General features: G+C 41.2%; 1 protein-coding gene across 1 annotated transcript; it reads right to left on the minus strand.

The window, feature by feature from the left end:
- Window positions 1–9,515: 9,515 nt before the first annotated feature.
- On the minus strand, window positions 9,516–239,228 carry LOC115629547. The gene is made up of 5 exons (XM_030526028.1): window positions 239,201–239,228; window positions 212,640–212,751; window positions 70,892–71,025; window positions 70,675–70,815; window positions 9,516–9,554 (listed from the first exon to the last, which is right to left on the minus strand). The coding sequence occupies exons 1-5, from the start codon at window positions 239,201–239,203 to the stop codon at window positions 9,516–9,518; spliced, it is 429 nt and encodes a 142-aa protein (XP_030381888.1). The 5' UTR covers window positions 239,204–239,228.
- Between the last annotated feature and the right edge of the window lie 18,695 nt (window positions 239,229–257,923).

Genomic DNA, 257,923 nt, shown 5'->3' on the forward strand with positions numbered 1-257,923 from the left:
TGCACAAGCACACGAGACATACACAGTCACACACAAACACACACATACACACATAATTATTCAACACATAACAGAGTATTTCAAAGTCGGGACACCCGACTTTAGCTTCTCTACTTGTTTGCATTGGGCTTTATTGGTGCACGAAAACAATTGTATGTATTTATGTAAGTACAAGTATGTGCAACCAACGCACATCCCAAATGGTAAGCGTGGTAAGCAATCAAATCAGATCTTTGCTTGGCTGCAAGCGAGCTCGAAAGAGCTGAGTACTCTCAGCATTTTTCTTATGATCGAACTTGCATGACCAATCTTTCTATTTTTACGAACAAGCACCGGTCTTGATTGGTTTGCTTTCAAACACTTCAGGCTCGGTCACTTCGTTTAAGATGACTGGGTCCTGATCGAAGCAAACCAGACTTTGCAGAATGAGCGTTATAGAAGCTATACTCGGGTATTGCGCGGGTTTTACCCGAGTATGACCGTATAAAATATGCATGTATGTACATATTTTTGTATTTGTGCGTGCAAGTGTTGTTTGCAATTATGCGCAAACATGTGTATATGTATGTACGTATTTGAAATAGAGAGGTGCAGAATGAAAAGAAAACATATGTTATACATATATTTATTTTTATATTATGATATTTAGCATGATTTTATTTTTAAAAAAAATAACCCAAATATCTTAAAATAAACAAATTAATATAAATTAAAATAGAGTACCTTGTTTTAATTTAAATAAAAAGGAAGGTATTTCTTTTCGCTAATAGTTTTGTTGGCTTCTTTAATTTATATGTATTTACATACTTGTATACGAAGTTACTATTGAACAAATAGCCGCAAAAGCAATAGATAATGCAAGTGCACGTGCACCCGCCGATATCATTGGTCATTTCGGGCATAATTTAAATACGACGTTCGATCATTTCTTGCACGCAGGCAAAAAGTTTCGGTCACCGCCGCTCATTCTGAGTCTTTGCAGATGTGAGTCGAACTGACTGGTTGGTGAGGGTTCGTTTAAAACCAATCATTGCTTGCATTCATGCAAGAAGTTTCGGTCACAACCGCTGACTTCTGAGTCTTTGCAGTTGTGAGTCGAACTGACTGGTTGGTGAGGGTTCGTTTAAAACCAATCATTGCTTGCATTCATGCAAGAAGTTTCGGTCACAACCGCTGACTTCTGAGTCTTTGCAGTTGTGAGTCGAACTGACTGGTTGGTGAGGGTTCGTTTAAAACCAATCATTGCTTGCATTCATGCAAGAAGTTTCGGTCACAACCGCTCACTTCTGAGTTTTTGCAGTTGTGAGTCGAACTGACTGGTTGGTGAGGGTTCGTTTAAAACCAATCATTGCTTGCATTCATGCAAGAAGTTTCGGTCACAACCGCTGACTTCTGAGTCTTTGCAGTTGTGAGTCGAACTGACTGGTTGGTGAGGGTTCGTTTAAAACCAATCATTGCTTGCATTCATGCAAGAAGTTTCGGTCACAACCGCTCACTTCTGAGTTTTTGCAGTTGTGAGTCGAACTGACTGGTTGGTGAGGGTTCGTTTAAAACCAATCATTGCTTGCATTCATGCAAGAAGTTTCGGTCACAACCGCTCACTTCTGAGTTTTTGCAGTTTTGATTCGAACTGAGTGTTCGTTGGGGGCTCGTTCGCAAACAGTCATTGCTTGTCACTATACCCAAATTAAATAATCATACCGAGTATGGGTAAATACTCGAGTATGACCGAAAATGTAGTACTCGTTGCAGTTCTCTGATATGTATGTGTGTAAATGTATATGTATGTATGCGATTGCATAAGTTGACCAAATAACTTTGCTAAATTGTACAGCTTTTAATTCTAGAATTTTTTATTTTTTTTATCATATTAAACCTAGTATACAATACTAAACTTAATAATAGTTAAACGAGCACTAGCTGCTAGGGCCTTCGACTCCCAAGTTTGGGCTACAATGCGTTTATATATTGAGATTTGCTTCTTTCATGAAGTTGGATAATTTTAGAATGTTTTGTTCTGACGCAATTACTAAACAGTTGGAAGGGCTCTGAGAATCCTAATGCTCTCTAGTTTTTGGCAGGAATCCAAAATGTGAGCTATTGTAAGATTTACCCCGCATAGTGGACAGGGAGGCCGTGTAGTACCAGTCAGTAGGTGTTGATGTGTACATTGTGTGTGGCGGATGAAAGTTCCGCATGCTCGTCTCCAAAGGTTAGCGGGAACAAAGATTCTTGAGCAGTTTGGGCTAATCTGTGTGTATCTGTGTGTGAACAGGCCCCATGCATCCTGTTTCTTTTTAATGAGATGAAGCTGGATTTTATTCCTTATATCCTTGGCATTGGTGGGTGTAAAAAGAAAGAATACGGCGGACCTCATGTCAGTAGCGGCCTTGTCGGCAGCTTCGATTGGCACTGGCACTGGCTGTTATAGTTGCAGCCGCAGCTAACAGCCACTGTTATAGTTGCAGCCGCAGCTAACAGCCACTGTTATAGTTGCAGCCGAAGCTAACAGCGCGCTGCCGCATAAACAATAGGGAAGAAATTATCTTCAGCGAGGCGTTGACAAAATGGGAGAAACGAACGACGTCTTTGTCAAGAAAACCCTAGAAGTGAGGGTAATGAACCTATTAGTGAACTGTTAAGGTAAACTTGCGAAAAACTCATGAGAAAGTACGGATTGAGGTTAAGTTAGATTAGGTTGGCGGTACCCGAAACTATTGGAACTTTGTGATGTTGCAGTCGATTAAATTTATCCTCCTTCTACGCATTGAATCTGAATTGCAGTTAAGTCCTCCAGAAACTTGATGAAGTCGGATTTGATGGATAAGTGAGCAAATATGAACAAGAAAATCTGTTTAAAATTTCACTTATTGGCAGCATTTTTCTTAAAAAAGCCTACAGTCCTAACACCAGTTAACAACACCTACTTAGTCGACAGAGCTCTATAGAACTTATTTTTTATTTATTTATAAACTTTATCCAAGTAAAAGATTACTATTAAGTTATTGCGCTAGTCATTACATATTTATGTCTAATTTAATTTAGTTTTTTTTATATATTATTATATTTACATATATTTATTTTATATTTTATTATTATTTAATTACAACTTTAATTAATTTTTATTTGTTGTTGAGCATTGTAATTGAAAATGTTTGTTTTGTTTTGATACTTGAATTGAATCAACCCATTAGCGTATTTACGCAAGTATAACCTGCCTATTATTGATAAATATCAGCACTGATTGTTAATGTATACGCCAAATAGATATCTGAAGCGTACAGTAATGCTAGTTAGATTAATACATTTTCTACTACTCTTTAAAGTGCAGAAATCTCATGGCCAAAGCTTTTACGTTTAAAGCAGCTGTAAAGAATAAAGCACGTCACATTAAATTCTGCCCCACCAATGCCAGTTAATTAGCGAATTAGTTCAAGATTTTTCGTGCCTAAAGCCATTTACAATATTGCCTGTTCGCTTTCTGGCTCTCTCTCTCTCTTGCTTTCTAAGAAACCACATTTTGTTTTGTTGCCATAATCACAAAAGTAAGATCACGTGGCGTATGAACAATGTGCATTCATTATTTGCTGGCATTGCTCATACGCAGCGCTGTCTCCGACATCTCCGAGTGCCTTGGCTGGTCTTTTGAAAATGATTTCTTTTTGAGCAACCTGCGCTTGCAAGCCTGCTGATGAAATAATGAGACATTTTTTGCCATACATTTAAAAAAAAAAAAAGAAAGGGTTGCAATTGTTGCCTGCCATAAGGCGCTTTTTCACATACACACACACATACACAGACGGACATGCACACGTGCATGTGATTTATGTGTGTGTACAATAAAATGTCTTGTCAACATTTCATAACTCACTTTGTATGCCAGAGTCGTTTCCCTCCCGAGCTCTTCGGGCCTCCGACTGTTTGTTTGACTGTTTGTCGCTTTGTCTGACTGTCTGTTTGCATGTCTGTCTGTCTGTTTGTCCGTTCTGTCTGCTCCCCCCAATGCTTGCAATGGCTCTGGTCTTGTTTGTTGCGTTGGTGGGCCTCCTCCCGGACACCTCGCTGTACTCGTATGTGTGAATAGCAACAAACAGACACGCACGAACACGCACTTACATATAGTCCTTTGCTACTGGCAGCATGGCGGCAGGCTTTTAGTATAGCAAATGCTTCGGCGGTGAAAATGGAGTTATATGTAGGGATGGATCCTCCAGCGATAATTGTATTTGCGCTGTTAACAACGGCAAAGGTGGTGGCATCATCTGTTTTTGAGCCGTCTGTGTAGAGCAGATTCTTGGACCGAGCTTGTCTTTTTCGCAATGATGTTGATGTTCGGTTTCTTGGAGGACCAGTATGGAGGCGAATTGATGGGGCGGTGTAAATTAGGTGGTGGTAAGACGAGCTGTGTGCTGTAGCTGGCACAACGCCTGAGGGTGGACACATTTGTACTTTCGGTTATGTTTGAAGATAGCAGAGGTCTTTTTTTAACAGGAGGTTAGATGTAGTGTAAAGTTTTGGAATAAGCTGCATGGTTAATTCTTCGATGCGGTACGGAATGCTGTGCAGTCCTGATTCTCCCAGAGTGAAAGCCACGGAAGAGGTATAATCCATAGGCCATAATCTATTTTAGAGAGCATTAGGGAACGGGTAATGTTTATAAGAGTGTTATTTATTCAATTATTTGTTAACCTTATCCTAGCGTTAGAAGTATCAGGTTACTTTTACATTATTACGCTAATAATTACAATTTTAATTTTATCAATCTTATTATTAGGTTATTTTCATATTATTAATTTTAGTTTTAACATTAAACATTATTATTATTCTTTATAATTATATTAAATATACTATATATTAGGATTTTTTAATTAGTTTTATACTTAATCTATTTTGCCTACTCAACTAAGTGTGTGTTTAATATAATAATTTTTAGTAACGTTAATTTAGTTAATGTTTTGCAAGTGTGCTTGAATCTTAACTCTAAAGTGCGTTTCGCTGCTGATTGTTTTCAGGTTATGCGGTAACCCATTCCGCAGATGAACAGCGGAATTAAAGAAATGCTTTTCCGAGCTTGCTAATTTAAATCTCGTGCAAACTATGTTATTTGTTCTTCTTGATGTGGTGAAAGCAATTTTGTCGTGTAAATAGTTCGGTTCCTTACGTGTGATAACTTTATGCAAGTAGATTAGGGTTCTAAGTTTAATCCATGAGTCAAGGTTTCGGCTTACAGCATCGCAGTTTCCGAAAATTTCAATCCCATAAAATAGCAAGGGTATCAGGCATGTCTTGGCAATAAGGAGCTTTAGTTGTACAGGTAGAAAGTTCTGCGTTAAAGACAGACTCCTTAGTGCGCTATAAAGTTTTCCAACTGCCTTATTTACATGGTCGCACCAAGATAACGATTGATTTATAGTTAGGCCTAGGTACGTACTCAATGGGCTCATTGTTAAGTCGTACTTGCTCAAGATTGAGTGTGTTAATTTTTTTTTTATATATTACTAAGCATTTTGATTTTTTAGGGTTAACCTCCAATCCGTTAATACTAGCCCATTTACTGATTTTGTAGAGATCATCATTGCAGACACGAATACATTCATATATTCTACATAACGGACGACTAACATTAGACACACAACATGGAAGATCATTGACATAAATTGAGAACAATAGTGGTCCTAAGATAGACCACTGAGGGACTCCACGCTTTATAAATAAAAAAGAGTGAGTTTTCTACCATGTAGTTGCTAATTTGTTTTGTCATCAGGTGTTCGAGTGCTTTTGATAGAAATGGTAGAATTGTGATTGGCCTAAAGTCATTGCTTCCTTTCGGAATAAGAACAATTTTTCCTGATTTCTACTTGTACGGAAAGCAAGATGTCGTAAGCACTGAGTTAAATATGTGAGTTATATACTTTAGAACTTTAGGGAGCAATAATTTAAAAATTTGGGGTGTAACTCATCTAGGCCTATGGCGTTGGACTTAACTTTGAGGACTGCATCTAAGACATCACATTGACGTACACACATAAAACTAAAGCTAGTATCACAGTTTAATAACGTCGTGGAATTCATGTACGCATTTTCAAGGACTTCTGGTACTGCTAGTTGTACAAATTTATTGTTTAATTCGTTTACATCTACGTTAAGATTTAAAGAAGGTCTACTTTTCCCAAAAAAAAAGCTGGTACAGAGATTTGGTCAAATAGGAGCATTTTCTCGGTGTCATTTACAAAAAATACGTCAAGAAGGGTATCAGATGTGTTAGAGAAATGTGTAGGTACTGTAGAGTTCACTAGCTTTATGCCAAGAGACACCATATCGTCCCTTAAATGTCGTTCAACTAGCATATTGCTATTGAAATCACCAGCCAGGAAAATATTGTTATGTTTCAGGGACTCCGAGATAATGCTCAAAAAATCAGTGTAGTCAGTGTTTCTGTTTGGTCTATAAACACATCCAACTAGTATGCTTTCCATATTTCTACTTTTTGATAATTGTAAAAACAAATACTCAATATTACTGTCTACTGGCTGTTTGCGAATCATATAAGCTTTGATATTATTTCTAACATATATGGCTACACCCCCCGCATGCCCCTCACGATCTGAACGATAAGCTCTATACCCATCGCAACATACATTATTATCATTAAGACAAGACACAAACACCATTTCGGACACAAACTACATCCATTTTTTTTTACTAAACTAAGGTGATATATATGTATACCATTCTTTTGCTTACTTAGAACCTTTAACATAGTTTGGCAGTTCGCTGTGGAGGTGGATCTTGTGTTATTTAACATTGAATCTAAAAATAATCGTTTGCATACGCACTTTGCTTAGAGCAGACGCACTGCACACTTTACATACATTAACACTTACGCTTAGATTAGTTGATCAATTTAGCTCATACTTAAACCTAATACAAAGATGCTTAACACAAGCTAGCGATGGGTTCCAAAGCAGAGTTACTGCTACTAGTAGAAGACGGTGGCGCGAGAACCCCATGCTCTTTATCGTATGCGAGCTTCAAAAGCTCGTCTCTTCTTTGAATAAGCTCTACGCTCTAATTCTTCGTTCGCTTTGCATGTACTATGCCGACGTAGTTTTCAATCTGTCTGTCCCAAATCTGTCGGCGTTAGCAAAAAGAAAGCCAATAGACATTTACAAATTCATCCGGGCATCCGGATGGGTGTAACAATTTGCGCAGGAATATAGCCAACCACGGGATATGGGAAGCGGACTTTGTTCACGCGGTACCACAACGGGCCAAATAATCACGGCCTAAGTGAGTCAGGGTCTTCATAAGCTCTGGCTGCCGCACTTACCTACCTACCTACCTAACTGTTCATTGACATAAATGGAAACTGGAGAGTCAAACCCAAGCATTTGCAAGCTTAGTGGTTTTTTTCGTCGCGACGGTAAGCTGCTACTGCCCTCAGCAACGTGGATTTCTCGTAAATATTTTCGAATTTTATGATTATGTCGGGATCCACCTGAGGCACCTGTGATCTTTTTACTCGGAAAATTTCCCGTGCTCTCGGCGGTGGTGTTACGTGGATAGCGAAACACAAGGCATTGTAGAGGGCAACTACATTTTCCTCCTCAACATGAGGGACACCGTGCACTCTTACGTCGCACGCAACATTTGCGTTCAGCTGCAAAGCGAGTTTCGCCTCCAGCCCACCAACCCGCTCCCTCAATGAAGTCAGCTCATCAACATCTCGCTCCAAGTTCTTCACCCTATCGTGAAGCGAATCTACCGTGTCTTGTAGCTTCTTCACCTCGCCAGTCATACGGTCCAGACGCTCCAGCAGCGAGTTGAGAATGCGATGTTCTGGGTCTCCCATATTGGAGGTAATATGTAAATTATGGTCAATGCTCGTGTATTTTGAAGATAGGGATTTTATAATGTTGAAACGCTTTCGCGTAGGATTTTTAATTGGTCTATACTTTTAATACATTTGTTCTTAAAATCTATGTCATATAGGTTACATCGGTGTTTGCGGCAGATGTGTAGTAGTTTACATTTTTCTATAGCCAGAGAGGCACCCGATAAGGCTCCCTACGATTCTACGTCCTGCAAGATGTCGGTAAATTTGTTCTTTACATGGGATACATTTTTTATTTTGGTGAAAATAATAGCGTCATCGGCGTATATTGATACATGAATATTTTAATGTCTTGTCAAAATGCTGTTTAGTTCTTCAAAAGCTATTATGAAAAGAACGACGGAGAGTGGGGAGCCTTGAGGAATTCCGTTAAAGAGATTGAGGTGTTTGAAGTGATGTTGTTGACTCGAACTCTGAAAAAGCGATTGACGGGTAATGAACCACATCAGTCTTCGAGCTATAATTTTTTTCAATTGTTGTACCTAGGTAGGATAGCAGGGATATCGGGCGGAAGGTTTTGATTTCGTGGGGTGGTTTGTTTGGTTTTGCTATGGGGATTACCACGGCTGATCTCCATATGTGTGGGTAGGTACCAGAATTGAGCATCGTGTTGAATATCTCCTGAAGTTTTGTTTTTAGAGACATTGGGATATACTTTATGATATTCTATCCGCGTCTGGACTTTTCCCTTTCGCACTTTTGATAGCTGCTTCGATTTCTATTAATGTAAAATTGGCTTCTAAGCATCTTGCGGATGCAGACAAGGCGTTTGGTTGGTAAGTATCTGATAGAAGATTTTTTGGCTTGAATATTCGGCTGAAAAATTGCTGTCCGCTGAGTACGTTGATCAGACTTGGCAAACTCCTCTGCAATACGGTGGGAACACGTCACCAGTCCTAAGGCAGTATTCATATATTTTAAAGGCGTGGGTGGAACACCCGCTAATCGTTGTATGTCGGTCCAAACTTTCTTTGAGGTAGATAATGGGGAGATTCGAGAAGTGAAGTTGTGAAGGCAGTTTCGCTTGGCCAAAAGCACTGCTCTTTTGCATTGGCTTTCTTATACTTAATAAGAGCAGAACTGGTCATTTGGGATCTATATGAGTGAAAAAGGCGCTGTTTCTCATATCTTAACTGCTGGAGGTTATGGTTCCACCAGGGAACTTTCGCTTTGTGTCGCACACGTTTGATTGCAATTAGCGGCAGCTCTTATGCATTTTGTTAATCGAGCTATTTGATGATTAAGGCAACCAGTGGCCGAGTTTTCTGCCATTTTTTTGCATTTGTTTTCAAAAAGTTCCCAGTTTGCATGATCGGTTTTATACTTTGAAAGCGGTGGGGAGTTATCTGGGCTAAATTGAGTGGAAAGTTGGATGAATATAGGGAAGGGGTCACTGCCGTGGGGGTCGCTCAGAATAGACCAGCTACATGAGCAATTTGTGGTGATATCGTTGTTATATCCACATGTGTAAAGGTATTGTGAGTTGAGATGTGAGTGGGAGAGCCGTCGTTAAGGATAACCAAGTTTTTACCAGCTATTGCACGTTCCCATAGGGGACTCCACGTATTAAAGTCACCTAAAAGAATAAGTAGTCCAATGGCTTGGTTCAATATGTTGGTAATTAGGCTACTGGTAAAACATTTGCTGCATCGAGGTTAAGCTGTAGGAGGGAGCAGAGAATATTGGAGTTCAAAGAGTTGTTCGTGTGGCCTTGCTTGGCCGATGTGTTTTGTGGGAGGTTGTAAAAGTAGCCAATATAATGCTTGGGGCAAGTAAAATTTTAAAAGTTATGTGGTAAGTGCGTTTCTTGCAAACATAGAACATCTGGAGAGTGGTCTTTTATCAAAAGTGTAAGTTCATTATAATTATTAAATATACCATTTATGTTCCATTGTAATATTTTAATAGGCGTTGTACAATTTACCGGCAGATATTTTATGTGTGCAATATAGGGATATATCAATGGAGTGACATTTGACTATGAGGCAAGATCTTCCATTGATGTATCCGAATCATCGGTATTGTCTTCTGTTGAGGAATTAAATTTATAATAATAAATTTTTTCGTTTAATATAATTGTGTTGTTTTGATTTTGTTCTTATAAAATTTCTTGGGCTTCTAAATTAGGAGCAAGAGATTTTACAAGGGGCTTTATATTTGAGTTTTGAGAACTTTCGTAGCTTGAAGCTTTGAGCTTAGAGGTTATTGAAGAGAGGTGGGAGGCAAAGGGAGCTGCCTGCATCGGGGAGTCTGCAATAATTGGCTCTCGGAGAGTTTCTTTCTTATCGCAATTTGTTTAGGTAGCCGTAGACGGCGGAGTTGGTTGTATGTAGTGCTTGTTTGTTGTTTCATAATTATTCGTGCTTCTCGCAAACTGCACTTTTTAGTGGTTTTTATTTTGAGAAGTTCCCTCTGTTGTTGGTATTTTGGGTATGATGAAGAGGAGGCGGGATGATCGCCGCTGCAATTGGCACAAAATGTGCGGGTGCAGGGCTCGGAGAGGTGGGGAACCAGATTACATGCTACGCATGTGGGTGGATTTTTGCAATGCTTTGCTGTGTGGCCTAATAGCTGGCATGTCTTGCACATCATCGGGTTGAGGATATATTCCCTTACCTTGACGGTATGTCAGGAGATGTCCAGTTTGCTTGGTAAACTGTAAAGGTCGAAGGTGATCAAAATTACACCAGTTGGTTTTGCGTTGCCATCGATTATTCTGGAGAACTTGAAAATGGAATGCACATTCTGGGATTTAAGCTCTTCGATTATATCTTCGTCGGGGGTATTGACCAGGTAGGGTGCGTAAATGGTACCTTTAACAAAGTTAAGGGTGTCGTGCAGCTTGCACTCTATATGGCAAATGCCAGGCAAATGGGTAACTTTAATGAACTTTTCGGCGACTGCTTTGGATTTTACCAACATCAACAGATTGCCATCGCGGAGGGTGGAGATCGAGATTATTTCTTTGCTTATTATGTTTAAAGCGCGATGTACTGCAAAGCAGGAGAAATCAGAAATGGCCTTATCGGTGTTTTTGGAGGCAATGATTATGAATCTCGGGTTTTGTTGCGTAGGTGGAGGAAGTTCAGGAAATTCCTCAGGCAAATTTTTATATGATCGTCTCTTTATCGCTTTGGGGCTATCGCTAAGCCTAGCAAAGCGGTTATCCCCTAAATTGGGTGGCTCAGGGGCCATGGTTAAACAAAAAAAAAAATTTGTTTTTTTTATCTCTGAAGTTTGCAGTGGGCACAGGTGCGCGTGTAATAAGCACAAAAGAGAATTGAAAAGACAAAAACACTGACGATAGATAAGCCACAGGTGTCCGCACTCGAAGTAAGATAGTCGGTGACTGAATTCTAGAATTTACTTGCCTTGGTTTATCCCTATCATACTATATAAATAAATGTACATATGTATGTACATACTTGTACAACCATACATAGTATTTGTCCTAGCTCTCGAATCGTACCAAAGTAATTGTCTGTTTGGGAAATTAACTCTTTAGAAACTATAGAGAATGTCGGAAAAGAAATATCATATAATAAATAAACGTATAATTGTATGCACAAATACTGAGCCAGAAAAGACGGCTGGCAAGATATGCTCAGGAGTATATTAGGTTTCCGGGAGCTGAAAAATGTAACAGGCAGAAGGAGGCGTGGCGGACACAAAGTATAGATATTCTTGATCAGCATGACAATACGAGTCGATCTAGCCCGTCTGTCTGTCTGTCCTTATGAATACTTGGATCTCAGAGACTATAAGAGATAGAGACACCAAGTGTTGCACAAAGATGCTTTGTGTGTGTACGCTATACGAGTTTGTTTTATTTTTTTGATTTCCCCCATTTCCCCCTATGGGGGCTTTCCCGATTTTCCATTTGTATAATCACCTATATCTCGGAGACTATAAGACCTAGGAACTGCAAACATGCTTACACAGATACAAATAGACGCGAATAAGCATACATACACTCACCTAGTCGCAATTGCCCTGTACAAGTGCTATTGTACACCCTTTACGTGAGTTCGAATACCAAGAGAGGTAAAATCGATCACTTTTTTTTTAATTCTCTTAATTTTTTTTAATTTCTATAATTATTCTAAGCATATTGTATTGAGCGGAGCAGGATTGGTGCGAGGACAATAATACGCGACAAAGTTTTGTGGATGAATGGACAACGTCGATAGCTCGACTGCTTTATTTATATATAAATTCTTATCCTAGTTCTTATGCTATCGTCTACATACTATCATCGATTCCTTATCTTCTACCATGTGTGCGTACTTTATCAGGTAGCTCATGTTAGCCAGCCGCAGCATGCTCATCCAGCGCGGTGGCGAGCCTTAGCTAATGATTTGTGTACTTACACATCCTTATCTATTGAGCTGGCGCCTGCCAGCTACGAAAATGTTGGTGTTATGTTCGGCGTCTGAGGCCGAACTCATTATTATCTGTATAAGAGAGCATATCTGTGTTTCTTATCGAGGTTTTATCTATAACAATGTGGTAATGCACCATTCGTGGTCCAGACAGAGCAAATCTAGCTTATCAATTAATTTACGTTTATTTAGGACCTCGTTAGGATTGAACATGCTCCCCACCTTGAAAGGACTCCCTTTCAACTAGTTAATTATTTCTAAAGTTTAATTATAATTGTACATCTATATATATAAAACAGTTTGTCCTGACTGACTGACTGATTGGTGATCAACGCACAGCCCACACGGTAAAAGCTAGGATGCTGAAATTTGGGCTTAAGTATCCTATCATGGTGTATATGAGCACTAAGAAGGGATTTTGGAAAATTCGAGCTCCAAAGGGGGGAAAAATAGCTCCAAAGTTTGTTTGAAAAATCCGCATTTTTCAATCGATCGACTTAAAACTTAGTTTCTAAAATCAATTAAAGAATACAAACAAAACTGCATACTCGGTTTTTTAAATTTTTTTTAAAAAGGAAACCGCGTCAACAGCCCACAGCCCACACGGTAAAAGCTAGGATGCTGAAATTTGGGCTTAAGTATCCTATCATGGTGTAGATGCGCACTAAGAAGGGATTTTGGAAAATTCGAGCTCCAAAGGGGGGAAAAATAGCTCCAAAGTTTGTATGAAAAATCTACAGTTTTCATCTGATTAACTTTAAACTTAGTTTGTGTACTCTCAGAACAATTCCAAGAAAAACTGTATACTTGGTTTTTTGATATTTTTTTTGGGGCCTAAAATATGGGAGTTTTCCTGTAAAAAAAATGTTGGGGCACAAAAGCAAACCGCGTCAACAGCCCACAGCCCACACGGTAAAAGCTAGGATGCTGAAATTTGGGCTTAAGTATCCTATCATGGTGTAGATGAGCACTAAGAAGGATTTTGGAAAATTCGAGCTCCAAAGGGGGGAAAAATAGCTCCAAAGTTTGTTTGAAAAATCCGCATTTTTCAACCGATCGACTTAAAACTTAGTTTCTAAAATCAATTAAAGAATACAAACAAAACTGCATACTCGGTTTTTTGAATTTTTTTTTTGAGCTTTAATTATTGGGGTTTTCTTGGGGCACAAAAAGAAACCGCGTCAACAGCCCACACCCCACACGGTAAAAGCTAGGATGCTGAAATTTGGGCTCAAGTATCCTATCATAGTGTAAATGTCCATTAAGGGATTTTGGAAAATTCGAGCTCCAAAGGGGGGAAAACAAGCTCCAAAGTTTGTTTGAAAAATCCCCATTTTGTAGCCGATCGACATAAAACTTGGTTTCAGAAATCAATAAAAGAATACAAAGAAAACTGCATACTTAAATTCGAAATTTGTGTTGGAGCTTGAATTATTGGGGTTTTAATATTTATTCACTATTTCAAATGAAAAGTTTGTGTTATAAATTTAGTCCGATCGATTTAAAATTTGGATAATGTAATCTACGTAACTAAATCTACAACTTTGCATTCAAGGATTTTCAAAATATGCATTTTACAAAAGCAGGCAGAACAAACAATACAAAATATCAAACAGTTGGGGACAACTAAGTATACATACACACACATACAAACAGCTGTTCGTGTAGTTGCGTGCAAACGATTGAAATAGCCAAAGCAAAATGTGAGACACTAATGTGTGAATGTCCATAGATACATATGTATGTGCACATCTATGTACATATGTATCTACATATGTATGTATGTACATTCGTCTTGCACTGACAGAGCAAGAAATGTTAATTAACAACAAATATCAAATAGTTGGGGACATCACATACACACACTCACACACAACAAGCAACAGTTCGTGTCTATGTGTGCGGTTCTCTACGTACGGTTGAAAAAGTAAAGAGAAACATATGTACATATGTATGTATGCCTGTGTATGAATATAGCATGTATGTACATTCGTATTAATGTATACATTGGGCACTCGAACACAGTTGTTTGATTGTAAAAAAAAATAATGCTCTAAAACAACAACAACTGCAAGTCATTAGCTCGCTCTTCTTCTTTCGTTTTGACCATTTAATGTTAATTGCAAAGGCCAAAATGTTACAGTTACCGTCGCTAGACAACGACTGCGTAAGCGATAGTAAAGCAGAAACCGAATAACGGACTTACGCATATTCTTCTTCGCATTGCGGGCAGATGTATGTATGTATGTATATGATTTGTTCTTATTGATCTCAATAAATAATTCGATTTCATTATTTAAATATTCTGCTTATTGCATTCAAACTTCGATAGTTTGATGGTATCGGTGCCAGTGCTTTTTGATCGTGGCTCATCGCTGCACGGCATTGACGAGTGCCGTGTTTCATATTCCATATTGACTCAATATGGCACGAAAAGACTCAAATGTGAATTTAAATTTGGACTCAAGTATCGTTTCATAGTATCCATCATAGTGTAGGAGCACACTAAGAAAGGCTTTTGGAAAATTCTAGCTCCAACGGGGGGAAAACGAGCTTTAAAAAATATTAGTTATAGTGGTCATGTTCGTTTAACGAAATAGTTTGGCAAGAACAAAAATGTATCGGACTACTGAACAATTTTTTGTCAAGAACAGAAAATGTTCATTTAAATACCTTAAATGCCTTCCTACTGGTAACCTTTAAGGTGAAAACATATGGGTAGGTTATGCACACACAAAATAAATACAATTGGAAACATATTGAGCCGGGTTAAGACGGGCAATACCTGCTAGTGATGACATATATTTTCTTAGTTTTTAGGATAAGCGTGGTAAGGCAAATGTTACGGGTAGAAATTGGGTAGATAGTTGGCACATCTTTTTAAAGATGATAACGATCGCCACGATGAGACCAAATCCGACAATCCAGGAGGTGATGCTGATACCGTAAAGTGCCATTTGATGTGTATCGAGATGAATCGGGAAATCGAAGATTGTTTTGATCCTTGGGATATCACGTACCTTAAATGTTTTGATTTCACCCTCTATCTGCATATGGCTTATTTCAGGCAATTGGCTGGGCAGATTTACTGTTGGTAGACGGAAGTTAACATCCATAATAGTATCCTCGTATGCGCACAAGTTGGCTTCTTCAGTCTGTAGGAAACATCCTGTATTAAGTTGAAGGATCCCTTGACCAAATATGGTGAGGCTTGTGATATTTTCCTTGCAATGCATTTCCGCTGTTATTTTATTTGGCAGTGAAAATATCCAGGAAGTTGAGCCCAATAATTTCGAGGGTTCATCACGTTTACCTGGCAGGTAGGCGGCAGCGTTTTTGTTTTTAGTAAAAGTAATATGTCGCAATTTGTAGCAGCGTTAACGTTGTATATTGGGTGGATTTGCGGACATAATAGCAGCCTTTCCATCTTTTGGCAGTAATTTAGATTCCCTTCTGTTAGTCCATAGAAACTGGCTGAGTTGTCATCGATGAGTATTTGAGTAAATTCGGGCTGAATACTGACGAATTTTCCATCGTGTAATGTGGGATATGGGTAGATTACATAAGCTCTCATCTTATTGTCGTTCTTTCTTGCTCCTCTGATTTTGAACAATAATGTCATTATTTTGTTCTAGCCTATTAAATTTGTTTTCTAACAGCTTCATCGTTGAGTCTAGAGTTGTGTCTTTTTGAATCTTCTCCTTAAGATGTTGTAATACGGACCAAGATGCTTCTATTCGATGCTTAAATGCCCAATACTGATCCAGATTTGCGTGAATAATTATATTCCATGACGTCCGCGTTAATCCCACGTCGCCAACGTTCTCAAAAAATATCCCTGCCTTATTTTCTAAATATTCTATTTTTTGACTCTTAACATTGTTAAATATCGACAAAAATGTTAAAATATATAAAATTACATTCTTATTTTTTAACTTTACAGGCTTGGGTTTATACTGTTCATTTTCATAACTATTTTGTAATTAATTTGTGTTACTTGTTTGTATTGCGGTTGTAACTACCGCAGTTGACGAGTTATCCTCGTCTTCGGCAGGAAAAGGACAAACATTGTGCACCGACCTTAGCGATATTCCATTGCTTGTCCTTACTTCTACCATTCTACAAAGGCCGTCTTTACCTACAATGGGCTTTGTGACCCTGCCCCTCTTCCAATGCATTTGGGCCAGATTTTCCCGGTTTTAAATTTGGCATTACTTTGTCCCACTTGTAAAGCTTTTGCAATTCGGACAAATATTCTAACGACCACCGTTTCCAAAACTGTTCTTTGTTTTCTTGAACTGCCTTCCAGTGGTCTCGCAACCCTTTATAACTTTTACTGTCTACTGAGTCTACTATTTTTTTTATTTTTATTTTATTTTATTCAAAATATATGAACAACACTACTGTCGATTATATTATAAAACTTAATATAACAAATTAAACTAATCAAAATAAAAGATAAGAAAGCCTAACACAAAGCTGTACAATGACGTCTATTAATGCCTCCGACACGTTGGGGGAATTTTATTTTCCAATTGGCCAGCTATGATTCACAGTCATATGCGGTCAGAGACATTAAAGACCTAAAAAACTATGCAAAAAGTAGATAAAGGTGAAAAATGAATTCTATTTAACAACTAATTAGAAAAAGTACGAAGTAGAACGAGAAAGAGAAAAATAAAGAAGGAAAGAGAGACAGAGAAACAGAAAAAGAGAAAGGTAGAAAGAGAGACGAAAAGAAAAAGAAAAAGAGGGAAATCTCCAACCCGGTGGGGGAAATTTTAAATGCCATTCCGGCAAGCTATGCCCCAACTCACAGCAGTAAGTGGTCAGAGATTTCCCCGAAGATAATTATAAAGAATAGATTTGATAGAACAGAGAGAGAGACCTGTCGAAAGTAAATGTGAAAGATCGTTATAATGTCTGCACATCACCCGAAAACGATTGTGCAAAGCGTAATCGGTTGTGCATCTGGCCAATATAAACGGCAAATAATTCCTTGTTGGTCTACAAGGAACTGAAAAATTAAGGCGACCTAAGAGGGCAGAAGAGTCAACCTCACCAATAACCAACTTGTGGAGAAAAACTACTCCAAGAACCGTCCTACGATGTACTAAGGAAGGAAGGTTTATAAGCATCAGCCTGCTAGAGTACGATGGCAAGCGGAGATTGGGATCCCAGCTTAAACCACGTAGAGCAAAAAGAAGGAATTGCTTCTAAAATCCGCATTTTTCAACCGATCGACTTAAAACTTAGTTTCTAAAATCAATTAAAGAATACATACAAAACTGCATACTCGGTTTTTTAAATTTTTTTTTTGAGCTTTAATTATTGGGGTTTTCTTGGGGCACAAAAAGAAACCGCGTCAACAGCCCACACGGTAAAAGCTAGGATGCTGAAATTTGGGCTCAAGTATCCTATCATAGTGTAAATGTCCATTAAGGGATTTTGGAAAATTCGAGCTCCAAAGGGGGGAAAACAAGCTCCAAAGTTTGTTTGAAAAATCCCCATTTTGTAGCCGATCGACATAAAACTTGGTTTCAGAAATCAATAAAAGAATACAAAGAAAACTGCATACTTAAATTCGAAATTTGTGTTGGAGCTTGAATTATTGGGGTTTTAATATTTATTCACTATTTCAAATGAAAAGTTTGTGTTATAAATTTAGTCCGATCGATTTAAAATTTGGATAATGTAATCTACGTAACTAAATCAACAACTTTGCATTCAAGGATTTTCATTCATTTTTCAGTCATTGAATTCCTTGGACCAACGTTTAATGAATCCAAGTAATCCTTTAGCCTTATTAACAATACTAGCTATGTGAAGGTTGAAGTTCAATTTGGAATCAAAAATAACCCCAAGGTCTTCAACAGTCGATATACGTTGCAATGGCACATTGTCAATCGTATACGTGACTAAATGGGGCAAGGTTCGGTGAAATGTCATGAACTTACATTTAGAGCAATTGAGGTGCAAGTGGTTAGTTAAGCACCAAGATTGCATGCAGTTCAGATCATCCTGCAGGCGATGAAAATGAGAAGGGTCTTTGTAAGTCAGAATAAGTTTCACATCATCAGCATACATAAGAATATGAGAGTGTGACGAGGTAGAGGGGAGGTCATTAATAAATAATGTAAAAAGTAAGGGGCCAAGATGGCTACCTTGAGGCACACCTGATGATGCAAACACGGGCTTAGAAATGTGCGACCTAAGCAAGATCCGTTGGGATCTGTCTTTTAGATAAGACGAAATCCAACACAAAAAAGCGGAGGGAAATCCTATACGACTTAGCTTAAAGAGCAGAAGATCATGGTTCACAGAGTCAAATGCTTTACTGAGATATGACAGATTTACAGAAGTGCTGCAAAGTGCTGCAAACTATTTTTTCAAATAATTTCGGTATGGCAGACAACTTTGCAATACCTCTTTAGTTTGAAATATCAGACTTACCACCCTTTTTATATAAAGGAATTATAAAAGATTCTCTCCAAATAGTTGGAAAGATTGAGGAACCAAGTGACAGATTAAAAAGTTTAAGTAATGGTTGTAATAATGGAACACTCCTTGAGGCACAACTAGGAATGTTGTCTGCTCCAGGACAGTATGAAGATTTTTAAGATTTGATAGCAGAAAGTAGCTATCAGTAATTATGGGAGCGTAAATAGTGTGGGAAGATGAAATGCTATAAGGATAAGAGGTACTACTAATAGAGACAGAGGAATAAGTTGACTGGAAGAAGTTGGCAAACAAGTCAGCAATCGTTGCTGGCTTTTTTGTCACCAAGGAAAAATGATGAAGGTAGAGAAGCAGATTTACGTTTAGAATTAACGAACTTATAGAATTGTTTAGGGTCCTGTGCAAATTGCATCTTGCATCGGGCAAGGTAATTATTGTAACATAGTGAATTAAGAAGAACAAAATTTGATTTCGCTATAGAGTATTTATAGAAGTCAAGAGATAGGCCCGACTGCTTATACTTTTTAAAGCATCTAGATTTAACATTTTTTAAGTTTGAAAGTCTTGGTGAAAACCAAGGAGGTTTAGATGACGCAGACGATATGACACTATTTGGGATACAAACATCGAAAAGAGCATTAATAGTGTCATAGAAGAACTTGACGGCTATGTTGATATCAACCGCACTATACAAAAAGGACCAATTAGTTGCTAAAATAAGTTCGTTAAACAAAAAAAAATTTCCTTTGCGAAAGCAATGACGTGTTTTATTAGAATTAAGTGTAGGAATAAAGGTGTGATTTGAAAATGATAGGGAGATTTCTAAAGTAGGGTGGTAAGTGTCTTCAGGCACTGACAGGGGTACAGACCTAGAGACTACAACGCTACTAGGGACAGTAACATAGACGAGATCAAGCATTTTGCTGAGGCGATTAGGTATAGAATTAATTTGAAACAAAGAAAGGTCCAACAGGCAATCCAAAAATTCATGTTCTGCTGAGGGCACCAAATAATTGGACTCATTGAAAAATGACCATTCTATGTTAGGCAAATTAAAATCACCTAGCACAATAAACGCATCTCTGTCACGGAGATGAGTGGAAATTGCATTAATACAAGTTATATGTTGCATATACACTTGAATATTGGAAGAGGGAGTTATATACGAGCAAGTGATGTAAAGAGCAAAAGACGGAAAAGTTACTTTAACAGCAACAAATTCAACATCATTTGGCACATCACCATCAATGATTTCCGACCGAAGGTTGGATTTGACTGCAATCAGTACCCCTCCACCTCGACGACTCGGACGATCATGACGAAAAATACAAAAGTCATCTGATAAAATTTCATTATCAGAAATCGAAGGATTTAACCACGTTTCTGAAAACGCAATAATATTAGAATCACAAGAAAAACTGCTAAGAAATAAATTCCCGAGCTTGGACAAAAGACCCCTAACATTCTGATACAGAATATTAAGCGAAAAATGTCGCGAGTCTAGTTTTTTGAAGCCATACTTGACGTTGGTTTCGAAGAAAGAGTACTAGACTGTAAATCAACAGGCAGTGACGAAACTCGTTTTTTCTGCCTAAACTCATGGACAATCATATGTGGTGGCCAAAATTTTGGGTCACAAATAATTGTAAAAGCCTCAGGCGGAACACTTATTTTAAACGAGGCTATTTCACGGGGCTCAGCAAAACTGAACTTCGAAATAGATACACTAGCCGTCGATTTACTTGTAGAAAAAGACTCTCCCAATATAAAATGCCCTGGGGTTAGAACCTGAAGATCATTTGGATCTTCTTACAGCGGAGTTAATGGTCTTGAATTTAAAATCGCTTCTATTTCTATCATTAGTGTGGTCATTTCTTCAAAGGTCATTATTCCTTCTATAGAACGCGTAAAATGCTTTTTAACGGACTTCACGCATGCTTCCCAGAGTCCCCCAATGTGGGGAGATTTAGCTGGAATATTTACCCATTCAATTTGCCGCTCCACACAAAACTTGTCTATTGCATCTATCTGAATTTTTTTTTTTTTTTTTTTCATTCTTCAATTTATTTATTGAATCTCCGCTTGTTGTCTTAAGGGACTAACAATAATTAATCAAATCTTACTCTAAGTTAATTTACAATTAGTTGCTTAATTGCATTTATGTTAAACGGCCCTCGAGAAGAAAGTAGATCGCTGGGCTGGTTGGTCGTTGCGCTGCAGCCGACTTTGGCTGCTTACTCGGATTAGAGTTCTTGCAAGAGGATTTGGATGTGAGGCGAGTCTTATTTGATGTTTTGCCTGTTTTTCTCCAATTTCTTCTCTTACGAGCTTGATGTGCAGGTCTCTGTGAATGCTCTCGTTCCGGAGGTACCACGGTGCCCCAGTGATGGTTCTCAGAATTTTGGACTGCGCTCGCTGTATAATGTCGATGTTACTTCTGCTTGCGTTGCCCCATAGCTCTGAGCCATAGGTCCAAATAGGCTTAAGCACGGAGTTATAGAGTAGAACTTTATATTCCAGAGAAAGCGGAGAACGAGCGTTTATAAGCCAATGGAGACTGCTTGCCTCAAGTTTCAACTGCGTCTTCTTTGCTTCAATGTGCTTACGCCATGTGAGTCGCCTGTCTAAATGAACCCCCAAGTATGTTACTTTATCGGCTTGTGGAATGCGTGCGTTGTTCAGGACCAATGGAGGGCAGGTTTGTTTGTTCAAAGTAAACGTAACTTGCTTGCATTTTTGTTCGTTTACTTGTATGCGCCAGTCTGCAAGCCATCTCTCCACAACTTTTAAGTGGCGAGCTAGTTGCTCAGTTGCCTTTGCTGGGCATCTAGCGCGACTAAGAATCGCGGTGTCGTCAGCAAACGTAGAGGTTGTTAACTGGCAGTCTGTAGGAATGTCCGCCGTATACAAGACGTAGAGGATCGGTCCCAGAACGCTGCCTTGGGGGACTCCAGCTTCGATTATATGATCATGTGAGTTACTTGTGTTACATCTCACAGCAAAGACCCTTTTATAAAGGTACGACTCAAGCAATTTGTGTGTATTTTGAGGCAGTAGCTTGGTTATTTTGTACATAAGTCCATCCAGCCAGACTCGGTCAAATGCTTGTGCGACGTCAAGAAATATTGCTATGCAATATTCCCGTTGTTCAAATGCAGTGCGAATCTCCGATGTGATGCGATTCACCTGCTCGATAGTTCCATGTTGTCTTCGAAAACCAAACTGGTGTGTTGGTATTGTGTTTCGCATTTTGAGGTATGGGCTGATGCGCAAAAGAAGGACTTTTTCGAACAGCTTTGAAAGAACGGTTAGTAAGCTTATCGGCCTGTAGGACGATAGCTGTGTTTTATCTTTTCCCATCTTAGGAATCATCACTATGATCGACTTTTTCCACTTTTTTGGAAAGTATCCAAGCTTAGCTATTGCATTGAAAAGCTTGCAGATATATAAAACCGCACACCTAGGCAGTTCGATGATCATTTTCGGAGTTATTAAATCAAAACCAGGTGATTTTCCGGGCTTCAGTTCCTCTTTAATAACCTTAGCAATTTCACTCGGCTGGAATTCCATGGGCTCAAATGGTTCTTCTATGTTGGCACATGATGAAGATGTAAGTACAAAAGAGTTTGTGGCAGGGTTAGGCTGGAATACTTGTTGTAGGTGGGCGGCAAATGCACTCGCTCTTTCTTCGTCACTACGGAGCCAACTGCCAGTGGGGCTCCGCAATGGTGTAACTGTTTCGGTTGGAGCGCTTAGACTTCGGTGAGCTCTCCACAGTGGATACTTTGTGCTTGTGGGAGAGAGCTGCTCGATGTACTGGAGCTGGGCATGCGCTTCTTCTAGTTTGAGTGCCTTGGTAAGTCTGCGAGTAGCCTCTTTCAGTCTGTACTTTGCAGTATGAGATCTGTTGGATTGCCATTCCCGTCGCAGTCGCCGCTTTTCTAAAACCAGGTGCTCGATTTCTCGGTTTGTTTTGATGTGGTTCGATTTTATATTTGTCTCTTGTGGAGTTGAGACCTTCGCGGCTGCAACTAGTACAGACGAGAGTATATCCGATGAATGCTCGATGTCGTCCTTCGTAGTCAGTGTAGGCGTTGTTTCGGTATGTGAACATACATATTTTTTGTACTTCTTCCAGTTAGTTCTGCTGTTTGTGATTTTATTGGGTCGTTCAGCAATGTTCGGGTGGTAGAGGAGGTTAATTAAAACTGGCGAGTGATCAGAAGATAAGTCTGGTAGCGCCTCAGCTGTTACCATGTTTCGTGCAATTTTTCTGATGACTGCGAAATCAATAAGATCTGGAAGCTTGTTAGGGTCTGCTGGCCAGTATGTGGGCTTGCCTGGAGAAACGTAGTTAAGCTTGTTGAGTGGTTTGATTACCGCATTGTACAGCTGTTTTCCTTTAGGGCTTATAAGCCGAGATCCCCAATGCGTGTGCTTAGCATTGTAGTCCCCAGCTGCAATGAATCGCTCCCCAAGTGTGTTGAAGAATCTTGTAAATTGGTCCTCGGAGATCGAAAAGCGAGGTGGGCAGTAGACTGCAGCCACAGTCACGGTACCGCTGTTTGATTGCACATTTACAGATGTAGATTGCAAGTAATTTGTTTCAAACCGGTGTAAGAAGTGGTGTTTGATTCGGTTTCTAATTAATATGCCTGTTCCACCATGAGCTTTGCCATCTGGATGATTCGTTGCATAAAACAAGTACCCTGGTATTTGGAAGTTGTACCTATTTGTGAGGTGCGTCTCTACAAGGAGCATGACATCAATATTTTTGTCGTTTAGGAACTGTATAAGTTCAAGTTTGCGTTGTGAAACGCCATTTGCGTTCCACAGGGAAATTCGTAGCGAAGCCATTATGTTGATTTTGACGATACAAGTAATTGTATCAGCATGTTTTGATTTCGCATGAGTTCTTGCATAGTGGTTTGCATAAAGGTCATAAAGTCTTTCATGCTTTGCTGTAGCGAGAGCATCATTGCTTCAATGCTACTTGGTTGTTGTTGCTTGTGTTGGTGTATAGTTGGCACTGCAGGAAGCGGGAATTGTTCCATTTGGACGGGAGTTTTTAATCCTGACCTAACAGCAGTTGCAAAGGATATTCCAGGAGTTATGCTTGTGGGAACTGATGGTTGTATTGCTGGTTTCGGTTGTGAGGGAGCGTAGTAATTGGAAGTGATATGTGGTCGTGTTTGGGTTACTCGTTTGTTTAGGCGGCTCTTCAGTTCTTTGTAAACTACGCAGCCTCGCCAGTTGGCAGTGTGCTTTTCGCCACAGTTGCTGCACCTTTTAACTGACATATCTTCTTTGTTTTTCAGGCACTTCGCAGTGTCATGGGTTTCGCTACAGATGACGCAGACAGGCTTTAGAGTGCAGTAAGTTTTGGTATGGCCATATTCTTGGCAGTTAGTGCACTGCACTGGGTTTTTGCGCTTGTGGGGCTCCTCTACGGTGATCCTCCTGTGCAACAGAAACTGCAGGTTGTAGATAGGGTGCACTTCATTTCTTTTTAAAGTTTTCCCCTCTGTTTCAAGCTCGACTCTAAAGAGTGGTTGTGGTTCTTTGTTTTTGTTCAGAATATTTGTGACCATCTTTGCGTTGAAATTTTTGTCTTTCAATGCCGCAATTATTTCGGCAGGTGTCACTGTCGATTCGATTCCTTTGATGACTACTTGTAGCCCTTTACAACTTTTTAGCTGATATGTGTAATAGTTTTTACCAGCTTCTTCCAAGTATTTGGTTACTGTGCGATGACCCGCCTCTGTTTGGATCTGTACTTTTGTTTCATGAATATTTCCTTTTTTTAGAGGAATTATGTGGAAACTTTTATCTCCAATAAGTGCAACTAATTTATTTACTAGCGCACTTGAGCATTGTTCACGAATGTATATTGGAGGAGGTTTGGATTTTTTCAGCTCCCCTTCTTTTTGCGCGGCCGGTTGGTCACCTTCAACATCTGCCAAAAGGGCAAATCTGTTGGGATTGGCTGTTGCAGTTGTCTCGTATCCAACATTAGTACGGTTGATTTTTGATTTGTTAGAAGCCTTCTGGGCTTGTGGGCTAAGTTTCCGCTTGATGTGGATGTAGCGATCGATACCAGTCTGCACGGCCGAGGCCACTTTTTTATTTTGTTTTGGTTCTTGTTCTTGCACGTTGTTATTGTTGCCGGTATTGGCACTTATGCTAGTGTTCGGTGTTGTAATGTTTTTTTGTGCTTGCGTTGCAGAAGATGCTAGCGCAGTCATTATTGCATTTGTTGTTGCTGCTGCGATTACAGTTGTCGCTGAGGTTATTGAGCTTGTTGTTGGTGCGTCGGGTGTCGAAATTAGTGCACTCACAGTTGTGGGAGAGATGCACTGAGAACTCCATGGCATTGAAGGTTCAGTGGACAGGGCGGGAGAGCAAGAACGTGCTCTCTGACTGTCGGTGGTCAGTAGAGCTGAGTTACTCTGAGTTGTTGTTTTTTCTACCACGGTATCACGGTTTGAAAAGTATGAGTAGAACCCATTTCTTTGGTCTATAGAGTTTCTACGCTCTTTCGCTTGAGCGTCACTCATTTTGCGCGATTTATTCGTGGCACTTAATATATTTTTGCTAATATTTACTAATTATGAACTTTTTTATATACATTAAACAATTGTTTAATTATGTAAAGCGTCCTTTCGCTATTATTGTCTCAATATTGTTCACTTTTAACTTCTTGGCAACAGTTGTCTCTACTTGTGTACAGTTTTACCGGAGCGCATATAAAACACGTCCGTTCTATCACAGCTTATTGGCTGACCTGAATCTATCTGAATTTGGTCTTTAAATAATTTATATATTTCATTCAGACTATTCGCTGCGCCTATAAAATTTGTTCCATTATCGCAGTAAATTTTTTGTGGACAGCTCCTTCTACCTACAAATCTTTTCGGAGCCCCTATGAAGGCTGCAGAAGTCATATCTGACACAACGTCTAAATGCACTGCCTTCGTAGCAAAACAAACAAATACACACACATAGGCTTTGCCAACTCGTTTTCCTCTCATTTTATGATGAATAGCTATTGTACCGAGAAAATCTATTCCAATATTCAAAAACGGACGTGTTCGAATTACTCGATCTTCTGGCAGGTTGCCCATAAACTGATGTATCTGTCGTGGGTGTGCCTTTAAACAGCGGATACAATTTTATGTAATTTTGCTGACTATTTGCTTCCCTCTCAAGGGCCAAAACTGCTGCCTGATTATTGCAAATAACCCTTGAGGTCCTATGTGCAAATGTTTTTTATGAAGTTTAGTTCCTAGGAGCTCCACCCATTTATCTGCATATGGCAAAAGAACTGGATGCTTGGCTTCAAAACACAACTGCGAATTTTGAATTCGTCCCAATACTCTTATTACCCCTTTGTTATCTAGGAATGGAGCCAAGGACTTGATATTTGACTTTCCTGGCAACTCCTTTTTATTCTGCAGAAGAGAAAACTCCTTTGGAAAGTGGTCTTTCTGCACAATTTTAATTATTAGTGTTAATGCTTCATTTTTATAGCTTATCCATATTTTTACTTCTGTTTTTCTGCACTTGTCTCTAAACATTATTATCATTGCCAGCACATTTTGTAAAAAATCAAAGTTGTTTTTGAGGTTGATCTCATGAAATATGGATCCTGTTTTAACAAGTAATGCATTATATGTAATTTTTTTTATATCAGGGGTCTCCTTTAATGTAACTGAATTATGTCGAAACTGGTGATTATTACTTTTTAGAAATAATTGCCCTTGAAACCACAGCTGGTCTCCTATTAACTCCGATGGGTATTTACCTCTAGCCACGATGTCCGCTGGATTCTGCTCTGACTCAACAAACTGCCAACATGCAATTTTTGTTTCTGTTTGAATAAAGTTAACTCTATTTGCCACAAATGTTTTTAATGACGCTGGGTCAAGTTTTAACCAGCTAAGCACAATCTGTGAATCACTGTAGTAGAAAATTTTGCTGAATTGGATTTTCAAACTATCTGTAACCTTTTTCGTTAACTCAACTAAAAGTACTGCGGCGCATAACTCAAGCCTTGGTATTGTTAAAAGTTTAATTGGCGCTACTCTGGATTTAGACGCGGCTATGTTAATTCTAATTTTATTGTTACAATCTATTGATTTAATATAGATAACTGTACCATATGCTTTCTCAGATGCATCACCGAAACCATGCAACTCTATTGTTTTGGCGTTGTTTCCAATTAACATTCTGGGTATTTTCATTTCATTTAGTATTGGGAGTTCTTTTTTTATACTCTGTACATGAAATGTACAAGAGTATATTAGGTTTGCGGGAGCTGAAAAATGTAACAGGCAGAAGGAGGCGTGGCAGACCCCACAAAGTATATATATTCTTGATCAGCATGACGAGACGAGTCGATCTAGCCCTGTCTGTCTGTCCGTCTGTCCGTCCGTATGAACACCTAGATCTCAGAGACTATAAGAGATAGAGACACAAAATTTTGCACGAAGATGCGTTATGTGTGTATTCTATACGAGTTTGTTTTATTTTTTTGATTTTCCCCCCCACTTCCCCCCTATGGGGGTTTTCCCGATTTTCCATTCGTATAATCGCCTATATCTCGGAGACTATAATACCTAGGAACACCAAATTTTAGTCCCAGATGCCTTTTGTGAATACGCAGAAAATGTATATTTTGGAATTCCCCTCCCTCCCCCCTCTACCCAGCAAATCGTAACTCCCGTAATTCTTGGAATTTCGAACTAAAATTTTGGAAATACCCCCAGTTAGTTATTATGTGTCCGTATGCCAAATTTCATTATGATAGACCGATTTAACAAGAAGTTATAGCCATAAATATATTTGCTGCTGCAGCGCTGCTGCAGCGCTGCTCAAGCGCTGCCCGCGGCTGTTGTTGATGTTGCTGTTTAGTTGACTGCTAACATGTTTACACAGACACGAATTGATGCGCATAGGCATACATACACTCACACAGACACAATTGCTATGTAAATGTGCAATTATACACCCTTTACGTGAGTTCGAATACCGAGAGAGGTAAAATCGATCCAATTTTTTTTTATTTTTTTTATTTTTTATTTTCTATAATTATTGTAAACATATGTACAGAGTATTTCAAAGTCGGGACACCCGACTTTAGCTTTTTTACTTGTTTTATTTTAGCCCATGCCTTTACACTTTCTTCTGAAGGCGCTTGGTCCCAGTGTAACTTGGATTTCTATAGATCTTTCATCAGAATTTTCGTTGTCACTGTCACTGGACTTATTAAGCCTAAGGGATCAAATATTTTCGAAATGTCTGACAGAATGCTGCGTTTGGTTACCTTACTATCACATTCCCAGTTGCATTTAATCGAGAAGTCATCCGTTTCTGGTAACCAGGCAACTCCTAATACTTTAATGGGGTTAGCTTGCTCTATATTAAATTCTACTTTCATCCCTCTATCTGCTACTGACATTGATTTTAAAAGGTCTACGCTATTTGAACATCATTTTCTTAAATGAAATCCATCTTTTTTAAGAGTGCCAGTTATTTGTTTTTGTAGTTCTTTCAGTTCTTTTATTGTATTTGCCCCAGTCATTCAATCGTCCATGTAGAAGTCATTTTCAATTGCTTCAGCCGCCTTAGCCCATTTATTTTTTATTTTTTCTGCGGATTTTTTCAAACATTTTACTGCTAAATATGCGCAGCTTTTGTTCCATACGTTACGGATTGAAAAGCGTATGTATTTAAAGGCATTCCCTGTTCCCATCTCCAATATATAAGCTGATACTTTTGATCCTCTGGCTTAATCCAAATTTGTCTATACATTTTTTCTATGTCTGCTGTAATGACATAAGTGTGTTTTCGGAATCGAAGTAATATGTTATACAAATCTTCCTGCAGTATTGGACCTGCATGCAATACGTCGTTTAATGCTATACCATTAGACGTTTTGCATGATGCATCAAACACGACTCTCAGCTTGGTAGTAGTGCTTTCCGGCCGTAAAATAGCGTAATGAGGGAGATAATATTTGGATTTTAACTTTTCCGCATTTGCAATTACCTTCATATGCCCTAATTTGATATATTCTTTTATGAAATTTGTGTATTGCTCCTTTAGGCTTGGGTGTTTATTGAATTTTCTTTCTAATGCCGAAAAACGTCTTTTTGCTTGAGATTCAGAATATCCTAAGTTTTTCGGTGTATTTTTAAATGGCAGTGCAACAATATATCGTCCATCGGCTCCTCTTGACATATTTTGTTCGAATTCCTGTTCACATTCTACCTCCTCCTTTGATAATGTAATGTTTTCTGTCATTATACCCTGTACCCGTAGGGTAAAAAGGGTATATATATTATTGATCAGCATGACGAGAGAAATCGATCTAGACATGTCCGTCCGTCTGTCCGTCCGTCTGGATGAACGCGAGGATCTCAGAAACCATAAAAGCTAGAATAACCTAAGTTGGCATCCAGATTCTCCTAGGTCCGAGAAAGGACGAGTTTATTTTTTTTTTTTGACAAGATCGCTCTTCTTCTTCCTCTTTTTGCTGCTGCTATGGGCGCATATAACTCAGTGACGGAAGTTTACCTGGGTACAGGGTATTACACAGTCGGGCTTGCTCGACTGTAGCGTTCTCTCTTGTTTTTTCTTCAATTTCCCAAAACCTTTTAAGTTGATGTTCAATGCCAACTCCAGAATAGGTCACTATTCGACCTTCTTTTGAAGGATTCTCTAACTCTATTTTACCGTAAGCAGCCCAACCAAAAAGCGTTTCTCGTAAACGCAATCTTCCTTCGTTCAATTGAATCTTTCCAGATTTTTCCGTTTCATGCACCAGATCTATACCGAGAAGCATATCAATACCTTGTGGAATGTTGAACTGTGGATCCGCTAACTCTATGTGATGTGGAATATTTCCAATTTCAAACCTCTTCTTTGGCATATTAGATACAATTTTTTTACTAATTAATACCTCAATTTCGTTGTTGAATTCTGTGGTTTTCGATCTAATCTGAACACTCATACCTTCGTTTATTTGAGAAAAGTTATCTGAAAACCCTTCAATAGTTTCATGTACCTTTTCTGCCTTTAATTTTAATTTTCGCTTAAACTCGGTAGTGATGAAATTTACTTCCGAGCCACTGTCTAATAATACTCTACAGTTTTGCCATTTTCCTTCTCCATCTAATACTTCAACGACTGCTGTTGATAACAAAACACATTTTTTCTCATTTTTGAACAGTTTTGAACTAGTGACTACTGAATTGTCTATGTGTAAAAGCATATGATGTGGACCGCTGCATGTGCGACAAACCCAACTACAGGTAGCAAAGGAATGTCCCATCTGCAAGCATTTTCCACATATTTGGTTCTTTTTTATTATTTGCCATCTTTCTCTTATCATTAGTTTTTTAAATTTCTTATATATGGGGTGACTACAAGTATAATTTCATTCCAAAACACAAGTCTTTTTTTCTATTTTGTGATATAAACTGGGCTTTTCATTTTTATTCTTCCGCGCATTGCTGTTACCATCCATTTGGCAAGCTTCTAATGCAGAATATTCATGCTCTAAGAATGTTAACAGGGGGTCAATTTTTTGAACAGTTTTAGGGTTTTCTAGGGATTTTTCATATCTTTCATTTTCGTTCATTTTTTTTACTAGTAATGTGTTAAAAAGGCTTTGTAGGATGATTTCTTCAGACAACTTCATTGCTTTTATGGCCTGAATATTTTTGTTAATTATGCGTAAAAAATGCTTTACGCTGGTTGCCGACTCACTAACCGAGGGAGCTTCAATTATGTTGTTAAATTAAATAGCCAATGTTGCTCTAGGGTTGGTAAACTTGCTATCTAACAGGGACCATGCTAAATCAAAATTGTTCTCTGTTGACGGCAAATTTTCTATTGTTGCTGCAGCATCGCCTTTTACTTTGGTTTTCAAGGCACACATTTTTTGTGTGTTCGAAATGTTTGCTGAGCCAATCAACTGCATAAAAAGTTCCTTGAACGTATTCCACTCTGTATAGCTTCCATAAAAACACGGTATTTAAATTTTTGGCAAGTCGAAGTTTATATTTTCCTTTTTTAATTCCGGATTCATATCCAATTCGTAATATTGGTCTGTTAACCTCTCAAACGTTTCTTCTAACTCTCCTATACCCCATTCATTTGAATATTGATAATAAAGATCATCTGCACGGGTTTTAGCTTTTTCGATTTCACTGAAATCTTTTCCATCATATCTTTTTAAGGACATCGTAAAACATTTTAAAGCATGTTCTATCATTTTAACAGCCGCACTTTTTGTATTATCTGGGTCTACTAATGACTGCGATTCTCGCAAATCAGCCTTCCTATTTATCTGCTTATTCATTTGCCCCAATAATGAGTAAGTAACTGTAAAAAGTTCACTTACCTTTTCTCCAAATTTTTCTTTAAAATATGGTGATTTCAATATTGTTGCTGAAGGATTTTGCAGTCCGATTTTATTTGCCTCGAACTGGATCCTCAGCTCTTCTACCTTGCGGTTCCACTGGTCCAGCTGTTGACCCGATCCATCCCATTTTGTCGCTGCATTGTAAATGGCCCCCAAAACTCTTCCAATGCCCTCTTGCTGTTTTATTATTTGGGCTTCGTTTGCCATATTGATTTTTAGTGCAGTACTTTTAAATTTCCGCACAATATTTAATAATTTTATATTGGTATAAATGATTTTATTATTATTATTTATATATATATATATATTTGGTTGCTGTTGGTACGGGTGCTGGGTGTTTAAGTCCACTATTTACTATTTAGGGACACACAACACAACACTATTTAAATTTCTTTGATTTAGAGATAGCTGGATGTTTAAGTCCACTATTTTATTATTTAGGGAAGCAACGCAGCACAACACAACATAACACCTTTTAATTTTCTTTGAGAGCTGGATGTTTTAGTCCACTATTTTAATTTTTAGGGACACAACGCAGCACTTCTTACACTTGTGTCCTTTTTATTTTTTAAGGACAATATATTAACTCAGCAAAACACAACGCTATTTAACTCGCGTGCACTTTTCGAGGGGTCACCAATGTATTGAGCGGAGCAGGATTGGTGCGAGGACAATAATACGCGACAAAGTTTTGTGGATGAATGGACAACGTCGATAGCTCAACTGCTTTATTTATATATAAATTCTTATCCTAGTTCTTATGCTATCGTCTACATACTATCATCGATTCCTTATCTTCTACCATGTGTGCGTACTTTATCAGGTAGCTCATGTTAGCCAGCCGCAGCATGCTCATCCAGCGCGGTGGCGAGCCTTAGCTAATGATTTGTGTACTTACACATCCTTATCTATTGAGCTGGCGCCTGCCAGCTACGAAAATGTTGGTGTTATGTTCGGCGTCTGAGGCCGAACTCATTATTATCTGTATAAGAGAGCATATCTGTGTTTCTTATCGAGGTTTTATCTATAACAATGTGGTAATGTACCATTCGTGGTCCAGACAGAGCAAATCTAGCTTATCAATTAATTTACGTTTATTTAGGACCTCGTTAGGATTGAACACATATGTAGATAGTATTGCAAAGTCGGAAACCCGACTTTAGCTTTTTTACTTGTTTCCTTTTTGGTGGGAGGTGCGGTAATGCGGAAAGTAACGAAAACGTTTCGTAAAATTGTGCTTCTATTCAACTTGATTAAACAAAAAACAAGATAGAACGCTACAGTCGAGCAAGCCCGACAGTAAAATAGCCTGTACTCTCCACAAAAAAGAAAAATTAAAATAAAAAAAAATTTTTTTTTAAAAAAAAAATTAAAAAAAATGAATGAATTAATTAATTAATTAAATTAAATTAGAATACATGTTTATGTTCAGTTTTAACAGCATACATTTACATCACGTACCTATGCGTGTTTATATACGTGTATGTATGCAGCACAAAGTTGAACCAAAGCAGCAACAACAACAACAGCTGCGGGCAGCGCTGCCGACAGAGGCAGTGCATGAGCAGCGATTTTACTTATGGCTATAACTTTCTTCAGAGTTGACCTATCATGATGAAATTGGCACACGGACACATTAGTACTAACTGGATGTACCTACCAAAATTGATTTCAAAATTCCGAGAATTACGGAAGTTATAAGAAAAAACACGAATTGCGGGGGAGTGGGGGGGTGCATCGAAAAAAAACTCAAACTCGTACTTTCTCGGTCTTAGGAGAATATGGAAACCAAGTTTGGTTATTCTAGCTCTTATACTTTCTGAGATCCTTGCGTTCATACGGACAGACAGACGGACGGACGGACAAGGCTATATCGACTCGGCTTCTCATCCTGATCAAGAATATATATACTTTGTGGGGTCTGCCACGCCTCCTTCTGTGTGTTACATACATGCGCACAAAACTAGTATAGCCTTTCACCCTTTGGGTACAGGCTATAATAAGCCGAAATGCTTACATGCCACTATGGTTTTTTCCCCCGTTTTTTTTGGCAGAAAGTCCAAAAAAAATTTTGTCCAAATATAAACAATTTTATTTTTATTTTATTATAAATTGTTTAATTAAGCGAAAATTAAATTAATTCCTGCTGATATGGCAACACCATTTTCTTGGCGCGCAGTCAAAGTTACCTGATTGTGTGAAACACATGTATTTGTGATTTTGGCAGCAATTTTTGGTAAACTTTCAGAGCTTCCAGAATTAAGAAAATAACCCACAAAAGTTAAGTTATATAATGGAAAACGTTAATCAAGGTATGTAAAATTATAATCCAAAACTGTTTTTAAGCGATAAAGTGTGTTCGTGTAATTGTGCCATGTGTTGTGCATGTGCTTTTTTTTTAAATTAACCTTTATAAGTTGCGCTGTGTTTTGTGGAATAGTAGTTTTGAATGGTAAAGAGTTGCAAAAAGTTATAAATGTGGAAATACTAACTATATACTAACTTATTATGGAACTAGCAGGTATTTCCCGTCGTAACCCGGCTCAATATGTTTCCAATTGTATTTATTTTGTGTGTGCATAACCTACCCATATGTTTTCACCTTAAAGGTTACCAGTAGGAAGGCATTTAAGGTATTTAAATGAACATTTTCTGTTCTTGACAAAAAATTGTTCAGTAGTCCGTTACATTTTTGTTCTTGACAAACTATTTCGTTAAACGAACATGACCACTATAACTAATATTTTTTAAAGCTCGTTTTCCCCCCGTTGGAGCTAGAATTTTCCAAAAGCCTTTCTTAGTGTGCTCCTACACTATGATGGATACTATGAAACGATACTTGAGTCCAAATTTAAATTCACATTTGAGTCTTTTCGTGTCATATTGAGTCAATACGGCCACGCACAAACTCGGAATATGAAACACGGCACTCGTGTCAATGCCGTGCAGCGATGAGCCACGATCAAAAAGCACTGGCACCGATACCATCAAAATATCGAAGTTTGAATGCAATAAGCAGAATATTTAAATAATGAAATCGAATTATTTATTGAGATCAATAAGAACAAATCATATACATGCATACATACATCTGCCCGCAATGCGAAGCAGAATATGCGTAGCTCCGTTATTCGGTTTCTGCTTTACTATCGCTTACGCAGTCGTTGCCTAGCGACGGTAACTGTAACATTTTGGCGTTTTGCCTTTGCAATTAACATTAAATGGTCAAAACGAAAGAAGAAGAGCGAGCTAATGACTTGCAGTTGTTGTTGTTTTAGAGCATTATTTTTTTTTACAATCAAACAACTGTGTTCGAGTGCCCAATGTATACATTAATACGAATGTACATACATGCTATATTCATACACAGGCATACATACATACATATGTACATATGTTTCTCTTTACTTTTTCAACCGTACGTAGAGAACCGCACACATAGACACGAACTGTTGCTTGTTGTGTGTGAGTGTGTGTATGTGATGTCCCCAACTATTTGATATTTGTTGTTGCTGCATAAAGTTATTAATGAAAACACTAATGCCAAATGCACTAAACAAAGAAAAAATTACTTTTAAAAATGTTATATTATATAATTTTCAATTAATTAACATTTCTTGCTCTGTCAGTGCAAGACGAATGTACATACATACATATGTAGATACATATGTACATACATAGATGTGCACATACATATGTATCTATGGACATTCACACATTAGTGTCTCACATATTGCTTTGGCTATTTCAATCGTTTGCACGCAACTACACGAACAGCTGTTTGTATGTGTGTGTATGTATACTTAGTTGTCCCCAACTGTTTGATATTTTGTATTGTTTGTTCTGCCTGCTTTTGTAAAATGCATATTTTGAAAATCCTTGAATGCAAAGTTGTAGATTTAGTTACGTAGATTACATTATCCAAATTTTAAATCGATCGGACTAAATTTATAACACAAACTTTTCATTTGAAATAGTGAATAAATATTAAAACCCCAATAATTCAAGCTCCAACACAATCGAAAATCTAAGTATGCAGTTTTCTTTGCATTCTTTAATTGATTTTAGAAACTAAGTTTTAAGTCGATCGGTTGAAAAATGCGGATTTTTCAAACAAACTTTGGAGCTATATTTCCCCCCTTTGGATCTCGAATTTTCCAAAATCCCAAAAAATATCAAAAAACCAAGTATACAGTTTTTCTTGGAATTGGAATTGGAGTATACAAACTAAGTTTAAAGTTAATCAGATGAAAACTGTAGATTTTTCATACAAACGTTGGAGCCTGTTTTCCCCCCTTTGGAGCTCGAGTTTTCCAAAATCCCTTCTTAGTGGGGACCTAGACTATGAAAGGATACTTGAGTCCAAATTTCAGCTTCCTAGCCTTTACCGTTTGGGCTGTGCGTTGATCACCAATCAGTCAGTCAGGACAAACTGTTTTATATATATAGTTTTATATATTTATGGAATTAATAAAGAACTTCGTCCCAATTAGCACGTTTTCTGTAAAATTGCGTTTGTTGCAGCAAAGCTACTGTTTGGGCATGCAAACATTGTTGACATTTGTAGCAGCAACAAAGACTCAGCATCTTAGATGAATACAATACTATGTTAATATCGATAAAAGTAAAAACCTTATCCAATTATATTAAACAAGATAGAACGCTACAGTCGAGCAAGCCCGACAGTAAAATAGCCTGTACTCTCCACAAAAAAGAAAAATTAAAAAAAAAAATTTAAAAAAAAAATTAAATTATTAAAAAAAATTAATGAATTAATTAATTAAATTAAATTAGAATATATGTTTATGTTTAGTTTTAACAGCATACATTTACATCACGTACCTATGCGTGTTTATATGCGTGTATGTATGCAGCACAAAGTTGAACCAAAGCAGCAACAACAACAACAGCTGCGGGCAGCGCTGCCGACAGAGGCAGCGCATGAGCAGCGATTTTACTTATGGCTATAACTTTCTTCAGAATTGACCTATCATGATGAAATTTGTCACACGGACACATTAGTACTAACTGGATGTACCTACCAAAATTGATTTCAAAATTCCGAGAATTACGGAAGTTATAAGAAAAAACACGAATTGCGGGGGAGTGGGGGGGTGCATCGAAAAAAAACTCAAACTCGTACTTTCTCGGTCTTAGGAGAATATGGAAACCAAGTTTGGTTATTCTAGCTCTTATACTTTCTGAGATCCTTGCGTTCATACGGACAGACGGACAGACAGACGGACAGACAGACGGACGGACGGACAAGGCTATATCGACTCGGCTTCTCATCCTGATCAAGAATATATATACTTTGTGGGGTCTGCCACGCCTCCTTCTGTGTGTTACATACATGCGCACAAAACTAGTATAGCCTTTCACCCTTTGGGTACAGGCTATAAAAACACACATGCCAAGTTGTAATCAAACTTTAAAGCCATTCAAAAAAAAAACACAAAATGTTTTGCTTTTAACATGATTGTTGATTGTTGTAGATGGCGATTTTGAGCCGTGATAGAAAACGCTATAGTCGAGCAATCCCGACAGTGAAATACCCTGTACCCAGACAAACTTCAAGCACTGAGTTATATACGCCCATAGCGGAAGCAAAAAGAAGATGAGGTAGCTTGATGCTGTGCTTGTGGGCGTAGTACTAGAGTGAAAGGTTTTCGCTAATAACTTTTCTAAAAATGTACCGATTTAATTGAAATTTAAAACAAAGATAAATGATTCTATATAAATTACGTGTGCAAAGTTTTGTTTATGTAGCTTTTGAAATGTGGACAGTATTAACGAAACTATGTGGCCTGGAAGAGGGGGGAGGGGGGAAATCAAAAAAATAAAATAAACTCATATTAAATTATTTATATTTTGTGAACTAAAATATATTGCATGTGAGCAAAATATAGGCCAGTTTCTGGTTCGATACAGTTAAAAATACTTAAGTTAGTGAAAGTCGGCCATATCGGTTATATGGCAGCTATATGAAATAGTGGCCCAAACTGAACCAAACTTGGTATGTCGTCTTGAGGTACCAAAATATGCGTACAAACTAAATTTGGGGTAAATATCTTAATATTTTCTGCCAAAAAAAAAACGGGCAAAAAAACCATAGTGCATGCTAAGCCAAGCCTAAGGCGGCGAAAAAAGGGCGCGAGGCGACGCACCGTGGGACCTTAGTCCGAAAGTGCTAGCGAAAAACAAAAATTTCATGAACGCTTTGAGGATTATGAATAATTTTCTAATTTTCCAGAGATTAAGAAAATCTTACTCTTAAAGAAATCGGAATTATAGTTAGTGAAATATGTTCATTCAACGCTGACCCTTTTTATACTCTGTACATGAAATGTACAGAAGTATATTAGGTTTGCGGGAGCTGAAAAATGTAACAGGCAGAAGGAGGCGTGGCAGACCCCACAAAGTATATATATTCTTGATCAGCGTGACACGACGAGTCGATCTAGCCCTGTCTGTCTGTCTGTCCGTCTGTCCGTCTGTCCGTCCGTATGAACACCTGGATCTCAGAGACTATAAGAGATAGAGACACCAAATTTTGCACAAAGATGCGTTATGTGTGTATTCTATACGAGTTTGTTTTATTTTTTTGATTTTCCCCCCACTTCCCCCCTATGGGGGTTTTCCCGATGTTCCATTCGTATAATCGCTTATATCTCGGAGACTATAAGACCTAGGCACACCAAGTTTTAGTCCAAGATGCCTTATGTGAATACGCAGAAAATGTATATTTTGGAATTCCCCTCCCTCCCCCCTCTACCCCGCAAATCGTAACTCCCGTAATTCTTGGAATTTCGAACTAAAATTTTGCAAATACTCCCAGTTAGTAATTATGTGTCCGTATGCCAAGTTTCACTATGATAGACCGATTTACCAAGAAGTTATAGCCATAAATATATTTGCTGCTGCAGCGCTGCTCAAGCGCTGCCCGCGGCTGTTGTTGATGTTGCTGGTTGGTTGACTGCGAAAATGCTTACACAGACACGAATAGATGCGCATAGGCATACATACACTCACACAGACGCAATTGCTATGTAAATGTGCAATTATACACCCTTTACGTGAGTTCGAATACCGAGAGAGGTAAAATCGATCATTGAATTTTTTTTTTATTTTCTTAATTTTTTTTATTTTCTATAAATATTGTAAACATATGTACAGAGTATTTCAAAGTCGGGATACCCGACTTTAGCTTTTTTACTTGTTATACACTGTACATGAAATTTACAAGAGTATAATAGGTTTGCGGAAGCTGAAAAATGTAACAGGCAGAAGGAGGCGTGGCAGACCCCACAAAGTTGATCTAGCCCTGTCTGTCTGTCCGTCCGTATAAACACCTGGATCTTAGAGACTATAAGAGCTAGAGGCACCAAATTTTGCACAAAGATGCTGTTGACCTACAGAGCTTTTTCTGCAGGTATTTAGTTCCTTCGAAAATAATAACACGAAATGTTCAAAATTCAAATGCGGTTGCAGGCGCGTTTATTAAATGTTTTATATTGTGTGCGATGCAAGCGGCCCTTCGATGGCCGTGCGCTCGAGCCAGACACAATACAAGTACATACGAACACGAAAAGGGTATTGCCACGCGCTGCCGAGTTCGACAATGTTCAAAGAAATAGGTGAAGTAGCAACGACAGCTGACTTCCACAACGACGAAATAGCAACTTGCTTCTTTGAAAACGAAATATCAACTGACTGTGCACAAACTGCAGCAGCATAATTAAATCTGTGCAGAAGGCAAATGAGCAAAAGAAAGAACAAACGAAAGTAGCTAAGTGCGTACAAACAAACAAGTGTGGTGTGATAACTACGTTAAAAAACACTCATGCTGCGCAGAGCAATGCTACTCAAACTTTAAGTTACAATTTTATGATTTATGATGCGTTGACTGCTGGACCAAACAGATGACTTATCTGTGTACGCTGTGCAACATTGTTTTTTTTTTTTTTATTTCCCCCCAAATGATGCACTGTTCTTTTTTCAATGTTCTTTTTTTTATCTTACTAGCTGACCTGGTGTCACAAATAGCAGAATAAGTATAAAAACTAAAAAATTAAAGAATCGACTGTTAGGCGTTAATTAAGTATTATGCCCCAAGGCCAAACCTTTCAAATTAGTAGAGATCGACCTACGAAAGGAATGTTTTTGGCCAACTGTATGTTGACCTATCTCGGGTTGGAGCTCCTGAAAATCAATTTATTTTGCTGCTATAAAATAAAACAACATGAAATATGGTCTACCTTAACTCATAGCAAAAAGAAAAGTGTATATGTGTGTGTGTGTGTGGGTGTTATAAAATTTATAGTACTTAACATTTTGTAAAATACCCGTGCGAAGCAGGGGCAGAAAGATAGTAACAAACAAGTAAAAAAGCTAAAGTCGGGTGTCCCGACTTTGAAATACTCTGTACATATGTTTAGAATAATTATAGAAATTAAAAAAAGTAAGAGAATTAAAAAAAACAAGAGAGAACGCTACAGTCGAGCAAGCCCGACAGTGTAATACCCTGTACCCAGGTAAACTTCCGTCACAAAAGTAGATAATTGTATATAGATTGCTTGTGCAAAGTTTGGCTTATGTAGCTTTTGAAATGTGGACGCTATCGACGAAATTCTGTAGCTGGGGAAGGGGGGGGAAATTCCAAAAAATAAAATAAACTCGTCCTTTCTCGGACCTAGGAGAATCTGGATACCAACTTTGGTTATTCCAGCTTTTATAGTTTCTGAGATCCTCGCGGTCATCCAGACGGACGGACATGTCTAGATCGATTTCTCTCGTCATGCTGATCAAGAATATATATACTTTATGGGGTCGGAGATGCTTCCTTCTGTATGTTACATACTTTGCACAAACCTAATATACCCTTTTTACCCTACGGGTACAGGGTATAAAAATGTTGACCGATTTTACCTCTTTTGGTATTCGTACTCACGTAATTGCACATATACAAAGCAATTGCGTCTAGGTGAGTGTATGTATGCCTATGCGCATCTATTCGTGTCTGTGTAAGCATTTTCGCAGGCAACCAAACAGCAGCATCAACAACAGCCGCGTGCAGCGCTTGGGCAGCGCTTGAACAGCGCTGCAGCAGCAAATATATTTATGGCTATAACTTCTTGTTAAATCGGTCTATCATAGTGAAACTTAGCATACGGACACATAATGACTAACTGGGGGTATTGGGTATTTCCCAAATTTTGGTTCGAAATTCCAAGAATTACGGGAGTTAGAGAAAATCGCATTTGCGGGGGAGAGGGGGGAGGGAGGGAAATTCCAAAATATACAATTTCTGCGTATTCACATAAGGCATCTGGGACTAAAATTTGGTGTTCCTAGGTCTTATAGTCTCCGAGATATAGGCGATTATACGAATGGAAAATCGGGAAAACCCCCATAGGGGGGAAGTGGGGGGGAAAATCAAAAAAATAAAACAAACTCGTATAGAATACACACATAACGCATCTTTGTGCAAAATTTGGTGTCTCTATCTCTTATAGTCTCTGAGATCCAGGTGTTCATACGGACGGACAGACGGACAGACTGACAGACGGACAGACGGACAGACAGACAGACAGGGCTAGATCGACTCGTCTCGTCATGCTGATCAAGAATATATATACTTTGTGGGGCCTGCCACGTCTCCTTCTGCCTGTTACATTGTCAGCTCCTAATATACTCTTGTACATTTTATGTACAGAGTATAATAAAATGACGTCATATTGTGTTCTCACAAACTTACATGGAAAATACAATGTCACACAAATACAAAATAATAAGGTATGTGTATATAGGTGCGCACTATACAGCGCGCGACCTATTCACTACCACTTGCCGACTATATTTAAGTTGATGACCGCTCTGGGAGCACAATTAAGGAAACATCGCTTAAATTTCCAAATTCATTCTAGTTTTATTTATGTAATTACTTCACTATTTATACAATTTTTGACTTATGTACTAGGATTTTCTTATGTAATAACAAATTATTATTTTCCTCTTTCTTATTCTTTATGATCGTTCTTACTCTAATTTTTAATTTTTGTCTAATTCTATCTTCACGGTGTAAAGTGGTTTTCCCCCCCATATTCACAGCCTTTCTTGAACGCAGTGTGCACCCACCCTTCAACGCTATCGCGTTCCTTCTTGCCTACCTACTATGCGTTGGTCTGTAGCACTGGTCCATGCGGCTATTTTTAGGCCGAGATTTTTGTTTAATTACCTACAGCTTATATTCCTTGTGTTAACTTCAGAGATCTTGTTCACTTTTGTGAACAGTATATATGTAATATTGAAAATATGTGTATTAAATAAACAACATTTTCAGTTAATTGAATTCAAACGTTTAGCGTCTTTATTTAAGGCCTTAACAGGGGGTATTTGCCAAATAAAATTCAAAAGTTCCAAGAATTTTGGCAGTTATGGAAAATCATTAATTGCGTTGGAGTGGTAGGAGTGAAGGCCACATACATGGGTATTTGCCCGGGTGATCCACCATTTCTTCGGTACTCGTGGGAACACAAGTATGAACACATCAACACCAAAATCAAACTGGAACTACACCAACAACAATTAATCCGGCAATCCATAATTTCGGAAGGAAATACCAATGGAAGGGCTGTGGTACTACCATTGAAAAGACAATCCTAAGGGGCGCCCCACCATCTTCCCAACCCAACCATGGGCGATCCAATTTCCAATTTTCTGCTTCGCCTTGGACATTGGCTTTCAAGTACCACATTTTCTGAATCGTGGGAAGTTCGGACTCATGAATCATCTTCTTAAAGATGACATTGTTGCCACTTAAGATAGTCACCATCAAATTTAGAATTAACATCTTCGGCAGCTTCAACGACAATTGACTTTTCATTACTGTTGTTGCGTCAAGTGCGCCGTCTGCATGAGCTGTTGCATTCATTTTCATTACCGCACTTTCGGGATAAATAAAATTGGCTCTCTGGGTTTTAAAAAAACCATGTAAATTTGCCATAGGCAATAGTTGATGTTGATTTTGAAGCGTTGTTTGTCCCATTATGCAGGCAATGCAGTCATCAGTGTTTAATGTTAATGTTTTTTCAGCATTATCGTTTGAGAGGCTGAGGTCCAATTTTTTTAACTGTTAACCGTTTTCTACGACACAAAATAACTGTTACTTACGGACCTTCTTGGGAAATAGTCACAACTGATCCGAACACTACGTTTCTTGAATAAATCGTTCTCAGTTCAACCAAGAACCAGTTTTTTGTTTCCATTTTGATCTGCTTTTTAGGTCTGTCACGCCTCCTTCTGTGTGTTACATACATTCGCACAAAACTAGTATAGCCTTTCACCCTTTGGGTACAGGCTATAATAAAACAAATTAAGAAAATTAAAAAACAAATTGGGATCTATTTTACCTCTTTCGGTATTCGAACTCACGTAAAGAGTGTATAATTGCACATAGTAGTAGATATAGTAGATAAGGAAGGCACTGACGCAGCGGGGAACCGGAACATGCGATTAGTAATAGACTTTCGCAAGCTGAACGAGAGAACAGTGCCCGAAAGGTACCCCGTGCCAAATATCTCCTATCTATGATATTGGGCAACTTGGCAAGGCAAAATTTTTTTCAACGCTAGACCTCAAGTGTGGTTACCATCAAATCATGGTGGCGGACCGTCGCGTGAAAATACTTCCTTTTCGGTAAACGGGGGAAGTATGAATTTCGGCGGCTCCCATTTGGCCTGAAGAATGCGGCCAGTATTTTCCAGAGAACAATTGGCGACATTTTGCGAGAGCAAATCGGCAAGTTTTATTCACATGTGTGACCGTTATTCTCACGACAGCTAGGAATAGCTGCCTGCGTTTGCTTCATGTGCACATGCGTGGCCCATGCATAGCTCATAATCCCAGGAGGGTCGTCCTGTAACCATGATTTCAAGAACATTAAAGGACAGGGTAGTTTATTACGCTACCATGAGAGAGAGTTTTTGGCCATTGTGTGGGCACTGGATAAGCTGCGACATTATTTATATGCAGTCAAATATCTTTACTGACCACCAGCATTTGACCTTTGCAGTGTCCGAATCTAATCCGAATGCAAAGATTAAGAGGTAGAAGGCGCGCTTCGATGAGTCTGGATAAGGTGGAAACCCGAGAAAAAATTAGGAGTGCCCAGAGCGCACTAAGAGCCAGAGAAAATGCTTCCCGACAAAACAGGGTATTTGAGGTTGGCGGTAGAGTCCTGGTAAAAGCCAATAGAAGGCTCGGAAACAAGCTCACGGCCTTGTGTGAAGAGAAGGTTGTGGAAGCGGACCTGGGGACCGCGGTCCTCATTAAGGGGAGGGTGGTCCACAAGGACAACTTAAAATAATTCAGTTGATTAATCAATTCAATCAAAAACAGTGTCCTTGTTTTTTTTTTAATTCTTTCTGGCCACTTGGCACAGTCTTTTATTAGTTATAAGCGTAACCGATAGCATATTTTTTAGTGTGAAGTTAATTTCCGTTGGTGGTGGGAATCTTTGCCATGAGCAAAAAAAAATATCAAAAAATCCATTCCACATGTTCTCAAACAATAGGCAGAAATCAATAACAGGGTTCAGGATCGGATTAATAAACTCACCACAACTATCAATCAAATTCTGAAATCAGCAAAAAACTCGCAAATCGACACTCGCCACTTGTACGAAACACTACTTGCTCGGAATAGGATGGTCATGATGGAGTTGAAGGACTTAATGCTCGCCGTAACGCTTGCAAAAGTCAACATACTTAGCCCAAATATTCAAGACCATACAGTCTTGGAAAATGTTTGGCTTGAGGAGCCCACCGATACCCGCATAAGGGATATATTGCCCGTTGCGTCCGTGAAAATCGGTCAATCCACTACATTTTATTATTAAATTTCCCAAGGTTAAGTTAGCATGTAGGAAAATAACGTGGTGCATCATAATGTAATGTTGCGTTTGGTGAGTAATGTGGTGGCGGAAAGTAAAGGAGAAATCCATTCGGTCAAGAACTGTTCAACAGCACCAGGGCTCACTATCTGCCCAATAGCTGCGGACAGCTCATGCACCAGAGAACTTCATGCAGGTGGAGTGGCGCATTGTTAGACCCAGCCAAGCGATCTGGACCCAATTACTTGTATCGACAAAGGTACGAGTGGACAACGGGACCAGCCTCTGGATATACGGAACGCATCTCGTCACCGTCAACGAAACCTTGTTCATCATCAGCCAAAAGTATATATATTCTTGATCAGGATGACAAGAGTCGATAGAGCCATGTCAGTCTGTGCGTCTGTCTTTCCGTATGAACGCAAGGATCTCAGAAAGTCTAAGAGCTAGAACAACCAAATTTCCAATTTTTCCATAACTTCCGTAATTTTTGGAATTTTGTAATGTTTAAATTAAATACAAAATTTTCAATACATTTGGACATACATACTTGTACATACAAGTACAGTTTCAACAGCATTCATTTAAATCTTCGTGTCTATACGTGATTTGGAACAAACTCCCGGACGAATAGTGGACTGTAGTAATAAAACACGTGTGCACTGAACTGTTGAAACTTTAATACTGAGTGATAATTTCACAATTATAAGAAATGCCGTCGCAGTGGTCACAAATGTTTTAAAGGGTGTGTTTGGTCATCCGGCCAAAAACAGCCAAAACCAGCAGCACATCATAGTTAATAAGTAACGTAAATAACTCAATGCAAAGTGCTCGTTTTCTTGTCACTTGCTTTGCATAGCAAGCCGAGCACTTAACGTTTCCTTTTGTTGCTTGCCATAAATTTGCATAGGCTGCTGCGCAGCCGCCACATATGTACTAGTTATTGTCGCTAACTCTGCAAGTCAAGTTCGTTTTTCGTTATCGCATCTGGTACGGAGAAGCTTAGCTTTCCGTCTACCAGCATAAACTTTGTAAATCTCGGCGATCGCTACCTATGCAAAATAAACATTTGTGCACCTCTTTTAAATTGAACAATTTCGTTTCGCTTATTTTGCAAATATTTCGCCAACATAATTTCGCATATTTGGAATCATAAAAAAGCTTATGATTATACATTTTGGTGACCCCGACGTGATTAATAATTCCACAAAACCTTGCTTAATCGCGTTAAAAAACAAAAGCGTACATAATTGAGTACATTGTACACAAAAAATATTCAAGTACATAAGTGCAAAAGTATAAGTTCATAGTGCCTACTGTACCGCCAATAAGCAGCCGTGTGAAGCGACGTTTTTGAGGGCAACGAACATCAGCAGATAAAACAGTTATTCGCGCGCGTCATTTATCTCTGCTATTTTCGGTTTTCGGTTCTCTCTCGCGTTCATAATGTCTGAGAGCGACGGTCAAATGCGCGCCTTCCAAGCTGTCGCATCAGCTGCTGCTGACGTAGCTGATGCAGCGACGCTTGCGCCAACAGCTTCGACGTCAACAGCTGTGGGCAATGCAGTGCAGGCTACGAGCAATAGTGTTGAGTTTTATAAGCGCAAGGCGCAATCATTATATGCGTGGGCGCTTTCTATTCAAAATAAAATAAATGATTGTGAAATTGACAATATTTCAGAAAGTGAGCTGCGAAAACGTGTGGAAATGCTGCAAAGTATTCAGGCCTCTTTTAATGTGGTGCATGACAAATTAGAGGAGCTGGACTTTGACGAGATTGGCAGCAGTTTGCGCTGCAACTTTGCTGAGCTGGTGGTCTGCTTGGAGGGCCGCCTGCTAAATGCAATACAAAGGATGCAATCTGGCGCGCCGCCGTGTTCGACGCTTCGGCAAGATGATCAGTCTACCATTGTGATAAATCGGTCTCGTTTGCCTGAGCTTAAGTTGCCTACATTCAGTGGTGGATATACTGAATATGCAGATTTCGCTTCGATGTTCACATCAGTGATCGCCAAGGATCCAGATCTCTCCGATGTGGAAAAGTTGCAGCATTTGAGGTCAAGTTTAAGAGGATCTGCGTTGGACACGATTCGTGCGCTTGAGATAAGTGGTGCAAATTATTCAGTGGCGTTAGACCTACTCGACAAGCGGTTTAACAATAAGCGTCTTATTTTCCAGGCACACATCTCCGAGATTTTGGGCATTAAAAAGGCTGAAACTACAAGCAAGCTGCGAGAGTTGTCCGACAAAGTCAACGCAAATATGCGTGCACTGTTGAGTTTGGGCAATATGCAAGATGTAGCTGGCAGCATCGTCGTTCAGACAATTTTGGGCAAGGTGGATGCTGCGACGCAGGCAAAGTGGGAGGAAGCCGCCCCATTAAACGTTATACCGTCGTGGGAGCAATTTGCGACGTTCTTGGATAGCAGGTGCCAAAAATTGGAAAACATCGAGCATGCAATGGCATCATATTCGTCGAATTATCAGGTGGGAAAGAATAAAACCACTAACACCAAACGCTCGTTTGTCGCCACTAACCCATCCGCAAATGGTTGTCTGTTTTGTGACAATAATGCACACGAAATATACAGTTGCCCACTTTTTGGTAAAGGAAGCGAAACGCCTCTCTCTGTGTATAAATTGTCTTAGAAAGGGACACAGAATGAGAACTTGCAATTCTGGATCGTGCAGAACCTGTGGTGCCAAACATCACAGTTTATTGCATTTTAATAATTCAGCTGCCGTAAATTTGATGCCTGAGCAATCGTCCGCTTCTGACTTACACTCGCGGCCGTCTTCATTGTTACTGCCACGTAGCGCTCTCGCAGCTGTTTCGCCATCATCGCTTGCTTCATTGCCTGCCCAAAATCTCGGCTCAGATGTTGTGCTCTTGGCCACCGCTGTCATCAGCATTCAAAATCGCGCCGGGACTTGGGTACCTTGCCGTGCACTGCTCGATTCCGGATCACAGTTGCACATTATAACTTCGCGATTCGCTCACCGGCTCCAACTTCGAAAGACCAAGTCGTCGGCCTCTGTGTCTGGTCTTGGTGACGTCAGTTTCAAGTCTGATGGTTGCACTGTGCACTTATGCTTGCAATCATTGGTCACTGACTATTCCGCAAATATTACTGCTTTGGTCGCTCCTTCCATTACTGAGAACCAACCAAATTTCACGGTTGACATATCTCATTGGGATATACCAAGCAATGTCCGCTTAGCTGATCCGGCGTTCTTCGAGCCACAGCAAATTGATATGCTTATCGGTGCCAATTTATTCTACGAGTTGTTGTGCGTAGGTCAGATTAAACTGGCTGATGGCCTGCCACTTCTGCAAAAGACTCGTTTGGGCTGGATAGTTACTGGAGGTGGCTCGCAGCGTCAGAAATCTGCTTTGGTTGCATCCAAGTCTCCGTCTACACAGGATTGCAATACACGAATCGAGCAGATGGTTCGCTCTTTTTGGGAACTCGAAAGTGGTGTCGATCCGGCTGTAAAACTTACAAAAGAAGAGTTCGACTGCGAGGAGCATTTCAAGGCTAATTACAGGCGCCTGCGTACTGGCGAGTATTCCGTCCGATTGCCTGTAAAGCTCAGCACAGATCTGCTTGGCGATTCCTATACGCAAGCCTATCGTCGGTTCATAAACTTGGAGCGAAAGTTAGAACGCAATCCACTTCTCAAAGCACAGTACTCTGCATTCATTAAGGAGTATTTAGAGTTGGGTCATATGTCGCTTGTATCGCCAGTTTCGCTAAATTTGTGCAAGTATTTCCTTCCGCACCATTGCGTTCTGAAGGAGGACAGCACAACGACAAAGTTGAGAGTCGTGTTTGACGGTTCCGCATCCACGTCCTCTGGTCATTCTTTAAATGACATCCTAATGGCTGGTCCTTCCATTCAGTCAAAGCTCGCAAACACGCTTCTTCGATTTCGCACGTTTCCTATCGCTTTAACAGGAGACATCTGCAAGATGTACCGCTGCGTGCGAGTATCAAATCCGGATAGCTATTTTCAATGCATTCTATGGCGTGACTCGCCTCAAAAGCCTATTCAAGTTTTCCGTCTTGATACCGTCACTTACGGTACAAAGCCTGCCTCGTTTCTCTCCGTTCGCACTATGCATCAGCTGGCTGAAGATGAGCATGAGCTATTTCCTATTGGCTCCGATATCTTGCGCCGCGATTTTTATGTTGATGATTTAATCACTGGTGGTGCTTCTACAAACGAAGTCATAGAAATTATGAGACAAACCACAGGGCTACTTGCCAAGGCTAATTTCAAGCTAAGGAAGTGGTGCTCCAGCAATCCTGATGTTCTCAAACAAGTTCCGGAAGAAGACAAAGAAACTCTAGTTAAGTTTGATGATGGCAGCGACATAACAAAAACTCTAGGACTGTCGTGGGATCCTGCGACGGATTTATTCATTTTCACGTTTCTGCCAGCATTGACATCTGGTCGAATTTGCAAGCGCACTGTTTTGTCAACTATTGCCAGATTTTATGATCCGCTTGGCCTTATTGGACCAGTAATCGCAAAGGCTAAGATATTCCTGCAGGCGCTTTGGAGAGAAAGGCTTGATTGGGATGAAAGCCTTTCAGCATCATTGACAACATCTTGGCATAATCTTATTGCAGATTTTGAGCGCACAAAGCAGCTGAAATTTCCAAGGCTTGCACTTTCTGCTGGTGTTTCCATTGAAGTGCATGGTTTTAGTGATGCCAGCATAGATGCCTATGGAGCTTGCGTCTACATCATTTCGACCACGCAAGGCCAATCTCGTGCGGAGCTGCTGTGTTCCAGATCTCGTGTGGCGCCGCTCAAATCGTTGACCGTGCCCCGACTAGAGTTGTGCGGAGCCGTTTTGCTGGCACAACTCATAAACGAAATATCTCGTATGGAGTTATTCGACTGCAAGTTTTATTGTTGGTCTGATTCTGCAGTAGCGCTATCTTGGATTCGCAGCGAGCCATCCAGGTTTCAAATTTTCGTTTCCAATCGCATCGCAACTATTCAAGAGTTGACCTCTGGCATGGAATGGCGATATATTCCAACCGATTTGAATCCTGCGGACATACTTTCACGTGGAGCTTTGCCCAGCGAATTAGTCCAGTCCAACTTGTGGCTACATGGTCCCGCATTTCTGACGAAGGATAAATCTTCTTGGCCAGAGTCTTGCATTTCCGCCTCGTCGCTTCCTGAGCAGCGCTCTAAAGTGTTTGTAAGCACCACACTGTGCGAAGACATTGCACAGCAATGCAAATATGTTAACACATTTGGAAAGCTGCAGCGCGTGTTTGCATATGTATACAAGTTCCTGCACCGTGTACGAATTCCTGGGCTATCGGTGGACTGCATCCGTCATGGTACACTGCTGTTGATGCGCTCAATTCAAATGTCTACGCTTCGGGACGAATACAGGACCTTGCAGGCCGGACACACTTTGAAATCGTCTAGCTCCTGTCTTTCTTTATCTCCGTTTCTCGACAGCTCTGGATTGATGCGCGTTGGTGGCCGTCTAAGTAACTCTGCGCTCGACTTTGAAGCCCAGCATCCAATTATACTTCCAAGGCGTCATGCAGTCACGCGTTCAGTCATTATGCACTACCATGTCCGTAATCTGCATTCTGGACCTCGTGCATTGCTGGCCTCAATTCGGTTGCAGTATTGGCCAATTGGCGGTCGGAAAACAGTGTGCAGCGTAGTCAGCAAATGCACCATTTGTTTTCGAGCCAAGCCTCGTCTTGTGGAGCATGTTATGGCTGACCTGCCAAAGGATCGAGTTGATGCTTCACATACCTTTATGGTCACTGGTGTGGATTTTTGTGGGCCGTTTTTCTACAAAAGCGAGGTCCGCAATAAGGCACCAATAAAATGCTATATTTGCATTTTCATTTGCTTCGCCACCAAAGCTGTGCATTTGGAGTTGGTGAAGGATTTAACCACCGGAGCATTCTTAAATGCACTTAAACGCTTTATTTTGACGCGCTGTCGACCTACGAGGATCTGGTCTGACAACGCTACAAATTTCGTTGGCGCACGGAACGAGATGGCTGAGCTAAAGCGTCTTTTTGAATCCAGCGAGCACCTGCAGGCTGTGCAAGAATTTTGCCTTGCTGACTGTATTGATTGGCGTTTCATTCCGCCGCGCTCGCCTCACTTTGGTGGTCTATGGGAAGCGGCTGTAAAGACTGCCAAGCATCATTTCTACAGATCCGTCGGACTATCGCTGCTCGAATTTGATGAACTGCGCACGCTTGTATGCCATATCGGGGCAATTATTAATTCTCGCCCATTGTTATCCCTTTCAGAACATCCAGCAGATCTCGATGTCTTGACTCCAGCTCATTTTCTTGGTGCTGCTCCGCTGTCAACGTACGTTGAGCCTGATCTGACGAAGCTCAATTTCAATCGGCTGGATCGATGGCAGCGCGTGACGTACTACCAGCAGATATTTTGGGCTCGCTGGCGTGAAGAATACTTGACGCTTCTTCAACAGCGCTCAAAATGGCGAGTGTCGCAGCCTGGACTCTCCATTGATGATGTCGTTCTGGTCAAGGACGAGAATTTGCCGCCCCTCAAATGGCCATTAGCAAGGGTGGTCAGCCTCATCAGCGGTGCAGATGGCGTGTCGAGAGTTGCAGAATTAAGGACTTCCACTGGAACCATTCGGCGAGCCGTTCGCAAATTATGCCCGCTGCCGAAACAAGATGTTGTTGAAGACCCTGGTTCTTCAACAGGGGGAGTATGTTTGGTCATCCGGCCAAAAACAGCCAAAACCAGCAGCACATCATAGTTAATAAGTAACGTAAATAACTCAATGCAAAGTGCTCGTTTTCTTGTCACTTGCTTTGCATAGCAAGCCGAGCACTTAACGTTTCCTTTTGTTGCTTGCCATAAATTTGCATAGGCTGCTGCGCAGCCGCCACATATGTAGCTAGTTATTGTCGCTAACTCTGCAAGTCAAGTTCGTTTTTTCGTTATCGCATCTGGTACGGAGAAGCTTAGCTTTCCGTCTACCAGCATAAACTTTGTAAATCTCGGCGATCGCTACCTATGCAAAATAAACATTTGTGCACCTCTTTTAAATTGAACAATTTCGTTTCGCTTATTTTGCAAATATTTCGCCAACATAATTTCGCATATTTGGAATCATAAAAAAGCTTATGATTATACAGGGTGTATACACTAATTAGTATACATGAACATGGATAATGAGTAGAAACATAAATCAAATGTGTATAAACATTGTTTTGGATAGAAAGAATGAAAATATACGATTTGTTGCAGGCGTTCATCAACAATGCGTATTGATATGCGGGCAGAGCGTTGGGCAGAGCTACAAGCAGAGCATAATTGACCTATCATGATGAAACTTATCATACGGACTCATAATCAATAACTAGAGGTAATCCCAAAACTCCTAGAATTAGGGGAGTTAGAGAAAATCAGGATTTGTGGTGGAGAGGGGGGAGGGTGGGAAATTCAAAAATATACATTTTCTGCGTATTCACATAATGAATCTTGGACTAAAATTTGGCGTCCCTAGCTCTTATAGTCTTATATAGTCTTATAGTCTTATAGTCCTATAGTCATATAGCTCTTATATTTTGGAATTACCCTCCCACCCTCTTCTCCCATGCAAATCGCGATTTTCTCTAACTCCCGTAATTATTGGAATTTCTCATGGAACTCAAATTTTGCAAATACCCCTAGTGTCCGAATGCCAAGTTTCATCATGATAGACCGATTTAAAAAGAAGTTATAGCCATAAATATATTTGCTGCTGCAGCGCTGCTCAAGCCCTGCCCAAGCGCTGTCCGCGGCTGTTGTTGATGTTGCTGTTTGGTTGACTGCGAACGTGCTTACACAGACACGAATATACGAGCATATACATACATACACTCACATAGACGCAATTGCTTTGCGTATGTGCAATTATACACCCATTACGTGAGTTCGAATACCAAAAGAGGTAAAATCGATCAAAATGTTTTTTTTAATTCTCGACTTTAGCATTCCTTTCTTGTTTTTTTTTTTTTTGGTTGAAAGCATTTGAACACATAAATAGGGGTTTTAGTTTGTTATACTAGGTATATGTACAGAAATGGTATACCCATAGTTTTGGTGCAGCGCAATAGGAAAGTTTTGACTTAAATAGTAGTCAATTGTGCATAATAAGCTGTGAATATTGAATTTAATTCACGGTTATTATTTTAAAATCACCTAAAAAGGTGATTTTTTATGACCATGGCTCTGCATTAAGCAATAAGTAATAATAAAATATTAAAAAATTTTTTTTTTTATTTTATAACATTTTTTTTGTATATTTTTATATTTTTGAATTATTTAATTATTGAAAAAATTAAAATATAACATTATTGAAAATAAATTTATCATCGTAGTACTATGCGCGATAAATTGTTTTAAAACTTCATAATTTTTCTTTCAAATGACGAAATTCATTTCATGCGTTCTGGAGATATGATTTTTGCAACGAAAAAAGCCAGAGGGTCCCACTATGCGACGTCTGTAAAACGGCCGCTCTCGCGCTCTCTTTTCCCCCTAAGCTAAAATCCAAATATTTATCTTAAACTATCCTTATCTAAAGCAGCTTCTACGCCAACCGGCCCCCTTGGAGGGACATCGTCCTTCAACAGACAATGTCGCCAGCCGCCAGATTGCCACTATTCGTGGCGACATCGGCCAGCCGCACTTTGCCGTCCCCTCCGGCGTGAGTCTTGACCACCCTGCCAAGTACTCACGTTGGCCTCGGCCACCACGACGAGTTCTCCCACGATGACGTTGGGTTCCTCCTGGAACCACTTGGCTCCCACATGTGGGCTCGAAATGTACTACTGGGAGCATCGCTGCCAAAACCTGTGCTTGAGATACGAGGCATTGCGCCATCGCCTCAAGCAGGTTTGGCTGTCGATATCCGAACTCGCGTACGCCTTCCGCTGCCTTCTCCCACCTCGCTCGGAACTCCTGCAGCTTCCGGTCGGCTCCCACAAAGTTCTTCGCGTTCTCGCAGTAGACTTTCCGTGGGACGCCTCTCCTGCAGACGAACCTTTCAAAATCCAAAAGAAAAGCATCGGTGGTTAGGTCTGACACAAGCTCTAAGTGAACCGCTTTCGAGGCAAAACAAACAAAATGAGCCACGTATGACTTGTACGGTGGCTTGTCACGGATGCGAAGCGTTGTACTTATAGGACCACAAAAATCAACATCACATACTTTGAATGGGTGGAAAGGCTGGAGCCTGTCTGCCGGAAGATTTCGTCAAGAGTGGAGCTACTTTGGGTTTTGAGGTCTAAAGTGACACTTTCCAACTGAAGTACATCTTCCATTGGCAACCACATAACGCCGAGCATTTCGGTTGGGTCTGAGTTGACTGTGACTAATGAAATAACTGTGCTATCAAATGCGGACAGTTCCGACCTGGTCAAAATCCACTCTGCCAATTCGAAGCCTGTACTTTGAAGAACGTGCGACACTTCTGTTCGAAGCTTTTTTAGCTGTTCAACGCTTTTCAGTTAACCAGTTAACATATCGTCGACATTAAAGTCGCTCCGAATAACTTCGGCAGCGGTTGGATGTGAACCATTTCACTCAGCCTTGTTAAACACCGCACCGCCAATAATCGAGCTGGCGACATTCCATATGTCACAGTGTTTAACTTGAAGATTTTGAGAGACTCAGTCGGATCTCTTCACCACACTATGAGCTGATAGTTTCTATCTGCTTCGGCGAACTTTCGCAAACGAAAACGAAGCAGTGTGTAAGGTGTCATTCAACGCAATCTGAGTGGATGTTCAGCAAGAGGCATCGAAGACGACGAAACGTGGTCGACGAGCTTTGATGACTCAGAGCACACTGATGCGTGATAAAATAGTGTGGAGTATCTGGAATTTTGTTGTCCGTTGAGGACATGTGACCGAGTGACACATACTCGTCCATAAATTCGTTGGTTGAGTAGAGCATCTGCCTGACACAAGCCAGCTGAGAATGGTTTTTTTGTAATATGTGAGACTCAGGGCCTTGCTTTATTTGGCCTACCGACAATAAGTCGAAGAATGACTCTGCTCCAATTAGCATATAAATTTTTTGCGATTCATCGCATCTTCCAATTTACCCTTCACCCGCTGGTGCTCACCGCTTGATCAGGATGCTCACCAGAAATCGATCCCAAGAACCAAAAGTCTGTGAAAAACTCGCTACAATTGACGCGCGACTTCACCACTGTATACATTATTTTCTTGGCACGCGCATTGGTGTCTCCACAACCGCGCAAGATCATACACGTGTCCTCTCGTTTGAGCTGTAGCTTTTGAGCTAGATCTTCAGTTACAAAGTTGACTTGCGACCCAGAATCTAATAAGGCTCTTGTTAAACGAAATCGCCACTATTCGTTTTAACGCTCACGAAGAGTTGTCTTGAAAATGTGGTTGCTGAGAGGATGGTGGTAAGCAAGATTTGTGCTAGCAGTATAAATATGTCACCTTACACCTCGCTACTGTGTGGCCTCGTCGAAAACAGTTTATGCACAAAGGCGTACCTTTGACGAAGTCAAAACTTTATTGCACTGCCAAGGCAATATACGCCTGGCAAATACCAATCGAATGGTCAGCTGAACTGCAAAATTGACAAAGGTTATTCTGTTCGTTTTTGGCAGCAACGAACGAATGACTCACCTTGCTAGCAGTTTTGACATTTTGAGACTGAGTGGCTGCTGTCGTCGTGCTCGTTGATATGGCCGATTTTTTTTGCCCGGGCTGCCGCTGTGGCTGCTTTTGTTGACGCTGAGGAGTGGCCTGCTGTGGCCGTTGTCGGTGGCATGGCCCTGGTGGCCATACTAACGTGGCTTCCGTCGTTGCTGCCTTCGTCGGCATCGCTGTCCTCTGCATTCACCGCTTTCAAGTCCCGTACGTGTGCCGTTCTACCTCTGCCACCTGCTACTGGTCGCACACGCACTATGACTGGGGATATGAATGCCCGCACCGTGAATGGTCCATCGAAGCGAGGCGCCAGCTTGGCCGCAAACTGCTCGGCCGCGTTGGACAGGTGGTGTTGCCGCACGAGCACTTCGTCGCCCAGTTTGGGTCGCCACTCGCGTCTTCGCAGGTTGTACTGGCGTGCCTGATCCTCGCTGGACATCGCTTGGTTCCTTTTTGCGACTCGTGCAACGAACTGTAGCAGCGTCGCGTGTGAATCTGGGCTACCTGGTGTTGCCTCGGGGCCGTCCGGGTCTTCGCCGTACAGTGTGCGTGGCCGCCTTGGTTCTCTCCCAAATAGGACGAAAGCAGGTGAGTAGCCTGTCGCGTCTGACCGTGCTGTATTAATGGCCAATTGTGCTTCCGGCAGCTGCTCGTCCCACATGTTGTGTTGCCCGTTTGCCAGCTGCGCGATCAGCGTTTTGACGGTTCTATTGGTCCGCTCCGTGGGATTCTCCTGCGGCGTATATGGTGCCGTGAGCTGTTGTTGTATGCAACGCGCGGCTCGTAAACTGGGCTCCGTTGTCCGTAATGAGCTTTTTTGGTGTACCAAAACGCGCCAGAATCCGTTCTCGTAAGGCCAGCTTCACTGCCGCTGCCGTCGCTTTGCGGATGGGGACCAATTCTGCCCATTTGCTGAACTTATCCACCAGGACCAGTAGATACACGTTGTCTCGTTTGGACCACGGCAGCGGCCCCACAAAATCGGCGCATACGACGTCCCACGCTGCCCCCGCTGGTTTAAAATGCATCTTGCCTGCCGTCAGTTGCTGTTGGGCTTTATAGCGTTGGCACACCAGGCACTGGTGCACATACTTCGCAATACAGACCAGGCCAGTGGTATCGGTCTGCAACGCGCGCACAGGTTCGGCGTACTCCATATGGCCCGTCGTTGTGTCGTCATGGCATTCTCTCAACACCTCCTGTCGTAGAGGCGCGGCCACGCATAGCCTCCATGGTGACACCTCATCTTCTCCTAGCACGTGGGCGATGCGGCGGTACAGCCTGTCGTTCTGTATGGCGTAATCTGGGTACTTGCTGGGACTCTCCAACACCGCTGCCGTCAGCCGCTGTAACTATTTACAAGTTGGCGCTGCCTCTGGCTCCACGTGTGCACGGCCTTCCACCTCGCGCGGCTGTCCTGACAGCGCGTCGGCCACCACGTTCAAGGATTCTTTCCGGTATTGGACATCGAAGGTGTACTTCTGTAGCTCCAAAGCCCAGCGTGCGATGCGGCCGGTGGGGCTGTCGATCGAGTTGAGCCAACGCAACGTTAAGTGATCGGTCACGACAGTGAAATGGTAGCCTTCCAGATAGTGTCGCAGCTTTCGGATTCCCCAAACAATGGCCAGACACTCCTTCTCCGTGGCGGCCAAACGGCATCACACGCCACTGGAACAGCCCGCGTCCTGGCACCGTGAACGCTGTATATCGCTGGCTTTCGCGCTCCATCGGAATCTGCCAGTACCCATTCTGCAAATCGATGCTGCTTATGTATTTGGCCTGGCGCAGCTGCTCCAAAATGTGCTGGATCCGCGGAATTGGGTAGGCATCTGGTTCTGAGCGTTCGTTCAGCTGTCGATAGTCGATGCACATCCTCCAGGCGCCTGTCTTCTTTCGCACCAACACGATGGGTGCGCTGTAGGCACTGTCGGAGCGCTCGATGCAGCCCTTTGCCAGCAATTCGTCGACTTCTTGATTGATCACTGCTTGCATGACCGGATTCCGGGGGTAGTACCGCTGTTTGATGGGACGCTCGTCTTTCATCCGGATTGTGTGCACCGCTGCCGACGAGACTCCTGTGATGCTCTCGAAGCTTGCCAGTTCCCCCTCGAGGAACCTGGCTGCCGTCTGGGTCTGCTGCTCCGATAGGTGGGCGGCTATAGTGAGCCCCGCCTGCTTGCTTGTCACCAAGGCTGCATGTCGGGCTCTGCGATTTCGCCTCCGCCGCCTGCGTGGCCGTTGATCGTCCGCTCGCAGTTCTACAGTTTGGCCGCCCACAGTCACCGCCCCGTTGGCCATTTGGACGTAATCTAATCCCAATGTGAGCTCATCTATGCATCCGGGGAGTGTGAGCAGCGGCAGTACTACGCGACTGTCGCCCACCGTGATCGTTGCCTTCGTTTCTTCACGGACCGTCTTCTGTGTCCCGTCAGCCATGGACACAGTCACGCTCACGGACCGTACATTTTCTCCGTCTGGCACCCGCAGGCGTTGGACTCGCGAAGCTGCGTGTCGCTCCGGTGTCCACGACCGCCTCTACTAGTACACCATCACAGTCTACTGATAGCGCGGCCGCTAACCTGCGTGTCGTTGTTAATTGGAATTTGCCTGCGTGGGTTCGCCGGCTGTTGGTGTGGGGCGAGCCCCCCTGGCGTTTCCAGTCGCGCGTCGGCAGCATTCATTCGCACGCACCCCCATCTTACCACAGTCCCAACAGTAGAGCTGTTGAGAGTTTGGGCACGCGTCCATACTGTGCCCTCCCATCCCGCAACGTCTGCAGATGGGTGGGCGACGATGCATGTCCGCTGGGCCAACAGCCACCGGCTGTGGGGTCGGCGTAGGGTGTGTGGCGTTCGTCTCATCATTGCCGGCCGCCTGTGACCGTGCTAAGACTGATTGGTACACGCCATGTGCCGCCTGTACGTACCCATCGAGTGAGCTCACTTCTTTGCCTGCCAGGCGGAGGTTGGCGCGTATTTCTGGTAGCCCGTTGGCGTGGACAAGTCTCAGCTGTTCCTCTGTAGTCATCTCCGCGCCGCGCATCAGCCGTCGCATCGCTCGGACATACTCGATAGGTGTCTCTGATGCACCCTGGGCCCGGCTGTATGCTTCCCGCCGGCGCTCCTCTATGTGGGGACCTGCTGGATACTCCTTTCGTAGGTCTTGGCGGAACTCGACCCACCGTTGTGCCAAATTGCGCCTTGACCAATCCCACTCCTTCGCCTCGCCAACCAGGACTTCCGGTAATACGGTCACCAACTCGTCTAATCGCACGTTGCTCATCTCTGCCTTATCTTCCAGATCCCGGAGGAACGTTCTTGGGTCCCCACTGCCGTCAAATCGGACGCCCCACTGTGCTACCTGTGTCTGCAACGCGGCTCGTCTATCTCGTTCGGCTGATGTTGGTGCATGTTGCTCTGCCACCGCCAGCGCACTCGCGAGTGGTGGCGCTGGAGTCGGTGCTGTTGGGTCATCTTCGTCAGGTGCATTACCAGCAGGAGCAGCAGACGCGGTGGAAGCGCAGATCTGGCTCGACAGTTTCTGGAAACCATCCTCCATAGTCTGGGCCAACCGGTGGGTGTACTGTGCCAACGCAACTGTCACCGAATCGGCAATTGCTCGTGCCAGGTCCGCCGTTGAGAGCACCGGAGCCACTGTTGGCGTCGCTGAGGCTGCCGTGGGCTTGGCTGCGAGGCCGCGACCGCTACCGAAATGGTCGGCACTGTCGCTGGAGTTAGCGATGTCGTCCGCGCTGGGGTCGGCGATGCAGCTCGCACCGGGACCACGGCTGGTGTCGTGTTTGCCTCTGTCGCGACGAGCAGCCCCTTCGGTACGTCCTCTTGTTTCGGGACTCCCAGCCGTCCGCCGGGCACCAGGCTCAACTGGCCTGCCGCCGCGGTACGCGACGACATGTTTTCGTGATATGCCGCTAGTTCTTCCAGGCGGGGTCGGTACTCTTCTTTGGCCGACTTCACGAACGTGGACAGCCGCGACCGCAACGCCTCCACGTTGCCGGTCTCGATTTCGAACTCGCGCAGCACCGCGCTGAGCTCTTCCTTCCGCAGCACACGTATCCAGCTCGTTCGTAGCATCGTAGGTCCACGCTCTCTTCTCTACTTAGTCGGATCTAACCTCAAACTTCTCTGGGGTCCCTGCTCGGGCTCCACTTGTAAGGTTCTTACTCAGCCGCGGGTATGCTCGCCGGCCAGAGTTCGTTAAATTTAATAAATATTAGGCACCCCAAAGTGCCGAGGCGTCCGCTGAATAAAAAAGGGCGGTATGCCGAAATCTGCTCCACGTGTTTTTTATTTAAGCTAAAAATGTACAACCCACGCTTCAGTGCGCGTTGGGCAAAAAACCAAGAAGAACTAACTCTACTCAATATTCAAAGAACTTAAAAATTACTTGCCTTCATGGCTTACAACTACTTACAAATACTTATTACTACTTAACTACTCTCGGCATCGTGACGACGCACGGCTGCCCGCTACGTAACGCGTCGTTACAGAGTGTTATTAACGTTTGTTGAGAGCAGCATCACAATCTCGCCATAGTGGGAGCTTTGTGTAGTCAAGCTGCTCTTCCCACTTCTTTTTTGTGGTAGGATCGACTTTGCCCATAACTAAATAAATTAAAATGGCATTAGCGATTTTCTTGTCATCACCAATTGACAGAAGTGAGTCATAGGTGGCCGACACTGTGTCGATCACGCTTCTCAAAGCTGACGCAGATGGCTGGGAAATCTTTTGCAGATTGAAAAGTGTCGATATGTTATCGAAAAATATTAGGCAGTCATTATCGTACACCCGCTTTAGACTTTCAATGGCTTTGCTATAATTGTCTTCCGTAACTTGGAAGGCGCGAACTGTGCCTAAATCGTCACCAGCCAAACATGATATTAAATGATTTAACTTTTCAATGTCATGCAGTGTGTCATCATTGTGAACAAAAGTTTTGAAAAGACTCATGAAATTTTTAAATTCAGAATGCTTGCCGCTAAAAGTTGGTAGTCGACACCTTGGCTTTTTTGAAGTAGGCGGTGCAACACCGTTTGCAAAACTTGAGATCGACAGCTTTGCCTTCTTATTTTTTCCAGCTGGCCTTTTAATAATGATTTGGTCACATAATGTAAATTTCTTCTAACTCTTCACGGTAGTCATCTTCTGTATCCTTAGCCTCAATTTTTTCTTGCAATATATTTGCGGTTTCTGTTAGAAGCTCTAACCTGCATTCTAACTCGATCAGCTCTAACGAAATCGAGCCTTGTCTTAATTGCCGTTGCATATACTCTCCATACAGCCCTCACGCTTCCTTTTAAGTTCTTCGATGATGTCCTTACTCATATTGATTTTAGGTTATAAACTTTGATCGAAGTAACCGGATGGACGATTCATAGCAATTGCGTCTATGTAAGTGTATGAATGTCTATGCATGTCTGTGTGTTTGTAGAATGGAAATGCCAAAAAACACATTTTCTGCATATTCACATAAGGCGTCTTGGACTAAAATTTGGTGCTTGGTCTTATAGTCCCCGAGATATGGGTGATTATACGAACAGCGTTACAGAAAAACCCTTATAGGGGGGAAGTGGGGGAACAAATCAATAAAATAAAACAAACTCGTATAGCGTACACATACAAAATTTGTACAAAATTTGGTGTCTAGCTCTCAAAGTCTCTGAGATCCAGGTGTTTAAACGGACGGACGGACAGACGGACATGGCTATATATCTATATATAAAATATCTGCAACATAATATAGTCTATTAGATTTAACTTCAATTTTATAAAATAGGTTAAGCAGGTGAATCAAACCATATTTAATTTGTTTAATGAAAATTGTATGTTTCTAGTGACTAGTGCATTAATTTATAAGAATTTATTTCTTGTTGCACTAGGAAATAATAATAATAATAATAATAATAATAATAACAATAATAAGAATAATAATAATAATAATAATTTTTTGTTTTTTTTTTGGGGTTGAGGAGGGGAAATGCTTTATGCATCTCTCGATCTGCCGTCGCAGAAAGGTATGTGGGACTCCCACCCACTAAAACCCCCCCCCCCTCATCTTGGACCTGTCTCCACTTCGGAAACGCATTCGCATTACGTCAATGTGGGGTCCCTTATGCGCTATGCGCTCTCATCAATATACCTACGTCCAGGCTACCCAATTTTTTGTGTTCTCCGTGTCTCTTGTCTCAGTCTTGTTCCTTGAACAGTGTCGTTCCCTTAGGCATTGGATTCTCGAGTGACTCTCATTACACCAGCATCAAGGTCTATTTTCTTGCTTCTTAGGATGCTTTCGGCAAACCTAGCTATTGCGTTCCAGTTCTCTTCGCTGTGAAGCATTTTCTCCACAAGGTTCTCTATAGTGAGCTGTCCGACTGCCATTTCTACGCAATGGAAGGACGTATGTTCTGCGTCGTCTCTTTCTGCATCACCATAGATACAGGTCGGCATGTCAGCTTTGTTCATGCGAGACAGATATTTCCTGAAATACCCATGTCCAGTTAGCAGTTGCGTAAGGTAGTAGTTCACCTCGCCAAAATCTCTCTCGATCCATCGTGTTATATCGGGGAGGAGTTTCGCCGTCCATCTGCCACTATTGCCCGAGCTCCAGTTTTGTTGCCATTGTTGGAGAGTGCGGCGCCTTAGGTCGGTTTCGCTCTCCCTCGTGTTGTTATCCCTTTTCGCTTCCCATAGCTTTTTCCGCTCCTGTGCTAGTAGGTCGATGGGTATCACTCCACTGACAACCAGGACTGCTGCTTCCGAGACGGTGCGATACGCGGAAGCTACCCTTAGTGCGGCCGTCCGTTGAACCGCTAGAAAGGCTTTCCTTTTGCTCTTTGCTTTCAATGCGTCTGCCCATATCTCGCACCCATAGAGCAGAATTGAGTTGGTTGTTGCCATCAATAATCTGCGCTTGTATTGCGTCGGGCCACCCACGTTTGCCATCAGTCTGCTTAGCATACCGGTCACTTTTGCTGCTTTAGTGGCAGCATGTTGTAGCTGTGCCCAGTAGGTCAATCTTGCGTCGAGTCGTAGTCCCAGGTATTTCACTACTTTGTAAGGCAAGTCTCACAGGTTTGCAGTTCAACCTCTAAAGGGATGTGCCGTTTCGTTAGAAGGATCACTTCCGTTTTTTCAGCGGCAAGTTTAAGGCCATGGTCCTCCAGCCACGATAGCGCCCTCATCATTACTTGATTCAGCTTTCTTCTTGCTTCGTCTACAGTCCTTGCTACTATCACAGCCGCAAGGTCGTCTGCGTAGCCAATAAGGAAGGATTCGTCAGGCATTTCGATACGAAGAATGTCGTCATAGCTGATATTCCAGAGATCCGGGCCAAGAATAGATCCCTGTGCTGCGCCCGATGTGATCTGTTTCGTGTATTGGCCGGCACACGTGTCATATATGAGCTCGCGGTCCTTGAGGTAACTCTGGACTATCCTCAACAAATACCTGGGTACGTCGAATTTTCTCCTTAGAGCCTTCATTATATCAACCCATCGGAGGCTGTTAAAAGCGTTGCGAATATCAAAAGTTGCCAGCAAAACTAACTGCTTTGAGTAGTGATTTCCGCGTTGGGCAGCTTCTATGCTATCTACTACGTCCCTTATTGCTCCGATAGTTGACCTTCCCTTTCTAAAACCGTGTTGCCTGTCAGATAGCCCTCCCGCGCTATCCACTGCTATGTTCAGACGTGCTTTGAGTAACCGTTCCAGCAGCTTACCAGCGCTGTCAAGCATACATAGTGGCCTGTATGCTGACGGTTGCGTTACATCCCCTTTGCCTTTGCTAATCAAAGTCAGTTTTTGTTTTTCCGTTTCCATGCATAATTTTTTAACATCTTCCCTTGCTTGTTCGTGTAGCTCTTTTCCAACAACCATGACACCACACAGGAACCGGCCGCATGAAAGCAAGTGTCGCATGGGAGTGGACTCCTCTCCGCAAGTGTCAGCGGTTCCTGCGGCTGAACGCGGAAAAGCGGCTTCTGGCAGAACTAATCAACAAGTATTGCCCCAGCTGAGTGGCCCACGAACACTCTGGAGGTCACTGCCGGAGCGGTGACCGGTGTCGAATTTGTGAGAGAGACCATCACACTTTGCTCCACATGCGCGAACCCGGACGTCGTGGGACCACTCACGATCGTGCAGGCACCACTGTCAGGCGGTCCGCCAGAGCGCCGATCGCGATCGAGCACTCACCGCGCCAGTGCAGCCGAGGTCGTGCACACAAGGCGCCTGTCCCAAAGGCTTCGTCGCTCCTCTGTACTCCATCATGGGAAAGCTCTAGTCATGCCCACGGCTGTCGTCCAAATTGGATCGAGACAGAAATGGTGTGATATCTGCGTGCTGATCAATTCATGCAGCCCTGTCAGCCGAATCAGCGAATCCTTTGCAAAAGGCCTACAGCTGACCAGTGTCCAAATAGGTGCCGAAAAAGCCTGCTCAGCCTCTGTGCGATCCAAGCACAGCCCTTCCACCGAACTGGAGGTGATCCTGAAGGTAGAGTGATCCTAGGGTGCAGTACCGGACTCCCTCGGCTGCAGTGGGCAAGGCAGTCCGACGTCATTTCGCGCACAAAAACAACAACGGCAGTTTCTCAGTGCCCGGTATTGTCAACTCAGTACGACCACCTCCCACACTCTCAACCGAAAAGTACGCGGAGCGCTAATACAGACTGGTCTCGATCGCTATGTGCAAATTAAACTAGAAAGAATCTGTCATTCTCGAAGCCGGTATCTCTCACTACAAGTCAAGCTCTTGCATTTATAATTGACAACTCCTTAACCAAAGCCTAATACAACCAAGTTATAATAATGTAAAGTATTTCTCCTAGGAGTAATATTCGATGCTAATGACGTTTCATTATTTGTTGCGAGAGTCATTTAACTGAAAATGGGACGCCCTTGTGATAATAAATAAATAAATAAAGCCCCCCAATCAGTAAGATTTGGATTCGCAAAATTAAGCAAAGATCTTATTCTTGCAGAAAAGGCGGATTTGGAATGCCAAATACGAAACTTAACCGCTTTTAATTACAAATTTTGATCTGCATTTGACATTGATCGACGGCACGGTGTTAAATATTTTAATGGGACCAAAATCTTGTCAAGTATGTCCTATCTGTGGAGCCAGTTCAAAGGATTTTGTGAAAACTACAAAAATAACAAACTTTAAGGCTAAGCCTGGAAATCTCCAATACGACATGGGTGCGTTACATGCATGGATATGATTTTTTAAGTTCGTACTTAAGATCTTATATAAACTACAGTTAAACAAGAAAGGAATGATAAAGTCGAGCGGGATCAAATCTAAAACACCCTGTAAAACTCCACACACACACAAAAAAAATTATTTAAAAAATTAAATTAATTTAACTAATAAATTAAATTAAATGTAAAATATTCAACACATGCATACACACATAAGTGTTTATGTACAATTTCAACAGCCGTTTTCCCCCCTTTGGCATTCGAATTTTCCAAAATCGCTTTTTAGTGCTTACCTGCACCACAAAAGATTGTATCAGAATAAAAAAATTAACTTGACCTGCTTAGGGCTCATGGGAATCTGAATACCGAGTTTGGTTATTCTAGCTCTTGTACCTTCTGAGATCCTTGCGCTCATACAGACGGACGGACGGACAGACGGACATGGCTATATCGCCTCGGCTTGTCATCCTGATCAAGAATATATATACTTTGTGGGGCCTGCCACGCCTCCTTCTGTGTGTTACATACATGTAGGATAGGCAAGAGATGGGAGTTGTAGTGTACAGGGTAGTAAGAGAATGGTAATCGATATTACCCTTCGATAGGATTGTCGACACAAGTGAACTGCACTCGTTGTTCGTCGTTCAAGGGAGAGTGTTGTGTTATACGTCCGTTAAGGCGTCAAGTTGAGTTTTATAGTAATCGTGTGTTGTGTGCATCTTTCATACAATAAACTAAAGTAAACCTTTTTGTAAACGTAAACTTAAATACTAATATTATCGTTAAATAATTAAAGCACTTTGAAAATATACCGCATAAAATACATTTGTGTAAGCCCAGAAATATTGGGGGCTCGTCCGGGATAGATTTTTTCTTAAGTGCGTGTATTTTACAAACGTTTGCATATGTGCGCATTAACGTTCACCAAACTTTATATTTTGTATGTCTGTATGCACATAATTCTACGAATTTTGCGAAACGCGGCACCGTTATAAAAACCACGTGAGTGCGACTAAGAGAGAAGAGTTGCAAGTGAGAGTGAGTGAGACGACGAGCGAGCAACAATTCAAGGGCAAGCTAATGGAATGTGAATTCTAACGGAACACAAAGCAAAGAAGTTGTGGTTGAGGGACGCAGCAGAATTTTTCGACAGCGGCGAAGGAACTGCAACTGAAGAGCGCAGAGTCAACTAGGTACAAAATTGATGTGTACGCTTGTTGATCTGCAGGTTGCAGTAAGAAGTTAACCAAAGACGAATTTGCCGCAGCGTCGAGGGAGCTGCAACTGAAGGGCGCAGAGTCAACTCGGTACAGAATTGGTGTGTACGCTTGTTGATCTGCAGGTTGCAGCAAGAACCTGAGCAACATCGAAGGAGCTGCCACGTCGAGGGAGCTGCAACTGAAGGGCGCAGAGTCAACTCGGTACAGAATTGGTGTGTACGCTTGTTGATCTGCAGGTTGCAGCAAGAACATGAGCAACATCAAAGGAGCTGCCACGTCGAGGGAGTTGCAGTCGAAGGACGCTATTTTTGTGCAAATTAGCAGGCTGCAACAACAAAAAAGAAGTGATAACACATACACACATACTAACAGCGTGGTTGGACGCAGATGGCAACAGTAAAACTGTGGTGAGAAATTATTTAGTGTGTGTGGTGAAAAGCAGTGCACAAGCAGTTTGTATTTGAAACCAAACTGCCTACTATTTTTATTAGCTACAACAAAAATTTTCTTTACTAACTATAGACGTTAAGATCGTTGTTAGTTGTTTGCATTATTGTTGTAATATTGAGTGAAACTTGCACCAACATGGACGCAAAATCAATTTTGGCATTGAATGTGCAATGCCTTAAGCAAAAGCTTAACGAGCTGGGGTTAAGCACAACTGGCAGGAAAAGCATACTACAAGATAGGCTCTTAGAACATTTCCATTTAGATGTACAAGAAGAAGAAGAAGAAGAGGCATATGAAGTAGTAAACGACAATAGTTCTTCAGGATGTGTTTGAAGCCGCTCGCGATGATGTAGGGATCAGCTGTTCGCGCTTTACATTGCGAGATGTACAAAACAGTATCTCTTCATTCTCGGGTACGGCTCAGCTTGACATTAATCAATGGTTATGTGAATTTGAGGATGTTGCGATCACTGTTGGGTGGAAATTGCAGAAATTTGTGTACGCTAAACAATTGTTAAGTGGAGCTGCAAAAATATATGCTAGAGGGCTGACAGGTGTGCGCAGTTGGCATAAACTGCAGGCAATGTTGAAGGAGGAGTTTGGAAAGCAAATGTGCGCAGCAGATGTGCACAAGTTATTAAGACGTAGACAGAAACATAATACTGAAACTTTGATGGAATACTTATACAGTTTTATAGAAATAGGAAAGCCAATAAGTCTAGATGAGGAAAGCTTAGTGAACTATTTCATAGATGGAATACAGGATAGTCGAATCAACAAGTCATGTTTATATCGTGCTAGAACAATAAATGAACTAAAATCGGAAATAGAAGTGTTTGAGAAAATAAGCCTAAACAAAGACAAATTTTCAATTAAAGAGGGAACGAATTTTGTGAAGAAAGGCAAAGAGGATATACCAAAGCGAAACCAAATCCAGGGAAGCAAGCGCTGTTTTCGTTGCAACACAGAAGGCCACATTGCAAAAAATTGTAGCGAGCCAATGGTGTGCTTTATTTGTAACAAAACGGGGCATTTGGCAAAACAGTGCCAACAAAAACAGGATAGTACAAGAAATCAACAAGCAGCTATGTTGAAAGTTGGGAATGAAAAGACAGGCCTAATTTATAAAAAATGCGTCATTGCTGGCTTTGAGTTTCAAGCTTTAATTGACACAGGGTGTGACCTATGCATTATTAGAGAGGATTTATTTGAAAAACTAAATGATGTGCGTCTAAAAAGAAATTCACGACAGTTGAGAGGCATAGGAAAAGGCGTGATTGTAACCGTGGGAGAGTTCGAAACCAGCATAAAAATAGACAACGTATGTTTCAGAGTTACCTTTAACGTCATCAAACAAAAGGACTTGGAATATACAGCTATTATAGGGAATAATGTACTTGGGTCAGTTGACATGTTATTCTTTTTTTATGCAAAACAGAGGAATGGGTTGAGCCATTCAAAGGGATGTGTGTTCAGGAAGCTCTAACTGACAAATCTAATGAAGCTAAAGTCGATTTAAATCATTTACCAAATTGCAGAGAAAGGAAGTAGAGACCTTAATAGCCCAGTATGCTCCGAAGAAGGTAATCAAATCACCAGTTGAAATGAAAATTATTTTGGAAGATGACGTGCCTATATTCCAACATCCACGGAGAACTTCATATGAAAATAAGTGCTTTATAGAAAAGCAACTTCAGGAATGGTTAGACCAAGGGATCGTGGTACCGAGTTCGTCAGACTACTCTTCTCCAGTGGTACTGGTGTCAAAGAAAGACGGCTCGAAGAGATTTTGTTGTGACTTTAGGAGGCTAAATAGAAAAATAAAAAAGGACAATTTTCCTATGACATTAATAGACGACGTGCTTGAACAACTGCAGGGGTCAAAAATATTTACAACTCTGGATCTAATGAACGGATTTTTTCATGTGCCAATCGAAGAGGGTTCCAGAAAGTTTACTTTCTTTGTGACCCATAATGGGCAATATGAGTTTACTCATGTTCCTTTTGGTATCTCAAATTCGCCAGCAGTGTTTTGTCGTTACATCAGTGCTGTATTAAGGAACTTGATTCAATCAAAGAAAATCATCGTGCATATGGACGACATTGTCATTCCAACACAAAGTGTGGAGCAAGGAATTGATCACTTTAAAAAGTTTTTACAAGTGGCAACAAAAGCTGGTTTGCGTATTAAGTGGAAGAAAGCTCAAATCTTGAAAAGAAACATACAGTTTTTGGGGTATGTAGTTGAGAATGGGGCAATATCACCAACCGAAGATAAAGTGCAGGCAGGAGTGGATTATCCTGTTCCAAAAACTAGGCAAGCGTTGCAACGATTCTTAGGGCTTACATCCTATTTACGCCGATTTATTAGAAACTATGCTCTAGAGGCAAAGCCATTGACAGACCTACTTAGGAAGACACATACGCAAGATAGTAAATTCATCGAATTAAAGGAAGATGGTGTGATAGCTTTTGAATATCTTAAACAGTTGATAGTTAAGGCACCAATTTTAAGGCTGTATGATCCATCCGCGGATACCGAGGTACACACCGATGCCAGCAAAAATGGGTTCGGGGGAGCTTTAATGCAAAAACACCCAGAGGACCAGTTGTTCCATCCAATTGAGTATATGAGCCATAAAACAACACAAAGTGAAGAGAAATATAGCTCATATGAACTTGAAGTCCTAGCAATAGTTAATGCTATTAGGAAGTGGCGGGTATACCTCCTTGGTTTAAAGTTTAAAATTGTTACGGACTGTAACGCATTCGCTATGACATTAAAAAAAGAAGACGTACCTACTAGAGTACCAAGATGAGCGCTATTTTTGCAGGAGTTCAAGTACGAAATAGAGCATAGGTTGGGCAGTCAAATGAGGCACGTAGATGCTCTCAGTCGGCTGTCGTGTCTTTTCATTGAGGATTCTACAAAATATAGATTAAAAGAGGCCTAGGATAAAGACCATTGGGTGAAAGCTATAAAAACTGTATTGAGGAACTCTGACGTGTATGAAGACTTTTTTGTGCGGAACGACATCTTATACAAAGATGCAAACAAAGAATTGTTGGTTGTGCCAGAAGTAATGCAGGATGAAATTATAAGCATTGCACACAGAGAAGGTCATTTCGGTGTTAAAAAGGCTAGAGATATTCTTGAGAAACCATACTATATACATGGGATCCAGCCAAAAATTGAAAAAATAGTAAACAGTTGTGTGGAATGTTTGATCGCAGAAGCTAAACGTGGTAAAAAAAGAGGGTTTGCTAACGCCAATAGACAAAGCCCAAGATCCACTAGGAACCTTTCATATTGATCATGATGGTCCTCTTACGGACACGAAAAAGATATATATATAATCACATAATGGCAGTTATTGATGGTTTCTCAAAATTTGTGTGGCTTTACCCTACCAAATCAACAGGGACAGATGAAGTTCTTGATAGGCTGAGAAAACAAGCATCGGTATTCGGGAATCCCAGGCGAATTGTTGCAGACAGGGGGTCCGCATTTACTTCAAACGCGGTTTCTGAATATTGCCTTGACGAGGGAATTCAACTTTTACATATAGCAACCGGTATGACACGAGGAAACGGTCAAGTGGAACGTGTACACAAAATCGTCATACCCATGTTAAACAAATTATGTCAGAACAATCCAGCAAATTGGTATACACAGGTGGATAAGGTGCAGCAAATATTAAATAATACAGTACCACGAAGCACAAAATATACCACGTTTAAAATACTCATTGGAGTTGATATGAAAACAAAAGATAAAGATTTTAGAACATTGCTTGAGGACATAGATATTGAAGAGCTTCAGGAAGATCGTGAAGAAATAAGAAAAATAGCACAAGGAAATATCGAACAGATCCAGAAAGAAAATAAGAAAAGTTTTAATAAGAAAAGAACAGTCGAAACAGTTTATAATATTGGTGATTTAGTTGCCATCAAAAGGACACAGTACGGAACGAACATGAAATTACGCCCGAAATTTTTTGGACCTTATAAAGTTGTAAAGAAAATGAATCATGGAAGATATGAGGTACAGAAAGTAGGCAAACAGGAGGGACCCAACTGTACTACAACAGCGGCAGAGTTTATGAAAAAGTGGGAATTGTTCGGGACGAACAAAGGATCAGGAAGGCCGAATGTAGGATAGGCAGGAGATGGGAGTTGTAGTGTACAGGGTAGTAAGAGAATGGTAATCGATATTACCCTTCGATAGGATTGTCGACACAAGTGAACTGCACTCGTTGTTCGTCGTTCAAGGGAGAGTGTTGTGTTATACGTCCGTTAAGGCGTCAAGTTGAGTTTTATAGTAATCGTGTGTTGTGTGCATCTTTCATACAATAAACTAAAGTAAACCTTTTTGTAAACGTAAACTTAAATACTAATATTATCGTTAAATAATTAAAGCACTTTGAAAATATACTGAATAAAATACATTTGTGTAAACCCAATACATTCGCACAAAACTAGTATAGCCTTTTACCCTTTGGGCTATAAAAATTAGGAAAATTAAAAAAAAATTTTGATCGCTTTTACCTCTCTCGATATTCGAACTCACGTAAATGGTGAATAATTACACATTTAAAAAGCAATTGCGTATATGTGAGTGTATATATGTCTATGCGCGTCTATTCGTGTCTGTGTGAACATGTTTGCAATAAACCAAGGCACCAACATCAACAACAGTTGCGGGCAGCGCTTGAGTAGCAAATATATTTATGGCTGTAACTTCCTGCTAAATCTGTCTATCATATTGAAATGGACGGACGGACATGGATCGACTGACGAGTCGACGTTGTCATGCTGGTCAAAAATATATACTTGTATATACTTTGTATGGTCTGCCACGCCTCCTTCTGCCTGTTACATTTTTCACCTCCCGCAAACCTAATATACTCTTGTACATTTCATGTACAGAGTATAATTAAGAAAATCACACCCAATGCATTTGTTTCCAATTAGTTGTCAATAACTGTATGTATTTTTTTTATTACAAACCTTCATATTGATGCACTGTAATATAACACACTCCCCACTTAGTACAAAATGGACGTTTGTCAATGACCCTTTGTCCTCTGAATATATAGTCTCCAAAGGTTCGAACTGTTTTAATGTACCAACTCTGCAAGCACTTACAACCTGTGATAGAGAGAATGTTTTTTGATACATTGCCTATATAAATATAAATATATAAATATATAACTTTATTACATACCTGCTCCTCATCCAAAAATGTGAAATAATCTAAAGCTTTTAAAGCTTTTTTTTTATCATCCCATAATTTATCCATAAACGGCTTAAGAATCGGTGTAAAGTCATGTTTAAACATGATAAGTAGCTCACAATGCGCTGCGGAGTATTTGGAAGTTAAATAAGTACTAATAGTAAAAAAATAACCAGAACAGTATGCATGTTGGCGTGCATGATTTCAGGGAAAAAAAAAGACTGCTGTACATTGAATAAAGAACAAAACTGAATGCTTATTCGGTCAACTGACTAATGGTCGGCTTTAGGATACCCTTTACTTAGGTAATGCGTTTGGTGTAAGATATTCAGGTAGTGTACGATTCTGAAGGAAAAATCTTCATGGTTTACTTATGTTGACTGGGTCTTTACAAAAAATACATAGTACGCAATTCCTTCCAAAGCGTTATATTTAAAAATAACTTAACTCGAATGGTGCACAGGATAAGGAAATAAACATTGCCAAAATGGACAGGTGGTTCTTTCTGGAAGCGAAGTTGTGACCTTACCGGTGTTAGCAGCGAATGTTGTTGACTTTAATTGTGCCAGCGAATTTTTGATTGAATAGTTGGCATAACACCAGTTAGTAAGAAGAGGTGGAGGCAATGTACATATTTTGATTGAATCGCATTAGGAACAATCGTTGTTTATGTTTAGTAAATTGGGTGGGGAAACAATGTACCACAATGGAAGGGCGTACCTATTTTATTACTTTATTCTTGTTCGCTGCATTTGTGTTTCGATTAGTTATTCTTCAAATAATTTCAAAAAAGAGAGCATTTTGACAGGTTGAATTTGCAGTGTGAGAGACTCCAAAGTGAAGTCGTGATTCAAAAATTAAATTATTAAATTAATAACTATTTCCGCGAATTAAATTGAATATCAAAAAAGTGGTATATGTCTAACATATTTTTATGTTCAACCTTGTTGTGATTTTGTCATAAAGATTAATTTTTCCTAGTGCTTTTGTTAGTGTTGCATTTAAACAAATAGTTACATTTCAACTAAAGTCATGTTCCGCGTCGTTCCGCACAATGAAACTTTTTTTTTATATTACTTAATATTTCTAGATTCCGTACTGTTCGTTTCAGCTGTAAGTTTTTGCAATATTTTGTGTTATCGTCAATAAAGCAAAGCAGTCTCGATGTTTTTTGCAGTTCTGCTATATTATTGTTGTAAAAAGGTGCACATTATACAGCGCGCGACCTATTCACGAACAGAGGTTGCCGACTATATTTTAGTTGCAGACCGCTCTGGGAGAACAAAAAGGAAACAAACTACTGCTTCAATTTCCAAATTCATTCTAGTTTATTTTATGAAATTACTTCACTAATTATACTTGTACAATTTTTGATTAATATTTGGCTCTTTCTTATTCTCAAATCATTGTACTTTCTCTAATTTTACATTTTTTGCCTTATTCTATCCTAACGGTGTCAAGTGGTTTTCCCCTCCATATGTACTTATATTCGAAGCCTTTCTTAAATGCAGTGTGCACCCACTCTAAAACGCTATAGCGGTCCTATTTGCCTATGCATTTCTTGTTACCTACTATGCCTTGGTCTGTAGCACTGCTGCATGCGGTTATTTTTAGATCACTTTTGTGAACATCTTGCACAGGGCAAACCTTATAGTAGCTGGCGACTAAGACTATGTTCACCTTTGTGAACATCTTACGACGTGCCGTAATGCTTATTGATGCTTATTATGCTTCTAATGAATCTAGCTCAGATGGTTTAAAGGGTGTTCCAAAATCGACCCTAATTGCTAGTTCTGTGTTACATTTCCTTTTTAACCGATTTCAAAAAAGAGGAGGTTATCAATTCGTCTGTATTTTTTGTTTTTTGTTTGTTACCTCGGTACACTCGACTGGGAGAACTGTTTTTAATGGTTCTTATACCATTTGAAAGCTGGTGCTTCCAGAATGGTCCCATATAAATTTAGTCCAGTTCTGACAAAGGCATCGATGAGAAATCCATATAATTCTTAAAACATAGAAAATGTTCATGGGTTTTAGATATCATGCGAAGGCACCCGGTAGATGAGTGTCAAATTTAAATGAGATATCATGTGAAATAGAATTTCAATTTCAGTATAATGCCGTCGAAAAAATCTAACCGTGTACTTCACATTCACTAAAAATCCAAAAATAAACAACAATTTAAACAAAAAAAGAAACCGATTTCAAACTATTAACAGGCACTAAAAAGTAAAAAATAATTGCGTATTCTTCTACAACTTAATATTCAATATATAATGTAGATACAATTATTGTTATTTTTGGAGACGGTGTCAGCCAAGGAAACACTACAATATATCAATCAATCTACCAGTAATAATATGAGAATACTTTAAGAAATACTTTTTTTACAAATTAACTTTTATACGAACGACAATATACTGTGACAGATTACCAATACTTAATTAAACCCAATTTCAAATTAACTTTTATACGACAATACACGTATAACCACTGTGACAATATCTGCTACCTTGAAACAACAAATAAACCGGTACCTAGTTAAACGAATCAAACGAATTTTAATACGACACTATGCTGAGACATACGGGTAATCAAGGAAATGCTGATACGAAAATATAGTCAACATTAAACAAGGAATTACCGTAAGAATGACAAAGTAGATATAGAAAGAGAAAAGAATCTGAAATGGTTCGTAATGAAGGGCCTCTTTCTCTTGACTGGCGCGGCGCGCGACCGCTGACACCGACTCCAAAAATAACAATAATTGTATCTACATTATATATTGAATATTAAGTTGTAGAAGAATACGCAATTATTTTCTACTTTTTAGTGCCGGTTAATAGTTTGAAATCGGTTTCTTTTTTTGTTTAAATTGTTGTTTATCATGTATAGAATGACTACTGTTATTATACCAATCCCTATTAATGTTAATGAAATATGACCGGTGACATGATGGAAGTTAAGTTTGATTCAGTAATGCTATGTGGTTAGTGTTATTAATCGTAACGGTCGCTAACGGTTTCATTTCCTCTAATTTAACTCAATCAATAGTTTTTGTTAAAATTTAAAGGTGAAGAATCACTGACCCGTTGGGGGAAATTTATTAGCCAGTCCGGCAAGCTATGCCCCTACACACAGCAGTGGTGATCAGTGATTCTGTCGGAGGTAGCTGAAAATAGAAGATTTTAGTGAAGGGAGAGAGAGCTCACTTGAGATTAAAAAGTGAAAAGTATTATAATTAGCGCATAATACTCGAAAAGGATTGTGCATGGCGTAATCACTAGTGCACCTGTTAAGTTGAAGAGGAAGAAAGTTCCTTGGTGGCCCCTAGAAGGAACCGAAAAATTGATATGACCTAAAAGCATAGAGAAATCAACATCTCCGACAATTAATTTGTGGAGGAAGAGAACACTAAGAACTATTCTACGGTGAGCTAAAGAAGGGACGTTAATAAGGAGAAGAAGTCTCTTGATACAATTTATACTGAGGGCACCAAACACATGAGCAGTATTCTAGCACTGGCCGTACTAGAGAACTGTACAGTAACTTGGTGGTGTAGGGGTCGTTAAATTCTCTGGACCATCGTTTAATACAACCAAGAACACCCTTAGCTTTGTTAACGATAGTGGAGATTTGAATATTGAAATTCAATTTGGGATCAAAAAGAACTCCAAGATCTTCAGCTGTAAATATACGTTGCAATGGTATATTGTCAATCGCATAAGTACTTAGATATGGTCTGGACCGGCGAAAAGTCATTAACTTGCATTTAGAACAGTTAAGGTGCAGGTGGTTGACCAAGAACCACCGTTGAAAACAGCTTAGATCGTACTGCAGACGAGAATGGTAAAGAGGATCTTTATACGAAAAAATTAGATACACATCATCGGCATACATTAGTATACGGGAGTGCAGCAGGATAGACGGAAGGTCATTAATAAACAGAGTGAATAATAGGGGGCCAAGATGACTACCTTGAGGTACACCAGAAGATACGAGAACAGGTTTAGAAGTATTCGACCTGAGTAGTACCTTCTGTATCCTATTTTTTAGGTACCAAGAAATCCATTTCAAAAAGTTTGAGAGAAATCCCATACAAGTTAGCTTCAAGAGGAGGAGGTCGTGATTCACAGAAGCAAATGCTTTGCTGAAGTCAGTATATATAACATCAGCTTGCATCTTTGCTAGGAATGCATCATTTAACAAAGATGTAAATTCAAGCAGATTAGTCGTTGTTGACCGATTTTTAAAAAAATCCATGCTGAGCAGAGTAATTATTTTTTCAAATAATTTAGGAATAGCAGAAAGTTTAGCAATGCCTCTATAGTTGGACATGTCTGACTTACAGCCCTTTTTGTGGAGTGGTAATGTGGTAATGAACGATTCTTTCCAAGAAGCAGGAAAGATTCCGCTCTCAAGGGACATATTAAAAAGCTTAAGCAACGGTTTGCAGAGGGAAGTACTACACTCTTTCAGCACACAACTAGGAATGTTGTCAGGCCCGGGAGAGAATGAAGCTTTTACAGATTGTATATTAGATAAAATACATGAATCTATAATTATTGAAGCAAATATAGAATTTGAGGGCATAGCGCGGAAGGGGTAAGAATTACAGTTAAAAGACTCAGAGGAGTACGTCGACTGGAAAAATTTTGCAAATAATTCAGCACTTTCAGAATCATTACAAGAGTTGTTATTAGTGTAGGAATTGGGAAAGTTCCAGAAGAGCAAGCAGCCGAACGTGCAACGCGAAGTGGCCGTCGTTACTAAACGACGAGAGCCGAGAGAGCACAATGCTAAAAGAGAACGAGCAATTAGTCAGTCGGTGCCAGAATCTAGTGAGCTACGCACGTATCAGTGAAGCCTAGTTACATACATATATAAAGTTATTCATTAAAGTACTTATATATAATAATTACACAAACATACACACACACAAACAAACATTGTTATTACATCTAAATAAACCTATAATATTAAAAACTATTAAACATAATAATACTACGTCGTCTCTTGGTTGTTTTCGACACTACGGAAATATTGGAGACCACATTTTGGAGGCTCAACCGGGATTTGAATTGATTCTTAATAACAAGTGTGTTAAAAAGACATGTGTGTAATTGATACGGTGCTGTAGTGGCTGTGAACTGTTGTAAATGTAAAAGTTACAAAGTTAAAATTTGGTGCTGAAAGTATGCAAAAATTTGTAATGCAATAACATTTAAGAGAGCGAGATAGCAATAGTGCTGGTAATTTCTGGTGACATTGTGAAATTTCACGAAACAGAAGCGACGAGAAACCGACTCAAACGGCAACGAATAAGGCGATAAAGGAGAAGCATTTACCGTTACTGAAAGAGACACGACGACTTATGTGTATACAGACAACGCAAGCAAGAGGCTGGTGTGTTAGTGCTGTGGTGAACTGATCAAGAAGAAGCGTGTAATAGAAACAGAAGTGCAATCGCTGGTATTGCGAACGGAATCAGAAGGCTTGAGAATCGACGGAAGAATAAATTTGACGGCTGGCAGTGGTAGTTAAATTTGAACAAGAGCGTGTCTACAGAAGCAGCCGTGGTGAATGAAAGAGAGGCAACTACCGTGTTACTGAGAGCGGCACGACGACTTGTGTGTATACAGACAACGCAAGCAAGAGGCTGGAGTGTTCGTGCTGTGGTGAGCTGAACAAGAAGAAGCGTGTAGTAGAAACGGCAGATGTGTGATCTCTAGTTTTGTGAAAGACGGCAAAAGGCTTAAGAAGCGAAGAGAGCAGAAACTTGGTGGCGGTGGCAGTTGAATTAAAACAGACGTATTCAACACAAGTGAGTGGGTGTGCGTGAGTTGGAAGCACTCACCATAAGACAGACAAAAACGAAGAAGACGAATCAAAACGACGAGAGCAGTTGGCAGTTTTAACATAGTGTTAAGAAAATATTAACATTTTAACATATAATTTTTCAAATGCAGTTGACAGTTTGAAAGTCATTAATAGTGGACAATTTATAATTATAATTGCGAATTAGTTTTGTGAGTCACTGTATTTGAGGGATTTATGGAAAAAATATTTAAGATTAGAAATATTTTAATAATTTGATTTTTGTTTTTTTTAAAGCTGAAAAATGAATAGAGACGAGATCGTGGCATTGCTCGTGGTGGATTTGCGCGCAAAATTAACTGAAATTTGACTTAGTTCAAGGTCGGAAATCGGAAATGCAGAATCGGCTGCTTGCTCACTATGGTCTTTCGGCGAATAATGAGGAAAGAAATGCTAGCGAGGAAGATGAGGAGTCGTACACAACGGTGAATGGAAATGGATCGAATCAAGGTAGAAATGAATTAGTTCAGAACCCGCAAGCTCTAGGATTGACTAGGTCATGGTTTACATTGAAGGATGTAGAAGGTAGCGTAACACAATTTTCTGGTTCAAATTTCCCAGACATTAATCGGTGGATAGAAGAACTGTGAACTCACGGTAGAGTGGAGTCAGTTACAGTTGTTCATTTATGCAAAGCAGTTACTTAGCGGTGCAGCAAAGTTGTTTATACGTAGCCAGCGCGATATTCAAGATTGGAGTTCTTTGACAGCCGTATTGTGCGATGAATTTGGTGAAAGGGTATCATCAGCAGAAATACATCGTAAACTTAATAGACGTCATCAGAAGAAGGGCGAAACATTGCATGAGTATTTGTATTCTCTGATGGAAATAGCTAAGCCGATTAATTTGGAAGATAAAAGCTTAATAGAATATTTTATAAATGGTATTCCAGAGTCGAGAGCAAATAAAGCAATTTTGTATCAGGCTAGAAACATGAGGCAGTTGAAGATGCAGATCGAAACGTATCAGAAAATGCGAGGGCCGTTTAAGTAGTTATCCAATTATGGCTCGCAGGTCGACAGAAACGAGAAAGACTCAGGAAAAGGTTCAGAACCAGTTAGGAAATGTTTCAAGTATGGAGATGAGTCGCATCTACGAAAAAATTTTCCAAGAAATGAGTTTAGGTGTTTTCGGTGTAATCAACCGGGGCATAGAGCGGCCCAATTTCAAGTACAACCAAAGCAAGAAAAATTAACAAACCTTGTTCAGGATAAAGTAAAGCCAGTAAGCATATTTACCTCTTCCGGACTGGAATTGAAGCCTGTAGTGCACTCAAGGGTTATTTTTAAAGGGCTTGTAGATACAGGAGCAGATTTGTGTTTGTTGAGTCGTAACGTTTTTGTAAAATTAGGAGTCGATAACTTGAAAGGTCCCGAAAAATGTTTGACAGGAATTGGTGAGAGTCAGATAGTTGCATTTGGTAGTTTGACAATCCCAGATAGATAGCATCGAAATGAATGTTGAATTTCACGTCATTGCTGACGAAGACATGGCATTTGAGGCTATCTTAGGAAAAACAATATTGGAAAATATAAACATGAAAGTAACGAAAAATGGAACAGAGTTTGTACGCAGACCAGCAGATAATGAAGAATGCAAAATATATGGTGAACAGAACGCAAAAGGGTCATGTAGTGAACTGATGAAGGAGTTTAAAAGCTTATTCATGTTGAGCTCAGAGCAAAGTGATGATAATATAGATGTTGTTTTATCAGATTTATCAGAGATGCAAAAGAGTTGCCAGTTTACCAATATGCCAGGCGTTTAGCGTTTAGTGAGCAGCAGATAGTCGATGACCAAATAGAAGAATGGCTCGCAGAGAAAATAATAAAGCCGAGTACTTCAGAATATGCATCACCTATTGTACGGGTTGCAAAACGGAAAGAACGATTGGAAATTGTAACGAGTGCATTTTGGTTAATTCAAAGGCTGGTAGGCAAGAAGGATATCTAGCTACGATAGGTAAAGGTGATAAACCATTGGTAACGTATCATATTGATCACGTAGGTCCAATGGAGGTAACCAAGAAAAGATATAATCACATTTTAGTAATTGTCGATGGATTTTCCAAATATGTCTGGTTGTATCCATACCGTAGCACAGGAGTCGAAGAAGTTATCAATTGCTTAGAACAACAGGCTGTTATTTTTGGTAACCCGTATAGAATTGTGTCAGATAGAGGTGCAGCTTTCACAGATAATATGTTCCAAGAATACTGTGTTAGGCAAAAGATCCAGCATTGTTTGATAACAACCGGAGTACCACGCGGCAATGGACAAGTCGAACGAATGCACAGAATAGTAGTGCCTATGTAGTCAAAGCTGAGCTTAGAAAACCCAGGTTGTTGGTACAAGCACGTAGGTAGAGTACAACTAATAAATAATACCGAACCAAGAAGTACAAAGATAACCCCGTTTAAAATTTTGACAGGTTGTGACATGCGTTGTTCAGGAAATTCAGAAATTAAGGAGTTAGTACAGCAATCACTTATAGGGGAGTTAGATGACGAACGTGAACAAGTAAGGAAAGAAGCAAGAGAAAATATAAAGGTATTGCAAAAAGAGAATAAACGATCATTTGATGGGAAAAGGAAAGGAGAAAAGAGATACAAGATGGGGGATCTAGTAGCGATTAAGCGTACGTATGGAGTAGGGTTGAAGCTTAAAATATATAGGTCCGTATAAGATTGTAAAGATTCATAATCATGGCAGGTATGAGGTGGAGAAATTAGTAGATGGAGAAGGTCCTTGTAAAACCTCTACCGTAGCAGAATACATGAAGGAATTCGGGACAAATCCCACGTCAGGAGGGCCGAATGTAGGAATCGGGAAAGTTCCAGAAGAGCAAGCAGCCGAACGTGCAACGCGAAGTGGCCGTCGTTACTAAACGACGAGAGCCGAGAGAGCACAATGCTAAAAGAGAACGAGCAATTAGTCAGTCGGTGCCAGAATCTAGTGAGCTACGCACGTATCAGTGAAGCCTAGTTACATACATATATAAAGTTATTCATTAAAGTACTTATATATAATAATTACACAAACATACACACACACAATCAAACATTGTTATTACATCTAAATAAACCTATAATATTAAAAACTATTAAACATAATAATACTACGTCGTCTCTTGGTTGTTTTCGACACTACGGAAATATTGGAGACCACATTTGCAAGGAAAAATAAAGATGGCAAAGTCGAAGATTTTCGCTTAGAATTTACGAAGTTATAGAACTTTTTAGGGTCATGTTTAAATTGGAGCTTGGAACGCTCAAGATAATTTGTGTAACACAAGGAGTTTAAAAGAAGAAAATTAGATTTTGCAATACAATATTTAGAGAAGTCAACACATAAACCCGACAGCTTGAACTTTTTAAAACATCTGGATTTTATTTTTTTTAGGTTAGAAAGTCTACGCGTAAGCCATGGAGGCTTAGGAGAAGAAAATGATGCGACGCTATTGGGAACACAGACATCGAAGATAGAATACATCGTGTTATAAAAAAATGTTATCTCTTATTTGTCTTGAGTGGTAATCTCATGCCCTGCTATTAGCAAATGCGTTCCATGTCGTACTGTACAACCTTGTTGGAGTCGTAAAATACCCTGAGATGGTAATACTAATGGCAGGCTTTGCTGGGATCCACAATTCCATTCTAAAGCTATATTATCAAATGACTTGAAAAGCCATGTAGTAGGAGCTGCTAGTTCAATCCAAATGTTTATACTCTGTACATAAAATGTGCAAGAGTATATTAGGTTTGCGGGAGCTGAAAATGTAACAGGCAGAAGGAGGCGTGGCAGACCCCACAAAGTATATATATTCTTGATCAGCATGACGAGACGAGTCGATCTAGCCCTGTCTGTCTGTCTGTCCGTCTGTCCGTATGAACACCTGGATCTCAGAGACTATAAGAGGTAGAGACACCAAACTTTGCACAAAGATGCGTTATATGTTTACGCTGTGCAAGTTTGTTTTAGTTTTTTGATTTTCCCCCCTGTTGAATCAGGAGTTCCTAATTATAAGTTTAATTATAGTATAGATTGAATTGTTAAAATGTAGTTATACTTATTGTAAACGTAATTTGTAAGCCAGTGAATTTTAGTATAATAGTAAACGTACTGCATAAGCTTAAGTTAACATTGTAGCGTAAGGCGCGCTGTTAGAATGTAAGAAAAGCTCGCATTGTCGTAGGCCTAAGCACATGTAAAAACGAATACAAGTATAACTGGCACTCGTGAAGTAACATTGAAGTAAGCAGCACAAATTTGTCAGAATAAATTTCGCCTTTTCGCCAGCTACCCAACTGTTTCATTCCCGCGGTCAAACTAAAATTTCGTTTGTATGTACATAACCATTAAAAGTTTATGTACATAAAATTGCAAAAACGCTTGCAATTTTACACCCCCCACTGCCCCCCTACGGGGGTTTTCCCGATTTTCCATTCGTATAATCGCCTATATCTCGGAGACTATAAGACCTACGGACACCAAATTTCAGTCCCAGATGCCTTGTATGAATACGCAGAAAATGTGTATTTTGGAATTTCCGTCCCTCCCCCTTCTCCCATGCAAATCGCGATTTTCTTTCACTCCCGTAATTCTTAGAATTTCGACCTAAAATTGCAATTTGCAAATACCCCCAGTTAGTAATTATGTATCCGTATGCCAAGTTTCACTATGATAGACCAATTCAACAAGAAGTTATAGCCATAAATATATTTGCTGCTGCAGCGCTGCCCAAGCCCTGCCCAAGCCCTGCCCGCGGCTGTTGTTGATGCTGGTGCTTTGGTTGACTGCAAACACGAATATACGAGCATAAACATACATACACTCACACAGACGCAATTGCTTTGTATATGTGCAATTATACACCCTTTACGTGAATTCAAATACCGAGAGAAGTAAAATCGATCAAATTTTTTTTTAATTTTCTCAATTTTTTTTTTTTCTATAATTATTGTAAACATATATAGAGAGTATTTCAAAGTCGGGACACCGGACTTTAGCTTTTTTACTTGTTTATTTTTAATTATGGTCACCGGCTTCAGTAGCGCTACCCTTAATAATTGAATATTTTATTGCCCATATTAAAAAGTATATATTGAAACTAATTTAAAGATATTTTCGTGCGGTGTCACTGTGATTTGGCTGATTTTTTGCTTACTGGCTTCCATTTCAAGGCTTTGGAAAAATTGTCCCAAGTCAATAGTTCCATTGGTATACAAATCGCCAACATCATATCTTATTTCCATTTTATTTCCATGCTTAAAGAAACATATCATATTATTCATGTGCAAGGTCACTACTTTGCGTACATCGTAATTTTTAATGACTTCATATACGTTGGACTTAGAAGCATTTTCAAGACTTTGCCTTGGCATAAGTTCTTGTTCATTTCCTACGTAGGTTTTTGTTTGCCTCCTTTCAATATTGTTGCTGTCATATTTTTTAATTCATCGATGGTTATTCTTGATAACGCATCGGCTACATGGTTGTCTTTTCCCTTAAGGTACTGTACTGTGAATTGATACTCTTCTAGTTCCAGCCTCATTCTGGTTAACTTTGAACTTGAGTTTACCATGGAAAATAAAAAGGTAATAAAAAGGTATTGCTGTTAATTCTTGCTCTGCGTTAATACAGCTCCACATGCGTGCTTTCTCTCATCTGTGGTTACGCAAAACAAATCTGGATATTGAAGTAATGTTGGACTCGTAAGTTGGCAGAATACCTTGGTTAGTGCATTTGTGACCTAGAAAGGTTACCTCATACATAAAAAATGTGTACTTATCCGGGTGCAGCTTTAAATTGTTCTTTTTACAAAGCTCAAATACATCGATTAGGTTATTGATCATCCGTTTTTCCGAACATCCGTTTTTCCGAAATCCAACTATTCGATCGTCCATGTAAAGGAACGCTTGAGTTGGTTTCAACCCTGTAAAGGCTAATTTCATCAATCGTTGGAAGGAGTTTGGGGATATTTTTAAACCAAAAGGTAATAGCTTGAAGCGATAAGAGTCATTGCACGTTGAAAATGAAGTTATATTTGGTGATTGGTGATGGAAGAGGTACCAACCCTATCTGGTGAAATCCAGACATTAAATCCAAACATGAAAAATACTTTGCTCTGCCAAGTTGATCCAAAATTCTTGGCAGTGGGAATTTATCTGCTAATAATTATAGCCTGTACCCAAAGGGTGAAAGGCTATACTAGTTTTGTGCGAATGCATGTAACACAGAAGGAGGCGTGGCAGACCGCACAAAATATATATATTCTTGATCAGGGTGACAAGCCGAGTCGATATAGCCATGTCCGTCTGTCCGTCTGTATGAGTGCAAGGATCTCAGAAGGTACAAGAGCTAGAATGACCAAACTTGGTATCCAGATTCCCCTGAGCCCTAGGCAGGTCAAGTTTGTTTTTTTTTTTATTCTGATATACCCCCTCACTCCCCCGCAATTCGTGTTGTTTTTATAACTTCCGTAATTGTTGGAATTTTGAAATCAATTTTGGTAGTTACATCCATTTAGTGCTTATGTGTCCGTGTGCCAAGTTCAGCATGATAGTTAAATTCTGAAGAAAGTTATAGCCATAAATAAAATCGCTGCCCATGCGCTGCCTGGAGCTCTGCCCGCAGCGGTGCCTGCGGCTGTAGTTGTTGTTGCTGCTTTGGTTCAACTTTGTGCTGCATACATACACGCATATAAACACGCACAAACACGACGATGTAAATGTATGCTGTTAAAACTGTACATAAACATGTCTTTTATGTATGTATTAAATAAGTTTTCTTTATCAATTTAAATAATTAATTCAATTTTCTTTCATAATTTAATTTTTTAAACTATTTTTTTTAAATTTTCTTTTTTTGTGGAGAGTACAGGCTATTTTACTTTTTCTCTTGTCTTTTTTTATTAATTTGGCGATAATCAACAACCGTCCCCACCTTTTCTTTTCAGAGTCTGGTAGTGATTTCTTGATACCAACAGCAATGGGCTGTTGTGTTCTCAAATTGAAGGTTCTACTATATTATCCTTTATTAATTTATCTACTTGCTTTATTATTTCATCTTTCTGATAATGAGGATTTCTGTAATTCTTAATATAATATCAATCTTAATTTTTGTTTGTAAAAATTGTTTGGTGTTATAGGTTCTGTTTCTAAGCCGAATATGTCTGTGTATTTTGAGCATAGTTTTGTTAAAAGATCTTTTTGATCTGGAGGAAAATTGTTTTAATTTATTTAGTACCTGTTCTGATCTTTCAGATTGATTTAGTTTAGCTATATAATAATAATTCAATGAAGTGAATTTTTTCTACATTTAAATTTTTTGTTTGGTCAGTCGTGTTTAATATTCGAACGTATGAATTTTTTAAATTTGTAATCGAATTACCAACAAATATACCATTCTCCAATTCCTGATTTGGTATTAGAATGTGGTTACTGTCTGTATTTACTTTGATTTTCCTTATTACTTCACAAAGAGCTGGCACTACGCGTTCGATATCTTTTCTATTGTGGAAAATAGGTATTGGTATTGTACAATCGACATTATTTGGTCTTAAAACAAATAAGTCCTTTCCAATTGTAAATTATATCTTACAATTGAATTCTTTTATGAAATCTATACCGATTATTCCGGGGACCAGGGACTGTGTGAAAACTGTGTGGTATAATGAAGTTACCGGTTCTCAATGCGAGAAATGCTGAATCTATTGAAGTTGTTGATCCTTGACCCACTCCTGTTATTTCTATTGTATTATTATTATCAACATCTCAAAGTTGATCTGAGTTTTCTTTAATAACCAAAATATCAGCTCCTGTTAAATGTTAGCAGATTACCTGTATTCACATTTTTTATGCTAATGAAAACATTTAAATCGAGATTGTTAGTATAAACCGTTTTATTTACTAAATTTGAGCACCTAAGGGAATTTATTGGTTTTCCGACAAGCCTTGTACTTGTCTAATATTACCATACACTCTGTTGTTGGAAGAGTTGTCATATCGATTACTATTATTGGGATTACCGTTTTGTCGGTTATTTCCTCTATAATATACACGACCCCTGCCGTTATTACTGTAATTGTTATTATAATAATTATTGTTATGATTATTTCTCTGGTTGATCCCGCGATTATTGCCTCTGCCGCGATAATTACCTTTGTAATTAATACCGCGTTGGCTATTACCTGCCGGGAATACAATATAGTACTTGCGTTTCCAGTCATTTCTGTACTGCAATGTATATATTTTGTTACGGCTTCATTCATTGTTTTATATGTGCCTGATTCCAAAATGGTTTTTAGTCTACCATGTTCGCAATTTTTAATCATTACAGATATAGCTTCATTTGTGCTAAATGTATCTGCAGGTTCTGCACTTAAACCTTCGTCGATATACGAAGATTCCAATAATCTTCGTAGATTATCGATTTCATTAGTGAACTGTATTGCAGTTTTACCTTTTTGATGCACGTTTACCATTTTAGCTTTCACTACGTCGGATGTTTCACCAACAATGGTAGCGTTTAGCTTATTTATAATTGCAGTTATTGTAGTCTCATTTTGGACTTTGTATAAGGCTGAGCCAAATATTTTTGACTTTATTACCTCAACAGCATCAGAAAAAATTCTCGGGCTCAGGAGAATCTGGATACCAAGTTTGGTTATTCTAGCTCTTATACTTTCTGAGATCCTTGCGTTCATACAGACAGACAGGCAGACGGACATGGCTATATCGACTCGGCTTGTCATGCTGATCAAGAATATATATATTTTGTGAGGTCTGCCACGCCTCCTTCTGCCTGTTACATACAGGGTACAGGCTATAAAAATTAAGAGAATTAAAAAAAAAATTTGTTCGATTTTACCTCTTTCGGTATTCGAACTGTATTCGAACAGCTGCGGGCGGCACTTGGACAGCAAATATTTTTATGGCTATAACTGCCTGATAAATCAGTCTATCAGTCTATCATGACCTAGGAACACCAAATTAGTACAAGATGCCTTATGTGAATACGCAGAAAATGTATATTTTGAAATTTCCCTCCCTCCCCCCTCTCCCATGCAAATCGCGATTTTCTGTAACTCCCGTAATTATAAGAATTTCGAACTAATTTTAAGTAGCTACATCTCGTTAGTGATTATGTTTCTGTATGCCAAGTTTCATCATGATATGTCAATTCCGAAGAAAGTTATAGCCATAAATAAAATCGCTGCCCATGTTCTGCTTGTAGCGCTGCCTGCAGCTGTTGTTGTTGTTTCTGCTTGGGTTCAACTTTGTGCTATAAACACGCAGAGACACGATTCTGATGTAAATGTATGCTGTTGAAACTGTATATAAACATATCTTTATTTTAAATAATATACTTTTCTTTAAATATTAAAAAAATTTTTTTTTTCATTTTTATACCCTGTACCCAAACGGTGAAAGGGTATACTAGTTTTGTGCGAATGTATGTAACAGGCAGAAAGAGGCGTGGCAGACCCCACAAAGTATATATATTTTTGATCAGGATGACAAGACAAGTCGATATAGCCATGTCCGTCTGTCTGTCTGTCCGTCTGTCTGTATGAGCGCAAGGATCTCAGTAAGTACAAAACCTAGGATAACCAAAATCGGTATCAAGGTTCCTATAAGCCCTAGGCAGATCGAGTTTGTTTTTTTTTTCTGATACACCCCCCCACTCCCCCGCAATTCGTTTTTTTTCTTATAACTTCCGTAATTCTCGGAATTTTGGTAGGTACATCCAGTTAGTACTAATGTGTCCGTGTGCCAAATTTCATCATGATAGGTCAATTCTGAAGAAAGTTATAGCCATAAGTAAAATCGCTGCTCATGCGCTGCCTGCAGCTCTGTCGGCAGCGCTGCCCGCAGCTGTTGTTGTTGTTGCTGCTTTGGTTCAACTTTGTGCAGCATACATACACGCATATAAACACGCATAGATACGTGATGTAAATGTATGCTGTTAAAACTGAACATAAACATGTATTCTAATTTAATTTAATTAATTCATTTTAATTAATTCATTCATTCATTTTTTTTAATAATTTAATTTAAAAAAAAAATTTTTTTTTAATTTTTCCTTTTTGTGGAGAGTACAGGGTATTTTACTGTCGGACTTGCTCGACTGTAGCGTTCTCTCTTGTTTCTTTTTGGTGGGAGGTACAGGGTATTTAATAGTTGAGCTTGGTCTACTTTAGCATTCTTTTCTGTTTTTTTTTTTTAATTTTCTTAATTTTTTTTATTTTCTATAATTATTGTAAACATATGTACAGAGTATTTCAAAATCGGGACACCCGACTTTAGCTTTTTAGACTGCATATGTAGCATTGACTTTTATTATTTCTAGCATCAAATTTAAAAAAAAAAGGACCTTTTTTTATTTTGGTCCCGGTCCATTTTTCGCGACAACATAATGAGCAATCCAAAGACACATAAAGAAAAAGAAAATCAAGTGACAAGAACAAATAAGTCATACTCTTACATGCACGCACACAAACGCAAAAGACTTTTATTTACTCGCTCAGATCAAAAGGGAAACAAAAAACTGGTTCTTGGATGAACTGAGAATGATTTATTCAACAAACGTAGTGAACGGTTCAGTTGTGACTATTTCCCAAAAAGGTCCGCAAGTAACAGTTATTTTGTGACTCAGAGAAACGGTTAACAGTTATTTGCAAGCTCTGATTTTGGTTTAGGTAGCATTTGAGATGTGGACACTATTGACGAAATTCTGTAGCGGGGGAAGGGGTGGTGGGGGGGGGGGGGAAATTCCAAAAAATAAAATAAACTCGTCCTTTCTCGAACCCAGGAGAATCTGGATATCAACATTGGTTATTCTAGCTGAGTATGAACGCAAGGATCTCACAAAGTATAAGAGCTAGAATAACCAAACATGGTATCCAGATTCTCCTGAGCGCGAGAAAGGACGAGTTTATTTTATTTTATTTTTTTTTTGTGATGCACCCCCCCCCCCCCCCCACTCACCCTCTAATCATGATTTTCTATAACTCCCGTAATTGGAATTTTGAACTAAAATATTCACATCCAATTAGTGAGTATATATCCGTATACCAAGTTTCATTATGATAGGTTGATTAGAAAGAAAGTTATAGCCATATAACCAGGCCCAAGCTGTGTCCGCAGCTGTATTTGTTTCTGCTTTGACATAATTATGTAATGCACACATACATATGTACACGTACACAAACACGCATAGACACGATTCTGATGTAAATGTATGTATGTATATATGGAATATTTTATATTTCATTTAATTAATTAATTAAATTTTTTTAATAATTTTTTTTTGTGGGGTGTTACAGGGTATTGAAGAGTTGAGCCTGCTCGACTTTAGCATTCCTTTCTTGTTTTTTATACCCTGTACCGGTAGGGTAAAAAGGGTATGTTAGGTTTGTGCAAAGTATGTAACATGCAGAAGGAAGCATCTCCCACCCCATAAAGTATATATATTCTGAATCAGCATGACGAGAGAAATCGATCTAGACATGTCCGTCCGTCTGTCCGTCTGTCTGGATGAACGCAAGGATCTCAGAAACTATAAAAGCTAAAATAACCAAAGTTGGTATCCAGATTCTCCTATGCAAAATACAGAATTTCGCATATAACTCAGTGACGGAAGTTTGTCTGGGTACAGGGTATTTCACTGTCAGGCTTGCTCGACTGAAGCGTTCTCTCTTGTTTTAATTTACACTTATCCCTACCTAGTTGTATATATCTTAACGAGCCATTTGCAGGGACAGCTCGTAATTACAATGTTTCTTACAATTTTTCTTACATATAGCGAAGTGTACTTATATATTTTTTCAACTTAATTATGCATAACAAATTGTGCATTACATTATTATTATTATTATTTTTCATAATATATTTTCACTGGCACATCACTAGCACTCTACTCACTCTGGTTTTTATTCCGTTGCATGTTGTTTCCCAGTTCCTTTGGTATAATTTTTGTAGTCTATCCAGATCCTTAGTCCAGATCCTTACGTCCAGATCCTTATGTCACGGTCGCCATGTAGCAGGTCCAATATCCCCACGTAAAACATCCAGTCTTGCCAAGTGATATTTTCAATAATATATATTTATTAATCCTCTGTGTACATTACACATCAGAGGTCACCTTAAGACTGACTTAAGCCTAATGACCTAATATATGATAAAGTGTCGCTCTCCAAAAAGCTCCATTACCTTCACTGACATTATTGACATGGAATAGTATGCCTCTTGTAAAGTCTAAAATAACCTTCGATGACTTTGGCTCAGCCGCTCCAAAAAGCTTGGTGCCGTGATCTTTGCTGACGTTGCTAATGTTGACCTACAGAGCTTTTTCTGCAGGTATTTAGTTCCTTCGAAAATAATAACACGAAATGTTCAAAATTCAAATGCGGTTGCAGGCGCGTTTATTAAATGTTTTACGGCCCTTCGATGGCCGTGCGCTCGAGCCAGACACAATACAAGTACATACGAACACGAAAAGGGTATTGCCACGCGCTGCCGAGTTCGACAATGTTCAAAGAAATAGGTGAAGTAGCAACGACAGCTGACTTCCACAACGACGAAATAGCTACTTGCTTCTTTGAAAACGAAATATCAACTGACTGTGCACAAACTGCAGCAGCATAATTAAATCTGTGCAGAAGGCAAATGAGCAAAAGAAAGAACAAACGAAAGTAGCTAAGTGCGTACAAACAAACAAGTGTGGTGTGATAACTACGTTAAAAAACACTCATGCTGCGCAGAGCAATGCTACTCAAACTTTAAGTTACAATTTTATGATTTATGATGCGTTGACTGCTGGACCAAACATCCTCCCCCCATTGGAAGGCAGGGGCTTTCAACATCATCTCGAATAGGTAGCAGGCATAGCTTGGTTACTGTCCGCTTGGTCACCCCAGCCGCTGTATTCAAGGCGGCAACTCGGGCTATGCCATCTTTTCCAGGGACCAGCTCCAGTATTCTTGCCAGCGCCCATTTCAGCGGTGGCAAGTTCTCGTCTTTGACGAGGACGACATCGTTGACAAGGAGGGCTGGTTGTGGAGTGCGCCACTTAGCGCGTTGTTGAAGCAGGGTTAGATACTCGCTGCTCCATCGCTTCCAGAAAGTCTGCTGCAGGCACGACACATGCTGCCAATTGTCGAGTCGATTAAAATTCAGCTGCGAGACGTCTAGCTCCAAGAATGAACAGATCGGGCCACCAATTAGGAAGTGCGCAGGTGTTAGAGCATCCAAGTCTGCAGGATCTTCTGAAATTGGGAACAACGGTCTGGAATTAATGATGGCCGAGATCGCGCATACAAGAGTGCGCAATGCATCAAAACTAAGTTGAGAAAATCCAACGGTGCGGTAGAAATGGTATTTCGCCGTCTTCACAGCCGCCTCCCACAATCCACCAAAGTGCGGAGAGCTCGGAGGGATGAATTTCCATTATATGTTGTCGATCAGACAAAACTGTTGCACCGCTTGCTGATGCTCGTCGCTGAAAAAAAATCGAGTCAATTCAGCGAGTTCGTGTTGTGCCAACGAAATTCGTTGCATTATCGGACCAAATGCAGGCTGGCCGACCACGAGTCATGATGAACCGCTTCAGGGCAGCTAAAAATGTAGATGTGGACAAATCCTGTACCAATTCCATGTGAACCGCCTTGGTTGTAAAACATATGAAAATGCAAACGTAACATTTTTGTGGAGGCTTGTTACGACCATCAGGTTTGTAAAAGAATGGGCCACAGTAATCTACTCCTGTGATCGCAAAGGCATAGGATGGGTTTACTCGCTCCTTTGGACGGTCTGCCATTATGTGCTCCAGGAGGCGAGGCTTAGCACGAAAACATCTGATGCATTTCCTTATGACATTTGCGACAGTTTTGCGGCCTCCCACGGGCCAATACTGAGTCCGCATCATGGCTAGCAACGATCGAGGGCCGGCATGCAGATTCCTCTCATGAAAGTAAAATATCAACGAGCGTGTAATTGGATGTGTCTTCGGCAGTATGATGGGGTGGGGAGTCTCGAAGAAGTCCATACTTGTCCAAGAACGGCGAAAGCGAAGCAAGGTTGCTAGATGGCTTTACCGGCTGCCTTGATTGAACTGCCTTAAAATCATCCCACAAATGCGATCTCTGGACGACTCTGAGCAACAGCTGAGTACCATTTCGAATGTCAAGGGCCGACAGACCAGCCGATTTTACTCGATGTACAAATTTGTATATATATGCGTAGATCCGCTGCATTGTATGAAACGAGTTCACGTACTTGCATCCATCCGTGATGTCGATGCGTGTCATCGTGGCTAGTACAGAAGATTTGCGAAGTTCGAGGGTTGGCTTATTCGGCACGCAGGATTCTGGCCACGAATCTTTTGGCAAGCTCAGAAATTCTGGCCCATGAAACCAAAGCTTAGACGCGATGAGCTCGCTAGGTAGCGCTCCTCTAGAGAGTATATCGGCAGGATTCAGCGACGTCGGAACATAGCGCCAGCTCATGCCCTCTGTGTGCTGCTGAATGGACGCCACGCGATTTGCAACAAAAACGTTAAATGTTGATGGCTCGCTCCTGATCCATGACAATGCTACGGTCGAGTCACACCAACAATAGAATTGGCACGAGAATAATTCCATTTTCGCCAGATCGCTCATCAAGTGTGCCAAAAGTGCAGCGCCGCATAGCTCTAGCTTGGGAACCGTCAATGTCTTTAATGGAGCCACTCGAGACTTCGCAAACAGTAGCTGGGAGCAGGATTTGTTACGCGCCTTCGAAACTAGATACACGCAGGCCCCATAAGCATCGATACTGGCGTCCGAGAAACCATGAACTTCCAGTTGAGCCTCTGGTAGTAAAGCCAAACGTGGAAATGCTGCGCGCTGCATACTTCCAAGATGATTGCACATGCTGAGCCACTTTGAGTTTAACGATGATGGCAAGCTCTCGCCCCAGTCCAGTTTTTCTCTCCAAAGTTCCTGTAGAAAGATTTTGGCTTTAGTTAGGACTGGACCAATAAGACCAAGGGGGTCGTAAAGGCGAGCTATTGTCGAGAGGACCGTGCGCTTATTAGACTTAGATGCCGATTGAGTGGGCGAAAACGAAAATAGAAAACTATCAGATGAGGGATCCGAAGCCAGGCCCAATGCCTTTTTGATATCGCTGCCATCGTTGAACTTTAAGAACGTTTCCTTCTCTTGATCGGGAATGTCTTTTAACACAGCAGGAGCATTAGAACTCCATTTGCGAAGTGTAAAATGGCCTTTAGCTAACAAGCCAGATGTTTGACGCATTATTTCGCGAACCTCCGCCACAGAACTGCCACCAGTGATAAGGTCGTCAACATAAAAGTCGCGCTGCAACGTCTGTGAGCCAACTGGATACGATTGGTGCTCATCTATGGCAAGCTGATGCATTGTACGAACCGATAAAAATGATGCAGGCTTCGTACCGTAAGTTACGGTATCCAGTTTGTATACTCGCACATCTTCCTTCGGGGAATCACGCCATAAAATGCACTGCATGTAGCTATCTGGCTCAGCGACGCGGACGCAGCGATTCATCTTACAAATATCACCAGTTAGAGCTACTGGGAAAGTGCGAAATCTAAGCAGTGTGTTGAACAGGTTAGCTTGTATGGTGGGCCCAGCCATTAATATCTCATTTAGAGAATATCCAGATGATGTGGCGGCCGACCCATCGAAAACGACTCGAAGTTTGGTCGTTGTGCTGTCTTCTTTAAAAACACAATGATGCGGCAAGTAGTACTTGCAAAGGTGAAGAGAATCTGGGCTAACGAGCTACATATGGTTTAATTCCAGATATTCCTTGATGAAAGCTGCATACTGGACTTTCGTCTGCGGACGACGCTCCAATTTGCGTTCCAAATTTAAAAAAACGACGATGTGCCTGTAGATATGAGTCTCCCAAAAAATTCAGACTAAGTTTGATAGGCAAACGCACCGAATATTCGCCCGATTTAAGCCTTGAGAAGTTTCCCTTATAATGCCTCTCGCAATCAAGCTCTTTCTTGGTACGCTTGGTTTGCGTAGTTGGATAATTCTCAACTTCCCAAAACTGACGAACAAGACTATCAATGCTGGCAATTGTTTCATCTTCTGTAGCTTGTGAAGAATACGAAGACAGCAATGTGGACAAATGTGGCTTCCTACAACTACCAGAAGCAACCCAGCCGAGGCGAGTCTTCTGCAAGACTGGTAGATCCGGGAACGTTTTAACTTGGCCAATGCAAAGCAATTCGAAAAAGATGCTTGCGCCAATTAATAAATCGATGCGCCGCGATTTGAAGAAATCAGGATCAGCCAATTGCAGATTTGAAGGTATGCGCCAAGTTGACGCATCGAACGAGAAGCTTGGCTGGCAATCAGTGATCTTAGATGCAACCAACGCAGTGATGTTTGCAGAATATCCCGAGACTCGTGACTGCATGTTAAGGTTGACTTCAAAGCCATCCGTAGCGAAACTGGAATCTCCAATTCCAGAGATATGTGTAATGGACCTTGACTTTCTCAAGTCAAGCTGATTTGCGAAACGAGATGTGACGATGTGCGACTGCGACCCGGAGTCGAGCAGTGCACGACATGGCACCAATGTGCCCGAACGATTTTTCACCATGACAATGGCTGTAGCTAGCAGCACTACATCACTACCGAGATTCTGGGCTGCAAGAGAGACAGGATATGCGGACGACGGGTAATCTGTAGCGCTGTGAGCAGAAGTGGATGGCATTGGCTCGGGCATGTGAGCAGTTGACGCGGTAACCTGAGCATTTGATGCACTCAAGCCAGAATTTCCGATATGCAATAGGGTGTGATGCTTTAAACGACATTTACGGCAACTGGAAGCAGTGCACACTCGACACTGATGGCCTTTTCGTTAGCAATTAAGGCAAAGTGTAAGCCTTTTTGCTTCTTTAAGGCGCAACGCAGGGGACAAATTCCCAAACTGTGAGCAATTATAAATGACTTGCGTCGTCACAGAATACGCAACCAGGAGGATTGTTGTTAGTAGCAACAAACGATCTATTATTGGCGTTAGTAATTTTGTTGATCTTTCCAACCTGTGAGCTAGGCGTTCGTGTTGCCATAGCATGCTCCACATTTTCCATGGTCTGACACCGCCGTTCAAGAAATTTGGAGAACTGTTCCCACGAAGGAATCGCGCCTTGTGATGTAGACTCTTCCCATCTACTTTGAGTTACGCTGTCTACCTTTTGAAGAAGCGTATGCACGATTATGCAGCTGGATATGTCATCCGCGCTGCCCATCGTCCGAAGGGCACGCATATGTGCATTGAATTTAACCGAAAATGCCCGTAACTTGCCAACTGCTCCAGTATCCACTCTCTTGAGCGCCATTATCTCTGCGATGTGTGCCTGAAAAATCAAACGCTTGTTATTAAATCGGTTTTCAAGTAACTCTAATGCAGACGAATAATTAGCGTCACAAATTTCCAATGAACGAATCGTATCCAATGCTGCGCCCCTTAGGCATGACTGCAGATGCTGAAGCTTCTCAATGTTTGACAAACTTGGCTCATTGTCGATGACTGAGGAAAACATTGAAAAGAAATCGCCCCACTCCGTATATGATCCACTAAAGGTAGGCAATTTCAGCTCGGGCAGCCGTACTCTGGTGGATGAAACAGCAAAAGGGTTCTGCTCGATCGTAGTTTCCGGCCGTAGAGTTGAACAGGTGGGCAACTGAGAGTTGCGTAGGTGAATTTGAGATTTGATTCGCATCTGCAAACTTGCCACTAATTCACAAAAGTCCTTTCGCAATTGACTGCCAATTTCATCGAAACACAATTCCTCCAGCTCATCATGCACTAAATTAAATGACGACCGCAATTCATCGAGAATATTGTGATAGGTGGCCAATTCGTCACAGCTCAAAATATTAATTTTATCACCGTCCACGGCACTATGCTTCTCTTGCACATGTTGATAAATTGACTCTACCTTGCGCTTTTAGAATTGCAATTTATTAGCAGCAGCCGGCGGCGTGGTAAAAGATTCCTCGTTTGCCATATTGCACAACACAAAAAATCACCCTGTATTGAGTGCCGAATACAAAAGAACAAAGCAAGCGCAAGAAAGATAACTGTCTGTCGACTGCGCGCCAAAGTACAGGCGCGCGCGAAAAGTAACTGCCCGCATTTATGTATATGCACACACGTATATATGCATGAGCGAATGCGTACATATATGTATGTATGCAAGTACCGAAATCAAAGCGCCGTCACGCGTCACTTTGTACAGTCTAGCAACCAAAACTAACTGTATGTATGTAAATGCAGTTGTTGTTGTTGTAGAACAACTGGCTTTAAATTGTTATGTATGTATATGCGTATGTATATCGGCGAGTATGTAGCAGTGTAAGCATGTACATATGCAATCGCCTGATATTAACACGTTCACCAACACAACTATGTGCACTTTAAACACATTTGCACGATATTTTAATACTCTCTCCTAACCGACGATAGAGTATTAATCATGTCGGGGTCACCAGAAATGTTGACCTACAGAGCTTTTTCTGCAGGTATTTAGTTCCTTCGAAAATAATAACACGAAATGTTCAAAATTCAAATGCGGTTGCAGGCGCGTTTATTAAATGTTTTATATTGTGTGCGATGCAAGCGGCCCTTCGATGGCCGTGCGCTCGAGCCAGACACAATACAAGTACATACGAACACGAAAAGGGTATTGCCACGCGCTGCCGAGTTCGACAATGTTCAAAGAAATAGGTGAAGTAGCAACGACAGCTGACTTCCACAACGACGAAATAGCAACTTGCTTCTTTGAAAACGAAATATCAACTGACTGTGCACAAACTGCAGCAGCATAATTAAATCTGTGCAGAAGGCAAATGAGCAAAAGAAAGAACAAACGAAAGTAGCTAAGTGCGTACAAACAAACAAGTGTGGTGTGATAACTACGTTAAAAAACACTCATGCTGCGCAGAGCAATGCTACTCAAACTTTAAGTTACAATTTTATGATTTATGATGCGTTGACTGCTGGACCAAACAATGCATTTACATAGCTTTGGTAGATAACATTATATTATTACATATGTTATTGTTACATTATGTTAAGCTGCTGATTATGTTACTCCGGCAGCGGCGCGACTGTCTTATGTATTTACTTATGTACCTAACACAGAGAGAGAGTGAGTGATATTCGCGCATAAGTCGTTCACACAGTTGCGCGGTCGGCTTGCGCTTGAATTATGCATATGCAATGTTGCAATAATTTTGCAATAAAACGTTATCATGTGTTTCATGTAGGTACAGTGTCTACTCTATAAGAACGCATACCACACTTTTCCTAATTGTTGAACGGTTAATAGTCTTGGGTTTATATGACCGTGATTCAAATCAATGAGTAAGTCGATTATTGAGTTCAGGGTTTCTTCACAATAGTCTATCAGATTGACCAATGCATCACCTATCTGAACTGCTGACAATATCCTATCCTCATTTCTGCTTTTTACTATTCCTTTGCTTACTGTATTTAAATGTGCTTGAAGCCTCTTCAGTTCGTCGTTGAACCCAACCGTTGTCTTTTGAGTAAGATTTACAGTTGCGTCTATTAGCGATGTTTGCTTTGTGTGCAACGTGACTATATCTTCTTGGTTTTTCAGTAAGTTTTTCGTGTTTGCCTCAATTTCCTTTCGGTCTTCTTCATCCATCAAACCATATAGCCATCGATGTAGGTACCCAAAAATTTCTAGCGGGACTCTTTTGGGTACCTTCCCCTTGTTTCGTTTAAGCGTTGGAAACGCCGATTTGCTGTGTTTATAAGTGCCGAACATCCTTCCATCTGAGGTCCTGTTTCCTTGCACATCTCATATAACTGTTTTATGTTCTTCCCAATATCCTGCATATCATTAAACAACGTTCTTAATTCAAAGAAAATAATTAATGGCCATTTTGAAGAAACGATGTCAATTTCTCCTGCTCTATCCATTTAGATCATGGTATTATCTTCCAATTTTCTTATTCTTCCTTTACTGGGCAATGGAGCTGCATTTAATTTTTGCGGCTGTATCATGTTTGCCGCCATGAGCAACAATAAGCAATTTGCTGGCATTGTTGTCTGCTTCTTCTGAGGTTTATATATCTGCCTTTCTACACCCTCCGTTTCTAATGGGCACAACTTTTGTATAGGCCTTTTGATCGGTCCATTTTGAGTCTCTATGGAAACTACTCTCACCTTTCCATCGTTTCCCGGGTGGACTTCCTCCATTCGTCCCATTGGCCATCTTGCGGGGCTTGTGTTCTTATTTTTATACTCTGTACATGAAGTGTACAGAAGTATATTAGGTTTCCGGGAGCTAAAAAATGTAACAGACAGAAGGAAGCGTGGCAGACCCCACAAAGTATATATATTCTTGATCAGCATGACGAGACGAGTCGATCTAGCCCTGTCTGTCTGTCTGTCCGTCTGTCCGTCCGTATGAACACCTGGATCTCAGAGACTATAAGAGATAGAGACACCAAATTTTGCACGAAGATGCCTTATGTGTGTATTCTATACGAGTTTGTTTTATTTTTTTGATTTTCCACCCTATGGGGGTTTTCCCGATTTTCCATTCGTATAATCGCCTATATCTCGGAGACTATAAGACCTACGGACACCAAATTTTAGTCCAAGATGCCTTGTATGAATACCCAGAAAATTTATATGTTGGAATTTACCTCCCTCCCCCCTCTCCCATGCAAATCGCTCCCGTAATTCTTCGAATTTCGAACTAAAATTTTGCAGATACCCCCAGTTAGTTATTATGTGTCCATATGCCAAGGCTAACTATGATAGACCGATTTAACAAGAAGTTATAGCCATAAATATATTTGCTGCTGCAGCGCTGCTCAAGCGATGCCCAAGCGCTGCCCGCGGCTGTTGTTGATGTTGCTGTTTGGTTGACTGCTAACATGTTTACACAGACACGAATAGATGCGCATAGGCATACATACACTCACACAGACGCAATTGCTATGTAAATATGCAATTACTAGCAGGTCTTGCCCGTCTTTGCTGGGCTAAGTAAAATGTGCTTAAAAATATAAGTTTAATTACTTTATGATATTCTTCTTTCGACGATCTCTAAAGTTTTTTAAAGAGTTCATTTTTCAAATAGCAAATATAGTACAATAAGTACTACTTGTATGTATGGTTTTACGTACATATTGTACATACATATGCACATATCTTCGTTGCGCACCGGGCGGACTGCCAGTCCTGACTTAACTGTGTGCTTTCTCAGCATGTTGTACGCACGGTCGAGTTATCCCCGAAAAGTCCGACTCGGGACATTTAATTTTGATTTATAAATCGGGACGTCCCACCAAAATTGGAGCGTTCGGCAACACTGATATGTACATACATTTAAATGTTTCATGCAGGCGTTATCCGCCTATATACATACATACATACATATATAAGCATGTATTAAATTTTTTAATTCAACACTAATTTGTGTCTTCAATTCCAAATATGATTGTTGTGAATGTAAAAGGTGCTCTGCTTTTGTAAATCGCATGAATACAGTCACAAAATAGGCTTTACGGTAAATGACTCTTAGATTTGTTCAGAATACATTTGTAGCGTTGTTAGCTAACACTAAAACGGTAAGTCGCTGTAAATTTAAATAATAACATCTTATAATTTATTGAGATCAATTAGAACAAGTCATATACAAACATACATATGTACATATGTACATCTGCCCGAAACGTGGAGAAGAATATGCGCAGATCCGCTTTCGGTTTCTGCTTTACTATCGCTTACGCAGTCGTTGCCTAGCGACGGCAACTGTAAACTTTTGACAATTTCCCTTTGAAATTAACAGGCATAAATGATCAAAACGAAAGAAGAAGCGCGAGCCAATGACTTGCAATGACTTTTTAGTTTTAAAAATTTGATTTAAAACCATAGAACATTATTTATTACAATCAAACAACAGTGCTCGATTGTCCAATGTATACATACATACGAATGTACATACATGCTATATATGTACGTACACAGGCATACATACATACATATGTGTGTACATATGCATGCATGTTTCTCTTTACTTTTTCATACATAGACACGAACTGTTGCTTGTTCTGTGTGTGAGTGTGTGTATATGATGTCCCCAACTATTTGATATTTGCGTTTTTGTAATTTGTTGTTGCTGCATAAAGTTACTAATGAAAACCGTAATGCCAAATGTACTAAACAAAGAAAAAATTACTTTTAAAAATGTTAAATAATTTTTAATTAATTAACATTTCTTGCTCTGTCAGTGCAAGACGAATGAACATACATACATACATAGAAGTGTACATGGACATAGATGTGTACATGTACATAGATGTGTACATGTACATAGATGTGTACATATATATGTGTGTACATTCACACATTAGTGTCTCACATTTTGATTTGGCTATTTCAATCGCTTGCACGCAACTACGCGAACAGCTGCTTGTATGTGTGTGTGTGTGTATGTATACTTAGTTGTCCCCAACTGTTTGATATTTTGTATTGTTAGTTCTGCCTGCATTTGTGAAATGCATATTATGAAAATCCTTGAACGCAAAGTTATAGATTTAGTTACGTAGATTACAGTCCCCAAATTTGAAATCAATCGGAACAAATTTATAACACAAACCTTTCATTTGAAAAGGTGAATAAATATTAAAACCCCAATAATTCAAGCTCCACCACAAATTTCGAAAATCAGAGTATGCAGTTTTGTTTGTATTCTTTTATAGATTATAAAAATCAAATTTAAAGTTGATCGGTGCAGAAATTTAGAATTTTCAAACAAACTTTGGAGCTAGTTTTCCCCCCTTTGGAGCTTGAATTTTCCAAAATCCCTTCTTAGTGGACACCTTCACTATGATAGAATCCTTGAGCCCAAATTTCAGCTTCATAGCTCTTGCGGTTTGGGCTGTGGGCTGTTGACGCGGTTTCCTCTTGTGCCCCATTTTTTTTTGCAGGAAAACTCCCATATTTCCCCAAAAAAAATTTCAAAAAACCAAGTATACAGTTTTCATTGGAATTTTTCTGAGAGTAAACAAACTAAGTTTAAATTTAAACAGATGAAAATTGTAGATTTTACAAACAAATTTGGAGCTCGATTTTCCCCCCTTTGGAGCTCGAATTTTGCGAAATCCCTTCTTATCGCCAGCCTACACTAAGTCCAAATTTCAACTTCCTAGCTTTTACCGTTTGGGCTGTACGTTGATCAGCAATCAGTCCGTCAGGACAAACTGTTTTATATACAAGTATATAGAGATATACCCTTTACGTGAGTTCGAATACCGAGAAAGGTAAAATCGAACAATTTTTTTTTTTAATTTTCTTATTTTTTTTTTCTATAATTATTGTAAGCATATGTACAGAGTATTTCAAAGTCGGGACACCCGATTTCCGATTTCCGATTAGGAAATGTCCTAGTGCCAATATGTCCTCCAATTCATTGCTGCTGTCTAACCTGTACAGCGGCCTAGAGTTCAATATTGCTTCTATCTGCACTAGTAACGTACTCATTTCCTCGTATGTTAGCGTGCTGTCTCCTATCACTCTCCTTACATGATACTTTACCGATTTGACCCCGGCCTCCCAGATTCCTCCGAAGCGAGGACTTCCCGGGGGAATAAAGTGCTGTTTTGCTTAATGGCTTGTGCGAAGTCTGTATGCAACCTTCTTTCAGCTCCGATGAAGTTTGTTCCATTGTCGGAATAAATGTGGGAACATTTCCGTCGTCGTGATATGCACCTTCTGAATGCTGCTAAAAATGCTTCTGATGTCAAATCACTAACTGCTTCTAGATGTATCGCTTTGGTGCTCATACAAACAAATACCGCAATGTAACATTTGTATGATTTGTTTTCTCTGCCTTTAGAGAGTCTCATTTGAACTGACCCGGCATAGTCTATTTCTATGTGTAAAGGGGTGTGACATTCCAACCCTATACTTTGGCATTTGCCCCATTATTTGTTGCATGTTTTGCTGCCGGTACCCTATGCATTTAACACATTGCCTAATGCTTTTCTTTATTTGATTCTTCAGTTGTACTATCCATAATTTTCTTGGAATTCTTGCTTCTACCAGACGATTAGCTCCATGCAATGTCTCATTAAGTTTTTTTTCGATAAACATTTTTGAGAGATGGGATTTTATTAAATGCCCGATGAACGAAAGTTCGACGCATCTACCAAACTGCCGCCGTCTTGCAATTGTGGTTAACGACACTGCAATTACAAGACGTCACCAATCTGGCTCTGCCGATTTCGTGGTTTATAACACCTTAGCGTTATATCTGCCTGTTCATGGCCCAGCAGATATAACCACCAACATGACATAATTCCCACGAAATATTAGCCCCACTTCGTTGTACTCCTACTCTAAATGCTGCCGGCCCTATGCTACACAAATTTAACACCAGGATGCTTGGAACTTACATTGATTTTATTTGATCGTGTAAGGCGTTGCGGCTGGTACTCGCATGTCTATTCGCTGCTGTGGTCGCTGGAGAAGAGAGCGAGCTTACATTTTTGCTCGCCCTTCTAACCTCGTTTTTCTTGCATCCCTTTTCGCTACTTATCGAAAAACTCTCTCTGCGTGGGCGGTGATGCCAGCCCGCCTGTTCTCTCTCTATTTACAACACTTATAAAATACCTCTCGTTGTGCAAATTCAAATAATACCGATCCTTCGTGACAATTATAGAAATGGATAATGCGCAATATACTAATTATAACTAAATATTTAACTTCATGTGTTCCTGTTTAGTCTTAGCGTAACATAACAATGTGCAATATTAGAGTAATAAGAAAATAACAAAATATGGAGTCTTAGATCTAGAAATGTAATATAATATTCATCTGTGCAATATAATAGAAACTTAGACTAGTAACAATGATAAGATGAGGTTGTCGCTAATTGTGACGCAGCGGGATTCTGCGTCACAGCTTTAATTTCGAAGGTTAAATTCCTCTCGATGCTATGTCCGCTGGATTATCTTTTGACCCTACATGTCTCCAGGTAACATCTGGCAACCACTTCTGGATTTCTGGATTTCACTCCATGCATAAACCTTTTTTGACACTTTTATAGTTTCTATTGTTTTTGGTAGAAGGTTTGCTAGCAGATGCGCGGCACAAAGTAGTAGTTTTGGTAAGGTTTTCCTGTTTTTTATTGGGTTTACCTTTGTCTTGCTTAATAGGTGTAACACACTTTTGGTCGTTTTCCCATATATTACAGCAGTATATGCTGATTCGGAGGCGTCTGCAAATCCATGAATTTCCATGGCTTCTGTTGCAATCTCCTTAACATGCGGTAACTCTTTTAGGAAACTATTCCACTCATCTGCTCATCACGCTTGCTGTCCCATTTATACTGCGACATCCATAACTTTTGTATAAATAGCTTGGCCACCACCGTCACTGGTGCTAACCATCCTAATGGATCAAAAGTTCCGAAAATTCGTTCTTTTTCTTATTCCATTTCAATCCTCATGTTTTTATACCTTCATCGTCTCTTATTTCAAACATTTTATCCTCCTCTACACATGAGAGTGCTTTTTTAATTTTATTGTTATTTGTTGTCCATTTCCGCAAATGAAATTCATATTCTTTCAGTTCCTTTGTTATTTTTTGCTGAATTCGTATGCATTTAACTACAGTTCCCACCCCAGTAATCAGGTCATCTATAAAATCTTGCTCTAGAAATTCAGAAATTTCTTTATCTTTACATCTTTTTGAAACCTCTAACAATGCCCTTGTTGCCGGGAGCCGACGCAGTACCATATGTGACCGTCGTCATTATAGCCTGTACCCAAACGGTGAAAGGCTATACTAGTTTTGTGCGAATTTATGTAACACACAGAAGGAGGCGTGGCAGACCCCACAAAGTATATATTCTTGATCAGGGTGACAAGCCGAGTTGATATAGCCATGTCCGTCTGTCCGTCTGTATGAGCGCAAGGATCTCAGAAGGTACAAGAGCTAGAATTACCAAACTTGGTATCCAAGTTACCCTGAACCCTAGGCAGGTCAAGTTTATTATTTTATTCTGATACACCCCCCACTCCCCAGCAATTCGTGTTTTTTTTATAACATCCGTAATTCTTGGAATTTAGAAATCAGTTTTAGTAGTTACGTCCAGTTAGTGCTTATGTGTCCGTGTGCCAGTTTCATCATGATAGGTCAATTCTGAAGAAAGTCATAGCCATAAAAAAAATCATGATCTGCTTGCATCGCTGCCCGCATCTGTTGTTGTTGTTGCTGCTTTGGTTCAACTTTGTGCTACATACTTAATAAATTAATTAAATTTTTATAGCCTGTACCCAAAGGGTGAAAGGCTATTCTACTTTTGTGCGAATGTATGTAACACACAGAAGGAGGCGTGGCACAAAGTATATATATATTAGTGATCAGGGTGACAAGACAAGTCTATATAGCCATGTCCGCCTGTCCGTCCGTCCGTCCGTTTGTCTGTATGAGCGCAACGATCTCAGCAAGTACAATAGCTAGGATAACCAAACTTGGCATTCAAGTTCCCCTAAGCCCTAGGCAGAACGAGTTTGTGTTTTTTTCTGATACACTCCCCCACTCCCCCGCAATTTGTGTTTTTCCTAACTCCGGTAATTCTTGGAATTTTGAACTCAAATTTGGCATATACATCCAGTTCGTAGTTATTTGTCCGTATGCTAGGTGCCATCATGATAAGTCAATTATGAAGACAGTTATATCCATAAATAAATCGCTGCTCATGCGCTGCCCGCAGCTGTTGTTGTTGCTGCTTTGGTTCAACTTTATGCTGCATACATACACGCATAGGCACGTGATGTATGTATGCTGCTAAAACTGAACATAAACATGTCTTCTAATTTAATTTAAATAATTAATTCAATTTTTTTTAATAATTTAATTTTTTTTTAAATTGTTCTTTTTAAATTTTTTGCTCGACTGTAGCGTTCTCTCTTGTTTTTAAATAATTTAATTTTTTTTTTTTAATTTTTTTTTTTTTTGTGGAGAGTACAGGTTATTTTACTGTCGGACTTTCTTGACTGTAGCGTTCTATCTTGTTTTATACTCCTTTATCGGTTCATTTAAATTGTTCCTCCATAAAATGCGTAAATAATCTTGGTCAGCTGGAGCTATTTTGATTTGCCGATACATTTTCTCTATGTCCGCTGTTAAAACGTACTTATTGTTTCGCCATTTCATTATTATTTGCATAATCGTTTTTTGTAATTGCGGCCCTACATGCTGGATGTCATTTAGACTTTTCCCATTGCTGGTTTTTGCCGAAGCATCGAAAACCGCTCGCAACTTCGTGGTTATGCTTTCCTCCATAATTACTGGCTCATGGGGCATATGATATTTTCCTTTGTCGCCGTCATTTGCTTCTTCCATGTGTCGCTTTTCTAAGTACTCGTCCATGAACGCGCAATACTGTTCTTTTAATTCGCTATTGCTTGTGAACCTTTTTTCGTTAAACGGGCGATGGCATTTTTCCGTGATTCGCCTAGCTCTGTTTCATCCTCAAAGGGTGGGTAGGTCGGAGCGGCAGCCAGGGTATACACCCCGACTCACTTAGGCCCTAGAAATTGGCCCTTTGTGATACCGCATGGACAAGTCCACTTCCCCAATGCCCGTGTTTGGCTGCATGTCTGCGCGAGTATTACGTCCATCCAGCTGCCTGGATGAACTTGAAAATGTCTATCGGCTTCCTGTTTGCTAGTGCCGATAGATTTGGGAGGAGGCTGGCTCCTAGGAAGCGTTGTCTTGTCCTTGACAAAGCCGGGCAGTCGCAGAAGAGGTGTGTTACAGTTTCCTCCTCTTCCACGTCTCTGCAGCTTCTGCAGAAATCGTTGTGGTAGAGTCCTAGTCTGGCGGCATGGGTGCCCACCAGCCAGTGCCCTGTGATGGCTCTGATTACAACTGAGCATTGGCTTCTGCTCAGTTTGCAGAGTTCAGAAGATCGTCTCTTGTTGAGGATTGGTCACGTTTGGCGTGAGATTTCACAGGAGTCTGTGTCGGTGGTCCACATTTGATTAGCGACCGAATCAAGATTAGCGACCGAATCAAAGTGGTTTCGAACTGACAGTTTACAGCTGGCCATCGGTGTACCGACGCTCTCCTTGTCTGGAAGGAGGGAGGCGGTGGTACCGTGTCTTGCCAACTCGTCGGCTATGCAGTTTCCCTCGATATCCCTATGGCCTGGGACCCAAATGAGGTGTATAGAGAACTGTGTTGCCATCTCGTGAAGAAATTTGCGGCAGTTCTGTACTGACGTCGAGTTCGACGTGATGGCATTAAGGGATTTTATAGCCGCTTGGCTATCCGAGTATATGCAGATTTCTCTGATATGTGTGGCTGGGCTTGGCAGTATAAGAAGAGCTTCTTGAATGGCTATGATTTCCGCCTGGAACACACTGCAGTGATCCGGTAGCCTGAAGGCTTTTCTGATGCCGAGTTCTTCGCAGAAGACACCCCCGCCTACGCGGTTATCCAGCATAGAACCGTCCGTATATATTTTGATGGAATTGGTTGGGGCTGGCGGGCCGAAGTTCCAATCTTCCCTAGAGGAAATGATGGTGTGAAATGGAGTATGTGGATACTCCTCTGGGATGCAGTGGTCAGTGACTGAGGGGATAGTGTAATTTCCTCTCAGAACTTTGGCATGGCCAGAGCATTCTTCTGACCACTGGTTGGTTTCTCTCACATAGGACGGCCATGCCCCATTTCAGTCCAATGGATTTCCTGCAGGTATAGAGTGCGACTGTGGCTTTCCTCACTCTGTCTTCAATGTTCAAGTTCCAGTCCAGCTTCCTATCTAGTATCAAGCCTAGATATTTGGCTGAGCTGCTGAAGGATAATGGTACCCCATTTAGTAATGGAGGACGAAGAGGTGGGATTTTGTATTTCCTCGTGAATAATACCAGCTCTGTTTTGCTGGGGTTTACACTTAGGCCACTTGACGTTGCCCAAGTTGAAAGTGTGCTTAATGCATCAGTCATGCGTTCGCACAAAGTTTGAGGGAATTTACCCGAGAAGGAAATGGTCACGTCATCTGCGTAGGCTATCGCGCGGCATCACCCTATCCCTTCTAAGGATCGTAGGAGTGAGTTGACCGCCACGTTCCATAAGAAGGGAGAGAGTACACCGCCCTGAGGCGTTCCGCCACTCACATATCTGGATACCGTGGACAGCCCCAGTGTAGACATGATGGACCGCCTAGTAAGAAGCTGTTCTACCAGTTCCACAATGGAGTTGTCCATCCCCAGGTCTGTGAGTGAGCTTGTGATGGCGCTTGGAGACACATTGTTGAAAGCACCTTCTATGTCTAGGAAGGCGATTAGTGTGTATTGTTTGATTTTGAGAGCGTTTTCGATGCCCGAAGTGACAGCATGGAGTGCCGTTTCTGTAGATCTGCCTTTGCAGTAGGCGTGTTGAGAGCTTGAAAGCTCTGAGAGCGGGATCTTGCTTTTTAAATAGAGACCTATTAGTCTCTCGAATGTCTTTAATAGAAAAGATGAGAGACTTATCGGTCTGAAATCTTTCGGGGTAGTGTGCGAGGCTTTACCTGCTTTGGGTATGAAGACCACTCTTGATCTAAGCCAAGCTTCTGGGATATTCCTTGTCAGGAAGATTTTGTGAAAAATATCTGCCAGCCATCTGATGGCAGTATTTCCCGCGTGAATTAGCTGCGCCGGAATGATGTTATCCGGCCCTGCTGACTTATAGGGCTTGAAGCTTTTTATTGCCCATCTAATATTATTTTCAGATAGTAGATAGGGTGGCGTTTGAGATAGACCAGCGCTTGCTGAATAGCTGGTTGGTTTGATGCTTGTAGAGCTGGGAAAATGGGTGCCTAGAAGCAGCTCTAAAGACTCTTGACTCGAGGTCGTCCAAGTCTTGTCTGGCTTCTGAAGGTAACCTAGCGTTGAGGGAGTTTTTGAGAGGACCTTCCTTAACCTTGCGGAGTCGGAGGTGTTCTCGATATCTGAGCAGAAGTTCTGCCATGAAGATCGTTTGGCCTGTCTGAGTATTTTCTTGTACTCTGACAGGCTTTGTTTGTATGCATACCAGTGTTGCTCTCCCCCTTGGGATCTGGCTGCATTGAAGAGTTTCCTGGCCTTTTTTCTTGACTCACTGACCTGTGGAGTCCACCAGGGAGGCTTGAGTTTGCCTCTTGGTTTCCCAGTGGGGCATGATTTCTGCAGTGCGATATCACACGCTGTGGTGAATTGATTTATTAGCGTCGAGGTGAATTCAACTGTATCTGGGCCCTCGGGAGGGTAGTTTGGAAGTATATTACTTAGATGATTAGAATACAAAGACCAATTTGTGCGTCTAGGATTTCTAGTCGCGATTGGTCTTTCATTCTTTAGAGATGCTTCGAATTGAATGTATCTGTGGTCTGAGAAGGAGTGTTCTAATAGGACTCTCCATTTGGAAATACGATTGTAAAGTGCGTCTGACGCCAAAGGGTATTTTGACTACAAATTTCCCATCACTATCCCTAGTTGTGGTGTCCTCAAATAGCTTCATGCATTTTTCTTCACTCTTTCCTGTTGTTCATTCTGAAACTTTTTCAAAAATCCCAAATTTTTTCTAAGTTTACTGTTATAGCTTCTACTCTATCTGCCTGTGGGGTTTTAAGTGGCCCTGATAAAAGTCAGACTAACTTCGTTTTTTGCGCCAGGATAGACCCATCTTGTTTCACTCCGTGCATCATTATTTCTGGCAACATATTGCTGCCTATTAAAATATTTATGCTATTCTTCTTATTGAATAGTGGATCTGCTAGCATTTCATTTTGCCATTGGCTCTTGTCATATTCGAAGCTAGTTTGTGGCTATGGACCTAACATCCGTGGCGTCACTAGGGCTTCCGACGCAAATACTACTGGGCTAGGTAATCTTGGGCTAATTATACCCTGTACATAAAATGTACAAGAGTATATTAGGTTTGAGGGAGCTGAAAATGTAACAGGCAGAAGGAGGCGTGGCAGACCCCACAAAGTATATATATTCTTGATCAGCATGACGAAACGAGTCGACCTAGCCCTGTCTGTCTGTCTATCCGTCTGTCAGTTTGTCCACCTGTCCATCCGTATGAACACCTGGATCTCAGAGACTATAAGAGGTAGAGACACCAAAGATGCACTATGTGTGTACGCTTTGCAAGTTGGTTTTTTTTTTTTGATTTTCCCCCTTACTTTCCCCCTATGGGGGTTTTCCCGATTTTCCATTCGTATAATCGCCTATTTCTCGGAGACTATAAGACCTACGGACACCAAGTCCCAGATGCCTTGTATGAATACGCCGAAAATGTATATTTTGGAATTTCCCTCCCTCCCCCCTCTCCCATGCAAACTGCGATTTTCTGTAACTCCCGTAATTATAAGAATTTCGAACTAAAATTTTGCAAATACCCCCAGTTAGTTATTATATTTCCATATGCCAAGACTAACTATGATAGACCGATTTAACAAGAAGTTATAGCCATAAATATATTTGCTGCTGCAGCGCTGCTCAAGCGCTGCCCAAGCGCTGTTGATGTTGCTGTTTGGTTGACTGCTAACATGTTTACACAGACACGAATAGATGCGCATAGGCATACATACACTCACACAGACGCAATTGCTATGTAAATATGCAATTACTAGCAGGTCTTGCCCGTCTTTGCTGGGTTAAGTAAAATGTGCTTAAAAATATAAGTTTAATTACTATATGATATTCTTCTTTCGACGCTCTCTAAAGTTTTTTAAAGAGTTCATTTTTCAAATAGCAAATATAGTACAATAAGTACTACTTGTATGTATGGTTTTACGTACATATTGTACATACATATGCACATATCTTCGTTGCGCACCGGGCGGACTGCCAGTCCTGACTTAACTGTGTGCTTTCTCAGCATGTTGTACGCACGGTCGAGTTATCCCCGAAAAGTCCGACTCGGGACATTTAATTTTGATTTATAAATCGGGACGTCCCACCAAAATTGGAGCGTTCGGCAACACTGATATGTACATACATTTAAATGTTTCATGCAGGCGTTATCCGCCTATATACATACATACATACATATATAAGCATGTATTAAATTTTTTAATTCAACACTAATTTGTGTCTTCAATTCCAAATATGATTGTTGTGAATGTAAAAGGTGCTCTGCTTTTGTAAATCGCATGAATACAGTCACAAAATAGGCTTTACGGTAAATGACTCTTAGATTTGTTCAGAATACATTTGTAGCGTTGTTAGCTAACACTAAAACGGTAAGTCGCTGTAAATATGCGATCAGCTGAGATGCTAGAGATGGGCATGTGTCGGATGCTCTATGTGCTAGAGCATCAAAACTATTGATAGTTGAATCCGTCGATACAATTAATAATTCCATGGAAGTTTGAATGCAATTAACAGAAAATTTAAATAATAACATCTTATCATATACAAACATACATATGTACATATGTACATCTGCCCGAAACGTGGAGAAGAATATGCGCAGATCCGCTTTCGGTTTCTGCTTTACTATCGCTTACGCAGTCGTTGCCTAGCGACGGCAACTGTAAACTTTTGACAATTTCCCTTTGAAATTAACAGGCATAAATGATCAAAACGAAAGAAGAAGCGCGAGCCAATGACTTGCAGTTGTTGTTGTTTTTAGTTTTAAAAATTTGATTTAAAACCATAGAACATTATTTATTACAATCAAACAACAGTGCTCGGTTGTCCAATGTATACATACATACGAATGTACATACATGCTATATATGTACGTACACAGGCATACATACATACATATGTGTGTACATATGCATGTTTCTCTTTACTTTTTCATACATAGACACGAACTGTTGCTTGTTCTGTGTGTGAGTGTGTGTATATGATGTCCCCAACTATTTGATATTTGCGTTATTTGTAATTTGTTGTTGCCGCATAAAGTTACTAATGAAAACCGTAATGCCAAATGTACTAAACAAAGAAAGAATTACTTTTAAAAATGTTAAATAATTTTTAATTAATTAACATTTCTTGCTCTGTCAGTGCAAGACGAATGAACATGCATACATACATAGATGTGTACATGTACATAGATGTGTACATATGTATGTGTGTACATTCACACATTAGTGTCTCACATCCGTCCGTCCGTCCGTCCGTCCGTATGAACACCTGGAGCTCAGAGACTATAAGAGATAGAGACACCAAATTTTGCACAAAGATGCATTATGTGTGTACGCTATACGAATTTGTTTTATTTTTTTGATTCCCCCCCCCCCCCCCCCAACATCCCCCTATTGGGGTTTTCCCGATTTTCCATTCGTATAATCGCCTATATCTCGGAGACTATTAGACCTAAGGACACCAGATTTTAGTCCAAGATGCCTTATGTGTATACGCAAGAAATGTGTATTTTGGAATTTCCCTCTCTGCCCCTCTCCAATGAAAATCGCGATTTTCTGTAACTCCCGTAATTCTTGGAATTTCGAAATTTTGCAAATACCCCCCGTTAGTGATTATGTGTCCGTATGCCAAGTTTCATCATGATAGACCGATTTATCAGGAAGTTATAGCCATAAATGTATTTGCTGTCCAAGTGCTGCCCGCAGCTGTTCTTGATGCTGATGCTTTGGTTGACTGCAAACATGCTTACACAGACACGAATAGACATTCATGCACTCACATAGTCGCAATTGCTTTGTATATGTGCAGAGTATTTCAAAGTCGGAACACTCGACATTAGCTTTTTTACTTGTTTTCACTTTTATCTTTAATTTTTCACTTTTATATTTACATTTCCATTGTTATACCTCAGTAAAATAATTATATGTGACAAACTATTTTTGCTGTATTCTGCGTATTAGGTAACGGCACTTTATTTTTGAGAATGCAGTCTGTTTTGTTTATCTCTTCTTATGTATACACAACTATCATTTCTTGTTCTCTGCATATTTGGTTTACCGTTAGCTGAAAAAGTACCCGTGCCTTTAGTATTTGGTAATAATTACAATTCGCTCGCTGCACCGCTTCATTAATTGGTTTTAAAAGGTTTAATTACAAGAATTTTATTCTAAATTTAAACGTGAGTATACATATATCTTTAAAAATGCATTTGCCTAAATATTGTCTAATGACTGTGCAAAATGCCGCGTGGAAATAGCCTTTCGGAGTATGAGCAAGGATTAATCATTGGAATGCATGAAAGCGGTTCCAAAAATGTTGAAATTGCTAAAAAAAAAAAAAAACTCAATTGTCATAAAAATACTATTAGTAATTTCCTCAAATCCAGCGACTTGCAGCCGTGGATTTAATGAGCAGTAGACAGATTAAGGCTCAATTGGGACTCAATGTAACAAGGAGTAGAATTATTCAAATAATCCATGAAAATCCGAGTCTTAAACATGCTACCATGGTATCTTAACCTAAGCTTTGACCTCGCCATATGAAGGCACGTATTGAGTTCGCACACAGATACCAATTCTGGGAGGAGGAATGGCGTAATGTCATTTTCAGTGATGAAAAAAGTTTAATCTGGACGGTCCAGATAGTTGCAAAAAATATGGGACGGTGGGACGGTAATGGTATGGGCTGCATTTTGCTACAAAGGAAAGAGTCCAATGTGTTTTATATCCACAAGGATGAATGCCAAAATGTATGTTGACCTATTGGACGACGAGTTAGTGGAGTTTGGCGGCCAGTTATACGGCGATGAGTGGACCTTTCAACAGGATAATGCTCCAATACAAAGTGCCAAGCTGACCACCGAATATTTTAACGAGAAAAATATTCCAGTTTTAAAGTGGCCAGTAATGAGTCCGGACCTTAATCCAATTGAGGATCTCTGGGGTATTCTATCCGCTGAAGTGTTCAATAATTGCCGGCAGTTTGAGACAGCAAAAGAGCTTAAATTGGCCATAGAGCAAGAATGGGCAAAAATTTACCTGTCCCACTTAAAATTCACTCCATGCCATTTCGCTTAAGCTCGGTAATAATGAATAGTAGAAAGTCTATTAGTTATTAATTTCACTTAATTATATCGAATTTAATTAATTTAAGTTGGTTAATCCCAATAAGTTGAGCATATCATGAAAAGTCACATATAATTCATATAATTATTTTACTGAGGTATTTATAATTTTTATTTTCCACTTCTCTCCTATTATATACTCACCTCACCTTTTATTATTTCACCTCATCAAATTATAATAAAGAATAAAAATAAAAAACACACACACACAAATCGAAGCTTCATCCTACAGACCCATTTGCTTGGTATGTACGGTGGGGAAAGTACTGGGGAAGCTAATGTGCAGAAGACTGGAGGCAGCCCTAAGCGCTACGGACGTCCTGTCTCTAAACCAATACGGATTCTGGAAGGCAAGATCAGCGATTGATGCCGTCGCCTAGGTCATCGGGATAGCCTTAAAAGCTATCGAAGGGACGCGCTGGAAGGGTGGCACTAAGAAGTATTGCCTGGTGGTAGCCCTAGACGTAAAAAACGCATTTAACTCTGCGGACTGGGCAGCCATTTTCAACGCACTTGCGGCACGTGGTATTCCCGCGTATCTCCACCGATGCATCCGAAGCTACTTTAGCAATAGGATGCTCTTGTACGAAACGTCTACCGGCATCAAGGCGCACAAAATTTCTGCGGGCGTTCCTCAAGGATCATTACTGGGGCCACTCCTGTAGAAAATTATGTGTAATGGCGTTCTGCGGCCAGAGCTACCAGGAACAGAAGCAGTAGGATTCGCAGACGACGTTGCGATAGTGACGGTTGCTAAGGATCTGGTTGAGGCCGAACATAATTGCAACGTTGCCATCGGCAGGATCAACGATTGGATGAACGCAGTGGACCTAGAACTGGCGCCACATAGATCGGAGGCCGTCCTGATGGAGGTAGCCCACGTCACCATGGCAATATGGTGTTAGAGTCCAAGCATGCGTTCAACTACCTACATAATGCCGGATAATGCTGAACCCTCGTGGGCCGTAGCAAGGAAGTAGAGTTCTCCTGTAGGGGGTCACACGGGCAATAGTGTTATGTGGAGCCCCCATCTGGTACAAGGCCACAAAAACCAAGAGCTACGTGAAGCCCCTGCAAGCGACTTATCGCCTAGGTGCCCTGCGCGTATGCAGCGCTTGCACTGTGCCAGATGATGCCGCCCTGGTCATCGCAAGCATGGTCCCAATAGACCTTATGGCCAAGGAGGCGATCATACTTCACCGGAACTCGAGAGCCGACGCCACGGACACGATGGTGACGCCCCAACTGTGTAGGGAACTACGCGCCAACGCGAGGCATCAAAGCCTGAGGAAATGGCAAGAGCGCTGGAATACCCAGCGTCGCTGGACGCATTAACTGATCCCTGACATACAGGCTTGGGTCGACAGGAAACATGAGCGGCCACGGATGTTTCCGTAACAACCTTTTCCGCTTTGGTCACGACGACGGAGTCGAATGCACGTTCTGCAGACACGGCATATTAGAAGACTCGCACCACGTTACCTTTGTGTGCCCCAGGTTTGGGAGCGCAAGAGGTCGGCTGAACGCCTGGCTGGGTGAACCGGTGTCTCCAGCTAATTTCACCAGCAACATGATCGCGGACGAATGGTTCTGGAACGCTTGCTGTGATTTTGCGTCCACAGTCATGAGGGAGTTGCGCAGGCTAGAGCGCGAACGTCAATGAGACCGGATTTAGGCAGGTCAACGCCAGGGTGAAGCAATGCTCCACGGCCGTACCGCCTGAGCCCGGACCTGTCACCATCGTATTTCCTAACTTTTTCCTTACCTTCTCTTTTTCTCATGTACTCTCCGTTTTTCTTCTACCCAATAAACGAATTTTAAAAAAAAACACACACACACAAAACCCGTTACACACACTTCAAGTTGAATTAATTAAGTAATTAATAATAGTGAAAGTTATTAATAATAGTGAAATTTTAAAGGTAATGTATCAATGGGATAACAATTATTTATTATTTATTCTGCGTTGAGCTTAACAACTAATAACGACATATGTGAGAGAACTCAGGTGTGGGGATTTTAGCTTCAATTCCTCGTAAAAATCTAGAATGTCCGCAATCAATGGTAAACGCCCATACATCACGTCGAAATTATCGACATAAGCATATATTTGCATAACTTTTGAAGAAACTGGCTGTTTTTTCGTTTTGGTCAGTGTCTGTACGCCATCCAATTTGTACTCGCGAGAATTTGTTTCGCTAATAACTTTTCTTAAAATTGACCGAATTGGATCAAATTTAAACCAAAAGTAGATAACTGCATATAGATTGCGTGTGCAAAGTTTGGTAGCTTTTGAAATGTGGACAGTATTGACGAAATTCTGTAGCGGGGGAAGGGTCGGGAATTCCCAAAAATAAACAAGAGAGAACGCTACAGTCGAGCAAGCCCGACAGTGTAATACCCTGTACCCAGGTAAACTTCCGTCACTGAGTTATATGCGCCCATAGCAGCAGCAAAAAGAGGAAGAAGAAGAGCGAACTTGTTGCTGCAGTTTGGGGGGGTTGTGCTGGCGAGGATTTGTTTTGCTAATAACTTTTCTTAGAACTGACCGAATTGAATAAAATTTTATACAACAGTAGACAATTATATATAAATTATGTGTGCAAAGTTTGGTTTAGGTAGCATTTGAAATGTGGACGCTATTGACGAAATTCTATAGCGGGGGAAGGGGGGGAAAATTAAAAAAAAAACATAAACTCGTCCTTACTCGGACCTAGGAGAATCTGGATGCCAACTTTGGTTATTCTAGCTTTTATAGTTTCTGAGATCCTCGCGTTCATCCAGACGGACGGACAGACGGACAGACGGACGGACAGACGGACGGACATGTCTAGATCGATTTCTCTCGTCATGCTGATCAAGAATATATATACTTTATGGGGTCGGAGATGCTTCCTTCTATATGTTACATACTTTGCACAAACCTAATATACCCTTTTTACCCTACGGGTACAGGGTATAAAAAACTCGTCCTTTCGCGGACCTAGGAGAATCTGGATACCAACTTTGGTTATTCCAGCTTTTATAGTTTCTGAGATCCTCGCGTTCATCCAGACGGACAGACGGACGGACATGTCTAGATCGATTTCTCTCGTCATGCTGATCAAGAATATATATACTTTATGGGGTCGGAGATGCTTCCTTCTGTATGTTACATACTTTGCACAAACCTAATATACCCTTTTTACCCTACGGGTACAGGGTATAAAAATCACTTTTCTATTTTGGTCCCGGCCCATTTTTCGCGGCAATATAATGAACAATACAAACACACAGAAAAATGAAAATAAAGTGACAAGAACAAATAAGTCTTACACTTACATGCACGCACACAAACGCAAAAGACTTTTATTTTCTCGCTCAGATCAAAAAGGAAACAAAAACAAAAAACAAACTGGTTCTTGGTTGAACTGAGAACGATTTCTTCAAGAAACGTAGTGAACGGTTCAGTTGTGACTATTTCCCAAAAAGGTCCGTAAGTAACAGTGTTTGTGACGTAGAGAAACGATACACAGTTATTTGCAAGCTCTGTTAGTGAGTTTGAGACTCCAGCAAAACTATCGCCTATACCAAAAATTTGGGTTTTCTTTTTTATTGTTGCAGTATTTGTGCAGCTTCCTCTGTTATAAAGGTTGTTTGTGATCCTTGGCTTACTACAGCCTTAAAATCTTCTACTCTCCCGTATAGGTTCTTACTTCCACTAGCGCTATTGCAAGGATCGTTGCTGTTGATGCCTTTGTAATCAGCGTTCCTGTTTTTCCTTCTTCCTTGTGCAACAGTACATGATGTCTACAATGACATTTATTGCACTTCCCACGATCCTGACATTCGGATCTAAAATCATGCTTTAAGCAACAGAAGCATCGTCCACTTCCCTTGCTGCAGTCCATCTCTTTTCTACCGAAAGATTTATTAACTTCCTACAACGTTCTAATGGATGTCCTATCATTTTACAATATGGGCGTTGTTGAGCAGTCTCCGAAGGGTCCGCGAATAACAAAACGGCAACCAACCCAACTTCACTTGGCAAATATAGTGAAAATCTTGAGCGATTGTGGTGGTGATGTTTTATTATCTAACTAACTAACTTTTTTATGCGCTTACATACCAATCCTTTCCCTTCGTATTGAATACTGACGCGATAATTCGATACTTAATTCTAAAGTAATGATCGATAAGTGCAGATTTTCATAAACAAATAACTGGCAGCTAATTTCAAATTCAAATTTAAACAGTACAAATTCAAAAGTTAAGTTAATTTGTATCATTCCGGTCCCCGTGAATCGACAAAGGCAGAGCAGGAGATTCACCAAACACGTCGAGGACTGCAGTATGTAGCACAAAGTTGAACCAAAGCAGCAACAGCAACAACAGCTGTGGGCAGCGCTTCGGCCAAAGTTGCAGGCAGCGCATGAGCATCGATTTTATTTATGGCTATAACTTTCTTCAGAATTCGACCTATCATGATGAAACTTGGCACACGAACACATAAGCACTAACTGGATGCAACTACCAAAATTGATTTCAAAATTCCAAGAATTACGGAAGTTATAAAAAAACACGAATTGCGGGGGAGTTGGGGGTGTATCAAAATAAAAAAAAAAACTTGACCTGCCTAGGGTTCAGGGTAACCTGGATACCAAGTTTGGTAATTCTAGCTCTTGTACCTTCTGAGATCCTTGCGCTCATACAGACGGACAGACGGACGGACAGACGGACATGGCTATATCAACTCGGCTTGTCACCCTGATCAAGAATATATACTTTGTGGGGTCTGTCACACCTCCTTCTGTGTGTTATATACATTCGCACAAAACTAGTATAGCCTTTCACCCTTTGGGTACAGGCTATAATGATTAGGAGTGAGTGGTTCTGCTTCGGAAACTTCTATTTACAAGCTCTGCAAAGTCTCAACTTGTGGTACCTTTTATTTCAATGTAAATGCTAGTACCCTTTTAACACTGCGCACCAGGTGAATTAAGCTCCCATTCAATGCCGCGCCGGCCACATTCTGATGACATCCCTTTCCCTTCTAATTTTATGCGGTAAGCCTATGCGGCAACAAAAATTTTGCAAACAAATTATAGCAGAGTCCGATGAGAGATCCTTAGCGAGCTCCAAATGAATTGCTTTAGTGGTCATACAAGTGAACAAAGCAACCCAGCGTTTCTCTTGACGTCTTCCAATAGCGACAACAGACCAAAATAGTCTAATCCAGTATATGTAAAGGCTCTTACATATGGCGAAAGGCGATCTATGGGCAGCTGACCCATCAATGGCGGTTTCGGACCTAAGTACATATTTTTGCAGACTTGACAACTTGACTTTACTACAAGTACCGTGGATCTAACAGATGGTATCCAAAATTTTGTACTTATATTTATACTCTGTACATGAAATGTACAAGAATATATTAGGTTTGCGCGAGGTGAAAAATGAAACAGGCAAAAGGAGGCGTGGCAGACCCACAAAGTATATATGCATATTCTTGATCAGCATGACAAGACGAGTCGATCTATGTCTGTCTGTCTGTTTGTCTGTCCGTCTGTCTGTCCGTCTGTCTGTCCGTATGAACACCTGGATCTCAGAGACTATAAGAGCTAGAGACACCAAATTTTGCACAAAGATGCCTTATGTGTGTACGCTGTACAAGTTTGTTGTATTTTTTTAATTCCCCCCCCTCTTCCCCCCTATGGGGGTTTTCCTGATTTTGCATTCGTAGACGCAATTGCTTTGAATATGTGCAATTATACACCCTTTACGTGAGTCAACATGGAAACATGTTGCCCCCAGGCTATGGGTGATGTTGTCTGGGTTGCTCTCCTTGGGAGAATGCACTGACTGAAAATACGCACCTATTGTATTCAGAATATTCTCTTTATCCGTGATAATCAGGTTGTCTCTGCTATCATCTTTTAATATGAGATCTTCTGGTACTTCTGCTACTTCTAATAGATTTTCCAGATCATTAGGAATTTTTAACATTGGTAGTTCTATCGACAACTTTTTCTTAGAGAATTTTTTAATATTATGAAACATATCTTGAGAGTTTTGAGGTTCAATTTCTTTTAGCTTCTGCTCGTAGCGTTGGTCTACTGATATATTCAAGTTTTCGCATATTAGTTTTCTTATTAGTTTTAATTTGGCTTTTTATAGCCTGTACCCAAAGGGTGAAAGGCTATACTAGTTTTGTGCGAATTTATGTGACACACAGAAGGCAGACCCCACAAAGTATATATATTCTTGATCAGGGTGACAAGCCGAGTTGATATAGCCATTTCCATCTGTCCGTCCGTCCATCTGTATGCAAGGATCTCAGAAGGTACAAGAGCTAGAATTACCAAACTTGGTATCCAGGTTCCCCTAAGCCCTACGCAGGTCAAGTTTATTTTTTTATTCTGATACACCCCCCCACTCCCCCGCAATTCGTGTTTTTTTTTTATAACTTCCGTAATTGTTGGAATTTCGAACTAAAATTAGGTAGCTACATCCCGTTAGTGATTATGTGCCTGTATGCCAAGTTTCATCATGATAGGTCAATTTTGAATAAAGTTGTAGCCTTAAATAAAAATGCTGCCCATGCTCTGCTTGTAGCGCTGCCGGCAGCTGTTATTGTTGTTGCTGCATATAAACACGCAGAGACATTTCTTATGTAAATGTACGCTGTTGAAACTGTACATGAACATGTCTTTAATTTAATTAAATAATTTAATTAATATATTTTTTTTAATTATTTAAACAATTTTTTTTTTGTAATTTTTTCCTTTTTGGTGGGAGGTACAGGGTATTTAAGAATCAAGCTTGCTCGCCTTTAGCATTCTTTTCTTGTTGTTATCTGTGCTTGGTGCTGGTGCTGTTTTGGCTCAGCTCAACATGCTGAGTAAATTTGTTGAGGTACTCCTCTTCACACGTATCATCGGCTTGCTGGTCGAGAATTGACCAGTAGTTGTTGTCGATTCTTAATAGTTTATCACTTTGTGATTCGCTCATATTTTCGTTTCTTTGTTTTCTTTTTTTGTTTTCATTTCTTATCTCTTGCTGACGGAAGCGGCATAGCATTTGCAGCTTGTAGAACAGTGTAGTTTGGCGGCGGCGGCATTGTAATGGAATTATTTGGTTCGTTATTTCTACCTACATACTGCTGGCTTTCTTTTCTGGGAAAATGTTAGAATCCACTAAAAGCGTTACATTTTGAAACATACCTTTACTTTCGACATCATTACGATTTAGTTTTTCTTCTAAGAACTTACTCAGCTCATCATTGCGCTTGAGAAGCTCTGCAAACTTCTTTTCCAAGTCCAGAACCTTTTGCTGTAGTTGCTCAACCTTACACGGGGCAACCACTGTAGCGTCGGGCTCATCTTCATTGTCTGACCTTTGAGACATGTTGTGTTCAAATCCTTTAGTTGTTCGATGACTGACTCTTGGCATAAGAGTCGATGTGCGGCGGGCAAATCACAAAACTTTTTATATACCACTGTGTGGCTGGCGATGCACAAAACTTTATTTATTCCACTGTGCGGCTGGTGATGCACAAGACTTTATTCACCACTACTTATATATCCACCACTGCGCGGCAGGCATAGATATATTTGGTAGACTCCGATCTTTACGTGACTTCTTCAGGTTTCTCCAATTGTGCGGTTGCGATGCACATTCCTGAATTAGTCCAATACTGGGCGGCAGATAATGCCCAAAAAACTCCTAACAGCGAGGCGCCAGGTGCGCTAGATCGGCGTCTCTCAAGATGGCGGAGATTGATAATAAACAAGTAAAAAAGCTAAAGTCGGGTGTCCCGACTTTGAAATACTCTGTACATATGTTTACAATAATTATAGAAAATAAAAAAATTAAGAAAATAAAAAAAAAATTTGATCGATTTTACCTCTCTCGGTATTCGAACTCACGCAAAGGGTTTATAATTGCACATTTACATAGCAATTGCGTCTGTGTGAGTGTATGTATGCCTATGCGCATCTATTCGTGTCTGTGTAAGCATTTTCGCAGTCAACCAAACAGCAACATCAACAACAGCCCCGGGTAGCGCTTGAGCAGCGCTTGAGCAGCGCTGCAGCAGCAAATATATTTATGGCTATAACTTCTTGTTAAATCGGTCTATCATAGTGAAACTTGGCATACGGACACATAATAACTAACTGGGGATATTTGCAAAATTTTAGTTTGAAATTCCAAGAATTACGGGAGTTACGATTTGCTGGGTAGAGGGGGGAGGGAGGGAAATTCCAAAATATACATTTTCTGCGTATTCACGTAAGGCATATGGGACTAAAATTTGGTGTTCCTAGGTCTTATAGTCTCCGAGATATAGGCGATTATACGAATGGAAAATCGGGAAAACCCCCATAGGGGGGAAGTGGGGGGGAAATCAAAAAAATAAAACAAACTCGTATAGAATACACACATAACGCATCTTCGTGCAAAATTTGGTGTCTCTATCTCTTATAGTCTCTGAGATCCAGGTGTTCATACGGACGGACAGACGGACAGACAGACAGACAGACAGGGCTAGATCGACTCGTCTCGTCATGCTGATCAAGAATATATATACTTTGTGGGGTCTGCCACGCCTCCTTCTGCCTGTTACATTTTTCAGCTCCCGCAAACCTAATATACTCTTGTACATTTCATGTACAGAGTATAAAAATATTGAGCAGTCTCCGAAGGGTCCGCGAATAACAAAACGACAACCAACCCAACTTCACTTGGCAAATATAGTGAAAATCTTGAGCGATTGTGGTGGTGATGTTTTATTATCTAACTAACTAACTTTTTTATGCGCTTACATACCAATCCTTTCCCTTCGTATTGAATACTGACGCGATAATTCGATACTTAATTCTAAAGTAATGATCGATAAGTGCAGATTTTCATAAACAAATAACTGGCAGCTAATTTCAAATTCAAATTTAAACAGTACAAATTCAAAAGTTAAGTTAATTTGTATCATTCCGGTCCCCGTGAATCGACAAAGGCAGAGCAGGAGATTCACCAAACACGTCGAGGACTGCAACCAAAGCAGCAACAGCAACAACAGCTGTGGGCAGCGCTTCGGCCAAAGTTGCAGGCAGCGCATGAGCATCGATTTTATTTATGGCTATAACTTTCTTCAGAATTCGACCTATCATGATGAAACTTGGCACACGAACACATAAGCACTAACTGGATGCAACTACCAAAATTGATTTCAAAATTCCAAGAATTACGGAAGTTATAAAAAAACACGAATTGCGGGGGAGTTGGGGGTGTATCAAAATAAAAAAAAAAAACTTGACCTGCCTAGGGTTCAGGGTAACCTGGATACCAAGTTTGGTAATTCTAGCTCTTGTACCTTCTGAGATCCTTGCGCTCATACAGACGGACAGACGGACGGACAGACGGACATGGCTATATCAACTCGGCTTGTCACCCTGATCAAGAATATATACTTTGTGGGGTCTGTCACACCTCCTTCTGTGTGTTATATACATTCGCACAAAACTAGTATAGCCTTTCACCCTTTGGGTACAGGCTATAATGATTAGGAGTGAGTGGTTCTGCTTCGGAAACTTCTATTTACAAGCTCTGCAAAGTCTCAACTTGCGGTACCTTTTATTTCAATGTAAATGCTAGTACCCTTTTAACACTGCGCACCAGGTGAATTAAGCTCCCATTCAATGCCGCGCCGGCCACATTCTGATGACATCCCTTTCCCTTCTAATTTTATGCGGTAAGCCTATGCGGCAACAAAAATTTTGCAAACAAATTATAGCAGAGTCCGATGAGAGATCCTTAGCGAGCTCCAAATGAATTGCTTTAGTGGTCATACAAGTGAACAAAGCAACCCAGCGTTTCTCTTGACGTCTTCCAATAGCGACAACAGACCAAAATAGTCTAATCCAGTATATGTAAAGGCTCTTACATATGGCGAAAGGCGATCTATGGGCAGCTGACCCATCAATGGCGGTTTCGGACCTAAGTACATATTTTTGCAGACTTGACAACTTGACTTTACTACAAGTACCGTGGATCTAACAGATGGTATCCAAAATTTTGTACTTATATTTATACTCTGTACATGAAATGTACAAGAATATATTAGGTTTGCGCGAGGTGAAAAATGAAACAGGCAAAAGGAGGCGTGGCAGACCCACAAAGTATATATGCATATTCTTGATCAGCATGACAAGACGAGTCGATCTATGTCTGTCTGTCTGTTTGTCTGTCCGTCTGTCTGTCCGTCTGTCTGTCCGTATGAACACCTGGATCTCAGAGACTATAAGAGCTAGAGACACCAAATTTTGCACAAAGATGCCTTATTTGTGTACGCTGTACAAGTTTGTTGTATTTTTTTAGTATCCATCATAGTGTAGGAGCACACTAAGAAAGGCTTTTGGAAAATTCCAGCTCCAAAGGGGGGAAAAGGAGCTTTAAAAAATATTAGTTATAGTGGTCATGTTCGTTTAACGAAATAGTTTGGCAAGAACAAAAATGTACGGACTACTGAACAATTTTTTGTCAAGAACAGAAAATGTTCATTTAAATACCTTAAATGCCTTCCTACTGATAACTTATAAGGTGAAAACATATGGGTAGGTTATGCACACACAAAATAAATACAATTGGAAACATTATATTGAGCCGGGTTAAGGCGGGCAATACCTGCTAGTTTTGAATAAAATAAATTGATTTTGCCGATAAAACCATTTGTTCTGTTTTTATACTCTGTACATGAAATGTACAGAAGTATATTAGGTTATGTATAGACCGATTTAACGAGAAGTTATAGCCATAAATATATTTGCTGCTGCAGCGCTGCCCGCGGCTGTTGCTGATGTTGCTGTTTGGTTGACTGCGAAAATGCTTACACAGACACGAATAGATGCGCATAGGCATACATACACTCACACAGACGCAATTGCTATGTAAATGTGCAATTATAAACCCTTTACGTGAGTTCGAATACCGAGAGAGGTACAATCGATCAAATTTTTTTTTTATTTTCTATAATTATTGTAAACATATGTACAGAGTATTTCAAAGTCGGGTCACCCGAATTTAGCTTTTTTACTTGTTAAAATTGCTTCAGCCCGTATCCGGAAATCTATCTTTTTTTGGGCTGACTTCGCCTGTACCCAAGAGTAAAATGCTATACTAGTTTTGTGCGAATGTATGTAACACACAAAAGGAGGCGTGGCAGACCCCACAAAGCATATATATTCTTGATCAGGGTGACAAGCCGAGTCGATTTAGCCATGTCCGTCCGTCTGTATGAGCGCAAGGATCTCAGAAGGTACAAGAGCTAAAATGACCAAACTTGGTATCCAGGTTCCCCTGAGCCCTAGGCAGTTCAAGTTTGTTTTTTTTATTTTGATACAACCCCCCACTCCCCCGCACTCATAATTTACCAGATTTTGTGGACAAATGTGCCTACCCCGTCTCAGACTTCACTTTCCAACAAGACGGGGGGCTGAAGCATACGGAAAAAATAATGTAAAGTGGGCTTCATGTCCAAAATTTTAACCTTATGCAGTGCCCTGTAAGAGCCCAGATTTGAGCCTCGTCGAAAATTTATACCCTCTGCTGAAGATATAGTTGACCATGTACGATTCTCGACCAAAAGGATTGGATGACCTATGGAGCCGCGTGCCGACGGAGTGGTGCATGGTTCCACGCGACCACATACAAAATCTAGGTAATAGTATGCCCAATCGCAAAAATAAGGCAATTAAAGTTCGATACATTGACTTTTTCCAGTTAAGTTAATTTTTTTTATTAAAATTATGTTTTGAAAAAGCAGTTACTATTTTTATAGCCTGTACCCAAAGGGTGAAAGGCTATACTAGTTTTGTGCGCATGTATGTAACACACAGAAGGAGGCGTGGCAGACCCCACAAAGTATATATATTATTAATCAGGATGACAAGACAAGTCGATATAGCCATGTCCGTCTGTCCGTCGGTCGTTACATCCAGTTAGTGCTTATGTGTCCGTGTGCCAAGTTTCATCATGATAGGTCAATTCTGAAGAAAGTTATAGCCATAAATAAAATCGCTGCCCATGCTCTGCTTGCAGTGCTGCCCGCAGCTGTTGTTGTTGTTGCTGCTTTGGTTCAACTTTGTGCTACATACATACACGCATATAAACACGCATAGACACGTGATATAAATGTAAAACTGTACATAAACATGTCTTCTATGTATGTATTAAATAAATTTTCTTAATTAATTTAATAAATTAATTAAATTTTTTTTAAATAATTTAATTTTTTAAAATATTTTTTTTAATTTTTTATGGAGAGTACAGGCTATTTTACTGTCGGGCTTGCTCGATTGTAGCGTTCTATCTTGTTTATGTTTGATTTTAAACAACAGTAGACAATTATATATAAATTATGTGTGCAAAGTTTGGTTTAGGTAGCATTTGAAATGTGGACACTATTGACGAAATTCTGTAGCGGGGGAAGGGGGGAAAATTAAAAAAAATAAAATAAACTCGTCCTTTCTCGGACCTAGGAGAATCTGGATGCCAACTAGGTTATTCTAGCTTTTATAGTTTCTGAGATCCTTCGTTCATCCAAACGGACGGACAGACGGACGGACGGACGAACATGTCTAGATCGATTTCTCTCGTCATGCTGATTCAGAATATATATACTTTATGGGGTCGGAGATGCTTCCTTCTGCATGTTACATACTTTGCCAAACCTAATATACCCTTTTTACCCTACGGGTACAGGGTATAAAAAAAACTAATTACAAGGACTGATCCATTTTTAAAGATTTCATAGGCATAATAGACGAAAAGTGATAAACATGTATCCACATGTGACCGCCACTGTATATGAATATGTTTGTATATACAAGGTGTGTTCCAAAGTAAACAGGACTTTAAAAAAAAAACAGAACAAATGGTTTTTTCAGCAAAATCAATTTATTTTATTCAAAATAGTCTCCTTCTGCTTCAATATAGCTTTTTGCGCGATCCAAAAGCATGTCGAACGAGTGGTTTAGCTCGTTGGCCGGTATGGCCGCCATTGTGCCGGTGCAAGCCTTTACGACTGCATAACGTTTGCCTTTCATGGGCAAATGCATTTTTCCGAAAAGGTAGAAGTCGCACGGTGCCATATCAGGTGAATACGGCGAGTGGTTAATGGTTGAAATGTGATTTTTGGTCAAATAATCGGTCACAAGCGTCGATCGAATGTTGGATTCTGAGCAATTTTTGGTCGTCAGTCAATTTGTGCGGAACAAACCGTGCACACACCTTTCGTAAGCCCAAATGTTCGGTCAAAATGCGATAAATCGATGTTTTGGAGATGTTCAATTCAATTTCCATCAATTTCAATGATGATTTCGGCTGATTTTTGATGAATTCTCGCACAGTTTCGATGGAATTTTCGGTGATCACGAATTTTGATTGGCGTACAAGTTGATCGTCATTTATGTCCTCACGACCACTTTGGAAACGTTTGAAAACCACTCGTGCACTCTGCTACGGGATAGGCAATCATCGCCATAAGCTTGTTCCCTCAATTGAAACGTTTCGATAAAAGTTTTACCAATTTTAAAACAAAATTTAATGTTGGATCTTTGTTCGAAGCTCATTTTTGCACCGTTTACTTTGGAATGCACCTTGTATCTATATTTATATAAAACAGTTTGTCCTGACTGACTGATTGACTGACTGATTGGTGATCAACGCACAGCACAACTGTAATAGCTAGGAAGCTGAAATTTGAACTCAAGTATCCTTTCCTTAAATTCGAGCGCCAAAGGGGGGAAAACGAGCTCCAAAGTTTGTTTGAAAAATCTTCAGTTTTCCACCAATCAACTTTAAATTTGATTTTTATAATCTATAAAAGAATATTCGAAATTTGTGGTTCAGCTTGAATTATTGGGGTCTTAATATTTATTCACCTTTTCAAATGAAAAGTTTGTGTTATAAATATTTCTATAAAAGAATATTCGAAATTTTTGGTTCAGCTTGAATTATTGGGGTCTTAATATTTATTCACCTTTTCAAATGAAAAGTTTGTGTTATAAATATTTTCCGATCGATTTCAAATTTTGGGACTGTAATCTACGTAACTAAATCTATAACTTTGCGTCAAGGATTTTCAAAATATGCATTTTACAAATGCAGGCAGAACAAAAAATACAAAATATCAAACAGTTGGGGACAACTAAGTACACATACACACACACACACACATACAATCAGCTCTTCGTGTAGTTGCGTGCAAAATGTGAGACACTAATGTGTGAATGTACACACATACATACATACATATATACACATCTATGTACATGTACACATCTATGTATGTATGTATGTTCATTCGTCTTGCACTGACAGAGCAAGAAATGTTAATTAATTAAAAATTATTTAACATTTTTAAAAGTAATTTTTTCTTTGTTTAGTACACTTGGCATTAGGGTTTTCATTAGTAACTTTATGCAGCAACAACAAATTACATAGAACGCAAATATCAAATAGTTGGGGACATCATATACACACACTCACACACAGAACAACAGTTCGATGTGTGTGGCTCTCTATGTACGGTTGAAAAAGTAAAGAGAAACATGCATGTATATGTACACACATATGTATGTATGTAGAAACCGCGTTGCGGGCAGATGTACATATGTATGTTTGTATACGATTTGTTCTAATTGATCTCAATAAATTATAAGATGTTAATATTTAAATTTTCTGTTTTCTGTTCAAACTTCGATGTAATTATTGATTGTATCGACGGATTCAACTATCGATAGTTTTGATGCTCTAGCACATAGAGCATCCGACAAATGCCCATCTCTAGCATCTCAGCTGATCGCATATTCGCAGCGACTTACCGTTTTAGTGTTAGCTAACAACGCTACAAATGTATTCTGAACAAATCTAAGAGTCATTTACCGTAAAGCCTATTTTGTGACTGTATTCATGCGATTTACAAAAGCAGAGCACCTTTTACATTCACAACAATCATATTTGGAATTGAAGACACAAATTAGTGTTGAATTAAAAAATTTAATGCATACTTATATATGTATATATGTATGTATTGTCAAGTATGAGGGGAGGAGTATCGTTTGAGTGGTCGAAGAGAGCAGACGTGTGCGTGGACGAGACCACAGCAGAAGTTATTCTTATTTTAAGTTCTTATATATATAGTGTTTAATTAATAACTTGTATGTTAATAAACTGAAGAATTGCATACAACAAAAGAACCTGACAGTTCAGAAGTGGGATACGAGTTCATCTCTACACGAGAGAATATTTAATTAATAAAATGTATGTATAACAACTTCGACACAACGGCACGGCAATGCAAAACGGCACGGTAAAGCAAAACGGCAATGCAATGCAATGCAAGTGGAAAAAGCTGCACCGAACGGCAGCAACGGTGAAGAAGACAGACAGTCAGCAACAACGATAGAAAAAGATCGCAATTAATAAGGAGTGGAAAAGCAAACGGCAACAAGTGCAGACGTGCGTATATTTTCGGTCTCAACGTAAAGGAAACAAATAAAATAACCAACGATGCGAGTGACACTAAATCAATTGCGAATTTGCGATTTGGATATTATTTTGCAAGAGCATAATATCCAAGTCAAAGGAAACAAGGCAGCGAAAATTAACGAGTTGATACAAGTCATAGGCGGAGACGAAATTGACACAGATGAGTACCCGGCATTGGAAGCAAATACAAGTATGCAGAAACAAATCGACGAATTAAAGCAGATGGTAGCAAGCCTAACGACAACAGTGCAAACGGTGTGTATGCAGCAACAACAACAAGCGCAGGTCACGCATAGACAAGGGCGCTTGGAAACGGTAACGGCACATGGCAATGCAACTGAGGTAGAACAGCCGCTGCGAAACGAAGATGTACGAACGTCACCAAGTCTTCAAGGTCATGGCTTTACAAGCATCAAAGAAGTAATTGGCGTACTACCGGAATTTGATCCATTAAAAGGGTTTATAACGTCTGAGCAATTTATTGCGAAAGTTGAACAGCTTCAAAATGTGTATGTGTGGACAAACGAAACGGTGCTTTTTGCAGTGCAGCATAAAATGCGCGGAGTGGCAAAAACATGGCTTGACTCACAGTAGGTATATCAAACTTGGGAGCAATTCAAAATAGCCCTAAGGTTGGATTTTCCAAGTGTGGTGAATACGGCCGATGTGCATAGAGAATTGATGCGACGCAAACGGCGTAGCAACGAATCATTAAGCGAGTATTTCTATGCGATGTTAGCTATCGGGCGTCGAGCGAATATCGATGAGCCATCGATAAATTCATATATTATCAACGGACTCAACCAGCAAGAGACAACAAAGGCATTGCTAGCGATGAACATACGCACTTGTTCAGAGCTTTTCAGATCACTGGAGAATATGAGATCGGCTCAAGGAATGCAACAACACCAACACAACGCACCTACTGTTAACAGCGAGAGGCACCATGACGAAACTGATGGCAAGGCGAAGGCAATTAAATGTTATAATTGCAATAATCTGGGGCATATTGCAGCAAAATGCCCAGAGCCCCAACGAAAGAAACGTTGCTCCAAGTGTTCCAAGATTGGACATGAAGAAAAGGATTGTTATGTGAAACCAGCAAAGGTGGCTCAAGTAAAAGAGACACAATCCAAGGAGTATCCACCAATAATGAAAACAGTACATATCGGAGGATACACGTTTGAGGCATTTATTGACACGGGCAGCGATAACACACTTATCAAAGAATCATCAGTACCAAAAGGAACATTGCGGCAGCCGTCTACCAAAAGTCTTCAAGGTTTTGGAGGCTCTGTTGTTAGATCAGAGGAATGCATCCTAACGGAGTTCACATGCGGCAACTTAAAATTGTACACGAGAATCCAGGTGGTGCCAGACGAAGTTCTTCCATATGATGTTCTAGTGGGAAGAGATATTATATGCCATGATAAAGATCTGCTGGACATGGATGGACCAATTTCAAAGGTGGCAACGATGGAACAGGTCGGGTTTGATGTTGGCACCGACATCGACCCCGACCAACGCAATCAGGTGAGCGATCTGTTAAAAAACTATACAGACTGTTTTGCCGAAGATTTATCAAATATTGGCAGATGCAAAGCAACGGTAATGACGATTGAAGTATCGACAACGAAGCCCATTTTGGGAAGGCGATACCAAGTACCATTCGCTCAAAGAGAGACGCTGAACTCTTTGGTCGATGACATGTTAAGCTACAATGTTATTCAGAGGAGCACGTCAACACATGCAGCATCAGCAATATTGGTACCCAAAGCAAACGGAGAGAAAAGGCTATGTGTTGACTATCGAGCTCTCAACGCAGTCACCATAAAGAAGCGGTACCCGATGCCCATTGTAGAGGAGCAGTTGGCCAAGTTGTCCGGAAACGTTTACTTTACAACGCTAGACATGACGTCAGGATATTATCAGATCCCGATGAGCGACGAAAGCAAAAAGTTTACAGCCTTCATGACACCAAATGGATTATTCGAGTTCAATGTTATGCCATTTGGTTTGGTAAATGCGCCGATGGTATTTCAAGAGGTCATAACAGACATAATACGGCAATTGAAGTACCAACGAAATATCATTAACTACGTAGATGAAGTCATAATTTCTTCAAAAACTGTGGAAGAAGGGCTGCTCATACTGAACGAATTTATGGAAGCTGTTAGATCTGCTGGTCTAACGCTACGTCCATCCAAATGTGCATTCATGCAAACAAAAGTCAAGTTTTTGGGACACGTAATCACAGGCGACGGAATCCAGCCTGGCAACGAGAAGACCGAGTGCATCAAAGACTATCAACAGCCAGGTAATGAAACAGAGGTACGAAGATTCCTTGGCATCACGGGATTCTTCCGCAAGTTCGTCAAGGATTACAGTATGATCGCATACCCGTTAAGCAAGCTGTTGAAAAAAGATGTGGAGTTCATGTGGGGAGAAGACCAAGAACAGGCATTTCTACAGCTAAAAGACGCCCTAACCTCGAAGCCAGTTTTGACTCTTTACGACCCCATGAAATACCACGAGGTGCATACCGATGCGAGAACGAGAAGAGGAAGGCACAAAACCTGTATTCTATTACAGCCGATTGTATAGCGATGCCGAAAGCAGGTATTCCAGCTATGCATTAGAAATATTGGCAATTACCGAGACACTGGATAGATTTCGTGTATATCTGCTGGGATCTCATTTTTTGGTGGTAACAGATTGCAATGCAGTGGTGACACTCAAGGATTCAACGGAGCTACAACCACCGATAGCAAGATGGTGGCTCAAACTACAGGAGTTTGACTTTACATCCAAGCATCGTCCAGGAGTTGACATGCCACACGTGGATGGTATGAGCAGACAACCAGGATTACAGTATGAAGAGAAGTCTCAGACAGTTGCAGACAACATCTTAGCGATTATGCCAATCGATGAGGATTGGGTATACGCAATGCAGAAGCAAGATCTGATGCTAGCTCAAATATTTGAGGCATTCAGGATCAAAGAGCAGAGCCCACGATGGAGCCAAGTCAACGAAGATTATGTCATCGAAGCAAGCAGACTTCTACGTAAAACGGCTGAGGGCAACAAATTGGTTGTACCCCAGGCAATTCGTTGGCGTATAACAAAAGCAAATCACGACGATATAGGACATTATGGCACAGAGAAGACAATTCAATGAATTCAACGCTATTTCTGGTTCCCACGCATGAGGAGGTATGTTAAGTCTTACATAGCTTCATGTCCAGAGTGCTGCATTAACAAAGTAAAAGGGGGCAAACCAGAAGGCGAGCTACATGTTCATGATGTCATACCTATACCATTTCGCACGATCAATATGGATCACATAGGCCCATTTCCAAAGAGCAAGAGCGGAAATTGTCATATTTTGGTAATTGTATGTGCATTTACCAAATACACATTTCTGGCTGCAACTCGAACAACGAAGACAACACCTGTTATAAGAGCGCTAAATCAGCTATTTGCAGTATTTGGTCAGCCGATGCGCATAATTTCAGACCGAGGAACAGCGTTCACGTCAAAGGAGTTTGAAAGCTTTGCAAAGGAGCATGGCATACAACACGTTAAAACGGCGGTACGTACACCTAGAGCCAACGGGCAAGCAGAACGGATGAACAAAACATTATTAAATGCTTTAAAGACCAGCACAGAAAAAACTAAGGAATGGGACCATCAATTATTCAAAATACAATGGGGCATGAATACACACATTAATGCTACAACCAAATTTTCTCCCAACGATTTAGTATTCAACTTTAACCCACGTGACGTGACAAACAATCGTTTAATACAGGCTCTTTCAAACGAAGCGATTCCAGAAGCAGACATAGAGAGTAAAAGGCAGCAAGCAGCAGCAAATATAACAGCTGAGCAGCAGAAATGGAAAATTCGATTCGACGCTAAACATGCTCAGCCGACGAAGTACAAAGTGAATGATTTAGTTGTCATTAGCTTTGTTCCAGCAGCCACAGGAGATTCACACAAATTAGATCCAATATATAAAGGACCATATGTGGTCACAAAAGTTTTGGACAACGATCGGTATATTGTAGAAGACCTGCCAGATCACGCCATTACCCAACGCTGTTACTGCAATGTGGTATCCAGCGACCATATGAGGCCAATGTGTGCCTTAATTCCAAACTTGGATATCGACGAGCAGATGTATGAATACACAAGCGATGACGGCGGATTGTCAGGAGAGGCCGAATGTCAAGTATGAGGGGAGGAGTATCGTTTGAGTGGTCGAAGAGAGCAGACGTGTGCGTGGACGAGCAGCAGAAGTTATTCTTATTTTAAGTTCTTATATATATAGTGTTTAATTAATAACTTGTATGTTAATAAACTGAAGAAATGCATACAACAAAAGAACCTGACAGTATATAGGCGGATAACGCCTACATGAAAAATTTAAATGTATGTACATATCAGCGTTGTCGAACGCTCCAATTTTGGCGGAACGTCCCGATTTATAAATCAAAATTAATGTCCAGCGTCGGACTTTTCGGGGATAACTCGACCGTGCGTACAACATCCTGAGAAAGCACACAGTTAAGTCAAGACTGGCAGTCCGCCCGGTGCGTAACGAAGATATGTACATATGTATGTATGTACGTATAACCATACATAGTACTTATTGTACTATATTTGCTATTTGGAAAATTAACTCTTTAAAAAACTTTAGAGAGCGTCGAACGAAGAAAATCATATAGTAAATAAACTTATAATTATAAGCACATTTTACTTAGCCCAGCAAAGACGGGCAACCTGCTAGTTATCTATAAAGTAATTTAGTTTTAAAAATTATAACTTTTTTATGCGCTTATATACCAATCCTTTCCCTTCGTATTGAATACTGACGCGATAATTCGATACTTAATTCTAAAGTAATGATCGATAAGTACAGAGTTTCATAAACAAATAATCGGCAGGTAATTTCAAATTTAAACATTACAAATTCAAAACTTAAGTTATTTTGTAACAGGCATGTTGTTTGTGGGTAGTTCCTACTAGCTTCCTCTGGATAACTCGTGAATGGTTCTTTAAATGTTGTTTGTCTAAATGTCTTTTATTGCATTGTTTTTATTGCCTGTAGATGTTGTTATAGAAACTCCAAAACCACTTCTAAGGTTTGGATTTCTTTCGTTCTCTTAGTGTATTTTTCATACTGTTGTAGCTCTGCCTTATCGAATTTTCTTAAAATTATCCTAGCCCATATTATATCTGCCTGTTTTATTCCTGTATCCATGCCGTTTATGGCATGAATACATTGCCTAGTAGTATCTAGCAGGGGCTGAACACTTTTCTCCGACTCACTATTCGTTGTAGGCTGATCTAGCAACTTGTCCATGGTATGAGAATATTTATCATTTATTCTCGTACCTATCTTTCAAAATATGTACTGCTGTTTTATAATTCTCACTTGAGATCAGTAAATGCTGTATCAGGGAGCTCGCGGCCCCCCTAACTAGCTCTTTTAACCTTAAAAACTTCTCCACCTCATGAAAACTTTGGTGCACTAGATTCTGAATAAGATCTGCAAATCTCTTGTCTTGCGTGCGTAAGCTACTTCTACCTCCTCCAACATTTGTCCCATTTCAGTTTTATTGCTTACAGGGTTTTTATACTCTGTACATAAAATGTACAAGAGTATATTAGGTTTGCGGGAGCTGAAAAATGTAAGAGGCAGAAGGAGGCGTGGCAGACCCAACAAAGTATATATATTCTTTATCAGCACGACAAGACGAGTCGATCTAGCCCTGTCTGTCTGTCTGTACGTATGAACACCTGGATCTGAGAGACTATAAGAGGTAGAGACACCAAACTTTGCACAAAGATGCCTTATGTATGCACGCTGTGCAAGTTTGTTTTATTTTTTTGATTTTATCACCCACTTCCCCCTATGGGGGATTTCCCGATTTTCCATTCGTATAATCGCCTATATCTCGGAGACCATAAGACCTATGGACACAAAATTTTAGTCCCAGATGCCTTATGTGAATACGCAGAAAATATGTATTTTGGAATTTCCCTCCCTCCCCTCTCTCCCGAAAATCGTAACTCCCATAATTCTTGGAATTTCGAATCATTTCGAATTTCGGAATTCGATCTAGACATGTCCGTCCGTTTACCTGGTTTACCTGGGTACAGTGTATTATTATTAGCGTTCTCTCTTGTTTTAATTTCTATAATTATTCTAAATATATGTTCAGAGTATTTCAAAGTCGGTACACCCGACTTTAGCTTTTTTACTTGTTTTCTAATGGTTTTATGTTGTCTTTTATATCTTCTAGTAATCTCTTTGCTTTCGCCGCCTGTTATCCTTCGTAAAGACTTTCCTTTATCTGTCTGCAAAATCTTCCCGCTGTAGCTATATGCACATTTCTTCCCTTCTCCCACCTATTTCTGTCTTCGTCTGCGAATTAGGGCGCTGCTGACATGCTCGTTTCCATTGGAGCTGATAGTAATGGTCTTTTAGGTTTGTACCTAGCTAGGCAAGACATTATATCTTCGCACACACGCTCTTTTCGAAATATTCTACCTCGTCAATACTTTTTGATTGTCCTCTAGGATTTGATGTCTTTCTTCGAACTTTTCCCAGAGTTTCTCTAGCTCTGCTAAGTGCTGTGGTTTCTCACACAACGCTTTCTCCCCTATCTCGGTTATATTCTCTATATCCTTATAAATCGTCTGCTGCTCTACTTTTATTATTAGATCGAGATTTTGTTTAGCCTACCTACTGCTTGTGCTCCCTATGCTAATTTTTGAGCTCTTGTTCACTTTTGTGAACAGTTGTTTTCTGTGCTTCCTGCTGTTCTATCCATTCCATTGTAATGTGTGTATGTGCGAAAATGTATTTGATTTGTTTGTTTTGCTTTTTATATTATTTTATTTTCTCTTTCTTAAATGTTTCTTTTTATATTTATCTAGGAACAACTTAAATGCGAACTTTCTCGAAATTATATTTTTGATATCTGGTGTTCGGAAAACGGATAAAATGCTGTAAAACACTGATTTCACATTACATTAAATTAACAAGCAAGTATAGATCCATACGAGTATTGCCTAAATTATGTTACATTCAGAGGTGCCACAGAAATCTCTTGGTGGTATGGGTGCGAACATACAAGGTAAGGCACTAAATGCTATCCATCAGGGGATAGCTAGTTTCCGAACCTTGTCAAACCTGGCTGTCACTCAGCCTCCACGCGTCGCCACTGGATGCCTACTCAACACCCGTTGAGAAGGAATTAACAGTGTGTGCAGTGAAATCAAAACCGAGAGCGGTAAGGTTTTGATCATGGTATATGAGCTGACGTCTGCAGTATTCTGTTACCTCAGTACACAGGAGTGAAATCCTGTGGAAATGACTTTCAGGCTCATGCTGCAGGTGCCTCCTTCCCACTAACAACAACAACAGCTGCGGGCAGCGCTTCCTGCAGCTCTCATGAGCAGCGGTTTATTTATGGCTATAACTTTCTTCAGAATTGACCTATCATGATGAAACTGGGCATACAGACACATAAACACTAACTGGATGTAACTACCAAAATGGATTTCAAAATTCCAAGAATTACGAAAGTTATAAAAAAACAGGAATTGCGGGGGAGTGGGGGGGTGGGTGTACCAGAATAAAAAAAAATAAACTTGACCTGCCTAGTGCTTAGGGGAACCTGAATGTCAAGTGTGGTTATCCTAGCTACTGTAGTTGCTTGTGCTCAAACAAACAGACGGACGGACATGGATTTATCGACTTGTCTAGTCATTCTGATCAATAATATATATACTTTGCGGGGTCTGCCATGCCTCCTTCTGTGTGTTACATACATGCGTACAAAACTAGTTTAGCCTTTCACCCTTGGGTACAGGCTATAAAAAGAACAACAACGAAGTATTAGACGAGAAAAGGGGAGTTTTTGAAATGGAAGACGAGGCTAGCGTTTTCCAGAAGAAGAGCAATGTCCCGCGTTCACCAATTGGCACGACACCCCAAACAGCTTAAATCCGAAGCACGTGCACATCCACTGCACCGGAAAGCACCCCAAAAGAAAACGGACCAACGCTACCACCACCGGTCCCAACACAAGAAGTGTTAACTCCAGCCTCAACCCAGGTAGCAACGCAAACTGAGAGCTTCCCACGACAGAAGCTAATATATAGGATGCGAGCATTAGAAAAAGACGTTCTGGCAAAGTGCAAAGCGGTATTGAGCTTAATTATGCTGGTGTCAGCTTATCTTGACCTATATCTTTATATGTGCAGTGCGTGGAACAATGACCTATATCTGATTGCTGTTAGTATGCTGGATAAGTGATGTGTAAAAGAATAATGTGTCTTATGCTTAATATTATTGCGTTGGTTAATTGTCATAGCGAACTTTACGTGTTCTTTCATTACAACTCGTAGTCCACCTGGTTACAAGTGCCGGTTACGACAATAACACTGCTACTAGTTTATGTGCTAGCAGGAACAAACACTCAACTATACATATATTAAATAGTATAACTTGTAGTAGGATAAGTATGTACATAAGAACTCTGGCAACCCTATCAGCTGTTTTCCCGATCTCGCTGTACCCTATAGCTCGAGCAATTCGCTCGAGCTCAGTCTCTGACGAGCCACCGAATAAAGAAGACGTCTTTTGTAATTGTGCAGAGTGTTGTGTTTTCTACTCCGTTTTGCCTTCGACAAACTCAGAAGTGGGATTAACGCCATGAACAGTACCAATTTCAACATTTTTTCGGTCACCCAATTAAAAAGGTGGCTAACCGTCCTTGGTTTGCGACGCTCCAACTGCAGACACAGACTACGATTCCGAGGGCTCCGGCGATGGACAAGCCCAAGTCTTACAGGCCGAGTGCAGCGTCTACTTGGAGCAGCAGCAAGAACCGAGCGTCGTCTGCCAGCCGCAGCATGACAACCAAGATGGCGTCACCACGGCGTCGCATGACCTTCTAGAAATTATAAAGAATTTGCAAGCAGAAGTAAATGCGAATAAAATGTTGCTGTTACAATTTCGAACGGAGGCAGGCAAAAATATTACGCGTCAAGCGGCGAGCCATAGCAACGCTAGAAACATCCAAAGGGACAGCATAGCAAGCAACGACGACGCCAGTAACGGTAAAACTACCGGTGAAGATGGCAATAGCGACAGAGCAGCCGACGCTGACACCGATAACGGCAACGCCGAAAGCATCAGCAGCAGCTTAAACACCCACGAAATGGAGATGCAACGAGTGAGCGAATACGAAAGATGCCAGACAGTGAAAAATATATCAACTGCATTCGCTTTCGCAAAAGAAGTTTCTGTTGAATTTGACGGCAACTCTTGTGCGCGCATTTGGGTAAATCAGCTCAAGAACATCGCCCAGATTTACGAATTAGATGATTGCAGTCTTCGCATGTTGTTCATTGCCAAGGTGAAGGGAAACGCTCAACGCTGGCTACATTCAAATTCAACACGTATGCTTCAGCCCATCAATAGGCTTTGCGATCAGCTAATTATGGCTTTCGGAGAGGAAACATCAAAATCAGAAATAAGACGCAAATTTGAGCAACGCAAATGGCACCAAGACGAGAGGTTTGCCATATACATGGAGGAAAAATTGGTGCTGGCGCAGTCCATCACGTCGATACAGATGAGCTTATGGAGCAAATCATCGAAGGCATCCCATCAAAGAGCTTGCGCGATCAGGCTCACATACAACGCTTCACTGGGCCGGAGGAGTTGCAGAAGGCATTCGCCAACGTGCGCCTTTCAAAACAGGTACCAGCAGGTGGCGCAAACAGGGAGCCATCGTCCATGTCTAGGGCCAGCTACGATTCGCGCTGCCGAAACTGCAACTCAAAGGGTCATTTCGCCAGAGATTGCCGCAAGCCAAAGCGGACAGCCGGATCATGTTTCGCTTGCGGTCAGATGGGTCATTTTGTAGCGAAGTGCTCGCAGAAGAAGAGTTTGAGCGATGCTAATAAATATGTAAGGTATTTTAAAATACACTTTTTAAATAATATTAAATATGCCCTCATTACACAATGCCTCATAGACTCTGGTAGGGCCATTTCTTTTGTAAAAAGGTCATGCATACCAAATGAAATTTCTTTAGATTTAGTTTATAAAGGTTTAGATTTAAAGGATTACTGAAAATAAATTTTGATTTAATTGTTGTTGCGAAACGACAGGTTTCTGTTAAAAGATGTAGAGAATTTTCAAGTTTCTCGAAACCCATACAAGGGTGTTTGGAGTGTTCAAAACATACGACACTGGATAGGGAAAAGAAAATAACTTAAGAATATTGTATAATATCGTCAGAAAATTTAGACATTAAGACACATATTGTAAAACATAGATATAAGAAAATACTGAAATTGTACATAAATTTAAGGAATATGTAACACACCGGGATCAGGAGATCCGGCTGTCAGGATGGCCGAGTTGTAGTAGGATAAGTATGTACATAAGAACTCTGGCAACCCTATCAGCTGTTTTCCCGATCTCGCTGTACCCTGTAGCTCGAGCAATTCGCTCGAGCTCAGTCTCTGACGAGTCACCGAATAAAGAAGAAGTAGTAGCGTAATATAGGAGGTTTTTTTTTTATTTTATTCATATTTATTTAATTATAGTTAACAAAAAACTGCTAACTTTGCAAGAAAAAGAACAATATAAATATAAAAAAAATTAATAATACGAAGAAATTAAAACAAGAGAGAACGCTACAGTCGAGCAAGCCCGACAGTGTAATACCCTGTACCCAGGTTAACTTCCGTCACTGAGTTATATGCGCCCATAGCAGCAACAAAAAGAGGAAGAAGAAGAGAGAACTTGTTGCTGCAGTTTGTGGGGGTTGTACTGGCGAGAATTTGTTTCGCTAACTTTTCTTAGAATTGGCAGAATAGAATAAAATTTTGAACAACAGTAGACAATTATATATAAATTATGTGTGCAAAGTTTGGTTTAGGTAGCATTTGAAATGTGGACGCTATTGACGAAATTCTGTAGCGGGGGAAGGGGGGGAAAATTAAAAAAAAAAAATAAACTCGTCTTTACTCGGACCTAGGAGAATCTGGATGCCAACTTTGGTTATTCTAGCTTTTATAGTTTCTGAGATCCTCGCGTTCATCCAGACGGACGGACAGACGGACGGACATGTCTAGATCGATTTCTCTCGTCATGCTGATCAAGAATATATATACTTTATGGGGTCGGAGATGCTTCCTTCTGTATGTTACATACTTTGCACAAACCTAATATACCCTGTTTACCCTACGGGTACAGGGTATAAAAAAAAACTTATAAATATAAAGAATTCAATATATTAAATAGTAGAATTTGAAAATAAAATTCAAACAAGTGGAACAAGTTACTACTTGTAAAATAGGATTAGAGATTATCAGAATCAAGTTGCAAGTATATTAATGATGAAATAATCTTAATGGAGTGTTGTGTGAAAAAAGATTATAATTAGAACACAACTCACGAAAGGGTTCATGTGAAGCAAAGTTAGATCTACAAATACATAGACAATCGAAAGGTACGAAATACACGAGTAAATTTTAAGGGAACTACCAAGTCTGCGAGGCTAAAAAGGAAAAAGGGATTCTATATCACCATGTCTATTAGTTTTTGTGAAGGACGGTTATTCCTGAACAAATTCTACGGTGATGTAACGATGGTAGGTCTATTAGCTTTAACCTGGATCTATAAGGAGGCAAGCGGCTGTGCGGGTTCCGCTTTAGACTCCGAAGAGCAAACAGTAAGAATTGTTTTTGGACAGATTCAATCAACATTTGTTGTTCATTGTATTGTGGGCTCCATACGCCAGAGCAATATTCCAAGATAGGGCGAACCAAGGGTATGTACAATGATTTCGTAGTGTGTGGATCAGCAAACTCTTTGGACCAACGTTTTATAAATGCTAGAAGTCCTCTTGCTTTCGTGACAATAACTGAAATATGGCTGTTAATAGGATATTACTGTTTGAATAGGATACTACCTGCGGCATGTAATTTATAAAAAGGTGTAAAAAAGTTATTTTTCCAGCTGGGGTAATGGCTGAGTCCAGGATTCCTTACAAGCAATTTGTAAGTTGCGGTACCTTGCGACCAAAGGGTTCGATGCACACTGTAGGGGCAGCGACACGTGAAGTTTGTATCCACTGGTCGGTGCCCGGTAGGTGCAAATTCGACGCGCCTACCAGTCTGTTGCCGTTTTACAACTGCGGTTAATGGCCCAGCAACTGTAAAACGTCACCAGTCTGATCAGCCGATCTCATGGTTTTGGGGTTGTATTTGCCTGTTTGTGGCTCAGAAAATATAACTACCAAGACTCAGCTCAGAAGGCTACAGTTTATATACCACGACTAATGTCCGCTGTATATAAACTGTACTCACGCAGAGGGAGAAATAATGCAAGAAATACATCAATGCGCGCCGAAATATTTCGCACACTGCCTTTTATTTATAATATAAACGCTGTTGGCCCTACGCTGCTCCACGATTGTTGCATGATTACGTAGACTCACTCAAATTAGTTAACTTAGGTTAACTCCCGTGCTCGGTTGCTGGAAGCTGGTGTCGAAGTACGTCTGCCTTGCTTGAAGGTTCGCCGGAGAAGAGAGCGAGATTCCGTTTTCGCTCGCCCTTCTAGCTTTTGTTTGTGTGACCCTATTCCCTTTTTCTAAAATCCCTATGCAAGCGTGGGCGATGATGCCGGCCCGCTTATTCTCCCTCTATTCAAAAGATTACTGCTTCGTAACTCTAATTGGCAAATAAAGTAACTTTTGTATGCGATATTCAAAGTGCAATACGGTAACAAAAATGTGCAATATTCAACTGTGCAATAGAAAATCTTAAATCTAGTAATCCAATAATAATAAATCTTAAGGCTAATAACAAAAATGTGCAATATTCAAAATTGTGCAATATAAAAATAGGAAATCTTAAATCTAGTAATTCAATAATAGTGAAATCTTAAGGCTAATAACAAAAATGTGTAATATTGTAACGTTGTTACTCTGCCGCGGGTATGCTCGCCGGCCAGAGTATGCTGAAATAAATTAGGCACCCCAAAGTGCCGAGGTGTCCAACAAATAAAAGAGAGCGGTATGCCAAAACTTCTCCACGTGTTTTATTACAAATAATCCAAAATGCAGCCCGTGCTTCAGTGCGTGTTGGGCGGGACCAAAAGAAGAACTAACTAAAACCCGACTTAAAATTACCCGCCTTCATGGCTTACTATTCTTACAATTACTTATTAGCTTAAAATTACTCGTAATGACGCACAGCTGGTTGCTGCGCAACGCGTCGTTACAATATTCAAAATTGTGCAATATAAAAATAGGAAAACTTAAATCTAGTGATATAATCATAATAGTTTGTGGCGCAGAATTTAGCTGCGTCACAAGGACAAACAACAAGGGACCAAGATGACTAACTTGGGGCAGGACAGAGGTGACGTTACCGAAATAATACGCGTTGAGTTCTGTTACATAGTGTCAGCTCACATCTGATAATGTCAGCTATAACTTTAAAACATTTGCGATTACTCTCAGGTTTGTCAGGCGGCGAGAGTTAATAGGCGTAACGAGGTTAAGTGCATTATCGGGTATAATAAGTAGTCAGTAGATATTAGTTTAATTATTTAATGATTAATTCTTAATAATGCAAGATTAAGTAATATGATATTTAGTGAAGTTTTAGCCTGGACGTCGGCTATACACGACCGCTCTCGTTCGACGCTACCAACCAACTCCCCTCTGCAGAAGTTGCAGACTCAAGAGTAGCATGAGAATCGGGATGCCAGATCATTTAATATTCTTCAATGTCTCTATCGGGTGACAGCTCGGCCAATCCTGACAGAGAATCGTCCTCGATTCGGCTGTCGTCGTCGGATTGTACATCTAGTTCCGGAACACTGGCACACCATGGCTTCATCTTATCCGACGAATATACAGAGCAATATTTGCGCGCTGTAATCTGCACCCCAGGGATATCTTCAATGACGTAACGATCATTACCGAGGACCTTTGTAACCTGGTATGCTCCACGGTAGAGTGGCTCCAACTTTCTTGACTCGCCAGTAGCTGCTGGTTCGTTCTCTACAACGACAAGATCACCTGTGGAATATAAGAACGGATTAGAGTGTTTACGGTCGAACCGTTCTTTCCATTTCGATCGTTCGGATGTGATATTAACGGCTGCTTGGTTTCGCTTTTCAATAATATTTTCGCCCTCAGTTTGGACTTCTAAATCAGCATGTATAGCGGCCGTCAGCTGATTTTGCACGATGTCGGTCGCCTTGAAGTTGAACACTAGATCGTTTGGCCTGAACCCTGATATTTCATGTCGCTGTGAGTTCACCGTCCATTGTAGATTGTGGAGTGTCAAATCCCAATCTTTTGGCGCTTCTGTCATGGTCCTTATCGAATTCAGGATTGTTTGGGTTGCGCGCTCAACTTGCCCGTTAGCGCGGGGAGTTCTAACGGCTGTTTTTATGTGACTCTTGACTCTTGACTGCCTTCACGATCAGATATTTGCTAAACGAATCCGAAATTGCGAGAATATGAGTATTTCCTCGCTTACTGCGTATAAAAGGGCCCAAATGGTCCAAGTGTAATTGACGAAACGGTATTGGCTCGCCATCATCGTAATGCAAACGTCCTTCAGGTTTACCTCCCTTCGATTTGTAGTAACAGCATTGGATATATGTCGATATGTAATCTTTTACATACTTCCGTATTTTTGGGAACCAGAATCTCTGTTGTACTCTCGAAATCGTTTTATCCAGACCAAAATGTCCAGCATCATCGTGGCATAATTTAACGATACGCCACCTTACGGCTTTTGGTACGACAAATCCTAACGTTTCGTTGATCTTCCGATATAGACGATTGTTCCGCATAACATAGTCGTTCTGTATTTGTTTCAATCTTTCGCTCTTACGTTGACCCTTCAGGATACCAATAATCTCTTAGAGTGCCTGATCTTGTAACTGCATCGTTAAGAGCGAATCATCGACGTTATCTATTACAACTTTTACGTATTCGTTTTGTGACGATAATTCAGGAGCTCGGCTCATAGCATCGACATGAGCCATCTTCGTACCTTCGCGATGTAAAATGTCGAAATCAAAATCAAAAATTTTCACCCACCACCTGGCCACCTTTGGAATAAGTTCCTTATTTGCCTTAGCCTTGGCAATCGCAGAGCAGTCAGTAACCAATCGAAAAGGCTTGCCCAAAATATAAACTCTGCATCGTTGAAGTGTTTCGACTACTGCCAAGATCTCGAGTTCATAGCTGTGGTATCGACTTTCTGTATCCGTATAATGACGACTGAAATAACAAACAGGCTGCCACTTATTTTTATCGTGTGACTACAGCAAAACGCCTGCAAGTCCGGTGGAGTAAGCGTCAGTATGAACCTCGTGAAAAGCTGAGAAATCATACAGGACAAGAACAGGTTTGCCAATGAGTTCGTCAAACGCTCCTTGTTGCTCATTGGTCCATTTAAAATTGTGTTGTTCGGTTTTCCGCAAGAGTTTGGTCAGTGGCCGTGAGATTAGGGCATAATTCTCAACGAATTTTCGAAAGAAACTTGTAAGACCCAAAAACCGACGGACTTCTGTAACGTTGGTTGTCCGTTTGAAGTTCCGAATTGCGCTTATTTTATTTTCTCCCGTGGTAATACCATTTTTATTCACGACGTGCCCCAAAAATGTTACTTCGGATTGGAGAAATTTACATTTGTCGTGACGCAATGTCAGCCGCTATCTCGAATAATAGATAAAAATCGCTCTAGACGCCGGATTCCATCTTCAAAAGTTGTACTTGGAATAATTAATGCAAATTGTTCCTCCAGATTCGGCATAGGGAAGGGTATTTTAACCGTGATGCTATTAATTTTGCGATAATCCTCACATAGACGATATTCACCATTGCTTTTGTTGCCAAGAACGATACCTGTAGCATATGGAGAACCTGAGGATCGAATAATATCAGCATCAAGCAGATCCGATATGATTTCTGCGAAATCAGGTCTTACTGCGAAGGGTATGCGATACGGTTTCATATAAACCGGGACGTTGGACATAAGCTCAATTTCCATTTTCATTAAAGAGCATTTTCCGAGTTCTTTTGTTTTGTTCGCGAAACATATAGCATTCTTGGTTACCACGTGTTCAATTACATTATTCTCGACCGATACCTGATTTCCGCTGGTACGTATTTTCCGAATTCTCTCAACGAAGCATTCATTTCCATGTATAGTTAGTTTATTACAATAACACGTTCTCGGTAAGCAAGTTATCATCGACTATCAACATTTCGATTTCAAAAGTGTTCTCATCAATACCGATTTTGCGCTACAAGCTTTCGAGTACAGAAGAATTTTCCACCACCGAACCCGTTCAGTGTTACCGCACAGCTTTGCGATACTCCCGCTTGTTCGGCAAACGATTTTCTTACTAAAGTGCGCGTACTACCAGAATCTACAAAAGCGTTTGTACCGTTGCCATTTACCGAAATGGCTTTTCAAATATCTTTTTCGAGGTATTCCGTAATCTGGTTTACTTTAGTGCTTGTCTTTGCTTTCTCGGGACAGTTTGCGGTGTCGTGTGTTGTACGATTACAAACGGCACATCGTTGTTTACGTTGTGGCTGTGGGCACTTTGAGGCATAATGTCCAACTTCTCTGCAATTAAAACATTTTACGTTATCCCACTTTTCATCGTTGGTTCGCTTGGGCGTTGGTATTACATTTGATTTTCCACTCTGCACTCACTATGTTTTGCCAAACGCGGCTGGAACGACGCTGCATTATCGTCAGGCAACAACATATCTTCACGACGCACATACTGCTGAGACGAAGCAACATTTCCACGATGCGTTGCCAAATGCCGCTGGAACGACGCTGCATTATCGACAGACAAACACATATCTGGACGACGGACATATTGCTCAGGCGGCGCAATATTTGCACTATTTTCTGCCAAATGCGGCTGGAACGACGCTGCATTTTCGTCAGGCAAAATTATAGCGGGACGACAAATATAATGTTGCGAGGAAGCAATAGTATTTCCATAAGATATGTATAGATAGACAAGCAGGATTCAGGCCATTTGCTTTTGCTTTCTGTAAGAAATTTGGGTCCATGAGCCCACAACGTAGATTATAAAAGTTCACCGGTAAAGTTCTAGATAAAATGTCTGCCGGATTTAAATTCGTTGGCACGTATTTCCACTCCATTCCAGATGTCAGCTCCTGAATTGTGGCTACACGATTGGAGACGAATATCTTGAAGCTGGAAGACTCGCTGCGAAGCCAAGATAATACGACGGATGAGTCAGACCAGCAATAGCATGGGCCACAGAATATCTTCATCTTGGCCACTTCATGCATAAGCTGCGCCAGTAATGCAGCACCGCAGAGTTCCAACTTGGGTACTGTGGTCCTCTTTAAAGGCGCCACACGCGGTCTAGCGCAAAGAAGTTGCACCGTTGTTTTTCCCTGGGCTTTAGAGACTATGTAGACGCAGGCTCCATAAGCGCTCATACTGGCATCGCTGAAGCCATGGACTTCAATAGTTGCGTTAGGAATAAGCACCAGCCGTGGAAAAGTGAGCTTTGGCACACGTTCAAAATTTGAGCAGAAACCAATCCAAGTGGTTGCAAACGCCGCCGGCAGACTTTCATCCCACTGAAGCTTCGCCTTCCAGAGCTCCTGCTCCGTAAAAACGTGCGATAGCTGACAAGACAGAACGCTTGGTAAGCTTAGAAGGCAGCTCTAAGGGTGAGAGCGAAAACAAAAACTGATCGGAAGCCGGATCCCAGACCAAGCCCAATGTTTTGGTGATGTCCCTACCATCATCAAATTTTAGCAGCGATTCCTTATCTGCATCAGGGACGCCTTGCAGTACTGCAGAGTTGCTTGAGCACCATTTCCGCAATTTGAAACTGCCAGTCGACAGAAGACTAGCAGTCTGATGCATGATCTCCATCACCTCTGGAACTGAACTGCCTCCAGTAATGAGATCATCCACATAGAAATCACGCTGAAGAATTTCGGCGCCAATGGGAAATGAGGCCTGCTCATTCATGGCCAATTGGTGCATTGTACGTACCGCAAGAAACGAAGCAGGTTTTGTGCCGTATGTTACGGTATCCAACTTATAGACTTGCACTTCTTGCTGCGGTGTATTACGCCAAAGAATACATTGCAAGAAAGTGTCGGGCTCTGCCATCCGTACACAGCGATACATCTTGCATACATCGCCTGTTAGTGCAATTGCAAACGAACGAAACCGTAGCAATGTGTTGAAGAGCTTGCTTTGAATGGTGGGACCTGCCATCAAAACTTCGTTCAATGAGTAGCCAGTTGTTGCCGCAGATCCATCAAACACATCTCTGAGCTTCGTAGTTGTACCTTTAAGACGCAATGATGCGGTAGATAGTACTTGCTTTTATCCCTTGAGTCAGTGCTGACAAGAGACATGTGATTCAAATCCTTGTACTCGTTTATGAAGGCCGAGTACTGGACCTTTAAATTGGGGCTGCGCTCCAATTTTCTCTCCAAATTTAGAAAACGGCGGCGTGCTTGCTTGTACGAGTCGCCTAGCAACTCAACGCTGTGTTTCGGAGGCAGCCGCACAGAATACTCGCCACTAGGTAGGCGAACAACGTTGGCCTTAAAATTTGCTTCGCACTCCAACTCCTCCTTGGTAGGCAGCATATCCGTGTCGGTGCAGCTCTCCAGCTCCCAGAATCTGCGTATGAGCCTTTCTATGCGAACATTCGACTCTGTTTCCTCATCTGGTACAGACTGAAATGAAACGAAAGCCGATTTACGGATTTGTGAACCACGTCCTGTTATGATCCATCCCAGGCGAGTCTCCTGAATCACCGGCAATCCGGGACCCAGTTTGATCTGCCCAACGCAGAGCACTTCGAAGAACAGGCTGGCGCCGATCAGCATGTCAACTTGTTGCGGCCTGTTGAAGCTAGGATCAGCCAAACGGATATTAGATGGAATTTTCCAATGCGTCGTATCGAAATTAATGTTGGGCTGGTTGTCCGTGATATTCGGACCCACCAACGCCGAAATGTTGGTTGACAAGGTACCAATGTGCCAGCGCGACTCCTCACGTTGACAACGGCGGTGGCGAGAAGCACAACATCAGGGCTGAGATTCTGGGCTGAAATGGGCGGATGCGGAGATTTGGCAGTCATGACGCTTGGAAATGACGACGATGTTGGCAATTGCGTTACTGCTTGCTGAGAGGAATCAGAAGCTTGGGCATCAGATGCAAACACGTGCGCTACGGATCCATCAAAATGCAGAAGGCTGTGATGCCTTGCACCGCAGACTCTACAGGATCGAACCTTGCAGGTTCTATAATGATGGCCCTTTTGGAGACAATTGAGACACAGGGAAAGCTTTCTGGCCTCCTTATGGCGCAGAATTGACGACAGATGTGCGAATTGGGAGCAGGTGTGTATTGAATGGCCCGTGGCATCACAAAATACACAGACTTTCGTACTAGGGTTAGTAGCAACAAAAGACCTTCTATTGTTGTTAGTATTTTTGCTACTCTTTCCCACCTGTGATCCAGAATTGTACATTGCGATAGCCTGCTCCATATTTTCCAACTTCTGACATCGCTTTTCCAGAAATGAAGTGAACTGTTGTAGCGTCGGAACCGTGTCAAATGGGAAGTTTCTTCCCATTTGGTCTGAGTCGCATTGTCCAATCTCTGCAGCAGCGTATGGATGATGACACAATCGGCGATCTGCTCCGAATTTCCCATTCCATGTAATGCCCACACGTGCGCGTTCAGCTTGTCCGAAAACTCTCGCAATCTGGCAGTCGCACCAACATCAACCTTCTTTAGCCCCAGAACCTCAGCAATGTGTGCCTGAAATATAAGACGGCGGTTATTAAAACGTCGATTAAGCACTGTATAATTTTCCGTCAATATCTCTAAAGACCGAATCGCATCTAATGCATTGCCCTTGGGACACGAGCGTAAATGCTGCAGTTTTTCCACTTGGGTTAACTCCAAATCCTTGTCGATCATTGTTGAAAAGAGCGAAATAAAATCAGCATAATCAGTGTAACTGCCGCTGAATAAAGGCAACTTTAGCTCGGGCAAGCGAGGCCGATTTTGGACCACCATAGTTTGAGTCTCTGTAGTCAAGTCATTCCGCATAGTTGACAAAGAGGGCGCTTGAAACTGGCGCTTCCGTAACTCTATTTCCAGCTTGGCAGCTGCAGACGCGGTTTTTTTTTGCCAAACTCCTCATGCAGGATGAAGCTAGCGTCACCACAGTCCTCCAAACTACTGAGCGCGCGGTTAAAATTAATCTTCTTATCCTCGAGAAGTTTTACAAGACAGAGCAACTCATCTTCTCTCAACAAACCAATTTTGTCACCTTTTAATTCGCATTCCATTACCTTGAGACTTTCACAAAGATATTCACATTTGCGCTTGAAAAATACTACCCGATTTCCAGGCGCAGCCACGGCAGTGGGTCGACGTTCAATCTGACGCTCACACGGCAGTACAGATGAATCATCACCATCCATTATTAGTGCAGTACTCTAATACGAATGAAATGTAATGCACAACGAAAACACAAGTCTCGGTTTGGCAACGGCAGCAACAACAACACGCGATAATGCACTTCAAATGTTCGGCACCGAAAATTGTCACTGTCGCCAAACACCGGCATATAAGCAAAGGCGAATGACCGCACAAAGCAACGACGCTTGCTTGCGGTTTATATGTACAAAAACTATGCGCTTTGTACAGTCAATTATGTACACAAATTATGGCTTTTCAAGGTCACCGATTTTTTAATGTAAATCATGTCGGGTGTTCACCAAAATGTTGAGGCACCGAACACGGGAGCCTTTATTAGTCTATGGGTTTTGTCTGAAGCGGGCGTCAGACACGACAATTAAAACAAGAACGATTTCTTTTTAAATGCACATATGTACATTTTGCAGCGCATGGCCAATTATGTTTGAAAGAGGCCACCAACTCAAATAGTTGAGCCTTTAAACAATATGCGCAAAAGTAGAAGTGCGTTGTCTCGTACAACTGCACAGCGAGAAGCGTTAGATTGGCACGGCGAATCTAGGTCAACTAAGTTCAATTGCAGCTGCACTGGCAGCTTCAGAGACTAAGAAAAGGATAACAAAAGGAAATGTACAAAGAGAGCAAATATTGCGCCTGCTGCTTGACCAAACAGGGATGATGAAGGATTCTTTCCATGTCGTTGGGAAGCTGACTTGTTGTAGAGACAAATTAAAAAGACATGTGTGTTTAATAATGCAGCCCGGTATATAATCAATTGATATGGGAAAACGAGGCCACTGGGAGATGGACGGTAAGACTGCTACCAGGTTCAGAACCTGGATACTGAGGAAACATGGAGGGCACGGTTACTTTAGCGCCTTTCTACACAGGATAGGAAAAAGCACAGAAGCTAGCTGTGTATACGAGGACGCCAACATGGATAACGTGGAGCACACAATATTCCACTATGAACAATTTGCTGGATAACGAAGCCGCCTAAAACAAGAAATCGGATACATCACACCTGAAACCACAATTGGAATAATGATCAACAGCGAAGAGAACTGGAGACTAGTCGCTGCCTTTGTAGGTGACCTTCATCAACCAAAAAAGAGAAACTAGGATGAAAGGTCATAATAGGATACTCTGGACGCAGAGAAAAGACGAGAGAGCATAGCGCATAAGGGACCCCACTTAGAAGCAATGCGAAAGCACAACAAAAGTGGAGATAGGTCCAATAGGAGGGGGGGGGGCTTTAGTGGGTGGTAGTCCCACATACCTCTCTATGATAGCAGATTGAGAGATGCATAAAGCATTTAACCTCCTCCGCAGAAAAAAACCAAGTAAAAAAGCTAAACTACGGGAGTTATGAAAAATTACTAATTGCGGGGGAGATGGGGGAGGGAGGGAAATTCCAAAGTACGCATTTTACACCGCCGCACCCTTTTTCGGCTTGGAGATCTTATCAGGGTCCCTCCCACTGAGACCAGCACACCTAATATTCATATTGTCACAAAACCAGCAGCTTATGAACTGCAGTTGGTCACAATCCAGAGCATCCTTGACCCTACGTATGACTTTTTATAATCTCAGAGACTATAAGAGGTAGAGACACCAAACTTTGCACAAATATGCCTTATGTGTGTACGCTTTGCAAGTTTGTTTTACTTTTTTTGATTTTCCCACCCACTTCCCCAATATGGGAATTTCCCGACCTCTCCCCTCTCCCATGCAAATCGTAACCCCCGTAATTCTTGGAATTTCGAACACAAATTTTGGAAATACCCCCGTTTAGTAATTATGTGTCCGTATGCCAAGTTTCGTCATGATAGACCGATTTAGCAAAAAGTTATAGCCATAGATATATGTGCTGCCCAACCGCTGCCCAAGCGCTGGCCGCAGCTGTTGTTGATGCTGATGCTTTGGTTGACTGCGAACATGCTTACACAGACACGAATTATACACCCTTTACGTGAGTTCGAATACCAAGAGGGGTAAAATCTAATTTTCTTAATTTTTTCAATTTCTATAATTATTCTAAACATATGTAGAGAGTATTTCAAAGTCGGAACACTCGGGACTTTAGCTTGTATATGTATTTTCATGAGATAGAAAAGGCAAAATAAAAATATACGTGTTTTTTTGTTTTTTGAAATTTGAATTTTATATATTTTTATACTCTGTACATGGAAGAGTATATTAGGTTTGCAGGAGCTGAAAAATGTAAGAGCCAGAAGGAGGCGTGGCACACCTTACAAAGTATATATATTCTTGATCAACGTGACAATACGAGTCGATATAGCCATGTCCGTCTGTATGAACGCAAGGATCTCAGCAAGTACAAGAGCAAGAATAACCAAACTTGGTATCGAGAAAATGAATAAAAAGAACATAAAAAGTAGCAAAACGTTTAAAACTAACAGCTGGCGTTTCATCTTTGTGTTCATTTTCCTGCACTTTTATCACTTTCGTGCCAATTTTTCCTATTTTGCTTCCCTTCCGTATTCTACGATTAGAATCTTGCAGCCATAAGTTATGAAATATGACCAAAAAGAGAACACGAAGTTTGTTTACATTTCATATTATACTGTTATGTTTATTCACGCATCTTCATTCCACATCTGATTTTTATTTACATTCATAATATAAATTTCGCCAGCTGGTCTACTTGCTGTGCCTTTATTTGCGTTTATTACCGTGCTATTGGTGTATTTAAAAACCTAGGTCAATTTGGCATCAAAAGGGCCGCCAGCCAATGGGTATCACAAGGGGATCACGTGTTAATATCAAGCCAGATGGTACACGCCGTAATTGTGATACACCAATGGTAGTGCGAATAGTCGCACTAGGAGAGTATAGACTCTCCTCGCGAGGGCAGCTGGAAGCAGGCCCGTGGCACGGTCATGTCTCTGCCATGTGGGGCTGACTACTAGTAGTCGGGCGAGAGCTGAAAACTCTATAACATTTTCTCCAATCCAAGGCGGAACAGCTTAGGCCGTTGGATGCGTGGTTGATACCTGCCGACCTCCAGTTTAAGTCAGCCTTTCCGCGGTAACCGGACTATGCCATGGGTGATCACCCCTTCCCGAATATTCGTGGGAATCAAAACAATGATATCTTCAAAAAATAAAAATATAAAAACAAAAGCTGAGACCGGAACTCGCCATAAGCCGGACGGGACCTCAAATCCCTTTATTCAAACGGTCATAGACTTGACCGTGAATAAGATGGGAGCATCCAGCTCTCATCCCATCGCTGTCAGTGCAGGTGGACCCAATCCGACATACCAATCGGTTGTTTAAGAATCTGAAGATAGTCAGACCCCGTCTATTTCGAAGACGAAGCAGGTAAGCCATGTCAGAAATCGGAGTGGAGGTGGCTGGCAGATCTGCAGAGCCATGCACTTCGGCGATGATGCCACCAAAGCCAAAAACTAAGTTTCAAGACAAAAAAAGCACAGCAGACATACTGCAGAAGCACCATACCATTCCGGAGACGTCACCAGACGGTCGAAGGATGGTAGAGTGGGCCATAGGAATTTTACCGGAATTCAAGCCAGCAATTCCGATAAAACGTTAAAGGAATTCCCCGAAAAGGCAGAGATCGGCAGAAGAAACCAGCTAAGCGAACAGCTCATATACCGAATGTTCGCAGAAAAGGTGAAAGATAAGATCCGTGATGATGCAGGCTGAATAAAGGCCATCGCCTGTCATGACAAGTAGTCGGCCGAAGTCTACAAAAAGTCCTTAGTGGCATAGAACACTGCGAGTTCACCTAGACTCTAATTACCAAATTCACTACTGCATGCGGAATAGCGCTGCAGAAGTCATGCTCTATTGGGAAACCAAGAGGCAAACTCAAGTCTTCCTGGTGGACTCCACAAGTAAATGAGTCAAGGAAAAAGGTCAGGAAACTTTTCAATGCAGCCAGATCCCAGGGAGGGGAGCTACACTGGTGTGCGTACAAACAAAGTCTGTCAGAGTATAAGAAAATACTCAGACAAACGCTCGTCTTGGCAGGACTTCTGCTCTGACATTGAGAATACCACTGACAGGCTTCGAAAGGTTCTCTCGAAAACACCCTCAAGGCTTGGTTACCTAGAGAAGCCAGACAAGTCATGGATAACTTCAAGTGAAGAGTCACTAGGAGACTACTAGGTCTCTTCTTAAGAAGCAAGATGCCGCTTTCTGAAAGATCTCTCAATATCAAACACTTCACCATCACTGCCTTCCTAGATAAGAAGGCGCTTTTAATAACGTGTCCCCAAACGCTATCATGAACTCACTTATGGACCTGGGAATAGACAAGTCCATTATAGAATTGATAAGACAGCTACTCACCAAGCGGTCTATCAAGGCTACGCTGGGGTCGTCCACTATATCCACCTCCTATTCGGTTAAATTCCCTCAAACACTGTGCGAACGCATGACCGATGCATTAAGCACACTGTCCACGTGGGCTACGTCAAGTGGCCTAAGTGTAAGGCCTAGCAAGACAGAGCTAGTCCTATTCACCTGGAAATACAAAATTCCACTACTTCGTCCCCCACTACTAAATGGGGTACCATTATCATTCATCAGCTCATACAAAAATTAAGGTCTAATACTAGTTAAGAAGCTAAACTGGAATCTGAATATAGAAGACCGAGTGAGGAAGGCCACAATCGCGCTCTGCACCTGTAGGAAATCCATTGGACTGAAATGGCGTATGGCCCCATATGTAGTCCACTGGCTATATACCGCGATAATAAGACCCATACTATTGTATGGGGTCTCTATTTGATGGCCATCACTGTCCAAAAAATTATCTCTCCAGAAACTAAATAAGGTTCTAGACAATCACGTAGGCGGTGGCGTCTTCTGCGAAGAACTAGGTATCAAAAACTCGTTTAGACTTCCGGACTACTGCACACTGGCCGAAAAAGCAAAAGTTGAGGCCTAAAATAAAATGCGGCTCGCACGGACTTCCAATGTGGTATTATTACAATCAACTGTAATAATAAATATAAAAATTGGAAAAAATTGTAGCTTGATCGGAACACGCCCACTCTTATCTCTCATATTAACCATATTAAATTGCTTTGAATTTGATACTATTGCATATATATTATTTATAATTTATGTAATTTTTAAACATAAAACAATTGTTATCTACACTTTCTTCAGCATCTATCTCAAATGAAGAGGAATTATGTTTTCATTATACAAATCCTAATGTATATCAGATTTAATATTATCTTCTTTTAATATAAGGGCTGTCTCAGCCAAAAGGGAAATCACTTTTGACGGCAGCTTGTCCTTATTTTTCTCGAGGTTTTTATTTAATGGAAGGCTGGATATTAACGGATACGAAATTTTAATATTTCCCTTTGGCATTTTGGCATAAATTTGTTAATGTATGAGGTAAAATTGTATATTTGTCTCATAATTTGTTGTTTCCTGACTGGCTGTATATTTTTAATGAGCTTTCCAAACACCCAATTGGTAATCGCCTTAGTTTTACGCCCACCTTCAATCCAATCTGCAACATCTTCAAATATTTACCAAAGGCGCGACAACAACACTTAAAAGCAAAGCCAAACACATCATAACACAAACATTGATCTACATTTAAAAATCAATGTTGCGACGCGAATGAGTATATGACGTATCATCAACACAAACAGACATTCAATAAAATAGCTAGCATATAAGTACACATAAACCTGTACACCCACATTGTTTTAGCATAGATAATATTGTCTCCATAGTCTGCACGAATTACAGGTGCATTGACACTGGCAAGCCAACATAAGCAATAATAATAAGCAGAAATAAGACACATATTATTCTGCTACCTCAGCATAAGACCCACAATCAGTAGTTTATGAGCCAAATTGGGCTGACACTAGCATACTTAAGCTCATAATATATGCTTGGGCATCATTATTGTGAAACCGCCAACACATAGAAATAGTAAATGTAAATAGTCATAAGCTTGTTTTAAGCATGGCTGTATAAGCCATGATTTGTAAGAATAAGATCAGTATGCAAATTATCAACGAACAGCCTGTAACTTGGTTCAATACGGGAACTGCTCATCTTTATCACGCCAACTTTTGCTTGTGTCTTCCTGACGTCACACAAAATCTTGCCAGCAGACAAAACCGTGAAGTAAGAAGTTTCATTTCAGAATTGATATTTGGCGTAAAATTAAATATATGTTATGTATATCGGTCCTTAAAATTGGACTACCATATATACATGGGTACAAGTATAAAAAAATATTCACTTTCTGCTAATGATTAGATTTACACAGAATAATTTTTGTATTCATTCCCCGCGCATGCGGGTTAGTTACCATGTCAGCGCTTTCAATCAAGTAGGCTTACTTTGAGCACGTACAATTGGCAGCTCGTTAATCCAAACGAGCTGGTAGCGCAGGAGGCTTTTGAAAATGCTTCTCATCAAGCGTCAAGACTCAATGTCCCTCACATTCATTCCTAGAGGAACCTCAGACGAATAAGGAACTCGGCACCTAAATAAATTGGTTATTAGTTTCAATAAAACTAAATAGTAGAGAGTAAAATAAAGACGATATCCTTTCAAGAATTGGAAGCATACCTGAGGGTTAGGTTTCTGGCGCAGCTGGTTTCGGACTATAGAGTACATCGAATGATGTTTAAAAATAAAAACATATAAAAGTGCAATGAAAGCAGCCGGAAAGTGGTATGTAGCGATGGCGACTGACGGCGAACATACAACAAATATAAACCAGCGCATGACAGTTGCTTGGAGCTGTTTGGGTTCAGTGCGAACCATATACACTTTGAGTCAGCTGGCGACTGTGTGTTCAATAGTATGAAGCCAACTTAGTTCGTTGCGTGTTCAGGGCGGCATAGAGATCAAAGCTTCGACGTAATTCTGTCCAGAAACTTGTCGACACTAATTCAGGGCGAATGAGATACAACAAGCTGGACAGACACCCGAACGGTGATCGGTGCAACAGTTCAGGGCTAACTCGTTGTACCGAATTACGCATAACTAAGCATAAACAAGCTGCGATCAACTCAAAACCAAAATATGTATACTAAAGTACACCTATATTTTTTCAGCATTACGGATAGCCCTAAGTAAAGGATTTTTACATCCTGCAAAAGCTAAGAACTTCCAAACTTAAGTTCCAACTAAATCATACACATATATAACAGCATTGTCTTTGAGTACACCATACATATACACACGTACACTTACATATAAACACTATTAGTCGCAAGGACCTCCTGTCGGTAGAGCTATGTCGGAAATCCAAGTAGTCAATGACCTGATTTCGGTAACTGGGAAACAACAGGAACAGGTGATAGCCATAGCAGCTACTAACGCGGCCATGAGCTTGAGCTCTGAGAGCAGCTCACCCCAGCCATCCGGTCTGGTGGTTAAGCCTCAAGATATTCTTCATTCATTACGGATTCCAAATGCGATACCCTTGTCTCTACTTTTGCAGATAAGCGTGACGAAGCATCCTTTATATACGACCTACATATATTACCACTAAAGGAACTATCTGTACAAAAGTTCTATGAAAAGGTTATGGAAATGAAAGTAGAAGAGGCCTGTCATCAAATGGCTCTAGAGGAAGCTATGGACGAAATAATTACAGCTCGCGTTGGAGATCGCGTAGTAGAGATGAACAAAACGACACAGCTAGAAATGTACTTACCATTAGACCTAGGGAGGACGCTGGAAGAAACAACCAACAAAGATATGAATCCAGACAGAGACAATCATTTAATAATTTAGAAACTCATATCTCCGATAACAGAAGACATTCAGATCAACTGCACAACATTGACGATTTAAATTTTCGGCCACGAGCCTCGAGCGACAGACAGGATATGTAGAAAGAGCTAAACACGGTTCTTCCCTACCTTTTATATACAGGCGCTCGCATATTTAGGGATGATTTACCGTGTTAGTGTTAAACGGTTTTCTCAGCTAATAACGCTATGTATTCTGAAGTATTCTGGGAGTTCCAGTTCCAGAGTTAAGGGAGGGCCGCCAGCCAATGGGTATCACAAGGGGATCACGTGTTAATATCAAGCCAGATGGTACACGCCGTAATTGTGATACACCAATGGTAGTGCGAATAGTCGCACTAGGAGAGTATAGACTCTCCTCGCGAGGGCAGCTGGAAGCAGGCCCGTGGCACGGTCATGTCTCTGCCATGTGGGGCTGACTACTAGTAGTCGGGCGAGAGCTGAAAACTCTATAACATTTTCTCCAATCCAAGGCGGAACAGCTTAGGCCGTTGGATGCGTGGTTGATACCTGCCGACCTCCAGTTTAAGTCAGCCTTTCCGCGGTAACCGGACTATGCCATGGGTGATCACCCCTTCCCGAATATTCGTGGGAATCAAAACAATGATATCTTCAAAAAATAAAAATATAAAAACAAAAGCTGAGACCGGAACTCGCCATAAGCCGGACGGGACCTCAAATCCCTTTATTCAAACGGTCATAGACTTGACCGTGAATAAGATGGGAGCATCCAGCTCTCATCCCATCGCTGTCAGTGCAGGTGGACCCAATCCGACATACCAATCGGTTGTTTAAGAATCTGAAGATAGTCAGACCCCGTCTATTTCGAAGACGAAGCAGGTAAGCCATGTCAGAAATCGGAGTGGAGGTGGCTGGCAGATCTGCAGAGCCATGCACTTCGGCGATGATGCCACCAAAGCCAAAAACTAAGTTTCAAGACAAAAAAAGCACAGCAGACATACTGCAGAAGCACCATACCATTCCGGAGACGTCACCAGACGGTCGAAGGATGGTAGAGTGGGCCATAGGAATTTTACCGGAATTCAAGCCAGCAATTCCGATAAAACGTTAAAGGAATTCCCCGAAAAGGCAGAGATCGGCAGAAGAAACCAGCTAAGCGAACAGCTCATATACCGAATGTTCGCAGAAAAGGTGAAAGATAAGATCCGTGATGATGCAGGCTGAATAAAGGCCATCGCCTGTCATGACAAGTAGTCGGCCGAAGTCTACAAAAAGTCCTTAGTGGCATAGAACACTGCGAGTTCACCTAGACTCTAATTACCAAATTCACTACTGCATGCGGAATAGCGCTGCAGAAGTCATGCTCTATTGGGAAACCAAGAGGCAAACTCAAGTCTTCCTGGTGGACTCCACAAGTAAATGAGTCAAGGAAAAAGGTCAGGAAACTTTTCAATGCAGCCAGATCCCAGGGAGGGGAGCTACACTGGTGTGCGTACAAACAAAGTCTGTCAGAGTATAAGAAAATACTCAGACAAACGCTCGTCTTGGCAGGACTTCGGCTCTGACATTGAGAATACCACTGACAGGCTTCGAAAGGTTCTCTCGAAAACACCCTCAAGGCTTGGTTACCTAGAGAAGCCAGACAAGTCATGGATAACTTCAAGTGAAGAGTCACTAGGAGACTACTAGGTCTCTTCTTAAGAAGCAAGATGCCGCTTTCTGAAAGATCTCTCAATATCAAACACTTCACCATCACTGCCTTCCTAGATAAGAAGGCGCTTTTAATAACGTGTCCCCAAACGCTATCATGAACTCACTTATGGACCTGGGAATAGACAAGTCCATTATAGAATTGATAAGACAGCTACTCACCAAGCGGTCTATCAAGGCTACGCTGGGGTCGTCCACTATATCCACCTCCTATTCGGTTAAATTCCCTCAAACACTGTGCGAACGCATGACCGATGCATTAAGCACACTGTCCACGTGGGCTACGTCAAGTGGCCTAAGTGTAAGGCCTAGCAAGACAGAGCTAGTCCTATTCACCTGGAAATACAAAATTCCACTACTTCGTCCCCCACTACTAAATGGGGTACCATTATCATTCATCAGCTCATACAAAAATTAAGGTCTAATACTAGTTAAGAAGCTAAACTGGAATCTGAATATAGAAGACCGAGTGAGGAAGGCCACAATCGCGCTCTGCACCTGTAGGAAATCCATTGGACTGAAATGGCGTATGGCCCCATATGTAGTCCACTGGCTATATACCGCGATAATAAGACCCATACTATTGTATGGGGTCTCTATTTGATGGCCATCACTGTCCAAAAAATTATCTCTCCAGAAACTAAATAAGGTTCTAGACAATCACGTAGGCGGTGGCGTCTTCTGCGAAGAACTAGGTATCAAAAACTCGTTTAGACTTCCGGACTACTGCACACTGGCCGAAAAAGCAAAAGTTGAGGCCTAAAATAAAATGCGGCTCGCACGGACTTCCAATGTGGTATTATTACAATCAACTGTAATAATAAATATAAAAATTGGAAAAAATTGTAGCTTGATCGGAACACGCCCACTCTTATCTCTCATATTAACCATATTAAATTGCTTTGAATTTGATACTATTGCATATATATTATTTATAATTTATGTAATTTTTAAACATAAAACAATTGTTATCTACACTTTCTTCAGCATCTATCTCAAATGAAGAGGAATTATGTTTTCATTATACAAATCCTAATGTATATCAGATTTAATATTATCTTCTTTTAATATAAGGGCTGTCTCAGCCAAAAGGGAAATCACTTTTGACGGCAGCTTGTCCTTATTTTTCTCGAGGTTTTTATTTAATGGAAGGCTGGATATTAACGGATACGAAATTTTAATATTTCCCTTTGGCATTTTGGCATAAATTTGTTAATGTATGAGGTAAAATTGTATATTTGTCTCATAATTTGTTGTTTCCTGACTGGCTGTATATTTTTAATGAGCTTTCCAAACACCCAATTGGTAATCGCCTTAGTTTTACGCCCACCTTCAATCCAATCTGCAACATCTTCAAATATTTACCAAAGGCGCGACAACAACACTTAAAAGCAAAGCCAAACACATCATAACACAAACATTGATCTACATTTAAAAATCAATGTTGCGACGCGAATGAGTATATGACGTATCATCAACACAAACAGACATTCAATAAAATAGCTAGCATATAAGTACACATAAACCTGTACACCCACATTGTTTTAGCATAGATAATATTGTCTCCATAGTCTGCACGAATTACAGGTGCATTGACACTGGCAAGCCAACATAAGCAATAATAATAAGCAGAAATAAGACACATATTATTCTGCTACCTCAGCATAAGACCCACAATCAGTAGTTTATGAGCCAAATTGGGCTGACACTAGCATACTTAAGCTCATAATATATGCTTGGGCATCATTATTGTGAAACCGCCAACACATAGAAATAGTAAATGTAAATAGTCATAAGCTTGTTTTAAGCATGGCTGTATAAGCCATGATTTGTAAGAATAAGATCAGTATGCAAATTATCAACGAATAGCCTGTAACTTGGTTCAATACGGGAACTGCTCATCTTTATCACGCCAACTTTTGCTTGTGTCTTCCTGACGTCACACAAAATCTTGCCAGCAGACAAAACCGTGAAGTAAGAAGTTTCATTTCAGAATTGATATTTGGCGTAAAATTAAATATATGTTATGTATATCGGTCCTTAAAATTGGACTACCATATATACATGGGTACAAGTATAAAAAAATATTCACTTTCTGCTAATGATTAGATTTACACAGAATAATTTTTGTATTCATTCCCCGCGCATGCGGGTTAGTTACCATGTCAGCGCTTTCAATCAAGTAGGCTTACTTTGAGCACGTTCAATTGGCAGCTCGTTAATCCAAACGAGCTGGTAGCGCAGGAGGCTTTTGAAAATGCTTCTCATCAAGCGTCAAGACTCAATGTCCCTCACATTCATTCCTAGAGGAACCTCAGACGAATAAGGAACTCGGCACCTAAATAAATTGGTTATTAGTTTCAATAAAACTAAATAGTAGAGAGTAAAATAAAGACGATATCCTTTCAAGAATTGGAAGCATACCTGAGGGTTAGGTTTCTGGCGCAGCTGGTTTCGGACTATAGAGTACATCGAATGATGTTTAAAAATAAAAACATATAAAAGTGCAATGAAAGCAGCCGGAAAGTGGTATGTAGCGATGGCGACTGACGGCGAACATACAACAAATATAAACCAGCGCATGACAGTTGCTTGGAGCTGTTTGGGTTCAGTGCGAACCATATACACTTTGAGTCAGCTGGCGACTGTGTGTTCAATAGTATGAAGCCAACTTAGTTCGTTGCGTGTTCAGGGCGGCATAGAGATCAAAGCTTCGACGTAATTCTGTCCAGAAACTTGTCGACACTAATTCAGGGCGAATGAGATACAACAAGCTGGACAGACACCCGAACGGTGATCGGTGCAACAGTTCAGGGCTAACTCGTTGTACCGAATTACGCATAACTAAGCATAAACAAGCTGCGATCAACTCAAAACCAAAATATGTATACTAAAGTACACCTATATTTTTTCAGCATTACGGATAGCCCTAAGTAAAGGATTTTTACAACCTGCAAAAGCTAAGAACTTCCAAACTTAAGTTCCAACTAAATCATACACATATATAACAGCATTGTCTTTGAGTACACCATACATATACACACGTACACTTACATATAAACACTATTAGTCGCAAGGACCTCCTGTCGGTAGAGCTATGTCGGAAATCCAAGTAGTCAATGACCTGATTTCGGTAACTGGGAAACAACAGGAACAGGTGATAGCCATAGCAGCTACTAACGCGGCCATGAGCTTGAGCTCTGAGAGCAGCTCACCCCAGCCATCCGGTCTGGTGGTTAAGCCTCAAGATATTCTTCATTCATTACGGATTCCAAATGCGATACCCTTGTCTCTACTTTTGCAGATAAGCGTGACGAAGCATCCTTTATATACGACCTACATATATTACCACTAAAGGAACTATCTGTACAAAAGTTCTATGAAAAGGTTATGGAAATGAAAGTAGAAGAGGCCTGTCATCAAATGGCTCTAGAGGAAGCTATGGACGAAATAATTACAGCTCGCGTTGGAGATCGCGTAGTAGAGATGAACAAAACGACACAGCTAGAAATGTACTTACCATTAGACCTAGGGAGGACGCTGGAAGAAACAACCAACAAAGATATGAATCCAGACAGAGACAATCATTTAATAATTTAGAAACTCATATCTCCGATAACAGAAGACATTCAGATCAACTGCACAACATTGACGATTTAAATTTTCGGCCACGAGCCTCGAGCGACAGACAGGATATGTAGAAAGAGCTAAACACGGTTCTTCCCTACCTTTTATATACAGGCGCTCGCATATTTAGGGATGATTTACCGTGTTAGTGTTAAACGGTTTTCTCAGCTAATAACGCTATGTATTCTGAAGTATTCTGGGAGTTCCAGTTCCAGAGTTAAGCCTATTCTGTGAATGTATTCTTGCGATGTGCAACAGCAACAGCAGGTAGATAGCGCTGCAAGAAAGAATTAAATGTACATATTTACATATGTATTAATGTATGTATGTATGTAAGTACGTGCAATGAAGGCACAGCCAATTGGTAAGCCTTTATAAGTGTAGGTGAGCATCAAGAAGTGGTTTTAATAAATTTCGCAATATGAAGTGGACCACGCATTCATTATGCATTTTTAAATCGAAATTTAAAAGCGCAGCAAAATTGGGCAAGACCTGGTTATGTACTATATGTGTATAATAATAGACTACACAGCAGAATAGCCACTAGCAGCATCATATAATAATAGGCTACACACCACAATAGCCACCAGCAGCATCATCCTGTTTATTATAAAAAGTAGAGGATCCTAAAATTCGGGTGTCCCGACTTTGATTTCTGGCATTACCAAGGAAAGAAGGAGTTCGCCGGTCAGGAAATGACCTGGAGTAAGAGCCAGCAGGTCAGTTGAGCCTCGGTCATAGGAGATTGGGCCTGAATTAAGGCACGCCTCAATCTTGCAGAGTAGCTTGGACATTTCCTCGAACGTGTATTTGAGACGGGATGTGTATTTGTAGAAGATAACTTTAAAACTCTTTACACCAACCTCTCACAGACCGCCCATATGTGCAGCACCTGGTGGAATGAAATGACAGGAGAGGATCTGTTGAGGATAGGTTGCAGTTATGCACTCTCGTGTCACCTCAAGGAAATCACAATCTAGTGTTTTTGCCGCTCCGACAGAGGTGGTGCCGTTGTCAGACTGGATCTGCATTGGACATCGCCGTCATGCCACAAATCGTGCAAAAGCTGCCAGAAATCTCTCAGTGGTCAAATCGGAAGACGGCTGCCGCCATATCGGCCATTAGGACGGCACCGCACAGTTCCAGCCGTGGTAAGGACAAAATCTTGACAGGAGCGACCCTAGTCTTGGCTGTGAGGAGGTGGACTCGGACTTCGCTGCTGAATTCCACCCGGAAATAAAGTGCAGCTCCATACGCGCATTGGGAGGCATCACAAAAGCCATGGAACTGTAAGGATGCTTGAGGCTCATAATTGAGCCATCTTGGGATTTGGATGTGGTTTATGTGAGGATATTACTGCACTAACTCGTCCCATTGACGATACAATTGAGGAGGCAATGGATCTTCCCACCCGAGCTCGCTCAACCACAGCTCCTGCATAAGCATTTTCGAGCGCAGTATAAAAGGAGCCAGCCACCCCGCTGGATCGAACAACAGCAATATGGGAGAGGACCTCGCGCTTCGTATAAGAGGATTGGAATTCAACCTTGGGAACTATAAAGAAAAATTCGTCCGTTCTGGCTTCCCAATGTGCTCACGTGGCATATCTCGTAGCAATTCCCGACTGTTGGCCGTCCATTTTCTTAAGGGAAAGCCAGCGGCGCCCAGAGCTTCCCGCAGCTGAATAATGGTTGACAAAGCGCTACGGATTGTATGGGCCACCGCTAGCACGTCATCGGAAAGTTGCTGTAAGACCCAAATGGCTAAAAAAGGGGCGCAATTTATACCAAAAGTGACTTAAACTCGTCGTGGTGAGGGAGATAGAAATTGCCGGAAGCGGTGTCAGGAGCGACTTGCCGCATATGGCCCAGATCCAGGTAATCTTGGACCACTGATTCATACTGCTATTTCTGCAAGATGTTCTTCGTTTTTAAGAAACTGAGCTAGAGCTATAGATCCGGAATGCCCCAGGTCAATGGAATCAGGTTCCTTGAAAGGTAAGGTGACCACATACCTCATCTCATGTCGCATTCGCATACGGCATCGGTTTCTTTCATCACTCTGCCTCTAAGATCCTCCACCTCCCAAAATTTGGTGAGAAGATTTTCTAACGTACCATCATGACTCACGGAGACGTGAGTGGAAAACGTGGTGAGAGACTGGACTGGGCTCTGGATCACTGGACCACTTAGGATCCGAAAATCGACTCCTGCCCAAGGAGAGGACAGAAGGACATTTTGGGAATTGGCAACTAAATAAGTATTGGCACTTGCTTGCTGGCTGTCGGATGTGGACTGTATGTGTGGAGGGCTGAGCGGTGGTTATAGCATTGGACGTCGCAGCAGACGGAGGGGAGACACGGAGGAGCAGAGTATGGAGGCGACCCTTACACGTCAAACAAGTGTGCGGACTGTCACACTCTCGTAGCTGATGCCATCTCGCAAAACAATTTAGACACAATTTTTGCTGCTTGATGCAAGCAATCCGGTCGGTGATAGACATTTCCTGAAAACGAGGGCACATTCGGATGGCATGGTTTTCATTTGAACATATCTTGCATGCCTGTGGCTTGGTTTTGTTGGATGAGGGTGGTTCCTTGCTCTTTTAGATTCTCCCACGCGGACTAAAAGCCATCGTGGGTGAGCGGGGACTTTGAACCAATGGCCCTTACTTCTCCAGTCGTTTTGGCATTGAGATGGAAAAGTTTCTCAATGGGAGTGAGCCTCGGATTATTAATATAAGCCGCAGTAAATCGATCACGCAAAGTAGGCCACCGTAAAGGTGAAAACTTCAGTATCGATCGGAGGGAGGGAGGGAGCAGCCTCTGTTGTTCGTCGGAAGATGAGTCGACAGGAACGGCTGACTAGGTGGCTTACTGGCGGTGCTTAGCTCGTAAATCAAATAACACTGGTCGTACTTCTTGAGGACGACGCAAGATCCTGCCTACTTTCTTCAGTGCCCACCGCACTCCTGTTCTATTTTAGCTCATAACGCCCTGACCTGGTCTCTCCGGATATTGAGCACATACAGGGGTGACTCGACTGTCGAGGAAGCGGACATAGTAGCCTCGAATTTCCAAAAATATAAGTAATTTGCGCAGGCCAAAAAGGAAGAAATTATTTCGGTAAGCTCCTAGGTTTGGAGTGGATACGAAAATGAATGCCTGTACAATGTTTGTATGACTTGCACACAAAAAAGTAATTTAGTGGGACAATAAATTTAATAAAAAATATATTTAAATTGCGTCCAAATGCAGATCAAATCAACAAAATAAAACAAACTCGTATAGCGTACACACATAACGCATCTTTGTACAAAATTTGGTGTCTCGCACAGACTCGCTAATATGCGCTAAAGTACCCTATCGATACTTATTAATATCGATGGTTCAGCCCAGGAACAAATGTGCTAGACTGAGACCATTCACAATGGACCTCCTGTTTATTGACAACTTATTGCTGCTATGCAAATAAATAAATAAAAGGTAAATACCTTAGTAAAATTGATATTTGTGCAACTTGTTTTTAAAAGTTTATTAGATACTCTTGCATGTTAGATTTTTACTATTATTTTTTTTATATAGGTAATAGATATTTATAATTAAGAAACCATAAATATATTTCATTTTTAATTATTTTATCAATAATAAATTATTATAAACACATTTTTTATAGAATGTTGATATTTGTGCAAATGAAATGAAATTCCAATTGTAATTATTATTTACATTTTGAATAAAATTTTTTTAAGATTTTAGTAGGATATAGGGTTTCCCTATTATTATTTGACCAATCTTGACCTTCAGGACATGGATTAACCAACTTTTGAAGGACGATTATGTAAATTTTTGGCCATTCCTAGACAATGACCTCTCTTAAATCTTGTAAAGGTCAAATTATTTTCCACACCTATAAACTTTTCCTGATAGGATGCCCTAAAGCTCCTCAATTGAATTTAAATCCGGACTTATCGCAGGACACTGTATTAAGGGAATATTTATTGTCACGAAAAACGTCATGCTAACCGTGTAACATGTATTGGAGCGTTATCCTGCTGAAATTTCTAATTCTCTCCATGGGAAAGGTATAATTCGTTGCCAAGGAGATCCGTATACATTTGTGCATTCAGCCCGCGGGGCAGCTAGGGGTCCCCAAGCAAGGCAGCACACCGCGATGAAAGCAAAAGTAATACCAGCCGGCGCCGGTGCCGACCATATCGATAGCGGCTCCAGCAGCGCCCACAGCAGCCGTAGCGACGCCCACAGCTGTCTTAGCGGTGCAAGAAGTGGCCCCAGTGTCACCTACGGCAACCTGATACGAGCAATTGTCGATTCGATTGCAGCGGTGTTAGGGCAACACACCCAACGGTTGACACAGTCCATAGAGGACGGTTTCCATAGACTGTCTGGTCAAACCAATGCGCCTACAGCTACTACTAATGGTGTACATGTCGTCGATAGGCCAACAGTCGGCTGGGCACCGCCCACGGTCACAGCACTGCATACGCTGACGCCAGCCGTACGAGCCACTCTGAGCAAGGAAATGCCGCAGTGTGCCCCACTGCATCCAATTCGACAGCAGTGGGGACTCCAGGACGATCCTCCAAGACCTGGAAGATAGAGCGGAGGTGAGCGGCGTACTTTTAGACGATTTGGTGACGAAGTTAGCAAAGAAGGGGGAGTGTTCGAGACGCGATTTGTCACAGCGGTGGGGTGAGCTCCGCGAGGACCTACTTCAGGAGTACCCAGCGAGTCAGAGACGACGGACGATACCTCCGGGCAGTGCGACGGCTGATGCGCGAAGCGGATGCGTGCCCGAACACCCAACAGCTTTATTGTTGGGACTGTGGTAGGTTGGGCGTGCGTTCAAACGAATGCTGCCGACGCACAACGGGAAATGCCAGGACGCTCGCCTCACACCAGCGGATGGCGAGCCCATGCAGGCAAGCTCAAACTAGGAACAAAGCGCAGATTAGCGGCCGTGCTACTAGTAATCTAAGACGGTTTACTTGTAGATGCGGTCGTGGACACCGGAGCGACATGCAGCTTCGCAAGACTGGTGCTGGCGCAGCGCCTGCGGGTGCCAGATGGAAGAAATGTACTTTCCGTAGACTTGACTGTGTCAATGACTGAGGAAGACTGTCCGTGGAGACGATGGCGACGATAACGGTGGGCGACAGTCGTGTGGTATTGCAACTGCTTACACTCCCTGGATGCATGAGCTCACACTGGGACTGGATTATGTCCATAGAGCCAGCGGGCCAGTGATTGTGGGCCGACGAACACTAGAACTGCGGGACGCGGGCGAGCGACAGCCATGTATCGGGCTTTGAGACCGTCTCCTGTGTCTCGCCGGCAGCGATACACACAATCCGGATGAGCGACGAGCGGCCCATCAAGCAGCGGTATTACCCGCGGAATCCCGCAATGCAGGCAGTAATTGACCAAGAAGTCGACGATCTGCTGGCAAAAGGCTGCATCGAGCGCTCTGACAGCGCCTATACTGCACCCATCATGTTGGTGCGCAAGAACACAGGTGCCTGGAGATTGTGCATCGACTACCGGCAGCTGAACGAACGCTGGGAACCAGATCCGTACCCAATTCCGCGGTTCCAACACAGCGTCGACAACGGTCGTGTCACCGATAGCGGCAGCAACTGCAGTGTCGACACCGCCAGCGGCACCAGCGGGCAACCGGCGCAGGCGTCGAGGATGCCGCAGAGGGTGCCGCAAGCGAAAGAGGCAACAGCGAGAACAACAGCAGCGAGAGCAGCAGCAGGCTGAACACCGTATACTGGAGGAGCTGTATTTACAATATTTGGTATGGGACAAGGGTCCCAGATTGCGTTGCCATCAATCGGCCGATGGTGGCCATAGAAAGGATCTGGATGCCCACAGATCTGAAGCACACCATAGAATTACTATTTCTTATAAGTTTAAATGAATAACCCCACCCCACCCGTGCACTGCACATATAAGGTTATAGCCCAACGAAGTTGACACCAGCAAACTTAAGCTTACGATCAATGCTTGCACATCATTATTGCGACACCGCCTACAGATTAGTACAGATACAGATACTACAGAAACGTAGCTAATCGGGGCCAACCTACATTCAATTAAGAAGTATTGGGTAATGGCCAATACATAGAAACGGTAAATGTAAATAGTCATAAGCTAGTTTTAAGCATGGCTATATAAGCCACGAATTGTACGAATAAAGTCAGTATGCCAGCGACCTGTTACTTTGTGTCAATACGGGAACCGGTGATCTTTTATCACGTCAACTACCACGTTGAACTACATGCTCCCAAGGATTGCCATCCGGCATCCTTGGTCACTTCAAGCACTCACCATCCGGTTCAGGATTCTGGTACCGCTCGCTATTAAGTACGAAACTAAACCAAACGACCTGCGTCCTTTCACTCAAGCGCAACCAGGACAACCGGTGCTACTCGCACCTACTGGACCACGAGGGTCCACTGAAGCAGCAAGGCCACAAGTGCCTTTAATGAAACGGACCACGAGTGTCCACCCAAATATCAAACCGAACCACTAAGATCCCACCTTGATCAACAGAAGGACAACAAGCGTCCTTTAGCTTAACTCGTCAGGATCACAATCGTCCTGCTTATTTGCACTACCGCACGTGTGCGAATAAACATTGGTGACCCCGACGTGATCCTTAATACAGGATCACAATCACTCAGTACGCAACTCCGTTCAAGTTGAATGAACTCAACGAACAACATGTCGAGAATTTACAATAAACAAGCTGTACAATCACAGCAAGAAGAAACTACAAATGCTAAATCACTCAAGGTAAACTTATTTAACTATGAGTTGAAACCATTTGAGCTCCTGGTGTAGAAATGGTTGGTACGACCGACACAGACAAGAGGGCAGGAGGTCGTATTGGCAGCATGGAACCAAATCCAGGATATGCGTCGTCATCTCAAAATCGACTGGGAAACCCAGAGTACCAAGGCTTCGATTCCGCACGCTTTTTCGAGGCAAAAAGTCTACTGAATGAATTTCTTTGCAAATAAGAGCCACAAGAACGAACGCCGTCTAGACAACCTGCTGGCATCGCCGTGCGGCTACCACAAATTACAATTCCACCGTTCGACGGACGCTATGTAAACTGGCCCGCCTTCAACGACCTGTTCCAGGAACTAATCCATAGGACGGGTCTACCGGACGTACAGAAGATGTGATATCTGAAATCCTGCGTAAGGGGAGAGGCAGCTGAACTCATCGACCATTTAAGCGGAACAGCTTCAAACTATTCAGTGGCCATCCGTTTGCTCCACGATGCCACCGTTAAACCGCTTAGCGCTTTGAAGCAGGTGGGCCTGGATTCAGTCGAACTCAAATGGGACGGCATGCTGTTGTACATTCTAAGGAAAAAGTTCGATAGATTCAATTTAGCCTTACTGGAGCAAGAAACCAAGGACTCAACTGAATTCAAATCTGTTAGTTCGTTCCTGGACTTTCTTAACCGTCGCTTCTGAGCGCTGGAGGTAACAAAGAATAACAACCGACCAGCCAAAGCCACCACCGGAGCGGCACGTGGACAAAATGCGCAAAATGCATCATCGGCACGCACAGCTCTCGGGAGTGTTCAAGCAGACAGTGTTTCCGATGCCAACAGCCGCATCATACATTGCTACACAAGGACAGCGGAATAACGGCGGCAGCAGCCTTCAGCCAACCAACGATTTCCAGAACTAAGAACCAATACGTGTTATTGGCCACGGCACAGGTGAAAGTAGTAGCCCACAATGGTCAGCACAAAATCGTGCGAGCATTACTGGATTCTGGATCCCAAGCCAACTTTGTATCCAGTCGCTTATTGACAGAATTGAAGATCAGGCCACAGCGAATAGAGACTACTCTGCAGGACATTGGATACAGCCATCTACCAGCTTCAAAACAAGTAAGTCTGTAGGTGTCATCGGCGAACTGCAAGCATGACATGCAAGTAAAAGCTCTGGTTCTAAACACAATTGTGCCCGACCATTCATCGGCGACGATCACAAAAGATGAAGTACAAATTCCGATGGGAATAGAGTTAGCTGATCCTGAGCTCTACCGGCCCACCGAAATTGACTTGTTGATTGGAGCCGAATTTTAACACCGTCTGATGCAGCCTCATCAGATACTACTAGGAATTGGCCAACCCATATTACAAAGTACTGCGCTCGGATGGATTGTGTCGGGACCAGTAAGTGTTCGCGAAACATCCAAGACAGTCTGCGTTGGGGCTGTTACAAAGGGTCAATCAGGGCAGGCTGTCACAGTAGCAGAACATTCAGAGCAGTACTACAGGAAGCCTAAACGGACATCTACACCGACCATCCCTAATCGAATCTGTGAGCTACGCATTCTAAATAACGTGGTTCGCTCTACCAGGAGCCGTCGACCGGTCATCAGAACCGACAAATCAATCGACCAATAATGAACCTGCAAAGGATGACAACATGAGAGTCAGACTGACTGAATGTTGTGACGCGGCATAAACAGAGCCGGCAATTCAGTGCACCTGTAGGTTATATGAATTGACCATCCAGTGCACATGAAGGCGTATACTAAGCACAAGAAATGCGATTGACAAGCCATATTCACGCACCATGCGTAATAAGTTTATAAATTGCGAAAGGTCGCAATTTAGGGGGGAGACGCGACGCGAATGAGTATATGACGTATCATCAACACAAACAGACATTCAATAAAATAGCTTGGCAACACATATCATACATATAAGTACACATAAACCTGTACACCCACATTGTTTTAGCATAGATAATATTGTCTCCATAGTCTGCACGAATTACAGGTGCATTGACACTGGCCAGCCAACATAAGCAATAATTATATGCAAGAATAAGACACATATTATTCTGCTACCTCAGCATAAGACCCACAATCAGTAGTTTATGAGCCAAATTGGGCTAACACCAGCATACTTGGGCATCATTATTGTGAAACCGCCAACACATAGAAATAGTAAATGTAAATAGTCATAAGCAAGCTTTAAGCATGGCTGTATAAGCCATGATTTGTAAGAATAAGATCAGTATGCAAATTATCAACGAACGGCCTGTAACTTGGGTCAATACGGGAACTGCTCATCTTTATCACGCCAACTCCCACATTTAACTACATGCTCCCATCCGGTATGCTTGGTCACTGCAATCTACCTGCGTCATTTCACTCAAGCGCAACTAGGTCAACCGGTGCTACTCGCACCTACTGGACCACGAGGGTCCACTGAAGCAGCAGGGCCGCAAGTGCCTTTAATTAAAAGGACCACGAGTGTCCACCCAAATATCAAACCGCAACACTGGGATCCCGCCTTGATCAACAGTAGGACCACAAGCGTCCTTTAAATTAAACTCGTCAGGACCACGACCGTCCGTGTTCGAATAAACATTTACATTTCAGATTATACAGGGTGCGCCATCTTTTATGTCGGTATGTAAATATTGAATAACTTTGTCATTAGTGAACCGATAGACCGATTGATGTTGTTTTCAAAAAGTAGTCTGAAGAAATTGTACAGAACCAAATTAAATAAAAATATCTCATACTTGAAAATCGGTTGTTTATTTACAAAGATATTCAATGTTTACATACCGACTTAAAAGATGGCGCACCCTGTACTTAATACTACAACTTGGCCATCCTGACTAGAATGCTCCTGCATCCATTGTTTAACCTAAGCTAACTTTAAATTTTAATCTTTTCAATTTGTATTTTAAATTATTATAATTAACTGTCATTAATCTTTTCCAAATAGAAAGTATGTAAAAACAAAAATTTTTTCTCTTCACATTATCTTCTTCTTGCTATTGACACAATTCCTGACTGTCTTTCTTTTTGAGGTCCATTATTATTATTATTAACTTTCATTACTCTTTTCCAAATAGAAAGTATGTAAAACAAAAATTTTATTTTCTCTACACATAATCTTCTTCTTGCCACTGACACAATTCCTGTCTGTCTTTCTTTTTGAGGTCCAACCAAGGGCACATGCTTACCACTGCCCAAACCCCTTTATATCGAACTCTTGACTACTGAAACCCTTCAGCATCTTCTAGCACATATCTGTCATTACGTAGACTTCTAGTTACTCTGTATGGTCCTTTAAATTTGGGAATTAACTTCTTTGAGACCCCAATATGCGTGTCAAAGTGTTTTATCATAACTAAATCGCCCTCTTTATACTGACGCGGTTTTCGTCTCTTTTTATCAACCGCTTTTTTATTATATTCTTGTACCTTCTTCTGATGACTCTTCGCCTCTTCTCGAGTTTCGATCGGACCGGTATGTCCAGTGGCTGTCTGCACCCATTAACGCCCTGGGTATAAACCTACTGGACAACAGCCAGCACCTCAGTCATCTCAAGAGAACCCATCCCCTCGACCTCCCCTTTCACACTCATAAGGTAGTGTAGCCTGGCATAGCTCAGCGGTCTAGCTCAAACACGTCACAACCATCATGACAGAACAACATGTCGAGAATTTACAATAAACAAGCTGTACAATCACAGCAAGAAGAAACTACAAATGCTAAATCACTCAAGGTAAACTTATTTAACTATGAGTTGAAACCATTTGAGCTCCTGGTGCAGAAATGGTTGGTACGACCGACACAGACAAGAGGGCAGGAGGTCGTATTGGCAGCATGGAACCAAATCCAGGATATGCGTCGTCATCTCAAAATCGACTGGGAAAACCCAGGGTACCAAGGCTTCGATTCCGCACGCTTTTTCGAGGCAAAAAGTCTACTGAATGAATTTCTTTGCATTTCATTACTCTTTTCCAAATAGAAAGTATGTAAAGCAAAAATTTTATTTTCTCTACACATAATCTTCTTCTTGCCACTGACACAATTCCTGTCTGTCTTTCTTTTTGAGGTCCAACCAAGGGCGCATGTTTGCCACTGCCCACACCCCTTTATATCGAACTCTTGACTACTGAAACCCTTCAGCATCTTCTAGCACATATCTGTCATTACGTAGACTTCTAGTTACTCTGTATGGTCCTTTAAATTTGGGAATTAACTTCTTTGAGACCCCAATATGCGTGTCAAAGTGTTTTATCATAACTAAATCGCCCTCTTTATACTGACGCGGTTTTCGTCTCTTTTTATCAACCGCTTTTTTATTATATTCTTGTACCTTCTTCTGATGACTCTTCGCCTCTTCTCGAGTTTCGATCGGACCGGTATGTCCAGTGGCTGTCTGCACCCATTAATGCCCTGGGTATAAACCTACTGGACAACAGCCAGCACCTCAGTCGTCTCAAGAGAACCCATCCCCTCGACCTCCCCTTTCACACTCATAAGGTAGTGTAGCCTGGCATAGCTCAGCGGTCTAGCTCAAACACGTCACAACCATCATGACAGAACACATGATTAAACAAATAAAATGCTTCCCAAATTTTATCAATTTATTTATATACAGTTTTTATGTTAGTAGCAGAAGTTTCTCTTAAAAGGTGTAATGGCTTGTTAGTTTTTTTCTCTATTCCTCGCCAATTCTGGACAGGAGTCCATGATATGCTGGATTGAGGATAAAGCGCCACAGGAACAGTTTTTTGGAGATTCGCCTGTCAGTAAATTCTCATGGGTTAATCGCGAATGTCACACGCGAAGGCGAACAAACACGGACCACATTTTTTTTGGACAGTCAGCTGGGTAGACGGTGCGTGAGCCATACTCGTTGAATGTTCTGTACCAGTGGTGGAAAGTTGTCCAGTCTTTGTTTTAATTTCAGCAATATATGTCGACGCAAGCCTCTATCCCCAGCGGAGTTGAATGTTATAGCGGGAGGATTAGCCATAGCGTTTGCAGCTGCGTCGGCGTATTCGTTTCCGGTTATGCCTTGGTGGCTAGGAACCCAGACCAATCTTATTTTTTTTTGGGTGCTGGATGCAAAGATTACGAATATCAGTTATGATGTTATTGTGGCAATTTAGGTTTCTGATTGCTTCGATCGTGGAAAGACTGTCAGTACAGATAGCGAAAAACCCAGTGTTTTTTTGGGCGTATATGCATGCTTGGAATACAGCGAAGGCCTCAGCAGTGAAAACTGAATAGTAGTCGGGGAGAAGTCCTCCAGCGATCATAAAGTTGTTTTGTGTGACGACTGCGAACCCAGTGCTGCCATTAATACGAGAGGCATCAGTGTATAGCCAAAGGCAATTGGCGTATTTTTCAGCCACATCCAGTAATAATTTCCTAAAAATGGAGCAGTCGGTATCATTCTGTTGGAATTGGTGAAGTTCCAGATTAAAAGAGGTGTTCCGTAACTGCCAAGGTGGGTGATTAATTTTATTTTTGGGCTTGCTTGGCAGGATTAAGTTTTCTTCCAGATGGAGGCACAACGACGGATAGTTGATAAGACTTTATGTTTCCGCTTTGCGTCAAGGGCTCTGATGAACGTTTGGTACAGTGCCTGGTTGGGTGTTGAGCATAACTTTGGTATTTTCCAGAGTTGGTAGACCCGGCTTCAACTAAGATGCATTTAACCAGGGAAGTTGGAAAGGCATTTCGGCTGCGGCGGATTGCTTTATGGTTCGGCACTCGAATTTTTTTCCGGTTAGAACACGAACTTCATCCAAAAATATGCAACCAGTATTCCAGTTTGACGAGGATAAGAGCTCTAGTTATATTTACAAGGGTATTAGTATGTATGTGTGAAAAATTGAACTTAAAAATTTTATGATATTAAGTCTGGTATCTAAATTTAGTGCAAGTTGTGAGCAGTGTTCTTTGAAATTAAATTGAGAATCAAATATAATCCCTAAGACATTAAGTTTGGTAACATTCTCGATAACAGTATTGCGATATGTTAAGTTGTTGTATTTGGCAGAACATCTGTGTTTTCTGCAGATATGCAGAAACTTGAACTTTTCGGTAGCAAGCGTGGCACCCGACAGGTCTCTCCATTTTACAATGTCGTATATTACCTTTAGTAACGATTCATATATAATTTTCGTATCTCTGATTTTTGTATATATTATAGCATCATCTGCGTAAATGGCTAATTTGATATTTTTATGACCTACGATTATCTTATTAAGTTTTTCAAAGGCAATGATAAATGGCACTACAGACAAAGGGGAACCCTGTGGGATGCCATTATGTAGCGGGTGTAAACTGGAGTAGTTGCCGGTAACTCGGACTCGAAAAGTACGCCGAGTCATAAAGGCCACGCGATCAAAAGCTTTTTCAAAATCTGTTGCTAAAACTGAAGTGATTTCTGGATGAAAGAGCGTCTGACACGAAGTGTTGAATTTGAAGAAGTACGTCCATTGTGCTTTGTTTACGTTTAAAAGCTACCTGATTATTAGAAATCAAATTGTTCCTGTTCACAAACCAAACAAGCCGTAGTTTTGTGACGCAGGAGAGTAAAAAGATCGGTCTGAAACTAGAGATCTCGTGTGCTGGCTTATTGGGCTTGGGGACCGGAACAAATTTGTAGATAGATGTGACATGCTGGGATTTAAGATTATTGATAATTTCTTCGTCAGGGATATTGTTTAAATATGGGGCAAAAACTGTACCTTTAACGCTACTTAGGGTTTCGTGGAGCTTACAGGTACCGCAGATACCCGGCAGAAGTTTTGTTTTTAAGAATTTAGAGTACAGGTATTTTACTGTCGGGCTTGCTCGACTGTAGCGTTCTCTCTTGTTTTTTTTTTTTTATTTCTTTTTTGTGGAGAGTACAGGCTATTTTACTGTCGGGCTTGCTCGACTGTAGCGTTCTATCTTGTTTTTAACCGATTTCAAAAAAGAGGAGGTTATCAATTCGTCTGTATTTTTTTTTTTTTTTATGTTTGTTACCTCGGTACACTCGACTGGGTGAACTGTTTTTAATGGTTCTTATACCATTTGAAAGCTGGTGCTTCCAGAATGGTATAATATAATTATATAATAATTTTATAATTTTAGTCCAGTTCTGACAATGGCATCCATGAGAAAACAGCATAAGTCTTAAATTTGTATTAAGTATGTGCAAGGCAAATGAACGAATAACTTTATATCACGATAACCGATTTCTATGATTCTTTTTTTATTGGAAAGGATGTACTTCAAGGGTACTTTGATGAGAGTTTGGTTAGGTTCTGCAAACGAGGACGTTCTCAATTCGACTGTATTTTTCATTGTTACCTCAGAACTTTCGACTGTGTAAACCGATTTTGATGATTCCTTTTGTATTTGAAAGCTGATAATTCCCATGTGGTCCCATTTCAATATAGTCCAATTCTGACAATGGCATCCATGAGAAATCCATATAATTCTTAAAACATACAAAATGTTCATGGGTTTTAGATATCATGCGAAGGCACCCGGTAGATGAGTGTCAAATTTAAATGAGATATCATGTGAAATAGAATTTCAATTTCAGTATAATGCAGTCGAAAAAATCTAACCGTAACAATGCGTGTAGCAAAAATACACCACCCCAGCGTTCTTAAAGCTCAAAAGTCAGAAGAACAAATTGCAACAAGAGCCGCAACTCAATAAATCAGAACAGTAGATATTCGCAGACGACAGACAGACAGTGTGATGAACGTTTTCGACAAAATATATTGAGAACAAGAGTGGCGCTGTCTCATATGAGAAACACGTTTATTAGGTCTACCCATATTCATACACATTAGTTAGTGTACTTCACATTCACTAAAAATCCAAAAATAAACAACAATTTAAACAAAAAAAGAAACCGATTTCAAACTATTAACAGGCACTAAAAAGTAAAAAATAATTGCGTATTCTTCTACAATTTAATATTCAATATATAATGTAGATACAATTATTGTTATTTTTGGAGACGGTGTCAGCCAAGGAAACACTACAATATATCAATCAATCTACCAGTAATAATATGAGAATACTTTAAGAAATACTTTTTTTACAAATTAACTTTTATACGAACGACAATATACTGTGACAGATTACCAATATTTAATTAAACCCAATTTCAAATTAACTTTTATACGACAATACACGTATAACTACTGTGACAATATCTGCTACCTTGAAACAACAAATAAACCGGTACCTAGTTAAACGAATCAAACGAATTTTAATACGACACTATGCTGAGACATACGGGTAATCAAGGAAATGCTGATACGAAAATATAGTCAACATTAAACAAGGAATTACCGTAAGAATGACAAAGTAGATATAGAAAGAGAAAAGAATCTGAAATGGTTCGTAATGAAGGGCCTCTTTCTCTTGACTGGCGCGGCGCGCGACCGCTGAATACGCAATTATTTTTTACTTTTTAGTGCCTGTTAATAGTTTGAAATCGGTTTCTTTTTTTGTTTAAATTGTTGTTTTTACTTGTCTTCTCACTTTGCCAATCACACTGATGCTAAAAAATACCGCCGGTACCTTTCCAAAATACTTGTATATAGCTTGTTTCCTTACCGGCCCTGGACTCGCCGGCATGGTTTCCTTCGCTATGTCAATTTTCCTATTTAATTACAAATTCCCAAACGAAAAGACCTAAATATTTAAAAAATACCGTTTGTTTTAAAACATTAGCCATAGTTTCCAAATAATAAACTAACTAAACGCTCCACTAAGAACAAAAAATTCATATCTTTGCCATCAATATGTTGGGAAGATACCAAATGCAATCCTCACATTATTATTATTAATTTGTCAGCTTTTCCTTCACCAAGCTCTACAGTTTTGTCTACTCAAAAAACATTGAAAACCTTTATCATAATTTTTTATAAATCTATCGGTTCTCAAACCCTTTAAAAACATTAATTTTTAAATTTATTTCGGGCTACTCCTTTCTGTTCTTTTCCAATACATTATTTTTCTTTTCTCCTAAATAGAAAGTTTGCTGACTGATTCTTTTTGAATTGTATTAAATTTGTAATTTGCTGTCAAATTTTTAATATGATATAAAATAGATTAGAAATAAATCGGACAGAATTGAGTGTGTGATATGAAAAGTATACACTCAAATGTAAATAAAGCGAACGGTGAACCGCATTAAAAACAAGCGCAGCCGGACAATTCAATTTTAATTTAGATTAGTTTAATTAAATGATGATACATATGTATGTATAAATAGCAAACATTTATGTATATTCGGATTGCGTCTTAAGCCGATTCATTTCAATAAAATTTGTAATCTTCAATGATGATTAACACATATTTTCGTTTAGTCACCATATTAAGAAAGAAGATAAAGCCCACCAAACATGTACTTCAATTTGTTTAAGCATATACTTACATACTTTATGTTCAAAGTTGTTGGTGACATTGTTTTTTAACAGTATTATCACTGCGTCAAAAACAAGTAAAAAAGCTAAAGTCGGGTGTCCCGACTTTGAAATACTCTGTACATATGTTTACAATAATTATAGAAAATAAAAAAAATTAAGAAAATAAAAAAAATTTTGATCGATTTTACCTCTCTCGGTATTCGAACTCACGTAAAGGGTTTATAATTGCACATTTACATAGCAATTGCGTCTGTGTGAGTGTATGTATGCCTATGCGCATCTATTCGTGTCTGTGTAAGCATTTTCGCAGTCAACCAAACAGCAACATCAACAACAGCCGCGTGCAGCGCTTGAGCAGCGCTGCAGCAATAAATATATTTATGGCTATAACTTCTTGTTAAATCGGTCTATCATAGTGAAACTTAGCATACGGACACCTAATAACTAACTGGGGGTATTTCCAAAATTTTAGTTCGAAATTACAAGAATTACGGGAGTTACGATTTGCGGGGTAGAGGGGGGAGGGAGGGAAATTCCAAAATATACATTTTCTGCGTATTCACATAAGGCATCTGGGACTAAAATTTGGTGTTCCTAGGTCTTATAGTCTCCGAGATATAGGCGATTATACGAATGGAAAATCGGGAAAACCCCCATAGGGGGGAAGTGGGGGGGAAAATCAAAAAAATAAAACAAACTCGTATAGAATACACACATAACGCATCTTTGTGCAAAATTTGGTGTCTCTATCTCTTATAGTCTCTGAGATCCAGGTGTTCATACGGACGGACAGACGGACAGACTGACAGACGGACAGACAGGGCTAGATCGACTCGTCTCGTCATGCTGATCAAGAATATATATACTTTGTGGGGTCTGCCACGCCTCCTTCTGCCTGTTACATTTTTCAGCTCCCGCAAACCTAATATACTTCTGTACATTTCATGTACAGAGTATAAAAAGTTGGAAGTTGAAAAAAATATATTTAGCTCTGCTACTTAGCTGAACATTTTGGGCTTGGCTCAGCAAGGGAGACAAGCAATATCAAATATTATTAGTTCAGCAAAGTTTCTCATATATTGTTGCCAGCTTCTTTTTATTTAATAATATACAAACTTTAATTTAGGACTCAACCAGAGCCAGAGTCTAGGTGAAAGGAACAAGCAAGCTGCTTTTCATTGAACAAGATATTATATGAATATTTACTACTAAAATGTACAGAGCATCGTGTTAAGTGCCGACCCACTTATTTATGGCCATGGCCCTAATTGAATTGCAGTTTATTTGGCGGCTACTTATACAAAAGATAAGCGCTGCCTGTGCCGCTTCCTTTGTGTTCAGCTGCTCCACACAATTTTTATACTCTGTACATGAAATGTACAAGAGTATATTAGGTTTGCGGGAGCTGAAAAATGTAACAGGCAGAAGGAGGCGTGGCAGACCCCACAAAGTATATATATTATTGATCAGCGTGACAAGACGAGTCGATCTAGCCCTGTCTGTCTGTCTGTCCGTCTGTCCGTCCGTATGAACACCTGGATCTCAGAGACTATAAGAGATAGAGACACCAAATTTTCCACAAAGATGCGTTATGTGTGTATTCTATACGAGTTTGTTTTATTTTTTTGATTTTCCCCCCCACTTCCCCCCTATGGGGGTTTTCCCGATTTTCCATTCGTATAATCGCCTATATCTCGGAGACTATAAGACCTAGGCACACCAAATTTTAGTCCCAGATGCCTTATGTGAATACGCAGAAAATGTATATTTTGGAATTTCCCTCCCTCCCCCCTCTCCCCCGCAAATGCGATTTTCTCTAACTCCCGTAATTCTTGGAATTTCGAACTAAAATTTTGCAAATACCCCCAGTTAGTAATTATGTGTCCGTATGCTAAGTTTCACTATGATAGACCGATTTACCAAGAAGTTATAGCCATAAATATATTTGCTGCTGCAGCGCTGCTCAAGCGCTGCCCGCGGCTGTTGTTGATGTTGCTGTTTGGTTGACTGCGAAAATGCTTACACAGACACGAATTGATGCGCATAGGCATACATACACTCACACAGACGCAATTGCTATGTAAATGTGCAATTATACACCCTTTACGTGAGTTCGAATACCGAGAGAGGTAAAATCGATCCAATTTTTTTTTCTTTTTTTTTTTTTTTATTTTCTATAATTATTGTAAACATATGTACAGAGTATTTCAAAGTCGGGACACCCGACATTAGCTTTTTTACTTGTTTAATAAACGTTTTCAGAACAAGTATACAAAGGTTACCGTTTGTGGCTACTGCCAAATGATTTATTCAAAACAATTATCAGTTTAAATGGCGTATTGAAATTTGTGGACAACTTTTGCCCCAAAAGTGCCCAGGTGCGCCCAAAGCCCACCTCAACTCGCCCGTCGCAGCCACCATCACGACCGGCAAAGTGCCAGCATCAAGCTTTAATTTTATTATTTTGGTGAACGTAACGAGATTAAAAAGTTTTTCAAACGCTTTTTGCGCTAATGCTTGTAACAGGCGCATGCTGCTTATTTACTTACGTTACCTGCTGCTCTGTAGAGCAGACCAAACATTTCAAAAGGGCTACGATTACGGATGTTTAACGGATCTCTAACAGGTCAAAACCTGTTGTTGGCTATACCATACGGCTATGTTAGCCGTTTCATTGTGATGGTATAACCGTAAAGGAAGTAATTGCATGCAAATTATTACAGCAATCATTAATTTAATACTTTTAAACACATAATTATGTGATATTCCTCAATAACATACTCGTACATTTATTATTTTTGTGGACTCCTGTAATTGTTTTATCAAGCTCTTACTTGTTGCTAAGCAAATAAAATGCTTGCTGCTTTAGAAAATTGTGACTGTGGTATGCAGAAGGACACTCTCGCACTGCCAAACACACACATACCCAGTCACACACACACTTTTTCCGCAAACGAGTATCCACAGCAATAAATCAAAGCTGAAATATGCAAAAATTGCAATACAAATGAAATAAAAGTTAAGCCCGCAAATCACAACACACAAAAATCTAATGTGTAGAAAGCAGCAAGGGGCCGTCGTTGCGCCACACAAACAAACATTCTTACACACTCTATACCCCTACATATCTATACATATGTACATTTGAAAAAATGTTGGCAAAAGCGTGCAATAAAAACGCCTCCGTGCGCAAGGCGTGCCCGAATTTCTATTTTTATTTTTTCATTTTTTTTTGGCAGTTTTTGCGCGCCACCACAATCAAATATATTTGCATGTATAACGCTTTTTCATTTGCCTGCCCTTTTTGTTGCCTTCTTTATGTTGTGCGCAACATTTACACATGGCCAACACATCAAAAGCGGCCAGCGTCAATTGCAGTAGCGCTTCAAATGAAAACTGCTGCAAAACATTTTAGCCGGCAGAAACAAATGCCCTGCGGTCGACTAAAATGAACGCATAGCCAGTCAGACAGCCGGAAATATAGACAGTTGGACAGCCGCAAGCCGGACATACAAACAGACATTGGCAGCCAGTTGGCCTCTTTATACATATAATAGCATTTACAGTTACCTTCTTTATCTGCCACTATTTCCCCAGCCAGAGAATTAAGTGCCATAAGCTGTGCGCTAATTTCCAACTACTGCCTATAAATGTTGAACATAAATTTAGCACCAAAACGATTAACCTGTTATGACCTTTTTAGAGTGACCCAAGTTTAAATTAAAACTCATTATAAGTATATAACAATTATAGGAAAAGTAAAGAATTTTTGTCAAGGTTTTACAAAAGATAAGTAAAAAAAAAAAACAAAATACAAACGAATTGATAACCTCCTCTTTTTTTAAAGTCGTTTAAAAAGTGTGCCTATTTGATAAATTAATTATAAACATTGAATAAAAAACTAACTAATTTTTAAGAATATTAAACATCGTAATGAAAACAAGAAATTAGAGCTAAGAACTAGAGTAAAAATAAAAAATTCTGGACAAACAGATCTAGTCTGAGAAGACTTTGGAAAAGATATTGCATTCAGTACTATATTATAACTAAATTAATAAATTCAACAGCCTAACCGGATTCTCAACCTCTTCAGATAAATTGTATTATAACTTATTTTAATAAAGAAGAAGCTGCTTACATACCGGTTTAAGTTAGAGAGTATTTATTATACTCTGTACATGAAATGTACAAGAGTATATTAGGTTTGCGCGAGCTGAAAAATGTAACAGGCAGAAGGAGGCGTGGTAGACCCCACAAAGTACATATATTCTTGATCAGCATGACAAGACGAATTGATTTAGCCCTGTCTGTCTGTCTGTCCGTCGGACCGTCCGTCCGTCCGTATGATCACCTAGATCTCAGAGACTATAAGAGCTAGAGACACCAAATTTTGCAGAAAGATGCCTTATGTACGCTATACGAGTTTGTTTTACTTTTTTGATTTTCCCCCCCACTTCCCCCCTAAGGGGGTTTTCCCGATTTTCCATTCGTATAATCGCCTATATCTCGGAGGCTATAAGACCTAGGAACACCAAATTTTAGTCCCAGATGCCTTGTGTGAATACGCAGAAAATGTATATTTTGGAATTTCCCTCCCTCCCCCCTCTCCACCGCAAATGCGATTTTCTCTAACTCCCGTAATTCTTGGATTTTCGAACTAAAATTTTGCCTATACCACCAGTTGGTTATTATGTGTCCGTGTGTCAAGTTTCACTATGATAGACCGATTTAACAAGAAGTTATAGCCATAAATATATTTGCTGCTGCAGCGCTGCTCAAGCGCTGCCCAAGCGCTGCCCACGGCTGTTGTTGATGTTGCTGTTTAGTTGACTGCGAAAATGCTTACACAGACACAAATAGACGCACATAAACATACATACACTCACATAGACGCAATTGCTTTGTATATGTGCAATTATATACCCTTTACGTGAGTTCGAATACCGAGAAAGGTAAAATCGATCAAATTTTTTTAAATTTTCTTATTTTTTTTATACTCTGTACATGAAATGTACAAGAGTATATTAGGTTTGCGGGAGCTGAAAAATGTAACAGGCAGAAGGAGGCGTGTCAGACCCCACAAAGTATATATATTCTTGATCAGCGTGACAAGACGAGTCGATCTAGCCCTGTCTGTCTGTCTGTCCGTCTGTCCGTCCGTATGAACACCTGGATCTCAGAGACTATAAGAGATAGAGTCACCAAATTTTGCACAAAGATGCGTTATGTGTGTATTCTATACGAGTTTGTTTTATTTTTTTGATTTCCCCCCCACTTCCCCCCTATGGGGGTTTTCCCGATTTTCCATTCGTATAATCGCCTATATCTCGGAGACCATAAGACCTAGAAACACCAAATTTTAGTCCAAGGTGCCTTGTGTAAATACGCAGAAAATGTATATTGTGGAATTTGGAATTTGGAATTTGTTCTTCCCCAAATGCGATTTTCTCTAACTCCCGTAATTCTTGGAATTTCGAACTAAAATTTTGCAAATACCCCCAGTTAGTAATTATGTGTCCGTATGCTAAGTTTCACTATGATAGACCGATTTACCAAGAAGTTATAGCCATAAATATATTTGCTGCTGCAGCGCTGCTCAAGCGATGCTCAAGCGCTGCCCGCGGCTGTTGTTGATGTTGCTGTTTGGTTGACTGCGAAAATGCTTACACAGACACGAATAGATGCGCATAGGCATACATACACTCACACAGACGCAATTGCTATGTAAATGTGCAATTATACACCCTTTACGTGAGTTCGAATACCGAGAAAGGTAAAATCGATCATTGATTTTTTTTTTATTTTCTTAATTTTTTTTATTTTCTATAATTATTGTAAACATATGTACAGAGTATTTCAAAGTCGGGACACCCGACTTTAGCTTTTTTACTCTTTTACTAAGAGTTTGTCGATAAAAACGCATTCAGTAAAGTGCAAAATAAGCAACTTCCGCCTTATTGTGCAGCTGGCTAGCAGGCTGGCAACACTGTCCATGGCCACACAGTAAGCGAGCGGGTGGGCGAGCCAATGTCACGTTCGTAAGCCATAAATTTCGCATTATTGCGCTCGCATCCGTGCGCTCTTGCATAGATTTCATGCATTTGTTTAATGAAAATGAAAATGAGTAGAGGGCGGCGACAACAACAGCAATAGCAACACCAGTGAACTCCAATAACAAAAAGCCATTTTGATGGCCAACATGGCGTATGCTTAACCACATCCGACTACATACTTCCGCGCATTTGGTGTAACAAAACCGCTCGCTGGTTGTTAACAAATGACTCGATGTGGTCGCCGGGTTGCCAACGCTGCGGGACCATCTGCGCCATCTCCAACCACCTTCAACACAACCGCAGAATGTGTTGCTGTGTGTCAGTATGCGTGTCAACTCCGGCAGCCGTTGAACTCTGGGTTCTCCAGTCACACATGCATGCTTGCACGATTGGAGTTATTTTAAGTCGGGTCTAAACAATACTATCAGTTACAGTTAAATATCACTATAGGTAACTTCTTGGAGTATATCTGCAATCGGTTACTACTTGGGGAATATTTGGAATCGGTTAATGATTGGGCCTATTCCTATATATGGTTACTAATTTAGGTGTTTCAACATTTTAAATAAAATGTTGTCAATCGTTGTGAAAAAGCAGCGACTTGAAAGATTGTGAAAGAAAGTGCCCCAAGCACCAGCTTTAAAAAAATACGCTTTTAGACCCAAACCAAATTAAATTTTGAAAATAGAAATTTATGTTACACAATATACATGATAATAAATAGAAAAATTAAATAATTTCATTCAAATAATTAAAGTTAAAAATTAATTATTCCAGCTTCTTAGAATTGTAGCGGTAAGCTCTTTTGTTTGTCTGCTTTAGATCTACTTACTATTTAAATAATTGATTAAATTACTAAGCAACTGCGTGTCAAATTACTGTGGTCTCGAAATCAGCTTTTGGGATCTCATGGTGCATGCTCCACGCCCACCGCCAACATCTCCCCAACCGTCACCAATGTAGTTGCTTTACGTGCGCGGCCTTTAATTAGACGCGTTCACCGCACAAGCATACAAACAGAGAAATGTTGGGTGTTGGCCATCCCATTCGCCCACACACGGACATACAGACATATCTGCACAGACACACTTACTCGCACACATAAAGGCGTTGGCGCATTGCTCCAAAAGGTTATCGCAATGCCTGGCTATGTGTAATTGGCGTAAGTGTGACGTGGGAGGACCCTAAGGGCACTGCATTAGCTCTTATGGTCATGTTTCACATTTTACCGCGGCTAGGATTTGGCTGATGGCTGTATCTCGCTGATGGCATGTTTCCATTATAGTACATATAATTGCCACTGATTTATAAAGCTCAGTGGATGGAAAAAACGATTCTAGAAAGATCAAATAAGTTATAATAAAGTTGTTGATACAAAATTGTTAATGAATGTGGATCTCCCAAAATACTACAGCATTCCATTTTAGTAATAAAGCCAATAAAATATATTTGTTTTTACTTTTTCGAAAAACATCGACAACAAGGCCAAAAATTACGAAAGTTACGGAAAATCAGAAATAGCTGGGGAGTGGAAAGGTAAATCAGAAAACACCAGAAGCTTTAGCTGCCTTCTTAGTGGAATATAAATACCAAGGTTGAGAATTCTCGTGTATGTCTTCCAGACGGACGGACAGACGGCCTTGGCTACATTGACTCGTCTTGCCAGACTGTTCAAGATTATATGTACATTGTGGGGCATACAAATTTAATTAATTAATTAAATTAAATATAAAATATTCCATACATACATTTACATCGGAATCGTGTCTATGCGTGTTTGTGTACTTGTACATATGTATGTGCGCATTACGGACATGGCTATATCGATTCGGCTTGTCATCCTGATCAAGAATATATATACTTTGTGGGGTCTGCCACGCCTCCCTCTGTGTGTTCCATGTACACTCGCACAAAACTAATATACCCTTTCACCCTTTGAGTACAGCGTATAAAAATATAATTAAATATCAGCAAATAGCGATCATAGCCCTGGGAATGTTTTTAAATTTATGAAAATCTTTCTTCTTCACTCAAAAAATTGACCAAAGTTTCGAAATTTTAGATATTTATTAGATTGTCAATAGATAATATATCCATGAATGATTTTGCTTTGATCTAATAAAACTGTTTTTGGTACACGATATTCTTCTAAAACAGCACGCTTTGGAACAGGTCACAACAGGTGATTAATTTACACATTATCACTAGCTCGTAAGTCACTGTCTTGAATGAAAAAACCAGATAAGACAGGCTTGCATACTTATTTTTATAGCCTGTACCCAAAGGGTGAAAGGCTATACTAGTTTTTTGCGCATGTATGTAACACACAGAAGGAGGCGTGGCAGACCCCACAAAGTATATATATTCTTGATCAGGATGAGAAGACGAGTCGATATAGCCATGTCCATCTGTCCGTCCGTCCGTCTGTATGAACGCAAGGATCTCAGAAAGTATAAGAGCTAGAATAACCAAAATTGGTATCCAGGTTCTCCTAAGTCCGAGAAAGGACGAGTTTGTTTTTTTTTCTCATGCACCCCTCCACTCCCCCGCAATTCGTGTATTTCTTATAACTTCCGTAATTCTCGGAATTTTGAAATCACTTTTGGTAGGTACATCCAGTTAGTACTAATGTGTCCGTGTGCCAAATTTCATCATGATAGGTCAATTCTGAAGAAAGTTATAACCATAAGTAAAATCGCTTCTCATGCGCTGCCTGCAGCCCTGTCGGCAGCGCTGCCCGCAGCTGTTGTTGTTGTTGCTGCTTTGGTTCAACTTTGTGCTGCATACATACACGCATATAAACACGCATAGGTACGTGATGTAAATGTATGCTGTTAAAACTGAACATAAACATGTATTCTAATTTAATTTAATTAATTAATTAATTCATTCATTTTTTTAAATAATTTAATTTTTTTAAAAAATTTTTTTTTTTTAATTTTTCTTTTTTGTGGAGAGTACTGGCTATTTTACTATACTGTCGGACTTGCTCGACTGTAGCGTTCTATCTTGTTTTTTTTTGCTAGGATGAGAAGTGATCCATCACGTAGTGATCTGATCGAAATCGTTTCTTTTGAGATCAGTTTGATGGCATTGTTTAATGCAATGCAGGAATAATCTGTTATGGGCTTCTTATTGTCAGACGAAGAGAGAGAGATGTATTTGGGGTTTTGGGATGTTATTTCAGGGAAATCGAGCGGAATATGTTGGAATTGTCTTTTTTTTTTTGTTTTCGGGCTATCACTTAAGAGGGAAAACTGATTTTCCCTCGGATCAGGTGGCCTAGAGGCTATGGCTCTTCTTTTTTTCGATCCAAACACGTTTAAGTTACTTGACCTCAAAAAAAAAAAAAAAAACGAACCGAACCGAAGCAAAGCAAATAAAAGGAAAAACGGTGACGCTTTGTCGAGTTTTTGATTAAATACATATATTAAAGGCTTGTGATTCGTTTGGATTACGAATTCGCGACCTTCAAGTATATGTTTGAAATGTTTAACATCCAAGTAAATAGCTAGTAGTTCTTTATCATATGTGCTGTAGTTGCATTGAGCGTTACGTAAGTTTGTTGAAAAGAATGCAATCGGTTTTGCATCACCTGCAACGAGCTGTTGTAGATGTGCACCAACAGCAACATCTGAAACGTCTTCAGCAAGACTTGTTTTGCACTTGTTGAAAGCCTCTTCTAAAGCTGGAGTCCAATCAACAGGAGTGTGGTCATTTCTATTAGATTGTGTGCATTGGCTGCAGAGTAAAGCTTGATATTCAGATGCGTGTGGAATGAACTTTCGAAAAAAATTAAGAGTGCCAAGAAATGGTCTCAGTTCCATTATGGTTTTCGGCTTTGGATATGTTTTGATGGATTCTACTCGTTCTTGCGGTGGTTTTATCCCATCCGTTGTGATAACGTATCCAGGAAATGTGAGTTCTGGTTCGCCGAATTCACATTTAGATACGTTGATTGGAAGATTGCATTGCATCTTTTTAATTTTTCGAGTACAGATTGAATGTGATGGAGATGCTCCATGTACATGAGAAAATAAATATGTCATCGATATAACAAAAAACATGGTCGTCATCACGAAAAATTGAATCGATGTAGCGTTGAAAAGTTTGAGTGGAATTTTTTAAACCAAAAGGCATTACTACGAACTTAAACAGACCTGGGGTATTTACCGTTTTTTTCTGGATGTCTTCAGGGTTCATCGGAATGTTGTAATACGCTTTATTAATGTCGATTTTGGAGAAAATCTGCTTTCCATAAAGCCTTTCTGCGTTGTCATCAATAAATGGTATTGGGTATCGATCTGGCTGTGTACAAGCGTTGAGCTTTCTATAGTCACCGCAGGCACACCAGCCGCTATTTTTTTTTATTTACTAAATGAATCGGGCTAGACCATGGACTGCTTGATGGACGAACAATTCCTAGTTGGAGCAAGTTTTTGAATTCGTCCTTAATGATTTCCAGTTTCTCGCCAGAATAGCATCGTTTGGGTTCGACTATCGGCTGACCAGTTGTTATAATATAGTGCTGTACAGTGATTGAAGTTGGCAGTTTAAAATTGTTTAAGTTGGTCAAAACTTTGAAGAAGGGTTGATAATTTGGATGCTGTGATGTTCTATAGGTAGTATTGATCCTTCCGTTTTAAGTTGCGTTATTGAGTCGAGCAGGCGTTTGGATTTGAGATGTAGAACAACTCCAAAGTGTTCCAGGAAGTCTACGCCCAAGAAGGCTGATTTTACATCGGCAATAATGAATTCCCAATTAAATGAACGTCTCTGGCAGCGAAGAGATGAATGTCGTCAGGCGAATCGAATGTGGTAATAGCAAACTTTTTGTGATTTGGGTGTTGGGGGTTGTGAGCGATCGCAGCTGCGAGAATTACGATGTTCCGTCGGCTGTGTAATATTTAGGTATTGGTTAATTTGTTGAACGATGTGTTGCATGGTGGTTTCCAAAGCGAGCAACCGACTCTCCATTGAAATTGTGTTTTATTTGTTGATGGATACACAATACACTGACGGTGGTGAGTTGTCTAGGGCACGGTCAGCTATTTCCGCTAGGTTTTCGAGATCCATCGATTTGCAAGCAGCTAAAATGCAACGTACATTATCTGGCATGTGTTGAAGCCATAACGTGGTAAGTCCTTCAATTGATACTGACTTGTCTGCCAAATCACGCAAGCTAGTTCAATACCAGTCAATAATTTGATTAATTGCTTTTGATCAATTCTTTTTTTAGTTTTTCATATTTACCGGTCTCCGGAGGATTTTTTACCACATCGGAATTTTGACGAAGTGTTGTTGAGTCGACTGATGTTACGACGCTGTAATACTTGGAGAGATCCGATTTGATGTTGTGGACGTGGAGTAAGGCATCAATTTGAATGAACCACAATTCAGGATCTGTTGTCATAAACTGTGGGAAACGAAGAGTGTGTATGGCTGACACAGAATTGATTTCCATAGCGTTGTTGATATGAGCAGCATTACTAATGTTTATTGCGCTGCTCATATCAAGTTGCTTTTTTGCCGAGGTACTGCGCGTTTCGGCATTTCCGAGAATTGCTTCTGCATCGGCTTCAGCGTCGTTGACCTTCGGAGGTGTGTGCATCATTTTGTTTTGTTTTAACGTTTTGTAATAATTTGCATTCGTTGATATATTCGACTTTAGTCGGGGTCCCCAATATGTGGAGTCTCCGTGTGTTCGGATACACCACATATGAATAATAAAATACAATTTAGTATTTCGTTATTTGTGTGTCTTTATTGGCGCGTCTTCCTTTTGCGGCGTTGTGTTAGAGACTAGTGAGTACAATTATATTGATCAAAAGTTCGATTAAAGATATCGATGCTGATAGTTGCACATCGTGTGGAGCTGTCGTGAGCTGTAAAGTGTAGTGTTGCCGTGTTGTCATCTTGTGCACCAAGTCCTGTTTACTTTGGAACGCACCTTGTATATCGGTCCTTAAAATTGGGCTACCATATACACATGTGTACTAGTATAAATAAAATATTCACTTTCTGCTAATGATTCGACTTACACAGAATAATTTGTGTATTCATTCACCGCGCATGCGCGTTCGCTTTTTTTTAATGTCAGTTACGTGATCATGCTATGACAGGCCGACAAAAGCCGACACATGCGCATCTGTAGGTTTTATGCAGGCGCTCGCATAATTACGGATTTACCGTTTTAGTTGCCTTCAGCCAATGGGTATCACAAGGGGATCAACATGTAATCACCAAGCCAGGTGGTACGTACCGTATTTGTGATACACCAGTGGAAGTGCGACTATACTCTCCTCGCGAGGGCGGCTGGAAGCAGGCTCTTGGCACGGTCATGTCTCTGCCTCGTGGTGCTGACTAATGGTAGTCGGGCGAGAGCTGAAAACTCTATAAAATTTTCCGCAATCCAAGGCGGAACAGCGTAGGCTGATGGATGCAACCTATTAAAAAACAAAACATAACAAAAACACTGAGAACGGATCTCGCCATAAGCCGGAGGGGATTTCAAATCCCTCAAACCAAACGGTCATAGATTTGACTGTCACCAGGATGGGAACTCCCAGCAGCTCCCATCCCATTGCTGCCAGTGCAGGTGGAGACAATCCGACAACCCAATCGGTTATCTTAGAATCTGGAGAGCATCAGACCCCCTCCACTTCGAAGGCGAAGCAGCTAACCCAAGTTCCGGTAAGAAGATACAAAAATTCGTCGAAAAGGCAGAGGTCGACAGAAGACACGCCGCCACAACCAGCGAAGCGAACATGGCCTCCGCAGCCTCTGCATCGAACCTTCGCAGAAGTGGCAAAAAATAAGATCCTCATTGATGTCCTAGACATGGGCAGCAAAGATGGTCTTATCCCGAGGCACAGATGGGCAGGAGTCGAAAACGAGCTGCAGGGTCGTTTTCTGATGGACCTGGTTTCAAATGGAGGACCACCACCGATCTGCGATGATGCAGGCTGGCATCAGGGCAGAGTCAAGGACATCGCTTGTCACAATAAGCGGACGGCCGAAGCATACAAGAAATCGGTAGCAGCGCTTGGAGAAGTATACCCAGTTGCAAAATTAGTAGCAGTGGACTGGTGTGACATACCCAGTAGACCACGTGCCAGAGTTAGGGTATCGGCTAAGCCGGAAAAGCCAGAGGAGATATTGAAAATTCTCCAAAACTGCATCCCTCATATGAAGACGACCGACTGGAGTGTGGTCAAAGTAGAGGAGGCGGAAGGAACCACGCGCCAGATCGTCCTAGTCATAAATAAAGAATCTGTGTACGAGCTAGCCAAAAGCGGAAGTCTTGCAAGGTATGGCTACAAGTCGGTAGCCATACGAGCTTACAGAGGAGACACATCGTGTGGTAAACCAACCACGGAGAACGCGGAACTAGTAGACGCGAAGCCAGTCGTTCCAGAAAATCCTGGAATGGACGCGTCGGACGAAGAGGATATCTTTGAGGGATATTCCTCGGAGACTTCAGGGCTCACGAGGGGACTCTACAGATTAATCTCCACCACTGCAAAGCAGCAGAAGCTGCCCTACTGCATCGTCTTAGCAAAGACGATGTCGACGTAGTTCTCATTTAGGAACCTTGGGTCTGTAGAGGCAAGGTTTCTGGATTGAGGATGAATGAGTACAAGGTGATCACAGCTAACAGAATAGACAAAACCCGAACCTGCATTTTATTCAAGAAAAATACAAATATTTTCTTGCTATCTAATTTTAGCGACGGCGACAACACAGCGGCATGCATAGAGGCTTAGCCAAAGCCTATAAGAATATGCTCCGCCTACATGGCTTATGAGGAAGCCAACCCCCCACCTCTGTTGACGAGACAGCCCATAAATCTGCTCATAGGAAGCGACGCCAACGCTCATCACACTCAGTGGGGCAGCACTGACACCAACGCACGGGGTGAGTCAATTTTCCACTACATCCTGTCTACTAACATACTAAGCATACTGTCTATTTGGGTGACGTCAAGTGGCCTAAGTGTAAACCACAGTAAAACAGAGCTGGTACTATTAACAAGGAAATACAAAATTCACCCTCTTCAGCCACCATTACTGAATGGGGTACCACTATCCTTCAACAGTTCAGCCAAATATCTAGACTTGATAGTAGATAGGAAGCTGGACTGGAACCTGAATATCGAAGGAAAGCCACAATCGCACTCTACACCTGCAGGAAATCAATTGTACTGAAATGGGGCATGGACCCCTACGTGATCCATTGGCTATATACTGCAAATATCAGACCCATACTCCTCTATGGAGTCTCTATATGGTGGCCATCGCTGACAAGAAATTCGTCTCTTCAGAGAAAAACGAACCGAACCGAACCGAAGCAAAGCAAATAAAAGGAAAAAACGGTGACGCTTTGTCGAGTTTTTGATTAAATACATATATTAAAGGCTTGTGATTCGTTTGGATTACGAATTCGCGACCTTCAAGTATATGTTTGAAATGTTTAACATCCAAGTAAATAGCTAGTAGTTCTTTATCATATGTGCTGTAGTTGCATTGAGCGTTACGTAAGTTTGTTGAAAAGAATGCAATCGGTTTTGCATCACCTGCAACGAGCTGTTGTAGATGTGCACCAACAGCAACATCTGAAACGTCTTCAGCAAGACTTGTTTTGCACTTGTTGAAAGCCTCTTCTAAAGCTGGAGTCCAATCAACAGGAGTGTGGTCATTTCTATTAGATTGTGTGCATTGGCTGCAGAGTAAAGCTTGATATTCAGATGCGTGTGGAATGAACTTTCGAAAAAAATTAAGAGTGCCAAGAAATGGTCTCAGTTCCATTATGGTTTTCGGCTTTGGATATGTTTTGATGGATTCTACTCGTTCTTGCGGTGGTTTTATCCCATCCGTTGTGATAACGTATCCAGGAAATGTGAGTTCTGGTTCGCCGAATTCACATTTAGATACGTTGATTGGAAGATTGCATTGCATCTTTTTAATTTTTCGAGTACAGATTGAATGTGATGGAGATGCTCCATGTACATGAGAAAATAAATATGTCATCGATATAACAAAAAACATGGTCGTCATCACGAAAAATTGAATCGATGTAGCGTTGAAAAGTTTGAGTGGAATTTTTTAAACCAAAAGGCATTACTACGAACTTAAACAGACCTGGGGTATTTACCGTTTTTTTCTGGATGTCTTCAGGGTTCATCGGAATGTTGTAATACGCTTTATTAATGTCGATTTTGGAGAAAATCTGCTTTCCATAAAGCCTTTCTGCGTTGTCATCAATAAATGGTATTGGGTATCGATCTGGGTGTGTACAAGCGTTGAGCTTTCTATAGTCACCGCAGGCACACCAGCCGCTATTTTTTTTTATTTACTAAATGAATCGGGCTAGACCATGGACTGCTTGATGGACGAACAATTCCTAGTTGGAGCAAGTTTTTGAATTCGTCCTTAATGATTTCCAGTTTCTCGCCAGAATAGCATCGTTTGGGTTCGACTATCGGCTGACCAGTTGTTATAATATAGTGCTGTACAGTGATTGAAGTTGGCAGTTTAAAATTGTTTAAGTTGGTCAAAACTTTGAAGAAGGGTTGATAATTTGGATGCTGTGATGTTCTATAGGTAGTATTGATCCTTCCGTTTTAAGTTGCGTTATTGAGTCGAGCAGGCGTTTGGATTTGAGATGTAGAACAACTCCAAAGTGTTCCAGGAAGTCTACGCCCAAGAAGGCTGATTTTACATCGGCAATAATGAATTCCCAATTAAATGAACGTCTCTGGCAGCGAAGAGATGAATGTCGTCAGGCGAATCGAATGTGGTAATAGCAAACTTTTTGTGATTTGGGTGTTGGGGGTTGTGAGCGATCGCAGCTGCGAGAATTACGATGTTCCGTCGGCTGTGTAATATTTAGGTATTGGTTAATTTGTTGAACGATGTGTTGCATGGTGGTTTCCAAAGCGAGCAACCGACTCTCCATTGAAATTGTGTTTTATTTGTTGATGGATACACAATACACTGACGGTGGTGAGTTGTCTAGGGCACGGTCAGCTATTTCCGCTAGGTTTTCGAGATCCATCGATTTGCAAGCAGCTAAAATGCAACGTACATTATCTGGCATGTGTTGAAGCCATAACGTGGTAAGTCCTTCAATTGATACTGACTTGTCTGCCAAATCACGCAAGCTAGTTCAATACCAGTCAATAATTTGATTAATTGCTTTTGATCAATTCTTTTTTTAGTTTTTCATATTTACCGGTCTCCGGAGGATTTTTTACCACATCGGAATTTTGACGAAGTGTTGTTGAGTCGACTGATGTTACGACGCTGTAATACTTGGAGAGATCCGATTTGATGTTGTGGACGTGGAGTAAGGCATCAATTTGAATGAACCACAATTCAGGATCTGTTGTCATAAACTGTGGGAAACGAAGAGTGTGTATGGCTGACACAGAATTGATTTCCATAGCGTTGTTGATATGAGCAGCATTACTAATGTTTATTGCGCTGCTCATATCAAGTTGCTTTTTTGCCGAGGTACTGCGCGTCTCGGCATTTCCGAGAATTGCTTCTGCATCGGCTTCAGCGTCGTTGACCTTCGGAGGTGTGTGCATCATTTTGTTTTGTTTTAACGTTTTGTAATAATTTGCATTCGTTGATATATTCGACTTTAGTCGGGGTCCCCAATATGTGGAGTCTCCGTGTGTTCGGATACACCACATATGAATAATAAAATACAATTTAGTATTTCGTTATTTGTGTGTCTTTATTGGCGCGTCTTCCTTTTGCGGCGTTGTGTTAGAGACTAGTGAGTACAATTATATTGATCAAAAGTTCGATTAAAGATATCGATGCTGATAGTTGCACATCGTGTGGAGCTGTCGTGAGCTGTAAAGTGTAGTGTTGCCGTGTTGTCATCTTGTGCACCAAGTCCTGTTTACTTTGGAACGCACCTTGTATATCGGTCCTTAAAATTGGGCTACCATATACACATGTGTACTAGTATAAATAAAATATTCACTTTCTGCTAATGATTCGACTTACACAGAATAATTTGTGTATTCATTCACCGCGCATGCGCGTTCGCTTTTTTTTAATGTCAGTTACGTGATCATGCTATGACAGGCCGACAAAAGCCGACACATGCGCATCTGTAGGTTTTATGCAGGCGCTCGCATAATTACGGATTTACCGTTTTAGTTGCCTTCAGCCAATGGGTATCACAAGGGGATCAACATGTAATCACCAAGCCAGGTGGTACGTACCGTATTTGTGATACACCAGTGGAAGTGCGACTATACTCTCCTCGCGAGGGCGGCTGGAAGCAGGCTCTTGGCACGGTCATGTCTCTGCCTCGTGGTGCTGACTAATGGTAGTCGGGCGAGAGCTGAAAACTCTATAAAATTTTCCGCAATCCAAGGCGGAACAGCGTAGGCTGATGGATGCAACCTATTAAAAAACAAAACATAACAAAAACACTGAGAACGGATCTCGCCATAAGCCGGAGGGGATTTCAAATCCCTCAAACCAAACGGTCATAGATTTGACTGTCACCAGGATGGGAACTCCCAGCAGCTCCCATCCCATTGCTGCCAGTGCAGGTGGAGACAATCCGACAACCCAATCGGTTATCTTAGAATCTGGAGAGCATCAGACCCCCTCCACTTCGAAGGCGAAGCAGCTAACCCAAGTTCCGGTAAGAAGATACAAAAATTCGTCGAAAAGGCAGAGGTCGACAGAAGACACGCCGCCACAACCAGCGAAGCGAACATGGCCTCCGCAGCCTCTGCATCGAACCTTCGCAGAAGTGGCAAAAAATAAGATCCTCATTGATGTCCTAGACATGGGCAGCAAAGATGGTCTTATCCCGAGGCACAGATGGGCAGGAGTCGAAAACGAGCTGCAGGGTCGTTTTCTGATGGACCTGGTTTCAAATGGAGGACCACCACCGATCTGCGATGATGCAGGCTGGCATCAGGGCAGAGTCAAGGACATCGCTTGTCACAATAAGCGGACGGCCGAAGCATACAAGAAATCGGTAGCAGCGCTTGGAGAAGTATACCCAGTTGCAAAATTAGTAGCAGTGGACTGGTGTGACATACCCAGTAGACCACGTGCCAGAGTTAGGGTATCGGCTAAGCCGGAAAAGCCAGAGGAGATATTGAAAATTCTCCAAAACTGCATCCCTCATATGAAGACGACCGACTGGAGTGTGGTCAAAGTAGAGGAGGCGGAAGGAACCACGCGCCAGATCGTCCTAGTCATAAATAAAGAATCTGTGTACGAGCTAGCCAAAAGCGGAAGTCTTGCAAGGTATGGCTACAAGTCGGTAGCCATACGAGCTTACAGAGGAGACACATCGTGTGGTAAACCAACCACGGAGAACGCGGAACTAGTAGACGCGAAGCCAGTCGTTCCAGAAAATCCTGGAATGGACGCGTCGGACGAAGAGGATATCTTTGAGGGATATTCCTCGGAGACTTCAGGGCTCATGAGGGGACTCTACAGATTAATCTCCACCACTGCAAAGCAGCAGAAGCTGCCCTACTGCATCGTCTTAGCAAAGACGATGTCGACGTAGTTCTCATTTAGGAACCTTGGGTCTGTAGAGGCAAGGTTTCTGGATTGAGGATGAATGAGTACAAGGTGATCACAGCTAACAGAATAGACAAAACCCGAACCTGCATTTTATTCAAGAAAAATACAAATATTTTCTTGCTATCTAATTTTAGCGACGGCGACAACACAGCGGCATGCATAGAGGCTTAGCCAAAGCCTATAAGAATATGCTCCGCCTACATGGCTTATGAGGAAGCCAACCCCCCACCTCTGTTGACGAGACAGCCCATAAATCTGCTCATAGGAAGCGACGCCAACGCTCATCACACTCAGTGGGGCAGCACTGACACCAACGCACGGGGTGAGTCAATTTTCCACTACATCCTGTCTACTAACATACTAAGCATACTGTCTATTTGGGTGACGTCAAGTGGCCTAAGTGTAAACCACAGTAAAACAGAGCTGGTACTATTAACAAGGAAATACAAAATTCACCCTCTTCAGCCACCATTACTGAATGGGGTACCACTATCCTTCAACAGTTCAGCCAAATATCTAGACTTGATAGTAGATAGGAACCTGGACTGGAACCTGAATATCGAAGGAAAGCCACAATCGCACTCTACACCTGCAGGAAATCAATTGTACTGAAATGGGGCATGGCCCCCTACGTGATCCATTGGCTATATACTGCAAATATCAGACCCATACTCCTCTATGGAGTCTCTATATGGTGGCCATCGCTGACAAGAAATTCGTCTCTTCAGAGAAAAACGAACCGAACCGAACCGAAGCAAAGCAAATAAAAGGAAAAACGGTGACGCTTTGTCGAGTTTTTGATTAAATACATATATTAAAGGCTTGTGATTCGTTTGGATTACGAATTCGCGACCTTCAAGTATATGTTTGAAATGTTTAACATCCAAGTAAATAGCTAGTAGTTCTTTATCATATGTGCTGTAGTTGCATTGAGCGTTACGTAAGTTTGTTGAAAAGAATGCAATCGGTTTTGCATCACCTGCAACGAGCTGTTGTAGATGTGCACCAACAGCAACATCTGAAACGTCTTCAGCAAGACTTGTTTTGCACTTGTTGAAAGCCTCTTCTAAAGCTGGAGTCCAATCAACAGGAGTGTGGTCATTTCTATTAGATTGTGTGCATTGGCTGCAGAGTAAAGCTTGATATTCAGATGCGTGTGGAATGAACTTTCGAAAAAAATTAAGAGTGCCAAGAAATGGTCTCAGTTCCATTATGGTTTTCGGCTTTGGATATGTTTTGATGGATTCTACTCGTTCTTGCGGTGGTTTTATCCCATCCGTTGTGATAACGTATCCAGGAAATGTGAGTTCTGGTTCGCCGAATTCACATTTAGATACGTTGATTGGAAGATTGCATTGCATCTTTTTAATTTTTCGAGTACAGATTGAATGTGATGGAGATGCTCCATGTACATGAGAAAATAAATATGTCATCGATATAACAAAAAACATGGTCGTCATCACGAAAAATTGAATCGATGTAGCGTTGAAAAGTTTGAGTGGAATTTTTTAAACCAAAAGGCATTACTACGAACTTAAACAGACCTGGGGTATTTACCGTTTTTTTCTGGATGTCTTCAGGGTTCATCGGAATGTTGTAATACGCTTTATTAATGTCGATTTTGGAGAAAATCTGCTTTCCATAAAGCCTTTCTGCGTTGTCATCAATAAATGGTATTGGGTATCGATCTGGGTGTGTACAAGCGTTGAGCTTTCTATAGTCACCGCAGGCACACCAGCCGCTATTTTTTTTTATTTACTAAATGAATCGGGCTAGACCATGGACTGGTTGATGGACGAACAATTCCTAGTTGGAGCAAGTTTTTGAATTCGTCCTTAATGATTTCCAGTTTCTCGCCAGAATAGCATCGTTTGGGTTCGACTATCGGCTGACCAGTTGTTATAATATAGTGCTGTACAGTGATTGAAGTTGGCAGTTTAAAATTGTTTAAGTTGGTCAAAACTTTGAAGAAGGGTTGATAATTTGGATGCTGTGATGTTCTATAGGTAGTATTGATCCTTCCGTTTTAAGTTGCGTTATTGAGTCGAGCAGGCGTTTGGATTTGAGATGTAGAACAACTCCAAAGTGTTCCAGGAAGTCTACGCCCAAGAAGGCTGATTTTACATCGGCAATAATGAATTCCCAATTAAATGAACGTCTCTGGCAGCGAAGAGATGAATGTCGTCAGGCGAATCGAATGTGGTAATAGCAAACTTTTTGTGATTTGGGTGTTGGGGGTTGTGAGCGATCGCAGCTGCGAGAATTACGATGTTCCGTCGGCTGTGTAATATTTAGGTATTGGTTAATTTGTTGAACGATGTGTTGCATGGTGGTTTCCAAAGCGAGCAACCGACTCTCCATTGAAATTGTGTTTTATTTGTTGATGGATACACAATACACTGACGGTGGTGAGTTGTCTAGGGCACGGTCAGCTATTTCCGCTAGGTTTTCGAGATCCATCGATTTGCAAGCAGCTAAAATGCAACGTACATTATCTGGCATGTGTTGAAGCCATAACGTGGTAAGTCCTTCAATTGATACTGACTTGTCTGCCAAATCACGCAAGCTAGTTCAATACCAGTCAATAATTTGATTAATTGCTTTTGATCAATTCTTTTTTTAGTTTTTCATATTTACCGGTCTCCGGAGGATTTTTTACCACATCGGAATTTTGACGAAGTGTTGTTGAGTCGACTGATGTTACGACGCTGTAATACTTGGAGAGATCCGATTTGATGTTGTGGACGTGGAGTAAGGCATCAATTTGAATGAACCACAATTCAGGATCTGTTGTCATAAACTGTGGGAAACGAAGAGTGTGTATGGCTGACACAGAATTGATTTCCATAGCGTTGTTGATATGAGCAGCATTACTAATGTTTATTGCGCTGCTCATATCAAGTTGCTTTTTTGCCGAGGTACTGCGCGTCTCGGCATTTCCGAGAATTGCTTCTGCATCGGCTTCAGCGTCGTTGACCTTCGGAGGTGTGTGCATCATTTTGTTTTGTTTTAACGTTTTGTAATAATTTGCATTCGTTGATATATTCGACTTTAGTCGGGGTCCCCAATATGTGGAGTCTCCGTGTGTTCGGATACACCACATATGAATAATAAAATACAATTTAGTATTTCGTTATTTGTGTGTCTTTATTGGCGCGTCTTCCTTTTGCGGCGTTGTGTTAGAGACTAGTGAGTACAATTATATTGATCAAAAGTTCGATTAAAGATATCGATGCTGATAGTTGCACATCGTGTGGAGCTGTCGTGAGCTGTAAAGTGTAGTGTTGCCGTGTTGTCATCTTGTGCACCAAGTCCTGTTTACTTTGGAACGCACCTTGTATATCGGTCCTTAAAATTGGGCTACCATATACACATGTGTACTAGTATAAATAAAATATTCACTTTCTGCTAATGATTCGACTTACACAGAATAATTTGTGTATTCATTCACCGCGCATGCGCGTTCGCTTTTTTTTAATGTCAGTTACGTGATCATGCTATGACAGGCCGACAAAAGCCGACACATGCGCATCTGTAGGTTTTATGCAGGCGCTCGCATAATTACGGATTTACCGTTTTAGTTGCCTTCAGCCAATGGGTATCACAAGGGGATCAACATGTAATCACCAAGCCAGGTGGTACGTACCGTATTTGTGATACACCAGTGGAAGTGCGACTATACTCTCCTCGCGAGGGCGGCTGGAAGCAGGCTCTTGGCACGGTCATGTCTCTGCCTCGTGGTGCTGACTAATGGTAGTCGGGCGAGAGCTGAAAACTCTATAAAATTTTCCGCAATCCAAGGCGGAACAGCGTAGGCTGATGGATGCAACCTATTAAAAAACAAAACATAACAAAAACACTGAGAACGGATCTCGCCATAAGCCGGAGGGGATTTCAAATCCCTCAAACCAAACGGTCATAGATTTGACTGTCACCAGGATGGGAACTCCCAGCAGCTCCCATCCCATTGCTGCCAGTGCAGGTGGAGACAATCCGACAACCCAATCGGTTATCTTAGAATCTGGAGAGCATCAGACCCCCTCCACTTCGAAGGCGAAGCAGCTAACCCAAGTTCCGGTAAGAAGATACAAAAATTCGTCGAAAAGGCAGAGGTCGACAGAAGACACGCCGCCACAACCAGCGAAGCGAACATGGCCTCCGCAGCCTCTGCATCGAACCTTCGCAGAAGTGGCAAAAAATAAGATCCTCATTGATGTCCTAGACATGGGCAGCAAAGATGGTCTTATCCCGAGGCACAGATGGGCAGGAGTCGAAAACGAGCTGCAGGGTCGTTTTCTGATGGACCTGGTTTCAAATGGAGGACCACCACCGATCTGCGATGATGCAGGCTGGCATCAGGGCAGAGTCAAGGACATCGCTTGTCACAATAAGCGGACGGCCGAAGCATACAAGAAATCGGTAGCAGCGCTTGGAGAAGTATACCCAGTTGCAAAATTAGTAGCAGTGGACTGGTGTGACATACCCAGTAGACCACGTGCCAGAGTTAGGGTATCGGCTAAGCCGGAAAAGCCAGAGGAGATATTGAAAATTCTCCAAAACTGCATCCCTCATATGAAGACGACCGACTGGAGTGTGGTCAAAGTAGAGGAGGCGGAAGGAACCACGCGCCAGATCGTCCTAGTCATAAATAAAGAATCTGTGTACGAGCTAGCCAAAAGCGGAAGTCTTGCAAGGTATGGCTACAAGTCGGTAGCCATACGAGCTTACAGAGGAGACACATCGTGTGGTAAACCAACCACGGAGAACGCGGAACTAGTAGACGCGAAGCCAGTCGTTCCAGAAAATCCTGGAATGGACGCGTCGGACGAAGAGGATATCTTTGAGGGATATTCCTCGGAGACTTCAGGGCTCATGAGGGGACTCTACAGATTAATCTCCACCACTGCAAAGCAGCAGAAGCTGCCCTACTGCATCGTCTTAGCAAAGACGATGTCGACGTAGTTCTCATTTAGGAACCTTGGGTCTGTAGAGGCAAGGTTTCTGGATTGAGGATGAATGAGTACAAGGTGATCACAGCTAACAGAATAGACAAAACCCGAACCTGCATTTTATTCAAGAAAAATACAAATATTTTCTTGCTATCTAATTTTAGCGACGGCGACAACACAGCGGCATGCATAGAGGCTTAGCCAAAGCCTATAAGAATATGCTCCGCCTACATGGCTTATGAGGAAGCCAACCCCCCACCTCTGTTGACGAGACAGCCCATAAATCTGCTCATAGGAAGCGACGCCAACGCTCATCACACTCAGTGGGGCAGCACTGACACCAACGCACGGGGTGAGTCAATTTTCCACTACATCCTGTCTACTAACATACTAAGCATACTGTCTATTTGGGTGACGTCAAGTGGCCTAAGTGTAAACCACAGTAAAACAGAGCTGGTACTATTAACAAGGAAATACAAAATTCACCCTCTTCAGCCACCATTACTGAATGGGGTACCACTATCCTTCAACAGTTCAGCCAAATATCTAGACTTGATAGTAGATAGGAAGCTGGACTGGAACCTGAATATCGAAGGAAAGCCACAATCGCACTCTACACCTGCAGGAAATCAATTGTACTGAAATGGGGCATGGCCCCCTACGTGATCCATTGGCTATATACTGCAAATATCAGACCCATACTCCTCTATGGAGTCTCTATATGGTGGCCATCGCTGACAAGAAATTCGTCTCTTCAGAGAATAAACAAAGTTAAACGACAAGCTGAACTAACGATCTCTGGTGCCCTCCGCACCAACCCCAGCAATGCACTAGATGCGATTCTGAGAATACTCCCAATACATCTTACGGGGAAAAAGAGCGCCTCGCTGGTGGCCCTTCGCTTGAGAGAAACCAAGCAATGGTCAGAGAAATGTGTTGGTCACCAATTCAATAAAAATCTATACAGACGGTTCTAAGCTGAACAACCGCGTAGGAGGGGGTGTCTTCTGCGAAGAACTCAGCATCAGAAAAGACTTCAGGCTCCCGGATCACTGTAGTGTATTCCAGGCCGAAATCGCAGCTATTCAAGAAGCTCTCTTCATACCGCCAAGCGCAGTCACAGACATCAGAAAAATCTGCATATATTGGGATAGCCAAGCGGCAATTAAATCCCTAAGCAACATCACATCGAACTCGATGTCAGTGCAGACCTGTCGCAAATCTCTTCATTCGGGTCCCAGGCCATCGGGACATATAGGGAAACTGCATAGCTGACGAACTGGCAAGAGAAGGTACCACCGGGGAGCTCTCCTTCCAGACAAGGAGAGCATTGGTGTACCGATGGCCAGCTGTAAGCTGTCCATTCGGAACCACTTCGATTTCATTGCAAATCAAATATGGACCAACGACACAAACCACCACCACATCACACATCAAACCTGGCCCATCCACGATAGGAAACAGAGTTTAGAACTCTGTAAACTGAGCAGAAGCCAATGCTCAGCTGTAATCAGAGCCATTACGGGGCACTGGCTGGTGGGCCCCCATGCCGCTAGACTAGGACACAACACAACGACTTCTGTAGAAATTGTAGAGACGAAAAAGAGGAGGAAACAGTTTCCCACCTCTTCTGCGACTGCCAGCACCGAATTTAAGGAACTTTTCGATCAACGTTATGCCAGTTCAGAAACATCAGCAGCTGTAGTTTTGGCAATGCTAGCAAGTCGTCCGACCGTCGGTGAATATATTTCCAATTATCCTAGTCGCATGATGACGACTTGCTCACTTGGGTCATGCTGATAGCCGAGTGTGGTACGATGGTATGCGAAGGTAAAAGCGCGTTGTAGTCAGTTGTTTCTTGAGTCGCCTCGCATACGCATCGAAACTCGCTGCGCTCTATAAATCTACGCAATGGAGAATAATGCTCCGAGATATGTTTAAACAAGTGTGCACCGATATACATAAATATAGGTTTTCATTTTGTATCTAACTCCTTTTTGTGGAGAGTACAGGGTATTTTACTGTCGGGCTTGCTCGACTGTAGCGTTCTCTCTTGTTTGTTATTCGGGAGTTTATAATATATCACTTGCCTCCTCTATCCGAAATATGCATAAAATGCGAATATGCAAATATGTTTGGCTTATCTAAAATGCAGTTAACCTTTTAAGACATAATCGTAATAACAGCAAAAGCTCTTGTTGGAGCCACTACATTAAAATGTATGGTTCATCGGCTAAATGTAATCATTGTGGAAATACATTACAAACGTCGGGAAACACCACAAATATTCTTGGTCACATAAAAAGAGTTCACAAAATAACTGATTTGGATGAACCAATGGCAGCCAATAAAATGCTCAACGGCATACATCCGATTATATTGGGAAGTCGTTGCTGAAATTCTGTGGCGACTGAGGTATTCAGCAGGACTTAGTCGTTTCAATAGTAACGGAGGCACGGAAGACACGTTTGGCAGGCCAAAACATATTCACTGTTTTGCCCACACATTCAATTTGGTGGCAATATCAGTATGCAACATGCCTGAATCGAACAATGTGGTACAAAAACTTAAAGCGATCTAAACTAGCACAAGACGTTCCCACACGATGGAACAGCACGTTTTATATGGTACAACGGTTTTTAGAACTGAAATCAGAAATCACCGAAGTACTATTTAACATGTGGACTGATGTAACAAATCTTAACGGCAAAGAACTGCAATTAGCACAGGATATGCTGAAGTATTCAACAGAAAGTATCGTCATTCCGATGATAAGCATACCTATTACCAGCTTATCTGATCTTTAATTAAATTCCAAGGAATCAGAAAAATTTCGCGAAATGCTGCTATTGGAAATCAATAAGCGTATGAGATTCGCTGAGCAGGTATGTGTAATGACTTTAAATTTACGAAATACTTATTTTATTATAATTCTAGATCCAAAATTCAAAAAACTTCAATTCAAACTTCAGCGGCAGGATCTATTATAAATGATATACATAATTGTTAAACCTTTCAAATACAAGATACATTTTTGAATTGAAATCTTTTAATTAACGCCAACATGGGCACCTACTTAGTTTGTACTAGGGTGTACTCGTTTAGTGCGAATGTTATATGCACAGGAGTGGGTACAGCGTATTTAAGACTCTTAAATTAAGAGTTTAACCCGCTTGGCGTTACCTTTTTCTCCGTTGTTTTAAATTAAACATTTTTATTAAAAATCGATGTATTGATGTTAATTTTTTCGGTACATTGTGGAATCGATGTTTGTCAAGGCGATTTTCATCTCCGATGTAAAACATCGATTTTCATTTCGGACTTATATACATCACTATCTGGGCGTTAAGTCTGTTTTGTGATGTATTCTTGCGATGTGCAATAGCAGCAGCAGGTAGATAGCGCCTGCACGAAAGAATTTAATGTACATATTTACATATTTATTAATGTATGTATGTATGTAAGTACGTAAAATGAAGGCACAGCCCAATTGGTAAGCGTTTAGAAGTGTAGGTGAGCATCAAGAAGTGGTTTTAATAAAATTTCGCAATATGAAGTGGACCACGCATTCAGTATGCATTTTTAAATCGAAATTTTAAAGCGCAGCAAAATTGGGTAAGACCTGGTAGTGTACTATATGTGTATAATAATAGGCTACACAGCAGAATACCCACCAGCAGCATCATTATCTCTACAAGTATATATATAAAACAGTTTGTCCTGACTGACTGACTGATTGGCAATCAACGCACAGCCCAAACAGTAAGAGCTAGGAAGCTGAAATTTGGACACAAGATCCCTCTTATAGTGAAAGTGAGCACTAAGAAGGGGTTGCGGAAAATTCGAGCTCCAAAGGGGGAAAACGAGCTCCAACGTTTGTATGAAAAATCTACAATTTTTATCCGATTAACTTCAAAATTAGTTTGTATACTCTCACAAAGAATACAAAAAAAAACTGTATACTTGGATTTTCAATATTTTTCCTGCGGCCTGAATAATAATGATTTTCCGGTGGAAAATTCGGTAAACGAAAAGCTATTTGCAATCAACGCACAGCCCAAACGGTAAGAGCTAGGAGACTGAAAATTGGACACATGTTGTCTTCAGAGGTGTAGGTGAGCACTAAGAAGGAAGCTGAAATTTGGACACAAGATCCCTCTTATAGTGAAAGTGAGCACTAAGAAGGGGTTTTGGAAAATTCGAACGCCAAAGGGGGGAAAACGGGCTCCAACGTTTGTATGAAAAATCTACAATTTTCATCCAATTAACTTCAGTTTGTATACTCTCAAAAAGAATACAAGAAAAACTGTATACTTGGTTTTTCACCATTTTTCCTGGGACATGAAAAAGGGGGGGTTTTCCGTGGAAAAATTGAAACACAATCAACACCCCACAACCCAAACGGTAAAAGTAAAGAAACTGATTTAAAGCCTAATGGAATTTAGGCTCAAGTATCCTATCATAATGTAGGTGCTCACTAAGAAGGGTTTTTGGAAAATTCGAGCTCCAAAGGGGGGAAAACGAGCTCCAAAATTTGTTTGAAAAATCCGCATTTTTTAGCCGATCGACTTAAAACTTGGTTTCTACAATCAATAAAAGAATGCAAAGCAAACTGCATACTCGGTTTTTTAAATTTTTTGTTGGAGCTTGAATTATTGGGGTTTTCTTGGGGCACCATAGGAAACCGCGTCAACAGCCCACAGCCCAAACGGTAAGAGCTAGAAAGCTGAAATTTGGGATCAAGTATCCTATCATGGTGTAGATGCGCACTAAGAAGGATTTTGGGAAATTCGAGCTCCAAAGGGGGGAAATCGAGCTCCAAAGCTCCGATTTAACAAGAAGTTATAGCCATAAATATATTTGCTGCTGCAGCGCTGCTCAATCGCTGCCCGCGACTATTGTTGATGCTGGTGCTTTGGTTGACTGCACACATGTTTACACAGACATGAATAGATGCGCATAGGCATACATATACTCACACAGACGCAATTGCTATGTAAATGTGCAATTATACACCCTTTACGTGAGTTCGAATACCGAGAAAGGTAAAATCGATCAAAATTTTTGGTTTCTCCTTCACTATCGCTTACTCAGTCGCAGTTAGAGATGGGCAAATACGACACGGCCACAAAATGAACTTTTAACAAGTAAAAAAGCTAAAGTCGGGTTTCCCGACTTTGAAATACTTTGTACATATGTTAACAATAATCATAGAAAATAAAAATAAAAAAAAGAATAAAAAAAATTGGATCGATTTTACCTCTCTCGGTATTCGAACTCACGTAAAGGGTGTATAATTTACATAGCAATTGCGTCTGTGTGAGTGTATGTATGCCTATGCGCATCTATTCGTGTCTGTGTAAGCATTTTCGCAGTCAACCAAACAGCAACATCAACAACAGCCGCGGGCAGCGCTTGAGCAGCGCTGCAGCAGCAAATATATTTATGGCTATAACTTCTTCTTAAATCGGTTTATCATAATGAAACTTGGCATACGGACACCTAAAAATTTTAGTTCGAAATTACAAGAATTACGGGAGTTACGATTTGCGGGGTAGAGGGGGGAGGGAGGGAAATTCCAAAATATACATTTTCTGCGTATTCACACAAGGCACCTTGGACTAAAATTTGGTGTTCTTAGGTCTTATGGTCTTCGAGATATAGGCGATTATACGAATGGAAAATCGGAAAAACCCCCATAGGCGGGAAGTGGGGGGGAAAATCAAAAAAATAAAACAAACTCGTATAGAATACACACATAACGCATCTTCGTGCAAAATTTGGTGTCTCTATCTCTTATAGTCTCTGAGATCCAGGTGTTCATACGGACGGACAGACTGACAGACAGACAGACAGGGCTAGATCGACTCGTCTTGTCACGCTGATCAAGAATATATATACTTTGTGGGGTCTGCCACGCCTCCTTCTGCCTGTTACATTTTTCAGCTCCCGCAAACCTAATATACTCTTGTACATTTCATGTACAGAGTATAACAACAACAACAACAACAACAGCAGCTACTGTTAAAATTTAATCATTTTCGCCGGCAGCATGCCCAACAACAGCAGCAACAAAAGCGGCAGATCAGAAATTTGGCTATACAAATTAAAAAACAACAACGGCAGATTCAGGAGCTGCAAACTCAAATCAAAGGCTTGAAGCAGCCCCAACAAGGCCTTGCACCCATGCCGCTGCATGAACGAGTTTGGCCAGATGGTTTGGTGGAGGGGAATTGGGTGCCTTGGGGATTCCAAGGGCCCATCCAACAGGCACTGCCTGAAAATTAAAATGTGTGTACACACACACACATAAGCAACAGTTTATGCTTTTGCACGTAGTTGCGTGTTTATGATTAAAATAAGCCAAAGCAAAATATGAGCAATATATGTATGTACACATGTACATATGTATGTACATTGATAATAAGCAACACAATTAAAATAATCTATATATATAAAACAGTTTGTCCTGACTGACTGACTGATTGGTGACCAACGCACAGCCCAAACGGTAAAAGCTAGGAAGCTGATTTTGACTCAAGTATCCTTTTATAGTGAATGTGGGCGATAAGAAGCGGTTTTGGAAAATTCGAGCTCCAAAAGGGGGGAAAACAGGCTCCAAAGTTTGTATGAAAAATCTACAATTTTGATCTGATTAACTTAAAATTTGTTTTTATCTATATATATAAAACAGTTTGTCCTGACGGACTGACTGACTGATTGGTGATCAACGCACAGCCCAAACGGTAAAGGCTAGGAAGCTGAAATTTGGGCTCAACTATCCTTTCATAGTCTAGGTGCCCACTAAGAAGTAATTTTGGAAAACTCGAGCTCCAAAGGGGGGAAAACAGGCTCCAACGTTTGTATGAAAAATCTACAGTTTTCATCTGATTAACTTCTTAGTTTGTATACTCTCAGAACAATTCCAAGAAAAACTGTATACTTGGTTTTTTGATATTTTTTTGGGGCCTAAAATATGGGAGTTTTCCTGTAAAAAAATGTTGGGGCACAATAGCAAACCGCGTCAACAGCCCACAGCCCACACGGTAAAAGCTAGGATGCTGAAATTTGGGCTCAAGTATCCTATCATGGTGTAGATGCGCACTAATAAGGGATTTTGGAAAATTCCAAAGGGGGGAAAACGAGCTCCAAAGTTTGTTTGAAAAATCCGCATTTTTCAACCGATCGACTTAAAACTTAGTTTCTGAAATCAATTAAAGAATACAAAGAAAACTGCATACTCGGTTTTTTTACATTTGTTGTTGGAGCTTGAATTATTGGGGTTTTCTTGGGGCACAAAAGGAAACTGCGTCAACAGCCCACAGCTCAAACGGTAAGAGCTAGAAAGCTGCATTTTGAGCTCAAGTATCCTATCATAGTGTAAATGTGCATTAAGGGATTTTGGAAAATTCGAGCTCCAAAGGGGGGAAAACGAGCTCCAAAATTTTTTTTGAAAAATCCGCATTTTTCAACCGATCGACTTAAAACTTAGTTTCTAAAATCAATTAAAGAATACAAACAAAACTGCATACTTATATTTTCGAAATTTGTGTTGGAGCTTGAATTATTGGGGTTTTAATATTTATTCACTATTTCAAATGAAAAGTTTGTGTTATAAATTTAGTCCGATCGATTTAAAATTTGGGTAATGTAATCTACGTAACTAAATCTACAACTTTGCATTCAAGGATTTTCAAAATATGCATTTTATAAAAGCAGGCAGAACAAACAATACAAAATATCAAACAGTTGGGGACAACTAAGTATACACACACACACACACACACACACACACACACACACACACACACACACACACATGCAAGCAGCTGTTCGTGTAGTTGCCTGCAAACGATTGAAATAGCCAGAGCAACATGTGAGACACTAATGTGTGAATGTCCTTACATATGTGCACATCTATGTATGTACATATGTATCTACATATGTATGTATGTACATTCATCTTGCACTGACAGAGCAAGAAATGTTAATTAATTGAAAATTATATAACATTTTTAAAAGTAGTTTTTTCTTTGTTTAGTGCATTTGGCATTAGGGTTTTCATTAATAACTTTATGCAGCAACAACAAATATCAAATAGTTGGGGACATCACATACACACACTCACGCACACAACAAGCAACAGTTCGTGTCTATGTGTGCGGTTCTCTACGTACGGTTGAAAAAGTAAAGAGTAACATACATATGTATGTATGTATGTATGTATGCCTGTGTATGAATATAGCATGTATGTACATTCGTATTAATGTATACATTGGGCAATCGAACACAGTTGTTTGATTGTAAAAAAAATAATGCTCTAAAAACAACAACAACTGCAAGTCATTGGCTCGCTCTTCTTCTTTCGTTTTGACCATTTAATGTTAATTGCAAAGGCAAAACGCCAAAAGTTTACAGTTACCGTCGCTAGGCAACGACTGCGTAAGCGATAGTAAAGCAGAAATCGAATAACAAAGCTACGCATATTCTGCTTCGCATTGCGGGCAGATGTATGTATGTTTATGATTTGTTCTTATTGATCTCAATAAATAATTAGATTTTATTATTTAAATATTCTGCTTATTGCATTCAAACTTCGATATTTTGATGGTATCGGTGGCTTCAACTATCGAAAGTTTTACTCTAGCAAATTGAGATGAGAATTGTCAGTGCTTTTTGATCGTGGCTCATCGCTGCACGGCATTGACACGAGTGCCGTGTTTCATATTCCGAGTTTGTGCGTGACCGTATCAATATGGCACGAAAAGACTCAAATGTGAATTTAAAATTAGGATATACCCTTATAATTATTCCCCTTTTTTGCACATAGTCTATCTTAAAACGTTGCGTTATCTCTATATATAAAACAGTTTGTCCTGACTAATTGGTGATCAACGCACAGCCCAAACGGTAAAAGATGAAATTTGGACTCAAGTATCCTTTCATAGTATCCATCATAGTGTAGGAGCACACTAAGAAAGGCTTTTTGAAAATTCCAGCTCCAAAGGGGGGAAAACGAGCTTTAAAAAATATTAGTTATAGTGGTCATGTTCGTTTAACGAAATAGTTTGGCAAGAACAAAAATGTAACGTACTACTGAACAATTTTTTGTCAAGAACAGAACATGTTCATTTAAATACCTTAAATGCCTTCCTACTGGTAACTTATAAGGTGAAAACATATGGGTAGGTTATGCACACACAAAATAAATACAATTGGAAACATTATATTGAGCCGGGTTAAGGCGGGCAATACCTGCTAGTTTGTTATAAAAAAGTAGAGAATTTAATTTCGGGTCGGGACTTTGAAATACTCTGTACTCTGTGTATGTCTCGTGTGCTTGTGCAAAGCAGTAACAACAACAACAGCTGCGGGCACTTCCCTATCTACCTCCAGTTAGGGATTATAAGTCCGTATGCCAAGTTTCATAATGATAGGCGGATTTAACATGTAACATGTTATAGCCATATATGTATATATATGCCAAGTTTCATAATGATAGGCGGATTTAACATGTAACATGTTATAGCCATATATGTATATATATGGCTATAACATGTTACATGTTAAATCCGCCTATCATTATGAAACTTGGCATACGGACTTATAATCCCTAACTGGAGGTAGTTTCACAATTTTAATGACAAATTCTTAGAAATACGGGAGCTATAGACAATCACTAATTGCGGGGAAAAGGAAGAAAGGAGGAAAATTCCAAAATACAAATTTTCTGCGCATTCACATAAGGCATCTGGTGTGTCCCTAGGTCTTATAGTCTCTGAGATATAGGAAAAGTTGGGGGAGTGGGGTTCACAGCGTAAGGCATTTTTGTGCAAAATATGGTTTCTCTATCTCCGATAGTCTCTAAAATCCAGGTGTTCACATGGACAGACAGGCAGACATACAGATCGATTCGACTTGTGCTGCTGATCAAGAATCGATATACTTTGTGGGGTTTGCCACGCCTCCTTCTGCCTGTTACATTTTCAATCTCCCGCAAACCTAGTATACTCTTGTTCACATCATGTACAGAGTATAAGAAGTAGCTAAATTCAACATCTCCTATGCAATCTCCAGGTCCAAAAATAGATTCCACTCTTGGTTCGGTCATATTTAATGACTTCGATGTAGTTTAAAAGAAAGGAGAAAATATGAACAAAAACAATAAGATCAGCAGCCCCTGACCCAAAGTAACAGGCCGTTCGTTGATAATTGGCATACTGATTTTATTCTTACAAATCATGGCTTATATAGCCATGCTTAAAACTAGCTTATGACTAGTTATATTTACTATTTCTATGTGTTGGCCGTTTCACAATAATGATGCACAAGCATATATTATGAGGTTAAGTATGCTGGTGTCAGCCCAATTTGGTTTATAAACTATGAACTGATTGTTGGTATTATGTAGCAGAATAATATGTGTCTTATTCTTGCTCATTATTGCTTGTGTAGGCTGGCCAGTGTCAATGCACCTGTAATTCGTGTGCGCGTGCAGACTATGGTGCCAATATTATCTATGCTAAAACAATGTGGGTGTACAGGTTTATGTGTGCTTATATGTATGATATGTGTTGCCAAGCTATTTTATTGAATGTCTGTTTGCGTCGCGTTGATGAGATGTCATATAACATTGAGAAAACGATAACCGCGGTCAAGGGCAAAAGGGCACAGTTTTTACAAGTGGCTAAGTGATACGCACGTGCAAAATTCGGATACGAAGAAAAATAAAACAAAAAGATGCCAAAAAGGGAGGATTAAATAGCTGGGGGACAGGAAGAGGACTAGGAAGGACATTCTTGGGAGTACTTAGGCTGTTGTAAGAAACTCAAAAAAGGGCTATGCCAATCAATAACTAACCCCTTGCCTTGTAGCATAGGCGAAAGACAGCAGTAGCAACGGGCGACCGGGAAAGTGTGCTGTGTGCGGCGTCGGCGCCGAGCGTCGCCTAGAAACAGGAGGGTGTAATAGTATCCGCGGCAGAGAACACCGCCAGCACCGACCTTCGACGCCACATTTATACTTTCGCATACATATACACACATACACAAACCGTTTCTATACAACACATGCACCAACTCATTACCCATAGTCCATCAGCCACATTCAAACATACAACCCATATATTATATACATGCCATAGCCCATACGATCACACACACACAAACTAATCAATACAACGCAGAATATAGAACAAATCTCAAGAAAATAAACCACAAAATAAGAAATAATTAACAGCAATATAAAAAAAGTAAAAAAGCTAAAGTGGGGTGTCCCGACTTTGAAATACTCTGTACATAATTGTATATTTGGAATAGTTATTTACGGCTACAACTTCTTGTTAAATCGGTCTATCATAGTGAAACTTGGACTACGGACACATAATCACCAACTGGAGGTCTCCAAGTTTGAGTTCAAAATTTCAAGAATTACGGGAGTTAGAGAAAATCGCGATTTGCATGGGAGAGGGGAGAGAGAGGGAAATTCCAAAATACACATTTTTTGCGTATTCACATAAGGCATCTTGGACTAAAATTTGGTGTCCCTAGGTCTTATAGTCTCCGAGATCCATGTGTTCATCGGACAAGCGGACAGACAGACAGGGCTAGATTGACTCGCCTTGTCTCGCTGATCAAGAATATATATACCTTATGGGGTGTGCCACTCCTCCTCCTAAAATTTCATGTACGGAGTATAAATATAGGTTTTAGGGACTTAAACAGAAAACAAAATGTCAAACTTACATGTTGTTATAAATGTATGTGTACGGTAACAGTTTTCAACAATTTCAACATCTCCTATGCAATCTCCAGGCCCAAAAATAGTTTCCACTTTTGATTCGGTTATATTTAAAGACTTCGATGTAGTTTAAAAGAAAGGAGAAAATATGATCAATAAAGACAACAAATAAGGCTACTAAAAATAGGTAGGCAATAGATAAAAGCTGATATTGTGCATCACAAAAACAAGAGGAGCAGCTAAAGTCGGATTTTGAAATACTCTGTACATATGTGTAGAATAATTATAACAAGAGAGAACGCTACAGTCGCATTAAAAAAAAAAAAAAAAAAAAACACGTCCTTTCTCGGACCTAGGAGAATCTGCATGCCAACTTTGGTTATTCTAACTTTTATAGTTTCTGAGATCCTTGCGTTCATCCAGACGGACAGACGGACGGACGTACATGTCTAGATCGATTTCTCTCGTTATGCTGATTCAGAATATATATACTTTATGGGGTCGGAGATGCTTCCTTCTGCATGTTACATACTTTGCACAAACCTAATATACCCTTTTTACCCTACGGGTACAGGGTATAAAAATAAACAAGATGGAACGCTACAGTCCATCAAGCTCGACAGTAAAATAGCCTGTACTCTTCAAAAAAAAATTTCTTTAAAAAAAATTTCTTTAAAAGAAATGTATTTCATTATTTATTTTTTCTGTGCGTTACATACATTCGCACAAAACTAGTATAGCCTTTTACCCTTTGGGTACAGGCTATAAAAAGTAACAAGTAAAAAAGCTAAAGTCGGGTGTCCCGACTTTGAAATACTCTATACATATGTTTTTTTACTCTGTACATAAAATGTACAAGAGTATATTAGGTTTGCGGGAGCTGAAAATGTAACAGGCAGAAGGAGGCGTGGCAGACCCCGCAAAGTATATATATTCTTGATCAGCATGGCGAGACGAGACGAGTCCATCTAGCCCTGTCCGTCTGTCTGTCTGTCCGTATGAACACATGGATCTCAGAGACTATAAGAGCTAGAGACACCACATTTCGCACAAAGATGCCTTATGTGTGTACGCTGTCCAAGTTTGTTTTATTTTTTGGATTTTCCCCCCACTTCCCCCTATGGGAGTTTTCCGATTTTCCATATACCCCCTTGAAGACCTAGGGATACCAAATTTTAGTCCCAGATGCCTTATGTGAATACGCAGAAAATGTGTATTTTGGAATTTCCCTCCCCCTCTTCACAACAAATCGTAACTCCCGTAATTCTTAGAATTTCGAACTCAAATTTGAGAAATACAGGGTGCGCCATCTTTTATGTCGGTATGTAGATATTGAATAACTTTGTCATTAGTGAACCGATTGACTTGAGTAGACCAGTGTTGAAAACCTCAGTTCAAGAAATTGTACAGAACCGAATTCAATAAAAATCTCTCATACTTGAAAATCGGTTGTTTATTTTCACGGATATTCAATGTTTGCATACCGACATAAAAGATGGCGCACCCTGTACTCCCAGTTAGTAATTATGTGTCCGTATGCCAAGTTTCATCATGATAGGCCGATTTACCAGTTATAGCGATAAATATATTTGCTGCCCAAGCGCTGCCCGCAGCTGTTGTTGATGCTGATGCTTTGGTTGATTGAGAACATGCTTACACAGACACGAATAGACGAGCATAAACATACATACACTCTCATAGATGCAATTGCTATGTAAATGTGCAATTATACACCCTTTACGTGAGTTCGAATACCCCGAGAGGTAAAATCGATCAAATTTTTTTCTTTTTAATTCTCTTAATTTTTTTAATTTCTATAATTATTTTAAACATATGTACAGAGTATTTCAAAGTCGGGTCTTACTCGACTGCAGCGTTCTCTCTTGTTATACTCTTTACATTAAATGTACAGAGAGAAATCATATCCGTCAGTTTGTCCGTCCGTCGGGATGAACGCCTGGATTTCGGAAATGGCTGGTATGTATTATTATTATTTTATTTTTTTTTGTTTTGGTTTTTCCCCTTTGTCGCGCTACAAAATACCTCGTTAATACTTTGCACACGTAATCTACATATCACCAAATGGTATCTACTTTTCTTTTAAATTTCATCCAAATCGCTCAGTTCTAAGAGAAGTTCTTAGCGAAACAATTTCACTCCAGTACTTTGCCCACAAACTACAGCATTAAGTTCGCCTCTTTTTCTTCTTTTTTTCTCCTATGGGTGTATAACCGTATATAAGTCAGTGCCGAAAGTTTGAGTTCAGGGTATTTCACTGTCAGGCTTGCTTGACTGTAGCGTTGTTTCTTGTTTTTAAGATTATTTTATTAGTCAAATGTGAACGTCGTAGACGTCGGACGTATTTTTATTTCGCTCCGCCGTGTCTTAAAAATATAGTGCAATTAACGCCAAATTAATTCGCAAAATGACGCTCAGGGTATGCATGCGCACTTATGCTCGTATGACCCATGTAAATTTATCATATAATGTGATTAGAACTAAAAAAAAGCAAACTAAATTTTGTGAAAAAATAAAGTAATGCCAACGATTAAGAGCATAAGCTCTGTAAACAACAAAGAAAAAAATGAGCCAGAATCGTGCTCGGCGGCAACAACAACACGACGAACGTCGACTTTCGTCACTTCGTAACCACGCGTACTTTTCTATACGCGCACCCGATGTATCGGTACCAACAACAACTGCATTACTGCTAATTCGGAAAGAGAACGCTTTCTCTTCCCTGCGTTAATATGCTCACCCAGCACATTGCAAAGTGGGTCATGGAGTGCCCAGTGCCCGTCTCCAGACCCCTACTGTCTTACCAATAAATTGCTGATAACAACAACGACCAGTACAATGCCCTCTCTTACATCTGTATCTTCGACAACGACAACTACAACAACAACAGCAGTCTCTTAGCGCCCGGTATTGTCAAATCACTGCGACCTCCCCCTCTCCCAGCCGAAAATTACGCAAAGCGCCAACGGAGCGTTAATACAGACTGGGCTCGATCGCTATGTGCACATTAAACGAAAACTAAGCCCACAAGCAACTAAGAAAAACAACGCATCCAAAATAACAAAAACAGCTAAAAACACTGTGCCAACTGAGGCCAAAAACAATAAATTCGCGATTCTCAGTTTACCTGAAGAAGATAACGCCGAAACAGCTAAGGCCCAGCAACTAAAGCCGCCACCTATTTATGTGCGTCAGGCTAATTGTACAGAATTAGTTAAGAAACTCACTACTAAAATTGGTGACAACAAATTCTTTGTTACGTCTATAAAAAATGAATATACAAGTCAATGACGCAACTAACTATCGATCAGTGGAAAGACGACGAGGAAAAGATGAACTACTACACCAACCGCCGCCAACTTAAAAGTAGCAAGGGATTACAAGTGGTTATCAAAGGAATCGAGCCAACGGTTCCAGTCAGCGAGATAAAAGATGAACTTAAAGATAAGGGCTTTGAAGTCAAAACGCCCTGTAACACAATAATTATAAATAAAATTCCCCAACCAATGTTCAAGATAGAACTGACATCTGACTGTATGCCTTGCCTATAAGTAAAAATGAAGTTCACCCAATTTGCAAGCAAAATCTATTGCACCGTAAAATTACGTTGAGGAACCGCATAAACGAAATGGACCCGTTCAATGCACAAACTGCCAGGAATATGGGCACACAAAAACCAATTGCACCCTACGCGCAGCCTGTGTTGCCTGCGGGGATGTACATATCAATGAGCCCTGCCCTGTAAATAAGGAGGACACCTCTGCTATAAAATGTAGCAACTGTGGTGGAAACCACACTGCCAACTATAGAGGTTGCCTTGAATACAAAGAGTTAAAAAGTGGCCTAAGCCAAACAAAAATCCGCAGCTCGAAATCCAATCATCCGACAAAACTTGCCGTACATACCAACCATCATACATACAACATACCATCAACTACGATTCCCGGAGTATCTTTTGCTAAGGCGTTAAGTTACACCAACGATTCGTACGCCTCAGACATCGCAACAGGGGCCAGAAACTACTTCCCAACATACCACTGCAAATCCATCCCAATTGCGTAGTGGAATTGAATCAATTCTGGCAACTATAACAAATACAATGGTAGCAATACAACAAACGATGAAGGAAATTATGCCCAATCAAAATCTCATCCTGGAATTACTAATCAAACAAAAATCTATTTCAATGGCTTCACTAAAAATATGTTTCTGGAATGAGAATGGCATTTTTCAGCACAAATGCGAGCTCTTGCAGTTCCTCAATCAACATGACATTGACGCCATGCTCATTTCAGAGACTCACCTAACAAACAATAATTATTTTCATCTCAATGGCTACATATTCTAAGCGACCAATCATACCGATGGCAAGGCTCATGGAGGTACTGGCATCCTGATAAAGCATCGCATCAGGCACTTCCGTTGCCATCATTTGCTACAACTTATCTCAGGCCACAACAACTCATATCGAAATACAAAGCGGCTATTTAAGCCTAGCCGCAGTATACTACCCACCGCGCTTCTCCGTTTCTGAGGCAGAATTTGTACATTTCTTCGACCTACTAGGTGACCGCTTCATAGCAGATGGTGACTACAATGCCAAACACACACATTGGGGATCCCGACTCATCAACCCAAAAGGAAGACAACTATATAACGCTATAATAACACCACGAAACAAGCTTGAGTTTATTTCTCCGGGCTGGCCTACATATTGGCCCACAGATCCAAAGAAGAAACCAGACTTGATTGATTTCGCTGTTACAAGAACAGTGGCACAGGCTCAGATCCATGTGGAGCACTTAACAGATCCTCCTTCTTCACCTTTATGCCCACCCACAGTACTCGGAGCGCCCACACTTTCTAACTTCAAGAATAATAGATTGGCTTAAATACAGGAAGAACGTGAATTCCAATATTGATGGCTGCTCAAACATTAACTGTAAAGATGACATAGATACCTCAGTTGAAGCATTAGTGTCTTTAATGTCACTGGTGGCAAAACATTCCACTCCAGAAATCACAGCTTATAAACTTTACAAAAGCAGTCGTGTTCCCAGGCATATTGAAGAGCTGCTACGAAATAAGAGAAGGCTTCGACGGGAGTGGCAAGCGCACACTGACTCAAAGGAGTGGTAAAAAATAGCATTGAAGCGCACCCACCTTTTGTGTAAATTTTGGAATTGAAACACGTGGAATTTATTCACTTGGCGTACCGCCCTCTTTTATTTGGTGGACACCTTGGCACTTTGGGGTGCCTAATTTATTTCAGCAAACTCTGACCGGCGAGTATACCCGCGGCAGGGTAACAACGTTACAAGTGGCGCCCGAGCAGGGACCCCAAAGAAGATTGAGGTTATATCCGACCAAGTAGAGAGAGAAGTGCGTGGATCTACGATGCTACGAACGAGCTGGATACGTGCGCTGCGGAAGGAAGAGCTCAGCGCGGTGTTGCGTGAGTTCGAAATTGAAGAGACCGGCAACGTGGATGCGTACCGCAGCAACAGGCCTGTTGAGCCCGGTGCCTGGCGGACAGCTGGGAGTCCCGAAACAAGAGGACGTACGGGAGGGTCTACTCGTCGCGATAGAGGCAAATACTACACCAGCCGTGGCCCGGTGCGAGCCGCGTCGCCGACTCCAGCGCGGGCGACATCGCCAACTCCAGCGTCAGTGCCGACCATATCGGTAGCGGTCGCGGCCTCTCCTGCAGCGTCCGCAGCCAAGCCCACGGCAACCGCAGCGGCACCACCAGCGATCCCAGGGCCCTCCACGGCAGACCCGTCCCAGGCCATTACCGATTCGTTGGCATCGTTGGCGCGGTACACCGACCGATTGGCCCAGACCATGGAGGATGGTCTCCAGTCCACCCACCGGTTGGCCCAGGCCATGGAGGATGGTTTCCAGAAACTGTTGAGCCAGACCCACGCTCCCACCACGCCTGCTGCTCCTACTGGTGGTGCACCTGACGATGACAACCCAACAGCACCGGTTCCAGCGCCACCACTCACGAACGCGCTGGCGGTGGCAGAGCAGCACGCGCCAACACCAGCTGAACGGGACAGACGAGCCGCGTTGCAGAAAGAAGTAGCGCAGTGGGGCGTCCGATTCGACGGCAGCGGGGACCCAAGAACGTTCCTTCGGGATCTGGAAGATAAGGCAGATATGAGCCACGTGCGACTAGACGATTTGGTGACAGTATTACCGGAAGTCCTGGTTGGCGAGGCGAAGGAGTGGGAGTGGTCAAGGCGCAATTTGGCACAACGGTGGGCCGAGTTCCGCCAAGACCTACTAAAGGAGTATCCAGCGGGGCCCCACATAGAAGAGCGCCGGCGGGAAGCATACAGCCGGGCCCAGGGTGCATCAGAGACACCTATCGAGTATGTCCGAGCGATGCGACGGCTGATGCGCGGCGCGGAGATGACTACAGAGGAACAGCTGAGACTCGTCCACGCCAACGGGCTACCAGAAGTACGCGCCAACCTCCGCCTGGCAGGCAAAGAAGTGAGCTCACTCGATGGGTACGTAAAGGCGGCACATGGCGTGTACCAATCAGTCTTAGCACGGTCACAGGCGGCCGGCAATGATGAGACGAACGCCACACACCCTGTGCCGACCCCACAGCCGGTGGCTGTTGGCCCAGCGGCCGATGCGGACACGCATCGTCGCCCACCCATCTGCAGACGTTGCGGGATGGGAGGACACAATATGGACGAGTGCCCAAACTCTCAACAGCTCTACTGTTGGGACTGTGGTAAGATGGGGGTGCGTGCGAACGAATGCTGCCGACGCGCGACGGGAAACGCCAGGGGGGCTCGTCCCACATCAACAGTCGGCGAGCCCACGCTGGCAAATTCCAACTAACAACGACACGCAGGGTAGCGGCCGCGCTACCAGTAGACTGCGATGGTGTACTACTAGAGGCGGTCATGGACACCGGAGCGACACGCAGCTTCGCGAGTCCGAGGCTGGCGCAACGCCTGCGGGCGCCAGACGGAGAAAATGTACGGTCCGTGAGCGTGACTGTGTCCATGGCTGACGGGACACAGAAGACGGTCCGTGAAGAAACGAAGGCAACGATCACGGTGGGCGACAGTCGCGTAGTACTGCCGCTGCTCACACTCCCCGGATGCATAGATGAGCTCACACTGGGATTAGATTACGTCCATATGGCCAACGGGGCGGTGACTGTGGGCGGCCAAACTGTAGAACTGCGAACGGACGATCAACGGCCACGTAGGCGGCGGAGGCGAAATCGCAGAGCCCGACATGCAGCCTTAGTGACAAGCAAGCAGGCGGGGCTCACTATAGCCGCCCACCTAACGGAGCAGCAGACCCAGACGGCAGCCAGGTTCCTCGAGGGGGAACTGGCGAGCTTCGAGAGCATCACAGGAGTCTCGTCGGCAGCGGTGCTCACAATCCGGATGAAAGACGAGCGTCTCATCAAACAGCGGTACTACCCCCGGAATCCGGCCATGCAAGCAGTGATCAATCAAGAAGTCGACGAATTGCTGGCAAAGGGCTGCATCGAGCGCTCCGACAGCGCCTACAGCGCACCCATTGTGTTGAAGCGCAAGAAGACAGGCACCTGGAGGATGTGCATCTACTATCGACATCTGAACGAACGCTCAGAACCAGATGTGTACCCAATTCCGCGGATCCAGCACATTTTGGAGCAGCTGCGCCAGGCCAAATACATAAGCAGCATCGATTTGCGGAATGGATACTGGCAGATTCCAATGGAGCACGAAAGCCAGCGATACACAGCGTTCACGGTGACAGGACGCGGGCTGTTCCAGTGGCGAGTGATGCCGTTTGGCCTGCACTCGACTCCCGCGACATTCCAGAGGGCGTTGGACAGCGTCATCGGCCCGGACATGGCACCGCACGCGTTTGCGTACCTCGACGAGATAGTGGTGGTCGGCAGGACGTTCGAGGAACACTTGAGCAACTTGCGCGAGGTGTTCCGGCGACTGCGGGCGGCCAATCTGCGAATAAATCGAGATAAGTGCGAATTCTTTCGTAAATCCATTAGGTACCTGGGGCATCTGGTGACGGAGGCGGGCATCCAAACGGATCCGGAGAAGGTGGCAGCCATCCACGAACTGAAGCCGCCATCAAATCTAAAGCAACTGCGGCAGTACATCGGGATGGCCTCGTGGTACCGACGCTTTGTGCCAAATTTCGCCACAACGGTCGGCCCACTCACCGAACTGTTGAAAAAGGGCCGCAAGTGGAGTTGGGGAACACCGCAGCAGGAGGCATTTTAATGCATCCAAAGACAGCTCATAGAAGCGCCGGTGTTAGCGTGCCCCGATTTCACGCACCGCTTCTGCCTACAGACTGACGCCAGCGAGCATTGGCTGGGCGCGGCTCTGACGCAGAACGTAGACGGCCAGGAGCACGTGATTTCCTACGCCAGTAGGAAACTGCAGAAGGCAGAAGTCAACTACAGCGCCACCGAGAAGGAGTGCCTGGCCATTGTTTGGGGAATCCGAAAGCTGCGACACTATCTGGAGGGCTATCGTTTTACCGTCGTGACCGACCACTTGGTGTTGCTTTGGCTCAACTCGATCGAGAGCCCCACCGGCCGCTGGGCCTTGGAGCTACAGCAGTACACCTTCGAAGTCCACCTCCGAAGACCGAAAAGGATCCTTGAACGTGGTGGCCGACGCGCTGTCCAGGCAGCCGCGCGAGGTGAATGGTCGCGCACGCGTGGAGCCAGAGGCGACGCCAACCTGCAAATGGTTACAGCGGCTGTCGACAGCGGTGTTGGAGAACCCCACCAAATATCCCGATTACGCCATGCAGTCGGCTATACCGACGCATCGCCCACGCGCTGGGAGAAGATGAGGTGTCACCGTGGAGGCTCTGCGTGGCCACGCCTTTATGTCAGGAGGTGCTGAGAGAGTGCCACGACGACGCCACAGCGGGCCATATGGGAGTGCGTCGAACCTGTGCGCGTGTCGCAGACCGTTACCACTGGCCTGGGCTGTATCGCGACGTAGCGAAGTATGTGCACCAGTGCCTGTTGTGCCAACGCTATAAAGCCCAGCAACAGCTGACAGCAGGCAAGATGCACTTCAAACCAGCGAAGGCGGCGTGGGACGTTGTCTGCGCCGATTTTGTGGGGCCGCTGCCGCGGTCCAAACGAAGCAACGCGTATCTACTGGTCCTGGTGGATAAGTTCGGATCCTGGCGCGGTTTGGGACGCCGCGAAAACTCATCACAGACAAAGGAGCCCAGTTTACAAGTCGCGCGCTGAAGCAGTTCCTCGCCGAGGCAGGCATACAACAACAACTGACGGCACCATACACACCTCAGGAGAATCCCACGGAGCGGACCAATAGAACGGTCAAAACATTGATTGCTCAGCTGGCGGTCGGGCAGCACAACACGTGGGACGAACAACTGCCGGAAGCACAATTGGCCATTAATACAGCAATTTCAGACGCAACGGGCTACTCACCGGCTTTCATCCTACTTGGGAGAGAACCACGGCATCCACACACACTGTACGCCCCTGAGGCAGCACCAGGTAGCCCAGAAACACACGCGACGCTGCTACAGTTTGTTGCCCGCATAGCAAGAAGAAACCAAGGGGTGGCCAGCGAGGATCAGGCACGCCAGTACAATCTGCGGAGACGCGAGTGGCGACCCAAAGTGGGCGACGAGGTGCTCGTGCGACAACATCACCTGTCCAACGCAGCCGAGCAGTTTGCGGCCAAGCTGGCGCCTCGCTTCGATGAACCATTCACGGTGCGAGCATTCATATCCCCAGTTATAGTGCGTGTGCGACCAGTAGCGGGCGGCAGAGGTAGCAGAAAACAGCGAAGCCGACGAAGGCAGCGACGACAGAGGCAGCGTTAATATGGTCACCAGGGCCACGCCATCGACAGTTTCACAGCAGCCGCACAGCAGACACAACAGCAGCAACAGCAACCAGGCCCCTAGCAGCAACAGCAACCAGGCCCCTACCAGCCACACCGACAACAACAACAGCAACCCCACATGCGTCCACCACAGCGGGAACAGCAAAGCTGCCGTTCTAGCCGAAGAAGATGCCCATGTAAGCCTACAAACATAATTAAACGAAGTTTGTTGTTACTTTTCAGGCCATGTAAAGCGATGTAGATTACCACACCGCCTGAGATACACACACAGCGCCGAATATACCAGAGACGCAGCAGATGGGCGGTATGGGTACCGCGACCGTGCCATTGGCGATCCCTAAATAGCTACGGCAACAGCAGCCAGTCCCACAGCAGTCATTACAGCAGCCACGACGACAGCAGTCGATTCAGCAGCAGCCGGTACAACAGCTACGGCAACAGCTACGGCAACAGCAGCCAATTCAGCAGCAGCCGGCACAACCGCTACGACGACAGCGGCCAATTCCTCAACGGCCTTTACAACGGCCACGACAGCGGATGAAACAACAAGCCCAGCAGCAGGGCGCGAGCACCAGTAGCAACAGAATCCAGAGGATGACGACACGCCAGCAACACGCGGCGGAAATGGAGAGCGAAAACAACGAGGCGACAGAATGACAGCGCGAGCAGCTGACTGTGAAGGTACAGGTGGCGTTGACAGGTGGCCAAACGCGAGGGGTGGCAGCACTGCCACCCAGCTGCTACACATCTGCCTTTCGATTATGGCGCGGTGCTAGAAAAATTCGAAAACACCACCGATCGGGCCGTTCGACCCCTTGGGGAAAGGGGGAGGTGTAACGACGCGTTGCGCAGCAACCAGCTGTGCGTCGTCACGATGCCTGAGTAGGCGAGTACTTTTAAGAAGTAGTTTAAGTATTAGAAGAAATAAGTAGTTTGAAATTGGAATTGGAGAGAGGAGTTTTTTAGTTAGTTTTGAGAGGGAGAGATAGTGGCATTGAAGCGCACCCATCTTTTGTGTAAATTTTGGAATTAAAACACGTGGAATTTATTCACTTGGCGTACCGCCCTCTTTTATTTGGTGGACACCTTGGCACTTTGGGGTGCCTAATTTATTTCAGCAAACCCCGGGCCGGCGAGTATACCCGCGGCAGAGTAACAACGTTACATCACTATCCAATCATCTTGAAGCTACCACGCCTGTCGTATTCCAAGCAGGAGAAGTTACAAGTGTCATTAAGGGCCAAGTTACAAAGCAAAAAAAAAGCCGGGCCACGATCATTTAAAATGATCATTGAATTGTCGAGCTGTGCAATATATTTTCTCACCATCATTTTCAACAGCATGATGAAATGGGGCTATTATCCTCAACAATGGAGAAAATCTGTCATCACAATTATCCATAAAGCCGAAAAGGTCAAGTCTCAGCCATCATCATATAGACCTATCAGTCTACTGGCGTGCCTATCGAAGATATTCGAAAAATTGCTCCTGAATCGCATCAACCAGCACCTACAAGTACATACCAACAGTGCACCCAAATCACCAATTTGGTTTTCGCGAAAAACATGGAACCATTAAACAACTCAACTGAACAGAGGTTACTCTGAGATACGAACTGCATTTTAAAAAGCAATACTCTCCGCTTTTTTCTGGATATCGCCCAAGCTTTCGACCGCGTTTGGCTGGATGGCTTAGTTCACTAAATCAAAATATTACTTCCACAAAACATCCATAAAATACTGGAGTCATACCTACAGCAAAGAAGTTTCGCAGTTAGATGCAAAGATTTCCTCTCCAAATACCTTCCAATTGAAGCTGGTGTACCTTAAGGAAGCGTGCTTGGACCGACACTGTATATCATATACACAACATCAATAGCCCACAAAAAACCCAAGTAACATGCATGGGTGTCCATTTGGATAGACGGCTTACTTGGCGCAAACACATCGAAGCGAAGAGAGATCAACTGAAACTAAAAGCTATTAATCTACATTGGCTTATAAATGTCCGTTCACCACGAAAACTGGAGTACAAAGTACTCTTGTACAATGCAGTTCTCAAACCAATTTAGACATATGGCTCTGAACTATGGGGAAACGCTTCCATTAGTAATTTAGAGTTAATCGAAAGATCTCAATCGAAGATACTGAGAACCATCACTGGGGCACCCAGGTACATACGGAGTGAAAATATCCGGAAAGATTTAAATGTGGGATCTGTTAAAGATGAAATCGCCAAGGTGAAAAGAAAAGAATCATTCGAATAGAATAGAATAGAAATAGGCGCAGAATTTAACTTGGGAGGCTAGCCATACATGACTCCGGAAAAGAGAACTCCCCACCCAGCAATTACCCTTTGGCTACAGGGTATAAAAACTAAAAGTAAAAAAAGAAGAATTTTAGTGGTTTTACATATTTTTAAATGTGTTTTGCTCACTGCGAACCCACGCAAATGTATTAAGAAGGCGCCTGCTGAAACGGCGAAGAAAAGGAAAGAGGATAGTGAGAAGGAGGCTGACGAGGTCACACCCTTGACGATCAGGTCTTGCTTGTCTTTACTTACAATATACCTTTATTTACTACTAGCGTCCTGCCCCTGCTTTGCACGGGTATTTTAACAAAAGTTTTAAAAATTATACATTTCATAACACACACACACTTAACACTGACACATGCACCCTTGTTTTAGCTATCAGTTAGTAAGAAAGAGTAAAATTTAATATGCATATTATTATTTTAATGATCTTTTGTTCGTTTTTAGATTTTTTTGTTATTCTTTATTAGGTCAGAGGTTCTCTGTAAAAGATATTTGATGTTTTATTTTGTGGTAGCAAAATAAATTGGTTTTCAGGAGCTCCGACCGTGATAGGTCAACATACAGTAAAACATTGCTTTCATATGTCGATCAATACTAATTCGAAGGCTTGGCCTTCAGACTACCGGAAATTGAAGCCATATAAATGATCAAATGGGATCATCGGTATCCTCGGTATATGAGCTAATTGACCAATTGCTTGGCCGTTGATAATGGTTGCTACGCTTAAATTGTCCTGCAATTCCTTAATAAGCAGCCTCGTCTCATTAAAAATGCTTGAAAGGCTTTAATTTCTCCAAAGCATGATTGTTGAAAAATCGATAGCTTTTTAGCGATTGCAACAAACGATATTCAACTAGTTATTAAATGAGACGCGGTATTCTTTCAATTATTAATATGGCTTTTAATGGCTTGGAAAATTGTACAGACGATGTTGAACGTGCGAGTATTACTTAGCAAGTGATTTGCCTGCTGCCGCTACAAGTCAGCGGGCCGGCATAAGAAAAGTAATGCACAAAGAGAGCGCAGTAAAGGGCGCGATAGAGAGCGCAACAGAGATACTTAAAAACTATACATGGTGCTCCAACATTCCGGCCCCGTTGAAAGACTAGCGGTCTTTCAAGTCCATTGGGAGCACCGCCAACTTGTGGACTGGTCGCCTAATAGTGCCGGTCCTGGTTAGTACGTCGGCCACCCGCACCTTGCCGTCCTCGCCGGAAATCACGCCCACCACGCGCCCTATGGGCCACTTCTGTGGGGGGGCGTTGTCGTCGTGGACGAGCACCACTGCTCCGTCGTCCAGGTTGGCCTCGCCTTTGGCCCACTGCGTCCGTTGCTGCAGGCTGAGCAGGTAGTCCTTGGACCACCTGCGCCAAAACTGCAGTTTGAGCTCCGACAGCTGCCGCCACCGCTTCAAAAATCCGGACCCGGCTCTGCTCAAAGACCCTTCTTGCACGCCTTCGTGCGGCAGAGTAAGAAGCGGTTGTCCGATGAGCAGGTGGCCCGGAGTGAGCACCTCTCCATCGTTGGGATCGCTGCCGCTTGCCACCATAGGTCTGGAGTTGAGAATCGCCTTCACGTCCACCAGGTGCGTTTCCAGGTCGTCTCTGGTCAGGTTCGCGTTGCCTGCGCCCCTGACTAGACGAGCCTTCGCCGCCTTCACCGCTGCCTCCCACAGTCCTCCGAAGTGGGGAGCCCTGGGAGGAATGAACCGCCAATCGATCCCTAGCTCTGCCGCTAAGTCCATCAAGGCGGCTTTACTCCTCTCGAACGCCGACGTCAGCTCCTTCAGCACGCCGCTCGCTCCTACAAAGTTGGTCGCGTTGTCGCTGTAAACTGTCTCCGGCAGGCCGCGTCTCCCGATGAACCTTTTGAAAACATTAAGAAAGGCGTCAGTCGATAGGTCTGTTACCAGCTCGAGGTGAACGGCCTTCGAGGCAAAACAAACAAACACGGCGACGTAATTTTTAACGGGCGGTCTTCCTCGTATGCGGTAGCTTACATGGAAAGGACCGCAAAAATCGACCCCACAAACCCTAAACGGTCGACCTTCTCGAAGGCGATCACCTGGCAAATTTCCCATTATTTGCCCTAACAACTTGGGCTTGTATCGGAAGCAGTGTACACAATTACGTACAACTGCTGAACAAGCACAACGAACATTCACCACCCAGATCTGTTACCTAAGAAGCCCAATTAATACCTTTGCACCTGCATGATAGTGCTTGAGGTGTAAATGCCGAATATACAATGCTACTATTGGTGCATCTTTAGGCAGTAATAGTGGAAATTTTGCGTCATAAGGAATTGGACCATGCAACAAACGTCCACCTACTCGAACCAAACGAAACTTAATCCCAGTGTCTTCGAACTCGTGTATAAAGGGATTAAGAGATTGCAAACTTGGGGGGAGTGGCGCCGACTTTTGTAGAGACTTGATCTCACGGCTGTATATATCAACTTGCAGCACTTCAATCAGCTTAAAAACGATAATCTTCGTTCTAAAGCTGACACAACTAAAGAATCACTGCGATTTTTCCTGTAGCAAAATCGCAAAACATATGCCAATATCCGAACTAATTTAGGAAAGGATGACAGTTTCAACATAAGGTCCAGTATGCAATTTGACTCTACGTCTGATCGAATGACTGTAAGTACAGTCGCATTCTTTTTATCTTCAGATGCGCTATCATTGTTGCAAGTCCTAATGTATATGCAACAACCGTATGCCTGACTTGAGGCGTCTGCGAAACCATGAATTTGCACTGTCTCATAAACGTTTAAGCAAACGTATCGCGGAATATGAATTTTGTGTAGATCACGCAGAGTCTCAATGAACTTATTCCACGAAGTATGCATACTCGTTGGAATAGTTTCATCCCAATCTACTTTTAATCGCCACAACTCTTGCAACAAAATTTTTGCCCTTGTGACGATGGGCACAATAGCCCAAATGGGTCAAACAAACGAGACGCTACCGACAAAATGTTTCGTTTTGTTGGCTTTAGCGAAATAAAGCTATCCACATGTAGATGGTACCGAAATACTACATCATCTTGAGGGGCCCAGCGCATTGCAAGCGTTTTGATTGAGGTGGAGTCGTCAAACTTAATTGCCTTTTCGATGATGTTGCCATCATCACCGAACAAGGCCTGACAATTTGATGCCCACTGTGCCAAAGGGAACCCTCCGGAATCTAGTACCTCTCCTACTTGATTACAGATTTCTTTAAGCTCATCTAAAGAATCTGCTCCTGCCAGCATGTCGTCAACATAAAAACAATTTTTAATGACATTTGAAGCTACAGGGTGAGATCAAGCATAAATATTTGCCAATTCAAACAACGAGCGCACAGCTAAAAATTGCGCTGATGCAGTCCCGTATGTGACAGTGTTCAACTTAAAGGACTGCAGCTCATGAGAGCCGCTTTCTCGCCAAAGAATGAGCTGGTAATTTTTGTCTTTTTCAGACACGTTTATTTGCCTGTACATCTTGGAGATGTCGGCAGTAATTCCGTATTTATTCAACCGAAAATTTACAAGTGTTGAATGAAGCTCCCTCTGAATAGTCGGCCCAACCATTAAAGTGTCATTTAATGATAGGGCCGTTGACGTTTTACTAGAAGCGTCAAACACCACACGCAATTTGGTTGTGGTGCTTTCAGGTCTCAGGACACACTGATGAGGAATATAGTAGTGCTGTCCTGGAGGAGGAGATTCAAGAGCAGACATATGCCCAAGATCACGATACTCTCTCATGAAGTCATGGTACATGTCATGGAGAGTTTTGTCTCTTGCGAGTTTGCGCTCAAGTTGCAGAAATCGTCTTTCAGCAGTTTGAAAGGAAAGCCCTAGTACAGTGGGATCGGATTTGAACGGAAGTTCGACTTGAAAACGTCCTGTAGACAGGCGCTGTACTGATTTGGTGAAGTGAGCTTCACAGGCCTTTTGTTCGGCTGTCTGGCGCACAGCCTACGACTCATTTGTGCTCCGATCGAGTTCCCAAAAGCGTTGAACTAATGTGTCGAGAGAACAATCACTAACTTGAGCGGCAACATTAGCACTAAGTTGTTGACGAGGTATTTGTCCTGTGTACCTACCAGCAACAACCCATCCCAGCAAGGTCTTCTGCAACAATGGAAGACAAGAATTGAGCTCGATTTGCCCAACACACAACAAGCAGTAAAAGAATTCAGCGCCTAGAAGAATGTCAACCTTGGCTGGTTTGTAAAACTCTGGGTCAGCCAGCTCGAGATTTTCGGGTATTTTCCAGCTCGTTGTGGGCAAAAAGTTACAAGGTTGACAAGTGGATATGGATTTAAGAACCCAAAAATCAGTGGCAAAGTTATGTGCATTCAAACGAGATTGAATAGCAGCACACACCTTGTGCTTACTATCAGTTGTGGTTCCACCTGCCATTGCAATACTCACTGCCGTGTCTTCACGCTTTAGTCGCAAGCGCTGCGCAAGGTTCTCAGTCATGAGATTCAACTGTGAGCCGCCATCAAGCAACACACGTGCAGGATGGTATTGGCCGAATCTATCTCTGATATTCACCAATGCTGTGGCAAGAATAACTTGGTCGGCACTTAAAACGTGACCTAAATATGCTTCTGGAGGTGCGACCGCTTGTAGAACGGGTGAATTTGGCACAGCTACAGAGTATCTGTGCAACAACGAGTGGTGTGGTTTTGAACACACCCGACACTTGGAAGCCTTGCAACTGGAAACTACATGACCCACATTCAAGCAATTGAGGCACATTTTTTGAGTCTTGGCGAACTCAAATCGCTGCATAAAGGGAATAGATCCTAAAGAAGGGCAAGTATAAATATTGTGTTCCGCAGAACTACAGTATGTGCACTTCGAGATCGGTTTTGAAGGCTTTGAAGGACCCTTTGTGCAAGAAAACGAAGCTTTACTGTTTCTTGCAGGTTCGGCTCGCGATTTATTTTTAACCCGAGTTGTCTCTTCAGCCGCTAAATATTGGTAACGTCTATTCAACTGCTTAGCGCAGTCATCCCAAGAAGGCAACTTGTCATAAAAGAGCTGTTCCTCAAAACGAGATTTGGTTACATGATCAACTTTGGCCATAACCATATGTATGATCATTGCGTTTGAGATGTCCTTTTCACTTCCCAACGAAGTTAAAGACGCATAAATGGCAGAAACCAATGATAGACCGCAAACTAGACGCATTAGGTTTGGTCATACTTGGGATGTCAAACAATTGCGAGATAGTGTCGAAAAATATCAAACATTTGTTGTCGTACACAGACTTGAGGCTAGCAATGGCTTTCGAGTAATTGCAGTCCGTTAACTGAAACGGTTTCATAACTCCTAGAGCCTCACCTGACAACCACGACACCAAATGATTAAACTTCTCGACGTTGGTCAACGAAGGATCGTCATGAACTAGACTTTCAAATAAGCACATAAAATTCTTAAATTCGGCATGCTTTCCACTGAGTGTAGGCAGCCGCATTTTGGGTAACTGGGACCGTTGACTGGCCATCATAGAACAGTCATGAGAAGTCTGACTTTCAACTTTTTGTTTCGTTGCCTTCACATACAACGCCTTAGTTGAAATGCACAAATCCTCAAGTGGCCCTCTACTATCGTTACTTGGATTCAGACTATCCAAATCTGCCTAAAGCGCCATAGCTTTCTTTATGTAACCTTCCAACAGCTCGAGACGGCACTCGAGTTCTGTTTGTTCAAACGAAATTGTCTTTAACTGAAATGCCGTTTTCATACGAGCAATATCAGCGCTAACCTTATCAAATTTCTGCAATCATTGTACTAGTTTAGAACTAGATTTAATGAAATCTGCAAGCGTCGATTACCGCAAGCACGCTTGTAGGCAACGCTAATCCAAACGGGTAGCGTGGGGAAGTTCGTTGGCCCAGCGACAAGTGTAGCCGAAAAAAGGCGCGCATAAAAGAGAGAGCGACAAAATTCTTTTGCTACGCTAGCGGCGCAAGCAACAACAAAGCTATGTTTGTATGTATGCAGCTGATGCAACAAATCTTTACCAAAAAACCAACACAATAGAAACAAAATAACTTTAAAATATTTGTTTTTTATGTTAAAAATCAGCTTAGTAGCCCTTTTTTAATTGTTGTGGTTTGTTTTGCCTCGAGGTTTTGTTAGTAGTTATGTTTATGAGGGTGTATAATTATGTTAATTTATGCAAGGTGTGGTGTATGTGTGTATATGTATGTATATAATATAATCATGCAGTGGTTATTGGCGAATATGTATGTATGATTATGTATTTGTGTATGTAATGTTGTTGCACAAAATAAATCAAGTGCCAAAAATTGAGTCGGCATAAGCACACACGTACTATATGTACATACGTATGTATGTATGTAAATAGATTTTTATCCACTTTACACTTGCACGAATTTGCAGCAATTAAACTTATTAATGCTTTATGCTCAATTGTTGGCACAGAATACCTGTAAGCTCTCAAAAGAGTCCACCGAAACTTCCCTGGATTCCGAGCGACGATCACCCATAAGCCAAGCCAAACGACAGTACCACAAGTAGGGCAGACAGCAGCTCCACAGTCCAAACGAGCAGTTGTAGTTGATGATATCCAGAAAGGCACCAAGCTCCAAATCCAAATAAATGTATGTATATGGTATCCAAACGACACCAGATCCAAATCAAACGAGGTACTAATCACACGACCGCGCACAAAAACCAAGCCACAAAGACCGCAAACAAACGAGGAAATAATCTTATGAAAACCGATGTCCCTGCTCGGGCGCGAATGAAAAATCGCTAGCTTTTTAGCGATTGCAACAAACGATATTCAACTAGTTATTAAATGAGACGCGGTATTCTCTTAATTATTAATATGGCTTTTAATGGCTTGGAAAATTGTACAGACGATGTTGAACGTGCGAGTATTACTTAGCAAGTGATTTGCCTGCTGCCGCTACAAGTCAGCGGGCCGGCATAAGAAAAGTAATGCACAAAGAGAGCGCAGTAAAGGGCGCGATAGAGATACTTAAAAACTATACATGGTGCTCCAACAATTGTAATACCGAATTTTACCGCCAATTCATGTGGCGGCAGTCCAGAATGGCTTAGTGAATTTTAATGTCTTCAATCTTAATCACGGTGTCGAACGATTTGTAATTTTTTATTTGGCTGGGGGGAATAATATTGCCTTAATATTTCAAGTGACAATATTTCGAGGATGATTACGAACTAACAGCATGCTATTCAGGAGTTTTTTAAGGTAATTTTTTTACACCTTTGGTTACATTATTGGCGTTTTAATAAGGATTCCATTATTTTTTTCAAATATAATATAACCCATATTCACCGTCGATAGTGTAGCTTCCCAACAGTGAAAGAATCCATTAAATTGGTCCATTAGATTCGGAGCCTTTTCAATTCAAATAAACAAACAAACAATCAAATCTTTCCTTTTTATAATATTAGTATAGATATGATATTTCTCTTCCGACACTCTCTAAAGTTTCTAAAGAGTTAATTTCCCAAATAGCTAATTACTTTGGTACGATTCGAGAGATAGGACATAAAGTACAATAAATACAATGTATGGTTATACATAGTATGTGCATACAAATGTACATATTGTACATATGTATATTTATGTATATAGTGTGATAGAGATAAATCCAGGCAAGTAATTTCTAGAATTTAAAGCTGTACAATTTTGCAAAGTTACTTGTATTTGGTCAACTTATGTAACTGCACAACATTTAAATGAGCATACACACATACATATGTACTCTTTAATGAAAAGTTACAAAAATGCAACGTAGTTTATCTTGTATTCTTTCTCATAGTAAATACATAAACCAAGTTTAAAGTTAATCGGATTTCTAATTTTCTAAAACCACTTCTTGGTGCTCAACCACACTTTGACAGTTTTTAAACGCTTACCATTTAAGCTGTGCGTTGATTGCACATACTTACATACCCAGATACATATGTACATAAATACAGAAATTTCTGCTCCCGAAATGTTGCTTTTTTCCCCTGGAAAATGTGGCCTTAAATTGCTAATAAGTATGTATATAGCAATCTGCATTTGTGCTGCGTTCATGTTCTTGGTGGGGTTGCGGTGTTTGGTCTTGGAACCGATGAGGGGTTTCAAACCCATTCCGTGACTTACCAGCTGCAGTTGGTAGCTCGCACCACGAGAAGCGAAGTCGTTGACGGGGTCCGACGTGCGCAGTTTGTCATGGAACAGTCGCACTCTAGGCCAGCCAGTTCTGGCGAGGCGAAGACTTCACTCCGGTAAGATGCATTCATTTTTTACAACAAGAGGGTGCGTCGGCCCTACAGACCAACGTGCGGATGGGCGCCCCTATAATGCAGAAGGCGAGTGTATTTCCACCTAATGTGGCAGCGACTCACGTAGTCATCCGCAAGGGTGTTCTTCTTCTGTTGCTCTGCTGACTTGAAGTTGTCCGCTGAAATGCAGTAGATGGCTACCCTCCCACGGTGCTGGTGCTGCCGCTGTATTGACATTTTTTCCCTCCATTCGAAGCAGTGGCAGTTCATTTTGTGCCTCGAAATCCTCTTAATTTTATTAATTGTAAATTGTTACAAACATATGAGAACTGATTAAGCTCTGATTGGAGTCAGTCCACAGGTGGTTCCCTACGGAACTTCCAACGGAACCACCGTGAACCACAGGAGCCAGTTCCAGCTCCTCGAACAGTGGTTCTATTAAAAAGGGTGACCAGCTTTCACAATTTCAAATTTTCTATTTGGCGCGCCCCCCGTCCAACCAAAACCATGGCAGGCTTTGAGTAACGCTTGCTGTTCATCGCCATTTATTTGGTCGTGTAGGCTTAGATGCATATTCCTGACTAGTACCGATCTAGCACTGAACTTTGTTTCCCATAAGGAGCAAAGTCAACCCTCGCGTGGACCTCACTCATGGAAAGGCACCCACGGGATTATTAAGGTAAATATACGCACGAACAGCAATAACGAACTCTATTGGGACCCAATAGAAATGAATATAGTAAAAAAATAACCTCATCAGATTTGGAAAAAGAGAAGCAAGCTTTTACGCGCAGCTCGGTGTTGAGACGATCACCACCAACAGCGGCAGCAGCGCCAATGGCGGAGCTGCCCGAAACACCTCAGAGACCTCGAAGGCTTGATGAAGCTTTGCCGGGTATCGGCACTATAGTGGATGGCCTACTGGCCCTTATAAATTGTGGTCAGAGGCATATCAACCAGCTAGTTAGAGACGAGTCGGCAAAGATATTGTCTCTACAAAAGGCGGCACTGATATTGTATTCCGTGAAGGAGCGGACAGTCCAGTGCACTCAAACGTCGCCACCGCTGAAGCAGCGCTCACAACTAAGCACCCCCAAGAGGTCCAGAGACGGAAAAGGTAACCAGCGTGCTACCCCACCAAAAAAATCTAAGACGCCTGACCAGGGAGGCACGTTTGCACCTCCACCGCAACCTCAGGAAGAACAGTGCCAGCTCAATAAGAAGCCGGTTAACAACGAGAAGAGTGCCTGGACCAAGATGAAAGGTCGCGTGCATAAGAGACTTAGCAAACTAGACGCCATTATTGCCAGGAGTGTAGGCGGCTGCCAATTCTTTGGTTTGCTGAAGGCAGTTAAGTCCGAACATCCGCAAAACGGTGTATGGCAGCATAGTCTTACAGCTAAGCAGGGCCCCAGCCTATGGCGAGGGTACATTGCAGGCGAAAGCCCTGAAGGAACAAACTAGACTGGAAATTTGTGACCTGGACGAGCTCACCACCAAAGAGGAGAATTGTGCAGGGATCGCAGCTAAAGTGGAAAACCTGAGCCTGGACTGCCTAACAATAAAGTCAATTCGCAAGTCACGCGGTGGTCAGAAAATTACAGTACTTTCACGGCCTGCCGATAAAGCCAAGTCACTCTTAGAACTCGGCAAGATCCGGATTGTATGGCTCATATGCCGGTTGCGAATCGTAGCTGACCCAATGCGATGCTTCAAATGCCTAGAATATGGGCACATGGCAGGGTGGTACATGAGTAGCGAGGACCGAAAAGGAAATTGCTTCAAATGTGGTGAGAAGGGCCATGTGGCAAGAATTTGTAAGAAGAAGCCTAAATGTTTGCTATGCTGTAGGAAAGGACTACAAAACCACGCCCACGGTACCGGCAGATTCAAATGCCCAGCGTTCAAGGAAGCCCAGAGCCAGGCGACATTCTAAGATTCATCCAGCTGAATTTCAACCACTGCAGTGCGGCACAAGACTTGCTTCGCAAATCAGTACAGGAGCTCTCGGTTGACTTGGCTATCCTGAGCGAGCCTTATAAAACTTATAATATAATCTGGCAAAGCGGAGCTATGGGTTTGTGGAGATCGAGGGATTCATCTGGAGGAGGTCATGACATGCGCGACATTTGTGCGAACAAGAGTTTGTGGCCGGTGGTTGTACAACATGGGCCGTTGACTGGGGCAGTATCTGCACGAACGCTCGGGGCCGTATCCTGCTGGAAACGTTCGCAAGATTGGATATTTCCTTATTAAACTCAAGCTCGCGACCCACATTTAGCAGAGCCGGCATGAGCTCCATAATTGACCTCACGTTCGCAAGCAGTCTACACGGCTAGTGACCATGATGCAATAATTTCCCCAATCGGGGAAAGGACGAGTAAAAAGGGACACGGATCACTCACGGACTACTCGTACCGCACCAACACGTTTAATCCTGCTGCCTTTTCGGAAGCACAGTTCGTTTTGAGCCTAACCGGGAATCCCCGGAGCATGGCACAAGGATTTGTGGCTCAAATTCAGGCTGCATGTGAACTAGCATGCTGAAAAAAAGTCTAAACCGCGACACCATGACCCAGTGTTTTGGTGGACTGATGAAATCGCGCAGCTGCGTGGGGCATGAAATCGCGCCAGATGAGCATCCCTAAGGCTGCGAGGCAGGCAGGCGTTTCTACTCCAGCAAACAGAATTCAGGAACTGCAGACTCGTTTTAGTAAACGGAACTGTTTCCTGGAGCTATGCGATTTGGCAGACCACGATCCGTGGGGAAAGGCGAATAAAACTGTGGTGAAAAGAATCAACGCAGGACGGTACGACGTTCCTACCTCCCCAGAAGCACAAGCTCGAATAGTCGGTTTACTATTCCCCTCTAGACCGGGCAACGATGTTATGTTTCAGGACAGTATCAGGCGACGCCGCCCTGGTCATGCCGGGTACAATGCCAATAAACCTGCTTGCAAACGAGGCGAGCACAATCCATTGGAACTCAAGAGCCGTTGGCACGAGCAAGACTGCAACGCCCTCTCTGCGTAAGGTATCACTCGCTAACATGAGGGAGTAAAGCCTAGTCCAATTTAAGACAAGAACCTTGGAATACCTCCTCCAAGGAGGTAAACAATTCTATAAGTTCGTTAACTCTAAGCGTAAATCTGCTTCCCTTCCTTCGTCATTTTTCCTTGGTGACAAAAAAGCCACCAACGATTCTGAAGCTGCTGACTTGTTTGCCAACTTCTTCCAATCAACATATTCCTCTGTCACTATTAGTAATACCTCTTATCCTTATAGCATTTCATCTTCGCACACTATTTACGCTCCCATAATTTCTGATAGCTGTCTACTCTCTGCTATCAAATCCTTAAAATCTTCATACTCTCCTTGAGCAGACAACATTCCTAGTTGTGTTCTCAAGGAGTGTTCTAGTTCCCTTTTACAACCATTACTTAAACTTTTTAATCTGTCACTTGGTTCCTCAATCTTTCCAACTATTTGGAGAGACTCTTTTATTATTCCACTTTATAAAAGAGGTGGTAAGTCTGATATTTCAAACTACAGAGGAATTGCAAAGTTGTCTGCCATACCAAAATTATTTGAAAAAATAGTTTGCAGCACTTTGCAGCACCTCTGTAAATCTGTCATATCTCCAGCTCAACATGGATTCATGAAGAGACGGTCTACTACGACCAATTTGCTGGAATTTACTTCTTTGGTAAATGAAGCATTTACTCTAAAAATGCAGACTGATGTCGTTTACACTGACTTCAGTAAAGCATTTGACTCTGTGAACCATAATCTTCTGCTCTTTAAGCTAAGCTCCGCTTTTTTGTGTTGGATTTCGTCTTATCTAAAAAATAGGACCCAACGGATCTTGCTTAGGTCGCACATTTCTAAGCCCGTGTTTGCATCATCTCTGTCCGCTTGCCATCGTACTCTAGCAGGCTGATGCTTATAAGCCTTCCTTCTTTAGTAAATCGTAGGACTGTTCTTGGAGTAGTTTTTCTCCACAAGTTGATTATCGGCGAGGTTGACTCGTCTTCCCTCTTAGGTCGCCTTAATTTTTCCGTTCCTTGTAGACCAACAAGGAATTATTTGCCATTCGTCTTGTCTAGGTGCACAACCGATTACGCTGCGCACAATCGTTTTCGCGTCATTTGTTCCAATTATAATGAGCTTTCTCATTTACTTTCAACAGAACTCTCTCTTTATTCTATAAAAGTTCTTCTTTATAGTTATCTCCGTGGAAATCTCTGACCACATACTGCTGTGAGCCGGGGCATAGCTGGCCGGACTGGCTTAAAGCTTTCTCCCACCGGGTTGGAGATTTCCCTCTTTCTCCTTTTGTCTTTCTTGTTCCATCTTTCTCTTTCCCTGTTTCTCTCTTCCCCTTTCTCTTCCTCTAGCTCCTAAGTAGAATTAATTTTCCTCTTCTACATACTATTTGTTTAGATGGTCAGGTCTATAATGTCTCTGACCACATATGGCTGTGAATCGGGGCATAGCTGGCCAACTGGCAAATAAAATTCCCCCAACGTGTCGGGGGCATTTATAGACGTTATTGTACAGCTTTTTTGTAGGCTTTCTTATCTTTTAAGTTGAGACTTTGTTATATTAATCATATTTGAATTTTTAATTTTAAATCTTAATATATATATTTATATATATATATATATATATGTGATTAAAAATGCGGGCTCCAAAGGAGGAAAAAAAGCTCTGTTTTTCACCGATGAAGTTCAACTTGTGTTTATGTGATTTATAAGAGAATACAAATAAAACTGCATAGTCGGTGTTGGAGGAGAATCGAGCATATTAGCATAAATATTTAGTTTTAATTTAAATTTCACATTCGCCCTTAAAAACAATGTAAATTTTCTGGCAACGTTATTAATTACTCATAAGACAACAAAAATTCACCCCTCTAATGAGAAAGCGGAGTGACTGCACATAATATATTCTCGCTCACTTACTTCCCTTGGAGACATTGAAGAAGACATATTGAATAAAGCAACAAAATTTAAATCGTGCATGCTACAGGCAATCTTTTAATGGATTGCCACAGCAGTGGCAAAATAGCACAAGGGATTCGGGAAGACACTTACGTCTGTTGGAATATCATTGCGAAACGCAATTTAATCCAGAGGCAGGTCTGGAAACACTCTGCTTTTGGAAATTGGTCTTGGAGCTTGAATTATTGGGGTTGTTATATTTCTTCACCTTTTTCCAAATGAAAAGTTCGGTATCCGTAATCAACATAACTATATCTACAAATTGGCATTCAACGATTTTCGAAATATAGAAATATGTTTTTGCTCTTTATTGTTCGTGGCACATCGCTGCACTGCATGGACACGAGTGCCGTGTTTCATATTCCAATTTTGTGCGTGTTCGTGTTGACTCAATAAAGCACAAAAAAACGCAAACGTGAAAATGCGATTGAAACCAAAAAAAAATAATAATTATAATATAATATAATAATAAATAATAATTTAAAGTTAGGAAATACTGTTGGCGCAATATTTTTGGATTGAGAAAATTAGTGATGAGCTATATCAAATGGATAAGACCGAACGACACACGTAAGGCCACGACGAAAGTAAAGAAAAGAGAGAACGACGACTGCGTTTTATAGTTAAGAACACATACGTTTATTCAGGTGAAAAGCTTGCGAAGGACTGACTGTGTCAAATAGAATATGCGAACACATCGCGATCTTGTTACATTGGGAATGGAACAATAATTTTGAATTAACGGCTAGAAGCATTTAACTTGCATATTTCAACAAATACTCTAATATTTATTCCAGTTTTTTGCACAAAGTCTATCTTAAAACATTGTGTTATGTACATACATGTATTTTATTGTTGAAAAAAGCAAGGATGGAAATCGCTTATCCAAAAAAAACTATGTTAATGTTAGCAACGTTTGCATAAAATAAATTAATATTTTATGAAAAAGTAATATTATGTACATATATCGGTCCTTAAAATTGGACTACCATATACACATGTATACAATCATAAATTTAATATCGGCATTCTCCTAAATATTCGATTTACAATCACTTACCATTCACCGTGCATACAACCACCGTGATCACGCTGTGAAGGGCCGAAAAATGCCGACACATGCCCATCTCTAGAATCTCAGCTGGTCACATATTTACTAGAGATTTACCGTTTGTGTTAAACGATTGCGTCAGCTAACAACGCTACGAATGTATTCTGTAGAGTTCTGGAAGAAATTATGTGCTAAGCCTATTCCGTGAATGTATTCTTGCGAATTACAAAAGCAGAAACATGCCTTTTACACTCACCACATTCATAATCAAAAAACACATATGGATAAATGTTGAACTGTACAATTGAATATGTGTACAATTGAATGTGTGTATATTTTTTTTTTTTGATTTTTTATTTCATTTATTTATATAGGAAGTAAAAGGTACAGAATGAGAATAGAAGTAAAAAGAAGGTGAAAGAAAAATGAAAATGATGAAAAAAGATGAAAACTAATCAGCATCCGTTCTCGCTGGCGTTCGCCCTCCAGTCTCCCTAGCTCTCCCATGACTGTGGACGCGAAGTCGCAGCAGGCGTTTCAAACCCGTTCGTCCGCCAACATGCCTGACCCATGCCTGGATATCTGGGATCAATTGTTGCGTCCAGCGGCCCTTTTTTATTTATTTATTTATTTATTTAAATCAACAAGTGGTTCTGTCGATTTATTCAATAACAATATATAAGTATTAACATATTATATATATATATATATATATATATATATATAGTCTGGGATCAATTGTTGCGTCCAGCGGCCCTTTTTTATTTATTTATTTATTTATTTAAATCAACAAGTGGTTCTGTCGATTTATTCAATAACAATATATAAGTATTAACATATTATATATATATATATATATATATATATATATATATATATATATATATATATATATATATAGTCTGGGATCAATTGTTGCGTCCAGCGGCCCTTTTTTATTTATTTATTTATTTATTTAAATCAACAAGTGGTTCTGTCGATTTATTCAATAACAATATATAAGTATTAACATATTATATATATATATATATATATATATATATATATATATATATACTATATATATATATATATATATATATATATATATATATCTATATATATATATATATATATATATATATATATATATATTTTATTCAATAACAATATATAAGTATTAACATATTATATATATATATATATATATATATATATATATATATATATATATATATATATATCATCATCGGATGAAGATTCATCATTCACTTTCCTTATATCCATTCCAGGTCCAGCGGCGTTCAACAAGCGAATAACCAAAGCGAGCAGCCAACTAATTGTCGCGACAAAATGTTTAAATTATATTAAAAAATTGTATTTAGACCAAAACAAAACTTTCCCGAAGTCCCTGCTCGGGCGCCATGTAAGTTTTATAAACGAAACGAAAAAAATACAACTATCAATTTACGTAAAATAGCTGCAAACAAATGGAACTGCGGAAAAGTAGACAAAAGTAGTTGGCAGTTGCGCTTGGTAAACCGCTGTGTTCGGTGGTCACAAGAGAAGAGAAACAATGTTTATTTTCGGCAACATAAAGGCGCGATTGCTTAGGTTGACAGCTGGATTAATACCGTTTTACATTAAACCACTCATTTGTACAGTGGCGCATGATATGATAACATTGACTTCTATTACAAACTTAAGCTTAAATGAACAATTCAATTTTACTTCTATTAATTTAAATGAATAACAATTCAATCTTACATCTACTATCTTAAATGACTAACAATTCAATTTCAACCACTCCATACATGACAACTTAAATATAAAAATACAAAATACAATAATGTAAATCAACAGGAGGTGCAAAAGATCTATAAAAGCAACTTTGACAAGAAGCGCAAAGGTCATCATGGCTATCAGCTACACGACCTGGTGGCGATTAAGGTCACCCAATTCGTTACTGGGAAGAAGTTGGCAAACAAATATATCGGCCCATACGAAGTCGTCAAGGTGAAACGTAGCAAAAGGTATGAAGCCAAAAAAGTTTCTGATTTTCAGGGGCCTCAGCTGACAACAATCAGCGCCAACTTTATGAAGTTGTGGCGCTACCAAAAGCAAACACATGACGACGAAGCCGATACAGATTCATCTGAGACAGATGAAGAGCAGGATGGCCGAGTTTAATGTAGCAACCAGGCACCTATAGCAACAAGATGGCATCCCTATACAGCAGGAGGAGAGAGTTAGTAGAAGCAAGTCGTCAGCAGAAGTCATCAGCAGCAATTCGTTTAATAAAGTCGTCGGCAGTCGTGTCGTAACGAAGGGCAGCAGACAGCCGTCAGTCGTTTCAGCCGTGAACCGATCCAGCGATTACCCGTCGCCTAACTTAAATAACCGTTGTTAACATACACAATTGTATTAGTCGCGTTGAACTTTTACTATTCTCTAAACTGCTCTATACATTATATTCATTATATTCTTGATCGTGATTTGCATTTACCAATAAACGGTAGTTCAATCCATCTTACATACATATGTATATTATTATTTCTAATTGATCTCAATAAATAATAAGATATTATTATTTAGATATTCTGCTTATTACATTCAAACTTCGATGTATCGATATCGATAGTATTGGTGTATTCAGCTATCGACAGTTTTATTCTTGGAAACTGAGATGGGAATTGTCAGTGCATTTTGATCGTGGCTCATTGCTGCACAGCATTGACACGAGTGCCGTGTTTCATATTCCGAGTTCGTGCGTGATCGTATTGACTCAATAAGGCACAAAAAGACACAAATGTGAATTTAAAATTAGAATATACTCTTATTCCCCCTTTTTTGCACATAGTCTATCTTAAAACGTTGGTTATCTCTATATATATACATATATCAAACAGTTTGTCCTGACTGACTAATTGATTGGTGATCAACGCACAGCCCAAACGGAACAAGAAAAGAATGCTAAAGTCGAGCAAGCTCAACTCTTAAATATCCTGTACCTCCCACCAAAAACGAAAAAAACATTTACATCAGAATCGTGTCTCTGCGTGTTTATATGCGTGTATGTATGCAGCACAATGTTGAACCAAAGCAGCAACAACAACAACAGCTGCGGGCAGCGCTGCCGGCAGCGGTACAAGAAGAGCATGTGCAGCGATTTTATTTATGGCTATAACTTTCTTCAGAATTAACCTATCATAATGATACATGCATACATACACATAATCACGAACGGAATGTAGTTACCAAATTTTAGTTCGAAATTCCAAGAACTACGGGAGTTATGAAAAAAAACACGAATTGCGGGGGAGTGGGGGGTCTAGCCCTTGTACCTTCTGAGATCTTTGCGCTCATACAGACGGACGGACGGACGGACAGGCGGACATGGCTATATCGACTCGGTTTCTCACCCTGATCAAGAAATATATACTTTATGGGGTCTGCCACGCCTCCTTCTTTGTGCTATATACATTCGCACAAAACTAGTATAGCCTTTCATCCTTTGGGTACAGGCTATAAAAAGCTAGAAAGCTGAAATTTGGACTCAAGTATCCTTTCATAGTATCCATCACAGTGTAGGTGCGCACTAAGAAAGGCTTTTGGAAAATTCGAGCTGCAAGGGGGGGAAACGAGCTTAAAACAACAAAAAGGCTAAAGTCGGGTGTTCCGACTTTGAAATACTCCGTACATATATTTAGAATAATTATACAAATTAAAACAAAAGAGAATGCTACAGTCGAGCAAGCCCGACAGTAAAATAGCCTGTACTCTCCACAAAAAAGGATAATTAAAAAAAAATAATTTAAAAAAAATGGAATTAATTAATAAAATTAATAAAGAAAATTTATTTAATACATACATAGAAGACCTTTTTATGTATAGTTTTAACAGCATACATTTACATCACGTGCCTATGCGTGTTTATATGCGTGTATGTATGCAGCACAAAGCTGAACCAAAGGAGCAACAACAGCTGCGAGCAGAGCTGCAGGCAGCGCATGACCAGCGATTTTTTTTATGGCTATAACTTTCTTCAAAATTGACCTATCATGATGAAACGCATACGTACACATTAGCACTAACTGGATGTAACTACCAAAATTGATCTACCTATTCAAAATTACAAGAATTACGGAAGTTATAAAAAACACAACACACAAACACAAATAGCGGGGGAGTGGGGGGGTGTATCAGAATAAAAACAAGTATAAAAGCTAAAGTCGGGTGTCCCGACTTTGAAATACTCTGTACATAATTATAGAAATTAAAACAAGAAAGGAATGCTAAAGTCGAGCGAGAAAAGTAATTTCATTAATTAATTAATTTAATTTAATTAATTAACTAAATTAATTTAATTAATTAACTAAATATTAACTAATTAAATATAAAATATTCCATGCATGCATACATACACTTACATTTACATCAGAATCGTGCCTTATGCGTGTTTGTGTACTTGTACATATGTATGTATGTGTGCATTGGGCCTGGTTATATGGCTATAACTTTCTTTCCGATCATTCTATCATAATGAAACTTGGTATACGGATATATTACTAACCTAATGTGACTACCAAATTTTAGTTCAAAATTCCAAGAATTACGGGAGTTATAGAAAATCGTTAATAGGGGGGGAGTGGATCAGAAAAAATGAACAAACTCGTCCTTTCTCGGGCTCAGGAGAATCTGTATACCAAGTTTGGTATAGCTCTTATACTTTCGGAGATCCTTGCGTTCATACAGACAGACGGACAGACGGTCAGACGGACATGGCTATATCGACTTGGCTTGTCATGCTGATCAAGAATATATATACTTTGTGGGGTCTACCAAGCCTCCTTCTGTGTGTTCCATGTGCACTCGCAGAAAACTAATATACCCTTGTACCCTTTGGGTACAGGGTATACAAATTAAGAGAATTAAAAAAAAAAAATTTGATCGATTTTACCTCTTTTATTATTTGAACTCACGTAAAAATAAAACAAACTCGTATAGAATACGTCTTTGTGCAAAATTTGGTGTCTCTATCTCTTATAGTCTCTGAGATCCAGGTGTTCATACGGACGGACAGACAGACAGGGCTAGATCGACTCGTCTTGTCACGCTGATCAAGAATATATATACTTTGTGGGGTCTGCCACGCCTCCTTTGCCTGTTACATTTTTCAGCTCCCGCAAACCTAATATACTCTTGTACATTTTATGTACAGAGTATAAAAATAAACTTGACCTGCCTAGGGCTCAGGGGAACCTGGATACCAAGTTTGGTAATTCTAGCTCGTGTACTTTCTGAGATCCTTGCGCTCATACTGTAGTGTCCAGATTCCTACTGGGATGTTGGTCTAGCAAGCTCTTACATTTGTTGCATTTATTTTTTGTAAACGTTATCGCGCTCACCTTGGATAAGCAGCCGTCGCATCGTATGATTAGGCCGTTGTTTCTTATCTTTTATTGCACCCACGCATATGCATAGCATTGTTGTTGGTTTAGTAAGTTTGGCTTCGGCTAAGTGCAGCTTCAAGCTACCTAGCGGCGCCGATCGAACATTAGTACAGCGACTATTGAGCAGTGCTGACGTATATTTCTTTTGTGCGTATATAAATATAATTAAAAGATAAAGCAAGTGGTTCCTGTTTTATTAAAGCCAAGGAACGGAGCATTCGGTAGTTTATTGTTGTGCAGTTTTGTGAATTTTGGCCAGGTAAGGGAAGTTTGTTCAAGTCGGCCAGAAAAGTGCAGTGATCTCTTTTTGGCTAGGCCACTAAAACCTTTTGGCTGGGCCACTAAAACCCTTTTTCTGGGCTTTAAAACCTTTTGGCAAAGCACCTGTATCGTGCCTGGAAACCCATTTTGGCTGGTTTAAAATCGAATATAATAATATATCCTGCTTGGAAAACTCTTTTGCTTTATTGGTGCCTCGGAAACTCTCCGCGCTTTGTTTTCTTCAACGGCTGTACTATTTGATACCAGATTCCGAAGAACGGACTCCGCATTGCCACTCCAAAGACAAGCTGCTAGTTTCCAACTATCTATTAGGCACATACATACTACTTGAGGCAGAAACGTGGCCATATAAGAAAAGAATTTGCACATTCTTATTAAATTTGTCCTGCGACACAAAGAGCCATTAAAAGTTATGATGCTGTAATGGATTGAAACAGGCATAATTTCGTCTATAAACATTAAATTCTTTTTGTATTTATACCCTGTACCGTAGGGTTAAAAGGGTATATTAGGTTTGTGCGAAGTATGTAACATGCAGAAGGAAGCATCTCCGACCCCATAAAGTATATATATTCTGAATCAGCATGACGAGAGAAATCGATCTAGACATGTCCGTCCGTCCGTCCGTCTGTCCATCCGTCCGTCTGGATGAACGCAAGGAACTCAGAAACTATAAGAGCTAGAATAACCAAAGTTGGCATCCAGATTCTCCTAGGTCCGAGAAAGGACGAGTTTATTTTATTTTTTGGAATTTTCCCCCCCTTCCCCGCTAAAGAATTTCGTCAATAGCGTCCACATTTCAAATGCTACCTTAACCAAACTTTGCACACATAATAAACATATCTACTGTTGTTTAAAATTATATTCAATTTGGTAAATTCTAAGAAAAGTTATTAGCGAAATAAATTCTCGCCAGTACAACCCCCACAAACTGCAGCAACAAGTTCGCTCTTCTTCTTACTCTTTTTGCTGCTGATATGGGCGCATATAACTCAGTGACGGAAGTTTACCTGGGTACAGGGTATTACACTGTCGGGCTTGCTCGACTGTAGCGTTCCCTCTTGTTTTATCTTAAATATTGATTTAGTTTAAATTCCTTCTTTTTTTTGTAATCGAACACAAATTTCGCCTCACTTCAAGGTTAAAGTTAGGAAGTATGTATGTAGTTTAAGATCATTAATATTATTTTCTTTGTGCCAGCACGTCCTCTTGAGCTCAACGACGGCAGTGCATGGTAAGTGATTTACATTTTTTTTATTTAATCTTTTGACATCATACTTTCCAATCTGATTTAATTTGCAATTTACGTTCGATTTCACTTTTAACGTTGCAATTTAAATGAATTTTCTGTAATGTTTTTTTTTTTTAATAATTTACATATGAGCCTTATTTTGGAATATTGCTTACTGTAGAAATTGATATGTTGCAAACTATTTAATATAAGAGAATGTTTTTGAATTATAATTATGATAATATATGCCTTTAACTTGGATATGAAGTCGTAAATTTCCTTTCGCTGGTCCATCACTAACTAAGATGTCATCGCCAAACCAAACTTAAAAGTAGCATCAAGTTGTTATAGGGGCTACCGACCATGATTCTTATTTCCGGTATGCCAAGGTAGTGTGGGTATAGAATAGGGTATAACTACATCTAATACCCTAGAAGCAATACACTCTACATTAGTCTGTGTGTCCGCTTCTATCCTGATTGTGGATCCGAATACTCAATTTGCTCTTTTGGTAGTTTCTGTTTAGTGCACTTATTTTCTTGTAGTGGTGTGTCCGCTATGGTAGAAGGAGAAAGAACCCCACCTCGTCCGACGAGCTAAGTTAGAGCAACGCAAGAAGTGCATGCCTCGAATCCTCCATAGCACACTGAGATAACGTAGTTCACACTCGTACACACGCTCCCTATTCACAAGTACCTCCAAATTTTGGGGCTTGCAAAAACAAACACTGACACCGGCACGCTACACCAGTGGCGCGCTATGTGGGACATGTTTTCTAACACTACAACACCCCGACCCCAACCACACTACAAGTGGCGCCCAACGTGGGGCATCATCGCAGTCAACTGGCATGATCGCTGGGGCTGTCCGAATAGATGATGCCCGAAATATAGGTACCCGATGGCTGGAATTGCAGATCGCTAAAGAGACTTTGGTGGTCTGACCAACATCACGGTTCAGTCTTATTGCAAGTCAACAATAGAATTCATTAATTGCAATAGTAGATACGACAACGGAAAACTTTTGTAGATTAGATTGTCTTATTTTGTTTGGTTATGGTTTTGATATCTAGAAAGTGGCGGACCAAAAGTTTTGATTGTTTTTTTTTTAAATCAGAAATTTGTATTTATTAGTATAATAATGGCTGTGCAACATAGTAACGAAAACATAGCGCAGTCTTTACAAGATTTAGGCCTCTTTTGTGGCATTTGTCAGAAAACTATTCGTGAAAACGAATTAGTAGCAATTGCACCTTGCAAACACCAATTTCTTAATCGATGTACAAGGTGTGTTCCAAAGTAAACAGGACTTTGAAAAAAAAAAACAGAACAAATGGTTTTTTTCCGGCAAAATCAATTTATTTTATTCAAAATAGTCTCCTTCTGCTTCAATACAGCTTTTTACACGATCCAAAAGCATGTCGAACGAGTGTTTTAGCTCGTTGGCCGGTATGGCCGCCAGTATGCCGCTGCAAGCCTTTTGAATGGCCTCTACGTCTGCATAACGCTTTCCTTTCATGGGCAAATGCATTTTTCCGAAAAGGTAGAAGTCGCACGGTGCCATATCAGGTGAATACGGCGAGTGGTTTGTAGCGGTTAAGCCACACGCACTGGACCGATGTTAGGCATGGGCGAGAGCGCACGCTATGATCCAGCTCTGGCTCGTCGGCAATTGGGTGGTGTTCAATATATCCCGCGCCATGCGTGCCCTCAAAAGCCAAAATTATTTAAATAAAAAGCGTGCTTAGGACGAACTAGCAAACAAAAAAAAAGAATACACACGCTACGAGCAGCTAAGCTGTTTTTGATGCTCAAGTCGCCTACCCTACCATGGTCATTGTAATGTGCCTGAACAGCATCACCTGATGCGGGTGAGTGCAATGACCCCTTTTGCTCTCTTAGCAGGGCAGCTGCGGAAGTCGGAGCTGGGCGGAAAAGTTACTTCTTTAGAACATTATAAAATTTAATTTTATAAATTTAAAATTTAATTTAATAATTAATTTCGATAAGACAATTAATTCCACTATTTCCATCATGTACAAATTTGTTACTAAAAAATCTTAAACCTAATTTCGTAAAAATATGTGGTATAAAATTGACGGCAAATAAAACACTAAATATAAAAAAACTTTACAGCAAGAGAGCCTTGTTCGATGTCGATAAGCGAGAGAAAAAAAATAATAGCGCGTCTCTTCAAACCAAAAACAAATGTGCGCATGGGAGCGCCACTGCATATGCAAAAACCGAAAAAATAGACAAGGCGTGGGATGCCATTGCTATGAAAAAAAAATTGCTAACGGAGTCTTTTTGCTTCTTTGTCTCTTTGCCTTTGACTCTCAGTATGGCATTGCAATCAAATAAGAAAAAAAATAAAAAGGAACGCACTCACCAAACTCCACTTGTCCTCCCTGATGGAGCAAACATTTTGCTAGGTTGTTTTATAATTGGCGATGGCCAATTGAAAACTGATCCCGGAAAGATGCACGCCATAAATGATTTCCCTGTCCCCAGGACGGTCAAGCAGTTAAGGAGATTCTTAGGACTTTCAGGTTGGTATAGGCGATTCATAGAAAACTACGCCTCCGTAAGCTTTCCGCTCACGGAACTCTTAAAAAAGACCAAAGAGTTAGACTGGAACGAGGGCGCGGAAAATGCATTCAAAGAATTGAAATCTAGATTAACTTCAGCACCCATTTTAAATACACCCAATTTTTCGAAACCTTTCATTCTGTTATGCGATGCAAGTCTTCATGGTCTCGGTTGTGTTTTGGCACAAAAGAATGAAGAAGAGTTACCTATTGCATATATGTCGGAAAAATTAACCAAAGCTCAACGCAATTATACGGAACATGACTGCTTAGCAGTAATTAGAGACATTCGTAAGTTTCGTGCATAAATCGAAGGTCAAGTATTTCTAGTAGTCTCAGATCACGCATCTTTAAAATGCTTGATGAACCAAAAAGACCTTTCAGGACGCTTGGCTCGATGGGCTATTAAATTGGAAAGTTTTTCGTTTGAAATAATACATCGCAGCGGCTCACAAAATGTCGCGGTCGACACCCAATCTGGGCGCGATGAATCAACGATTTGTGAATTTTACAAAAGTGGTCCGATCGTAGTCCCAACATCTAAAGAATTCAGCTAGTCCGAATATTTGGACTTGATTCAGCGTATTCAGGAGAATGAGTCGAAATTGCCCGATTTAAAAGTGGTAAATAACTTTGTGTATAAGCGCATGGCTATATCGACTCGGCTTGTCACCCTGATCAATAATTTATATACTTTGTGGAGTCTGCCACGCCTCCTTCTGTGTGTTACATACATGCGCAAAAAACTAGTATAGCCTTTTACCCTTTGGGTACAGGCTACCTTTTTGTTGGTTCAGTATGGATCCGTCATAGTTAAGTGCCAAACTAGCTTTAGCAATGCAAAGGTACGACAGGGTCGTAAATAATATTACAAATCTGCAGAATGGTTTTGAGCAGAAGACCATTTCATTTGATAAGGGCCAATTAAAATGTCGTTTGGAAATTCTGACTGATTACATTGATAAAGCAATGGCAATTCAGGCAGAGTTAGATACACTAGATCCCCACAGTGATAGTGCTTAGAGGAGGCACTGGTTTGTACCACCTTTGGCCAGATTATAATCAATTTGGTTTAATTAAAAAATAATAGGTCGCGCTACGTTTTAACAACGTGTATTTGTGCGTGATCAAATTGGGAGTGAGTCTGGCTACCGCCGGTGCAGCTTCAGTTGCATGCGAAAGCTCAGAATGGATAATAGACAATTATTGAGTACAATGAGAGAATGCAATTAACATGAGTGAAAGCTTAGACTATTGTTTACATATTTTGGGAATTTAACATTTTAGCCAATATTCGTTAATTTTGAGCGTTCTGCTCCGAACATGCTCCCCCCGTTGGTAGAGGCAGTCTTCCAACTGAAGTGGTCTCAACGGGTAGAACAGCGATCTTGCCAACAGCTCTCTTGACCAGTCCATTTGCTGTTCGGATGATGGCCACGCGAGCGATGCCGTAATTTCCGGGAATGGTCGACTCGACCCAGATGCCATCGAAGCGGAGGAAGATTGTCGTCCTTGAGCAGTTCGATGGCGCCCACTTGAGGATTCGGTGTAGAGGGACGCCATTTACCACGCTCTTGCAGCAATGTCAAGTAACTGGTGCTCCATTTGCGCCAGAACGTTTGCTGCATTTGACACAAGCGCTGCCAGCGACCCAAACGATGGATGTCTAGGTGAGTGACATCAGGCTCGTCAATTGTGGCGTACGCCGACCCAATGAGAAAGTGGCCAGGCGTGAGAACATCTATGTCTTCTGGATTTTCTGAAAGTGGACAGAGCGGTCGTGAGTTTAACATGGCAGAGATTTCGCAAACAAGAGTTCGAAGTTCATGAAACGTTAGGACAGCTTTTCCAACGACGCGATAGAAATGATATTTCGCAGCATTTACGGCGGCCTCCCACAAGCCACAAAAGTGCGGAGAACGTGGTGGGATGAACTGCCAATTAATTCCAAGTGATGTGCAAGCGTTATTTAATTCGTTATTTTGGGGGTCGCTAAAGTATAGTGCCCGCAACTTGTTCAGTTCATTTTTTGCCCCAATGAAATTGGTAGCGTTGTCCGACCAGATGGCATTCGGTTTGCCTCTGATGCTTATGAAACGCTTGAGAGCCGCAATAAACGATGGAGTCGAAAGGTCTTCCACCAGTTCCAAGTGAGCTGCCTTTGTGGCGAAGCAGATGAAAACCGAAATGTAGCATTTTCTGGGCGCCTTATTTCTGGCTTCCGCTTAATAGAAAAATGGTCCACAGAAGTCGATCCCCGTCACGTAAAAAGGACGAGTAAGCTGCACACGATCTGCAGGCAATGGAGCCATAATGTGTTCGATCAATTTGGGCTAAAGATGAAAACATCGGACGCACTTATGTAGAATGGCAGCGACAGTTTTGCGTCCTGAGTCCAGTGTGATCAATATTCGGATGGAGCGACAGCAATCTGCTTTTCGATGAAAGTTGCTTCTGAGCGAGCAATAGATTGCGCTCATCAGCAAAGTGTACGAGCTGTATAGCTTTGATGAGCAGATACGTGCCTCCCTTTATGTCCTGCAATGAGAACGATCCACTAGTGAGAGGGCAATCCTTGTTTTTCAGTGATATAAAGCGATGTACATAGCCAAATACGCGTTGCAGCTTGCCAAAAGAATTTTGGTATTTGCAGCTAAAAGAAATATCCAGTTGCTTGGATGTGATTAAGGCCTTGCGACGGCGTTCCGGTAAATCCAATATAGGTGGTGCGCATGCTGGCCAGTCAGAAGTATCAGAGCGCAGAAAAGCTGGGCCCATGCGCCATAGACTTGATTCTGCTAACTCAAGAGGTGTACATCCACGAGATAGGATATCAGCTGGGTTCATCTGCGATGGCACATGATGCCAAATCATTCCTTTTGTCAGCTCCTGGATTTGCGCAACTCTGTTGGAGACAAACACATTAAAATTTGATGGTGATTCTCGTATCCAGGATAGTGCAATAGTTGAGTCAGACCAACAGTGCCCTTTGTGTTCAAATGCAATGGACTGAGTAATGCTACCGAGCAACGCAGCCAATAAATGCGCTGCTGCCAACTCCAGCTTTGGAATTGTAAGCGCATTTAGGGGCGCCACTCGGGATTTCGAACAGAGTAAGTGCGAAAGCTGAACAGTAAATTATCGGAGCTGGGATCCCATGCTAATCCAAGCGCTTTGGCCACATCAGTCCCATCATCAAATTTTAGCATGCTTTCCTGATCTTAGGCTGCCTCACCATAAAGTGCAGCTGGTTCATTGGAGCACCATTTTCGTATTGGAAAATGACCTCGCCGCAGCAGCTGCTTCACCTGTTGGCGAATTTGGGATACCTCCTCTATGGTATCGCCTCCAGAAATCAAGTCATCGACATAGAAATCTCTGCGAACAATTTTGGCTGCCATTGGAAATGCAGCCTGCTCGTCATAGGACAAGAAGTGTGATGAGAATTGTTGGCTGTAAAAACAAATCATTCAATGAAGCGCCTGATGTTGTTTTAGTAGATTCATCAAAAACAACACGTAGTTTTGTTGTTGTGGTATCCAATTTTTGGACACAGTGATGTGGTAGAAAATATTGAGGAATATTTGATTGCTTTGCAGCCAACGACATATGGCCCAAGTCTATGTATTCCTGCATAAATGCCGAATATTACGATTTAAGCGATGGGTGTTTATTAAGTTTTGCTTCAAGTGTCTTAAATCGGCGGAGGGCTCTGTCGTATGAGTTGCCGACAGTATCGAAGTTTGCTTTGGCCGGAAGTTTAACCGAATATTGTCCAGATCCAAGCCGTGTACATCCTTTCTGAAATAGCTGCTCACAAAGCGCGTCGTAATCGGAAATGATCGAAGAAAGACCGCAGAAGCTATCTATTTCCCAGAATCGTTTAACAATATCGGACAGTGAGTCAGCGCCTGACTGCAAACTGGGCTCTTTGCTTAGTGCGGCTAATGCAGAATGCCTTTCTTTGCTGCTTGAAAGAATTCCAGATACAATCCAACCTAGCCTAGTCTTCTGTAGTAGCGGCAGGTGATCTGCTATTCTAATTTGCCCAATGCAAAGAGGATCGAAAAACAGACCTGCGCCTATGAGTACGTCTATACGTTGCGATTTGAAGAAAAGTGGATCGGCAAGATTTAAGTTGCCTGGTATGTTCCACTCTGTTGCGTTTAAGTCGAAGTGTGGCTGATAGTCGGTAATTGTGTGCGTTACAACAGCAGAAAATGCAGCACGATAGCTGGCGTCTCGAGATTGTGCAAAAATGTCAACCGATTTGCCTGATGAGAGAGGCGATTCTCCAATGCCCGATATAGTGATGCTTGTGCGATATGGTTTGAGTTGAAGCTGGTCAGCCAGACGAGCGGTGACGAAGTTTAGCTGCGATGCAGAATCCAGCAAAACGCGGCATGGTACGAACATGCCCGAACGATTTTGTATGCAAATGATTGCAGTGGCAAGCAACACGTAGTCGCTCGAATTGGCTTTCAGGGCTGCTGGTTCTGTTTGAAGCGAAGCGGTTGATACAAATGTTGACGACGAATGTGGTTGCTGAATCTTCACCCATATGAAGTAGCGTGTGGTGCTTTGCTTGGCAGCGTGTGGTGAACAAGGGATGCATAATTTAGCCAATACCTAAACCTAAGGGTTATCGGTGCATCGAGCTTATGATCGTGAGTGCAAATGTCAAATTGGCAGATGCGATGTCGCGCTATTTTTCTGTCTCTCTCTCTCTCTCTGAGAGGATCATAGCGTGCACAGCATATAAGCGATAGAGAGTACAATCGTAGTTCTTCTTTCCTTTTGAGCCAGCATCAGCGACGGACGTACTTAGTGCAGTCAAGAAAGAAATAAATCGTGAATCTCGTTCTGTCATTGATATAAAGAAATTAATCTCGGTAAATAGCAGGCATCCACCAAATATTATTGTTTTATAGTAAGTTATGTTCTTTTAGCTACCCATAAGTGGGCAGTGAAATAGATATTTTGGTGCAGAATTGTTGGCAACGAGGAAAAAAGGGAAAACAACAAAAATAAGTCCACACGCAGCAAGTTGCGGGCCAGCTTTATTAATTTAGTGGCGGCGCAATAGCGTGAGGCCCCATAAAGGCAAACATTGTGAGCTTGGTGCCCGATTCTGGAACCGCGCACCGCATGGAATGCACTCGAATCTGACCTAAAAGTGGCTAAAGGCTCTGTCGCAATTACTACGTGAGGACACATGTTATACCTTTGCGAGAATTGGGAGTGGCCAAGAAATTCGGCGCCTCCCAGAGCAGGTTTCAAGCGACTGTTGCTAATCAAGGACTCCATAGTTCGTGGCAATACCTTTGAAACCATGCAATATCCATGATAAGTGCATGAGCATGGTGTTTCGTCCATAAAAGCTGCTTCACTACAACAGCACTCGTGTCGAGCGCGAAACTAAACCCAGCATTTTACTAGGAAGGAGAGAGAAGGTTCTGCTACATGACCAAGGAGAGGACACAGGTCCAACGCGAATAGCCATGTTAGGCTATCGCCATCTGAAATTTGTTTAATTTTAATTTTGAGTTAGGTTATTAATTTGAACTTTTCTGTCTAACTACAGAAGCAGTTATTTAATATAATTTCCACAACAACAAGAGTATGTAAAGAAAGCGCAGCATGTCTTCGATGTAGGATGGATATGTATTGTTTGATAAAATTGGCAACCCAAACCCACACGACACAAATTTAAATTTATTCTCCAGCAACTACATCAGCGTCGACTACGAAGGCCTTCGGAGGAGATTACGATGGGTGAGTTCGTTCCAAATAATTAAAATATTTAACTTTGTGTTGTGATTATAATAACCCGAGCCAAACCTATGTATATTACATATTGAAATGCCAAATGCAAACTCCATCTGAGCTTGTATACCAAACTAATACATAATGCAATACTGGTGGTTGCAGTTATCAGCTGTTTGATTTTTATGCATATGCGCCTGAACGAAAATAGAAACGGGTAAAGCATATTTTTTCCTGTACTTTGTTTTGATTATACTTATCCGCTGAGGCATCGAACATGTGAGCTAGCCGAATACGCAGAAATCTATACATAACGTTGTCGTTGTAACCAACCACTCACCGTGGTGCACACCTAGTTAAACATGAAATGAAACGCATAGTACTTATATTATTATTATTATACTTAAGTTGGAAGATAATCATTTGAAGTTAGTTTTTTGTAACCATTTTGTATTATAGTTTAAACCCTTCTTATTATTGATAACCTTGTATACTTTTCAAACAATTTTCGCCATTAAAGGCACATGAAGTTCGCATCTTAAAATTTGAAATGAGCGTTATTACAATTAATTTTTCCATCTTTATCTAAATAAATGTATATTATCAGGAATGAGTAAATTTTGAGTAAATTTCCTTGAAAGTAATGTAGACGGGGAATATGGTGTCGTAGAAACTTTAGGGATTTTCCACATATTTGGCTAAAGGAAAATCATGGTAGGGTGGGTAAAGAAGCCTAGCTACAATAACATCTAGTAGCTCAGAGGTGTAATACAGGGCTTTTCCTCCTTTCTTAACTCCTATTTCTCTTTCTTTCGGGTCATAAGCTGCCCAGTTAATTTTTTTGCAACATTTAAGGCATAGCGGACTCATTTATTTATTCTATGTGTATACGACGAGTTAATGGCAGAATCAAATGAATCAACGAACCCCCCCACAGGCTGTTTGCTAGTCGCAATTTCGAGTCCCAGTCGATTTATTTGTTTCTAGGTTCACCTTAGCTCAGGGATGAATTTTGTTTTACCGGTCATGCATTTTTTTCAGAATACCGTAATCAGACATTACATCTAATTGACTGCCCAACAGGAACTATGTGTGTATATTGTATACAGATGCAGTCGCGGAGAGAAACGGTAATCTCGTTTCATTCCTAGTTCATTTTATCCTCGGATATTATAGAATCGTCATCCACTATTTGAACATAAATGCATATAGTTATAAATTTTTGGCGCCCAACGTGGGGCTGATTGAATCGAGCGTTTCGTAGTTCGTTTTGATCGGTTTCATAATTCAAGAGAACCTATCCTTTGGATGTAAATGATAGTATCTTAATCTTTGGAGGTTATAGTATTGGTCCATTTTTATTGGGACACTGGAAAGCTTCTTGGGGCTTGTGACCCAGATTGACCGCTCCTGATTTAAGTGAAAACACTGACTATTAACTTTCTTAGAAAACAAATCCCAAAATATTCTTAAAGATCTGTTCATAGTATCAGCAATATTGATTGGAATTACAAAGCTTGGAAAGTCCGAGTTCATGACCGCAATAGTTAAGCAAATACGACTTGTTGGCTTGACCGACAGACCGTCCGCCTGGGCGAAAATAGGCGTACAGCAGGAAAACACTCGAAGATTGCAGCAGTTGTACACATCGTAATTTCGGGTTTTGAAAAACTTAAAAGCACCATTATTACACCCTTCACCATTTCACCTCTACTTACGATATAAGGTAAGCAACATTTTATAAACAACGTTAAAAGAATTTTGATTAAAAAAAAAGTAAAAAAATAAAAACAAAAAAAAAGAGGCAAAGAAAAACATTAATTTGTATTTTTAATCTTCCAACCAAATATATCATAATGAGACTGTCACATAGTAGGGAAAATCTCAGAAATCCAAGTCCTAGGCCAAATATCATTTGTAATATTTGCGCCCAGCCATTGGATGCAACACAAGATATAGTTGTCACCAAGTGTGACCACCCTTTTCATAGAGTCTGCATAACCACCTATGCAGCTACTACACGAGAATGTCCGAGTTGTAAATCACTGCTTTCAGCAGAGGACTTGTCCTCTCAGGAGAAAGGAGGTGTGGGTACTGTGGAAGGTAGGGGAGCTATACCAAAGACACATAATACGCGTAGTAAGACAAAAGAAGTATCGCAGGGACTTCAAGAACATTATAGCGTAGAAACCGGACAAGCAGCAAGCTTGAACGCCACCATCGACTTAGGTGGAAATCAAGGCGAGGAGAACGATGCAACAGCAGTCACTCGTAAGGGTCGTCCTCCCAGATCAGCGGCTTCTCGATACCGAGGAGAAAGAACGCAACGAATGCCTTCAGTTAACGGAAATAAACAACCTCAGATAGATTATCATTTCATCTTCGAGCAGATAGAAAATCTATTTGAACGTAAAATGGAAGACTTACAATTGTATAGACAAGAGATTCCTAGGCAGAACCAACGATCCAGGGCTCACGAAGCTCCAAATACTGAGGTATCTCCTCCAAGACCAAGTTTATCTTTAGGAACGGAGTCAAATGCATATAATGCGTCGATAAGGCCGGAGAAAGCCACTCAGTTAATACAAAGTTGGGGAATAAAATATGATGGCACACAAAAAGGTCCTACAGTAGAAGAATTTCTATATAGGATAAAAGCGCTTACAGCAGACAGTTTGCAAAGTGACTTTTCACTTCTGTGTAAAAATTTGCACATTCTTCTTGCACATTCTTAGCTTTAAAGCGAGAACAATTTATAGAAGAAAACCTATTTAGACACCCAGCGAAAAATAATGCAGTTCCGACGTCATATAGACGGACTGTTGCAGGCATGGAAGGGGACATTCAATTTATTAGTGCAGAAAGTGCAGACCTTGAGATAGAAGCCGTTCAGCGCGTCCCTAAGAAATTAGTGTGCTGGAACTGTGATATCGAAGGGCATCCTTGGGACATGTGTTTACAGGAAAGGAAAATTTTTTGTTATGGATGCGGTGAGAAGAACGTCTATAAGCCACAGTGCGAAGTATGCCAGCGACGGGCGGGAAACTTCCATTAGGGACCCTTGATTGGAAGCAATCAAGTGGCCCCAAAACAATTATTGCTTCTAAAGAAAACTTGGTGTCGGCAGAAATACCTACACAGCCTTTACTTCCGATAGAGAAGGTAGTATTAAAACCCCAGACTAAACATACATACACTATTGATAATCCTAAACTATGGCCTGTACGACCATATCATGAAAGATTTGAAAATTATAAGGCAGCTCGTGAGAGAATTTTTAAAACCTCAGTAGCTAGCATTAAACATTTACCTAAACGTTCAACCATTCGAATGCGTAACTTCTGGACAAAAGTAAAGACAGCAAGAAAGTTACTAATTTCATCAGTTATTAATGAAGCTTCTGACGGTCGTTTGTATGTTCCGGTATCATTTTT

This window comes from Scaptodrosophila lebanonensis, unplaced genomic scaffold (assembly GCF_003285725.1).
Source record: "Scaptodrosophila lebanonensis strain 11010-0011.00,11010-0021.00 unplaced genomic scaffold, SlebRS2 tig00000157-arrow-arrow-pilon, whole genome shotgun sequence".
NCBI lineage: Eukaryota > Metazoa > Arthropoda > Insecta > Diptera > Drosophilidae > Scaptodrosophila > Scaptodrosophila lebanonensis.

Coding starts and splice junctions, on each gene's coding strand:
- LOC115629547 (XM_030526028.1), bottom strand. Junction 70,816..70,891: donor CATTTTTGGATGAGGAGCAG/GTATGTAATAAA, acceptor TCTCTATCACAG/GTTGTAAGTGCTTGCAGAGT. Junction 9,555..70,674: donor TACAGTGCATCAATATGAAG/GTTTGTAATAAA, acceptor TCCCTCCTACAG/CTTAACCTCGATGCAGCAAA.